This window comes from Falco cherrug, chromosome 5, assembly GCF_023634085.1.
Source record: "Falco cherrug isolate bFalChe1 chromosome 5, bFalChe1.pri, whole genome shotgun sequence".
Classification (NCBI taxonomy): domain Eukaryota; kingdom Metazoa; phylum Chordata; class Aves; order Falconiformes; family Falconidae; genus Falco; species Falco cherrug.
Window position 1 is genome coordinate 12,873,515 of NC_073701.1, and position 231,598 is coordinate 13,105,112.

Below are 231,598 nucleotides of genomic sequence, written 5' to 3' on the forward strand. Positions count from 1 at the left end.
TTCTTTTGAAAAACATTAGTAGTAGTGGGGCAAGCAGGCCATTCAAAGCTGGTAACTACAGTGTTTTGCAGATTTCCCTGCCCCACTTCCCCGTACGAGAGACGCTGGTGTAAGTGTCCACACAGACGTATCTGCATGTTTTCCCATGCTTTGTCCAAGCAGGAGAAGAAATGGCAGTCTCAAGCCATAGCGGTCCACTTGCTTTTCACACTGCTGGAGTTACAGAGCAGTGCCTAGGATGGGATGCTGACCCTTCAGGAGCCCAGTGGCTCAGACCAGCAAAGAGGATGAGCAGTTTGCTCAGTAGCATTTGAGGGAGCGGGGAGAGGAAAGTTATCCCAGGCCCTCCCCACTCAGTGCAAAATACAGTTTATGAATCTTAAAACCTTTTTCAAAAGCAGAAAGTAAAAAGGAAACTCAGTCTTCAAAGTGATTATGAGTCACTCCCCTTCAAAGCATTTCCATGGATTTCTTGAAGTTTCTTTCCAGTGTGTATTCCAAACGTTTTTGTGGGGATGATAAATTCTTCCTGTCTCACATTTAATTTTGGTCCATCAAACTGGCTCTCATTTTGGTTTTTCTTCTGGCACTAAAGGCTAATTTGCCTGCTTTAATTGAATGCAGACACTGCATCTAACACAACAGGCACTACCCACTCAATAATGGGATATTGTCTTTCCCGACTCCTTCTTGCCTTAATTAAAAGCAGAGGGCTGACCTCAGCGCTGAACTCTGCCCTATTCCTTGCTAATACATTTACACATCGCTTCACACCACGGCTCGGCAGCGCACACGCAAGTTCCTGGCTGGCCAGCATCCAGTGTGTGTTTGTTACCGTTTCAAGGGCGAGTTTCACTGAATTGGTGGGAGGTTCTTCCCTGCTTTGGCAGGGCTGGACCCCCACCCCGCCAGCTCCTCACCTGCAGGGACACGGTGAGGGACGAGAGAGCAGGTGCATGGGGTGGTACCACTGGGCACAGCCACTGAAAACAGGCACGGATTTGGGCTGGGAAAATGTTTCCATGGGCCCCATGTATTTTGTAGCCATATCACCTCCGGCGTGACCTCTAGATGGGCAGAAATCCATTTTCAGCGAGAACCCAGGATTTAATAGATATTCTGAGGTCTATCCAACATCTAGACTGGGTTTCAGGCTTGCAGTCAGGTGCTTAAAATTACAAGGTTTGGGGGTTTTTTAGCTTGTGTCCTCTTACAGCTAAATCCAGGACTTCATTGTGGGTGCTTACGTCCCCATCACTTGAACCTGTGCAGGACCTCTCTTGGTCAGCAGCCTTCAAAGGTGTCTTTGTGAGTTGGGAGAGTACGGGAATAGCTACCCCAGGCTGGTTGCAGTGAAAGTGGAACAAATTATGTCCCCCTCGCCTGAGTACCCTGAACTGGGTTACAGGCAGATGCCTTTATCAGATGGACGCCAACCAGGAGGCAGTGAGTGGCTGAAGGGGTGATCCCTGCACAACAGATAAAAGAATTGGGACAGGGTGGAGGTGAATGCTCCCCGCTCCTGTGGAAAGTGCTGAACTTCCCTTGTGTGACCCCTGGCTTGGGAAAAAAAACATGGAAATCATCTGGCTGTGCAGTGTGCTTTTGTTGTAAGTGTTTCTACAGAGAAGCATTTTGCTTAGTCTCCAGATCCTGGAGAGGGTGGGATTGGAGAGCTCAGTTTTCTGTTAAAAGCCTTCACTCTCCTGCTTTTGGAGAGAAAGTAACCAAGTGATCTGCATTTACCTGAAAGGCTAAAATACAGAAGGCAAGTATGACACCCAGGCTACACAACAGTTTTGAAAACTCCAGAATTACACCTGCAGGGGTTAATCTTTCAGGGTGTTTCGGGGGGAGGTTAAGGTGCTCACTCAGGGCTTTTTGGTGTTGGGATTGGCAAGACAAAGCACTTGGCTGCTATTAACAGCCTGCCATAGCTTTGCTAGGGAAGGTCAGTCACAAGGTCACCCTCACCTTTTCTCTGATGCTTGTATGGTGATAATGCCTCATGCAATTCCCGTAGCCCCTGCCCCACAGAAAATCATTCTAACCCTGGTGCCCACAGGAAGGCACCTTTCCCAATATGCAGACACACAAGTTTGATGAAAGAAAAAAATCCAAGCCAGCTGAAAGAGGCATACACAGCTACTTTAAATACAGAACATGTGTGTAGTTTTCCTGTATCCCAGTACAGTTCATAACCCTGCCTCTGGCTGGTTCTAGAGCCTTGACCCACCAAAAGATTTTAATTTTGCTACTGGCATCTATACTGAGTATTTAGGCACTGCTGGCATCACCAAAGCCTTCCTTCAGGCCTTGCTTAACAAAATAGTCCCGTACTTGCCTGCGTTTCAGACGCCAGCAGAGCCCTCGGTCTGAGTGGCAGCGGTACAGGCTGTGCTCCTGCCTGTTTAGCAAACAGGACCGATCCGGCAGATGCTTCCCTGGATATATCATTTCAGGTTGCGGGGGAGCAGAGAGGATAATACTGGTGGTATTATTCAAGTGGTAGTATTATCCACGTCAACGGGGGTTAGAACAGCTAGCTGGCACACAAGAAAATCCAGGTTCAAATCACTAGGGAAGATAACAGAAGCATAACCCAAATTTTCCATTGCGGTGCTGCGTGTAATGAATATTTAAAGCAGAACCACTGCAGTGGCAGACAGAAAGTTCCACTTGGGTGTTTAACTTCTAAAAACCTAAATCCCCTCTTCGTCCAGCATCCAGTGATGAACTCAGTTGGTTTCCCTTTCAGCATGCTAGCTTTGACTGGGAAGCATCTGAGCTTCCCCTTAAAGAGCCGTGATTGGCATGGATCTACCTGGGGTAGAGACAAATGGAAGTCAGCATAGAGACCACATCAGGCAGCAAAGATGCTGACTCCAGCATGAAACCTTTTTGCAATGCCTCGTTTCTACCACTCCAGGCAGGAAAATGCGTTGTCTCTGCATCTGCACAGCAAAAAGCTTTCTGCTTTGGCTGCAGCAGATACGCAGTGGAGCAAATCATGGGACACAGAAGGAACCTTATCTGTCAGTTGACTGGGATGCATTGCAGTAGCTCCAGTCCCAGAACATCTCCTAACCCCACCCCACAACCTGCTTTGCCAGGTATCATGCCATAGAGCTATAATTTCTGTCTCGCTTGTGGGATTTACACTATCCCTGGCAAGGGTGTCCTAGCAGCAGATAACAAACAAACAAGGCAATCAGCTTCGCTGTTTTCTACTTGGTTCTCACCCTTCACTTGCACTACAACGCCCCAGCTGTGAACTTTTAACCCTGAACTTGTTCCAGATCGTGAGCCTTTACAGCAGAAAACTCGCCAGCAGTAAATCAACCTTTCAGACAATGGTGTCTATTGAGCCATTCCCCTCGGTGCTTCACTGCAATTCATTTTCTGTCCACCTGCTGCTTTTCTCTCTACTCCAGTGTGTGTATCAGTAGTAGCAGTGTGCTACTCACCTGTGGGAAGAAGAGAAAGGAGGCCCAGCTTAAAAAGGGGGAGACTGTGTCGTGCTGTGAGAAGGCCCAAGGATGCTTCCATATGCCTCATCAGCCTATTTTTGAGAAATACTGGACTTGCCAGCATTTCCTGAGAGCTAAAAGAAATCCAGCCCTCTAAGAGCTGAAGCAAAGGTAAGTAAGACAGGTAAAATGTTTGAGTTCGGGTAAAGGCTCCAGACTTTTCTTATGTTTCCACCTCCTACTTACTCTCTAGAGCGATGGACACTGCAGCCAGGAGCCAGCTCCTTTGTGCAACATGTGTGCACACGGGCAGTGGGATCTTCTTACCGATGCTTTAGCTGCTCCAGGGAGCAACAGCCAGGTAGGTCCCACTTGCTGCTTGGAGGCCTGGCTCTTGGAGAGTGATGTCAGGCTGGGACAGCAGTTCCCAGGTGCTAACACAGGCTGCCCCAGTGGACCGGCTCCCTTTAACACAGCGCAGAAGGCAGCTGCAGGACACTGCTAGCATCCTTTAAAATGAAATCCCAGCATCACCTTGTATAGGGCTAAACTCTGCTGTTGCAACCTTAACACAGAGTGAAATCAGCTCATTTTAAAACTAAACTTGCTGATGTAACAAATAGCGTGATGCTGACCTGGGTAGATAGACAATAAGAAAAATCCCAAGTGGCACTTCTTGTTTTAACAGTAAAACTCTTTTTTACAGTAACACCCCAAACTGGCACCAGCATGTCCTACAGCTAAACACAGACAAAGATTTCTTGTGAGAGATTAATGTAAAACGAAGGCATGGCCAGTCACCCTCCCTCACAACATCCCTTCCATTTCCACACACACCGAAAGCACACACATTTGCCTGCTGCTAGTTTAGTCACCACAGATTTAAAAAAGACACCAAGGCGAAGACTGGTTGAGCCAGTAGTAGAGCTTTGTTAATTCATGCCAGGCAGCAGCAGTGGCAACAGCCCGGTGCTCAGCCTTGCTGGCTGCTCTTGGAATAAACCAAAGCCGTCATTCCAGCAAGGAGGTTACCACAGATCCCTGCCATAAAAGGAGTAGATTGCTCTTAAAAATCTAACTGATGCAGATGACAAATGTAAGAATGTCTAAATAAGAAACAGCTCACTTGGCTGATTTCCTATGCTGGCCCCTACTGCTACTGAAAAAAAATCCCTCTTAACAACCCAGAGAAAAATAAGAACCAGCTGAATATCTTTTCTTAGATGGCTAGTTTTCGCATTCCCATTCAAGACCATCTATTTTGCTGTTGGCTCCATTCTTGGCATGAAACTGGCCCTGAGGTACCAAACTGGGGATGAGGGACAAGTGTGGGTTTAAGGCTGCTCAACCTTCAGCTGGAAAACCACACTCACAAACACAGAATTTGCACCTCGCTGAATACAAGACTGCTATTCAAGCAGAGAAAATTTAAAAAGTGACTTCCATAAGCTAGAGCCCAACTAATAGCAAACTGGTGTATGCTAGCAGACTGAGTCTAGTCTTGGTGTAATTAAAATGGAATTAGATACAGTTCTGCAGTGCCAAGATTTAGCTCACAAGCCGGCTTTAGAAACCAATCAAATTTGTAATAAAGCAGCAGCCTCCAATGTGTGGGAGGGTACAACGGCTCAACATTTTTTTTCCATAGCAAAAAGATGTTGGAGAAAGAGACAGAAGAAGAACATTTTGAACTTTTGAGTTAAGTTCTTGTCTCTCCCCCACAAATCATCCCCCTTTGGGGACATCTGATGTGATCAGAAAGAGTGGTTGTTCTTAAAACGAAGGGAATCTTAGATTTACAGTCTAGAGATATATCAAGTATTTCCCAGCTCCTTTGAAGAAGAGAAACAAAGGTAACTCACTTCCACCTTCTCTGTCTTCTGTTTCACACATACGTGTCCAAACAGAGGCAGTTTGCTACACATGAGTTGAAAGTTCAATGTTTATTAGAGAAATAGTTGATCTTTGATAGCATTGCGTATTTTCCACATCCGGTTAAAACGCTTTGTATCACTTTCATTCAAATTTGTGATTTGTAGATAACTTCTTCGTGCAATCTTTGTAGTTAATGTACTTGTACACACAGAACGAGCACACGTAATGGAAGGGTATCTTACTGAAAGGCAGAAAGCCTGTTCAGGGAACGTTACCTGGTTGTATTGGAAAGTCACAGAAGCGATGCCATGGTTTTACAGCTTCAGCCGATGTTCCGAGTTCCCTATTTCTCCACCGGGCATTTGCATGGGATGGAAATCTAAAAGTAATCAACTAAATGGGCCACAAACCAAGCCTCAAAATCATGAACAGTTTCACTGGCATCTGCCTCTACTCTAAATGAGGCACTGATACTCCTTCCACTGCCCCGCACACAGATTCAAGAACTCTAATCAGATCACTTGTTTCCAACAGCTGAAGGGCCAGTTCAGTTTATAGAGAAATCCCTGAGATTACACATAGCATTGACCTCCTTTTGAATAAGGAGGAAAACTCATACAGCAGGATAAATTTTAAATTTCTTGGACTATAAGGCTCTCACAGTGTTTGTATCTTCCACGTTAATGGACAAAACAATGCTGTAAAAGTCATTATCTACTGTGCTGTGCCTTGAAGGGGATTAAAACAGAAGAGTTCAAATTAAAAGCATCTGTAGGTAGATCAGGTCTGTTTTCTTGGGGGAATGGGGAATGCACTGGAGTAAAAAGCCCTCATTAGCTTTACTCAATCCCTTTCAGAAGTATAAAATCATAGAATCATAGAATGGTTTGGGTTGGAAGGGACCTTAAAGATCATCTAGTTCCGACCCTCCTGTCATCAGTACTTTGGGTATCTAATCAGAGAAGGGGGGCTGGGGGAGGGGGTGCAGGCAAGGAGAGGAGACTGACAGCAATATGTCTTCTGACAAGAGACTGTGAAATTGATAACAGTTGGCACCAATATGATCCACTGGCCTCAATTGGTGATGGTTGATCACAGTCCAGCGGCTCTTGATTGCATACGCTGCTATTTTTCTCCAGTTTGCACTTTAACATCCATCCATAGGAGTAGTAGCAAGCACCTCTACTCAGAAAGGTACCTAAAATCACTGTCCGTGGGGCTGAATGCTCCAGGGGAGTTGAAGGTGCCTTCATATTCACTGAACCCTTCTACATCAACACCAACTTTAAGGAAGTGCAATTGTACCCATCAGAGTTACCCGTGCAACAGACCAACCTTCCATGGGAAAAATAAAAATACGTAGCTACTAATCATTCTGACATCTGATTGTGGTAAGATCCTGCACATTCCTTAACTGAAGGCTCCTGCACCCTGAAGAATTAATTCAGTCGTGATTACTCTACTTCTTCCTGATCCAGTGATGTCAAAGCCTTCTCCTGTAACATAGAAAGAGAACTTGAAATTATAGAAGCAATAAGGACGTTGATTTTAATTCCAGCTCTGCTGAGGTCAGTCAGTAGGTTTGCCAGTAGGATTTCCTGACCTCACATGCTATAGATTTCTAATGGACACAGGCTGTACAGCTGCTGAAGGTTTTCATTCATTCCATAAGCACAAAAGAACTAGGATCTCTGATGCAAGTGCCTCCCAGCAAACCCGGGTAAATGAGCTATGAAGGGCAGCAGCTCAGCACCGCTGCTGGCAAAAGAGCACTTTGCACAGCTGACTCTGAAGGGGGATCTGAAGATAAACAGATGCTTTTGTGTACAGGGAAAGTGAAATCATACCACGCTGTAAGGGCAGACTGTATGAACTGCTGAACTACTATGCTGTCTCCAGAACCTACCACCGAACAGCACGCTTCTAGGGAGAAGTATAGGATGAGGGCAAGCATGACGTTTCCTGGTGTTTCTCCCAGCCTTCAGCTATTTGTGGTAGAGAGACTGTCTATGCCAGGAATGGTGTTTTATACTCAGCAACCCTCCATGACTGTCTCCTGTTGATTTTTGGACCTATGTAAACAAAAAACTTGTAGTATAGAAGATGTCTTGTAGCAAGTAATTCCACAGCTGGAATACACGCTGTGTTAAAGAATACGCATCTGCTCCGTGTTAGTACAGTGAAAGTGTACTGCTTCAAGGTGCCTTTAGGCTATGCAAAAGTCAAGGGAGGCAAAACACGTACCCAGCCACCCTGGTCCTGAATCCATGGCTTGAAGTGTTCTCTGAGGTACTTTGATCCGAAGCCCAAGACCAGGTTCATAGGATGGTTGTCCACAGCAGTAAGTCTGGTGGCAACTTCCATTATAAAGGCAACTTTCGTGCATTGTACTTGGCCTTCTGGCTCACTTGTTGAGCCTGCTGAGACATCCTCCAGGAACAAATCAGTGATCCTCTTGAAGAAGGTGTAGGACAGCATGTCTTTAAAATGCTGATAGAAAACTTTGTCCTTTTTGATCTGAAAATAAGAATAAGGTTAAATTGAGCCACTTTTGTTGGAATTGCTTTCCCCATCTCATTGGGAAAGGACAGCATCTCTAGGTAGTGCATGCAATGTAGTCTTATTGTGGTGGTGAATGCAAGAGATGACACACAAACCCCACACCTTGCCACAAAGCTGCTCCTTCAGGCTCTAGAGGTGGCTCTATGTTTTTTCCTTGAAAAAATCTTAAGGTTTTTTGCATTTGAATGAGAAAAGGAGAGAGAGAAAGCAAAACAAGTGTGACACTGATATTGAGACCTGCAGGTGGGGAGACATGGGAATACAGGAGCAGTGGGAAGATGACAGTAAAGGCAAGGTCATGAGAAGTGCTGGCAACAGTTGCCATGCTAAGCTCCTTTTGCTCAGTCAGGATCTTTGTGATGCTTCTTACTATATCTGGGTACCTGTCTACTGCAGGAGCTGAGCACGTCCTCCATGCTGGTGCCTTTATAGATCAGAAGGGGCAGCTAAAGAAGGGAGTAAAGGGAGCAAATTCCTATATTTTTTAATAGAGAAAACATCCACTTCCACTAATGGACTCATGTGGGGGTTCTTCATTAGCTTTTGGGCAGGGCTTTCAAAATGCATTCAGAAGATTTATTTCCCTACAGCAGCTCTCAAAGCTGTAGAATTTCTCTCCCTCCACTGGGAAGAACTTGTATAACAAATTTAATGCAAACATAAGAGTTCCTCAGAGTCAGTCAAGTGCTCAACATCCCATGAAACTCAATGGGAATTAGGTAAGTGACTCCTCTTTGAAATGCATAACATTTTTGTTGCCTTCCTCCAACATCCCAACAGAGATCTCTGCTAGTCCTCTGGTCTTAAGAAAGACTTCAGGATGAACAGTGAAGGTTTCAGAAAGCCCTAAGTGTGGAAAGAGAAGTTCAGGACAGAGACAGAGCGTGCTAGGTTACGAAACTTTCACTCCCGAGAGAAGTGTAATCTGTCACACTCCAGCCTGTGTAGCTCCTGAAAACAGAAGGAGTTACCGTTTCTTCTAGCTGGTCCCCTGATTGTCTTAGCAATGAAACTATTCTTTGTATTATCTTTTCTTCACCTGTTAAAGAAAAGAGTAATGTAAATATCACAGCCTGCTAGTAGGATTCAGACAGCAAACTATGGCAAAAGCCTTTGTGTCACTTCATCATGAAAACAGCTGCTATGTGGATTCAGAATTGTGCATCCAGGCTTTAAGCTGAAGCTCACTGTTCTAGTTTGTGTGGAGTAAGCAACTTTTTTGTTACGACAACATCACTTTTTCTCCATCTGTCTGATGTTTTGCTTCAGTTAAGAATCTGGGCAAGAGCAGGGGCTTTAACATCCCACCGCCAGCCCTTTGGGCTTTGAGGTATGTCTGATAACAAGCCACAACGAAAGAACAGCTACGGAAGCCCACAAAAATAGACTTAAAATTAGGGGGGAAAGATGTCCTCATCATTACCAATTACACCTTCTGCAACATATTAGGACAAACTCTGGGTTTGCCAGATTAAAGAAAATCTAAGTATGGCAGGATCCCTCTTGTAACCAGAAATCCCTAGAAAGCTTGCATTAAAACTAAATCTCCACAGATGTCATAGAAGGCAAGCAGTTCAGATTTTTAACAGAGATTGTTAAGCAGTGTTATTCCATCACCAAAGAGGGATTGACCAAGACATTATTGCCCCAATGACTGGTCTTTGGCCTTAGAGCCCCAGTGTATTACTCTACCCCCAGCCCTCTCACTCCTACCACTGCTTTGTCACCTTACGTCACTGCCTTCATCCTCTTTTTCTCATGTCACACCTCTGTGTTTTAAAGGATGCTCCCTTTGATGGCAGTGGCAGGCAGGACCTGTTAAAGGACTGCAAGGGCAGCCCTGAAATGTGGGCAACAGAGCAAGAATCAGCAGAGCAAGCTTCCTTCTTTGCAGCATCTTACTGCAGGAGTCCTGAGTGCTTCATCGCGCCTAGAGAAAATACCCCAGTGTGCAATCCCAACCTGACGTACTGTAGCCCATGAACACAAAATTTTTCACCCTTACCATGTTCCTTACCCTCACTTCCATCAGTAAGCTTGCTATTGCCTTGTTCCTGAGACAGGGCATGATACATTTTCTTGAATGATACATCTGAATGAGATTCCTGGGATCTGGAAGTAACAAGCTTGGCAAGTTTGTCTGCAATGTGGTTGACATCTGCTGTTTCACCTCATTGGGAAGGAAGGTGGGAAATAAAGAAGGCAATTAATCTTTCCAGGAAATAATTCAGTGATTTACTTGTTTACATGCCCCCTGAGGTGGAAGTGCCCAGAGGATACCAAGAGATACATTTCCCCATGCTGGGGCTTTGCTATTGCTTGAGATCAGCTGGTAATAATTTATAGAAGCAAGTAACGCAGCACAACCCTTCTCTAGTATGTGAGCAGCAGCTGGCTATACAGAGGCCACACAGAAGCAAGTGTGAGTGTTGCTCACTAGCGTGCATCCTTGCAAGCCAGAAGCACACCACGTTATTAAGAAACCTGAGAGCACTGTTCTATGGGACTGTGAATCTTGGACCTTAGTTGTACTGCCCATGATTAGTTTGTCTGTAGGTCCAGATTCGGAAGAGATGTTGTATTTGAATCTTCTTTCCTTGTTCTCACAGGCTAACCCTGAGCAAAGGAGAAGCAGACTTCACTTCAGAGGCACCTCTAGCTCAAAAAGCTTCTCGTGTTCTTGACGCTGTTGTATTAAGCAGACGTGAATACTGGGAGAACTCAGCAACCAGATTGGCTTTATCCACCTTCTGTAATGACCTTGTTCAGGACCCTTACCAGCTGAAGGCATCGCTTGGTGAGGGCACTCCAGCAGGGATCCTGCTATAGCAAAAAGAGCAGGAGGAGCTGTTGCAAGTTTGTTTCATCTGAAGGGTGCTCTTCCTTACGACTTGCCTCACCAAGCTTGGGATGCAAAACTTGATCTCCCTACCACCACTGCCAAGTGGCAGGTCCCACATGACCAGCAGAATCGAGACAAGCTCAGCAGCGGTCTGACCCATAACACATGTAAAATTCATAAGCAGGGTTTATTGTGAGGGCAGCAGGGGTTAATGCAGCCAACGAAACCAGCATTTCAAGGTGGGTGAATCAACCCCAAGACAGTTCCACCACCTTGCTTGCCTGCCTGCAGAGCTCGTCAGGGAGCTGCTAAACTTCTAGGAAGGGGATAGATTGTTCATGGCTTTGGAAACCTCAGATTAGCCAAATGGTTTTAAATTGAATAGGCCTTCAATTTAGAATGGTAATCCCCAAAAGCACCCCATTTGCTCCAGAATGTCCTGGCCAAGCTTGCAGGGCAGCTGTTAGCAGTGTAAGTGATAAAGAACATTAATAATGTTTTAGGAATTGGTGCAGCAATCTGCTGAAAGGCAGGTAAAGCCCAGATCTGAAGTTAGGCAGGATCCCCAGGGAGGTTAACAACCAGTGTGGGGAGCTTTTACCTCCAGGCTATGCTGCCACCCATGCTGCAGGGACATGCCAATGTATTGGCAGGGCCTTGAAGTGATTGCACCCAAACTCTCGAGCATTTTCCTTGGCAATGTGAAAATACAATGGACATGAAACCAGATATCTGGATGCAGGTATATGTTCCTGGCATCCAAACAATGGGAAGTTATAGTTATTTCCCCCTAGCAAAAGGCACTAAGCCGAAGCAGGGGCTTTCCTTGAGAGGCAGAACTGGATTTGGCAGCAAGGAGAGTTTTGGGCTTGGTGGGTAGGAGCTGGTCCAGGACAGTTAAATTGGTCAGGGATGGGACATTAGGCTGGAGAAGTCACTGATAAATGATTTTTAGAAATATCTTTAAATGCATTGAATGGGGAGAGCAATTGCTGTGACACCAACAGTATCAAGCTGGGACAAATAAAACCACCCCTTACCTTATGCAGATGCAAACAATATGGCAACTTCCTATATGCTGTATATGCAACTTAATGGGAATACCTCATTCTCCTCTCCCAGTCTTGTATGAAAAATTATTAGTTATCATCCAGAGCAGAAAAGGGAAAACCTTATTGTCTGCAGTGCAGCACCTGGCGTGGGGCTGGCTTTGGGGCTGGGGTACAAGATGTTTATGTGGGTGGGAACCTTGGGTGTTGGGTGGATTACAGCCACCTACCACCTCTTCTCCTAACACACAGGAGGGCAGGTTTAAACTTAATATAATAGCAACATATAAAAGAGACGTAGATGACTCTGGAAGACTGTTTCCATTTAGCTACATGGTGGGGTTATGAGACGTGATCCAGAGACATAGGCTGCGGCTGCTCTGTGCTTGAGGCTGGTCACTGCCAGCTGCTTGGCAGCAGTTTCAAGCAGAATCCAGCACTTGTGTCTTTAGTGTGGAATGTTTATCATATGATAAAGTTCCTTGAATGGGCGGGCCTTCAAACAACCCTTCCTTGATTTTAGTGTGGAGGTCTTCAGTCTGACCAGTGTTTTGTGTTTTCTTTCTAACCAGATATAGAAAAGAAAAAGGCAATGCTTGAAAAAAAACAACTTGTGCAATTATATGATACCACCATATGATGGAAAACAGAAAAGCCAGTCACAAGCATGAATCTTGTGTGTGCAAGCACTACTGAAGATCTAGCAATCTGCCTTCCTAATTGGAAACCAATAAAGCTAGCATAAGAGGTGACCAAAAAGTGAAAGAAACCACCATCTTCCTCCTGCTTTTCCACAGGCCACAAGCCATTTCAGCTATTTAGGGAGAGAGATAAAGACAAACAGCAAAAGTAAAGAACAAGAACATACTTGTCTGATGCTGAGAATTCCATTCTTGAACGCTCTCAGATTGTGCCTCACAAATGGAGAAATGTGCTGTGCAACCTTGGCGCAATGGCTGCTCAGGGGGCTTTTTCTGCTTTGCTCTGCTGCAGAAAAAAGGTATACAATATCCTGGCAAGTAGGTTTTCTTTGGTTGATTTTTGCTCTGCTGTTGCGGCACAAGACCCTGATAAACTAATCTTTGACTTAGTCCATCTTTATCTCTTTGATAGTCAGTCTTTACTTTTCTCCCAGTTAAAGAGGATGATTTCCGAACATTAGCCTCATTTTTCAGAAGTTTCCCATATTTACTGACAGACAACCGCCGCTGGGCATAGGCCATTAGGATCTTGTATTCTATGCTGTCTCGCTCATCATCTTCTAGTGGTATTTCTTCCATACTGACGTCATTTGGTGAAGACATCTTGATTCCTGCAAAAACATATTCTTAGTTTTAATGGCTTATGGAAGCCTGTTTTTCATGAATACCAACCAGTACTTGACACTTCTACAGAACTTTTCACCAAATACCTTATAAAACTCAGTGGTGTGAAGAATATTGCAGTACCCAGGAACCAAAGAAGCGCTGTTTCCTAGAAAGATAATTTGGTTACAGAGAAATACCTCAAGTAGCAATCAAGGCCGTCAAAGAACAGGAACAAGAGATGTGATACGTTGCTTTTAACTGCATTTGGTGGCTTAGACAGGAAAGATGAGGAAATTCAAGGAGTACTCAATGGTCAGGGTGCAGTGCATGAGAAGAAGAAAGCCCATAACAGTAATCACTGGTTCTTGGGATGGAAAGAAAAATGATTCATCAAAGCACTGCAAAGGAAAAGCCTATACTGCAGCTCAAATGAGCAAGCATCTAAGTACATGAAAATTGTTCTTTCAGTGGAAGCTTTGACAAATTCAGGACCTGAGTACTCTAGGTAGGAAAGCAAACAAGAACTAGCCCAAACATTAGGAAAAACTATGGTATTTACCTATCGTAATGTTCTCAACTGTCCTTTCACTTTAGGGGACCTGAATCAACAATCTTGCATTTGACTGCATTCAATGGATGGTGTGGTGGCACTTACCTAGGGTAACTTGCTTTTGTTCAAATAAACATATGAATCCCACAGCACACACATGCATTTTGCCCTCTTTCTGTTTCTCTACACATTGTAGCTTATCAAGCCAGAGTGCAAAACCCTCTTAAATCTTTGCTTAGCGCTAGACCTGTCTGCCACCCGGCCTCTAGGAAGCCAGAGCAACCAGATGAAGAAGCAGGAGTCATCAGCTGTGATGCAGTGACCTAGCTGCTGTGCTTTTTTTGTTCCCCAAAATCAGTCTTCTCCAGAGCCCAGGTGAGGTTTTAGTTGTTTAAGCAGGCAACCCTGACCACCGACAGCAGGCTGTGGGCAACACCTCTGTTGCCCATGCAAAGTCAAACCAGACTATGCACATATCCGGAACCTATCGCTAGAGTTCTAGTGCTGACAAGCCAGAATAGGAGGCTCCTGTCCCCACTGCCCTTAAAAAAGTGTCAAATTCACTCACGCTATGCCCCCAGCCTGACAGAAACAATTTTAATCTCATTTATTCCTGTCTAGAATACCATTCAGCTACTCGCCACGTTGAATGTAATGCTATTGCTGATATGTAGCCAACAGGATTTAAATCCTAAGCACAGAGACTCACATTTGGGATTAAACACACCTCACATGCCCTGAATCCAAAGGAGTCAGTGGGAATGGGGTGCCTTGCTCCCCATGTATTTTTAATTTAGCAAGCCACCCCTCCTAATTCACAACAGGACAACTGTTCTGTAGGAGGCAGCTTTCTCGTGCAGCCTGATCCTGCAGGGGTCTCCAGGCACAGCAATGGGGGTGCGATGGTGTATGAAGGGACCTGGGTACCCTGTCTCCTCACAGGTGCTGGGAGGCAAGGCACAGGGGCAGGGAGACTGCCAGGATGCACCGTAATTCCAGATCACTTGTCTTTACTGTGCAGAGGCTTGAAGTTACTAGCTGCTTCCTTCAAACTCTGGAAAACTACAAGTTGTTGAGCTAGGAACCATCTGTTAATCCCCTTAAAACTTTATTTTATTAAGTATAAGGATGAAATAAGTCATATACGTATGTGCCAGATTTTCACCTGGTATAAACTATCTTAGTCCTCCGAAAATCCACAGGATACTGACTCACCTTTAGCAAGGGGTATCACTGACTTCCACTTTCACCTTAGGACAGTCATTAAAGAAATGAGAATGGGAACAGTGTGGTAGGGGGTGTCGTGGTTTAACCCTGGCTGGCAGCGAAGCCCCACGCAGCTGCTCGCTCACTCCCCCCGCAGTGGGGTGGGGGAGAGAATCAGAAGGGTGAAAGTGGGAAAACTCATGGGTTGAGGTAAGAACAATTTAATAGGGAAAGCAAAAGCTGCCACACGCAAGCAAAGCAAAACAAGGAATTCATTCACCACTTCCCATGGGCAGGCAGGTGTTCGGCCATCCCCAGGGATGCAGGGCTCCATCACACGTAACGGTTACTTGGGAAGACAAATGCTGTAATGCCAAATGCCCCCCCCCCCCCTTCCTTCTTCCCCCAGCTTATATATACTTAGCACGACGTCATATGGTATGGAATAGCCCTTTGTTCAGGTCACCTGTCCTCGTTGTGTCCCCTCCCAATTTCCCGCACCCCTCCAGCCCTCTTGTTGGCAGGGCCCAAGGAACTGAAAGGTCCTTGACTCAGTTTAAACACCCCCCAGCAACAACCAAATCCATCAGTGTGCTACCAACATTGCTCTCACACCAACACACAACTGTGTTGCCTTCGAACAGCCTCCTGGGCTTCAGCAGAAGCCCTGTCCTGTGAAAGGCCCAGCACTGCACTAAGACCTCTTGCTCACAAGGTCATGCAAAGGTGAGAGCCTGTTTGCTGGACATGGCTGGGGCAGTTTGGAGGCTGAGGGAGAAGGCACAAGTTCCCTTTCTCTTGCTGGTTGCTGCCTTGAGATATTCAAAAGGTCAGCAGGAGCTTTGTGTCTTCTCACAAGCAGCTTTAATGACCTTGCAAGGGAAACTAAAAGCCCAGCAGGAAGTCAGCAAGAGTCTGTTATAAGAAATAAACCAAGTGGAGACAAAGAAGTGGGAGCTGGAGATACAGAGAAAAGAAAGGAAAACTGAAATGATGCAAAACAGGCACGGGGGTGCTGCTGCTTCGTTGCTGTGCCTAGGAAGGGAGCGCTGACGTGTACTACCCCCGGGATGCAGGGGAGCAAATCCGTGACCTGTAGCTGTTTGAGACCATCTTCCAGTGCAAACCAGAACAGCCTAAAGAGTGTTTTACGCTGGTACTGCATTTCTCGGTGTCTCTGCTACACAGAAAGCAAGGCTACAGCAAATCCCTTCAGCTAGTCAATGAGCCCAGGAACAGGTATTTCCCTTTGCTCCAGAATCCAGACCAAGCAGTTATTTCATTTTAAAATTTGCCCAAAAATAGAGAGAAAATTTCAAAGGCTATACAATTATTTTTCGTTATTTAATACTTAATTCAAAATCAGTCTTCTCCTTGGAAAGACCCAACCTCACCCTTCTGATCAGACACTCATACTACTTAAAACAGCATAGCCTTCCCCAGCATGGGTATTCTTTATAGGTGTAACATTCATATGTACCCGTTTTTCACTAATATAAAAATATAAATAACAATATAAAATACATATACTATGTATATATATAAATCATAAAGTAATTATAGAAAATAATACAAACATTCATTTATAAACAGCAAGAAGGATTACCAGTAGTAGCAGTAAAAACCCTTACAGCCCTGTACACTGAGCTATTACTTACACATTAAGAACAGTCCTACCCAAGGTGGTTGTACAGATAAAAATCAAGCAACAGTTCAAAGGTTGGTCTCCTAAACGAGGCTAAGTGCAGACTGATAGCAGGAGGTAGGGTTTTATTACAGCTTGCTAGTACGTAACATCAAATAAGCACTAGCACATCAGATGCAGCTGTACAGCTAAGCCTGAACCTCGCTCTGATGGGGAATCTCTGAGAAATGAAACAAATTACGTTGGTAAAAATGTGGTAAAGGAGCTTCCTTACTGGGACCATTTTTGAGCACTGATGTCTTGGTAAGAAGCCTCACCCCTGTGTATACAACAGGCTGAAGAAGCATAAAAAGGAGTCACAGTTTATAGCTCATTTATGCCATTACTTACAGATAGAAAGAAAAGGAGGTACCACCACATGCTGGTGAGCATTTATAAAGAAGACTTCCAGTAGCTAACTTGATTTTCAGTTCATTTGAAAATTTTAAATCTTAATTGGTGACTTAGGTCTGTCTTTAGACTTACTTTTTCATACTGTAACTGTGTTATTTTTCTAATATCCTGTCTGCTGTGCGCCAGAGATGAGCGGGACCTTTTGCAGAAGCAGAAATGGCTTTGCATGAACTCTCTTTCTCAGAAATGAGTTTCTATAAAGAACGTTTTTTAATGCAAGCATTGAGTCAGTTTGACAAGTACTTGGAAGTCCTGCTAAAACCCAAATGTGCATATTATTTCCTAGGATGATTAAAAGAAACTTGGAGGATCAGATTATGGAGCATGGTCTCATTCTGTCTACTTAAAAACTCTGGCCTAAATTATTTATCTTCTGGAGCTCGCAGGCCCTGAGGGAGCAGTGTTACCCTCTCCTTTTTTACTCTCCTCCAGACCTTTTCCTCCTATTGCCAAATATCACATCCACATGCTATTTCCCAGAAAATGGAAACTGAACTGCCAGTGCTCATAGTGGTACATTTAGCTGTAACTCTCCTTCCACTTCAAGGCTTGTCTGCCAGGATGGAGAAATTTGGCAAAAACACAGACAGACTTCTGTGAGCAGCATGACCGACAAAACCTGCTCTCCTGTGGAGCCTCTGAGCACCAGTACTGACTAAACTTGCACAAGTCCACAAAAATACCCCCCAGACTGTAGCACCATCCTGAGCCAATTGCAATGACAGTCAACAAAAAGCTTGAGAAGTTTATTATACAAGGCTGAGTGGGCAGGATACGGAAATAAAACCATAAAAAAGAAACTAGCAGTGTGACTGTTTAATGTTTATTAGGAGGAAGTGTAGCCTGGAGGTTCAAGTTTAGATGAAATAACTGTTGATTTGGAGGGTGTCCGGCTATAGGCCTGTGTTCGGCAAAACTGGACAAAGTGGTGTCCTGGCTATGCCATTTCTCGACAGTTGTTGTATTGGTGTTATTTATTAATATATAGTTGCATGTATAGCTGCCAACCACCATGGCAGCTAACTCTACAAGTCCTCTTGGCTCATGCTCACCACAGATGCTGCTTGAGCCCAGACTTGGATGCTGCACTCGTGCCTTCCCAGTCCCTCCTCTCCTCCTAAACCCCGCTGGAGTGCCTCCTGTCCTTCCTCTTCAGGTGCCCCCAGAGCACAGACAAGCTCTACCACTATTTCTTCCCCAGGAAGGTCCCCTGCCACATGAACAGCCCTGAGATTTACCCCCAAAAGGCTTAGGGACCTTGACCAAGCAGAGGCAACGTCAGTGCTGACCCTGTTGTTTGGCCACATTCCCATCACATACATTCTTACCAGCGCTAGCAGACCCCAGGGAAGCGCAGGTAGCTGCAGATGGCTCTGCAGCAAGAGGCACTGCCTTTCCTGAAAGGCTGAATAGACAAAGCAGCGAAAGAGGCCCCTGAAAAATCATCATAGAATCATAGAATAATTTAGGTTGGAAAAGATCTTTAAGATCATCAAGTCCAACCATAAATCTAATGCTGCCAAGTCGACCACTAAACCATGTCCCTAAGCACCATGTCTAGATGTCTTTTAAATACCTCCAGTGATGGTGACTCAGGTACTTCCCTGGGCAGCCCGTTCCAAAGGTTGACAACCCTTTCAGTGAAGAAATTTTTCCTAATATCCGAGATAAACCTCCCCTGGTACAACTCGAGGCCATTTCCTCTCATCTTAACTAATAATCCTTGGATTGTTAGTCCAAGCTATTTAAGCCTCATCTGATGCTTCTCTCTCAACCAGCAGAGACAGAAACGTGGTTGCTTGCGTGCAACGCCAGCTCTAAATAAAACACTTTATTTTTGAGGCAATGCTGGAGAAAGGCACTGACAATAATAGCACCAATGTTTACCTTACTGCCTCATCCCAGGTGTGGGTCTTTCCCTTCATCTCTGCTCAGAGGAGCAGATTGGGGCGTGTGGTAGTGGAGACTCCTGTGCAAGGGGAAGCAAAGGTCAAGATTCCTCTCCAAGCATTTCAAGCTAGATCCTCTGGGTCGATGATTCTAACTTACTGCTAGCTCTAGTGGAGAAAAGCAGAACCATCGTGGGTCTCCAGAGTTCATTAGTATGTAAGCAACACACTTTGCTGAAGAAGTAATATGTGTATATTGAGTCAGTCACTTTCATAAAACCCTTACTGGGAAAGTATTGTCTGTGCAAGAGAGGCTGAACCGTTTTAAACTGTACAGCTGCTGTAGAAAGCTGGTTTCACACAGAAGCCCACCAGAAAGGACCTCTCCATGTGGTACTGCAATACAGTTGCCTCTAGGATGGAAAGCAGTAACTTGCAAGCTGAAGGATTATGTGCCCCTTATTGAATCTTAACTAAATAGGACACAACATAATTAGTGAAGCCAGAGTTACACTACGATGCCAAAGAAAACATCCCTAGTGGCAACAGATTTTTCATGAGCGCTGTTATGCAACAAATACAATACATGCTATATGAAAAGGTCTACATGTCTTTCAGAAGTGAGGTTGCCTGCTAGTCTATGGCTGTCCAGAAGTATTTCCCACGTTCTCACAGCTGAGAGGCTGCCAGAGACTCAGCCTCTAGAAGAGAAGTGATGCACTATTTGGCTTTCAGCACCAACAGAAATGGTAAAGCATGTATTTATGACTTCCAGCAGACTAAATTGGCTGTCACTGTGCAGCAAAGATCTGGGAGCAAAAAGGGAATAACAGATCTGCTTACTGATGATTTCAGGGGAGCATATCACCTGCTGAATCACCTCCACCAAATTTACCCGCTCAGATCAGAGTTTCTTTCAGTTGTAAATGAAGTCATCTTACCAGCAAGAGGTGACCCAGCTTGAACTGGGCCAACTTGTATGAATCGGCTGGTGAGGATTTAAGTCTGCAGGAATACACTGGGTTAGCCCCAAATTTTAAATTCAACCTTCCACAACTAGCTGTAGTGTAGTCAGCAGAAAATGTCTTTGCTCTCCTTGGCAGGTTATGTCAATCTCTTCTTTCAAAAGCATACAGCCAACAGCAGCAAAGCTTGTATGGCAGCTCCAAAAGTCCCAGGGCAGTTCTTTCCTTTTTTCACACCACAGCTAAGCCCAAGAGTACATTGTTCAATACCTAAGTTAATGATGATAAATATAACCATTTAATCCATATACAACTAAGATTCAGAGAGTCTTGTGCTGGCTTATAGACAGCCAAACATTATACAAGAGAAACCAAGTTCAGAGAAGAAAAGAGGGGTTTTATTACCTTCCAGGTCTATTGCACCAGCAACTCTTGGTGCCTGCTGATATCAATTCTTTGTCCTCCTCCTCCAGTGGCTAGACTTGTCTTGCTAGAGCCAGCCTTGCAAGCACAGCACTTCCTTCAGAAAACTGAAGTTTCCTTCTTTTGTTTAATATTTTCAGTCTTTCATCAAAACATATGTTTGTAAGCTTTCATTAAGAAGGTCACTCCACTTGCAATTAAAAAAAAAAAAAAGTGCCCCTTGTACTTCCTTATGAGAACACGTCAGCTCACTTATAAAAAGCTGAAAGGGGTAGGGTTTGCCCTTCCTGCACGTGACTTGTTCTCCGCAGTGCACCATGCAAGGGCAAAAAGTCTATAGCTCTTTAGGGCTTCTTGCCAAACTATTTATTTATTTATTTATTTCCCCCCAAACCCTGTTTTTCTCCATGGTACAGGTCAAATCAAATCATCATTTTGATACAAGAAGGTTTTTTAAGTGTTTTGAAAACAGTTATACCTCTTCTTCTATGTGAACTAGTAAACACTATAAAACAGTAAACTAGTCTATGTTTTTTCATATGTCATTGCATTTTTTTTTTTCAAAATCACATTAAACATTAATTAGATAAGATTGGTACAATACTTGCAACAGCAACATGGTATTGCTCCTGTTAACTCATGGACTAAAACTATGATTTTGTTACCCATGTAAGTAGCCCCAAGCACACATGCATTTTAAGAGGGATTTTCATTGCGCCAGTGATCTTCCGTTTTTGAAATCAGCTTGTAAATGCAATTGCAAGCTGGAGGGGCCTGATGCACATGAAACAGCTGAAGCGGGGGAACGCTTGCATTTATCTGCAGCAGAGAAATAGTTTTAGGAGGTACAGAGGGGTTTCTGACTGAGAGGAGATCCCTTCTCAGGAACAAAAGCACTCAAGGCTGTGCCTTAGTCTGAGAGCTTTGTATAGAAAAGGCATGTCTGCTGCCTTTCCTGTGAAGGGAGGAATTTACTAGTAGAAACTGAAATATAAGCAGAGCCAACTTTTGCATTTCCAGGGAACAGAGTCTTGGAGTTCGTGGATACATTGCAGGCTTATAGAAGCTTTTTTGTTCGTGTTCACTGAAGCTTTCTATTTCCTTCCTGCTTTGCTAGGGCCAACTGACCTGAGAGCAATAATAGCAGATGGAAAGCCTGTGTATTACAGATTATTAATGATCTGTCATTCCCCGGACTGCAAAAACTTCAATTTTCATTTTCTTTTCAAACATACGCCATATCCCAGTGCAGAATATACTTTCTGCAAGACTAAGAGGGGGAAAAAAGGTAGTAGTTGAGGCCCAGAAAAGGGAAGTGTAGCCTGCTGGAAGCATGAAAAAAGACCTAAACAACCACCCCTTTAAAAGTGGGATTTTGTATTTTATACCACTAGACAGAAAGTGAGAGGATTGAGGGAAAACTAACATTGACTCTGCTCCATTTGATCTGTTCTATTCCAATTGTTGTTCTGTGTTATATCATGATAGAACAGGCAAAAATTGGCCATTTTCCACTCAGCACTTGTGTTGACCTTATAACCAGAGCTAGATGTATAGCCCTGCATAACTTCTGAAATAAACTGGCAAAGCTAAACTTTGGTTTTATTTGACTTTATTTGATCGAGGCAGCATCACTACCCATGAATGACCTCCTCTGACATACAGCTACTCACCCAATCCATTACTTCCATCAGTTTCTGCCATTTTCCACCTCAGAATATCCCTATAGCCTTGAGAGTAGCTGTTCTGGGCATGATTTTAAACTGCTGAGAAATCAAAATACTGGGATTCTTTTAAATCCCTGGTGGTATTGAGGAAGGAATGTGGCAGTCCATGTTTGTAAGTTGTCAGCCCTGGCTGCACTCAGGAAGAGCTGTAGCCAGTTTTCTGCCTTGGCTGGAGCTCTGGGATCCTGAAATGGATGGAGACTTTGTCCATTACGGAGCAATATTAGGAACAGGGATATTTCAAAGTGTGTTACAGCCAGCCTGGGCAGATGCGGGTGTAAGGGAAGGCTCAGCCTGACCAGGACTCCTTTTTTCATTTTCGCAGTAGCTTTTTCAAAAAAACAAAACTGAAAGCAGTCCCAGAGGAGGCAAGATGTATGTAAAAGGGAAACTCTCATAGATACAGTACAATATATTTTTATGTGCTTTAATTATTTTTGCTTCATTGTGCTTCTCCATTTTCCTCCCACTGCGCTGTCTGCCAAGGAAAATTTGTTTTACTGGCCTTTCCTGAAACTGGATAGAAGAGCAAACATTCTGAATAATGGTGATATAATTCCCTGCTGTACAGGAGGGTCACATTTGGTTTCTCTTTCAGTTCTCAGTCCCTTCAGGATTTTTCTCACATTAAGACCCAAACTAGGTTTTCTATCTTGCTTGTATTATGGATTTTGTATTATGGATTTTAATTTCCTGGAAACCTCTTACATTATCTTCTTAGGTTTCTTACCTTTTCTGTTGCCACCTATCTTATCTAAATCCTCCAGCCCCTTTTTAACTGTCTCATTTACCTTTAGCTAACCCAGCCAAACACTTGATGTTGACTCATGCAGTTCTCCAAAGCAGATAAGCTGCTTTACGGGCTTTTTTTCCATTTCCCACCTTGGGCAAATTTAGGTCAGTCATAAGCTAGTTTCAGTTTTGTTTCTACTTACTTTCCAGCCTAAAATCCTTGATATCTCAACCTTTGATTTGCGAAGTCTGTGAAAGGACACTTTAAAATAAAACCACTGTTTCCACTGCCTTTCAGAGTGCCTGTGAGGACTGATTTTTACGATATGTACTGAGCCAAAAAGTATAAGAAGTTTCCCCTCAAAAACTAGGAAGAGCTTGTGATCTTTGCTGAGAAAAACTAGTTGTTTCCAGGAGGGAAAAATAAATCAGAGAAAAAAGCCTGGTTTGAGAGATGGAAAAACTTGGGGTTTGGGGTTTTTTTTTCCCCCCACCAGAAGTAACTTAAACATTCATCCATTCTGAGATGAAAAGATGTAAAGGAATTTTGGTATTTAATTAGTTCTTGCCTTGCAAGTTTGAAACAGCAGAGGATAACATGACCAGGTCATCCCACCTAAAGGATGTTTTTCTGGCTGTGGCAACTAGTAACAGGCTCCTTCCACCACAGAAGGGTAGGAGAGAGGAAAATAAAGACTGGTCAAACGAGGCAGAGTCGTCCCCCCAGCCGTCAGCCGAACTTCAGGAAAGAGTCGTGAATTAAGGGAGTTTTCGGCAGCGCTGGCGGCCCGAAGTGCCTGCACAAGCTGGGCATAGCGGGTCCTGCCCCCGGGGGTCACCGCGCACCATCCGCTGACAAACCCGCATCCTTTCGGGTATCACCCGCTGCAGCCACGGAGTGCGGGCTGTCTGCCTGCGCATCACGGGGGCGGGACGCCTCAGCAGCGGGGATCGCCAGCCCCGAGGTATGGGGTGGCAGTGGCTGCACCTGAGGCGGGGTGCCCTGGCCAGCAGCGCCCCTGGAAGCGCTGCCCCGGGAAGGGGCGGGCGGGGGCTGCAGGCGGCAGCGGGACCCCGCGGCGGGTGCGGGGCGGGCGGGGAAAAGGCGTCGGGCAGCGACACCCGGCGGCGGCCCCCGCGCTGCCCGCTCCGGCCGGGGGGGAACCGCCGCCGCGGCCTGGGACACCTAACCCGGGGTGTGCTAGGGGTGACCTGGGACAGCTGCCCTGGGCTACCTAGGGGTGACCTGGGACAGCTGCCCCGGGGTGTGCTAGGGGTGACCTGGGACAGCTGCCCTGGAGTGTTCTAGGGGTGACATTCCCGTGTCCCAGCCAGGCTGGGATGAGATCGGATTCTGATGATGCCACCGCTGGAAAAGAATGCGACCCACAAGGCGTACAGGTCTTCGGCTCTTTTGCCTGAGATTAGCAAGTTGGTGCTTGTGTCTGTAAAACAGAGGCTGAGCCTTAGAGAAGACCAAGGAACCGAAGGATGGCCGTGTTTCATTCCTGGCACATATAACTGTGCAAACCCAGAAAATTTCCTAGAAATGTGGAAAGGGACCTTGCACAAAACCACACCGGGTGTTAAGATCTGTTTCTGAGCAGTGCTGCTACCCTTGCTCATTTGGTTTAGATGGAAAACAATTTTTATTTTAAGTTACCATGATGCAGCTTTTTTCAAAATAGTTTTGCCTCTTCTTCTTACTGTGTGTTGCAATGGAGCTGGGGGTGGCGTGGGGTCAGAGTGAAGTTTGTGGTCAAAGAGGTACTGCTGCACCCCTCTTTCAACCCTCTCGCTTCCCCCTACTCCTCCGTGCGGCTTGGCACTGGTGCTCCAGGTGGTGTGGCTTGTCACACTGCACCAGACACCAGGGAAAGAGCCAGGGTGGGATGCCTTGCTAGGAGCCTCCCCTCTTTGCTCAGGGGTTGCATCTCAACCCAGACCCTCACCCTTGGTCCTGCAGCTCTGCCTGTGCCTGCTGATCCAGACCCTGACCCGCTGGCTTTGCCTTGCACCCGCCTCCTCCCTGCAAATGTCTCTGGGAATTGCGAGGCTCTTGGCTGTGCTCAGTTAGGATCACTGAACCTGCTCTGCTCGCCTTGCACAGGTACTGTGGGGCTGCCCTGTGCCCTTGAGGTTGCTGCTCTGGGCTGCTTGCTGTCACCCTCAGCTCCTGGCTCCCTTTCCCCTGTGAAGCAGCCTGCTCTGGTGGTGCCCAAGCACCCTCTAGGTCTTCAGGTTGTGCTATGAAGCTGTCAGTAGAAAAGTAATTCTGGACTGTATTTCTTCGGGTACACAGAACAGGAAAAATCCACGTCCTTTTATTTTTCTTGTTATTTACAGCCACTTCTAGTCCAGTTCCTGACTGGCAGCTCAGCACAGTTCAAGTGGTATAAGGTAAAGACACTCTTTCCAGTCTCCCACTACCCCATCCTTAAACCAGCTTGGCTTAGGCTGCTGTGGGTTGTGATCTGCCCTAAGTGCCAAGGGGATGTTCCAGAGCCTGGGAATCAGCATAACATGGCAGGGTTTGAGTATTGTCCTCTTTTCTCCCAGCCCTTTCAATGAGACAGTAAGTAGAGTTTGCCTAAGAGCCACTGAGCCAAAAATCCCCCCAAGCAAGTTTTACTTAATCCCTTTATTTTCTGTGTTTAAGTTTCTGGATTAATAGTGAAATATGAGGTAGGCGTAGACTAAAAAATCATATACAGCTGTTTCTGGAAAGTATTTTCACACTTGAATTATCGTTGGACCAGTAGCCTTTGGCATCAACCATGCAGAACAAAGCCCGATACCTAATAAAACCAAAGACCATCTTAAGGCAGTGAGTCAGTACAAACCAGCCACTGGTGTACCTCGTTCAGCGCGACACCTTGGTAAAACTGACCATAGCCGTGACAGCTCTGGGAGTGTGCAGCGGAGAAGCTGTGACCTGTGTTGGACTCAGAGCTCATTCTAAAGGTGAGCAAAGCCTCAGGCTGGGGTGAAATTCAGCTTGGGAAGGGCCAGTGCAGGTCCCATAAGCCTGCATGGAAATAAAGTCATGTACAGATCCTTCACCAGACGGGTGGATTTATTCCCTCAGCAGTTTTGTGGTTCTGGCAAACATCATCATACACATCTGGGGATGTGCATGTTGTACCATAGTAGTGCTGCCACAAATCACGTACCCAACAGAAGAGTATTTTCCTAATGTCGCTGAGTTGTTTCAGGTGCCTGTGTTATCTGCAGCTGTATATTCCTTTTCTGCATACTTCTGCATATTTACATTGCACTGCTGAGGCCAACAGGTAGAGGGAGGTGATTCTGCCCCTCTGCTTTGCTCTGCTGAGACCTCACCTGGAGTGCTGGTCCAGCTCTGGGGCCCTCAGCACAGGAAAGACATGGACTTGTTGGAGTGAGCCCAGAGGAGGGCCACAAAGATGGTCAGAGAGCTGGAGCACCTCCCCTGTGAAGAAAGGCTGAGAGAGCTGAGGGACAATGGTTTTAAACTGAAAAAGGGTAGATTTAGATAGGATATAAGGAAAACATTTTTTATGATGAGGGCGGTGAGGCACTGGAACAGGTTGCCCAAAGAAGCTGTGGATGCCCCATCCCTAGAAGTGTTCAAGGCCACGTTGGACGGGGCTTTGAGCAACCTGGTCTAGTGGACAGTGTCCCTGTCCATGGCAGGGGGGTTGGACTAGGTCATCTTTAAAGGTCTCTTCCATCCTAACCCAAACCATTCTATGATTAATTCTGTGATTCCATTTAATGTTTAATTACTTCATACTCACTGAAGGAGTTTCAGTAACTTTCTAAGAGTGTTCTTCACACCTGTGGATAAAAAGATTTGCTTAGATGTGCAGCTGAGATGGATGAGCAGTTACCACAGCTCAGATGGCAGAGGCAAACTCACTGGCTGTCGTGTACCTCAGCCCATGGGAAAGTCGTAATTCCTCCTGTTTGCTACCGACATTTGAAGCGGTATGAACACATCCCTGTCTAAGTATGTGTAGGGATTTTTTTTTTCTCCTTTGCAGAACAGAAAACTTTCATGAGCTTCAGGTAGGAAATACGTACAGTGTTCTTACACACTTGACTCACTGCAGCTAATAGTTGTGAAGGCAAAAATGTTTTTGAGTGGGAAGGATGCGACTGGAAACCACAAGCTGAATGAAACCATATGAACCAAGACGCTCAGAGGCTGACACAGTTGCAGTTACAGTCTGTGTTGTTTAGTTATCCTCACAGGTCAAACGGAATAAATTCTTTATCAGGATTTCTCCAGAAGAGCAGTATTTTAGCAAGATTTCCAGTCAGAGAAACACTGTATCAGAATAAAAAGCACCCCAAAATGAGCTGAACTGCTGTGCTTTGCACAGCTATTAGTGGGTGGAAAAAGCCTTGGTGGATAACACAGATGGCAGATCTATAAGCCTCGATAATTAAAAGATTAAGGAATTTATCATTTTGTGTCAAATTAGGATAATGATTCCCAAAGGAATATGTGGAATAAAATCCTTGACTTCCTGAGGAAGAAGCATGGTTTCTGAATTTTGGGATACCCATTTTGTGCAGTCCTTTGGGACTTACTACCTTTTTCTTAACATTAACAATAAAAGCTGCTTTTTCCATTTAAGTTAAAACCAACCATCTGTGTGCATAAGGGCCTTTTCCTCTGGGACAGAGATACTGGCTTTCCAGTCTTCCTACTTCTCTGGCACTTCTTAGTCCATTAATCATAAGACTTAGCATTCCTGTAGTGCTGTAAATCTCCAAAACTCCTTGCTACCATGAGGACCTTCATTCTGTAAATGAATTTAAGTGGGTGGATCACTGGGCTTGGGCAGACCCCTGCAGAAAACAGCAGAGCCTCCTGAAAAGGTAAGTGGGTCTGAGACCTGAGGTATAGTCCCTCCTGGAAACAGTGCTGTCCTCTACACTTTTTTCCAGCTGGAAACTCTTAAAAAGTAGGTGATGACAAGGAAGAACCTATGTCTGTGACAATGTTTGGAACCTCTGGTCACTCAATAGGGAAAAAGGAAGCCTTTACTGAACATTAGAACTTGGTTTACTGTCCTTTAAAACTGGATCTAAGGCTCTTTCTGAGGGTTATTTAATGAAACTATTTACCTAGATACCAACACAGAACACTTGTAACACCTTATTCCCCATAAAAGTTGGTAAGAGGTTTCCCACTGAAATTATTTCAGCTTTGCTGAATACCTGAAAACAATCCTTGAAGTGGGATATGGAATTGAAATGTCTTTTCCCCCCCAAAACCAAATTGTTGTATTTTATCTCTTTAGATTAACATACGTTCAGACATATGTTTTCAATCACACTGATGTATAACTGCCTTGCTTTGCTTCACGGGAGTTGTAGTTTCAGTCCCATTTTGTGCCCTGGTTTTGATTCCATGGAGAACAGCCTCTCCCCTCTGGCTGGGCTGGTCAGGAGATATAGGGGGGCTATATGGGGCAAAGCATAGCAATGCAGAAATGCAGTTCAGTAATATACTTAGTTTTGCTTTGACCTGAAATATTTTAGCCAATGAAATATTGTCTTCCGCTCTCCATCCCAAGCTGGGAGAAAACAAGATATTGAATAAGCAAAAACATAGAAGCTCTGTTTTTCTTTTGTCCCAATTCCCATTCTAAGGCCAAAGGTGCTGTGCCTTGTTGCTGCTTCTTTTTTTGGTACATTAATTACATTTCATCTTCAGGGTGAGAAGGGATATGTACTGCTGAGATTAAGGGTTTGGGTTTTTTTGGAGAAATGGTGCTGGGTGTTTTTACCTTTGTATGTGTTCAAGACGTGAAATCTCACTTTCAGAAGTAACTTACAGTCTTCAGTGCTCAACAAACTGAAAAGAGAAATTAGGGTCCTAATTAGTTATTAGAGGAAGACTTTCCAACTTACTTAATTAGTAGAATTACAGGTGTAAGTTAATCCTGCGCTGAACTCAAACCTCTTGATAGATATGGTGAGAATTATTTTAATTTCAAAGTGACTTTCAACTATTTTAAACAGAAATTTGTGTGTCTATATGTAAGGAGAATATTACATTTTAATTTTTTTTCAGAAGTGACAGCTCCTAGGATTTCTAGGTGTCACTGTTTCTCAGTGGGTTGTACAATTTTGGTGGGGTTTTGTTTTGTTTTCTTAAGAGGTGGTCAAAAATAGAGATGTGCAACAAGTTCCACTCACTGAATAGAGATGATGAAAATGTTGAAAAGATTTTCTGAAAGCTGCCTGAGATTAGCTTTATAATGGATTCTTTAGATAAAAAAATAAATCCAGGTTTTAAATAAGCATCGCTTTTATGGTTAGAGTAATTTATCCTCATGTCCTATAGAAGCATGGCTCAATCCAGCTTCGGATGTTAAAGAAATAAGGTTCAAACATTCACTATTAAATATTTAAAATTCACCTCTTTGGGCCATGAGCATCTAGAATTTGTCAGTAAGAACAATGCTTTTAACCAAATTGGCCTGCTACTGGTTTTCATACCGATCATTTATATTAAAGTAAAATTTATCATGTGCTTAATGCTGTCCACACACATGGGAGGACGCTTGTCCTTTTCTGAAAATCTTGCAATCACTGGCAAAGAAAAAAACATTTTATTTGCCGAAGGCTGAATAGGCCCTTCAAACATCTGCATGCTGTTAAACAACCCAGAAAATAGTAATGGCTATAAAAATAAAGTAATGAGCTGTAGCTTCCTCCATACCTGGTTTTAAAGGCGCAGGCCCCCTTCCTCACAGTCACTGAGCCTTTTGTTTTTAAATATCAACCTCTTCAATTTGGAGCTAGGAACAGACTTACTTTTGTACTTGCATCACAGCAGAGAGAAAAGAGCAGCTTGCTAATAGCTCTGATTTGGACTACAGTCACTGCAGCCTGACTAAGATCTTCTGTTGCATTTCTTCATCTCAGGAGGAGGAGGAACACCTGGTTCCCCACATCCAAGCACAGTCCCAGCTGCTGCTTGCCTGCTCTGTCAATAGACATTTCTGTGCCAGTAAGACTGACAGCAATGGTTTTCTAATGACAGCATTTCCCCTAGTGCCTTATATGTTCTGCCTAGTAAACCTTTTGGAATAGTAAGATGGATTCAGCCCATTTGTGACAGAAGGGAGGATCATATGAGGGACCTGGGGGAGGGAGTGGTGAGTGGAGGAAGGAAACCAAACTGAACCCAAATTGCTGCCTGTTTAATAGCCGGACAAAAAGTGTACACCACATAGCATTGTTTTATTTAGAGTCAGCACGGTGATTTTGATCTTGCCACTGTTGTAGTGATGCAGTGTCCATGAGTGCTTACCGAGCACCTTACCACCTCCCTTAGCAACCAGCGATCCTGGACGCAAAACCTTCGCAGACGAGACCAAAAGGAGGTGTGGAATGCGTTCAGAGAGGTCACACAGCATATCGGAGACAGACACAGTACTGTCTCCCCAACACATTTTCTGTTACCTCTGCCGCAGCTCCCTACAGCAGAGCAGGGCTGGTTACTGTGGGAATGAGGAAAGCTGCTGGCCTGCTAGCCCTAACCACAGCCCAAGGGCTACATGACAAATAGCATCTTTTACTACTTTATTAGATACAGTGGCCAATAATTTGACAAGTAAAAATTGATTTTCCCCTTACAAACTCCATATGGACAACCTGGACATTAATGAACCATTATATTTCTCATCCTTTTCTTGATGCAGAGTTCACTGGGAATTTCCCCTTCTTCCCCCACTGACAAACCAGCTCTAGCACTGCCCGTTGGCATCTTCCAAGATCTCAGTACCACTGTTAATGAGAACAAGGCAGTCAGTTTCTGAATGGGGTGTAGCTTAACAAATATTTTTTTCTTCTTAAAAAACACACAAAATCTTCCCCAGTAGCTGTTGCAGCAATCGAGCATGGAGCATTGTGAATGGTTCTTATTTCTTGATAAGTGTGAATTTGGATGCCCAGCAATTCTTAAATGTAACATTAACCATTTGGCTGCTGATCAAAGATGTTTGAAAGGCAAAGTCAGGCAAATTTCCAAAGCAGAATCGGTCTGCTCTGAGTGAATTATCATTTTGATGTCATGAAGCACCGGTGCCTGAGGAAATTCAATCACTTCCCTTTTCTTTCATACCTGTCCCAGAAATCCAGAGGAGAGCGGCACAGAGACAAATGAAGAAACAATCACTTCTCCAGAAAATGGTAAGATAACCTTGTCCTGCAACCTCCCTTACCTATGCCCTATTATGAGCATCTTCAAAACTGATTTCATTCCTGGACAGAGCCCAGGATGCAACCCAATGTTTCTCTCTCTTCATAAATTCTTGCTAAATAAGCTCTATTTCCCTTGTTTTTCACCGTGACTTGCAGCATGGTGCGCTAGACACTAGCCTTGTGCAGACAGCAGGGCAACAGATCCGTGCCTTCTGTGCGAGCACCACCTTGGGAAGCTGAATTGCACCCACAGCCTTTGCAGTCGCTCTCAGACCCGCAGCAACCCCCTGTCTTACTTACATGGGAGCTGCAAATGTCCTCATCATCCCCAAGTCTGGAGCATCTACTTAGGTGCCACCACAGGCAGGAATTAATGTGGTCCTTCTGCTGAAGTCTCATCTACAGCCAAGAGCTCAGCTTAGGAAACTCCGTAGCTGCCTACAGATGGGTCCGAAGAGACACCAAGCTTTAAGCACCGTGGGTTTAAGCCACATTTTAGAAAAATGAAATCCTTAACTGGATAATAATGTGGGCAGTACCTCGCTGTTGCAAACGCAAGAGTACCAGGTAAAGCTGGGTGGCGTTCCTGGGGACGAGGTGGTCTGGAGAAGTGACTCCTGCAGGGTTCAGTGCTTCTGGGCAGGAGGTGAGGCTATTGCTGCTGTTGCAAAGCAGGAGAAGCTGAAAGGTGGAAATAATTGTCTTGGAATTGAGTCCCGTTCAAAACCGTGCGTTTTAAGATTTAAAACATCAGGATCTTCGACCCCCCGCCCCCGGCAGCGGGGTGACACCCGTGTCCCCTCTCCCCCCGGCGGGCTGCCGGCTGAGGGGCCGCCCCGCGCCTGCGGCTTCAGCGCCCCGAGGGGGAAGGGCGGCGGGGAGACCCTTTCCTCGGGGCTGCCCCCGCGGCCCGGGGTGTCACACGGCGCTGGCGGCGCTTCGTATTCCGCCATGCGGCTGGTGGGAGTCTCGGCCCCAGCGTCCCCCTTGCGTCACCGCTCGCTGAGGGGACGCGGCCGCTTTTGTCAGGAGGGCTCGGTCAAAGCTGGGGCTTAGGGTCTCCAGGATTTGTTTATATATTTTTTTAATTTTTAAATTATGTTTTAACTTTTTAAAATTGATTTTTTATTTTTAATGTACTGGGGAGAGCCCCCCCCCCCCCCCCCCGCGGGGCCTCCCCTTTCCGCGGCGGCGCCGCCAGGTGGCGCCATGGTGGCGTGATCCGCGGCGGGCGCGGGGGCCTCGGCCCGGGCCCCGAGGGAGCGCGCCGCCAGCCGGGCCTGCCGGCACAGGGCCCCGCGCCGGGCCTCGCCGGGCGGCTGCGGCGGGGCTTTCAGCAGGATTCGCTGTCCCGGCACGGCGGTGGCAGCCGGGCGGGACGAGCGGCCAGTCAGGCACACACGCCCCCACCCCGGGGTGCTGCTGCTCCGCAGCCCGGTGCTGGCTCGGAGGAGCCGCGGTGCCTGTGAGGGGCACTCGAGGCCGCAGGGTCTGTGGGGAGCGGGCAGGCTCGGGGGGGTGCCGGCCACCTGCGGGTGCAGGCGGGTGCTGGTAACCCCCCACAGCACGGGGCACACCTGCCGCGACCCCTTCACACCGGTGCTGCCCCCCGCCCGCCTGGGGACCGCTGAAAACCACCGCGTGTCGCTGCCAAACCGGGTTGCATCGGTTCCAAACCGGTGGGGAATGTGTGGGAGGGCCTGTCTGCATGGCGGGTCTGTTCTAGGAGGACAGACTTTCCCTCTGATGCTGTTTGCTATTGGGAGAGGGAGAGAAAGGGGAGGACAAGTGTTTGCCTTTTTTTTTTTTTTTTCTTCATCAGAAAGAAAACGTCTCCTTTTTTGACGAGTGTGCCTACCCACAGCCTGCTCTGCCACCCCTCGGCTCCTGCTCGCAGCCCTGGCTGTGGCTGCCATTACCTGCTGCCTCTTCAGGCCTCGTGCTTCCCTGTTGTGTTGCCCATTTACTGTAAAGCCTCACGCCACAGTTTTCCTAGGATCAAGTTCTGTCTTCCTCACCCCCCGTCACCAGTCAGTTTCTACCAAGCTGGAGCAGTTACCAGTCACCAAAACATACAGGACCCTCCCTGCAGGTGGTGGGGCAGGAAAGCCGTGTGGAGGAGCAGGCCTGGAGGGGTCTGTGCAGCCCCAGCACAGCCCGGCGCTGCGCGTGGCCTTCCCGCATCTTTGCCGGAGGGTTGTGGAGTGCCACCACGGGGATGGGATGTGTCCAGCGCCGGTCCATTTCCAAACAGTTTGACCTTGCTCTGAAGCGTTCATGTGATGCAGTTTCCCCTGCCATATAGAACCTGATGGGTGTCTGCCCAGAGCGGGATGTCCAGCAGTGTGAGGCAAGCGATGAGCGCTGGTTTTTCTCTTGCTCTGAGTGGTGGTTCATGTCTTCCTGTGCTCTAGTTTCACCATTAGTCCGACTGGTGTCCCTACCACCGAGAGGAGCAACCCACTCCTTGCCTCCCACTCCCACTTGCTGGCACTACCCTTTGTGAGATTGCATAGTGAAGGATTTCAGTGATCAGATCCAGCTGAGAGCCAGAAAAAAAAAGGGGGGAGGAGAGGGAATGCTAGTTTGCAGTTGGATCAATTCCTTGCTCCAGAAACTTGAATAAGCAAAACAGAGGACTTGGCCAGGGCACAGGAACAAACAGCGTGGGCAAGGAGGGAACACAGTGTCCACATCAGCTAAAACTGCTGCTGGAAACTTGTGTGTCAAAAGATGCCCTGAGGGCACTTGACATGAATGTTGTTGAGATATAATCTTCCACACTTAGACATTTCTGGATTTACTTCGCGAGCTATAAGTGAAGGAGCTGGTAGTGTCAATAGCAACATACATTCACAAAGTCAATGATACATACTCACAACTCTTCTTACTGAAATAAATAAATACATACATACATACATTTGTACATAAGGAAAGAAGAAAAGAAAAGAAAAGAAAAGAAAAGAAAAGAAAAGAAAAGAAAAGAAAAGAAAAGAAAAGAAAAGAAAAGAAAAGAAAAGAAAAGAAAAGAAAAGAAAAGAAAAGAAAAGAAAAGAAAAGATAAAAAACACCTCAAACCAAAAAGCCCAAACATGTCAGTATTTAAAATATGGCCATTCTATTCCTGGATTGTTTTTCTAGTGCTGCACCATTAAATGGAGAAGTCTTTTCCACTTCCCTTTCCCTTCTCTCCTTCCTGCAGCAATATACAGATGGATTGTGAAGACAGAGAGAGGGGAAAGGTGCCCTGTTGATTCTTGTGAAGATGTTGCTTTTGTTCTTCCTTTCTTACTAGATTATAAGATGAAAACAGATGTTTCTTCTCTTTGCAACACACTGTATGGCCTGTCTAAACATAAGGAAAACAGCAGTTCTGCAGACAGTGCCGAGTTTCATCCAAGGCTGGAGTCATCTTTATCATGAGGCAGTTGCATTGTGGTAGATACTTTGACGAAACCTGCATCCAGAGTCCCACAACATCACAGTTCAGAATTTACTTGGTTTCTGTTTCCATTATAATCATATAATTTCGAAGATTCTCTAAAATGAATGAGTGGAAAGGGGGTGGGGGGCATACGTGTTCATCTGCCTGCCTGTTTTTCCTGCATGCAAAACAAACGCATGCCCATTTGTTTCAGAAAAATAGTTTGCTAGAGATCTATCTACGAGCCCGCAGTTCACGTTGGGAATACTTTTTGCAGGTGATTAAGTGCTTTGTTGTGTGAGTGAAAATATAAAGAGTTTTTAAAGAGTGAATGCAGACAATAGACTTTGCTTTTTAATCCAGATAAAGTTTGTTGCTGAGATTTTGTTAAAATAATTTTTGAGTTGGAATCCTCTGTTTTCTAGTTTGTAATATAGCAGTTGTGGCTGCCTGACCTAGGAAAGAGCTCTCCTTGGGCAGACAGGAGTAATAGAGCAGGCTCTGTTTTTGCTAATTGGAATGTCGAGGACATGTGGGTATTGGCAGATGGGAACCACTGAGTATCACTTGGCCAGAGTCATCAGTGCACTGGTAGGAAAAATCCAAGTCCAAATGAATATGCTCATTTAAACAGTTACACAGAAGTTAAACCTTGAAAGCATTCACACGTAACAGTCAATCATGTTTCTCATTTAGCAGTTGTCTTTCTCCACAGGACATTCCTGAAAGTTTGCAGGGAAGTAGCTTTGGCTTTTATTTAGAGCTAATTTTTGCTAACAGAAATATCCTTTATGCTTTTCTCTTGCTTATGCACAAGTCTGGAAAATCTTAACTCCTGAGCACCAGCTGGGTTAATGCAATAGCACTTCTTACTGAAACAGCTGATAGTGGCCAGGTGCTACTCTGACTAGTGCTTGATGCCAGTGACCCTCTCCCCTCATCTCGGCATTTTTGGATGGCAGTCATACAGCCCCAGAGGCCAAGCCATAGAAGATAATTCACTGCCCAAGGCATCTGCTCCTTGGCAAGCTCTGTGGACATCTGCATAGGTGGCTCTGTATAGCTTTTCCTTCTGTCACACGGCCAGGTACCTGGGGGCACAGCGGGGGACCTGCTTTGCTGTGTTTCTTTTTTATTATTACTATTTTATTTTTTTATTTTTTTTTGGTTTTCTGGAGCTTCCTGAATAAACCAAGAGGCGTTGTCTTTATAAGGAATTGGCTGTACATCCCATATGTCCCTCTATTGTTCACGCTGGGATAATCTGCACTGAAACAGGATCTTTGTTTCCGGCACCCCTGTCTCTCTCCCTGTACGCGGGCTGAAGTCGTAACCCTCTCCGGGCGTCCTTAACATTGGTTACTCTAGAAGCAATTGTGTTTTTGTAGACAGCTGTTTATAATTCCAGGTCTATGAGGGAGTAAGTGACAAACTTAAAGAAACAAAGCTACTTGGGAGACTTTACCCTATTTTCTGGAAAGACGTAAGGAAACTTCAGGGAAAAGAAAACAGCTGGAAGGCAGGGAGGCATTGCAAGAAGTGGGTAGTTGCAAAATGAACCTTATAAGGGAATAGCTGCTTGGCCTCACCAAATTTAGAGGATGAGACCTAGAAAGAAAGATGATTGCGTTTTGCACCAGCTCGAGGCAGGAAGCAAGATGAAACAGTTTTACAGCTCTTGTAATAAGCTATGAGGTGGATAAACCATGTGCTATTTGTTTAAGGAATGGGGAAAAAAAGTCCCACCCTGTTGTCATTCACCAGCAGGATGGCAGCATTCACCTTTCCTCCCTGCTTCCGAGGCTCAGGTCCTCTTGTTTTCACCCCAGGTTACACGCAGTCCCTCCCAGTCCTTTTGATGAGATGAGCGGTGGCACAGGATGCCAGGGTTGTGTGCTTCATGTTTTTTATCAGCTGCTCTTTGCTTCCTAGTGAGTGTTCCTCTGGGCTTCCCAATGTTGCTGCCCTGGTGTGGGACCTTCACAGGCTGCAGTCTCTCAGGGGTGTCCCTGCCACAGTGTGGGTTGCCTTCTTGAAGGATGCATCCTCAGCCATGCCCCCAACATTGTCTCCCTCCACATTCTCCTAATGCTTCTCTTCACATATGTCCTCACGTCCTCTCTACGTTTTTCCTGCATCTCTTCGCCTGTCTCCAAACACACCTCCTCACTTAACTCCTTTCCTAATGGCTGCCATTCACTCTTAAGTATGCTTGAGTGGAGGCACCACATGCTCCTTTGGTTAGAGTTTTGGCTCACTGTGGGACAGTCCCATCTCTTTGAAAACCACAGGAGGCAGCTATGAGTGGCCCAGAGCAGTTCACAGCCTCCTCCCACACAGCCCCTGCCATTAGAACCCATCCAGTTTTGCCCAGGACAACACCTTCTCCCAGACCCTGCCAATTTTTACCGCCTTTTTGTCTCTGCCCAACAACCTACCCATCTCTTGCAGCGTGCTGCTGGCATCTGTCCCTAGGTTATCCTGGGATTTACTTGCAATCAACACTATTTTTAAAGTATCGGTGGTTATCTTGTATGAGCTACATACTGGAAAGACTGTAAGTTTTTATTCCCCATTAAACCATTGTTCCTGAAATCACCCGATTAAACTTCCACTATATTTTTTAATGTAAACTCATAACCCTTGTACTTAAAGACAAAATCTTGGAAATGTAAACTGTAGAAGGCAAATAAAAAAAGAAATATTATGGGAATTATTTTTGTCTCATAGCTTTTGGAGCCAATTCATAATGTGTACGCCCTAAGGGTTTGCAATACCATGGAAGGAGCTGCTCCTCTGTTGTGTCCATATCTGCAAAACTACAATAACCTCTGTAACTCTTTTGTGTTACAACCCTACTAAATATGTTAGTTTACGTTTCAGCACATTTTTGTCTGCTTAGGTCACAGCCTACAGAGCTCTACAAACTACTAGTTGAATAGATACATGCACAGTGGTAAGAATGGACTTGCTGCAAAGCATGGTCTGCAGCAACAAAGAAAAATTTGGATTTAAATGAAAAAACTGCCCTCTCCAAACTATCAAGCTGCAACAAGGTCTTTTACCATCTCATACCAACATACTCTTCATGCCAGGCCCTCTACTGCCTTCTCCTCCTTTTGCCCCATCCAGGGCATGTATTCTCCCTCTTCTCGCTGCTTCTTCCTCTCTCACCTTCTCTTCCTCGGCTGCTCTCTCGTCGTTGGCTCTCAACCACTTAGCAGAACCAGCCACAGCTGCACCTTATCTACATCGACCAACCGGCTGCCCCTGAAGCCAGCCCACAGCTGTATGTTATCAATGCTAATTAACCCAGCTTCATTCTTCTACAACTGATGTTGCCCTTTATAGAGAGTATCATTGGACGTGAAAATGCTCGGAATCTCTGAAAGTATAAGCTCTCAATTTTGAGTCTTTTCTGCAAGATGTACCTAGCTCTGCATCTCCCCCATAACGCTATCTTTACCTTCCTTTGTCAAGTTGAAGAATTTATTAATGTGCTTGTCAAGCATAACTCAGCTGTACCTCATTCAGGGAAATATCACTCATTTCAATCCCCTAGTTTAATAACTTCAAGACAGCAAACCTGTCATCTTTTAATGCTATTGACATCAGAAAACGGCGATGAAGAAACCAATTTCCATTCCAGGGATGACCAGAACTACGCTTTAGACTTCCTGCAGACCCATGGAGATGGGTCTTTTAAGCCTATGTTTTGCCCTCCAGTTTTCTGTCATGTGTTGAAAGCCTTGGAGATCCAAACACTATAGACCTACAGTTTCCATGCTGTAGCAGCATATGCAACTATAACGGAGGAGGCATACCCCCAGGCTGCTTACTACTGCTCCTTTTTGCTGGATGGAAGAAACCACCATGGCTCAGCATGAGGCCTTGCAGGAGAACATCAACACAAGGGTAAGTCTTAATGAATAAACATGGTGGTGTCAGATTTTCCCTGTTCTTCCTGAAGGGGTTGTTATGACTATACCTGTGGAAGCAGCCTCTGGACAAGGAGGGTTTTCTTTCCTTTATTTACTGCTTAAAGCCAACTCAAAGGGATGTTTTCTTGTGATAGCTGGAAGGATGTGGCAACCTCACCTTGGATTTCTCTTGGGTTCCTTGGCCTCAGCCCCTGTACATCTTTGAATGGCAATGCAACCCCTTCCTGCAGATGTGAGGGGAGATTTGGAAAGACAGATGCGAAGGCAAGGAGAAGGGCAGCTGGATCAGAATTCAGCTAAGCAGCTGTGAGACCACTTTGAACCAGTTTCAGCGCATTCACCCAGTGAGACACATCTGTGTAGTTCATTTGGATGTGAGCAGAGGGAAGTCAAGCTTGGAGCTGTGTGCAAGCAAGCAAGGTGTGCTTTTGAAGGGTAAAGGAACCACCTTGAAAGGTTATGTATGAAAATGTAGGTGTCCAGGGCTAAATTTATCACTCCTGGTCAAGGCTAAATGCATTTTAAGGTGTTCTTAAAATTGAGACATTTGTTTTGACATGGTTTAATGAATTTGTGAGTCCTCGGTCTGCCATGAACTGACTTAAATCCAGTACAATCCTGAGGTATAAACGAGACCTAAAAGAAGAAAAAAAAAAAATCTCAATAGATTATGTCTTTTCTTAGCCTTTAGTTAGTCAGGAATTATTTCCTCTCTGCAGTAGGTGTGGTCCATCACGGAACTACAGAGCAGCAGAAAAAGCTTTACAAATGTGAAGACTGAAGGGGGGCCATATTATCCTGAATATTACATGCCCTGCCAAACAGATCATTAGTTCCAGCTTCTGGAGTCAATTAAATACAAAAATAATCCGGGTGCTCATATATTAAAAAAAAAAAAAAAAATTATGCAAGGGCATGCTTTGGAAACTTTTGGAAGTTGAAGTCGGGCTTGCAACTTCTGAAGCCCTGATTCGCAGTTCCTGAATGTGTGGGATTGCTGATGTGGTCAGAGATTTGACCCTTAAAGCATGAAAGTCAAGTTAACTCCTGGGGGATTCTGTGATGAGGCATGTCTTGCTTATGCAGCATATTGAAAGCCCAGAAGCTCTACATTCCCAATGTATGTGGGGGGAGATGTGTCGTGTGTCTCCATTTTGTTAATTCTTTTTTAACACCTCGATAGCTGTCAAAGCGCTAGTTCCTGCCTCACTCCTTCCTCATCCCTTGCTTTCCATGTAGACCTTGCAGTGACATGCTGCTATTTTCTCCCCGGTCTGGGACTAGGCTGCAGATGTCACCTGGCTCTTTCACGTTCTTGGCGATGTCCAGGCTGTTCCCAAGCAGTAGTCATCAGAGGAGGACTTTATTTCCAGGAGCGGTTAAGTGACTAACCCAAGATCAAACAGCAGGGCAGTAGCGGAGGCAGGAACTGAAATCAGGTCTTCTGACTCAAGTTTCTCTTGGCTGCAGTCTCTGGGTTACATGGTAGAACTCATTTGTGCTGTAAATTTAAGCAGTTGCTGAGACAAAACTTCATTTTGTTTCCCTCAGAGGCCATATCTGTGTCATCCTGTTCTCTGCCTACTAGGAAGCAGCTTCTTAGCATTTGACTTTAAAAAGGGAAGGCAAGCAGGAGATGTTTCTAAGTGGTTGCACTCTTTTGATCGATGAGAGAGGTGAGCCAGAGTGTGTTCCAGTGACCTCCTGCTATATAAAAGCTTGGCCTGCCTGACAGGACTTCTGGCTGCTGAGTAGCTGTGAGTCACAGCCTTTACCGCTTGGATTCGATGCGGATTTTTACATCAGACGCTGCGGAAACGAGGTGGCCTCTCAAATATTTGCATTGCTTGGCAAGCTAGGGTAAACGGGGGTGGATTCAGGAAGTTTTGGCAAGGGCAAGCACAGCTGGTGTTAAGGTCTTTGCAGGGCTCCTTTGTGAGTGTGCATGTGTGTGTGTGTGTTTGTAGGAAAATAGTGAGGCCCCTTGGTTTTTTTCCAGCCAGGGTTCCTGGGAAAGGATGAGTAATCTGGAGATTTCCTGTGACTTTTGGAGTGAAGAAAAAAACACGTTGCCTTTTGGGGGAATCTTCTTGGATCTTCCACCATTCCAGTTTTTCCCTGAGCTGCACAGAAAGCCTCTTCTGTGGGCTCAGTGCTGCTTTGTTTATCACGGCTCAGTAGCTGGTGGTTACTTCTCAAGAGCAACATGAGCTGCGCTGTGCAAATACTGTTCTCTGGCCTCTTTTGCCTGGGAAGCCCAGGGTCCAAGTTGTACAATTCCTATTGCCTCCTTTTTGTACATGTTTCAGGAACTAAACTCCCCATAGGATGCGGGTACCAGTGGTCAAGCTGTGCCTGGCTGGGGATGCTGGGAGCTTTTCTCTTTCACGTCTGAGAGCATCAGCTCTGTGAGAGAGGGACCGTGTGGCCACAGAGTGTTTTGCACAGCACCTAGCATGGCTGGGTTCAGATTCACGACTGAGTCAGCTGGGTGCTGCTGCAGTGCAAATGAGTAAGTAGCAATGACAGAAGAGATGTGGAGGTTTCCTGTTGGCTGAGGAAGAAAGGAGTGAGGTACCTCGGCTCTGAGGTTACTACTATTTATTATTCGACTTGCAATACTGCCTGCAGACTGCCTTCAGGGACAAGGGCTCTGTCGTGCTAGGCACGTGCATGCAGCAGAGGCAGAGCCATTCCCCACCCTGAAAAAGGGCGTTCTCCAACTGAGCTGAGTTGCTTGAGCTTTTTGAGAGCAGGGATACTGCGATGATACAGGGGCTGGAGGGTAAAGCAAGAGGTGTTACTGCAACTGAGAGCCATGCATAGGCAGTTTAGACATCAGGTGTATGTCCAAAAGACTTGCTTCTACTACTTCTAGATGCTTGTCACCACTACTTGGCCGCAACTTTCTCTAACTAGTATTTCTCGATGTGTGCTTAGCCATTTTACATTCCGAGTGCTTTACAAATATTATGTAATTAGGAAAATAACTCTCTATTTGCACAGGCAATTGCACAACCACATGTTCAAGATTCAGCCTTTGGAAATGTAGCTTCAACTGAAATTTCCTTATCTGCTCCTAACTCTCCCAGCTGTTCTTCCTGAAATTATTTTTAATCCCCTCAACCCCATAACTGACTGTGATGATGGTAATAAAATGAATACAGCCTGGGCAGATAAACTGCTTACCTCTGCAGTGTAAAATAAATGGAAAGTAAGGGCTGGTAGGGAGTACATATTTTGGATTCCAGTATCAGTCCATTTGCTAAATATGCTGGCTTTTAGAGGAAGAAAATCAGTGCAAAGCAAACAGCCACGTCCCCTGGTGCCTGGTCTCCAGTTGCTGATGATAGAACCAAGGGCTCAGAAACAACCCCAGCAGTTGCCTCACTTTCTCACAAGCCTCAGTGGAGTGCCAGGCTGAGGCCGGGGAAGGAGTTATTCTGATGACTGCCTGTACGAGCTGCGAGCCATTGGCACAAAGCTCAAGACTTACCTCCCTACCCAAATGCAGGGTGGTTTTGTTTGGTTTTGTTGTTTGTTTTTATTTTTCTTCTCTCTCTCAAAGGTTAAATGGTTCCCACAGGGTGCAAGAAAGGGTTATTGAAAGCAGCAGGTCCACTTTTGAATATTGCACTTCTGGTAAATCTCTGATCCAGCATCTAGCGGTTAACCACTGATACAGGAAATGACATTTAACGTTTTATCACTCAGCCAGAAATGGAAGAACAAGGCAAGTCTGTATGTGGTGAAGATGGATCATTGCCTGCTACCTTCCCCTTAAAGGCATATCATGCCGTTTAAAAGGAAATGTTTTTCAAGCCGGGACTTTTTGCTCTCTTTGAGTATCTTTCTGCTTAAGGCAGACTAAAAACCTGGAAAACAAATCCCTTTCTTTCCCTGCTCCCCGAGGTTTTGTCTGTTAAAATAGGGGTGATGGCCTTATAAACAACTTAAATCCTCTATCCTGCTCTTTTGTGTCTTTTGGAAGTGTATCCCAGGCCCTGGAGGAAGCTGGGGCGGGGGGGGGTGGGGGGATGTGGGGCGGGGGGAGGAACCCGTCATGGAAAATCCAGGTTTCAGTAGATGGCACTGTCTGCTCTGGCTGAGGGCTCAGCCCGTCCCGGGCATGATGTGCTGTGCTCGGTCGAGGCAACCGTGAGCAAATGTGCTAAAGCGGCAAAGGAAGAAAAGAAAACAGTAAAAAAAAAAAAAATCATCAAAATACGGGGCCGGAACTTCAGCAAGTATAAATCGTTGTGGTTTATTGATTTCAGTGTAGCTGTATTGGTTTACAGCAGCGAGCACCTGTCTGTTGTCAGCACCGACTAACCGCAGCGGCCGCGCTTTCTGTCGGGGCTGCTAAAACTTTGTCTGATTACAGAGTGCATATTCAGGAAGCAAGCAAGCAAGCTCCAGAATTAAATTGTGTGTCACAGTCCAACTAAATCTCAAAAGGCTGCCAAATCTGCCTATATAAGTGCTAACAGTTTCAGATGTTTTCATCATATGTACCAGGGTGAAAGAAAAAAAAAAAAAAAAAAAAGCAAGCAGCAGCGAGGCTCTTTCCTCCTGCAAATAGGATGTGTGGGCAAACGCTTCGGGTTTTTTTAGCTGTTCCAGAGGCCATTTTCACCTAATAACACAGTGTGAGATATTTTCCAAAGAAGGAGCTACACAGACTGCCAAAGTTTCCTGGTAGTGAGCACAGAAGTACATGAGAAAGTGACATATGAAAGGTAGGCCAGCCCTCCTGATCTGTGGGGCAGTGTAACGCTATTTTCATGCGCCCAAGAGCCGCAAGAAGCAAACGCTTCAGAGAGCTGGTGGGTGGCGGCGGCAGCAGAGACCTCCATGAGAAGTTCAAAGTCTACCAATGAGGGCAGCTCTCCAGATGTCCTGCTGCTCTCTGGCTTGGCTGGAAGTGAAGCTGGATGCTGGGGTGAGCACTTGGATGCTGGAAAGCTGGCTTGCTCAGTCCCGCAGCAAGGGTCTTGGATCCTGCTGGCCAAAACCTACTAACACGGCTCTCCTGTAGTTGAAGCACCAGCTAGCTGGAACTCCTTGAGAGCCATCCTTGCAACATCACACTGGTAGATCAGGCAGAGGAAATCAAAATGTCTGTGACATAGAGACAAGCTCAGATTTGCGTTCAGGTGGAGATCCAGTGTGTACTGGCATGAACTGGAAATGGAGAGTGAGGATCTGCAACAAACAGGTCAGTGGACATCAAAAATGAGTAAAAGAGAAAAGTATAGTTCCTGCTGTCAGCACGCTTGCTGTTCAGTTAGAGTGTCGGTTCTTCAGCCTGCTGCTAATTTTCTTTTTTGGTTGTGGAAACTTGCTTGAATGCAGAATACAAAGTGAGAAAGCTGCTTGGAATGTGCGGATGAGGGCCCTGCAGAAACACACGTGTCAGCCACAGAGAGTGAAGATGCACACACATTCAAGGAACCAGATTCTCAGCCTTCAGTACTACATGCTTTTGATACTGTTGAGATGTGTTTTGCACAACCAAAAGGCCACCCTGCTAAGGCATCCGGGTCTGTGTAGAAAAATCTCTTCTCTCCAGCCTTGCAAAGCAGTTGGGCACCGGTCCTGCCAGAAAGTCTGCAGAGACCTGGGCAGGTCTTTGGCCTTTCTGAATGTCAGCCAGCAAACAGCCACTGGCAGGATCAGAGCCTTGAGCTACACCTTGGGAAGTGCTACTATTTATCTCTGCACTTGATTGCACCCAATTACTTGCTAAGAACACGTTCTTTGAAAAAAGATCTGGAGCTGGATCCTTCTCTCATTGTGACTCTGCCAGCTGCCGTCCCCAAAGCTATTTTTAATCAGACAAGCTTCCCCATCCCTGCCAAAGAAACTCGTAACAATTAATAACAATAAAATGAAGGTAGCCTGGATAAATGAATCGTGCTGGCTCTATAAATCAGCAGCAAAGGCTGCTAGGGAAGATCAGCGCTGCATTGTTAATGTGCTGTCTTCCATTTTGCCTCGGTCTCCCGGTTCACCCTTGGTCCCTTTAGGCTGGTGTGCTGTCGGTCTCCACGCTGCCTGTCACAGGCAGGCTGGCAGATGGGCACAAGCACCTCCGCACAGCGTGTTGCTCTGATCCGTCTCATTGCAGATGTGAGGTGGGTATGAATGATCCCGCTTACACGCCCCTCACGTTGCACTGCTAAGTTCATTAATTCTGGGAGCTGCAGGATGACAGAGAGCTGCACCCAAGGCAGGCTTGGTGGTTAGGTTCATTCTCGGCACTGCCGTGTCGCAGCCTCTTGCGTGATTATTTGCCTGCGGGCATGTGTGTCCCTGAGCTGTGATCCTGTCAGACGTTAAGCCGTGTCGGACTGGATCAGAGCGTGGACAGGAGGCCTCCAAGGACAGGCTGCCAAAGCCGTTGCAGGCAGTGATCCCATCAAGCAGTAGGTGGTACTGTGCGCTCTGCCAGTGCTGCCAGGGCTGGTGCCGGGAGGTGCTGAGCTGCCGAAGGTTTTCCCGCATGGGTGCAAGCTGTTGTTGCTTTGCCCACATGTGGTAACAAAGTATTTCCTGGCAATTTTCTTTTTTACTGAGGGGGGGTGGGGAAGGCAAAAAGCATACGGGCACAAGTCTGCAGGTACTGTCCCATCCGAGTCCCAGCCTGGGTGTCTGTATTTAGTTTGCTTCCATATAGACCTCTCCCTGCTGCTCCTCCTCAGCCCTGGCTCTAAACTGTTTGATAACATTACTCTTTGGTTGTTATGCCCTACTCCAGAGCCAGAGGCCTCCACTGGTGGGGAGTTGCAGTTTTAAGGGTTCTGGAAGGAAAGATAAATAGGAAACGGAAAAAGAAGAGGAAAAGACAAGAAAGTAGTAAATGAGCAAGCAACCCTACCACCTCCAGCGCAAAACCAGTCCCCCAGAAGCACGTGACTGCTTCACAGTCAGCAAGGATTGCTTTCCCAGGCCCCATGGGGTGGCAAACTCAGCTGGGGAGAAAAGCACTGAAGCTGCTCCATCTACACCTCAGCCAGCAAGTGCACAGCAGAGGTCACCTGCAAGAAAACAGTGTGAAAGCAGGGACAGCAGGACAGGAGCCTGAGGAAAGCCCTGGTGGCCCTGGGGAAAGGGAAGGAGGGAAGGAGAAAGCTGGCTCCTATTTTGCTCGCCTGTAAATCTGATCTGATCCTTAGGATCCTTTTTCTCAGTGTGACTGAAACTGAGCTGAAAGTGGTTTCATTTCTGAACTTGCTGCTGGCACTGGCCATCTCGCTGCAAAAAGCTGTTCAGCTGGCCATGAGGAGGCACACCATGAGAGCTTCCTGGAGCCCAGGTTCCTCCAGGCTCCAAGACTTGTGCCGCTAACAACAAACAGAAGGGAGTATATGTGTTTTACTGAGATGCCTTCTTTACACGTGTACCTCTCTTCCCACAAGAAGGAAAAAAAGAATAAAAATCAATAAAGCCACTATTTTGTGCTTCCTTCTGAAGAATAATTGCCAAGGTGATGTTCACAGAACCCTGGCAGGTGATAAAGGCGAGGCAGGTGGCAAGCTACAAGTCACGGTGCTCATCAAATAGGCCACTGCAGGGCAAAGCAGCAAAAATCCCTCTGTGTCTGCCAGCTGGGGACGTGGCTACCTCTGAAACTATGTACTCAGAAAACTCTTACTTTGTTCTCCTACCCAGGGGTTCTTACTGTAATCTGTGACACAAGTACAGATCTATTTCAGGCAGCAGTTTTAACTTAAATGGGGAAGTATCTGGATATTTTCCACTGGAAGTGTACTGCTGTGAACACTAAAATGGAGCTGCATCTCCTGGACCACTCTGAAGCTACCTATGGACCTCCCCTAGCTGCAGCCAGATGGTGACCACAGAGGTAGGGTACATCTGCTCTGACTGGGCTGCCGGTTGGCGTGGTTTTGGGGGTGGCTCTGAAGAGGCCACGCTGCGAATCTGCGGGCACATGGCCATGTGGATCTCCCTGCCACCCAGGTATTCTATTAGCATCTCATCACTGCATTGCCACTTCTACACGGCTAGCAGGAACCAAATGTAAAGCTAGTTTGAGTATACACATACAGCTGACAAATTGCACCATAGTCACACTAAGCACGTGCTTTGCTCTGTGCCTGTGTGTAATGTCACTTTAAAGGTACCACTTGTTTGCGTGAAGTAATACATGGATGGTTTTCAGGCCAGAGACCTAGCATTGTAATTATTCTGAGGCATGGTCTCTACAGTTAAGTTGCTGAGCACGAAGGTGTGCCAGCCTGGCTGAGCCCTCTGTTTACAGGTGACAGAAAGTCCTTTTATTGGTAAGCTGGTGTTCTAGGAAGGCAGAAATGAATATGCAATCTGCTTCACTGAATGCTTTAATAGTCAGTGTCATCTGTTGGCAGAGATGCTCAGAAGACCTCAAAATACTAATCCCAAAAGGAATGTGACATGACTGAGGTTACCTATATGTTTTAAGAGATGAAAGCACTCTCTAGGGAGACTGGTGGCAAGTAAGCTGGTCTGATGTCACCTTGAGTGCTTTGCATGGCTGGCGCTGCGGCAAGCGCCGCACACACGTGCACAGAGGCTGTGGAGGTTAGTGTGCAGGCTCTGTGCAGCCACACGGGTCACCTCTCCTTCGAGGAGTCTCGGCTCCTGTCATCAGGTGTGAGATTCACACCATCCCCATTCAGATTAGCCCCAGATGGTCATCTTGGACACGAGGTCAAGGCCAGCCTGCAACACCAGGACTAGACTGTGGCAACGTGGTGTTCTGGCAGCAGGCTGGTGTGGAGCGGGTCTGTAATCATATACCACAGGGTTCAGTGATGAATTCAGACTGACTAAACGTGTTCTGTGGGGAACAGAGTTTTTATTCCTAATCTTGGTATTGTAAATGTATGGAAATTAGTTCTATCGACATGAGTGTCCTTATGCTGTTATAATGGCAGCCTTAGTGGGGATGGCAGTGGCTTCCCCACACAAAAGAGAGCAAGAAGCACTTCAGTGAGGTCTGTGGGTGATGAGTGCTGTGGCTTGGAGTTGGGATGCATTTTCTTAAACAACTTGTGAGCCCTTTAGTGGCAGCTTGAGTTTAAGAAAACAAGCAGAGCAGTAGGGGGGGGATAGAGATAGATCTTGGGCATTGCACAAATGTAGTCATTCATTGCAGGTATCTAGGTGTTCTGATGCTTTGTGTATATATACTTTTTTTTACAAGAAGTGAAAGATACTTCAGTGCTGCACTGGGAAAGGCTGTAAACACCCTTATAGACAGGAAAGTGATATGAAGCAATTCAAGAGAGATTAAAGAATGGGTGGAAAATAACAATACAAGTTCCAACTTGGAAAAATGCAAACTGGAGAAAAACAACTTGAAACTCAAATATGCAGCAGGAATAAATTGTGTTGAGGAGATGGAGGAATGATAGTGGCTAGCTGATTGGAAATGATATTTCTCAAACTGCAGAAGTGGGCAATGTGTGGGAAGGCACCCTCTTACATGTGGGAAGGTAGAGCATGTGGAATACTGCCCGGAGTCCTGAGTACTGCACTTCTAGGCAGACAGAGGCATGTTGGAGGGGATTCAAGAACAGCAACAACAACAAGAAAAAAAAAAAAAAAAGGGGTGTGCGTGGAGGTTGTCTGTGAATAAGTGAAGATTTCCTTAAGGCTGTAGGCAAGGCGATAATCAGGAGTAATGGAAGTGCTCTGAGAAAAGGAACATTTAACTGACTATCAAGAAACTCCTTGATGGATAGATGTGCAATGCCTTGCAAGGAAGTGGTGGAAACTTCATCCTTGGGGACACCTAACACTTGACCACACAAAGCACTAGGAAGTTTATTAGAGGAAATGACTGCATTGGATAGGCAGGGGAAGTACGATACAAAAGATCACTTTCAATTTGTCTGAATGTATGATATGAACGGAAAAATATGTACCAGGATGTTTGTGATTTCCACATTCAACAGTCTTAGGCTGCCTTCCATTTATAGTGATGATAGACTAATTTATTCTCAGGTTGCTCTTTTTTCCACTCTACCGACTTTACCTTTCCTAATCCATGCTGTGAAGCAGTGACCTTAAGAGCACAGAGGAGTGGGAGGCTTTTTCTCTGAATAAGCAACATTTTTGATGGAAATTCTTGCTTTCTGGCTGGATAATACCAAAACATGGGGCAGAAGGCTGTCATATTAAATGTGTGGGTGTTATCTCAGTGGGGTGCTCCTTTAATGCATTGGGAAGAAGCCCCGTGTTCTCGGTGGAGGCACATGGCTTTTATAAGTTCCCACGTGAGTTATGTGAGCCGCTTACATTTGCCGTCAAAATTGGCTGCCAGAATGTGACTTGCCCTGGTTGCTTAACTGGAATGCTTGAAAGTCCTTGTGTCCATACAAAAAGACAACACAAAGATATGCACACACCAAAACCAGTTTACAGCCACAATGTTTTGAAAAGCATGTGCCTCCCATCCGTGCTAGTGCTTCGTGGTCCCACCAGGCAATCGTGGCTGCAGGGGTACAGCAAGCACTGTGCTCCCGAGGGCTCCAATGACTTTATTGTTGCCTCGATATTTGGTATTTGGAGATCAGGTGGTCAAGCTGTCGCTTCAGAGCAACAGGAGCTAACCAGGGAGAGGGGGAAAAAGAGATACAAATGCGTGTCTGGATGTGCTGAAACCCCAGCCTTGCTGCGGAGCAGCTCCTTGAGTGGTGCCCCATTGCCACAGCGCTGGTTTAACCCCATGTTCATTAGCCTTGACAGTCTCTCTTGACAGCATGCCCTCTCTATAATCTAAAGCTGTGCTTGGAAGATAAGGGCTTTGTGTACTGGTTATAAACAGCAAGGCTGGACTGAAAAGTCGCAGGGCTGGAAGTCAGAGAGCAGCTTTGCAGCTACATTGAGAAAGCCTCAGAGAGGGCGAGGGCTCCTTCTCTCAGCCTGTTCAAAGCAGCTTCTCCTCCAATCTCTCACAGGGCATTCCTGCTTTTCATTCTGCCCCTGCCTCCCCCAGTCCTTGTGCTGAAAGGCTTTTCTTGTTTCATTCTGGAGTCACTTTGGATGCATTGTCCTCTTCCAAAGGCTTTGTGCTTTGAGAAAGCAAGGTGCTTGTGTACCATTGCTGAGGGGGAGGGAAAACAGCAGCGAAGGAGGAAAAACACTTAACCTGGGAAACCTTCAAGAATCTTGTTTTGTTTGTTTTTTTTCTCAGAGCAAAGACTGATTGTCTGCTGAAATGTCCATAGTTTCCATGATATTTGTCTTCTTGCACGTCATAGTTCTTAATTGGCTTGGAAAATTCCCATGTTTATTCACCAGTGAAGTATTGAGAGTGCTCCCACCACCCTTTGTGCTCAGTGTGCTGTCAGATCTTTGGGAAAAACCTGGATAGGGGGTGGGGCGGGTGGGTTGTGTTCTCCTTCATTAAAAAAAAAAAAAAAAACCAACAAAAAACCCAAATGCTTCCACTTCTACATGGGTGAAATGAAAGGAGCTGCAAGTGGTTGTCAGTAAAGGATAGGGGTGGGTTTGGTCAGTTCAAAACAGGTTATTTGGCTATGGTGGAAGAATATTATCTAATAGCCTTCGAACTCATCTAAAGAAATCGCAGTAAGAATAAAGACATCAGCTGTGAAAGGGTGCATAGCTTTTGAGCTTCCTTCCCCTCTGTCCTCCCACCGTGGTGTTGTCCCAGATTAATATTCCTTTTCACTTACCCAAATGCTTGCGGCTTTTCAGTGGGCTTGTCAAGGCAAACAATGTGAAAAAATATGGGAAGCTAGAGAACAGGTTCCTAACCAGTATCCTGTTTGGAGCAATATTTTATGACCCTGAAGCAGATGCAGTGTCTTACACTGTTCAGCTCTGTCCTCGGTGAACACATACTAAGTGTTACAAAAGCAGCTGTAGCCCAGGACCTGGTGGGGACATAGGAAATACAGCAGAGGAAATATTAGAGGTATACCCAGGTGCGCAGATGGTCTGGGGAGGTCCCCAGAGTGGGGAATTGAAGTAGCAAGCTGTTAATCTTTGATTCAGCTGTCTCACTGGACTCCAGTATCCAGGCTGTTTTCCATTCCTGGGGTTTCTGCCTGCATCATCTCTCAAATCCAGTGTCTCCTTGTCTGTCAGCCAACACAAGGAAAACCTCATGTCTATGAGCCCTTGGTATCGCCACCTTCCTTCACTGCTGTTGCAGTAGCCTGGGTGCCTGCGACACTGATCCTCTCAAGCCTCCTAACAACACGGTGCTAAACCCTTCTTTTTTGGCTGGTTGCTTTGACCACCACATTGCTCATCCCTTTGCTTCCTCCTGCTGGATGACTCCTCTCAACCTCTGCCTTTCATGTCCCTCTGGAGTCAGCTGACCTGGCCTTCTCCTCTAACAGATTTATCCCCCAAGGCCCTTTTTCAAAGGTGACCTGGCTCTCACAGCCCAAAGCCCTATTCTGGCTGGGGTGCAGTCCCCCAGACAGCTGCAAAACCATTTTCCTCTCCTTTAGATGTCTGAAAAGCTGCCACTGCCCATGCCCCACCAGTATCTACCAGGTACGCCAGGGGCTGAGGCTGCCTGGTTGCTGGCAAATAGCTTCCTTGTGCTTTGATACCTTGTCCTTCCCTCTCTCCTTCACATCGGCCTAAACAAAAGTGAGACTGTGCGGAGGATATTCATGTGCCTTCATTAATTCCAGGCTACTAAATTAGGTGGAGAGAGTTAGGCTCCCTGCAGAGTCAATAAAGGAAGACAACATCCAATAAACCTCCTAAGTTGCCCTACACTTCTCCACCAACTGCATAGGAAGCTTATTTATCTAACTTAGGTAATAAATGTATCCCCCTGAGGCTCCTTCCCCTTCTTCTCCATGTCCAGCTCCTTCTCTGAGGAATAAAGTGCTGGGGAATTAGGTGTGTAACAAAGGAAGGCAGGTGCTGATGTGGGGGGGTGAGGAGGAGAGAAAGTGATGGGAGATGGAGGTGAGGAGGCTAGGGTGATGTGGCTAGGAAAGGGAAAACAGGACACGAGATGAGGTAGTGGGAAGGATGCAGAGATCCTGAGGCAGAAATGAACTTAAGAGGTGGAAGTGGAGAAAAGATAAATACAGAAGAGGCGCTGAAGGAAAAGAGGAGAAGAGAGCAGCAGGAGGCAATATGCTGTCTATCAGAGAAGTGTTTGTAAGCAGGCAGGTAGGTGGAAGCCACCATGAAGGAAAGATGCATTTGAAGTGACACCAGATGGGAGTCTGGGAGAGAAGGGCCAGTGGCGACACTAAAAGTCTTGAGGGAAGACCCTAAAGAGAGAAAAATCCAGAGAAGAGAATGTGCTCAGAAAACAAACACTGACAATGTTATAAGGATTGACACTGTGCCAGAGGAAGGCTTAGTGGAGCTCAGCAATAGAAATATCCAGAAAGGGGGTGGGGGCAGGGGGGAAGCATTAATAAGTGGAGGACAAACGAAGAGGAGGAAGGCACTAAGAGTAGGCACAGAGAGCAAGGGTCTCAGCTTGCTGCCTTGGAGTCTTTCCAGGGATTTTAGTGGGAGCAGGTCAGGCCCCGGGGCGTTTGAAATGACTATTACACAGAACTTTAGCCAAAACTCGTTCTCATAACTCCCATGTAAAAATTACATATCTTCAAAGCATTTCTGGAGATGTATGCATGCAGCCCCAACCCTGCCAATCCCTGTACTGTAAAATCCTGGATGATTACTGCTGTCCCCAGGGACTCACTTGGATTTCTGCTCTCCAAGTAAGTAAACACTGTCTGTTTGGGTTGCACCTTGCCACTGCAAATAGAACCACTGACCTACAAAGTACATCAGCTTAACTCTCAGTAAAACAGAGCATACCAAGGTGGCGCAGAGCTGGGCCCAGGACTGCTCCCTGGGGAAGGTTCTGCACAGAGGTCCTTTAGATGGAGTCCACGTGAAGCAGCGGTTTCCAGCTGGGGTGGTCCCCACACTTTCCTAATTAGTGAATTTTTCATCAGTGATTTTTGAAGGCTGTTCCCTGCCAGCCTGTTATTGCCCTTTCTTTCCTCCATTCTCTTTCCTCCCAAAGAATGACCACGGTGCCTCTGAAAGCAAACAAAGCACAGGACAGGTTTGGCAGGACCTTTCAAAAGGAAAATATTCCCTCTCCATCTGAGTGGTTATGAATAATGATCTCTGTAGCACATTTAGTTCAGACTTCAAAGCCTTTGTCACCGAGGTTGTGTCAAAGCTGATTTGAAACACAGACTGACATAAGTGAAAGAGCTCGCAGGAAATACAATTCTTGCCCAGAACAGATTGTCAGAGTACCTGTGGCCACCAGGGTTAAGCTGCTTTTTATAAATGATTAGATTTCTCTTCTTAACACCCTCTCCTGGCTTTCTGTCTGTAGTTCCTCCTCCACAGGGAAGCGTGACTTTAAATGCTGCCTGTGACAAAGGCAAAGGGTGCAAATCTGCTGAGCCTCTTCAGAAATGGTCCCTCTCCGGCACTGCTGGCACCTGTGGCTGGAGCCAGCCTGGCACAGCTCCCCTGGGCGCTGCCATCCCGGTGCGATGACCCCGCCACACTGCCTTTCCGCAGGCTGCAGCAGATTTGCCTGCCTATCGAGCTGCGTTTGATGAAGATCAGAGTCAAAAACCAGGCTAGATGAAATCTGCTCAGCTCATTTCTGTACCCCACCCTCTGTAAAGCACTCAGCCTCTCGCCCTCCCCCCTCCTCACAAGGAGAGAGTTCTTGTGGTTAAACCTTAGCTCAACCAAGATGCAAACTGCTCAGATGCCAGGGTGATGAACATGAAACGTGAAATACATGAAAGCAACCACCCAGCAGTCCTGCCACAGCTGGATGGAGCCCAGCTGTTGTTAGGCTAACTACCTGGGCATGACATCGCCCTTGCCGAACTCTGGCAATGTATGCTGCTTTTCCGAGCCAAATACAGACGCCTCCATCCACTTGAAAAAAAAAAAAAAAACAACCAACAAGCAAAACCCCACAGGTAGTAGGTACAGACGGTGCAGAACATTCTGGAGTCCACCTTGCTCCTGGAAAAGCAGGAGGTGTTTCTAAATCTTCTTTCTTTTTTTCTTTTGGCCAGAGACTGGTGGCACATTGTCTGCATTTACCTCCATTTGCTGTGGCTTTTTGTGACAGAGGGGTGGTGAGCACACAGACCGTGATAACTCCAGGGCTGCTGAGCACGGGCAGCACCCACCTGGCAGCACGGTGAAAGCCCACAGACAAAACGGGCTCCTTGTTCAACTTCAGTGCACAGCTGATCTTCAGCAAAGCCTCGTGGTGTCTGCTCTAAACTGACTGCTTTTGTGCTTGTGTATGTGTAAGCACATATAGGTGGCCCATAGTGAGTGTGGAGCAATTTTAGTGTTTCTAGGCTCTAGAAGAAATGCCTCAAATTGGCATGATTGAAAAAAAGCAGAGAGCAGAGGACACTGCACGGCCTCCAAAATTGTAAGAGGGGTTTTGCTGGATTTTTGTAGAGGTAGAAATTTGTTTGGATTCTGCCAGGAACTGCTGAGGCTGAACTCTGCATTTGACTCAGCGGCCACCTCAGACGAGGGGTGTGGACCCAGATTTTGGAAAAATGCGCTGAGTTTGCGTCCCTCCATTTTTGGATGCCAGCAACCTGTTTTCGCAGAGGCATCGAGTTGTTTTTTTGATCTCGGTAGGAGTTCTGGGTGCATAATGCTCATGCAAATCAGGCTGCGGGTATCTGAACTCAGGCAGCCAAAAACACAGGCGCCCCAGATTTGCAGGCTGCTTGTTGTGCAAAGGCAGCTCAAAAATCTCTCTGCGTTTCATTTTCCCATGTTGACAATACTGTGACTGTAATGTTCCTCAAATGGACCCTGGGTGTCATTTAGCAAGAGAAAAAAGGCATCCTGGTCAGTGACAGCAACACTTCCTGTATTATTGACAGGAAAATGCAGATTAAAAGTCCCTAGAGTTTACTTCTGACTCTCCTTGTCCACCCTGCATCCCTGAACATATTAAGTCAATTCTCTGTGGTCCTGGTTGTCCACACTGAAAGTACTTACCTTGAAGACATGCTATGAGCTGTTCCTAGTGTTTGAAAAAGCCAGTGGAGAGGTGATAATTTTTTTGCACAGTGGCCAAGGTGAATGTTTTTGGGAGAAGTGCTGGTTCAAGGCAAAGATCAGGATTTTTTTCCCCTAGAAAAATGAAAAAAGAAACCAAAATATTTATTATCTTGAAATGCTATGCATAAGCAAAAGTGATATGGTCTTCTCCTTAATCCTGTTGCTTAATATCTTTCTTTTAGAAATATAGCTCAATCTTTAAATGAAAATTTCCATCCTGAAGTGAAAAAATCAAAAAGTTTCCATTTGTCATTTCTGGAACAAATAATTTTTGAGCATGCCAGAATAAACTTTTTCAGTGCTATAAAATTTTTTTCCTGCTTTTTTTCAGCTGGAACCACTTGCTTCACTTGACCTGAACTTGCAGTTCTTGTTAGTCCATCTGAAATTCCATTTTCCCCAAAAATACAGTATTCGCAAAAACAGTTCATCCAGCTGAACCCAGGCAGAGGATTTTAGTCTCATCTAGTTGGTTGCTGATTTGCAAACTGGCCGGCAGCCTGTAGCCTGGTAGCCAAGTTGCCAAATTGTTCTTTATTTCTATTGAATGAACTTCTAGGAACTCCAGTGAGTAAGCAGGGCCCTGTTTTATTAGGCACCACACATCCATGTAACGCCAAGCTTACCCATGCTGCAAAGAGCGTATTTCTACCAAGTAATGAAATCAGCTGGAACAAAAAGGTATTTGTGGGCTGCACATAAACTAGAAGCTTCTGCTGAAAAGATAATGGAGAGTATGTGCCTTGTCCAAAGGCATTGAAAGCAATGGCAGCCTAAGGGTGAGAGACTGGGAGAGAATGCAAGCTATGTTTGGATGCTGGCTTGGCATTTTGTTCGTGGGTAACAGGCAGCACGAGTGCTGGGGAGCTCCTGTGCAGCCCTCCAGCAGGAATCTCTTCCCTGGCTTCAGAGCAGCATTATTATTCTCCTTGACTCCCTCACTGGAAATTTGGTGCCGCTGATAGAAAAGATCAGGCATTGAAACGCAATTAATTACATGCCCCTTTTGCAGTTTCTTTTCTGTCGTGTTTCTGAAGCAGAAAATAAAAGTGGGTGGTGTTGTTGGTGATGGGCTCTTTCCAAGCAGATTTATTTTGGCCAGTTCAAGGCGGGAGCCTGCAGCAGGCGGGTTGGAAAGTCTGGGCATGGGACAGCCCTGCTGTTTCCTCAAGCCAGCCGCACCGCACACAGGCAGCACAAGCAGCAGGGACCCAGGCAACACACCCAGAGGGCTGCTGGAAACCCCCCTCACCCTCTAAGTTGCCACCAAAGTCGAGGCGCTGCTGCAGTGCCGTTGTGCTGTAGCAAACTCCCTTAGTTCTGGTGGAAACGAGATCCATGAGAAACTTTCCACGGGGGGTGCTGCTGGCCCCAGGCAGGTGGCTGGGGGAGTTTGCACAAGGAAGGAAGGAGCTGGTGGACCTGTTCTGGCAGGCTGCAAGGGGGAGAGCGCTTGAAGCACCTCAGCTGTGCTGCTCTCCTCGCTTGCCCAAGCCCACGGTGGGTTGCCTGCCCATGGCTCCTGGCGGCAGCAGCCACAGCTCTGCAGCAGGGGACTCATCTGGGCAGGGGAGAGGAGCCTGGCGTGGTGCAGCCCTCTCTTAAAGCACAGACCTGCTGGCCATGCCCAGGAGGACTTACCCCTTCCCCAGCCCTACTCAGCGCTGCTCTGCCTCAGCTCCAAAGAAGCAGCTTGAGGCAGGCACGAGGGGAGGCAGCCCTGAGCCTTGCAGTCCCTCATGGGCACGAGCCGTGTCTGGTATGGCTGGTCTTCCAGAGAGGGTGGGCCAGGCTCCCGGGGCAAGGCCCGCCGCTAAGGATGGTTTCAGAGGTTGCAACACGGAGCTGGGCTGCGAGGAAGCCAGGATTACCACGGCATGTCCTCCTCTGCCCCGCCGTGCAGTCGGTTTCCCTCCAGGCGCTGTGTGAGAAAGTGAGCGTGGATTTAATTGCGGCGGTGGCACAACATCCAGATGTTTTGAATACTTCTGTAGATTCCTCCTCGTTTGTGATGTGGTTAGGGTTGCTGGCAGCAAGGTGGGGAGCCTCTGACTTTGTGTCAGAGGAGAGAAAGTGATAACCCACTGTGCTAGATGGGTCCACCGCTGTGCCGCCGGCAGTGCTGGGCAGGGGCCCGCTGGTGCTGGGGAAGCGCGGGACCCCGGAGGCGCCTTGGCCAGGTGGGACGGACGCTCAGGCGCAGGCACAGCAGCTCGGGCGGGAAGGCTGCTGGGCTCGGCCCTGGGCTGGGGGACGGAGGTGGAGGCACATGAGCAGCGAGTGAGCGAGGGCTCCTGTCCTGCTCAGCTCCACCTCGTCACAGCCATAGCTCCGGAACGTATTTGATCCTGAAGAAAACCTGACCTCGGTCAGGACAGCAGATGTGAATCTGCTGTGGGGTCCTGGAGAGAGCTGGGGCTCGGCGGCGTTGCCTCTCTGCCTCATCTCCAGCACCTAGCCAATGCACCCCACTCCCCCTGCAGTCCCTGGCAGTCCACACCCAGCCCACAGCCCCATGCCACTGGAGTTACTGGCTCCAGTTAGACCTCGAGAGTATGAACTTCCACCCCTGCAGTTCAGCTGCCGGTAATTGAAACTCCTGGGAAGTCCTGCTGTATGTGGACAGGTGGCAGTGGCAGCTTGTGTATGCTCTGTACAGGTGTGCCAGACAGGCCTGAGTACCAACCGGCCTTAAAAACAACTGCATGAAACAAAATTAAGCCACTGTTTGAAATATTTACTGCAACTGCTTACAGAGGATTATGCATGCACTCTTCTTTGTCTGGACCGTACATCCCAAGACACAGCTCGGATCACAGATGAAACATCTCTTTTAGCTGAGGGTGTTGCTTTGGAAGGGCACTGCCTGCACCTGCCTGAACGCCTGGGCATGAACTGTCACTGCTTCCAGTCCGTGTGGTGAGTGCTGCGCACTGATCTTAGCTGGGCTCCTATGCTGGTGTCTGCTGAGCCTGTGCCTCTGCGTGCGATGGTGGTAATGAATGCTGTGGTTCCCATCTCGGGTCAGGTGTTTGATTAATGTCAATCTGGTTTCATTCTCGCTGTGCCAGTTTATCACGCTGACTTACAGGGCCCTGGTTCCTGGAAGGTGCTTTGGGAAGCCACACACCAGCACTGGCAGAAGCAGAAGTTGTTGCAGACCTAGGCTGTATTTTCCACAGTCTCCTTTTGCAGTGAGCATGTGCAGCTGTAACTTTCAAAAAACTCCTTGCATCTTTGTCCCCCTGATGGAATAAACAGCCCCTGAGCATCCTTTTCTCCCTTCCTAAGGCTGGGAGATCTGCTCTGCATCTGCGGCTGTAGCTATCCCACTAGTAGGGTTCCTCACCTTGTCAGGTGAACCGGTTCCCTGAAAGCTAGTCCAAAGATCATGCGGGAGGTGGTTTTTTGTTTTGTTTGTTTATAAGAAGAAAAATGTTTCTGCATTTTATGTATCGTCTAAGGGCCCACACAAAGAAAAATTTTCTAATTGTTCCTGATGCAATATGTTTGGCACTGAGAAAAAAATGTGGGTGGGGAGTACAACACCTATTGCAATATCCTTCTCACCTCCTTGTAGGGGGAGGGAAGAGAACGAAAACAATTTGTCTTTGGCAAGCGCTTGTGCTTTTCTGCAGGGCTCAGAAGAGGAGGGTGAAGTTGTTGACTATAAATGCAAGTAAAGGTCTGCACACCTAGTGTAATATCTGTGCAAAGGTGCAAAAAAACCCTAAGCAGCCTCCAGGGTTAAATTAAATTAATGAACTTGATACGTTTAGGGAAAGAAACAGAGCAGAAGGACCAGGAGCCAGGACTACTTGGTTGCATTGTTGGCTTGGAAAAGCGATTATTCTTGTGCTTGAACAAGTCAAATCCAGGAGGGGCTGGGGTGTGCAGCAGGAGAAACGCTCAGGCCAGAGGCGTCAGTGGTGCGTGGCCCTGCTGCCTGCATGCTGCCCACACGAGCCAGTGGGCACGCTCAGGGGATTTCTGGAGGCAGCTCTGGCATGAGGTTGTGGCAATGGGAGCTCCTCACATGATGCTAAACGACAAAACTGAAGCCCCCAAAATCCCCTTGGTGTTTTTCTTGGACTTCACCACACAGCAAAGGACCAGAAGTGTTCAAGGGGAGGGGGAATTGCTCAGAGGCAACTGGGGCCATTAGGAAAGTACCCGCTGCCTCTGTGAGCAGAGCAACACCCATCTAGCTTGCAACACCCATCATCTTCCCCCAGCTCGTCTTCACTGAGGCTATGAAGATCAAAACAGTGGTGGGAGCTGACAAGTTAATATCCTGGGGATTTCAGAGCCTAGGAATTACAGCAGTCTTGGGTGGAGGTGGTTACTTCTGTGGCCAACTCCTTATCCAAGACAAAAGGGCTGGTTTTTGAAGGGTGCGGGAAGTGCGTGTCGCAGTGCCAAGGAAGCAGCCAGGAGACTGAGATGCGTTTTGGATAATCAGATGTAACTTGCACTGAAGTGAACTCTCTTTCTGGCAGATGTTTATCTAGAAAAAGATGGGGCTTCTCTCTAAAGCCTACATGTAGGGTGGTCTTGCCACAGGAGACCACTGGTGGAAGGCAACAGCTTTGTCTGGGGAGGTGTGGTGCTCCCTGACGAGTAAAGGGGCAGCACCTGTGAAGGATAGCAGGGTCTGGCCATGGGAACTGGGGCTTCCCATAGGAACCACGGGAGTGCCTCGTGCTACTGCTTGTGTCTTTGGTGTTCCTCTGCTCCGCTCTCATTCCTCTGCCCAGCCATGAAAGGCATGTCCTCCTGGACAGAGGAGCTATAGGTTCTTTTGAAGCAGACCTGTTACGTTTGTTGGCCACTCTCAGCTGGTTGCAAAGAACAATTGTGGAGGGGGCATAACTGAAAGGGAGAAAATAAACAGTGAGGGCTACAGCTGAAAGCCTCAAAGAGACGTGCATATACAAGCTCTTTTGAAGCACATCAGCCAGCTGCCTGCACCTGCTCAGACAGCAGGACAGCCACGAGCTTTGCTGTTCCACAGTATGTAAAGGCTGTGCCATGCCCCGGGAATTCTGTTTTCCAGCCTGGTTTGCTCAAAAGTAAATTGCTGTGGAGCTGTGTTGGGTAGGGACAGGTGGTTAGATGTCAGCAAACACAAAGAAAATGGCAATATGGAGCTCCAGGGAAGCAGATGGCTACAAAGAGCTGGCCCAAGTGGGGAGCTAGGTGGGCTGTGATTTCCCTATTGCTTTAAGCAGACTGAAATCTCCTTGTCCCACTTTGAGATGCCTGTTCCACTGTCCATCTTGCAGCAACGTTGCTGTTTGCGCAGTTGGGTGGTGAGTCAGACTGTGGAGCTGAAGCAGCTGAAAACCAGCCTCTTCTTTCTATCCAGGTTATTTTTACATAGGTCAGTGTGTGTGGTGGCTGCCAAAGGGCTGGTGCTGGCACCAGGAGGGTGGTGGGAACACATGGGAGACCCTGGGTTTACCAGACTAACATTTGTGGCTGAAGATATGGGAGAGAGGCTTCTTGCTGTCAATTAGGGCAAGCCAGGCTGCATTGCCTGCTCCAGAGGTTTGGTCACAGGAGCAGTTACAGCTGGGAAGCTGGTTCTCCACCATATTTTTGTCCTTTCATCCCCCGCCCCCCCCCCCCCCCCAGTTAGCCTCAGTCGCAGCTGTGTTCGCCTCTCCTTTCTGCAGCTGCTCCTGGAAGCAGTATGTTGTCTCCTGCTGGTTTGTAACAACTCAAGGCTTGCTGGTGGGCTGATACCTCTTCTTTCCCACGTAGGGCCATTCATTCCTGTATTCAGATGAAGTTACTGTGGTATGTTCTCAATTTGGTTGCATGTTAAGACACTGTTAATTTTCATGGATGCAAAAGGTGGCCTATGTGCTCGAGGACCTAAAGTTCCTGCATCCATGGCCTGTGATTTATATTCAATTTTGTTTTGTTTCAACATTTGTAAGATTTAAATTGCAATCAAATAGTTTGCCTGATTGGTCATGTTATTACTACAGCAGCTGAGATAATCTGTGAAGCAGGGGGTAGCACCTCTTGGTTTGAGTCCCAGTGGAGGACAGGGGCAGATGTCACCTCTGAGGAACAGATGCCCTGGGAAAGCTGGGCTTAGCAACAGACCAGGTTACCAGCCCTCAGTCATAGCACAAGGCCTGTGAATTTTTTTGTGGCTTCCTAGGTATGTTGGCAACACGGCTGTGAAATGGGAGATAAAAGAGAAAAAGATGACAGGATGGTTATTTTGTGGACTGGAAATCGCTCACTCATTGCACACAGACCCCACGTGGCTGGGGCCCACAAAAGGCGCCTGTCTTTCTTAATAGAAAGTATCAAGGTGGAAAAAGTAGGAGTGAAGTGGAGACAGAAAATGCTCATTTTCTGACTGGGACTGCTTAAATGGCTCTTGAAGATGTGAATCAATTGTTTTTCCCCTTTGCTTTTCTGGCAGTCAGCCTTTGACTCTAACGAGCTCATTACAAATAACCTCGTACCCATCTCCAGCAGGTGGAGAGGAGCAGGATCCCTCTGCCATCCTCTCTGCAGCAGCAGCTACAGCTGCTCAGCGAAGCCTCACAACACTTTCCTTTTTTTTTTTTTTTCCTTTCAAAAAAAGTATTTTACCCAAGATGTGAGGCTTCGTTGACATTTTGTGGAGGATGGATGAAGAAGGGCAGAGCTGAAACTCTTCCTTCTTTTGTAAACAAAACCCAGGAGAAAAACAGTTGTTTTGAGTTTAAAGAAAATGTTTTCATTGGAAAAATGAATAATTTCCTGAAAGACTTACAACCAAATGAAAAAGGTTTCCTTCTTTCTAAAATTCTCTCAGATAAATATTTACCCTTTTGCAATCGGCCTCTCACACCCGTAGCCATGCTCTGTTGTTTGCTTTTCAGCAGGAATCGGGCGTCTCTCTGTCCCCCCCTTCCCATGCTGCAGACGTCTGCTTCGGCTGCAGGTGCTGTGCTTAGGGGACCCCCCCAATCCTTTTGTGATGGTCTGGAGCATGAAAGCTGAGTTCATCCCAAGGCAACTTCTCTCAAATATCACCTAAGAAGGTCTCTATTGGGTCGTCTGCCACAAAGGTAAAAGGGTGGCTCTGTCCTCCGTCATTAGTGTGTCTTCATCATCTGCGCTTCCCAAAACAGAAGTGTTTGGGAAAACAGATGCGTATCTCCTGCATGTCCCACCAGGCCTGTGCACGTCTTGGGTATCTCAAATGGTGCTTATGCTTTACTCCTGCCCTTCCTCTGTGGAGACAGACCCTTGCACTGAAGTTTTCCAAGGGCTGTCACTTGCCCAATCCCTTGCACCACTGAGCACCGCTCTCTAAGCCAGGCTCCTGCGAAGATGGGGTGCAGGGCAGCAAAGAGGCTGTCTGAGCATGTAGGTGTGGCAGGGCCTTGACATTAGGCACGGAGAACTCTGCAAAGCTGGTAGATTTGAGCCATTTAGAAAGAGCAATGCAAGGTACCTTTAATAGTGTGTGCAACTAAAGAATCAATGGATGTAGCACTGTAAAGGGGCGGTCCAATTTCCAAATGCAAACCCAGTGGTCACTGTTGACTTCAGTGAAAACTGTGGGTTAATTGGTCCTTTTGGAAATTGAGCTGTATGTTCCTATGTCTTGAGATGGACTTGGCTTAATTTTATGAAGTGTTTCTTTTTTGCACACCAGATGTCTTCTGGTGTGAAAACATTTCTAATGAAACTCTTCTAATTGGAAAACACTTGATTTGACATGTTGGATTTGATTTGATGCCTAAGTCCTTGATAACTGGGTCTGAAGCTGATTTTGTGCTGCCATTTCATTCGTGTTGGGAGCTGATGGATGTCAGCACTGTCTCCAGGTCTCTGCAAATTACCACCAAAACAAACTGTTGTTTTTCACACCAGGGTGGGAATTGTCTTGGTTTGGGAGGTTGCTGTGGGGGTTAAGTTTTATTTTTGTTGCAAACCCTAAATTTCTCCTGGGTAGGACATTTTTGGTGAACACTGCTCAGATCTCTGTGTTGCACAGATTTTATACAGCCCTAATTTCCATTGGCTTTAGCAGAGCAAAGGTATTGCTTTGTGCATGAAATTGTTAGCTCTGGAACGACAGATCTGCCTGGCCTGTTTTCCTTCTGTTCTGTGTAATGCTGAGGAAACTTCAGCAGTGGGTTGGACTATGTGAATTGTACATCGGGTGAAGTCCTGGCCATGTGAAATTTGGTTGCCTGTTAATTATTCTTCCTTGCTGATTCCCCTGAATTTTTAGGAGTGAACTGGGATGTGAGCTGGGGAGGCATGTGAAGAGGAAGAAACCTTTGTCTGTGAGACAGCATGTTCCCAAGAGCAATCACCAACACTAAGAACATTTTTTAAAAAAAATAAGGAAACAGGCAGCCTCTTTTGCTGATGTATTTGTTACTGGATTTGCAGGCAATCTCCCCAGGGTCCTGCCCAGATGGGGAGAAAATCTTCCACTCTAGGTGGAGAGTTGGAAGAAGCATGGCTGTTGGGTTACCCTGGCTCCCGTGGGACCAAAGTGGCACCTTGGTGTGGATTTCTCCCTTTTCCCTTTCTGTTTCACATCAGCCAGTTCCCAAGAGACTGACATGCCCTCTGGAACCTTTCCTGCAGGAGTGGCCCAGACAGGACTCCAAGAAACAAGTGTGGCTGCGTCCTGCAGCTCTCTGAGCCAGGAATAGCCCCTCCAGGCAGCTGCTTACAGCAGAGCTTCAGTTGATCCCTTGCATTCTGCTTATTTACTTGGGGGTGGGGGTGGGGTGGGGTGGGGAAGCATGAGTTGCACTGATTGCAGTCAGTAAGGATCTTCGTGCACAGGTGGGAATACTGTGGTTTACAGAATTTAGTGAAGGAATGTGTAATGAGAGCTATGATTGGAAGTGGAATTAAGATACAGTTAAATGGAAAGGAAGGGACAGGTTTTAGTGCAGGGGATGATTAACCTTTGGTACAGAGGAAGTGGAGTCCTCGTTCTGCAGGTCTTTGAACAGAGGCTGGTTCATATCCTGCAAGCATACATTAGCCAAGCGAAAAGCTACTGACCTTGGCCCTGCCCTTGGGAAGGCATGTGGTGAACACTCCCAGCTTTCATCTTTGCGATCATCCAAATTGACTTTACTCGTCTCAGCTTTCATGCCATCCCTGCTTCTTTTCCTCACTTTCTTCTGATGGGTCACGTGCTTAAAACTCTGTGGAGCCCATGGGAAACAATACCTGCTTTGTTCGAGCTGTCTTCACTCCAGTTCCTTCCCTTTACCTTGTCAAACACCGTGAAGAGTTGACTTGAAAACTGTCTGTTTAGCAGAGCTTGGCTTCAAGTCAACAACCTCAGGCTAACAGTGTTTATCAGGCGGCAGGAGATCAATTCTAATTCCTGAACAGTTATTGTTCTTCCTGTTGCGGCTGTTCTCCAGCGCTTCGAGATGCTGAGAAACTTTTATGCACAGGTGTTTGCAGGAGGCAGAAAGATTGATGTGTCCCTGCAGGTTTTACAACCGATCATATTGGTCATAATGACCTCTATTGTCTTATGGGAGGGCATGATGGTTTCTTTTTTGCCCCTAAACGTTGGTTGCAGTCTGTGGGAGCCAGCTCAGTACAGTTGCAAAAAGAGGGTCTGCCTGGTGGTAGTTTGGTATCTCAGCCTGGTTCCTGTGCTGGAATACGCTGATGCTCTGCTGAGGCTGGCAGAGATGCATGCTCTCGCTCTTATTGACAAATGGACAATGTTGAAGTAAACGTGTGCACCGCTCTGATCCTCTGTAGCAATTGCCAAATATTTTTTTCCCATCTGCACGTTTAGCCTGCCTCAGTCTGACATGAATCACAAGAAGAAATCGGTGTCCTGAAGAGTGAACCTTTACACACAACCTAAGTTCGGTGGGCAATCTGACCAGGGGCACGTGGTGGGCAGACAGCTGGTCAATAACAAACAGGTTGCCCAGCTTATGACTACCAGCTGTGGAAGATAGTCGTTAAGCACTGTTAGTGCTGTCCTTTTGAGCAAATGAGGGCTGTTACAACAGGGATACAACATTATTATCCCTGCCACAGGGGAGGAGGAAAAAGGTTGTTTCATTCACTAGTTGCATTGCCACTGTTGGACCCAGCTTGGGCCAAGCAAGGGGGCTGCTGTGGGACGGGCCCCCATGCCTTGGCAGCGAGGCACACGCTGCTGTGCATGGCACACCGACGTCTCTCCATATAGGGGACCGCTGGCTGCTGAGCATCCACATCCCACTCCCCTTTTCTTAAGGCAGCAAGGTGAGGAAAGAGCAGACTGGAGGGATGAAGGTGGGAAGACAGGCTCTTGCCCCTCTTTTCCTGCCTTGGCTGCAAAATGACATGGAATTTTTCAGTTGGGTGGGGTAAACAGGCAGGAACACCTATAATGAAGGAACTGATGTGATTTTGTTCACCAGTGGGTGCAGTCCTGTCTTACATTTTGTGCTGGAGTTGCAGCTGCCCTGGCACTGATTTCTTGGCATGGCACCTCATATCCTTGCCTCTTTTGGAAGTAGTTGCTGGGAAGCTCATCCTCCAGCATTGCCTGACTGTCTTTTGGGCTCTTAGGAGACTGTCCAGTGAGAGGAAAGCTTGAACTGGGCTTCATCCCTTTCCTTCCTACCTCCCCAGCCTCCTCCTCCTTGCAGGTCTGGCAGGGTGGCACTGTGCGTTCAGCCATTTCTTCTGAAGCAGCTGATGAAGTAGGGCACCTTTCCCCTGTCAGGTGGGTATAATTTGGCATGACTTCCAGTTCTGCTGGGCTTTGCATGGAGTGAGAAGGGATGCTCCTGTCTGCAGAACTGGGCAAGGTGGTGCCCAGGGTCAATCCCTGGGTGCATGGGAATCTGGTACGGAGAGACATGCGGTAGATCCACCTGGTCCTGTGCTATTAGAATATTTACACCAACACACCAATCCTTCCTTTCAGGTGATTAATGAAGCACGCTTGTTTTTTGCCTTCATACCGTGGTAGTGCCTCCTCTCTCTCCTCTTGCCCTCACCCCTTCCATAAGAGGTTCTTTCCGCACTGCTTGGAAGCTGCTTGGGTTGCAAACTGAAGTCAGGATTATCTGAATCAGTTTAAGCCTCTGCGGGGAAAAAAAGCGTGTGCTGCTCTGCCTGTGCCTCGCAGGTGGAGCCTCATCTGGGAGAAGTGAAAACCTTTCTTTAAAATGGGTTTCTACATAATTCAAAACTGCTGCTGCCAGCACCTCACCAGCAGCCGCTGTAAGTGCCAGGGGTGCATGGACAGTCCTTGAGGTCTTTGACAGCCTTCCAAAAGCTCTCCGGGTCAGCCCTGGGGAGCGGTACGGAGGAGGTGTGCGCTGCCATGCCTGTGGTAGCCGTACTCTGCAAAGGTGTGTCACCCATGATGCCCATGCTGGTGTCGGCCTGGTGGCTTTCATTTACAGCTGAATTCATTTTCTAAATGGGAGAGGAAGATGTATTGGGCATGCACTGCTGGGTCTCTTCTGTCCTGCAGCCTGCAAAGGATGTTCTCTAATATCTCTCTGGACTCAAGATTAGTTCTTGAGCTGAGACTAATCCTCACTGGAGCGACAACCAAACCCACTAACTTCCTCTGTGTGCCTTCAACCTGCAGCTTTTGCTACTGTTCAGAGTGCGCAGAAAGTTGTGAGAGGGTGTAGGATACATCTATTTCCTCTAAAATATAGGGAAATGGCCTGAAGGGACTGAATTACGCATCAACACACTTTTTTCCTTGATGTTTTGGTTCAGAGAGGGGTTTGTTTACTGCTTACTCCTTTGCCTTGCGGTTTAGAAACAACAGTGAAAGAAAACCAAAAACAAATATGGAGCAAGGAGCAGCAGTGAGGGTAACTCACAGATCAGCCAGATTATCCTGGGGTCATCCTGAGCCATAGCTGGGATCCAAATGATTGAACCTGCCGTGAATTGCTCCCACCAGAGAGCACTAGATGTGGCCTATGTGCTGCTGACCGGGCGTGTTTGCCATGGCGTTTGGTGGCACCTCTCCGGAGCAGCGCTTTAGGAAACCCTCCAAAAGCCTCACAGAGTCACAAGCACTAGTAACCCCCCTCCACAGGCGACAAGGACTGCCGTAGGGAGTGACGGGCAGCAGTGAGCAAGTTGCGTCTTTCTGTCCCCTAAGCACCCAGCGCCTCGTGGCATTGATGTCCCTGTGCCTTGCCTGGTTAGGGGTGAACACAGTAAAATAAGGTCCCCCTAAGCTGGAAGGTCAGCACATTAGCAGCAGGATTTCTAGACTGGTTTGCAAAGATGACTACTCCAGGAAAACCTCTTGCTCTCAAACTCCTTGACCTGGCCTGTTTAGCAGGATAAAAAAGATGCAGCAGTCACTGTGTCACCTCATTTTTTTTGTTTCTTTTTTGCTTCTGTAGCCTCTCCAAGAGAAGGAAGAACCAGGCACACCCATGCAGGCACTGGTGGTGTGCTCTGCTCATCTCTCAGGGCAGGCAGCAAAGTCGATACTCCAAGGGACAGCCTTAACTTTTCCAAATAACGCTTCCCAGGGAAGATCCAGGCACTGTTCATACATGTCTGGGCATGGGAAGCCTGCAGATTTCTTTTCCTGATTGAAAACAGCAGCTATATGCTGTAGATACTTTGGTACCATCGTTTTCAAAAAGAAAGGACCTTGTAGCAATGATTGCACCAACAAAATTTGGCATTCCCACTTTTATATTAAATTTTTTTTATTGAGATGATGTAATTACAGGCATTTTAAAAATTATTTGCAACTCACTGGCCCTGAGAATAGGCTTTTTTGTTTGTTTTTGTTTTGTTACATTCATTTGATTCAGTCCCTTAGCCCCACACCTTAAAAAACCAAAAAGCCGTCATCAATAAAAACAGACTAGACTTTTATTTAAAAAAAAGACCTCAAACTGATGCATTCTGGATTTGCACACGGTTGCAGTCTGACAAAGAGATCTGGAGAATGCATGCGTGGAGTTTGAAATCTGCAGAGGGTGGCAGCAAATTAGTGTTCACAGAAAGGGCCACAGTAGTGTTCTTCGGGTGGAGAGGCAGTCAAAAGGTTCTAACTTAAACCAAGGAAATGTTCTGCTGCAGAACTGCAGCGTGCCCTACCTGACCGGCTTGTGGCTTGTTCAGACTTGTAGCAACCTGATGGCAATGAAGGTCCCACTGACCTGCACAGTGTGAAGCTCCTTTGCTGGGTGTTGATGTTGTAAGGGGCCTCTGGAGGTCCCCTGCTCCAACCACCCCGCTCAAGCAGGGCCACCCAGGGCCAGGTGCCCAGGACCACAACCAGATGGCTTCTGCATGTCTCCAGGGATGGGACTCTTTCTCCCTTTTCCCACTGACTTTGGTGGCAAGGGCAGAGTTTGGCTGCTTTGCTGCTGGCAAATTCTACTCTGGGAAATCAGAAACTGCAGAGGGAAAGCAGGTGTCAGTGTTGGTGGAAAGACAGCGATACCTTTGCTAGCCCAGATGGGCAGCCAAGTGTTCCTGTAGCTCAGTACGTTAATGCTGTGTTTGCACTTGCTGTATCTGCCATTTGGATGTGAGGTAGATGGGAATCTGCCTACTGCAGCTGCTCCAGCCTGGTTTTATTTTTTTATTTTTAGTTATAGCTGATAAACTTGCATCCAAGACCCCAGGAGCAGTTCAAATCCTGCAGCTCCCACAACAGGTCATAAGCCGCTGCAGTTCTGGCAGCTGCAGTGTCACCTGCACCACGCGCTGCTGCACCACGCAGACCTGGCAGGAGACAGCGCCAGCAGGGAAGGGCCTCTGTGGGATCTGCCTGCTCCAAGTTCAGAGGCTATTTTCATTCCAGATAGCATGAGCTTTGAGACGACTTCTTCTCTGTGGTTGTGATGGAGAATAAGTTGTCTTAAGACGTGCTTTATGTGTCAACTGGAAGAGTTTCCAATAGCCACCAAATATTTTTTTTCCTTTGTCGTAGATTCTGCAGGTGGAAGTGATTGCATTTTTCATAAAGGTGAACATTTCCTCTACCAAAATTTCCCCTAGAAAATTTCCCTATGGGACAACATGTGTGATTTCAGGATTATTTGCTTCTTCCTGTCTTACCCAGTGCTGAGGATGAGCTGTTTGCTAGCATACCCAGTGAGCATATGAGCTTATACTGGTGGATTCTCTCTGGTCCTCACAGCATGCACCTTGGTCGTGACAAAAACCTGTGGGTCATCAGAGCATTTTATACAGAAGGTCCCTATTGTCTTATTTTTCCCTCACCATCTCCTAACAGTAACTGCAGCAGGCAAAAGAAAACAATGCAGTTATGCAGTCATCAAGACCAGAGCAGTAAAGGATATGAATTGTTCTCCGCACAATCTTGGTTTCTTTCTACCACTGAACACTCCAAGAAACACAAGAAACCGGCAAGAGCCTTTCTTTACATTTGATACTTCCGATCACACCTCATCTGTCATTCATATTCACCTCTTCATCCCAGCTCCCGAGACACAGTTGCAACTTGGGTGACATTGAGCAGGGTGACAGAGCAGAGTGACTCCTTGGCCCCTTAGTCTCAAGGAACCTTTGGTTTCAGATCCGTGACCACTGAAGCCCTCCCAGTCTCACACCTCATGAGCTCCAAGGACTTCAGAGTCACAACAGAGACAGGTGGCGGGTCATCTGCTTCTATTTCTGATACACATTCCCGTGTCTTTCCTCTTGAGGCAGGAATAAAGTATGTGGTGTGCTGGGACTTGTAACGTATTGACTATACCTTAATAAAAACCACGTGGCTGGGAAAAGCTTAGGGAGAGATGTACACCCTGTCATGCCTCATCAGATACTGGCTCTGAAAAAATCTCGTTGTATGATGCCTATCCGCACCCTTAAAGCCATTCCTTCTACGACCTGTGACTCAGTATTAAGTCTTTTGTGAGACTGGACTATCTCTGTTTAAACATAGGGAACACTATGCATTGCCGAGTGCCATTTTTTCCTGGATAACCCTCTTGTTACATATGAGGCAAGATCAAATGTTTTGCTGGCTTAATAGCTGATAAAAGCTCTATCATGGGAATGTACCTTGTTTTTTGGCTTAAATGGATTAGATTAGCCCACTGATTTTTCCCATTTCTAGTATACCTGTTCCCATAAATATGCTTTCTGTTTTTAATGAACTGATGTGGATGTGCTTTCTTCCAGACACTGTGTGATTCCTGCAGTTTCTCTATACATCAACTCTTTTTGATTTTGCAATCAAAATTTGATTTTTGCAAACATCATTTCTGCTGCTAGGTCTTCCTTCCATTGAAAGGACCACTGATGATGGATTGCGGGACATCTGGATGCCACAGACTTTCCTGTCATGGTGGTCCAAGCAATGTGAAATGAAAAGGGCCAGTAGTTTCTCTTGTATTGGGCATTAAGGACTGGTGGGCTTCCTGTGACCAAACTAGGCATAGCTCTTTGCCTCATGCAAAACACCCTCAGTGCAGCAAACCAAATCAGGGGTGTAAAAAATGGGGCACCCTGCAACCAGAAAACCAAAAACCAAGAAAGCAACACAGCTGTAGGGTTTCTTTTTTCTTGTCTTTTAAATAATGTTAAAAACGGGGAAGCTGAGACAAGCTCCCTTGATGGCAGAGCTGTGGAGGGCGGGGAGGGTAGTGGGAGGCATAAAAAAAACAAATCCCAAAACAAAGCCAAAATCAATTACAAGACATAAGTATAGCTATTTGGTCTCTAGTTCTCTACCATCAGTTTTCAGATTGGTGACTCATCTACCTCTCCAGCAGCACAAAATGATCCTGGAGAGGTTTCTGAGTAACACAAACCATGTGATCGGTCCTTTTACTTTCTCCCTACAATGTAAGGATCAGCCCTTCACCTTTCACCCCAAAACTGCTAGCAGGTATAAGAAACACTCCTCCCTTTTGTAATTACAGATGCTTCAGCCTTTGCCTTTGTATAGAAAGCTTCGAGCTGAAATTCTGCGTTGTGGATATATTGTGGGGGTTACATATATATACATATATATATGAAATGTTTATATATATACACATATATATATGTACTTGTCTCCGCCCTCCCTCCCCCTGCTCCATTCTATCACTTCTTTGCTAGAGGGAGGGAAAACGTCAACATCAGTCTATTGCAGAGGTTTGTCACATTTATTTTTCTCCTCCCCGGAGCACTTAGGTGATTGGTTTTGGTCCATATTCCAGCAGTTAATAGCCACTTGCAGGACTCACAAGCCCGAGCTATGCTGGGATGATATCCCAGCCTACACGTGAAGGGTGACTCCTCTTCATTTGACAGGTATGTGTGGTATTTGGTAGCTTCTGCACATTTCCCAGTGGCAGCACATGTAAATTGATCCGAGCAAACTGGAACCCTTGAGCAAATCCCTTCTGTGTTGCTATTGTTTTATGCAGTGTTATGTCATGAGACTTGCACAGAAAATAAGAGCACTCTATTTCCATAGGAAAGCCTTCCAGAAAAAAAAGCATAATCTGATGTCTTGTCCTATGTGAGATAAGGAAAGTCAAACTGCATGTTTATTAGGGAAAAAAAAAAAAACAACAAAAAAACCCCAAAACTGAAACAAACCGAAAAGAAAGAACTCAAGGGAGACTTTGTAAGAACAGTGAAGTAGTGCATAAGTCCAGGCTTTTTCCTGTTTACTTTTCTGCCAGCACCACTTCTGCCTGTTAAAGTTTGTTTTGTTAAGGTGATTCAGGTCCTGTGTGGTCTTCAAGCTAAGCGGCAACCCCAAGTACTGCTTCTGTGTTGTTGCTTCCCCTCCCAAATTGTGCCAGTCATCCGGGCAAGATGTTTCTCCCATGGACCCACAGAGGTGATGCACCAGCCCCCTTCAGCACTCATCTTCTTGGTATATTTGTTCATCCAGTTCCTGGGATTCAAGGTGCTCGAGGCGGTCTGTTCGGCCACTCATAATCTCATCTGGGGTCTTCATGAACCTGCAAAACAGAGAAACAAGCAGATTTCCCAGTGGTCTCAGCTTTTACCTTTATAAAGATGTTGAGGCCCCTGAGCTCTACAGCTCCAAAAATCATATTTGCTGTATCCTCCCAGTGCCTTAGTACTTCCCAGCTTCTCCCCAGCCTACTGGTTTCTTCCCTCCTCCATACCTTGTAAAGAAACAAAAAAAAAACCACCCAGGCCTTTACCCCCGCTCCTTGAATGTCTAAATTTGAACCAAACCCCACAGTCTTTTCCAAAGAATGATATATACAATATATCTATATCTCTATAATATAATGATATATTCTTCTCCCTCATATTGTTTGCTGTTGTCATGTAAGATGACAGTATGCCACAGGTACACTCATTTATGGTGTCTGGTGACAGAAACATTAAAGATCTTTATGGTTAGCTTATTTCAAAGCAAAAGCACTTGCAAGGTGTGGAGAGGCAGAGGGCTACTGGTTTGTGCAGGTGTCTGTGTAGGTGAGCGAAGAGGAGTATGAAACATCAAAGTAAAAAAGAAAAAGCCAAGGACCAAGTCAGAACAAGTTCTGGGAAATGGAAAAAGCCCTGAAAGAAAGTTTTTTGGGCTAGGGAACTGTGAACAAAGACAGTCTCTTCCTGTGTGATTGCAGTAAGCATAATTGTAATGAAGCAGCAACCTCTGCAAATGAATGCCACAGCTCCCAGCACTAATGTCCTGATGCAGTTAAGTCTGCAGGGGGCTAGAAACAGAAACTGCCTCTGAGGAGGCACGGCAGCAGTAGGAAATGGGAAAGGACATCCACCAGCCTGTAGATCAAGTCTGCAGCCTTGATCTTTGCCAGGATGCTTTTGTGTACTACAGCACAGAGATCGCATGGAAAAGCTCTGCTTTCTTTTTGAATTTAATGGCATAGGGAGAGAGTCACATAGGAAGGATGAAATCCTAGTTTAAATACAACTCACTTTCGTAACTCCTAAGTACATCTGGAGAAATTAGGATGAAAGATGTTTATGCTGTAAGTGTTACAAAAAATTTCAGTCTTTCATTAACGATGTACTGGCTAACATTGAGCAGTACAAAATGTGTTAATCAGAGGAGCTGATTTTATTTCAGGTTGATGATATGCTCAGTATCCTTGCCCCAGTGAAAACAAAACCAACTGACAGGAGCCTCGTTACTATCACTGACCCAGAAAAATCACTGCTGAAGCTAATGAGCCAGATTTGCCTCCTCTTCTGCCTCTGAGGTTATAAAGCTGAGGGCTTTCCATCTGAAAAATATGAAGTCTCTCAGCAAATGCATAGCACAGTCTGGAGCTAACCTTTTGCCACTCTTTCTAATTTTGGAAATCATGTGCACATATGCATTTAGGGAAAAAAAAAAAGGCTGTGACTCACTGCTGTGTCACTCCCATTTGTATGCTGGAAGAACGCTGCTGATACAAATGGTGTTACAGTGGTGAAAAACTAGCATACAGAAGTGGTGAATCAGTCCCTGGCTACACAGTGAAATCGCATCAAAGCCTACGGGCCAGACTGTGCCCTGATTTAAACCCTGCTTGTCTTGTTGATCTTGCATGAGGATGAAATCAAAACAGAGTGATCCCACTGCCTTCCCTACCTTCTGTCTGCTCCGTTTCCTAAACCATGTGGGAGATGGGCTGATGTGAACCGTACTGCAGTACTTTGGGTATTCTTTCTGGTCTGTGTTTTAAGTCATGTCAAGGAACTCCAAGCATGGGTATTTGTAATAGCATTTGATTAAATTTTAAGAAAACAACCCAGAACTACAAGCTAATGAAGAAACAGTGTCTGTAACCTCATTTGTTGCAGAGGACACTCAGGCAACCTATTAGAAATCCTTCTCTGACTCCATTTTACTTAAAGCTCTGTATAGATATCTGCAGATGACAACTGCCTGCATGTTACTTACAGAGTCACACTTCCTATTATTTCTGTGCTTGCAAGAAAAAGCCAAGAAAGGCATATTAATGGCTTGATTTTTTGCAGCTGTTCTTTTTCTCTTCAGATATAAATAGGTCTAAGAAAACAACATCAATAAGTTTTTATTGGGAATTGTGCAAAAAATGCTTTGTTGTTTTTTCCCAGTTTCCGAAGGAAATGAGGTTTATATGCTCATGTTTTATGCTCCCTAGTGACCTCTGAATCTGTTGGTCAATTTTAGGCAAGTCTGACAGAGGAATTGAGGTCTCCAAGGGTATCAGGTTTCTACAGTTTTGAAAAAATAGGCAGCCTGGTTGAGAAGAGATGGATTCCTCTTTTGTTTGTGCCCCCCCTGAAAAAGAGGCTCCAAGATAAGTACATTCACTGTTCAGCATCACAGAATTCCCCCAGGAAAGCATGGTCTTCCCACAAGGCCATAGCAACTGAGGTTCCCTTGGTACTGCTGCTCATGGAGCAACCTTATTTTAACTTTCAAAAAATTTTAAAAAAAATCTAAAATCATGCAGTTGATTTTGCCTGTAATTCCTTCTTCCCTTCACTTTCCTTCCCCCATCTAAGTCTCCTTCTAAGAGCTGACATAAACAAGACATTCCACAGAAACCTTTTCAGCTGTAGATAGTTTGAGTGCTAATGCAGTTCTGTTAGCTATTTAAGAAAACAAACTCCAAGGCTGCCTTCCTATTGATATCACTTCCAAGCACATTACTAGGTCCAGACCACTGACATCAAAGCAATCTTTGGTCTGAGTCCAGTGCTCTGTGGGTCAAACGTATGCACTAGGATTTGCTGGTCTTGTCTGAAGAGAGCTGGAGTGCTCTTGCTCTCTACCAGCCACACTCAAGTTTGTGGAAGTAACTCCTTGCTGTAACACTGTTTCAGGCACTATTTCCTAAATTCTTGGTTGTATCATCCAATGTGATGTGTTAGGTTTTACGAACAGGTCTTCCAGGTCCTTCTCTCCCTTGAAAGCAGCACCGCTGAAGACGTGGTTATCAGCACTTCTCTTTCGTGATGCTGATGCACTTGAGGAAATGCCTGATCCCTGCTTAGCTTTCACTGGCAGCTCTGTTTGTGAAGTCAGCTTGGAGTGGGTTTTCCAGCAGTTTGGGTAAGATCATGAATCATCTGTCTAAGGTCTTAAACAACGGCGCAGCCTGCTTCAAAGGAGTGAAAAGACTTCTATTGACTCCACTGATCATTGAAACGCCACTATTTTCGTAAATTGGTGCAGTTGCCTTGATAGCTAGGAAGCGCTGGTGTAGACAGCTTTTGCAAATGTATGCCCATTGTCACCTGTATTATAGCTGTGGCAATGAAGTATCCCACACACAATTCCATCCTCCATCTTCGAAAACTAATTGTCTGTAGAAAGGAATGGCAAAGAAAAGAAAAAAATTACCTGAACAAAAGCCTTTGTCCTGGCTCCTTCCGGATAATATTTAGTTTGTAGTAGTGGCGTAGGGCTCTGGACATTTTCTCATAAGTCATATTTGTTCTGTTCTGTTTTTTTCAAAAGAAAAAGGAAAAATGTGGTGACATGATTCATTAAAACCTTCCTAAGCCCCCAAAGGAGTTGCAGAACTATCACAGCCAGCTAAAGTAACCAAATCTGTTCAAGAAATTAGATGTTCCAGTCTAATGCTGTTTGCAGGCCCATCCTGCCCCTCCAGCCCTCATCACCAAATTTTTATGGGTCTCCATTCAGGGCAATTTAAGCAAGAAAGTTTAACAAAAATTCCAAGTGAGATTTTTCTACAGTTTCTTGGATCACAGATAACAAAGGCTTCATCGACCACAAGAGGAGACATTAGATGGAGATTCTCATGCCAAGTGGGATGTGACAGACCTGTTCTTACTGAAACCACCTTTTGCAAAAGCCTAAGAAGAGTGGCTAATAGGCTGAATCTGTCAGAAATCCTTACTAAGAACACTGTTCCTCTGGGATTCCCCTCCACTAACTAGTTAATGCTTACAATGCACTGTGGTGATTGAGTGCCTGTTTCTCCTCTTGTTATACAAGTGTAAATCAAGAAGCCCATTAGGTTGTACTTCTGCTTCTATGACAGAGCCTCCCCTTCATTTTGGGAGCTGCAGACCCTAAAGGCCATAGCCAGAGTACTGCAATGTGACTGACATGGCTCTGCTGAAGCTGAGTGTCACAAGGCAGAAGTGATGTGCGCGGGCAGAGCTGTATGTGGGCAGCCCCCACAGTACTGGCTTGGGTTAGCAGCATCAGTCCCTTAGGCTACATCTACATGAAGAGCATTTTGCTGGTACAAGGAGCACTGGTTTACTATCCTGGCAAAAAAACTCCCCGCAGAAAGACAACTATACTGGCAAAGCCATGCCTGCACGAGCATAAAGCAGCCGCTTTGCCATGGGCAAAACGCGCCAAACCAGCAGAGGCACGCTTTTGCTCTGCGAGCCTCCATGTCAGGAGTTTGGCTTGGCACAGCTCTGGCAGTCCAAGATCTGGCAGAAGGCTGTAGTGTTGACCTGACTTTATTAAATGAGACCAATTCACCTGTCTAAAATGCTCTCTAAGAGCAGACCTCCTCTGCTTGCCCACCACAGGTCTGCTGAGGGAGGGTACATAAAAGGTCTTCTGTGACAATTAAACACTAATGATGTTTTTCCTGCAAAATCTAGACTCCACTCATTGGGAAGCCCCCTGAAATACCATGTGTGCTTTTTCCCTTTCTTATATGCTAAAAGGCCACTGTGTTTCCCAAGTGGCTAGTGGTCTGAAGTAGCTTCAGTTTTAGAATAGCTTGGAGGTTGGGTAATGGCAGAACTCTCCACTCCCAGTGTTGCAGCCCAAGATCTCTAGGACAGATGTTCTTGTAAGCAATGACTCCTATGAGAAAATCTTGAACTTATCAAGAGTATAGGTTATGTATACTCATATACAGAACCACAGAACAGCTGAGGCTGGAAGTCACCTCTGGAGATCACCTAGTCCAGCCCCTCTGCTCAAAGCAGGGTCAACCAGAGACACCTGCTCAGGACTGTCCAGTTCAGTTTTGAACATCTCCAAGAATGAAGGCTCCTCTGGGCAACGTGCTCCACTGTCTGACCATCTTCCTAGTATAACCGTCCCACACCTGGGGTCTCATGAAACATAACAAGGGGCAATGTAAAGCCCCACATTTTCCCAGGTCACTCCTCTCCAGGCAGACTTCTTTACCTTGCCCCTTATTAAGTTTCATGAAATTTGTGTTAGGTCATTTTTCATGTCCACATCCCTCTGGATGGCAGCACAACCCTCTGGTGTATCAGTACCAGAGGGTGTATCAGCACCTCACAGTTTTGTATTGTCTGAGAACTTGCTGAGGGTGTGCTCTGTCCCATCATCCAGTTCGTTAATGAACGTGTTACAGTATTGGCCCCAAATTCAATCCCTGGGGTAACATCACTAGTGACTGGATTTCGTGCCATTGATCACAATCTTTTCAGCCCAGCAATTCACCCAGTTTTCAGTCTACCTCACTATATTCTTGTCTAGATCATACTTAATTAGTTTGTCTGTGAGGATATTATGGGATACAGTCTCAAAAGCCTTTCTAATATCAAGATAAACATCCATTGTTCTCCCTGCATCCACTGAGCTCATAATTTCATAGTAGACAGGTATGTTGGTGGTCAAGCATGGTCTCCATTCTGCAAATCCATGCTGGCTACCCATATATTCGTATGAATATACTCATATAGATCTATCTATACCTAACTCAGCCCCAAACTGCAAAAATCAGTAACTGCTTTGCAGAGAACAAAGCAGAATTACCCCCTTAAAAGGAAATACATAATCCTGCAGCATTTGGTGTCCGTCACAGGGCAGGTGTGAAATCTGAATGCTGGTGCAGATAGAACACAGACAGATAGCTCCTGCCAAGGTGTAGTATACAGCTTCTTGTAGACCACATCTAACCAGAACATCCTTACTATCAGGTTTCGGGAAGAAATGAGATGCCTTGAGAGAGAAGGACCACTAATTCTTGCACTCCCTATAATTTTATAATGAAATGCACTTATAACTCAATGCCTTTAAACCAAACCAACAGGTTTTCTATATGAAAGGTAGGGTTTAGTGCTTGAGGCTGGATGCTTTATATTTCTAATATGCGTAGAATGAAAGATTACAACTTTCCAGCAACAGTTTATATGCACACACTTTCTTCCTTTTCATTCTGTTTATAAGTGAATCCTGTGATGTTACAAGAGGTGAAGCGCCGCAGGAGGAAAAGTGCATTGCTTCCTTACCTTGTGGTTTCCCCACAGCCGGGCCAGCCCGTTGGGATCCACTATCCGGAATATTTTGGATTCCTTATCTTCCCATCGGATGAAATTTTCGTACCGGCTGTCAGAAAGCAGCTGATAAACATAATCCCAAAGCAACCTACAGTCTGTGAAGAGAAAGGCAAGAAAACATTGACTTTTTTCCTTGAGATTAATGCTGGAAACTTTAGTGTGGATGTGTAGTGAAAGGACAGTTGGGATCAGGGCTGAAACAGCTGCTGCAATCTGAAATGCAAATGGCTTGGTTGGTATCGACAAATGTTTGCAAAACATACTGGAATATACATTAGAAGGAAGCCTCTTCTAATGCATCCTAGTCCTTCTGACACTGACTGAGCGACTTGATCACATTAAAAGCTGCATGAGATGACCTGCTGATTTTAGTTGTGTGTTTATTGTTGTACTGATGCACATAAAACTACCGCTGTTGGCCCTACTGCTGGTGCTGGCTGTTTCAGTGGGGAAATCAAGAATCCTGCAACCTGCTCTCCCTGCTTGAGGCTACCTCTTTCTGTGCAAACATGAGGGGTCTAAAGCATGGGCAATATTACAGCTTTCCTTTGTATGCTCCCTGTGATATAAAACTGACACCTTCTACCATTTTTGAATTTGCTTTTTGTTTTACTTTTCAAAGTTCCTGAAAAAAAAACCCAAGTATGATAATTACTTGAGTGCTATTGAGAGGTTAAATACTTTCTATTTGGATAATTGAATTCAAATTTCCTCTTGGCAAACACTCCTTAGGTCGCTAATTAAAGGTCTAACAGATACTTAGGTTTTAGTTTAGTGTTTTTCAGTTTCATGGCTGTCTCTTGAGACCTACCAAGCCAAGAGCTGAGCTATTCCTGCTTCCTGCTTGCAGTGTGTGTGTGCGCAGCACAGCATAGTAACTGGCAACTATGAAATACAGAAAGCGAACTGCACAGAGTTAGGGGCTCTGCTGCTGTCAGAAACAACAGGATTTTTATAGCTCAACTGTCCAGATCCCTAAGATGGCCGTATGGTTGCATTTCACTTTGAAAGCAAAACCAGTCTCTGAGAGATGGCTTGTTAGAGTGGCTAAAGGGCAGGCAACCAAAGACCTCTAGCTAGGTGCTAAAATGGTTCTTGTCAGCCTGTCTTTCTATTCCTGTCTGTTTGGGGTTGGTATGTGTTACAGTGGTGATGATGACATGTTTGGTATGATAATATAAAATGCTTTTTGAAAAGGGAAATGAATAACACATTTAATGAGCACACCTGAAATGATTAGTGATATTAACAGTATTGATGGTATTTCCCATTTTCGAACTGTAAAGAGTATCTCTGGAACATGTACTGTCTCGAAAGCCAGAGCTTAGTCTGCCAGTGCCCTTACTACAGACTCTCCCTACCACCTACGGAGAACAAGGCAATGCGTTTTGAAGGGATGACATCTGGCAAAAATTGCAGGTTTCCGTTCTAGCTGAAACCTTCCCCAATGGTCACCTTGATAATGGTCACCATGACATCTACAAAAGGAGGAATGTGAAAGGAAAGTGGCAGATTTGTTGGCTGGAAAAAAATTATGTACATCAACATTTTTCACACAAAAATGTCCATTCCCATTTCATTTTTTTTCTGGGTTTAACTTTAAAAAAGGAAACCAATTTCCATTTTTTTTCATTCCTGGATACAAATCTTGTTCAGTGATAGCTTCCTCCCTCTCACCCAGAAGAAGGTACCTGCAGCTGGGACAAAGACAGAAAATAATTCTCCTCTGCATGCATTTGCCAATGGCCAGCCTATACGGACGGGCCCCTTCTTGGCACACAGATGCAGAGACGTCTTCCTTTCCCTTTTCCCCTCACCCAGCCACTAACTCCACGGCTATGGATACCAAGCAGGTAGCTGGCTGCAATTAAACACTGCAATGCCAAACACTGCTGTGGCTAACCTCTTTTGCAGCTCCAGGCACAAGTGACTTCCCCTGGACTACACGGGAGGTCTGTAGAAGAGCATCAAATTGGAAGTCTCAGGCTACTGCTTTAATTTCTGTTGTATATCCTCTCACAAATAAACAAACCCCAGTTCTTCCATCGCCTTTCCATCAATAATTTTGCACACACACACACACACTTAAGTCTTTTAGACACGCACATATTAGTAAAAACCTTCTTTTAGAGATTTTGTTTATAAGGAACAAGGGAAGGGAAATTATATTGCTCTGTTGGTTTGGGCCTTTTAATAATGCGGGAGGTGCTTAGAGAACAGGGTAGTAAGGGCCCATGTAAGTGGTTCCTTGACACACGTGCAATTCATTCCAGAACTCTTCCAATGAAAGGCTGTATAGAAAATGCTTCTTTAGTGCAAGAAGCTCAATTAAAAAAAACACAACAAAACAAACAAGAAACAAACAAAAACTTTAACTGTCTTTTTTTTTGATTTTTTCATTCAATTCCTCTAGCTCTGACTCCCCAAGAAATATTTTACCAATTGATCAGAGTTGGTAATTCTGCTGTGTTCCAAAAACTACCATTTTTTTCCATCATCCTGTGTAACCTGTGATAACTTTAACAAAACCTGCATAGTCTAGGTCAATGGTTCATGCTGAATTCACTGTTTCAGAAGGGCTTTTCCCAAAGATCTCCATGCTTTGTTTACATGCAGTCCTTCATTAATATCACTGTAAAGGTGATGTGATTCCCTAGGTCAGCAGGGAATCATTTACCACAGCCATCAGTGGGCAGTACAGGGCTAAACACCTGTGGTGGGCTCAGGCTGGCTCCACCTCACCTGCAAAAAAGGTCTGTCTTGGTGGGAGCAGTTTCAAATAAGAAAGCATGCACTTGGCTGAAATTCATCAAGAAAAAAGTGACACTTTTTGGCCAAGGCAGGAATTTATTAGAAACCTGAGGGAAGAGAGGAAGGATGTGTGGATCTGTTGTTGAACCAGCGCTTTGACTGTGCTCGAAGCTTGCTGAGGTGGTTGGTTGGTGTCTGGCCCCACTGGAAGAGTGCTGCAGGGATCTGGCATCCCAGTGTCAGTCACTTGGTTTTGCTTGTGCCACTACTGCTAGTCCTGGCAGGAGTGGCTCTCCTCGGGGTCAGCTGGAGGGATGGCGCTCCCGCAGAGGCAAGTCAATGTCAGGCTCTGTCATATTCTGGAATGTGGCAGCCTGAGGCAGACACCCTCTGATTATAGTAACTTACAGCTAATATTTACAATTCTGCAGAGGTAAGATTTACCCTACACTTTACTTTCACCTCAAAATTTGCAGCATGCAATGTTATTTTTAGTGAGTAGTACACTGCTGTAACTATGCTCTAGAAGATTTCCAAGTGTATAAATGCAACTCTTACTGATGGGGATGGTAGACCCCTAATATCCTTTCTACAGCGGCCCCTGGAAGAGTTTCAAGGAGCTAATGGCTCCTTGACAGCTGACTGGAATTGCACATGCAATGTCATCATACTGTGCCAGGGCTGCACATTTACCTCAGTGTGGACAGCAAGTAAATGCTGGTTGAACCGAATGGCTTTAGTTATTTTCAATTGGCTGTCATTACCTCCCCCGCACACACTGTGCCCCCCTCCTTCACACACACAAAAAAGAAAGCACACAAAATTCAGCCCAAGATGTCTGGGTGGCAAATTATTGGACTAACAACAGAGCTTCAGACTTTGAGAAGAGGTAGGATTCAAGTCCTGATTTGGTTTTTGTTGTTCACCTCAGTTTTAGACGGGTTTCAGGCTAAGCTTGAACATAAATACTGCTCAAATGAGGAGAACTCAGATCTGCATCTTGAGATCTTCTCAAGAAAAGTCCTAAGTGATCAAGGGCCCCATCCCATGTTCTAAACTGACTGAGCTGCTCAGACTTGCAGAGGTATTTACTAGGCTGGTGGAATTTGCAAAAAAAACCCCAACCACCCAAGTATCTTAGACCTCTGCTTCAACAAGAAAGTTGAATATTCTTGAAAATTCTGCTTGGCTCCTACAACCACTTAAAAACTCGTCCCTAAAAGCTACAGTTGTCGATCAGCAAGTTCAGATACATGACTGACTTGCAATAATGTAACAAGATGGCATGCATCAACGCAATTGTAGCAACTGTGTCTCAAGCCACTGCAAGCAGGAAATCAAAAGCATTACCTTTAAAAACCAGTAGAAAAGACTCATGCTCACTGCATTTCTTTTCACCTCTGCTGAGCGTGCACACTGTTAGTTATCATGGACCAGCTGATACTTAGCAGCACAATTTAGTTAAATGTACGAGCTCTGTTTGCAGAGTATCTAAATCAGTTTGCCTTCTTTCAAGTTTCACACGGGAGACCTCCAGGAACTTGGGCACTTAGGCATTTTTTTTTGTTTTAACCATAAACAAATTACACCCTGGGCATCTTTCTCCATGGACTGCATGGTGAAAAAACACGAGGTTCTGGAGGGTTGTCCCTGACTGACAGAGGAGCAGCAACTAAATAATCTACCATTATTAGGCCAGTAGAGACCATCTTTAACAGGACAACAGAGACTACAGGTCAGACACTACTTGATAACTCGGTGTCATGAATTTGGAGTATAGTAGAGCTCATTTGCAGGATATTGCAAGCCTATGAAACTGGTGAAAACCCAAGAAGAGGCAATGCTAGAAAATGCTATTAAAAGAAGCTTCTCCACTGTGAAAAGAGGCACCTCCACAGAAGGCTGATGAGGACAATACAGGAAGTTGCATCCTCCAGGAAGGTCAAAACTGTTGCATGTATTTTCACGAAGGATGGAGGAACGCAGACAACTTGTACGTGAATGGTTGTTTTCTAAGTGTAAATCACTTGTTTGAGGGAAATCTTCTCCATGAAGACTAAATCACTTCCTTGGCTGTCAGAAGGCCTCCAAAGGAGCAGTCACATGGGGGGACTCTCTACAGGGCGTGTTGGGTAGTGAGTGACGGCAAGAAAGCACATGGATGTTGCTGAGGCCAAGCAAGTTTGTAAGTGTGGGAGATTCAACAGGGGAGTTGAGTCAGGGCTGGTACCTAAATTGTTTGGGCATGCTGCAATTTCCTGCCTTTTGGCTAAAATAAGCTTACTTAGAAAACAACTATGTCTCCATAGCACAAGGAAACATCATTTCCCCCTAACACACACACGTACTTTTTTTTTAAAGTGAACTCAGATGGTTGGACTTTGTACAGTCTGAAGGTAAAGGGACTTAGCTATGGAGAGAGCTGGGACTGAGAGGCTTTAAGGAGATGTGGTATCAAACAACCTAGTCCAAGAGGGAAGGTGGTGAATGGCTCCCAGCAATGTGGAAGGGCTCCTAAAAGCTGGCCTTTCCATATCCCACCATTTTTTCAGCTGTACTACTGGACAAGACTGAACTACATAATTAGCTGGGAATTAGGGCAAACCGTACCTTCGAATGGAATGGCATGGCTACAAATTTCTTCCTCCAGTTAATGTTTCTAAAGGGATTTTTATAGTTATGCACAACGTAGTCATAAGGTGTACAGTACTTAGCTGGCTCTCAAAATGTCCCCCACAAGCACTGCCCTACATGTGCAAGAGGCAGCAGTTTCACATTCCTGCTAATAACATCCATGTACTGAACAGCCCCAAGGCTGGCAGGGCTAGAGTAAAGCCTTGGGTGTTGCCACCCCACTCAGTCTCCTGGCTACCACTTGGCTGCCAGGGTTGACACTAGGCATGAAAGAAACAGGCAGCTGCACAGCTCTGGAGAGGGTGGGGGAGAGGGGACAGAGCAGTTGGGGTCTGAGGAGTAGGAAGAAATCTCTCCCATAAACACCAGCTGCTGGCTTTAAACTCCACTGATCGCAGTAAGCTTGTGTCTTTGCTCTAGTTTTAACCTCACCTTTCACATGGCAGCAAGTGCCCAAACCTCAGCCACTCCTCCTTGGCATGGTAAACCAATTTCTCCTCTCTGGCTGAAAAGCTCTGTTTACTGCCCACACTGACAGCACTGCTTTGGTAATGTTAAAAAAAAGGGGAGCCTGTAATATTGTGACAGTCATATAGACACTGTATGACTGGAAGCATGTATTATAGATTCTTCATTTCAAATATCATTTAGGACAATAGGCACAGTCTTCTGAATATACATGTAAAGAACACTGGCATATAAATACTTCCTAATGACTATATGATAGTAATACACACATCCCTTAGAATTTATATACCATCTCAGAATGATCTATGAATTTAATGTTATGGATCTTAGGTTTCTTGTATTTTGACACTTGTCCAGCCATTATGAATGACTTCTCTAGTATCGTTTGGCCACGGTGGTCTTGATGTTGCACTAGTGGGAGGTCTTGTATCTGCTTCCTTACACTCAATAATGCTGTTAACAGTACAGGCTTATACATGCTAATGACATCTTTTGTTCAGGATATAACATTCCCCTGCACTGCAATATTTCCTAAAGCACACACTGCACCTCAGACCCCTGTTGTTTCAGTGAGGCCCACGGCGCAGAAGCAGAGCTGGCTCTCTTCATGTATCAAACACCAAAATGCTGTCTTAACCACAGAAACGTTTTGCGAGACCCACCCACATCTTGCACTGAAGATCATTATATAAAATGCATTTGGTCTGGCTGATGACTGACTTGGAAGCTAACATGGCTTCACAGAGGAAGAGATCATGCCAAAGTAACGTTGTCACACTCCCTCTGACATCAGCTGAGGCCTTACCCCTTGCTGAGTAGGTTAGCCTAAAATTTCTCCAGCATGATATCATTTGACTTAAATGGTTCTGTGATTTCTACCAGCTGAAGAGTTCTCCCAAGCTTAGGCCCCTTTCTTTTACAAGGTGATTTGTGCTTCAGCTGCATTTGTTCACAGTGAAGCAAGCAATGGCTGTTCACAACTGAGGCTGATGAAGGGAGCTTTTCTAGGAGCCCTCTCTACTCTGGTTTCTGTATTCACACATGAAGTGTGGTTAGAATAGATAATATGGTGATGCTTACGGTATCAAAATGATGAACTGGTAAAATTCAGCTGGCCATAGCTGCTGCAAGAAGAAGGTCCCGATCTCCCTTCCATTGCATCCTCCCTTCATCCTGCCGCTTACGTTGTGCTGGCTCTGTTATATTTCTCCATAAGCCAAATTAAATCACTTAAACAGAAGAACAGAAACCACCAGCCAGCTTTCTGCTATTTGAGAGCCAAATCTGTGTAGAGGAAGAGCTAGTGAATGCTAAAGCCATCACAAAGAAGGTGGCAAGACTATACTGGCAGAGCAGGTGAAGACAAGGAGGAAGGAGGGAGAGGCTAGAAGGTCCTGTGGACCTTTAGCCTGCTGTCTGTGATCATTGCCCTTGTTGGAGAAGGTCATTAAGTCTCTAAGAAGACAACACTATTTTGGGGCATCTGGATTTGTTTAAACTGTAGGCAGAACCAAGAAATTACAAAGGTTAATGGCTGTTGTACAGAAAATAAAAAAGACTGGGAGAGAACTCCTAAGTCCTGACTTGGTTTAGACTTGTCAGGGAGATGAGCTCTAATTGCATTTTAACCACATCCTAAACTGTGCAATGGGCAGAACTTTCTGGACAAGTCAAATGGACCTTCGGACTATCTAACTTGTGAATGAAGTTCATCAGGCTGGCTGATACTGTAATGTGTTTCAGAAGTATGTTTAGAACTACTCAGTTAACTTGCTGTCATCACACAAATGGACATGGAGGAAAAATAAATCTGGTGCAAAGGAGAGGAAAGACGTTACTGGACCTTATCACATCAGCTCCTGCATTCTTGCTGAAAACCTTTCCCATGGCAAAAAATGAATTGGGAAACCAACAGACAGCACACTGAGAAAGACAGACATGCTACAGTAGAATTACTGCTGTGTTGAGACGCAATCCAGCCTCAGTATCTATCTAATTCCATGACATACTTATTTTAGCAGACAAAACTACAAGAAAAAAGTAACTAAGTCTCACGATTAAGGAGTTAAATGGCTCTGAGGACTGTGGGAGCACTGATCCTGAGATGGAGCAGTCCTGCTCATCCCTCTATGGTAATCCACATCCAGGTTACTGAGAGAAAAGAGATTTCTTTCCATGAATGTTGGCTGCTGTTGGAAGCAGGATGGTAAGCTGAATGTTTCTTGTGGAGAAACCTTTTGACAGACAACTATTTGTTCAGCTCAGCAAATTCAGGCTGGGCCTGAGTAAAAAGGTTGCCCGATCACATTATACAACAGTTGTATGTTGCTTCTTTCTTGTACACAAACACCAGTGGGAGATCAGGCAGAAGGACAGCAGAAACCTGAGACTGTCACGCTGTAAACAGTTGTTCTGTGAGGTTGTAGAAGTAACACAGCAAGATGAGGCCAAGATCTGTCTTTGGCAATAAAAAGTTGTATAGGGAAGGAGGATCCAAAAGGTTAATATTCCTCATGTGGTTGTAGAAAAGAGCACTTAAATTACAAAGAATATGTAATGGATGGGCCAGAGACAGTTCGACAGATAAAGACTTTGCAAGCTGAAGTCTGTTCTATTAAAAAATGACTTTTATTTCCTCCTGTCTTGTTCCCCTGCTCCATCCCCCCATCCCCACCAAACGGACTATTTCCGATATTGGTTTCAAGTGTTGTTTTTTTCCTGCTCCACCATAATGGCAGACAGCACTCTTCCATTTATCTTGCTAAAGAAATCTGCCTCTGATCCTCCTGTGGCTTTTCCTCCCCTTTCTTGATCATGAAGGGTAATGACTAGGAAAAGGGAAATAAATTCAACCTCCGCCTGTTCATGTGTGCATCCTACAACCACCTCACAACCATGCAGGCATCAGAAAACTGGCCAAACACTTTAATTATGGGAATTGAAGAATAAAGGATGAAGCTTTATCTTCTGACTTGTACTTCAGAGAACTGGGCAAAAGCAGGAGTGACTTAACTACAGCAAAGGCATTCCCAACAAGAGTAATAATTTTTGACCCCACAAGGTGAGAATCTCCAGAATCTTCTGACATTAGCTCAGTTCACCCTCAGGTTTAGACTTCTAGGGTTTTTTTGAGAGCAGAAAATAATTGTCTGTAGCAGACTGCTGCCCAAGAACCTCACTTCTGTGCTCCACCAGAAAGCCTAGAATGCTCTGAGAGGTGTGAGCATGGCTGGAGGATGTGGCTTCTGGTGCGTTCCCAGGAAATTCCCCCTGAAGAGACTTCATAAACCGTAAACTTGTGACTTCTGATAGGTCCCCTGCAGGAAACTGAAATGTGACCTCCCCTTCTTGGGGTTAAATCTCCACATTTAGCTATAGCCAAACTCTGTCCTTCCGTTCCCTCAGCCGAGATGGAAAACAGTACTCTTAGCAGTTTAAAGGTAATTTGAATTAACACAAAGTGATGCAAGCTTTTGTATGCCATTTCTAAGTGATTAGCATTAAAGCCAGACTTAAATAGGCCTGTCTCCGAAGAGAGTGATGTGCAGTGTCAACACTGTCGACATTACAGTGTTATTTTCCTCGTTTAACTAAACAGGTTCAAAGTGATGCAAGTTTGCTTTGTAGAAGAAAATCTGAATTGCTGACACAACTAGCCTGAAGAAAGCGTGCAATATACAGGGAAAATAAGGGCAAGTTTTCATTAAAAGGCAAGTTTTTTTAAAAAGTGTTTAACATCCTGCTGACCCCAATGGAGGCAGAGGGTGTTCTGAACCCATTTATGACATCTGTCTAGCCATGGCATGTAGATGCTGCAGGACAGTAATGAGAAGGATGAAATCTAAATGACTGAGCTTTCCTCTGGCTTGGTCAGTCTTGCCTTCTGAGTGGACCTGAACAAGCCCCAACCACAATTTCTGCTCCTGTAACTGTGCAGTAAGGATGGAGGCAGCTATAAAGCAAGACACTTCACAGAAAATCTGCAACCACCTATCCAAGCTATTGCCATTCAGCTATTGCTTAAGTGTCATTAGTTAAATTGGCAGGGAAGGCACACTTTCATGCTGAAATTAATTGTTAATGCTGTGTTAAGATGACTCTCAAGGTTATAATGAAAACTTCTGTGAATATGAAGTCTAGGAGCTTGACTCTCATCCATACTTTAGACTCTTTATAATAGTCTGGCTTTCCACAAGGGGCTTGAAATAAATGTGGCAATGTACTGCAAATGTAAAAGTGTACATGGCTGCAAGGGCATTAAACAAGGCCAGTGACATTATCATTGCCATATCCAAATGGGAGTGACAGGCCATGCCTACACCAAGTTTCTCAGGCTGTTTCAAGGCTCCAATCTGTCTGTATGAGCTGCTGCCCTATAGAAAGGAGGGTCTGCTGCCTGAAAAGCAGGTGCTGAACCCCCACCACTTACAACTGACCATGCTGAAGTGAACCACTGTTTCGGTTTCCACAGCCTGCCAGGCTATAACTTGTAACTGTTCAGCTGCTGACACTGTCTTGCCACAGTTGCCCCCAAAGTCTGTGCATACAACAAAAGCTAAGCCTCTGCAGCTTAGTTTGCCAGCACTCATCCTCCCCAAAGGAGGATACAGCAATCATTTTCAGTTTAGAGAAGAATTCACCACAGTGAAGCTTGTGGTGATTTTGCTTTGGAAAGGGGAATAGTAATGAATGAAACAGTGATGCACATCACTGGAAGGATAGTATGCTTGAGGGCTGGTGCACACAGAGAACCTGACTGGTGTAGGCTCTTGCCAATATCAAGTGCCACAGCAGGTCTGTGGGACATTCCTGTCCACATAAGTGAATTTCTTTAAGAAGGTTTCTAATTACAAAGCAGTATCGTCATTCTGGAATAGTCACTCAACAACCACCAAATGACAATATAAGGGAATTAAGTTCAAGCCTTTTTACTACTAACACTCATGCTCACTGCCTTATGCATGTAGAGAATTCACAACCAACAACAACAAAAAAGACCAGACTGATGTGGGTTCAGGAATCTGAGATATTGCCCTAGTAGGCCACAGTTGGGCAGATTTTGTTTTTGCTTGGAGGATGTGACTGCAACATTGAAACAGAAGTGGCTGTATCACAGAAACATTATGACTAGCTTTAAATGCTGCAACAGACCAAAGCAGCAGCAGATAGCTCAGTGTAAATTATATACCCAGCCTCTCCAGTTTACAGCTAGCTTGGGATGCTGTCATGGTGAGACATCCAGTGAAGAAAAACCCCATGGAAATACCAGGCTGACCAGTAATGCAAGATATTGGTTGCTCCAATTTTAAATTGGATAATACATTTTTTAACAAAGTGGAACAGGTAAATGTAAGGCATTATAACATAACAAGAGGTGTTATTAGTCACTAAAATCTGGAAGTAAATTTAACCTACAATTTTGAGTGAGGGGCTGGTCAGATGGTGTCTACTGATACACTGTACTGCATTATTTTCTATGCAGTATAGCTCTCTCTTTCCAACACCTTTCACCTTTGTGTGCTGGCCTTTCTTTAAATTTACCTTGCCTGTTTGGACAGTAAGCTCTTTGGGGCAGGGACTATAGCACAATAGAGCCTATAGATACTACTGTATTTCAAACACTAAAAATTAAATGGAACAGGAAGCTGCATCCCCTGCAACAGAATAGAACAGGACTATTTCAGTTGGAAGGGACCCACAACGATCACTAGTCCAACTGCCTGACCACTTCAGGGCTGACCAAAAGTTAAAGCACATTATTAAGGGCATTTCCAAATGCCTGTTCTAGTGTTTGACCACCCTCTTGGTAAAGAATGTCTAGATGAAACCTTCCCTGGTGCAGCTTTGAACCATTCCCATGCACCTTGTCACTGGATCCCAGGGAGAAGAGATCAGCACCTCCCTCCCCACTCCCCCTCCCCAGGAAGCTGTAGAGAGCAGTAAGGTCACCCCTCAGCCTCCTTTTCTCCAAACCAACCAAACCCAAGGTTCTTAACTGCTCCTCACAAGACATTCCTTCCAGCCCTTTCACCAGCTGTGTTGCCCTCCTCTGGACGCATTCAAGGACCTTCACATCCTTCTTAAACCATGAGGCCCAGAACTACACACAGTACTCAAGGCGAGGCCTTGCTGAACACAGCAGGATAATCACCTTTTTTGACCAGCTGGTTATGCTGGTTTGATGCCCCCCAGATGTGGTTTGCCCTCTTGGCTGCCAGGGCACACTGCTGGCTCACTCATGTTGAGCCTGTGTCAACCAGCACCCCCAGGTCCCCAGGTCCCTTTCTGCAGGGCTGCTCTCCAGCTACTCCTCTCCCAGCTCACATCTGTGCCCAGCATTACTCTGTCCTAGGTGCAGAATCCGGCATTTTGACTTGTTAAATTTCATTCCACTAATCATAGCCTAGTGCTTCAAACTATCTAGATCCCTCTGCAAGGTGTCTTGTCCCCAAAGAGAGGCACCAGCATCTCCCAGTTTGGTATCATCAGCAAACTTGCTAATGGTGCATTCAACTCCTGCATCCAGATAGTTGATAAGTGTATTGAACAGCACTGGCCCTAGAACTGAGGCCTGAGGAACACTGCTGGTGACCGGCCTCCAGCCAAATGTAGCCCCATTCACTACAGCCCTTTGAGCTCTGCCCTTCAGCCAGTTCTTCAGCCAGCACACTGTGAACTTGCTCATCCCACAGCTGGACAACTTCTCCAGAGGGATGCTGTGAGGGACAGTACCAAAAACCTTACTAAAATCCACAAAAACTACATCCCCTGCCTTCCCTTCACCCACTAGGCAGGTGACCTTATCATAGAAGGATATCAAATTCATTAAACAGGACTTTCCTTTTGTGAACCCATGTTGACTGTGCTTGATGATTGCATTATTCTTTGAATGCCTTTCAATAGTACGCAGCATCATCTTCTCCATATTTTTTTCCAGCCCTTCTGTGAGGGCTAACAGTATCAGCTGCTGCAAAACTTTTAACTTCTAAGTTGTGCATAGTTGTTAGTTTTTACTGCCTTTACTATATAGGCATAACTGTTCTTTGCGTCCTTTCCCATCCCTTCTCCCTCTCTCCCTCCCACCCAGCATATGCCATTGCATAGTAACTATGTCTGTTTTGTACAGAAAGGAAAATAAACTAATGTGGTATAACTGCACTTGCACATAGGATTTTGCTGGTGTATCAGTTAAAAAGGTCATCCTACACAGCCGTAAATGTCTCACTGACACATCTGGAGCAAACGTGGGTACTGGGGCTCTGGCACTAGCAGATAAATTGGGGAGATACTGCTGACCAAGGTGCTATGGTTTGAAGTTTGGTGTCTTGTGATGTTTAAGTTCTAAATGTCTGCTGTTACAAATATAATAGCTCAATCAGCTGAGTTTTTATCCTCCTTTAAAAGAAGCTTTCCAGCTCAACCCCGAAGTAAAGAAAAAGTATCGGTTGATTTGCACTTCTTTCAAGCATTCTGTGAAAAATTCACTTAGCTAATTCCTCCTGTCTTTTCCCTTCCCATGCAAGTTTATGAGAAGTGATTAAGTTTTTAAAACAAAGGGTGAAGAGAAACCCTGATCCTGTTCCTACTCCAACCTCTCTCCCCACACAAAACAACCCAACTCAACTACTCTGAGTTGTCCTTAGAGAGCTCCCCATGCTCAGACTTAGCCCATAGCCTACATCCATCCTAAGTGCTCTTTTGTAGATTTCAGTAGCATGTGAGTCATTCATAGCTGATGCGCTCTTAGCAGAGGACTGCCTTTTCAGTTTTGGCCATCAGACTGTTTTTATTGAGAAGTCACTTGTTAAGTGTCTTGCTACAAATCTGCGGGGTTCATGCTATGCCCCTGTACCCTCTGGATGTGTGGCACACCGAGAGGCTGAGACAAGTCAGAAGCAAAGCTGGAGGTAGATCTCTTTCATGACTTTGGGAGGGTAGGAATCTTGCTTGTCCTCATTCCAACAGCAGACAATAGTTTTATGGGCCAAACCGATACAGTAGTAGACAATGTGCCTCTGAACAGTTTAAACATTACCTAGCTTTGCCTCAGACTTATGAAGGGGAGGAAACAAATCTGGCAGCTCATAAAGTCAGATACAGCCCAGTTGCTGAGGTAACCCAGCTGATAAGAACAGCATACCAGTAGACAACAACAGGCACAAGACTCACCTGCCTTTAGATTTCGCCCCCACCAAATGCAGAGCAGAATCAAAAGCAATAGGCAGGGCGGAGCTCTGTGGAAGAATAGCAACACTCATCCTTTCAAGCTGCTTGTATGAATGGGTAGGTCTGCCCCAGACACGTACAGAGTGAACCTGGAGCTTAATGGGTTTTATTGGGTCTCAACTCCGACAGGACAGGGAGCCCCTGGGGGGAATCCAGCTGCACCTCCCACTGCTCTGCGACACTCTGCCTTTCACTCCCAGGCAGTCTTCTGGTTAGTATCTGTACTGGACAACGCTTGGGTAAAGGGACAGTTTTATCTGTATCCCAAAGTTTCAGTGCCAGCATTTGCTGTGGATTAGTGATCAACCCTTTCAGTCTCAGAGAGCTACTACAGAAGAAGACACTGCGAGCTGGAAATTCCAGGAACCTGCTCAGCAATCTACTTCCCCTCACGAGAAACATCCAGAATTGTACTACTGAGTTTTAAATGACTGAATCAAAAGTGAGGTAAATACCAGCATGTAATGAGATTAATTAATTTGGATGTTTCTAAGCCAACCTCTATGTGATAAAAGTTAGGACAAAACCAACCCTGTTGTAGTCCCGTAACTGCCTCTTGCAGGGATTCCTGTGTCTTCCTTTAGGCCACTGACAGGTTTCTGATGAGATCTAATATGTCAGTTCCCATTTTCCTGCATGCTAACAAGCTGCGGTGGACATGGATATCTGAAAAAAAGGACATTTTTGACACCTAAATAAAGGTTTGTGGTGAAAAACTGCCTTGGCTGAAGTCAACAGCAGAGCTTCCAAGGAAAGCTGTGGGGACAGAACTTCAGGATGGCTGCAGGGAGGGTTACTGGTGGCTGTGGTTCCACCAGGGCTGCAGTGCATGCCTCAACCATGACATGCTACAAATGCCCGCCAATGCAATAACCCCTGCCTCTCCTTGTACCCTGGGGAAGTACCTCTTATGAGATATCAAGGTCTTAAAATGTTCGATAACAAAACCCTCCCAGTCAGAGGTGCGGGGGACTGGACTTTCCATTCTGCAGAGCTAACTTCAGGTGTCTCTCTTGATCGAAACTGCAACTGCATTAAAAAAAAAAAAAAAAAGAAAGAAAAAGTGTATTTTTTCTCCCCACAGAGTGAAACCCTTGGAGGCTATCTGGGGGGAACAAAGATGGCCTATTTTAAAAATTCAGAGCTAAAAGTAAGCCAGATAGACTGCCTGTTTGCTACAGCCCAAGTTAGGAGCTGACTACCAACACTGTTACTGCTTTGAATTAGCAGTTCCAGCGGGGAAAATGGTCCATTACACCACTCTGCTCAACTCCCTTTCTCAGGTATTTTTAATATTTTTTAAGTGCTGTCGGAGCTAGATGACTATTGATGCTTGAGTTAGCTTTACCCTTGCCTGGTGTATTTACAGGGCATGCAGGTCTGCCTTTGGATCATCCCAACATAATGACCTCTAGTTCTAACAAAGTTATAGAAGAGACTCGTGCATATTGTATTGAGAAGATAGCTAAACATATTTTTAAAAATCAGCTCTAGCACTGCAGAATAATATATGGGACCTTAATGAGTAACATAAAGAGACTTTATGCCTCTTCATTTGCTAGAGAAGTGTAAAATGGCCTTAGAGGAAAAGAGTAAGACCTTCAACCTGAAATTCTTTGCTGTAAAAGGGAAAGTGCTTTACCAGTAAAATTAATATTTTGTGAAATGATATTACACAAAAAGGTAGGAAAGATTAGTCAGCCGGTGAGTACAGGTCATTATTTTGTCTGACAGGAAGTCCAGAGCTCTATTGATCCACCTCCTGAAAACAAAGTGTTTGTGGATAGCAGCAACATCACTGCAGAAACATTGTTTTCTTTCCCAGCACCAAGTAATTGCATGCTGCATTTAAAAGCAGACTCTATCTACAAGTAAACAGGTTTATGAGGCTGTAAGGTACCTGAAGTCCCGGAAGAACTCCTCTTACAATTTAAAATATCTGAGCTGGGAATAGAACATGTTTTGGAGCTCAGCCCAATGTTTTAGTCAGCAGCCCATGGGTCTTCCCTGGTAGCTGGCTCCTGAACACTATCTCCCCTGAAAATCACCTGCATGCAAATGGTTAAGCCAGTAGAAAGTCAAGGCTCTCTTCTCACCAGTGTAAACAGATAAGTACTTAGCTCTGGCACTGGGCTATTGGTAAATCTTTTCATTACTCAACTCGTCAGCCTTCCTCATCCATAAAATGGAAATAATGCCAGCGATCTGTAAAAATATTTTTTTAACAATAAATCTGTACTGATGTATATTTGCAGTTCAAGAACCAAGTGTTGTAATTTTCATAGTCTCTTTCAAATTAAAGTGGCAAGCCATGGTTGGACAAAAGCCTCCACGTTAACTATAGTACTGTCAGTGAAGACAAGGACACTCAGGTGGAAAACAGATTTATGCTGACATAAGAAAGAGATGGTCTTAAAATGAAATCACTTAATGGCAACAGCTCTAAATCGAAGACTGTGAGATGGGTGGGAAGCAGGTAGAAAGGTACGTACTTTCTCTCTAGGGGGTCTAAGTATGCTGCCATTGAATTCAATAGCACTGATGAAGTTGACTTCAGGCATGAGTCATGGACTGTCTACATTTTTGGTAGTAATCTGGGTTTTGTCACGTTTAAATTGGCTGTGAGCTCTTTATAGGGTCCAGCTACAGTTCAGGAGCCACTACAACCAACCAGAATAGCACTAGTTTATGCCTGTACAGCAAGTGAGGCTTGTTGGCATTTACAATTAGAGGACATGGGGCACTGATGGAAGTACACTGGCAAACTTATCAGTAGAAATTAAGATGCTAGCAACCACCAACTATGTAATCCCCTGACCTTTTGCCACAGAACACTGCCCTGATCTGAACTGAATTCTTAAGTACACTTCAGGTCTTTTTGGCATGAAATAATTCACCAGCTCCTGAAGACATGCCGATGGCTCTAAGCAAAGCCACCAGAGTGCAAGTGAAAGTGGCTAAGCATGGAAATACAGCCTTGTGTGTAACAGTTTAAACTCCTACACATATTTGCTGGGGTGGGGGGCAGGGAGGGGAGCGAGTGGCTGCATGGTACTTAGTTGTCAGCTGGGGTTAAACCACAACATAGGCCCAAATATCCATGGGCTTGGGCTCTGTTGCCACGCAAACAACATAGGGATGGAAAAGACGTGAGAGTACTGATTACAGGGCTGATGTCACTGGGCCCAGTGCACAACATGCAGAAACCAAAGATTCCCAATTATGTAAGAAAACTCCTGGGTTTAAAATAAAAAATTGTACCACCACCTGCTCCCCATATTTTTTCTTATATTCTTTTCAGTCTTTATGCTTAGAGAATGTTTCCTTCTGAAAAAAAAAAAAAATTAACACCCCCCCCCGATCCCCAATAGTACTTTATGGAAAAGAAATCTCCCAGTGATGCAACCATGATAAAACATTAAGTGTATTTCTTAATTCGCTCAGAATAGTGTGGGTAATAAAAATCAAAAGGAAAGAGACAAATGTCGGCCAGAAAAAAATGTCAAAAGATTAATTTCTGTAACCCATCTCTCTATTACATGAATGGATCATGACCCTCATGCTCGATGATTGACTAGACAGTGATATATGTACCTTTTGAATTTAAATGGTTAAGTCTTAAGAAAACAGTAAATCCTCCTCATTAAAGCTGAGGCAGCACTTCATCTGTAATAAATTTAAGGCATATAAGGACAGAAAAGAATAAAATGTACCTCTGTGGACATGTTATACCCCACAGGAGCTGAGTATCATGTCAGCTTGCTGCTCATATAAATGCATGGAATGTTTTTGGGTGTGGTGTATATTAACACCTTTCAAAAGAAATTGGTTACTGGGGCATTCAGATATTTCTGAAGTGGCTGGATTCCCCTTCCCACTCTCCCTATCTATTTAGAGTTCCCTTTTAAGTACAAAAAACACTTCTGTAACCTCAGCTTCCTGATTCAGCTGTTGTGATGTTGTCAGTTACTTACGATATCAAAAGTGAGACAATGCCTGTGGTTTGCGTGGGACAAAAGCAACCTTGTTTCCGTAAAAAGGGACAATCCTAGTGTGAGAAGCAGAGGAAAGCCCACGAAGTAGGGCTCCAAGGTGATAATTCATCGGTCTTGCCATCTCCATAATAGCAGTTTGACACTGCATTATCTCAAAGGCCACTAACAGAGGGTTTCTTCCTTTCCACGGAACTGGACACTAATGTGAGCGCATCTCTTGGAAAATTACCTCTTTGCAGGACAAGGCTTTGGAGATAGGTATCTTGGGAAACAAATGGATTGCTAATGAGTGAGAGGCAGTGACTGTCAGAACATAAATGTTTCAATACCAATTACGCATTCTGTGGTCACAAGCAAGTCACTCTGCACCTTTGCTTACCTGCCATGAAACTGGTTTAATCACATTTAACTGTCTAAACCACAGACGTGGTGAAACTTGCAGAATGCCCGTAAACTCTTGTGAGTAGCAAAAGGAAATGAGAAGCTCTTAACGTACAGCAAGGTTAGTTATGAATGAAGAGCATCAACTTTGGTGTAGCCTAGAGAATGTCACCTACCTGCTATTCTTCCAATTGGCATCGCATGGTCCTCAGGAGAGGATACGGACACCATGATGTGGTTCATATAAGCTAACTCTTCTCGGTGGGACAGGTTGATTGGCTTTACCTCCCTGTGCAGCCCATCCTCAGACAACCTTGGTGGTTTGAAATCCGAGTGCCTGGGGTTCAGTATCAAAGGATGCATGATAGGGCTGGGCATCAGCTGGATGACCCTGGTGTTTTCCTGGCGAGGGCTGGAGGGCTTCTGAAGCACCTCAGAAGGAGGTGGGTAGTGGTTGTTTTCTATCGGGGACACTGAGAGAGGGTAGGACTCCTGGTGGTTATTCTCTTGCTGATGCCTTGTCCCCGGCACCCTGTCAGTTGGGGAGAGGTGACGGATAGTGTTGTCCATAGGGGACTTCAGTGGCCGCTGATCGGGATCTGGTGATGGACGGTGGTTGTTGGTGATGGGTGATCTAGAACGATGCAACAGTTCAATGGTTGGGGGGTTGTGGTGGACTGTTTCTGTGGATGGTCTTGAAGGTCTCTGGACAAAGCTATCTGTGGAGAAAAAAAAAGAAAAATACAGACTGTCGATATTGTGATCATGATGTGAGGATCTAACTGTCAGACTGCTAGCTGGGCTTATTGGGTACTGCTGTCAGCTTGGAAATGTTTTTATTTGTGTGACCTACAGATGCCAGAAAAACGCCATGTAAATGCAGATAGTGATTACTACACAGAATTAAATCAGTACCATGAAAACAATCTCCCTCCACCACCATGTAACGGTAGTGCCTGGGGAAATGTGTTAAAAGAGAAATCCCATTTTGAGAAGCTGACTGGGAACACACGTGAAGAAAGTAAGATCTGATTCAGCTGTACTAACTGTGTTCCTGTGCAAATGCTTTGAAACTTATCTTGTGCCATTCATGTCTCTGCATGTGGTTCCTATTATCGTACCAAGATGAGCACTGTAAGGTAGACAGACAGCAGAGACAGAAAGGGAAAATGTGTCCAGGAAAATACTGGGTAGTAAGTTTTAGATGGTAGAGGCTTGGGTCAAGGTAGAGGATACCTTTCTCTGAAATATGGACTGGGTTATCTGAAAAAAACCCACTGGTAGGAAGCTCTTTGTGAAACACTAGCTAAAGTTTATCCATCTTCATAAGGGTATTTTCACCTTGTTTTATTTCGTCTGTGCTGTCTACTGATGGGTTGTCCCATGTAAGCACTCATTTCAGCAGGAGGGTTTCTAGCATCACTTTTACATGAGCATACTTCCCCAGTTGTGATCCTTAACAGCAGGGGGGAGATAAATCGCAGCTCCAGGTCAGTGTCTTTAGGTACTAACAATCCTCTCACAAGATGAAATGCTTGACACGAACAGTGCAAACTTTCAGCTTAGCTAAGGCCATCAATTTTGACTTGGGAAATTACTGACAAAGAGGAAAATACCACCAGAGTGCAATGACTAACAGGTTTTTATCTGAAAAACAAAGATCAAATTTCAGTGCTGTTTGTTGAAAGTCTTGGATGATAAGAGGAGGAAACTGCTGGGTACATGTCAACAGCTGAAACAAGTAGCTGCGTATTTGTGGCTGCCTGTTTGTTCACTCCATTTGCTCTGATCCTCTTTAATGATTCTCTTGCACTCTTGTCAAGGCAGTGATATTTGTTGAGGACCCTGTCAAGGTGAAGACCCAGGGGCTCCTGCTGCCCTGGAACCCAAGCAGGCATCAGGAGAAGGACCAGCACTTACCCAGGGAAAGGCCTGAACAAGAAAAGCTCTAGTCCTGAGAAAATGTAGTGCCAGGCAATGACATAGCACCAACTCTTTTGCCTAATCAATGGGCTGTTCATCTATACAAGGACACTAAAATCTACTGGAAAACCTGAAATTTTAGTCAGAAACTACATGGCTCCAGAACACTTATTTCACACAACTGTGATCCCAGACAAGAAAAATGCATTTGTGGAGCTGTTTAGATACTCACAATGAAACAGCTGGAGGACATGAAATTACAGAGCTATATATTGTTCTTGTTTAAGCCCAAACAGCTTTAAATACAATGTGGCCAGCTAATGTGCGATAGCCCAAATGATGTGAAGGTCAAAGACCAAATAACTTACAACTGGACCTACCTCTGTGGACGTCTTTTCTTAAAGTCACCTTTCTTTGCCACAATAGAAAGAAAACCAAACACCCAGTTTTACTCAGCATCCTATCTTCTACAGACCTCCCCCCCCCCCCCCGCCCCATCACCGTACATTCAAATGCACTGCACTCATTCCTGGCCTATAAATACAGACCAGAATATTGTATTGTTTGTCTTAGTTATTTAAAGTGTGAGGCTGTGAGGAGCAGCAATCTTGAAAGCAGGAAGGAATGCCTTGCTGTGCTTTCCACCAAGCTCTCTGAGAGCATTAGCTGGCTCTAACAAGCTCCAAACAGAAGCAGACCTATCTACCTGTTCTCAAACCACAGTGATCCTGAACCAGGACAGGGTGGAAAGAAGGTAGGGACCAAGGAACTCTTTAAAAAGCAGCAAGAAGAAAAACCACAAATGGATACACAGTACTGTTCACTTTCCTCTAAGATCTTTCTCTTTAAATACTGAACTAAAGAATCCCCTCAAGGCTGAAATTGTCATTTACCATAAAACGATTCAAACTCAGCTCCAAGCAGTTCCACTGCCATGAATGACCCTGAACAGAGTAATATCCTCATCACATCCATTCCTTGGCACATCTGATGACTATAAGTTGAGCACATATGGTATATCACTTCCTGCAGGAATAGATTCACTCATCAGTCTGGCTCTTTGTTCCGAGTGACCAACACTCTTTTCTTGAAGGGAAAACTGTGAAAGGAAATTCAGGTGCCAGGAAAATCGCTGACCTATGTGATCCATATAGTGATGGGTGGGGCTGCACTCGCTCTGGGAGTGAGCAATTGCTGGCGTAACAATCCCAAAGATTGGCACTCTGCTTACCCACAAAAGAAGTGCAGGGAACAACAGTGTAAGCTTCCTGTATGGCATCCCATCAAATGACTCAGTGCTGAGTCAGAAGGACCACTGGAGATGTAGGTAATTCTCTCTCCATTGCTCATCCCTTTACAGAGACAGAGACCGATGCCCACAGGGCAGATTCCAAGCCAATTTCAATGCACTTTGGAGGTATTCTGGACCACTATCAACTGATTTCACTCAAACCCATTTTGCTTAAGCTAGTAAAAAGCCACTGATGTAAATGTTGGTCTCATCTGGTTCTGGATTAACTCACTTTGTCATTATAAAGAAAAGTTTTAAGTAATAGCACAGAGTTCTCTAAGCAAGAACAATGGCACTATCAGCAGCCAGAGTGAGGAAGAAATCAAAGCTGTTTCTTAATCATCCTGTGTTCTGACAGAAGTTGGACTAGATTGAAAAGGACTTATGTTTTCAGATACGCACAGGAAAGGCCAAATCAACATCCCTGTGAAATCCTCTCGAGTGGAGGTTGCTCCATATCTTTCATGTAGGGGTGTCTGAGAGGATAGCCAGTATTTCTGTTTGAAATTTAGAAAGGGCACACTTCCGGGTGAATGCCAATCTTCAGGAAAAAATGGAGATTTTAATAATGGACTCTTTAAAGCGCTTAGCCTAATACACTGGGCAACCGCCTCTTGCACAACTCTGCCAATTCAACCTCATTCTGACCTGTAGCACGCTCTTCTAATCTGAAATATTTACACAGCTGTGTGGAAATGCTTTGGAGTGTCCTTATCCTACCTGCTGCTGTCCTGCTCTTGGCTTAGTCTCAAGAGTTTTGCTGGTGCCATTTGATTCTGGCTTGCTCAGGCTGGTCACAGGCAACTTGTACAGGTCTGACAGTACCCCTGAATCTTCTTTTGCAACACCATGATGAACCTTGAAATACTTTGTGCATCTTTTCTCCAGTTAGCTGAGACTAGGGCAATGTCCTAACTCTCTTCTCTTGTCTTCTGTTTACTTAAAAAGGGAATAACACGACTTTCTCCTATATTTTTTTTTAATTGAGAAAGTGAATTTTGCCTAATCATTTCATGCAGAGGACCTTTTAAAAGGCTTAGGCTTTATTTTTTTCTGTTATTGGAGAAAACCAAAAAGTACTTTAGTGTGTATATTTTTAAAGAAAAGAAACCCTCAATTTTCCATTGAAGGAGGTAGACTTACATTTCAATCTGTATTAATAATGACTAGAAGAAGCCCAAATCTGCAATCCCACAAACATAGCTATTTTTTCTTCACCACCTCTGACAGGTATGGTATGTGTGGACACTACTAGAAGGCTAAGCAAGTAATTCTGTTAGTAAAAATGAGAGAAAACCTGCAGAAGAAACTTTCTTTCAACATGAATTGTTCAATCAGCTCAAAACCTAAGCAAGGTGATGTGCTCAGTGCTAGGAACTCTGGCATGATGCGGTGACAGACTGTCAGTTGAACTGACTTTGAGTTAGATGTTCCTCTCTGAGGCTGCTTACTCCCTTGCTCTGCAAAGAATTGTATCTAGTTGCAACTCCAGGACACTACAAGTCCATGAAACATCTTTGTCTACGTAATTAGGAGTGATGAAAAATTAATCAACAGGGTCAATAAAACTTTCTGGTATTTTTTTAATCTGCATCTGGCATAACTTTGGGAACAGGGCAAAATAATAGCAGATAAATAGAGAATGCACAGTTGACTCCCTAGACCAGTTGGCTGTTCTAAAGCTATGGAGACAAAGGGAGGAGAGTAGCTTTACTTATGTAACTTTGGAGCCAGAAAATGACATAATTCCTCACAGCCTTACCCTACTCGCCTCTATAATGGCAGCTCCCACAAGAATGAGACAGAGTTACCTTCATCGTGATTCTGGTGTAATATGACCTCTGGCTGAGCATGGATAGAGTTCCCAGAGTGGAAGAAAGGTGTGAAGAGCATACGGGTTTTCCTTTGCTTCAGGATATGCTGAAGGAGTTCATACAAAACATCACCTGAAAGACAAACAGCAGGAAAAAGGAAATGAAAACCTACATATTGCTGAGAAGACTCATTTAGCCATCTGATGCATGAATTCATGGCTCCTGGGTGCTATTCTCAGACCCAAAAATGCTTGCAGTAAAATCCTACATGTCACTGCTTTGCAAGGTTCTTCCCTGAAAGGAAAAAAAGAAAAAAGAAAAGCTGTACATTACTCCTCTGTGTGACTGTGGAAAAATGGGAGAATGATAACACATGTCTTTTATTACCCCAATACAGAGGTTTTTTTCAGGCTACATGACTGCCCATCCAACAGCTCCAAAGCTTTACAAGCAGTAGTTCATTCAGTGTCTCACCTTCTCACAGACTCAGATTTTTAGACAGACACCTTAGGACACAGTATTCTTAAATGTAGAGCCCATGATTTATGCAGTGAGCTGCTGGGAGCAAAGATGGTGCTCTTCTTCAATTACTGAACAATTTAGGCTTTATGGGGGGAGGAGATAGAAGATGCTCTAAAGCCTCTTTATTGGTGTCTCAAGCCAGAGGCAGTGTGCTACTAAGATACTCCATTCTAGGAAACCCACAGAAGGAAGAACTCTCACTTTGAGAAGTTACTTTGGGACGGACTCAAAGACTTGAAAATAATTGAGAGATTTAAGTGTCCTGAACACCCTTGCTCTGGTGACAACACCCTGGTGGTACTCCAGTGCTATAGGTGCCTTAGGAGCTTGTGTATGCCACTCTTGGTGTCATGGGTGGGACCCCTGAAAAGCTAGTTATTTCCAGCTACTAGAATCTGTACGGAGCTCACTTCAACAGGCAGTATTAGACCACAGATACAATGCATATGATGCAGACTAAGGAACAAAACACAGTGAACTTGGTATGGGTGAATACAGTCTGTGAGTCGCTATTGTATCACTCTTCCACAGAAACATCTGCAGCAAATTGTATTGCACCAAGCTTTTGCATGAATTGATCAAGATGCTTCTTTTTGGGCTGCAGGCAGGCTGTTCCTCGCTCCCCCCACCCCCATTCCCTGGCACCAGAATTGCTGTATCTTTTCTCAGTGGAACACATCACTGCAGTTATCTAGAAGACCAGTGGACTAACTGCTTATTTTGTGTCTTTTTATGTATTGCCTCTTGTACCGATGCCATTCCTCCAACAACATCTACACGAAACACACAGGTACGTATACATTTTGCCTGATGTAACTGTTTGCACATCTCAAAGTGAAAATGTACAACACAGGGTAGGAAGTCTATCGACTTCTAATTCTGCTTGCTCTTTCCTGTTTATTATGTTCCTCATATTACAGAGGAACAGGTTGCAGCAATAACATTACCTGAGAAGGAACTTAGTGAAGTTTCACATAGGAAACCTTGGATTTTCTGAAAGACTTTTCTCAAGAGTGTGGGGTTTTTTTTAGTAGTTACTTCTATGAGATTGTAAGCTGTATGCTGTTTGTCCCTTGCCTCCATAAACTGCCAATGCTCTATCTGTGGGCAAGTTTAGTGTCTTCACATGACACAGTTAAAGCCATCCTGCTTTCCATAGTTCAGCTTTATTTTTAGCATCTTGGCTGCTTTTACTGTCTCAGCGGTGACTTTAGGGCATTTTTAATAGGTGACTGCAATACCTGAAAATCTAATTAAAAACAAAGCCTTGAGAACCCAGTTACCTTTTCCATGTTTAGTACATGAAAGGCTAAAAAGTGATTTTACCGCGTAATTTGCATCTTTGAATGCAATAGTGGCATAATCATAACTAGTACTGTAACACTCCAAGCAATAAGGTAGCAAATTTGCACCTCTTTTGATTTGGCCTGACAGACTACTGAAAACACCCTTAAAGCTGGATGCCTTCTTTTTACCTAACAAAAGAGTTATGCTTCTGCACCACCCAGATGCAGTAATGCTAAAGTGAAAAGCGTTTTTCAATCTCTCCCTCCCTTCCCTGGCCAGCCCTAAACAGGAGAATAGCTGTGGGGCTGTAAGCCTACTTTATGGCTAGGACCACTGGGGGGAGTGGATGCAGCTCTCTCGGTTTAACCATGAGGGAAAAGGATCACATTTTATGTAGCTATGATCTTTAAAAACTTAATACCTCTATGCCAAACATTATTTCATAGCTCTTAAATTTCACGTACAGTTAATTTCTGGGCAATGTTGCAGGAATGTCCCTTTACCTACAGTCATCTGAAATTTTTGGGACTGACTCAGATATGCTCTAAAATTATTATTATCAGTGGTAAATAACTGGAGAGAAGGAGGAGAGAAAAAGCAAGGGAGGAGGCCTTTAGTTTGGTTATTGCATTTCAAATTTAGTTAAGTAAGAGCTTAACCTTCTGCATAAAGTGAGGCTTTGCAAGCCAGAGGCTCTTCTCTGGGAACGCTCTATTTCCAGCCTACAAACATCTTAATCCTACTCATTTCAAGTGCCCTCACAGCACACAAGGGGAAAAGCAGGGGCATAACTTGCAGGCAGCAAGGCACTGGAATGATAAGGGGCGTTGCAGACAAGATACATAAAGGTGACCCTTATAGTCCTTGCCCACATCTACACTTTCAGTACTCCTTTTTCCTTAAGCAGGGCTAATTTTTAATTAAATGATTCAAAGTGGTGTACCAGAATTTAAAAAGCAGACGTTTGTAGGCATCAGTTTTCACTACGGTATTACACTGGCAATAGACATGAATGTTTGGCATCTCCTTCCATGCAAAATTAGTCCTGGATTTGAAGCACATGCTTAAAAAACTTCGTATACACTAAATATAAGCCACAGTTTGTGAGGCAGATGCTGCAGGAGGATGGCTGTGGGGGTGCATTCAAGGGAGTAGCCAAGCAGCTTGATGCAGAATTAGTGCCATGGCTTGTTTATCAGCTGGATCCAGGCAGCACCAGCTGTACTTCAGCACCTAGTGAGCCTTGCAGTGAAAGCCTTCTCACAGCAATTCTGTCACCACTTGGTCCAAACTCTTTGATCACCTATGGTGACTGAATTACGAGCCTTTATATTTAACAGGAATACCTTGTATGGTCACAAAAGAAAAGCTCACAACTCATATTTAGTTAAACATCCCTGACAAAGGAGGGCAGAGGCTTACTCTAGCTGTAAAACTGGAGCAGACAGACCGCAGGGGATATAAATACAGGCAGGCAACATACATATTTCTAAATCTTCTTTGTGAATAAATGAAGACATAATTTGAGCAATAGGCAGACTGATCCACACACCTGTCTGCTGTGCCTTGGGCTGGCCTCCAGCACGTGAGAGGATATGGTAAAATAAAGCAAAGCCCACAGGGGCTGTTAGAGGAAAGGTCCCCCAGGGAGGAGTTTTGCAGTCACTTCTAGCAGCAAGTCAGCCAAGCCAACTGTGAGGCAAAATGCTAATATGGGCTTCTTAAAGAGGCTGGAGCACTTGATTAACTTGCTGCTGTAGTTCTGTCTGTGAAAAGATAAGCTGTTACAGGGAAGAGCTGGAAGTCACAAACTGCTGCCAGAGAAGCTTGCTTTCTGGGAGCTCTGCAGGGAGTTTTAACCAGAAACAGGCTGGATGTTTGCGTTTGGATTTGCATTCAAATTTGCCTACAACAACTCAGGTTCATGAATGACTTCATTCCCTCCTTGTCTATTTTGTCCTTGCCTCATACAAGCATCTCTGTCCACCCTCTCCTCCCCTTGCCCAGTCCACCACAGCAAATACGAGTTTCCTCTTCTGACCCTCTCCAGATTTTGTTGCAGCTTCCTCTCCCTTTTCAGTCACAACTTCTGTAAGTAATCCTCACCTGAATGAGGAGACCTGTATCGAAAGTCCTCTTTGGTCAGGAGCAGCAGAGCCTTGCCGTTCATCTCAAAAGTGTTGCTCTCAATCGGCCTCAAGGAAAACTCCTTCTCCGCCCACCTGAGCCACTGTGCCACATCATCCCTGCTCCAGTAAACGGGCTGCAAACCTGTGGCAGGAAGAGACCATGACTGTGTTACCAAATTGAGACGAGGCATGGGAATATAGGCAAACGTTAGTGAATCCTACTTTCTCCACACACCATAATGTGCAAAGTCTCAGGGGAAGGTATAGGAGAGGAATGTCACGTTGACAGAGAATTACTCTAGGCACTGGACTGTGAAATACTTCATTAGCTTAGGCACCTTGGTTTATCTGTGACAGTAATACTGAGAAACAAAAACTGCCTCAGAATCGTGAAAAAAGCTTCTAGGACATTATTTCATTCCAGGTTTCCACTGTGAAATGGGAATTTCCTCCAGCTGCTCCTTCTGAGGTGCAGAGCAGGCAGGAGGCAAAGCCCTTGGCACCATCCATCCTCGGTGTGTATCCTTTCATGGAAGAGAGCCATGCTTTCTCTTCATGCCCCTTGTAAAGTCATTGATCAAGAATAATGAACATGCAACCAGATGCAAGAGAGCTGTGGCTGTACTTCCCTCTAGGTGGCTGGGGTCTGTAAAGAGGGCTGCTTAACACAGCCTCTGTAACAGTGCGTCTGTAAGTGGTTATCAGTATGGGTACAGTTAAAAAAGTTGTATTCAGACTGGCCCACCCCTCCTGCACATGCTGTTACGCTAGCAGATGTTATTCCCACACTGGAGGGGAAAATAAGTGCTGAGGCTGTGGCACCTTTAGCACTGCCTTAGCTTGTGTTTCCTGTATAGTGATAAAATACTACCAGCGTAACTCCGTCCACATAAGGGTGGTATGCCATTTTATAGTAAAATAGCAGGTATGTTTGGTTTGGGCACAGATTTTTCAGGGCTCCAAGGAGAATCTGGCACTTCCATCCTCCCAGCCAGCTCGTGCAGCATATACAGCCTAGACTACCATGTTTACTCACGGGGGCCCAACCAAGTTACCGTGAAAGTCAAAGACCTTTTGCCTACTACCTTTATTGGGCCCAGGCAGAGAGGCTTGGGAGGTGTGACAATTCAATATCTGTTTTACAGACAAATCTAAAATAGTTCCTTCCCCTGGAGAGAAGGCAGCACGGTGAAGAGCTGTTTATACCCAGGTAGAGAGATTATCTCCTGTCCACCGGGAGATAAAAAGCTTTCTTTTCTTTCCCTCCTTGTGAGATGACTCATTGTTTGATTTGCTACAATGCGTTGTGTAGAAATGAAAGCTTCACACTGTGTGTAGGAACATAAAATTTGCCATATCTGATCAGATCTCAGGTACACAGCCTCTGGCAGGGACTAATACCTTATGCTTCAGAGGAAGACGAACCTCCCTTCCTCATATTGCACCTGGCTGAATGTATGCTGCACATGGGAAGAAATTTTGTTCCTGGCACACCATTCTTTGAGATCCAATTACCCTTCTCCTACCAAGCACTGAAGAAAGCTGAGAGAGTTGTGTCACTGTTTTGTTTTGGTTCTTACTTCTTTAACAGATAGGCAACCCTTTTCTGTGTTTTAGCAAGAGGTCACATGCAGTGAACTGCATTCTGCTGCTACCTCAGATTCCCAGACACTGGCTTTGGAAAGTCCCAGAGCCACAGCTGTATGCAGAACTGAATATTAGTTGGAAAAGGAATTGAGATCGAGCCTGAGAAAGGGTCAGAGCTGACCTAAGGAAGGGACGTCTGCATGGCAGCAGCAAGAATTTCCATTGGCTTTCAACTGCCCCTGTAGCACTGTATTATGTGCCACACAGAAACAAGAAGTAGCATTTATTTATTTATGAAGGACTTAAATTCTCTTCCCCCTATTGAATTAGTGTCTGATTACTGGGGTCAGAGTTGTCTGTAGGACCTTTCTTTTTGAAAGAACAGGAGTGAGGTGTAGCTCTGCTCAGGGACATGGAAACTGTCATCTAAAATGCTAGTGAGGTTCATCTTTTGCTGAATACGGAGCTATTCCTGCAGAAAACACACTCCAGACCACAGGCTGCTGCTGGGCAGCATGCACAATGACTGCAGCTAAAAGAGAAAGAAGTCAAGACATGATGCAGCCAGACCACATTGTATCAAAGGGTTTAAAAGACTATCTGAGGAGTGCTTGAAATGCTCATGAGTGGTTTCCTTTGCCTCCCTCTTTGCCATGCCATGCAAGTAATAAATTGCCCAAAGGAGTACTGTCATGTGGAAATCTAACTGAACCTCTGATGTGCACTTCACAAGATGTGGTATGAAACAAAACATCACTGGAAAAATCAGGCCGACATGGATAGAGCTATATGACAGCTTCACGTGAGGTGCACGCTCCCTTATAGATCACATAATAAATAAATCATTCCCTGTACAAACATGGATCAATGTTTCCCAGGTACTGGTGACAGTGTATTTGCGCCTTCCGTCCAACTAACACAAAAGTACCACGTCTAAAGGGATTGATTGGTGCTAGACCCAGAACAGCCAAATAAGCTACACAGACAGGGACAAGCCATGTGTGCTGTGCCAGCAACTCTGAGACTGACCCAGCATTTCACACTGCAAATCAGGTCTCTGGGTTTCAGCAGGATCTCCGAAGCTTGTGAGAAAAGCCGCAAAGTTGTACAACCTAGGACCACTTGGCTTCTAGTTACTGAGAATCAGCAAAAGCAGCCCTTCTAATTCAGTTTGGCTATTGCTAAAATGAGTGGGTGGATGCGCCACATCTCTCCACCCATGGGGTGATACCATAATTAAATACTTACATTGTGTTTGGAAGATAGAAAGTGCCGTAAAATGTTAACTGCTTTCCATAGATGGATTGCTGCTTCTCTCATTTCCCTCCCTCCCTGCCCAGCCGCTTTCCTGGGAAGTTACTTTCTCTGAAAAACCCTCTTTAGCTGCCTGCCTCCACTGCATGCCGATGTGAGCTGAACCAGTTCAGTCGCAGGAGGCTTTTCTGGGAGTGCAGACTGGTGTTGCTGAAAGTACTTCAGAAACCACTGTTCAAAAAATAATTCTTTCATGTGCAGTACAGCATTTACTAAACTTGTATCCCACATTCTTTGCCCTTTCTTAAAAAGAAGCAGTTGGTTTTGTGAAAACAAGGGCATGAGAGGGTTGGCTTTGCAGCTGAAGGGATTTTACAGCACAGCACATCTAGCTATCAGTAGGTCCTGAAAATGCTTTCCTATACTCTCCATGAAAGAAAAACTAATCCTGCTTATACAATTTTTCTTTTTTGGATGCTGTTTCTTATTTTTCCCCTCTTCATCCTCTCTTTTATTGTTGTGCCCACAGTGGAGGAAAATGGTCTCTTTTAATCTCTCCAGTTTTATTTTCTGTGAAAGCTAACAGCGTTGTCTTCAACTAACAAAGATATTTACCAAGCAGAATAAAGTGAGGAAAACAAGTGCTGTGTTACAAAATAAGGACAGAGTTTTGCCTGCTGAACCAACTGCTGAAATCAGTGGGAAGGCTTTGGTGCTTTCAGTAGGTGTAGATCAGACAGGGGGCATGCTGCCTTTCTCTGAGTCTGCCCTCTCGGTGGCCAGCATTGCCACGGACTTCAGAGTGTGAATTTTGACCTGGGAGCAGGACCTGGCTCTGCTCCCATCTCTACCATTGCTCTGCTGGCAAAATCTGGCAAGCTTTCCAATCTTGGTCTCCCTATTTGTGTAGTGTAAAAGTAAACAAAAACTTATTGAACTCAATAGCTGAAAGCAGGTTAGACAAAGCCATGCAAATCATCACAATCCGGCCCTGCAAGATCCAGCGTATTCTCTAGTCTGTCTTCTGTCAGCTTTCAAGCACCACCTCCAGCACAGTAAAATACAGTAATTTATAGACACGTTTATAATCTGACAGCCTCATATGCATTAAACAGGGAGAAAAATTCGTGCTCACCTTCCTAATGCTGCAGGCTGGTGCACTGGTGTCTCAATAGATTATCTACTTCTGTTACTTATTCCTCACCTGAAGTCCTGTTTCTAACACCTGTTACACTAGCTACCTTATAAATTGTAAGAGCGATCAATTCTCATGCTCCAGGGTACAATCTGATAACCATCTGGACTGCAGAAGAAATCTACTCTCTGTTCCTTTCTGTTCTTGGGAAGAAAAACCAAGTACATTGAAGAGGGGCTGATGGGGTAATTTACACCTTGAAGTAGCCAGTAAACTTGTTTAAGTATGTTCAAGCACTTACACACATAGTGCACTCACACACGCAACAGAATGTATTGGTCTGCTGAAGAGGAGTTTAAGCTGATGGTCTCTAGAGTTCACCTCCTTTTGACAGGGAGCCCCTCAGGAAACTTAAGCATGGTCAGGCTTTGAGGTTGGAAAAACAGCATGCTCGCTCACCTAGTATAACGTTCTGCACAGAAAAATACACAGCCAACAGTATTTGCATCTGACCACAAACTTCTGGTGGGGTTACAACGTTTTTTTTTAAGAGATGTAACAACACTTTAATCTTGCAAAGCAATTGTATTCAGCATCTCCTCCTTTGCTCTGGAAGACAGGGTATGAATTTTACAGTATGACTTGCCATGAATGGTGTATGTAACAGATAAATCTAAAACGTTAAGTATAAGGTACTGTAGGCTGTTTTCACCTTGACTCATTTTGGAACAATCTGAAGACACAAATCCAATGCAAAGTGTGATGTACAGTACCACTGAGAGCTGCTGTTCCGTTTTAGTTTCGATATGAGGATGCAGCCACATGTATGACAGAAACAGCATTCACAGTAAGTTTCGTCTAACTTTTTGTTCCACTTCAGCCAGGCACACCATCCTTACGCCTGGCTGCCTGGCAGGCAGGATGATGAGGCAAGAAGCGGGTAAAGACAGACCTCTCATTTATCCCAGCTTTCAGAATTGTTCTCACTCCCACACCGAAAACTGCTTAGCACAGTAGTAGGGCAAACAGCAAAGGGGCCAGTGCATGCAAATCAGCAGCTGGTTGCCAAACACCCAGGGACAGATGCATCATGATTGGCAGCATCAGGCACGTCATCCCTGACTATGGGACAGAGTACTTTAGTCGGAAAATGATGCTGGAAAAGTTCAGAAGTCTTGAACATCTGCTATCAACTAGCTCTTTAGGAACTGAAGCTCTCTTTCTTATTATTAATTATTATTATTATATTATTATTAATTAATTAACAAAATCCCTCCATAAAGCAGAATATGTGGTTCTGCATATGATGGTGTATATGTCAAGCAGAAGGGGGGCATGAAGTTGTGTTTTTCTCTTCATTGCTGTTTAAAGGCAACACGGTCTGGAGGAAAAACATACGATCAGGTTAAAATCTTTCACCCAGGCAACTTTTTAAAAGCCCTCTCCTTCTGTCTCCCTTCTTTGTTTGGAAAGCTAGATTACCAAAATGCAGAGAAGTGTCATGAGGCTTGGCCATTTAATATCTGAAATGCTTTGAAAGTGCAAAATGCTGCACAGCTGCTTCAAATGACTATGGTTCAATACTCCCATGGTGCTGTCTCTGCTGCTCCCTGGTTCCCTGTTCAGAGGTATTGATTGTTGCTGCAGACCAGGGGCCTTGTTCTGACATTGTGCTCAATCCTGACAGCACAAACCACAACATGCTGCTCCCCAGGAAGGGCTGAGCTGAGTTCAACAGCAGTGTGCCCATCAGGCTGAAGGGGGTTTCAAATTAAAACCCAGGCTGGGTTCTAAGGTTGTCCTGAGGCAGGAATTTTATGTTGTGTCTGCCGGAGCTGCTGCACCGATCTCTTACCACATGTGCCTTCCCCATAGCTACCAGCGCTGGTAGGCTCCCACCCACAGGGTGCTCAGCAGCTCTTTAGGACTGCCTCTGCTATGGCTGGGAAAGGCAGGAAGATTAAGGACCTTGCTTTCTCAAGAAGCCTTTTCAATTCCTCAGAGCGGGGCAATGGGTAGCAGAGCTGTGGCATGCTTAGCTATCCCCATGCAGATGGACAGCCTAAACAACTGCCTCCTGGGGCTGCTCTTGGGTTGGCATACATGTGGAAGATGCAGCCTTACCACAGGATAAATCCTGTATCTCTGCTGGTCTGTGCTCCTGCTGTTACAAGTAAGGGACAGAGATCTGGAGTTCAGTGATGTGCCTGACCACCTGCTCTTTCCAGCAGGTCCCAGACGACCCCCCTCTTTGCTCATGTTGTGCTTATAGGCAGAGAGGGCAGGTGACTCATGTAGTGGAGAAGCAGTGGCCATTCATTGCTGCTGGGCCACAGAAACTGCCTCACCCTACAGCAGAGTGCTGGCTCTGCAGCTTTGAGGCCCAGAGATAAGCAAAGGTAGAAAAGGAGGAAAAGGTTAATCCTGGCTAATCCTCAGAGAGAATTATTTGGGAGGTGAGTACAAACTGGTACAAGGGAAATGGATGGCAGCAGATGAAAATGTGCCTTTATAGGTCTTGTTAAGGAAAAAACGACTGGATAGGGAACAGAGGAGTCATGCAATGGGCAGGAAGAGAGATCCCAGTAAGGTCTGTGTGCCCTTTAAAAAGGTCTGAAACTGCCTGTAATCAGAATGACAAGGCTTTCGGAAGCTTCCTATACTGCTGGGAACAGAGGGTGAAACGGCTTTTTTAGTAGTAATCTGAAATAAAAGGCATAGGCTTATGTCTCCTGCTGTCCTGTTGAAGAGGGTATTAGAGGTAGAGCACAAGTGCAGGTAATGCTCTGTGCACGAAGTCTGCTCTGGGGCCCCAGTGTATGCGAACGTCTACAGAAACAAACCTAGTGAAGCACTGGGCATGGTTTCTACCATGCTGATTTTGCTAGCGTGGTGCCCTGTGATCCAGCCCTTCACTGTAAAGAGACCCTGGAAAGTTGACACACCCAAATCCCTTAGGGCTTCAGGGTCATAAAATAAATAAAATTGCTTTTCTAATGCAGCCTTTGGAAAGCCAGTAAGAAACATATTGATTGGAAAATGCTCAATTAGAATGATCAACCTCTAAGCTCTCATACAGGGAAATAAATCTTTTCAATTCCCCACACCCAGTGCCAAGCTCAGCTTCCTGGAAGCAACTATGGCCCTTTCTGGAACTGAGGTGAAAATCCCATGTTCCATCACCTCCCCTGACCTGCTGACATTACACATGGTTTGCATTTGCTGATCAAATGCACAAGCAGGACTCTAAATTAGCTGGCTGGGATGAGACAGCTTGCTGATTAATGACGGCAGATGAAGTCACCAGTACAAAAACCCCACAAAATTTGAAGTCTGTGCAAGGGGGAAAGGAGGGAGGAAAGGCCACACTCTACAGAATTGAATGTGAAGAACATATTCTTTCTCACTCTGCAGCCGAACCCTTTTCTTTGCAGATGCAAATTAGTAAATGAAGTAACACTCTTACACAAAATTACTCAGCTATGCCTAAGACCCCCTACCCTAGCAACAATCAGAAAAGTCCCTGACACTGCAGACCAGTTCCTGAAGTCCTTAAGAGTTGTACCTGATGTCAGAATAAAGCCTCAAGTTCAACCCCAGTCATTTAACGTGGCCAGTTGTGCTGCATTTCTTGTAACTGACATCAGTATTTGACCCATAGCAGCTGCCTCTCTCCTTTCTGTTTCCACCTGCATCATCCAGAGTTCACTTGCAGAAAAAGCAGACCTTCGGATGCAGCCCTCTTTCCTCTGTGAGCTGCCCTGTTTTGGGATCAGTCACAGAAAATGTTATAATGCTGGAGCAGTCTACCTGCTGCTGGCAGGCAGTTTGTGGCCTGAAAAGAGAATTCACCCAGGATGGGGCAAACCAGTCTAGATAAATGGTGCTGGTATGCATGCTGAAGTGGCCAGGCTTTGAAGGTCTGGAAGGGAAAAGCTATCAGCCAAAGAAGCAAGCAACCGCAGAGGTGATGAAAAGACCAACCTGTTTTCTAGGCATTCATTCCATGAGCCATGTCCAATATCTTTCAAAAGCCGTGCAGAATGGCTCCAGCTTCCTTTTGTGTTATTTGCAAAACCTTCCTAGAAGCCTGACAAGAGCTCTCCTTCCAGGGCAGAGTGAAGGCTGGCTTTTTGCATCTGGGCACCACATTCAGAGAAGGCCAGAGCGTAACAGTGAGTCAGTGAGCTGTGGACAGCACAATACCATTCAGCTAACTGCAGCCGTTCGGCTGCTACTGCAGTTGCTGCACTCAGGAAAGGACTTGCTTGGGTCCCAGACGACCCCCCTCTTTGCTCATGTTGTGCCTATAGGCAGAGAGGGCAGGTGACCATGGGATTCCTACCAGAGCAGCCTGTGCAACACAAGCAGCTGGCAGCGGGATGGGGAACAGGGAAATGTTAGTTTGGATCTGCTCCCAGTTATAGTCTTAATCCACTCCTGACTTCTTCTCAACCAATTTTTTGGCCATTTTCCATGGAGCAGACATTGCTTTCCTACTGCTCCCTTCCAAAAGGAGCTGAAATAAATGTCTTCTGTTGCTTTTTTCCTTGTATGTGCAAAAACTATATCCTAAACAAAACTAGCTGTGCTCTGACAATGGCATGGGTTAGCTAGCTCAAAAGACAACACTGACAGAAGCAAGCAGTTTTATAAGCAGAAGTCAAGGAGATTATAAAAACTTAATTTTCTTCTTGGCAGCTCTTCATTGTTTCAAACCAATTTATCTTAATCCAGGTCAAAATTCAGGTCTAACAAACATTCTTTACAGTTTTCCTGTATTGGATATGGCCACTGCTGATACTACTATTAGTAATACTTGCACATTTACACTATACAGTGCCTTTCAACTACAAACGGATTAGATTGTTATATCTGTTTTATAGATGTGAGGCACAAAGTCATTGGATACCTGCCCATACACTGAATCTCTTATAGGAGGGACTGAATCCAGGAACTACATTCTGCTCCTCTTTACAAGTGGACAAATCCAGAGTATCTTTACATCCTTAACATCTGCTTTTCCTTCCCAATTCTTGTGTCACTTAATTGGTGCATCCTAGCAACAGTAATTTTAAGGTAAAAAAACCCCAAACAACAAACCTGTATTAGAATGAACTGTCAATACATGCCGCTTCTTTCTTTTAACACAATGTGGCCTTGATCCCTGGCTGAGGTGTTGAAGATTTGTAAGTAAGTAGAAATAAATTGATCTTGGTAGTCTTGACCTACATATGGTTTTACTTAAGTCTTTTGCCTGCTGCCTAATTGCTGTACAGTGGAGTGCTCAGATTATTACCATGCTTACAGTATGGGGCAGTAATGCTGGTGATGGAACTGAAAGCTCTGGTTTTAGGTACCTGATCAACACTCCAGAAAGATGTGAAACTCTGAAGAAATAGTTGCTAGCTGCGATGAATGCAGCTGCTAAAATGAAGATGGTGTCTTTCAGCAACTTAACACTTTAACCTATCATCAGCTAGGTCACCTCAATCTTCCAGTGGCTGCAAATCTAGAGGTGATTCTACTGTTTTGGAAGAGCGAGTTTAAGAAGTCCTTTTTGTACAGCTGAATCAAGTGGAAAGTTTTGAAATCTCAGTTTCACATGCCAACAAAACACCACCAACAACATAGCAATAGTAATCCTCCTGTATTAAGAAGCTGCTTTCTTCTCACAAGGAGATTTTGTTCTCAGAGGCTGACATCCTGAAGAAGTTGGGTCCCTTTCCCTTCAGGAATTTTGGCTGGGACTTTGTTTCCCAACTCAACTGTGATTGTGAGAGCTGGGGAGGGGTGAGCGTGTATAGAAAAAGCGTGTTTTCCAGGCTGTTTCCAGGGAACGTGAGGCCAGCTCCACTACAGAACAGTCTACACCGTGACAGCAAGATGTCATCCGTTGGCCTCTTCTGCACTGGGGTTTCAAGCCTTGTGAGCTGCAGCTGCACTTGTGCTGCTACTGTAAAAGCAGGTTTTGGCAGCACAGCCAGAACCATGGCTTACTTTTGACTGTAACCATTAAGCAAATCAGTGTAGAGAAAATTTTACCACCAGCATGTGGTAAAAGCATGTCATACTTCTACTGTAACTGATTTCACTTTTGGACCTGTCTCTTGCTTATGCAGGCATTCTCCTTCAGATTCCTAATTCAGGAGGGCTATAAAAGCCTGCTTCAATCCACCAGTATATGAGGAGTTCTGTGCTTTATGTGAAGACCTGCCTTCAGGTGACATTAAATATTAAATAACTGGGGGATACGGTGCAAATTACAGCTCTGGAGACTGCATGCCGTACTCAGTTCTGAACCACATCTTGGGCTTTGGAAGTAAAACCCCACTCTTAGCATGCTGCAGACATTTCCCGCTCCCAAGATGCTGCAAACCAGAGTTCTGACATGATTAAAACCTCCAGATTTAGCTTCATTTCTTGATGGTTCCTTAATGAACCAAATCCCTGCAGCTCTTACAAACTGTCAGTCATTTCTCCAAGAAGACGCTGCTGTCCTAGAGAAAGGTCAAGTGCTTAAAACAACAGCTTTAGATCCCTGGGGTTCTACTCCACATCCAGGGGGACAGAGAGGCCACTGAGATGGATGCCAAACTACACTACAATACATTACTCAAACAAGAGAAGTAACTACATTCTATTTACATGGGGCCCTTTACCCTTCCACTGCAACTTGTGCACAGAAAGGCTTCTCGTACTAAGGTACTTCTGCTTGAAATACATTGATAATGAGAACAAATTAAGTGTGTGCTCTTTGATTATCAGATGATAAATTATCATGATTATCTTTGCTGCAGCTTGAGAATTGCTTCCTCTCCAGGGTTTAACTCCTGCTTGCTCTGAAGCTAGTCAGCACACCCACTAACTTCTCATATTAGGCCCCCAAAACACTGGCTTCCACTTACTATTTCTATGCAAGCATTATGAGGTTGAGGTATTACTTCTGTTTGGGGCCACTTGAAAATATTGTCCAAGGAATTAAAAATCAACTTTTTTAATTGGGACAGCAGGCAAGATCCTGTTTGGGAGCTTGTCAGATTGGTGCTAGGATGCTGTGCTGCGTGTCTCAAAGACATGAGCATCCTGCAGTCACGGCTGCAGCACTTGCAGTCATCCCTGGGATGCCCTCTGAACTAGCTTCCTGATGTGCCAACCACAACAAGGGCCTGAGCATACGCTGCGTGTTCAGCACAGTCTATCTGACGCTACGGCAGATAGTTCATGCTGAGGTCTGTGGGTACTATGGCTCTGGCAAATTCCCGGGCAGCTGCGACACCAACTCACCTCCGACTGCAGCAGAGAGGCACACTTGAGCTACAGCTACCTCTCTGTGACAGCCTCAGGTCTTGGAAATACACACTTTTAGTTTCTCCCCTCTGGCTTCACAGGTGTCTTGCAGGAGTCCTGTGCTTGAGGGAAATATCCCCACTCCTGAACTGGGTATATTGGAATCCCTTTCTATTATTCCGCCTGTTATGAAGGAACCAGAACAAAGTAATTTCTGTCTTAGCACTGGGATGCCTGCAATCACTATACTGTCCTTCAAACCAGCTCCTTGCAGGCCACAGCTCACACAATAAGCTGACTTAGTATTGGTTTTTGTCCACCCCTTTGATGTGCCAGTGCAGCTGGTGAAGGAGCTATGCTGTGATCTTGATGAGAGAGATAATTTGTATTTAAGTATATATATGTACATCAGTTTCTGCCAGATCAGCTTTCTGAGCTGATTAAGAGCACAATTGTTAGGTCAACACAACTGGCAGGGAGGTGGCAAATTGCAAAAAGAGTAACAGCTGGATGTGGTGACAGAGAAAGGAAGAAATGCTTCAGCTAGTATTGTTACAGAACATGTCATGTCACTGGAAAATGCATGGGCTCACTGTATTACTTGAGTTTAATCTTGATGATGTCACCAAGAAAGGCTCGCTTCCAGGGTTGGAAAAATTACTGCAGTGTCAATAGAGGCAAATAATTTACCTACGCATTTCCAGTAAAGAATCAAGCTTTGAATGAAAAGGAAAACAAATGGGTGAGACAGGTTTCTTGCAAAGGTAAAGGTGCGTGAGGGAGACTGCATAACTAGTAATGATGGGTAACTGACACCATCTCAGATTCTCAGATTAATACTCTGTAAACCTATTGTGCTAGGTCACTAGTACACTAGACACCTAAAGACCTCAACATCACTGGAGCTACCTTGTGCTGTCCTTTCCACCCTTCCTTTCCCACAGGAAGGGTGGCCATCCCTGTGCTTGCTATCGTCAACAAACTGCTGCAGATGTGCCGGGGGAAAGGGGATCTCTGTCTCTTGAGAGGGACATTGTGCGTTGCAGCTGGGAGTCCCAGAGCTGAGGTGGGATCAGCTGTGGAGCTGTGACAGCAGGGAGGGGTGAAAGAGTTACCCCTTTCAGTCCCACTAAAAGTGCCCCCTCTTTTGAAGGGGGGAGGGGTAGCAACCTTATTTTTCTTAGTTTAAGTATTGTGAGAGAGAATTAACTGGTACCACCTTCAGAAATATTTATAACTCCTAATGGCTTTCTTACATGGCTGACAGTTGTGCCAGATGGTATAAAACATCGAATAAGGAGTCCCTGCCTGGAAGACATTACAACATAGATAGGAGAGGGAAAAGACTGAATGTACAAGCAAAGTGAGCAGCATGATGGTGTGCACACGATGCTGGTCTCCTAGGAACCAGCTGAAACTACTGGAACCCCCATACACTCTTTACTAAGAGGATACTGTGAAAATGTAGTTGAAATACTTTTTCATCAACTTGTCTAATTAAAATTTTCATAGTAGTGCTCCTATGTATTTTGGCAAATTTTGGCCAGCTCTGTGAAGGACACTTGTCAAATTACATATCTTTTCTGTTGCAGAAATCCAGATTTATAGGTATATCTGTTCACACAATTTCTATTCACAAAAACTCAAACAATCACAATCATGCTAAAATCAGGAATGCAACAGAGGTGTCTCTATAAAGTAGTAATTTCTCTTTCTGTTCTTCCAATGCTTCAAGACTTGCTTGGTTTACAAAGTCCAAACCAGTTTAGCTTCATTCTTTTGTATCGCGACTTCCAAATCATCTCAAGTTTCTGCTTTCCTGGGAAGATTGATTCACAACCAACTTGCACAAGACGTAACACCTTTTTAAAAATCCACCATTTGGACCTACTGGTCATGCGCCTGGACTTGTCTGAACCTGGCCATCCCTGATGTGGTATCTGCTGTCCTACTAAGACACACCTGCCTGGATATCCTCTCTTTGGTTAAGCCGACTGTCACAAATTAAGTACCCATGAAAGCTGTTTTTGCCAACTGTACCAGCAATAGCAATTTTTTTTAAATGCTATTCAGTATTAGATCAGAGGAAGGGAAGTTTCCTGGTAACTAGAGCACAGGAGTCAAATCCAGACTGCAGCAGGACTGCATAGCTTATAAACCTCTCAGGATCAAAGACTGCGTGTGTACGAGCAGGAGATGGCAGGGAGTAGGGCAAATAGAAAGACAGACTTGAGAAACAAGAAAGTAGGAAGTGAACACGCACGTTAGGGAAGGACAGCGAACTATGTTTTGAAGAAAGGATACCTTTTAAACTTTTCAAGTTGCCCTAAATTTTCCCTTCGTGCCTGTTTTTCTAATGCCTACATTACAGAAATTCCTAAGCTAACAGATACATGTTGTCAGTGCAAACCAATTTGACATTCCAGGTCTTTCTTCTTAATACGCTACAAGTGGAAGACTACTTTTCTGAAATGCCTTCCTTATTAACGTGATTTTGATTTTTTCACATGACTGGGGTCAACTGTCTTAGCACTGACAGCATGGTACAGAAATGCAGACATGGGCACATTGTCAATTTGAGGAGGGGGGCAGAAGTCTTCTTCAGCAATTTCACACAAAATGACATTAGGGAATGCAAAGTGCCAAAAATTTTCCTGTGAAACCCTGAAAAAATCTGCAGACTTTAGATGTCTCACACCATTCTGGCAGATAATAAACATACAGCATATGGACTCAAATACTGTATGTTCATGAAAACACAGTCCTCCGTGTGTGACACCGTGCAGAGTTTCTGAGGATATGAATGCAATTTCAGAAAAGATTTACATCCTTGTTATTCAGGTGTTTGGATAACCAAATAATGGAAATTCAGAAAAAGGTTTCTTTGTGGGCTTGTTTATTCCTTAACAGATTACAGCATTTCTTTCTTACACCTTCCTCTGAAGCACTGGAATGGGCAACTGTTAGGTTGGTCCTGTTCAACATTGACTCTTCCCTGCTCTGACTAAATTCGTTAATCTAGGTGCTGAAACACTACTTCACTTGACAAGATGTTTTGTTGATGCCTTGTTTTGAACTTTTTCTAGATTTCCTCTTCCCCCCACTACCCCTGAGGTGTGCATACCATGTGAAGAGAAGATTTCTTTTGTCAGTCCAACCTCACCCTTATTCATTTAGTGCTCTCACAGTCACTTTTGCAACTCTGCTGATGGAATCAGGTAGGAGGAGGAGGAGGCTGATTCGGCAAGAGCAGTCTTTTGTTTGCACATAAATACCTTGGTGTTATCAGAAAGAAAACAAGGAGTGAGCAGTGTGCACTGAACAAAACAAAAAAAAAAAATCACAGCACTGTTATTCTGTTTTCCCCCCTTCTTTCCCAGAACTATAAGTGAGCCTCTGTGTGTAAGAGAAGGGCTGGCATGCAGAACAAGTGTTGCTTCACTGCCTCTCCTTCATTGCTAAACGGCATCCTTGAGGCAATTATAACAATCACTAACCTGGAGAAATGATACTGGGAAACAGGTTGTTCTCAGTAAGGGGCATTAAATACTCTATATAGGAACTAGTCTTGAAGAAAACAAGATTTTGAAAACCTACAACAAAGAAAGGATCTAGAAGAACAGGTTGAGGCATGCATTAGTAAGGCCGAAGAGTCTAAGACAATGCACACTGAGATTTTTCTGCGTATCTGGGCATCTTGCTGTCTCTTCAGTTTTGTGCCCACAAAAGGAATTATCACGGCAGAGGGGAAATCAGCAGAGAACTTAACCCAAAGCTGCACATGAAGTACCAGCATTTCTTGAGACATAGTTCATTTTCTGTTGTTTTTGGTTTTGCCAAAGATACATAAACAAAGGCAGCCCTCAGCCTGTACTGTTCACAGAAGCAGACACAATGTTGACCCTGCCTGGGACAGGGAGCACAGCTCCTCTGCATCGAACTTTCTAGTTCTCTCTCTAGAGAGCTCATTTTGAAGGCCTGAGTTGATTTTCTTGCACAGCCTGCATCTCCATGTAACAAGGACCTTCAAGGCTCAGAGCTTTTGTTGGGTACATGAGGAATGCCTCCCTCTGCAGCTTCCCACCAGGGCTGGCTGGTCCTGCAGCCCTGCATTCTGGCAGCTGCAATGCACACACATTTCTGGCAACTCCATTAGCCTCCACTAAATCCTGTTCTTCCACACAGGACATTCTCTCTCTCACTATGGGGATAAGGATAGAAAGACACAAGGTTTGGAGAGAAAGACACAATTTTAGGATGCAGAAAGATCACACTGGTTTTTCAGTCTTTGCCTTCTTGCTTAAGTACTGCTACTCACATGGTTGCCTTTCAATCCTGGGAAGCAGCGCCTTGCATAAAGCAGCATTAACACACTGGATGCACCCTCAGGGTGTGCACCCAGTCCTGAGCCTAATACTTCAGCTGACCCATTCACCTGACCATCCTTTCCGACTGCCTCCAGACCATTCAGGCCCAGTCAAACCCTAGCTATTAAAAATCCTCATGAACACATTATATTGACCATGAACTTATTCAACCCAGCTGAATGTTAAATGAGTGACCAGTTAATGCCTGCTCATGGTTTTGAAAACACTGGTTTTCAATCCTGAAAAACGTATCTGCAACTCCTGTGGAAATCAGTGGTAATCTTGACAATTTAGCTGCAGTGCTAAGAACAGTATTTAAGGCACCAAAAGGGAGAGAAAATTTTCCCATAATATCAGAAGGTTCATGTTACTAATTTAGAATATAATGTCTTCCTTCTGTGTTAATTACCAAAACCACTTCATAAATCTCGACACACTTCAGTGTTTGGAAAATCTAAGACTAGATGCTGCTTTCCTGTGTTTCCCTCCAGCTTGACCAGCTGTGAGAGTTAATTTAATCATAAGAGGTAAGAAAAAAAAGACCAGCACACCTGAACCAGGCAGGCTGAGTTGGGCTGAACAGCAGAAAGTGTTTCTTTTTCCCTTCTCTCTTCAGAATGGGACTCAGGATGAAGAGACATCAGTGCCTTCAAAAAATATCTGGGACTATTTCTGTAGCCCTGTCAAAACCTAGTGGCTTCTTTGCTCTCTTGGTTTGCTGGAATCCATACGAAATTGAAAAAATGGTACTGGGATACTATCAGGGTGCTTGCCCTGTCCAGGATTCATATAGCATCTCTGCCAACCTCTTAAAAAGACATAAAAGAGGAGACAATTTTTAATCTCCTTTCACGGTGTGGTTGCCAACATCACAGGCTAAAGCTGCATCTCCTCAGTAAGAGGGAGTTGAGTATGTCCATAGCTGCTGTTTCCTAATTGGCAGGCACAATGGAGAAGCCTTTTGCTTGCCCTGATAAGGTCATTTGCATAACTCTACCCAAGTGGCTTTGCATATATTTTTTTCTCTTCTTTTTCCTTCTCTCTCCACTTCAGTTCTCAGGCATTTCTCCATGTGTCAGAGAAGCCCTAGGAAAACCTTATCTATAGTTAATCCCAATATTCATTCCATTATACACTTACTGATTTATTTTTATTTCTTGTAAAGACCTAGGATACATTTTGGTAACTCTATTCTTATTTGCACAATGTTAAATAAAGAAAAATTGTGCTGTTGGTGCAAAAAGAATGCTGCCTTCTCTTCACATTCAGTCAAAATGGCTGTGGGTGTTCTTTCTGCTTTTAAATGAGAGCATCCTAATTTTATTTGTTTAAATGAAACAATTGAAATTTATTCAAACTAAAAGCAATTATAAACAAAAGTATAAGTGATATCCATACTTGTATTGTCAAAACTGAGATAAATGTAAAATTGCAAAGCAACCCTCATGAATAGTGGAAAGCAAGATGAATACCGAAGTGCCTGAATTTAAGTAAATATGACACTGAAGGAATAAACAAGACACTGAGGATTGCACAGTTTAACCCATATTCTTGTGAGCATTTACTTACACAAGCAGTTCCAGTGATTTTAGTGGGATGTCTCGCTTGGATAACTGCCATCCAGGGAAAGAAAGGGCTGAAAGAGTCTTTCTCTTGTTTAAGTTTTCTTAAAAAATACGTATTTCTAACATGGGCAGGGTATCCCTTTAATTCCACATTTTTTCTTCTGGGAAGGATTATGCTGAAATTTTGTCACATTTTGAAGTTCTCAGCACAAGTCCTCACTTTGTTTTTCATAGAAGCTTAAAAATACCTAGAATCTATAAATCAGTAGGCCTTACGCCCTGCTTGTACAGAAAGACAGAACACAGTTATTTCACTAACTACAGCAGCTCACACAATGAGGCCCTAGTCCATATGAAGGGCCAGGAGGTACTGTCCTAACCGAAATCAATTTATCTTCATCGTTCAATTCAATAGGCCTGCATTATTATTCTGTATAATTGTGGTGTCTCAGTTGTAATCATAAACCAGGACCCTGGTGTGCTTGGTAATGCACACAAACAGCAGAGAAATGATATTTTTGTCCAGAGTTTTCTTAGATTGTAATCTCTGTGCAGAGCTATTAAGAGGATGGAGTTTATTGGTATACTTCCCAAATCTTCAGCTCAGGAAAGCTAAACAAAACAGAAGCGATGGGGTAACATTAGGGTAACGTCATAGATTTTGCTATAGGAGGCATCATCTTGGTCTCCGCAGGCAGAGGGAAAAAGAAAAAAACCAAAGAGTTCATAGCACTCAGGAGACTGGTACAAAATCAGATCCACTGAAAAAATAAGAAAGGAAAAAAAGTGCAATATTTCAAAGTTGCTATTAATGCACTGCATTCAAGATGCAACCACTTTTTGGTGCTTTGGTTTCACAACACTTACTGAAATGTCTATTTTGAGTTTTGGGGTAAGCCAAGTTTTGGGGTAAGCCAAGTTTTCCATAATTGTTATGAGGATCAGTTTGATAATCATTGCTAAAAGCTCTTTTTTTAAAACTTAGAATATTTTGGAAATAACAGTAAAAATTTTATTGTGTTGACCTCTTCTAAGAAGAATTTTGTTTCAAAACCAGCTGCTTTTATACTATTAAAAATTAATGTCAGGAAAGTTTACCGACAGATGAGCTCTATTAATGACTTAACTTCTGAACTTCACTACTTATATTTACAAATTAAGTGTTAATTTTCAGTTTACTAATCTGCCAGTTGGATCATTTTTTGCAGCATTGAGCTGTTTCACTTTACTTCACTGAAAATATTTAATAGCCGATCTGTATTGAACTCTAAAATTTTCCCAATACTTTATTATGTTTGCCCAATATATTATATCTTTCCTAGTGTACTATTTGAGTTATAAATTATTAAAACAAATTACATTTTGGGAACGAACAATACAGTGCTTTATGCTGACTTTCTGTAGCAGACTTACTCAGTTTGTTCAAGTACATGGTGAGGTTTATGTATTACCTATTACCTCCACAACATGACAAACACACTTTACAAACACATACCATACTATGCAGATCTCCGAACTAAACATCTTAGGACCTAATGGGGTTTAACTCAAAGCCTACTACAGTCAGTGGAAGAGCTTACTCTTGATTTGAGTGGTTTTAACTGCAGGTCTTCTCATGACTGCACTTCCAGCTTGATAGTATGTGTATCTGTTCAGCAACCTTTGCACTACCTCAGTTAGTTTAGCTTACCAATCTCCCAGCTCCAGCCTACAAAGCACATATTGGTGGTCTGCAGAAAGCTGGCTCTCCTTCTCATTTTTTCCATCTGCTAAATTACATTACAGACTGCTAAAAATATAATAAATACTTTCCTACTATCCCATGTAAACAGCCGAGTTATTTGCCATAGGGATACTGAATATGAATGGAAGGGAAGGTAGGTCTGTGCACTGCTGCAAAAGGAAGAAGCTTCTAGCAAGGAAGACACTGGTCAAGGGACCAGGAAACCCCAAGTTCAGCCACAGGCCTTCTATGTGATTTGGTACAAACCACTTCAGACCTAGCAAACCCACACGTACTGAATGCAGCCAGGAAGAAACTCTCACATGCTTCAAGACAACCATTCCAGCACAGCTGTAGTTACCAAAGCTGATGTGGTTACGGACAACCTGTGAGCTGCAAAAGCACTACTCCTGAGATACCAACAAGCAGACCTAGAGTCCCTGCAGACTTAATAGCTTTCTCCTGCAGTTATCCTCTCTACTGACTAAGGTTTATCCCCTTTCCTCTTTATCAGTATTTAGTAGTTACTCATGCAGTCCCTTGGAGTCCACACTTTACAAGATGTTGCATGTGTTGATGCATATGCAAAACTCATGTAATTGAAGGATCAATGTTCACACAGGCAATGTTAATTCTGACATTCCCTCACCTTTACAACCTTAGTAGCTGTAATGCAGAATATACATATTGAGTGTAATTTCCCCCCTTTTCTTTAAAGTATCAGTAGTGGTGAAAAAAAACCTCAGAAATTCTACCATAATGAAACCTGCATGGGTCAGCAGCAGGGCTAGCACTTTTAGGTCCAACATACAGACCTTTGCTGTTTTTTGCTAAAGGGGCAACTGATAGCAGCAGGAATATACTGCCATTTGTTATAGGAACCAACACAGGCAGGAAGCCATGAGACACCTTGCCACAACCGACTCATTTTCCCAGCAGGTTGTGCAGCAGATGTATGTGACAGCAGAGGAAGGGCAAGATTAAGAAACCCATCCTCCTAGCTTGACTTCATGTCCTTCTCTCTCCACTTCCAATTGTGCCAGTGCGCAATGTCAGTCTCCCTGACCAACCTCCTTGCTCCAGGCTCTTCTCCTGCCCCTTAGGTTTGAGCTCTTCTCATTATTGCCTGTGGACAGGTAGACTCCCTTCCCATCTGCACAGCCCAGCACTGGGGTATCCATAGCACAGGAGAGACCACCTCTCTTCCTTCAAGTCTGTTCCAGATCTTAGGGCACCAGACATTTTGAGAGTTCCACACTGATGTGTTGTTCTCTGTCCTGGCAAAGAAGTTGTCAGCCACAGCAGTTAAAAAGTAAAAAACTTGTAGAATTATCAAAACCAAGTTCTTATCATGGGAAATGCCTGGAAACCTGAAAAACAAGTGGTGCAAAACAAAAAGAGCTTGTCATTTTTCCCAGGTGCCTTCAATCTATGGCAGGTTACACAGCATATGGACTCATGCCTACGTATAACCCTGAAGCTGTTTCTTTGCCCTACCAGGAGACTGAAAGCAGCGCCTCACTCCTGTCTGTCCCATAGCTGAGAAGCAGTGCTTGTAATTTGGGGTCCCCTATCAGCCAAGAAGTGACAGCCAGCTGGCCAGCCTGTACATATTTATAAGTCAAGTCCATTAATCAAACTGAAACAGTTACTGCTGGTTGAATGAAGGTTGCATCGAAATTATGCTGTAATGAAAACTAAAAGCTTAAGACATTTGCCTTTCCTAATCTAGGGGGAGCGGACCTCAGGAAGTTCCTTCAGAACTTCATAGTTCAATTTAATTTGATCTCAACCTGAATCTCTAAAATAACACAAACACAAAAGCAATGAAACAAATAAAGTGCCTTCACCAGATTCAAGAGGCTGAGCTCTGAAGAAAAACAGGAACATTCAGGTCAAAATGTCTGGAAGATTATTCTCTCTCCCATCTTTTGGCAAAAAATTGCCATAAGCTCCTGGCACAGATAAACATACAAGAATTACACGCAAACAAGCAGCCCCATTGTGTAGGCAATATTTAGGCAACTGATCACAAAATGAAGATGACAGTACTACCAAAAATGAGGTTTCAGGAATGTTACCAGGAGCCAGCAACTTTGTGGGGGCAACTGTAAAAATCATTGCATGGTACAGATGAATACAGCAGACAGCATGGAAAGCTAAGGTATTGCAGTGGCAGAGGAAAAAATCTGAGTTGAAAGAAGACACTGTGGAGAGCAGAGGGTAGTTTGGTGACAGGGAAGCTCCAAGGATTGTTTATGGGGCAGGCACACCTCTGTGCTGACAGACTGACAATTCTGAAGTGCTACCTCCTCATATAGTTGGTCATCACTGATCTTGACAAAGGAGATGTCCATGGGGGCAGAAAGAAGCACTAGCATCATGGCATTAGTATGAGGAATCTGAGGCACCACAAGGCTAAATGGCAAGAGTTGTGGAATGATGTAGGTAATTTTCAGGTACCTTATTGGCCTCAGTGTTCTTTCTAAGGTCCCACCTAACCACATAGGCAATACGATGACCATTGACATTGTGTGCCTTCGACTGAAGAGCTCTCTTGCACCGCTGTGCTTTTCCCCAAGTAAGTTTTGTACTGTCAGCTTTGGACTGACTGAACCACTGTTGCACAGTCCCAGGCCACAGTTCCTGGGAGAACCACCAAGCTTCAGTCTTACCAAGCCATAATCCCTGTCCAAAATGACGACAGGTCTCTGCTGGAGCCTGGGGTGCCATCTGTAGACAGCCAGACCATTCTTTTTGTACCAATGTAAAAGCAAATCGCAGTAAGCAAGACAAAGCGGTTCTCTACAGACTGCCAAGGACAGCCATGGGCTCAAAAATGGTATGGCTGCAGGATCCTCCCTCTTCAGGAAAGAACTGTTAGGAGATGGGAAACGCTATCAAAAGGTGGGGTTCTTCCATGAGGCAATGGCTTTTTCCTCAGCTGGTTGTAAGCTTCAGAGCCACACTTGGTACCCAGCTCACAATGGGACACTTAACTACAGGCCTTCTTCAGAGCCTGAAAAATGCTGACCTAGCTGATCCACAAGGAGTCCCTTGCAATAAAAATTAATCCAGAGCTTTCAGGGACCTCAGTTCAACAAGACCAAACTGCAGTGCCCAGCCTTAGTAAAGACTTCACCAGTCAACAGCAGTCGTGGGTTTTCCAGCAAGTGGTTACCCTGTCCTATCACCCCAGATCACTCAAAAAAGCGGCTGACTCTTCCTGCCACCCAACCTTCTCTGGCAGAAAGCACCAGGTGACAAGGCCGCCTCAGCTGCTGTGGTCTGCGGGCTCGAGTGTCTCTGTTATCTGCCCCCCGCAGCATCTTGTCTGACAGGAAGCTTCCCCACAGTTTTCCATCACAGGAAATTTCCTGTGGGGAAGCACTTAGTAAGCAAACAAAGAGTTCCCTGGTACAGAAGAAAAGTGCACACACATACAGCTGTAAGAAAAAACCCCACACAAATGCTGAAGCAGCATGGGCAAGGATGCTAGCTGACAGGACCCAAACTCCATAAGGACAGCCATGCTACCCGAGAGGCTGGAGCTTACAAATAACCAGGTGAGACCATTATGCTGAAGTCTGGCTCACAAGGCTGAAGGTCCCATGTTACAGTCATCTGCTGTTGGACCTTTCCAAAGAGAGTCAACAGCCTTAACGCTCCATGTAACACAGGGCTGCAGAGAGCACAGACCAGAATCTCAAGCATCATTTCAGCGGCCTTTTCTGTGGTGCCTTCTCCAGCGAGGCCAAGGACTGAGTACACATGGAGGGCTTGTGACTGTCTTCACAGATGAAGTTGGGACTGAAGTCTAGGATGTACTGCCAAGTGTCCATATCAAGCTCACTTTGCCAGCACCTAATAATCGGTTTGACACCCCCTTCCCCACAAATCCTGCCTCATGTTAGAATCTAATTATGCTCTGTACATACTGTTAGAAAAAATACATTTGTCTCCAGACTGTCCAGTTTTCCCTTTTATAAAATCGGTGCTTCTGGTGTCTTTTTCTTTCTCTCCCCTTGTCTTTTTGCCCTTTGAACTACACATGTTTCCCCCTATTATCCGGTTGCCTCTCCCCTCCTTTTTTACTGGACATTTATTTTATGTTAGTATCCCATACCCCTCTTCAGTTTTTGTGTCTTCACTCCTCTCTCCAGAAGCAGTTCCCCTGCCCCCTGCAAGTGTCATCTCAGAGAGGTGTGAAAAAAGATGCATGCCTGCTAGAGACAAAAATAAAATAAAGATGACCCAAAAATAAGGGTCTTCCATGCTGAACATCTGGCAGTCAAGTTTATGGCATCAGGCAGATTTAATACAAAACATGGGATATGGCTCACTTGAAGATTTGAACTTGCCTGGGAAGTACCCAGTGGGAAGCCTCGTGGAAGATGCACAGACAGTACTGACATGGGAAAACCCTGCTGCAGAGTTGTAGGTAGGAGAGTCAGCTAGCAGGCTGACTAGCAATGTCTCCTAAGTCCTGCAAGGTAACAGGCTATCGCGGTGTACAAAATGCAGGGACCAAAGACACATTTCATTCTCAGGGAGCAAGCCTGAAGAGGTCTCCTTCTAGCAGCTTCAAACCTTGCGATACTCCTATGTACGCCAATTTAGTCTCTAAGGTGGACACAAAGTATGGGAGCATGAGCAGAGGTAACCTGTAACTCTGCACCATTCTTATTTGCTTGTTTTTTGGTTATGAGAGCAATCATCTGCAAACCCACAACTCTGATTTAACATTTGCTCATACAGTGGTTTTTTAAAAGTATCTAGTTCAGGCTCTTCTCTTGAACTGTATGACTGCAAAAGGCAGTGCCGACTATTTTCCACCCTATTCTAGTTAATTGCAGCTGTGGTAAAGGGACTTCTGCCAACTGACCCACAATGCTCTGCTCCACAGGAAGTTCCCAAGATCTCTTCCTGCACAGGAAATTTCCTGTGGTCCAACAGACATTCCTCTTGGCTTTTATCACTCACTCACATTTGTTTTGGCAAATATCTGTTCTTAAGAACAACAAGAAACGGACAGAGCAAAAGCAAACACTGCTGCAAAAAGAGAAAGCAGTTATGATTAGGGTAACAAGCACGACCAAATTAGCCTCTGTCACACAAGAAAATATATGCTACAGGAGCTGATTTGTAAGGTTTTCTACCTTAAGCATTATTCAGAAAAACCCCTATTTGATATACACAGATGTAATATTTTTAAGATTACACATGCAACTTTTCTTTGCCTTTTAAAAACACTTTAGTGATGCAGCTTCCTAGAAATGTACTAAGCAATTGAAAGGAATTCTGAATCTCTCCTCTCTTTGCAAACTTCATCTGATTATGGCCCTAATTCTGATCTTACCTAATCATTATTAACATCAGCAAAGTCAAGAGAAGGAAATACTCAAAAAGAAATGCTCCAGTATATTTCACCAGACACACCCTCCTGCAGTCAAAGCTTCTCCAAATCCTACATCATTGCTCATAAACACAAGAAAGGTAACAAAATTTTGGAAAGGGAAGAGATTTCAGTTTCAAGCTTCCAAATTCTTGAAGTTATAAAGCCCAGGAGACATCGGGTAAAATTTTCAGATGCATCTCTATGCTTCAAAATAAAGGCCCAGGGAGACTTCTAGAAGCGCCCCGGAGAGTAAGAGATTTAGATTTGCTTACACGCTCCTGAAAACCCCCAAAGGCACATACTTGCTACTTTCATTCACCTAGTAAAAAAAAACAGGTGGAAGAGCAAAAGATTCAGACTGGAAAATCTTTTTCACCATGAGGACACTCAAGCACTGGGACAGGTTGCCAAGGGACATTGTGCAATCTCCGTCCTTGGAGGTTTAAAAGACTCAACTTGATACAGCACTGAGGGACCTTGTCTGGCCTCATAGCTGACCCTGCTTTTAGCATGAGGTTGGAATAGAGACCTCCTGAGGTCCCTTCCAACTTTAATTATTCTGTGATCCTAAATACCTTCGTAAATATGACTCATTATCCCTTAAAGTTCTAATTTGACACTACTTCAGCCTACAATTTTTCTTAAATGGCAAGAGGAGAGAGAGTTAGAGCTTACTATCCCATCTAAAAGACAGAACCAGGAAAATAAAAGTAATAGATGAACTTCTGTAAACTAGGTTTTCAAATAATTTAGTGAATGCTTGTGATTCAAGATTGTTCTGAAACTCCATTAGCAATTACAGTCCCATCCAGTCCTCTTCTCCCTATTTCAGCTCCTTTTGCTTGGTTTATATTTTAACCTCCCAGCAGACTAAGGATAACAGTCAACAGCAGCATGAGGTTCCTTACTATAAGCTTTTTTCAGGGTTCATCAGCCTGCACATATCACAGAATCACACAGTAGTTGAGGTTGGAAGGCACCTTCAGAGATCCCCTCTGAGTCTAACCCCTGTTCACAACAGGGTCAGCCAGAGCAGGTTGCTCAGGACCACATCCAGTTGGCTTTTGAGTATTTTTAAAAGTAGAGATTCCAGAACCTTTCTGGGTAGCCTGTTGCAATGTTTGATCATCCTCTCAGTAAATAAAATTTTCTTATGTGTAAAGACAGTATTTTGTATTTCAGTTTGTGCCACTCTCACTGTACACCACTGAGAAGAGCCTGACTCTTTCTCTACTCTTTTCCATCAAATATTTATACACAATGACAAGATACCTCCAAGACTTCTCTTCTTGAGGCTGAAGAGCTGTAGCTCTCTCAGCCTCTCCTCACATGATAGATGCTCCAGTCCCTTAAGCAGTGCCAGGGCCCTTCACTGGACTTCCTCCAGCATGGCCATGTCTCTGTCATACTGAGGAGCTCAGGAATGGACACAGCACTCCAGATATGGTCTCACCAGCACTGAGCAGAGGGGAAGGATCGCCTCCCTCGACCTGCTAGCAAAGGTCTACCTAATGCAGTCCAGAATGCTGTCGGCATATCTGGGAGGCTAGGGCAGAACAAATGATGTGTTTCTATGCCACCAACAGAAATGTTACATCCAAATATCAAACATTAGATCCGGTCAGTCAAGATCAGCAAGTTCTAGCATGCAGGTTCAGAGCCGAAGATTTTTCTTTAGTCTCTAATGAAAACAGATCACTAAGAATAAAGAACAAGTCATCTTATTTTTTAGAGGTGATTTGCTTTGGAGAAGATCTTTGCAAAAAGAAAAAGGAAAAAAAAAAGAAAAAAGAAAAAGAAAGAAAATCAGGAAAAAACCCCAAGCAATTGAGAGACTTTAGAGCTAACCTTGCTGCAAGACAAAGTCTCTTTGGGGAGTAACCAATCAAGCCCCTGATGGACTATGCAAGTATCACCGCAGCATCCAGACCTCAACTACTTTCCCACGTCAGGGTGATGGCTGTAGCTTGCTCTGCAAATACTCAGCCATTCAACGCTCTAGAAAGTGTCAGACAGTTAAAACAGCAGGTACTACAGAAGACATTTCCCATTTCCAAGGAAGACAGTGTGACAGAGAGCTGTCCTACAAGATAGATTCAGCCCATGGCATCCACTGCCAGCTGGATAACAATTTTGGTGAGTTCAGGGCTTACGTATTGTCCTGAACATCTAACAATGCCCTAAAAGCTGTAGTGATCCCTTTATTATACTTTGAATATACAATTGCACCATTTCCTGGAATATTCGCTCTCTGGAACAGACCATTTGTTATGTTGAAAGTGCCAGTGTTACACCCTATCCAGTAAAAGTCATTACACTTATGCATTCCGAAAAAACTTGACGTGGGCACTGTGCAATCCGTAGGGGACTTGGAATTTGATATATAGATCATTTGTACATAAGCAAGTACCTGGGGCTAGTTTCCATTTGGGGTTCCAAGACTCTTAGGGACATTTAGATTTGTAATAGAATTTTGTTTTCCCCATTACATCTCTCTAAAAATGTGCCTGGCTTCTCACTATTTCCATTCTTCTAGCTTTCAGACACTATTTCCTCATTGGCAGCTCACTATCTTCCTCTCCCATTCTCAGACAGTGAGACATAAAGGCACTGAGTTTTAAATATATAGTGAAACACACCCATTTGCAAGTAAATACAGAGAAAGAGAGAAATATAGTGCCAAGTAGCATGGGGGTAACTGCAGTCTGTGAAGTAGGCATAGTGCATAGTATAGATGAAATGCATCAGGTAGCCAGGATAATGACTGGCTATTTGATCAAGATCCGTCTTCTAAAATCTACAGTAGGCAGCAACAAATTTCTGCAAATCACCAATGCTTGATGAAGCAGATGTATACACACACACACTGACCTAAAGAATTCAGTCAGCACACCCAGCTGTAAACAGAGAACATGGACATATTAGGTGCATATACCGATAACCCCTTCACTCCTTCCCACTGACAAAAAATTGCTGACTGACTCTGAGACCTGCTGTGATCTACATCGCAACAAAATCCTTCTCACTTATTTATCAGCTGCTGCTGATAATCAATCAATCAGACAATCAATACACAAGAAGAGTTATTGGTAGAGTGACCTCATTCAGCACCTCATTCTTGTTTCAGAAAAACAAGCCTCCTGGTGTTTAAACTGAAGTCCTAATGGTCAAAGCTTGCCATTAACAATCATAACCACTTTATAAGAACAGTGCTGCTGAACAAAATCTGAGAAATAATTAAATGTGCTTAGAGCTGTGAGCAGGGGTTTTGTTGCAAGAAGCACTCTCAGAGTGGGGCACAGTAATCTAGGACATTACAGCCTGTGACCACCAAAATGTGCCTTCCTAAGAAAACCACCAGGAAGCAGGCCTGGTATGAGGAAAATACTACAGCTTTTTCTTCTCTGCTCCTAACAGAATTTTGCCAAGGACTTGGATGTGGTTTAGAGTGAAGGAGCAGGAGAGGACAGACAGGTGAGACAAGACAGCTCCTGACCTGTCCTCCAGACAGTCATAATCAGGAGCCTTCACTAGCTGTAAACCCCAGATGGATAGCAGGGAGCTACAGAAGCCTGCTGCTAACAGGGCTCCCTTGCCCTACTTTTTTATTCCTAACACCATCCTACCCACAGCAATACTTGAGCTCAGTGCAGTCATCTTCTGACAGTCCTAGGTGGGCATAGGAGAAATGTCCACATCCTCCAGCCCCTCCCAGACCCAGCTCTCCCAACAGATGAGCTACACTGAAGGACATCACTTGGAAATAAGTTCCTTGCTGTAAGCTCAAAGTTGTAACCTCAGCTGTCTGTTCTCTGCTTTCTAAAAGCTGTTACTCTTATCTAAACTAAAAAGTGGCAATAATCACACCAGTAGAGGAGGTATGCAGCCTCCCTTGTAGTACATGTAAGGGTAAAAGCCAGAACCTTCAGGATCCACAGCACAGGGGTCAGCTCTTCAGTTAAACATCATAATGTCCTTCATCTGTGTGGCAGAAGCTTGGGTGAGGTTGACTGTAAAGTGATGACCAGCACCAGGGATATAAACTCCTGAAGTTTGGATGAGCTGCCTTTGACAAGCTGCAGAGGACATGTCCTGTGCTGGACAGGTGTGTGGTGTCTGCCTCTTCATCCAGCTTAGAGGGATGTGACATTATTCGCTTTGCATCAAGCAAAAGTCAGAACACTGAGATGCAATGTTCAGTGTTAAACATGCCCATGCACACACCCATACACAGACCGTTCACACGTGCACCAGCCAATGCATTTACAATGCAGCATAACAAGGACCTTGCCTGAATAAAGCAAAGTAGCAGGCTTTTTTCCTGCAGTACACTTTAAAAAAGAAAAAAAAAAAAAGGAGATGCTGGACAGATATATAGTAAAGCAAATCACTGACAGAGTTTATTGCCACTTGACTTCTTTTGATCCCCCATCACGCTTCTAAGAAAGTGAAGTTGCCTCATTCTTCTGAAATGTGTACTTTATAGATACCTATTCAACTGCAGAAACAAGAAGGAAGGCTTTTACAATTGTGCAGCAGCAAGAGATTGAGATGTCTTCCCAAGGGGCTTTTTCCAGTCATGTTTATTCTAACTTTCCTTGGGATGACCTCAGCTTCCATGATTTTTAGATTACAAGTATTTCAGAAAGCAGGGAGAGGAAATAACGAAGACTCATGGTTTTTTTTATGAAAAGAGGTATCTCTCTCAGCCTCACTTCTTTTTTTCTTCTTTATGTGTATGGAATTTACAATTTAATACCAAGTTCCTCTGAGAGGACAACTAACCACAGTCTGCGTGTCCTGTGAGATTTAGGCTAAGGCAAAAGCTCAAGGAGCTTTGGCATATGTGAACATCTTTACAGGACTTCTCCCTGCTTGAAAATTGTGCCTTGCCAGGAGATAAGCTTCAGGAAAATTGCTTCCTTGTCCCTTTTTTTCCCCTGGCTGCTCTTACTTTTGAGGAGTAGAGGCTTCACACCCATAAATCAAGTGTTTTAAAAAGAAGAGGAAAACGTCATAACCGATTAAGTACTATTATCAGGCTGTGGGGAGTATGCTTTCACTGTTTTGGAGGAGACAGATGAGGATTACTGGATTCTGCATCTTGCACTACTGATGACATCTCTGCTCTGTACTCATTGCTTCAGCTCCAGCCAGTGCGGTCCAGCCAGGCTGGCTACAATTCAGATGCAGCAGCAAGAGACTCAGTTTGCCCGGGACCCTGTACATGCTAGCTCACTAGACTAAAGCTGACTTAGGGAAGCCCACGAGAGTGGTGTGTGCAAGCCCTTAAACAGGCTATTTAACTGTATCTCGGGCCACAGTTTTATGAGCACTTTAGGCTGGTTTAAAGTGGCACTGCCACAATAAATCAGTCCTACCTACTCCCACCTCATGTTCCAGTTTTCATACAGCTCCCTTGAAACCTTGTTAGTGTTCAAGTAGCTATAAGCAGTCTGATCAAGGAAATGGCCAAGGTAAAAACAAAACAAAACAAAACAAAAAAAAACCCCAAAAACCAAAACCAAACTATTTTCTCCCAACAACCCAGAGGAATTTCTCAGTCTGAATATTTACACAGCAGAAAAAGAAATTCTGGCAGCGGCCAGCATGCAGGTGGGAAGAACAGCCAGAGCAATGGGAGGCAGGACTGGCATTTTTCGGCAGTGGCACTACATTGCCCTGGTTTAACAGTATCTGGGGAAAGTGCAGCCTCCATTTTCCCCTTCCTGAAATGGACAACAATAATAACACTAATACTGCCTTCCTCCGGGGGACTGTATGGGGTTTGGAAGACCCTCAGCAAAAATGGTATTTGGGGATCTTGGAATGAAAGGCATCATCATAATATACGCTCACTCGCTTTAATTAGCAGCCAAACCAAGAACTAAATTAGCAAACAATCTCCTGTGAACGCTACATTTGTCAATGGCATAGAGTATTACCAAGGCTTTAATATTGCCTCTATGCCAGGTATAGACAATTAGCATGTTGTCAAGGTCTTCAACTCCTTAATTCTGCAAAAATAATGTCAAACAAATTGCCTTCGGCATACCAAACCATTTATTCATCAAAGAGGCTTAATCTCTTAATGGTTATTTGTTGAAGAGCGTCTTGCTGTGTTGAAGAGAATTATGATAGTTGATGGCTGGACTCCTTGTACATGTTTTGTTATTATTGTTTTACTGATGATTAAAGTCCTAACCATGAATGAAATGCCAGGGGGTGGAGTGACTGACAAAATGCTGACTTTTCTAATTTTTTAATTTGTTCAGCTGACAAGTGGGTTTTTCTTGGCTTCCCTCCCCCTTCTGATACTGCATCATTCAGTTAAGTTTTCTCTATCACTCTCCATGACACCTCCGTATCAGTGGGGAAGTCAGTGCTTTGGGAAGCATGAAGCACCAGCTCTGAAGAGTGTCACGGCCAGCAAGGCCTCTACCATGTAGACTAGAAAAGAACCACATGACTTTGCCTCAGGCATGGGATAACCCTGACACAGAGAGGCCACCTGGAGCCGTGAGAACCTGTTTTGCTCTCCAATTCCCTTGGGCCTGGCAGATTAGCCCTGAGCTCAGAGCTACACCTACAGTTGGTTTAATGACAGAGGATGGATGCACATGGACAGTTCTTCACCGAGGACAGGACAGAGACCATCCGTTCATTTCACAGAAGACACTGAATCACCACCAAGTGTTTATTTGCAATCACTTCCAGCATGATTTGGACTCAAACCAAATCTATTAGTGTTCCCCTGAGCCAGCTTGTTCTCCCTTCTCACTGCCCTCACCCCCCTTCTCCCCCTAGACTGATCCATGAGTGGAATAAAAATCAATGTTTAGTGGGTCTGTGATGTACATTACATGGGTTTTATACCCCATCTGCTAGGCCATCTTGTGGGTTTTGGAGAAGTGGAGTTGGTGTGGTGCTGAGCAAACAAAGCCTATACCAATCAAAAGGTCAGAATAACAAAGTTAAAAAACCCAAAACCTCAGCAGATAGGAGGACTATAGAACAAGGAACCCCGCCTTTCAAACATGTTTACATTCTGGTGTGTTTGCAGGGGGAGCGGCAAGTCAGAAAAAGCTGTTGAAAAAGCAGCTTCAGGTCTTGCAGCCAGAGCTTATACAGCTAAAGTTGTTCAGTGTCCCCGGCTATGGCTGCGTGAGAGGCTTAAAGTCAAAGGATATGGATCATCTCACCAGAACAATTTCTCCAGTGCAGCCTGAGATTCCCTCATCCATCTTCTTTATTATCTCTGCAAAGGAGATTGCAGTTTCGGTACCTTGGTTCTCTCACAACAAGCGTAGAATATGATGAAGCGTGTCCTGGTTCAGGACAACCAGGGCCACAGGAGCAGTAGGCTCAGACTGAACTTCCTAATTTCCCCATAACCTTAAAAACACCAGAGCACCTCATGGGAAAGAGCTGACTGGAAATACTGGCTCTGAACCAACCCCAGCAACACTGTTTCATTGTTTTCTAAAGCTCCTGAAGATACCTGGACTATGAAAAACTTAGGTCCTTCACTTACAACGGCTTAGCCAAGCTGGAAATTTTTGTGCATTACTGGACTGGTTCTGTAGAGTGTCACTTAAAACCACCAGACAGTCCTTAACTAGCAACAACTTTATGTCATTCCTACCTCAGTCAGTCTTCTGAAGTTGAAAACACCTGTGTGGCACTGCCAAAGAACTTGGCTCTTCAGACGGCTACTTTATTTTAATAGCTATCTCTTTATACTTACACGTGTAGTAGTCATCTTTATATTTAGCTGGAAAGTAAATAGTTGGAAGTCTATGACTGACAGAAACCACCCAGGTCAGTAAAGTACCAATAATGAGAGGTAACAAAAGGGAAGGAATTAAGTGTTATATATGTCAAGGCCTTTAAAATAAGACAAAAGATAAATACTGACACTGATCTCAACTATCCAAACTTAATTCTTTTTCCTTTTACGGAAGTTCTGCATTGCTACAGATCTGTTCAGTTGCTGTCCTTCTCAAATGACAGTAAGATTGAAACCATCTTTACATCAAACACAGTCAAATCAGTGCCTCTTAAACTGAATTAAGATTATATTGCCTTTCATAGTACAGAAACCCTGTGGAAAATACAAAATCTGCATTTGTTTTTATGTGCTTGAAGAGAAATTTAAAACAAGATCCCACACAGGAAACAATGTCGAAGCTACTCTTTCTGAAGTTCCCAGTGTGTACATTCACCACTAGAAGTAAAAAAAAACCAAGCTAACTAGTCTTGCTTACAGTAATTGTGCCAGAACATTTTCCAAAATGCAGCCATCATGTTTGTCAGTATACGCAGGCTCTTGTGACCATTTTGGGATGGACCATGGAGCAGAATTAAGCTGTCAACAACAACGTAGCTACCTTCAAAGTCCTGATAACTACAAATGAGGAAATACCTCCCTGGATCACAATTTGTTCACTATATTCTCTCAAGTTATTGTTGTATGCTACAGACTTGCCATCCATCTAGGGCAGACTTTGGAAACACAGATGTGGTGAGATAAGATATTCTGGGGGCTCCAGCTTCTCTCAGCATTGCTCAGTGCAAAGGCATGCTCCTGCATTCAGTTTACCCTTCCTCAAATGGTCTCAGCTCTTTCACACTAAGGCAGGCCTGTTATATGAACTCCTAATTGTCAATGCCTTTTGACCCATATTCGCTATTCTTCCATTTTCTTCAGACAGAATTATTGCTAATACTCTGGAGATAGTGGAAAGAAGCACCTTTCATCAGCGGATTTCAAAATATTTTCTAAGAATTAATGTGTTTATCCTTTGCAAAGGACCTTTTTCTAGATAGGGAAAGTAAGTAGCATCACATAATAAAGTGTCACAGCCAGTAAAGGATTGCAGAAGGCTTGATAACCTGTAGATCATTAAATACAGCAAATGGGACAGTTCTTACCAATAACGCAAGCCTTGGGCAAACTCACATAAGTGAAGAATAACACATAAACTCTCTGTTTGACAGTCAGATGAAGAAAACACATCTGTCATTCTGCTGATGAGTCTCACCAGTTGATTATCACCCAATAAAATGTAAGAGTATATTGATTCATTCATATTAATTGACTAAGCTTTCAGAAAATCGACTTCTGCTGGAATAATGTGTTTTGCACATATTTGCAAATCACGTGATGCCAAAATATACCACTCTTCTGTCCCAATGCAGGTAACTTATGCCCAGATCCTCGTTTTTCTTTTTTCACAGAGCAGACTGGAGATATTTTTCCTACCCTCCCCCATCTTGGTTTCACAGAAAGCACCTACTCTATCACTCCCTAACTCCACATGTAATCCCTTTGTTCATCTCACCTCTCTCTCATCGTCTTGGTCTCAAGTCTAATCCCTTCCACAAATATACACACCTACAGTCTGCATGGGACAAGGGTTTTTGAGGCATGTGATAACCACAGGAAAGTCAATAAATCTCAGGTTCTGCACACATCTCAGGCACCTTCATAAATCTTGACTTGGGAGAGTTCTCTGAGAACTCCAGATTTGTGCAAGCAGCATACAGAGTTTTAAGGCCACAAGGCACTGGTTTATAAAGGACCTCTAAGTGCATCACCCTTCAGAAAGTATCCCCAAATTGAATCCTCTCTATAATAATCCTGTTTAAAATAGTACCAGCTCCATCAGTTGCTTAGGCTGCTTCAGCCATTAATCCTGCAGGATGACTCTTCTAGAATCTCACTCCTCTGACAACTGTACACCTTACATATCGCACATAAATTTGTTCATGGCCCTTACTGGTTTTGGTTTTCATTCATGCTAAGTCAGAGCCTAGTACTGAGTTTTTACTTACCTTAATCACTTAACTATCTTAATTCCTGTAAGGCTCATCCCTGCCATAGTCGAGCAACCTTGTAATAATGATAGCTATAGTACTGAGAGATGAAAAAGGTATTGTGCCCTTACAGGCATAATATGCATGACAGGGTCTGATGTGAATTTCTACAGTGGAAACACCAGTACAACAATACAGCCTAGCAGTTCATTTATGGGAGCATACCTAGGATATAGCCTGGTGGGCAAGTTTCTAGGTGAGAACATAAGGTTATTTGATTTAAGTCCAGCATGTTGCTGAAAGCTGAAATGCAGATCACTGCCGGGTTGGTGCCTGTGTTGGTGCCTGATTTCTTTCACAGAAATCTTCATGGTGAAGTTGGCAATTCTTATTATAACCCAGAGCTAGCTGTTGTCACAGACCATACAGAATCCTACAAAGGAAAATCTGTAATGCACTAGGAAACTGTAGACTCTTACTGCATAGCTTTAAAATCTATAGTAGCATTGCTCGTATCTCCCTCTTAGTGCTACTTCTTTGCCTGAATGCTAAATCTCATGCACTAGCACTCCAAACAACCCCTGTGGTTTGGCATTGCACACTTAGCCAGATACTATTCATATCCACTTGTGTGTTCAGTCAATGAACAGGGGAGAAGAAAGGTGTATTTATTCTCTCTGCTTCAACAGCTACAGAGAGTGCACAGCCCTTCAATGTTAAGACATCAGCACTTACGTTTATTTAGTAACTCAGACTGTTTCTTGAAGTTGTGCAATTCAGCCCATGGAAATTTCCTTGTTTGCATAATTTTGTCATGTTTATATTGTTGGAGTTAAACTCAAAACAAAATGTTGCATGATGATGATTTTAAAACTGAAAAATCTCTTGGGGGGCGTGGGGAGTGGGGGGTGTTTATCTACTTTTTTTTTAAGTTGACTTCCAGTAAGGCTTGGAGGTCACTAAGTTGAACAAATTGCAGTCGCAAGTCATGCTCTTCTGAGCATAAGCAACACAATTCCCAGAGTCTTAGACATAACAGCTAAAATGGTATTTAGAAGTTCTGGCTCATCCGCTCCCAGATCTCCTGGACATTGATTTTACACATGCTAGAAAAACCTGAATTAGTAGCGATGGAATGCAGAAGTTCAATTCTACCACTCCTCTTTTCCTTCCCAGAATTACTCACACAGACACAAAACTCCATCCTTAACCCCTAGGTAGGTACTAGAGAGCTCTCTGAGGGCTGCCACTCACCAACAGGTAAAGCATCATCCTGATTTTCATGAGAAAAGTGACTGATCTGCTGTCGTGCTTGTTGTCCCCTCTTTGTGCTTCTCCTCTTCCTTCCTGCATTTTAGGTTGTGGCATTAAGCTGCTCAGCCGCATTACTGGCAACATGATGGCAAGAAGGCTTTGATTTTACTTATTCTGTTGTATCAGAATAGTTCAGTATTTTCCAATCAGGCCCATGAATCTGTAGCTGCTAATGAGGTAAACAGGCCAACTGACGGTGGGTTAAAAAAAGAAAGAACAAGGAAATGTTGAAAAACTGTACTTTTAAAATACTCTTACTTTTTCAAACAGTTAACAGAAACAAGCTACTTCTAATCGACGAGTTTTCATTAGTCAATGGTACGTCACCAATGGCCTTTTCCAGGAAACGTGCAATCAGGGCACTCCCTCAACTCATACTGAATTTAAAAATAATAATTATTATTTTATATGACTAACTTCCTTAGAAAGGAAATTTCCCTAAGAAAAGTACCACCTTGTGTCTCTTACAGTTTTTCACAGGTATAAGCAATTAGTGTCAGCATGAAGACAGAGAGCACCCCTCTTCACCTGCTTCAGAAAGGCATCCATCCCCAAAAACATTTAAACTAGACACTTATGGTCACATTAGTATAGTTGGGCAGAGTTGAATCTCTGACACGTGTAAAAAAGACAAGGGAAATTCAGATGATTATCGTTTCAAGTATTCCAGCTCTCAGTCTGTATGTGTTTTGAGACTGCTCATCAGCATGAGCCTACGACAACTCCTGCCATCCTCCTACAGTCCTGTGGCTGCTGAACTAAACATGTTCTGTGAAAAGGACAAATATTCCCTTTTCAAATTCTAGTTTGTGGATTTCAGGGAGTCTTTTAAACTACTTCCAAGAAGGCTTTGAAACATAATTGAAAAAGTAAACCTACTGTCAATATGTCTTGCTCAGCTATACACTGATTGTCACCTGCCCTGGAAAAAATTAAAAGAGCAGCACTGAAAAAATACATAAATTACTAGAGATTATGAAGAGTCTGACTTTGTCTATCTTATCTGTGCATTATGCTCAATTTTAATTCAAGTCTTCGCTACTAAAAAAAGTAGCACACTGATTCACTCTTATCCATGTTTTAGCAATGTGAGGTATGTGCATTTTTTACCCTTTCCCTTGAGTAACATTTGTTTAAATACTGAGACAGATTTTCTGGGGAAAATCATTACATATTTCAGCAGTTAAGGAGTTAAGCATTTTTGTATACAATCAGGCATAGAAATTGAAAACCCCAAATAGGGATTGTGCAAGAGAGGAAACTCGTCCATAATTTTCACTTTCAACCTCAGAGTTCTCCATGCCAATCCACTTTCTCATGGGAAGCAAACGCAGCTGGTGTAGAGCTGTCTCTGATGCCATGTTGAAATGCTGCCATAGTGACAGCTTGGGCAACATACCAACTAGCATTGCTGCAGACGTAATTCTCCCTCCCTCTGGATCCCCAAGAGAGGAACCTATCTCAAAGTTAGGCTCTCCCAGGGCTGACTGGAAAGCTTTATTTTATTCGTAATTGAATAACTCCCTCAACACAAACATATAGATATTTAGAGGAAGTCAAACACAGTTGGAGTGTTTACAGTTCTTTCCTGTTAACATTTCTTGCTGCAATAGATCTGTGATTGTAAACTACAGTTAGGTGAAAAAGGAAGCATTTCAAATGATCAGGGTGAGATCCAGTTTGATAAAACACCAGTTACTCTCCCGACAGCCTGCAAGTCAGAGTAGTAAAAGAACACAAAGAATGGCTACTTTGAAATGATCTTTGGCTTGCATATTCCTTCCCCAACCTTTCCAAGACCAAATCTGCTGAGCTTTCAAAAACACTGCACATACTTCATGCAGCACCGTAGGAGAAGCAGAGAGTGTAGTGAGAGAAATGCCTGCAAATAATTGGTATAAGCACCCCGCAAGCAGATTTAGAGTGGTCGGAGTCAGTGTAATTCAGAAGACTGAAACTTAGCTTGATGAAAGGAAAATGGAGGCTGAATGCCAACCTCCTATGTGCGAGACCTAATTGTCTCACAAGATAAGTCGCAGTAATTCCACCAAAGCATACACGCATATAATGAAATGAACTGTTCCAGAGTGGGGATGCGCTATACCTCTCACCACCTCCAGCTTTCTCATTTCAAGAAGAAATACATGTTACATGGAAGGACAGAGCTCAAGATAAGGCCTAGAACATCACCTGCAAGAGCAAGGGTAGTAAGATGCATCCTACCTCAGCTCTCCAGTCTTTCCTTTGTCCTCAAAGACCTTGCATTGCAGAAGCGATTCCTATGATAGGAATAATTGCCTACAATTTATTTAAACTCCATCACTGCTAGTTTTTAGCTGATTAGAGAAATCCCTATTGACTAACTATTGCCAGAAGTGAAATACAAGATTTCCATCTTCTGCCAACCCAGCAAGAACATCTACTAGGAATCTCTGGGCTTTCCACGTGGAAGTAGGAACAATACCCTTAGAGATCAGTCATGCAGTTGTGATTTTCATGTCCTTTTTCTACCTCATTTCCTTCCAGCACTCTTTTGATATCGTGCCAAGAAAAAACACTGTGTGCGTTTAAAGCAATAAAAACCAGCACAAATTAAGTGTCCTCCCACCCACAGTTTACTGGAACTCACTACCATTAAGCTGAATAGTGAGCTTGGAGTGGCATCTGATTAGCAACGCAAACTTCTGTTACCAAAAATAAACTTGGTGGAACTGTTCTGTCCTGTGTGCAGTTCAACAATTGTGCTCCCACTCATATTTCCTCCTGGCATGGCTATGGCTGCCAACATTGCAGGATGTTACCTAGGTTTTATTTCTGAGTAGATCAGAAGTAATTCTGTTTAGTTTTTGCAGAAAAAAAAAAAAAGGCGACAGAAATGAGCTCCATCTTTTCTGGAGGGAAAGATGAGATATTGGGAGTTAACAGTTTGGGAAGGTGGGATGGCAAATCCCAGAACTGGTTGAGGCTGTCAAGCACAGACAGAGAGAGGCACACATCACCCTAGCCTAAGAAAGAGGCAGGCAATAAAGAAAATGCAATGACATTTCTTTAGGTGGAGATCAGCTGAACAAAATACATTAGCATGGGCAGAAAGAGGAGCAACTTATGCAAACACTATGTGGTACGTTGATTTTAATCATCAGTTTAATGCTATCAAAAGGTGGTGACAGCATCAAAGTCCTGAGCCCAGTGTTTATTCACTCTTGTAGTCAGATTGCCTAGTACATTTCTGGTGCCTCACAACTCAAAGTGAAACAGGCTGTGCAGTAAGCCTGTCAAATATCCCACACAAGGCTCCATCCGAGGTATATCATCCACGTTAGGCAAATGTTAACATTTTAGCCTCTAAGCCCTTTCAGGCTGAACAGTCACTGTATCTGGCACAGAAGCTGTTTCTGAGAGACCATCCTCAACTCCATCTCTCCCTCTACAAGCAATAGCACTGCAAGTAAAAGTTACCAGGTGTCTTACAAAATAGATTCAAAACAAAATAGGTATTGCCATACTGTTCATACCTTGACTACAGAAAGTGTCTTCTTAAGATCAGTACTACTTACAACCATATTTAGTGTTGCCATTTGAGTATTTCCACACAATTTTCACCAGTTTAGGTAAAAATGCAAGCCATGGTCAGGATCTTTCTGCTAGGAACTGTTTCATATACTTGAATGAGTAAGAGTCTAGTACCATACAGAAGAAGTCTGTTTCTCTGAGGACCTCCTGTACACTGTAGCTCTGAGGCTGGCATGTCCCTAGTACAGGCTTCTCGGGACACATCCTTCCTGACTTTCATTTAAGCAGCAGCACTGTCCCTTCAGACAGCTGTAAGACAGCCCTTACCACAACATAGTCAGATCTGCCTTCACGGTGCTGTCATGCATCGTGGCCGTGTGCTGTGGTGTGGTATGCCAATCACAATGAGCAAAGTTCTACATTTCATACTTTACACTGTGTATCTGTACAATATGAGGAATCATTACACACTGTTATTACAAGGTAACTTCCCAAATTAATACTGGAGTCCTGTTTCTTGAATATCTCCAGGACTACCAATCCCAAGAATCTGAAAATGAGGCAACACACCTTCAACAAAGAGAAAGTAAAAACTGCCAAAGCTATAAAAATGTATCATATACATACAATCACACATATACAAATTTTTCTTTGGGTTCTTCGTACCTGACTTCTGAGCCCTGTGAATCACCTTTTCTAGCATTTCTTTATACAGGCCAGAAACTTGCTTTAAAAAACACAAATAAAAACTCAAATTCTTTCATTGTCATGTGACTTCAGCAGATGCATTTTTTAAGAAAAACTTCCCAAAACTGCAACACTCATTACAAAACATGCAATGTTCTGCCAGTGATTTAAGTGTTTCAGAACTAAGAAACTTCCTAAGCAATGGAAAGGGATAAGGCCTCCTTGGCAGAAAAAGACACATAACACACACCAATTCAGGGGACTCTTGCAAAGAATTAAAGCACCATTAATTGCCAGCCGAATAGGAGGCAAGGAATAAAGGCCTGCTCTCAAGGGAGAAAAGAAAATGCTGATGCCACACTTGTAGCAGCACACATCAGATCACTTTGTGGAACTAGGTATTGTGAGCAGATTCACCCACCAAGTTTCCAGATTATATAGTTGAAACAGAGAAAGGTGACATGAAACTCTTGCTTCTTTGTTCCCCCTACCTCCATGCCATCTGAAATCATATCCTTCATCTGCACGCACAATGTGTTCAGCAACCCAAGAAGTCTAATCAAAGCTCTTCACCCAGTTCACCTGAGCTCACAGCTATAGGCATCCCTTAGAGCACAGACACCCACAAGTGCTTGCCTTCACTTTTCAACTGATTCTGATGGTGCAGAGCAGGGAAGTAATATTAGCCAGTTTGTGCCTATTGAAAACTCAGCTGTAACAGCCTAAGCTCTCTGGGGATGCCCTCCCTCCATTGTGTCTTGGCTGGGATGGAGCAAAGGTCCTTTTTTCCTCTTATTTAACAGGAAATAGATATCTGCAACCCTTCCTCCCAGCTATTTTCATGACCACACCAAGACATTCCTTATTATAGGCACTGACTTAAACTGCTGATAACCCTAATTTCTCCTTGCCACAACCACGGCACCCAGTTTTCATGGCAGCCACATGCCATTTCTATGTCTTACATCCAGGGCCCTCACTGTGCTGGCCAGCATAGCAGGGCTTAAACCAGAGCCACCTGCTCCATGGAGAAAGGACTACATTAGAAAACCATCTCCAGCATCATGCTCCTTTGCTGGTTGGTTAGAGGGGGCTGCAAAAGATAGACGAGAGGGCAGCAAATAGCAGGGGAGAGGGAAAGGAGGAGGGAAAGCGAGATGTAGAAAGAGGAAGGCTGGTGGGAAGGATATGCTCCACTATAGAGAATCCTGTCAGGATGCAATTTATTTTCATTCTGCGCGGGAGTATAATGGTGCACTGCCTGAGCTCTCTCAATAGCTGTTTTGAAGCGAACCAGGCTGGTATGTCTTTAATTTATCATTTCATTATGAAACGGTTTCCCTTCCAAGAAGCCTTCAAGTCAGGAAGCTCTGTCTGCCCACACAGGAAATTCCTTTGCAGCAACTTCCCCAAAAAGGAAATTTCCCTCAGAAGTGAGCCCAGCTCATGCCTTTGAGCAGAGCTGTTTGAAGAGACTCTGGCATGCAAGCCCCACAAACACCCCTGCCTGCTTACTGCACCCGGCATGCCAGGATCAGCAGCTCTGCCCTCGCACAAGCGTGCAGGGACCCCGCCACACCCAGCTTTTCTCCTGCTTCCCCCTCCCTCAAGCCAGTCAGGAGCATTCAGAGGAGGCAAGGTGCTGAGGCTTTACTATGAAAAAAAAAAAAATCTCTATTCAGGAGAGAAGCACACATAAAGAATTGAGAAAGAACAGGGGAAGAGGAGGGGGAACTGTAGAAAAGCTTCCCACACTACTCTAATCCCCTACTTGGAAATCAGGGGGAAAATTTGCACCGTATCTTAGATGTCTTCCAGTGGCACACCGGAGACTGCACTCTGCCCCTTACAAGTACTATGGGGTTTATTTAATGAACTTTTGCAGTGAAGACTCACAAGTAAAGGAGAAGGGAGGGGAGAATATACAGAGGGAAGGGGGGGGAAACCACATTTACAAAAATGAATCTCACAGACATCTTGTGAATCATTAAGTGGGAGAGAGCCAAGAACATCCAGGCCAGAGTGAATAACAACAGACAGTATTTTATGGAGCACCTCAGGAAAGGGGACACAGATCAGAAACACTGCCAGACCTCCAGTTAGTTTTTAATTTACCATTTCAAACTGCAAGTTAATACTGAATAATAACTTTTTTTAATGACTGTGCCCAGAAACCCAAACTGTTGGTTGGGGCAAGAGAGGAAGCAGAATTGAAATTTGTGTTACATGGACAAGACAAGGCCATAGAAAGGGCACAGGCCAAACTGGATCTTGGACTGGACAACAGCAGGAAAATGAAAGCGAGTCTTTGAGGGCATGTGGGAGAAACAAACGCTAGGCAGAGATAACAGAATTGCATACGGGGGTGACCACAATCCACTGGAGGCCTGTACGCTAGGGAGAGAGACTTCCACGTTTTCCCCTCAGTCTCAACTTCAAAATTTGTTTTTCAAACACTTGATGGGGAAGATCTGGTCCTTGAAGCTGAAGCTCCAGCAGGTGGCTGCCTGCCCTCCTCTCCCATTCCCTCCTTCACCAGATAGCTTTGCCCTGTTCCCTCGCCAGCTAATTTACATGACTTTTTTTTTTCTGTTGCTGCCCTTGGCATTACATTCAGTGATTCAGTCAGCTGTTGTGTAAAGAGACTTTTGTCAGAATTGCTTAAAGGCAAATCCCCCCACTTAACTTTTATCCGTGGCCTCTAGCTGATGAGTTAGTTATCACCTAAAAGAGCCCCCTGGCATTGCATATGCATACTGAACATATATCTGCTTGGATGGCATCCACATTACTGTCAAATCACTGGAGATGATAATGAGATGGGGTAAAATGTAAAAGCCACCATACTAGAAGAGATCGCCGACCCGTCTAGCCAAGTGTCTTCTTCAGAAATGGCTGCATAAGCAAAAAGTGTAAGGACTAAGGAAACATTAAGCAAGCTCGCCTATAATATGTATTACTTATCTTAGTCTCTGGTAATCTGTGATTTAAGGACATCATGAGCTGTGGTTGGTTGCATCCAGGCCACTGTTTCCATACTGACCAAATGGCCTACCCCTCTCTCCACAGGTTTATCTGGTTCCTTTTTACCAGATCCATTAACACGTTCAGCTCTTAGAACATCTTGCAATGACTTCTTTCACATAGTGATGCATCCTCATTCTTGTTTCTTTAGACATGTTGCCTAATGATTTATCTTGGATCTCCGGATTTGCTGTTCTGTGAGGAACTGTGAATAATCATTCGCTGTTCACCTTCTCTATATCAAGTATGATTTCATACCCACATGATAATATTCTCCCTGCCAACCCGTTAACTTACAAAACTATCTTTTCCTCGACCTGCAGAGTGCATTCCTCCGCTCTAGTCTCCTGGGAATGGGAAAACTGGGGAGGCAGTCTGTTCTAGCTAGGCCCCCTATCATATTAAAAATGACAGTGTGAATGAGACCACACCTGAGTGGGACTGAGTTTGAACAAACTCAGGGTACTAAGAATCCTCTCTAGAAGTCCATGAGCTTCAACCAGACTGTATTAGAACTTCAATTTCCTAACAATTTTGGTGCAAAATCATGAAATCAATGCAGAGTTGCTGAACAAACTTGAGACTGGTGACTGATTTCTGACAAATATCTTTGCTTAACTCTACAGTCAAGGGACATTCACAGGTTTTAGTGTAAAACCACAAGAAAAAGTCATGAGCTACTCGCATCAGTAATTGTTTTCTGCTGAACAACCACAACACCCTTGTGGATGAGACTTCCCTGTGCTGTGGTCCTGTATAAATAAGTCGCTGTCTCTCGAGAAGAATTGAGAAAGTATTATTAAAACAAGAACAACTTACTTTCATCCCAGTCCTGAGCGACACTGGGAGCAGTTAATTTAGTAGATGACCATAGCTTCAAGTGGTAAAGACACGCTGGGCATTTTATTCATACAGAGAAAGATGATGTCCCTGCTCTTCCAGTTGTCAGGTTCTATTAAAGTGCGGCTGTCCTGAGGCTCAAATTATACAAAGCATATGTGTAATTTAGAGCTGGTTAACAGACAGATTTTGTACCACTAACTGTATTTTTGCAGCCTTTACACTGTTGATATTATACTGACTTACAAAATTGTACTGTGAAAATGCTTCAGAGTACAGGCCCAGCCACTTCAAGATAAAATTATCTGTGTGAGCTACCTTTATTCACAATAGGTTATAACACTGATTATTTCAGTTTCTAAAGTGGTGCAAAGACTGTGGATTAGCCTTCAGATTAGTAGTCTTCAGGAAGTGGCCCATGGAGTGCATGAAGTAAGAAAGCATAAAATGCAGCTGATTGAGCCCCATCTACAGTTTTAAGCTAATGTAGAGATTTCAAACCATATACAATTCTGTTGACTGTGGGCTTCTCATCTCAAACACAGGCTCACTCTCTGGTGCCTAATTCAGCAGAGACATGGGGAGGACAGCATTGCGAGCCTACTGGGTAGTGCATCTGGCATGGAAGGAGCCTTCCACCATCTTCTGTATCCCTTTTTTCTGATCATAGGCAGTAATTTTACAACTCTGCCTAAAAGAAATGGTTGTAACATGTTGTGTTAATCAGCTTCAAGAGAAAAAGGAAGAGTAACAGTCTCTGTGCATAAAACTTGAGTACCTCAGCAAGCCTCCTTTCTGCAGGATCTGAGTATGTACATGTACACAGAGATAAATGAAGTGTGTCAGATTTTTAAAAAAGTAAATCCAAAACTTCTCAGCTTTGAAATAAATTTTCTCCTTTCAAATGGGGGGTTTTGTGCATGCATGTTCTCACTGCAAATGATGGAGCACCAGAAACGTCACAGGTGAGGAACTGTGCTCTCAGGATTATTCTGGACTGGCTGGATCCTCCCAGCACTCTCACAAGAAAATCATAATTATGGAGAGTTCATCACAACACTGCATATCCAACCGATTTGAAAGACATCTGGATTTACTTCTGGGTGTTCTGTTGAACTGAATCAGCCACCAAACTTGCTGTGATTCAGCCATCACTACTGCATACACTGATAATGGTGCAGCAGGAGGCCAACAGCAAATACTGACTCCTTTAATGGCCCAGCTGCTTCAGGTCTGCCCATCACAAACATGCTCATCTCTGTCACTGTTACCTCTGTTGTCACCCCCAGTCCCTCCACTTGTTTTTCGTTCTCTATGATTTTAAAACAGAGAGAGGGTGTAAAAATTGGAGGACTGTAAATGTTCCAGCTCTTACAGACATGGAGTGCTATCCCTTGTCCTGTTTTGCTGAGCTCTAAGGCTTGAAATTCTGCACCAAACCTTGAACAATTTCTACTGCATGTGACCCATTCACTACTACCACACACCATGCATTGCATCCCTGAGAACACCACAAACTGGAAGGAGAGAATGACTCCTGCGATTTGGTTACACTTACTTTCAACAAGCAAAAACCACCAAGCAAGCTGTAAAGGAGTGATGAAACAGGCTCTGTGTATTTAATAACGATATTTGTCACCACTGCCTATTAGTATTTAAAGAGCAGTAAAAAAAATACCTCTCATAAAAAGATCAAGGTGCCTTAAACAATTACACACCCAGCAACACAGTAATGACTACCCATAGTAATGCAGCTAAAAGCCCAGAGGTAATAAGACTACTAAGGAAGTTTCCAAGGAAGTGAGATACAAAGAAGTATGACACAGAAAAAAAAAAAAAAAAAGGGAACAAAGACGTATCTGTGTACAGAGGGGCTTTTCTGACAAAACGCCTTCACTGAAGCACGGAGAGGAAGCGAAAGCCAGCAAGGAGGTTAAAAATTGAAGGAGACAGATTGCTTGGAAGAAATCAGAACATAAGAGAGAATAGGAAGGAGGAACTTATATACATAAAGGGAGATTTCCCCCACTAGGAAATACACAAGGATCCACTCAAGCAGCAGAACTGAAATGAGTAACTGGTTTGTGGAACGGCAGGGAGCAGGGCTACTTCCTTCTGCACTACCGAGAAGGAGGAAGTAGAAGGGGAGAAATTCACAGTATTGCATAAAACCGAAGAGGCACAGTCATTCCTTCATCTCTCCTCCCCCAAACATTGGCTGAGTAAGTAGAAGCACAGCACAAACCTGTACACTTGCTCACACACACACATATTCTGGATAAAACAGTGGCAGCTGCTGAAGTCAGTGAGGGAACTATCAATTTCTATGTGTCCAGAAGGTTGCCTTTTTTCACACTGCAAGCATCTATTAAGCTGGCTCGACAAAACATTTCTGTTTCAGCCCCAGTGTTTCCACCTAGGACTTGTGCAATTTTACTCAGGAGAGTCTATCCCTAGTCGTGCTTTTTGAATCTTCCACTGCCACCACTATTTTTGTTGTTAGTGCGCAGGGTGGCAGAACTGTGAGCTCCGGACTCAGTACGGAGGGAGGGTTTAAATATCACAGAATCTCTCTGCTGGCTTGAGTTGATGGAAATGTTCTTTAAAGCTCAGCATCAAAGCATTCACTTTAAGCTGCAAGCCTTGGTTCTTGTGCCAGCAGCGACTTCTCCCCATAATTAATTAATACCGTATTAATTGTGCATGTTCCACAGGCCTGTTGAGGAGTTGTGGCAAGGTCTGCACGTGCAGATCAACCTTCCCAGTGCAGCCAAGAGAGGAGCACAAGAGGCAGAAGGTAAAACCCCTTCAGGTAGCTACAAAGAGAAAGAGTACAAGTGATGTGCTCAGGGGCTACACAACCAACATTTTGAGGAGGGGCACATACTGAGCCTTGCCATGGCATTTCAGCAAACAACAAACGATAAGGACAAGGAGGGATCTTCCACCAGCTGCAGCCTTGTGCAATCTGTTTGGCTCTGGGCCAGCTGGGAGCACAATCAGCGGGCCAAGAGGAGGGGCCCACAGCAGCTGAGTGCCCTTGTGGGTAGGATTTGGCCACAAGTCATAAGATCCTGTGGAATCACTGGAAAGAAAAAGCGGGAGGAGGAGGAAAAGGGAGATTATTCAACCTCCTCTCTGCTTTGCTGGGCCTCAACTCTTCGCTGACTCCAGGCACTAAGGAAGTTGCACCCTTGCCCTTCTGGGGGCTTTGGCCATGGCGCAACTGGCACTGCATGGCAGGGAGCTCACTGCAGGCACCTCACCCGCCCCAGGAAAACTAGGGAGAGTGTTTATTACAGGAGCAAGTGAGAAGAGAGGACGCCCCAGCCACTGACACCCCCTGTGAAGAAGCCCGTCCCCAGACACACCCTGGGAATTGGCTGGAGACACCTGCCCATCAGCAGCCATGCAGGACTTGCCAGCCTGCAAGCAGACCCACAGATCGTTCCCCACCATAGGACAGAAACAAAGATCTAACTATAGTCCAAGTGCTGATCAAGGTGATTCATGAAGAAGACTCATCCTCTATAAAACAATCAAGCCAGTGTACAGGAATATATTCTCAATTGCAATCTGAATAACAGGTACAGCTGGCCTGAAATCTAACCTGCAAAGACATTGTCACACTAACCCTTGCACCATATTTATTAATACCTATACATTTTTGTGTAGGTAGACAATTATTTGTTTTTCTTAAGGTACTGTGTATTTGGCATTGTTAAAAGAACAAAGAAAGCAGGACCGGCAAATAGAATTTTAGCAAGAGTCCAAAGTGAAAGGCATGGCATTAAAAATACATGACACAGAACCAGAAAAAGTGGGGAGAACACAGAAAGTTCAGGTTTATAAACTAACTGCACAAAATTGTCCCAGCAAGTTACTTTTAGAAAAAAGGAAATTTATGTCTAACTATGAATTTGCTACAGCATATCCACAGTAAACATGAAAAACTGCAATTGAAGATCATGCTACTTACTGAGATGACAAAGCACCTAAAACTATATATACAGAAGCGCTAAAATATAGGCACATAGCAAAAACATTACGAGTTCTGCTTAAAGCAGGTAATCCTTTTCTCTCATGAGGAAAGTAAAATGCGATTTACCTATACCATATTAAAAAGGAGGTGGCTTTTCCTTTTACAGTATGGGCAGAATGATGAGCAGAAATAAACAGACATCGAAACTTTACACAATTAAACATACAGATGCAGATTAAAATCTTAATTTATTCACCCAAAGAGCCAATGGATGCCAAACCTAAGATTCTTATTCTACACTGTCCCTTTATTTCAAACTGTTGAAAGAAAGGCTAAACAAATCTCCCTACATTTTTAAAAAATAAAAAGGTAGCTATTTATAGCTGTATTTATTGGAGCTGTTTCCTTATCAGGAAGTATGTAGCTGGGAATTACTGTCTGCCTACATCGGAAATTCTTTCAGGGATACAAAAACCCAAAAAGGAAATTTCCCTTCAAAAAATATTCTGTCTTTTTGCTGCTGGTGGGTTTAAAATAAAATGTCAGTGCTCTGGCCAGGCCACAGCCCCTCTGGGAGGTTTGTTCTGCAAACAAGAAGCTTTAAGACACCTGAGGGAAACATAAAAAAATGCTTCTAGAGAACTGAAAGAGGGAGAATGCTGAGAACATATTGATAAGTTAAGAAAATAAACCTTCTTTACTGGATGTTGAGATACTACAGTGCTGGTAATGAAATTACACTATTTTCCCCTGAAATAAGCGTCTTCCTAGAGCTTATCCTTACCAGAAAGCATTTGCAAAATGTGTCACTCTGGAAAAGAGCTGACTCAAACTCGTTTGTTCAGACCAGGACTTCAGAGAAGATCTTCGCTGTGGTCAGTATAGTTGTCAGACCCTCCCAGCTGAACTCCTGTCACCCAATTCCCTGCTTCCTCCTCCACCCCAAGGGCATGTCCAGTGATGCATAGTCCAAAAGCCAGTGAAACTACCACTCTTCCTTTGAGGAGGGTATATGTAATGCCAAAAGCCTGTACTCCGATACCATCCCCTTCTGCATGCCACAGTGCCAGGACAGCACAAAGGCCATGTTGGCCATGGGTAGAATATTGCTTCCAGTTTTTGCAGCACGTGGGATCCAGTGCTACAACTAACTCTGGGACTTGGATAGTGAATCTCTGTCTATGAGGATCTACTCAATAAACCCTCAAATAGCAAGACTTGCACTGCTTCCAAATCAACACCCATAACTTTGGAATTTTGCCACCAAGTCCCTCATCCTACCTCTCCATATTGCAGAACACCCCAAACTATGCCTGTGGACTCTGAAGGCAGGAAGAATATGTTGGTTAATCATAAGAGATGTTAATTTCATTTTAACTTGTCATGGCGTAATTTAACATTTTCATTTTCTGGTCTGTATAATTACCATAGAGCCACTTGATCATGCTGCCAGTGCAGAATGGACACAATTTTCAGTAGGATACAAAAATATATGGAGATCAAAACTAGGCAGGCATATGCACTAAATAAAACAGGGTGCTTAGGGCTGTTCCTGAGGTATGATTTTTATGCATAAAGACTCATAAACAAAGATTTGGAACTGAGCAAGTATCCTAATGCTTTGACTCTAGAAAGCCAATCAATGGAGACTGTTATTAACTCACAATTTCACCAATCATATGACTAGTAAATATATAAATAACTCATACCTTCTTGAACAAGGATCACTGCTACATTAATAACAGCGTGCTAGTCCTGCACAAAACAGTTTACATGAGGAGTGAGCACATTCAGACATATTCCTCCCATAAAAGACAGACAGCACATAAGCATCCACAACAGTGGAAGGGCTGATGCACAAGTGCTTCCCCCTCCCAAGTATCTTTGGAAAATAATCTTGAGAAGAGGCTCTTGGCTGAGGTGTTGGACTGGGTCACTAAACCTGGATAGAATCATTTTACCAAAAATTTCTTCAACGAACTCACAAATCATTTAGTTCTTCTGCTCAAGCTGTAAAATGGGTGTAAAATTCCGTTTAATGGAGATATTGTCAGGCTGTATTTGTTAAGCACCAGAAGGAGTGTCAACACGGGAAAAAGAAGACATACAAGTACAGAAAGAAATCCAGCCTCTCATAAAGGGCATCAAATAATTGGTTTCTCTGTGTGTATGCATACACATGACATGACCTATTACATTAATTCTTGGTACGTTGAAGCTGCAGCAGGTTTCTACTCACACAAGATGTGCTCCCTCAAGGCTGGACAGTGGTGCTCTCTTCCAATGTTTAGAGACTCAGCTCTTTTTTATTAAGGGAGTGGACATCACATGTATGCTATGCTGTTTCCACAGGGGTTTCTACCACACTTGTGTTCTGCTGCAAGGCGCTCACCACACAATGGTTTGTTATTGTGGAGTTGTTAGTCATGGCTTACACACAGTTTCTCTTCTGTGTTTTCTTTAATTGTAGGGCTATTTATGAATGCTGGGTTCTTTACATTAATTTTATTTCTTAAAAAGAAAAAACATGGAAGCATTTATAACATAACACAAATGGGAAATTAAACAGACACATTTGGGATGGAAAGAGAAAAGCAAGCTAATTTTAGGTTCACTGATTTGACAGCATCCCTTTAAGACAAAGCTAAAAATGCTTCAAACCCAGCAATACCATAAATGTCCTGCTGCTTTTGCTTCTTATTCCTCCCCATACTTTCCAGGGGAATTCCACAAGGGATCAGCTTGAATCCCAGATTAAAGTGACATGGCTCCCTTTCCCCTCTGAATAGAGGCAAATTTGTGTTTTGAAGATTTAAAACCCTTAAGTGAAGCTTTCCAGGCAGGTAAAAGACTGGCTTACCACCACTGGGACTCTTGACACTCCCAGCTACCTGTACCCTGAAGCACAGGTCTCTCGCCCTTCCACCTCAGGACTGCTTTTCAAGTTCTCACCAGGGCAGGAAGAATCTCATCCTTCTACACACTTCCACTGGGGACTGTCGGTGCAAGAAACCTCTGTGTTAACACTGTCTGGGTAATAACCAGGTACATTAAAAAAAAAAAAAAAAAGGCAAAACAAACAAAAAACCAGAGCACCTGACTCTAAAATACTCTCTCAAGAAGCAGAAACCAGCTCAGAGCACTGGCCCTTTACAAGTTTTTACACACTTAACCTGGATGCCTCTGCCACAGTCACCAGACAGCAGTTAGGAGCTAACAAATCTAGAGTTCAACTCACCAGCTGTTTACATCAAGGATGACAACTGAGGTGGCCCCTGAGTCATCCAGATGCAAACCCAGTGACAAGGGGCTCAGTTTTCCACAGGTGATGTACAAACACCATGGCCAGAAAAATACAAAGCTGGATTTCCCTGATCCAAAGGCCACAGCTTTCCCAGCTGGATCAGTAATGAGGTTTCACTCGCCTCAGTTCAACATATTCCAGGCAAAGCACTTTCAAGTAAAATAGCAGCAACTATATTGTGCCCAGTCATGGTACAAGAGTGAATCTGAAACTGGGCTTCCCACCCATCCAAACTGCCTGTCCATATGATTGCTTCAAAGCTGGCCTGAGACTCAGGAGGCAGGCTGGAGTCAAGCAGTTAAATCCAGATGAACACCTGAGGCTGCCTGTGGAAGAGCCTACCTCAGGTAAGAAGCAGGCATAATTGATGTCTCCTTGGCATGTGATTTTCATCCCATTTGCCTAACAACTGGATGTAACTCACAATCATGAAAGAACCAGGCCCAGTCACTTCACCAGGGTTGACTGAAATATGGTCCAGTACTGAGGCTGATAGGATGGATGGATGGGATTTCCACAGTCCCAGATGTCAACAGATTATTACAAGTTATGAACTGAAAGACCATGAGGCACAGTTGAACAGAGAAAGCAGATCTGCCCTGCCCTGGATAGCTCGCAATAGAAACATGCAAGAAAAACCTATGGTGGAAGATGAAGATGCAACATCAAGAAGATTAAATACTGCAGTCAGGTGCTAGCAAGCAGTGCCACTGTTCTGGGTTATTTTATTTTTTTTGGTAGTGGGTTTGTAGTGGTTAGGAAAGGACTAGCTACCCAGAGACAGAATGAAGTTTAAGGTGAAAAGCAGATTAGGAGGAAAGGCAAGTACATAAAGGACAGTAACAGGGAGGAACAAGGCTTAAGTGGCCATAATATCAGAGAAGACCAAAGAGGTGACTGGAAGGAGCCAACAATCTGAAAAAGAGGCCAGTCTAGATCCCACTAAAATCAGTGGGAATTTAAGCACTCATTTCAGTGGGACCAGGATTAGTCTCAGAGTCATTAATTTGATACTCTGGCCACTTCTCACAGTCCCTTTGTCTTATGCAGCTTTTATTTTATTTTCCCTGTATGTGCGTCAGTCAATTTTGTTCCACAGAGATCCTTCCAAAGCAAATATTTTTATTGCTTGCTGCTCTAAATGTGACTTAGGGTGAAGGGCTTTTCTTCCCGTCTCACAACATATTTTCAGTTCAATGCATTGAATATTCTAGTAACTAAATAACAATATGCTTGATGCTTCAAAGTGGCTTTCCAGCTGCTAGCCAAAATTGTAGAATAATTAACAGGTGCCAAAGGATTAATAAAAGGAGCAGCATAATTAATAAACACTATACAGAAAAAATGGATCCTTGGCAACCCTGACAGTGTTGTTTCCTCCTCCTTCTCTTAATTGTTTCCTGCATTCCTTTTCCTTTAAAGACAGAAAGACAGACAGACAGACAGAAAGAAAGAAAACTGGTGCCCTTAAAACACAAATGATGCATATAAGCAACAATATGCTATCAGGAGAAAGAAACTTGTAATAAACTGCTTTCAAGTCTGATAAATACCTTAGTTTAAAGAACCTGCCCAAGTGAGAGCCCAACTGTCTGGCCTGCTCTACATTCACATCCACAGTTGGGGGTTATACAAAGGGCTTTTTTGCACAATGTGGTACAGGTAGGGTCACAAAGATGTTGACTCAATACAAAGCTACAGGACTGGTCCCCACCAAATCAGAGTATCAAACACCAATATGAATAGACATGCAGAAAGATTCCTATGAAACACTCTTTAAAAACTTTTAATATCATCATTGCAGAAAACAAATTTCACTTCTGGCCTCCTTAATGAGGGCACTAGAACAGACAGTAAGGACAAAACAAAAAATGTGATCTCACTAGCTGTGTGTGATCAGATCTGGATACTCAGAGGTTCATCAAAATCATCTGTGGCCTGGAACACATTGCACAGTGGAAAACCAAAGAACAGAACCTAAGCCTACATTTGAAACAGAAAGTAATCAAACAATTTTACAAATAGGTCTTTAGCTTTCACCACCACTGCCACCACCATAAGCCCCCAAAAGGGGAGTGCAGTCAAGTCGATGACACTGCAGTCCCCATGTAAAAGTTCTTCCCTATGAGGAGATGCATGTACCCTGACATCTAGAGTGTGTCATTTTACTCTAAATATCAGTGCAGGCTGCTGGGGGTTCAGAAAAAAGCAACAGCAAGAAAAATTAGTTGCTGCCATGAATAATTGCTTCTTGTGTACAGAAAAGTATGTGCAGCGTGCCTTGCTATGATAATGGGCTGCAGGCATATGAAGGATGCCAACAGTAAAGAAAGAAGAGTAATTAGTTCAGAGGAAGAAATGAACTCTTGTTCATGCTTGTATCAATAGAAAACACTGTGAAATCTTTGTCCATGAGGTCCATCTCCCTAAACAAACACACACGTGTTCCCAAGGGAAGATGCCCTTCAGAGATAAAAATCAGACTGTACAAACTGACAGAAACGTGCAAGAGGGAATGCTGCTGCACAGGATCAGGGCTTGCAAGAAGTCCTTTTTCAGTACTGATTATTTCTGTGTCTCTTGTTGAAGAAGTTTTATGTTGAAGGAGACAAAGAAAACCATGAAGCCTTTAGCACATATTTAGTTGCCGTTGTAGAAGACAAACCACCTTATTTTCATCTTGCATGTTACAAAAAAGGAAAAAGCTATTTTCTCTCTGATTCAGAGTATATTAATAGACACAGGGAAGGGTCCTCATATCCATCTCTTAAATGCTATATCCTCTACCCAGTCCCAAGATCTTTTTACCACAAGGTATTGGCCATAGTACACAATGAGTAATTAATGAAGCTGTACCAGACAGACAAAAAGATTGGTTTTAATAAAAACAACAACAAAAAAAAATTACCCCCACCCCTCAAAAAAAAACAACCACCCAACCACAACAACCCCAGCACCAAAACAAACTTTCTTTCCATGGTAATATGGAGTAAGCTTCCATCAGTCTCAGCATTCTTCATTATCACAATACCTGGGCAGTCACTGCACTACTTTTCAAAACTTTTCAGTCTCTTCACTCATGGGTTTTTATATTTTACGGTGGGGAAACTAAAAAAAGATGCCCAAGGTCACAGAAGGCACCAAGGGCAGAGCTGTATGTGAGAGCTGAACTTGCTCATCTTGGTAAATATCTCCATTTTTCAAATACTCCTTCCATCTGACATTAGCGTAGTCTAGTGAAGATCAGATACGCTCCAAAGCTACCACAACATACACACAAGGGACAAAGAGCGAACTGGAGATCACTGTACTTTCTGACTACATATCTAAAATAGAGGAAAGCATATTCTCCAGCTCCCTACTGATAGTTTGTTTACAATGCCCCCAATACTCAGTTACTAGGCATGCAGTAGTTGTTAGGCAAATAAGTATGTTTAAAAGTATGGTTCAAAATTCCCTTACAGACAAATGCAGTGTCAGAGAAAGATGTGTATTATCAGAAAATTATTCTCACTATGCCAGAGCTTTAAAGTTAAGACTGATTGTACTTCGATACTACAGGAACAGGGCAGGCTGGGAAGAAAGCAGCTAATTAATATAAGAAAGGCTGTGTGAGAAGGGGAAAGTAACTTCACAACACCCCAAGAAAAAGGGGGTTCGCTACATATTTCTAGCTATGTCGACCAAAGAGAAGCAGTCCTCCACTGCATACTTGTAGCCAAGAGGGATTTGCATTCCACCTTTCTAAAACTTTGCACTTCTCCCTTTTCCAGTCTCTGGATGAAATCACCTCAGTATAGTCAAGACCCATTTGCTCACCAAACAGTGAGAAATAATTTATTGCACCAAAGGAAATTGCTCTACTAATTGTCCTGACACTACTGGCTGTTAGCACCTTCAGAGTGCTCTTAAACATTAGAAACAGTGAAATTTCTAATAGGAAGGCATAAAACACTGTCTAAATCCACAGAGTGCACTTCATGTTCCATCTGAAACATTTCTCTCTAGTTCTATCTTTGCCTGGGACAACTGCTGTTTTCATCTGCACCTGGAGCGCATCTCCTGAACTTACAAGCTAGCAGAAATGAAGATCTACGAGTTTGGACTGAACGCTGACTTTATTTTCATAAATGCCATCAGAAAGTCATGGAAACAGAGAATGAGTGGAGACCTGACAAGCTATCAGCTCTGTGTGTGACTGGAGAAACTTACCATATCTCCCCGTTGCAGTGGAATGAGTGAGGGTTGAATGCTTCTCCTGCTCAACAAAAACAACAATAAGGCTAGAACCAAACAAAATCTCAGATCTAGAAAACCCTCAGACTTTGTGGCTCTAAATCCAAATCTTCACACACAGTATCACAGCCTGAACAAGAAATTAGCTATTTCACCTGACTTCTAAGGTAGTCTGGATTTAGGATCAAAGTTGTCTCTGAGACACATCTCTAAAAAAAATAAAATAAAATGCAAGGGGTCCACGCAGGAACTGCAAAATCCCATGTTAATATGTCTTAAACCTCATTACCTGAGATCCAAAAGACGCTTTATTATTTCTATACCTGGTACTAGGAAAACTACTCCTGGAATGTGATCTTCAGTTCTCTTATCCTCACTTCCAGAAAGATGTCTGAAGCTGGAAACAGTTCACAGAGATGGTACAAAAAGAATCTGAAATTAGGAAGCTTTACAGGAAGACTGACAGCCTTCAGAACCTCTCCTCCTATCCAGTTTAGCTAAGAAATGGTTAAGAAGCGTCTTTATCTAAAAGCACCTTTATCAGGAGTAGTCTTTTGACAATATTTAGCAGGAAAGGAGATAATGAGATCTAATAGTTGGAAACTGAAGCTTGACTAATTCAAACTATAAATAGGGCACTTAAAAAAAAAGGCAAATAAGGAGGATAATTAAGCATTGAAAGAACATCTAGAGACCTTATATCCTCCCCATCACTGAAGTCTTTACAGAAAGAGCAGAAATCTTTCTGCATAACGTGTTGTAGCTCAGTTACTGGACCTAAACACAAGACAAGTTACTGTGTGAAGTTCTGTAAGTCAAGTTACATCAAAGATTGTTTTAGGAATTTATACTAGTCCCTTCTGGCCTAACTATGAATCTATATACTTTGAAGAGTGGTTCTAACAGTGTTGGCTGTTCTAACACCAGTTGACTGGTGACAGTGTTTGGGTCAATATTGACTGCATACTCAGCTAAAAAATACTGTACTGACAGGGACTACAACTAGTAAGGCTATGTAAATGTGCTCTGTGTTGTTTATGACCTGAGACACTAACTTTGTGAAAAACTATTCCATAGATATTTAATGATTAATCATCCATGTTTTCACACTCCAAGTCAAGCTGGTATGGAAATACTAATGGGAAAGAAGCCTCCTTGCAAGTTTAAAAATGTGCCAATCAAAAGATAACGAAAAAAAAAATAACAACTAAGGTGAAAGGTTGAATCACACCTAAAAATATTGGATAAAAAGTCTTCACTGAGAGGAAGCTGCATAAACTTCACACTACCTAGCATGCTGACTAGCTGATGGGAAGGAAGCAGGTAGTAAACACACACCTTCACCCCTTTCAGTATCCAGGGTCTATGCCTTCCTGCCTTGTCCATATGCCAGACCCAGTGGGGAAGGCAGTAAGTAGCTGGAAAGCCAGCCACGATTCTAGCTGTGGAGAGGACAGACAGTGGCTCCCACAGAAGTAAATAGTATCAACTAATGCAAAGAGAAAAAAAAAAATCATCTCAGGGGATTGAAAGTGCCAGTGGGGAAAAGAACTGCTTCTGTGTTGGGTTTTTTGTGTCTTTAAGTTTTGACACAGCATTTCTATGCTTTGCTAAGTGTGGCAACAAGTCCTCCCCAGGCTGGGGAAACAGGCCAGCAGCCACATGCACAGGCAAGCAGGGTATGGGAACTCGTGAATACTCAGGCAGCAACCAGACATGGCCAGAAATGTTGCAGCACCAGCTCTCGTTCCCATCAGAAAGCACAGAAAAGGTATAACGTGGGCTATACTGCAGCACAGGCAGAAGAGAACAAGAGGCAGCAGCAGATGAAAACAGAACCATGCAGAACACAGCATGGGCAACAAGTGACCTTGGGGCAGAACATCTCAGTGGCCAGCAAGGGAGCGAGCATGGGATTACAGAAGCACTGGGAGGCCAGTTTGCATCCAGAAGAAGAGTGTGCCTGGAAGACAGCTAAGGAAAGGAATGAGAACACTTTGTGATAAACATGGACCTTTCCCGTCCCTCAGAAATCCCAAACCTGTTTGTCAGATAGCAACACACAGTTACATTTGCTCCTGGCTTTGTTGCTTGTTGTATGTAGCTCAAGTACCCTAGGAATGCAACACCTGACAGAAGTTTACTTCAACCCTCTCAATTTATATCGGAACTGCTTCCCCTCCAAAAAGGAAAATTCCCATTTTCCTTGTCCTCCATCCTATCTCACTAATTCACATCTTGCTGGCCAACAGCCCTTGGCCTTTCCTATTCCTCAAACATTGAATTGTCTCAGCAAGGAAGCTCCTGGCTCTCGCCTTGCCCCCAGCTCCAGTTTTTGTTCCAATGTCAGTGATATGCCCTTCCTCCTTTGCAGCATCCTTTTGTGCACAGCTAAGCTCATTCTTCCTCCTTTCCCACTGCCTCTGTCAGCACACACGCTCTGTAGTAGAGAGCCTGGGCACTACAAGTACTTAATATTGAGACCTGTAACAACCTGAAAAATACACACAGCACAAATGTACCCCACTTGCCACAGTTTGTGAAACTCTGACCTTGTGTCAGCATATTGCTGAGCAATTCCTATACCATGGAAAGAAACATAACACTTCCCATCAAAACAAAACCTCCACATTTGTGCCTGTCATGAGAAATAAGCCAAATCCTTGACAAGGGGTGCAGGGGATGGGGTGGGTGGGTGATATAATGTACTGTATTTAAAAGTAATTTTCTTTGGTTAAAAATAATATTTAGAAAAATCAAATCAGCTAGAGCTTTTATGTTTTGGGTTTTTTGTGGGTTTTTTTTGTGTTTTGTTGTGTTTTTTTTTAATAAAGTCTAAAGCCAGGGGCTTCCCTGATCTCTTCCATAAAAATAGAAACACCTCCTCATCCCACCCCGCACCCTCCTCGATCCAAGAACGTAAGAAGCTTCCACGCTGACACTCACGCAGGTGTGCTGGCAGTCTGATCGTGTCTTCCTCCATCCTGATCGCTGGAGGCACTGGGACATGTAGTGGTGACGAGGAAGTGTAATTTGGTACCGGGCTCACTGGAGGTGTGTACGAAATTCTTTCCTGCTGTTAAAAAGAAAGCGGGGAGTGGGGAGGCAGAGAAAAAGGACAACGTGAACTTTGGAACAAACAGAGGTGTGAAACAAGGCAGGGGTGGGGGAAGTGGGTGGAAGGAAGGAAGTGTGCGCGGTGGTGGGGGTGAGCAGCACTAGCAATGCACCCGGCTGCTCGGGGAGCCACGGAGCACAGCACACTTGCAGGCAAGCGCTGCACAGGCGACGTGCTGCCCAGTGCTGCAGCCAGGGTCCGAACAGCTTTTAGGGGAGTAAGTTTCATTTTCAAAAGTTCCATGAAGTTTCCAAGGGTCTTCTCAGAAATTTGCTGAGGGAGGAAAGGGAAATGACACACAAGTGGGGAGACTGAGGTTTTTATGTCACTGAAAATCTTGACAGCAATTCCAGGATATGTGCATGAGTACCATTACAGAAAGTGCCAAAACCACTTAATCTTATGCTAACAGATCAGTCACGATGTGAGTACATTTATCAAGTATTTAATGCTTTACTCCTTCATAGCATTTTAAAAGACACTAAGGAATTAGTTTTCTTGCTGCAGAAAACCATACTCTATCACTAAAACCTACTCTATTTACCCTTGAGTAATGCAGTACTTTTTTTTTCTTGTCTAAACTAGTTATTAGCACTTTCTTTGAAGTAGTTTAACTTGCAACCAAGTAAGTCAGCATACAGAAAGCAGCTACACAAGGACAGTCAAATAGAGTTAAAGGGCAATTTGTTAATGTTGCATGAATTTAATAATTGTCACTGTTAGATTTTTATTTCTGAAAACGTCTGCCAAGAAATTTAAGACTGAAATTTCATTTGATCTGATGGGAAAATTCTTCCATATTCTGAGCCTGTACTCCAATCACAGCACAAATTATACCCTTTGTAAATATACACAGCCACAACTTTACAGGATCATTAAAAAAAATCATTATCATATGCTTCCTAGAAGGCAATGCATGTTACTGCCCAAAACTGTGCTGCTGACATTTAACGATGGCAGTGCAAACAGCACAGATTTACATCCACATACATACCAGAAGCAAAAAGAGCTACCTTCATTTCTGAGCATTTGCAAAAGAGTACCTGTGCAAGAGTATATTGCAAAAGAGTACCCCACCCTGACCCTGATATCTGTCAAATGGAAAAGACAAATTCGTTACTGGAGCAAGAGAAGATAGTTAATTCCATTACAAACTACAACATTCTTATGGTCATGCAGCAGGGAACTAGACTGAGGCCAACAGTGGCACCTACAGAACTTACATTAGCACCGTGACCACCAAAGGGAAAGAAAGGTCTGTACAACATGAGTAAATACCTACTAAATGTACCAAAGCAGAAAACTTTTCAGGCTGACTAGGTGACAAGTCCAAAAAGAAATGGGACATGGAGCACCATGAAAGTCTTGCATCTCTCAGCCACCACTTCAAAGAAAGCCCAGTTCACTCTGGAGAAGGTGCTGCTATCAGCTTGCTGCTCAGGAGCTCACATAGAACCAGAAGTCTTGCCTCAGCATCTGGAGTCCCACCACTACGCTATAGCCGCCACTGCTGACAGTCATGGCAGGGAAGACTGATGACATGTAGAGAATTAACTGTTCTAACTATTCTGGGTTTAGACGGGTGGGAAGACAGGCCTGGTTCACTCCACCATCACTATGTTATTTCTGCAATTACAGCCTCCATGGCTTTCAGCTCAGTACTTTTTAACCAGAAATTGTTCAACCTCATGTCCCAGTCTCCCACAAAGCCCTTTAACATCTTACTGCGTTCAGTCAGTTTCTTGCTACTCATCACTGTCCAGGCAACAGAAATCCATTAGCTCATCTGAATTTAGTTTTTCTTAGTTAACAAGCAGGGGTGTTCATTGAGACACGGTGAAAGATGCACCTGTGGAGCTACAAAACATCATTCTGCTTTCACCTTACGCAACTCCTTCCCTGACCCAAAACAGCTGACTACGCTTCACGTTCCTGCAAGGTGCCACTGTCCCTGCCCATTCTGCAATCTCATTGCCCATTTGCACCTTCTCACCATTGGTGCATAATAACAGCGATTCGCAATGAGACCAGCCACTTCCTAGCATTTCCTGCTATGATCCACAGCTCAGATAATCGAACCACACTACAGCTGCTTGTTTTATTGAATGAGAATTTATAAAAAGAGGAACACTTCTGAAACACAGCCACACAGATGCCTGCCTCTGCAAACAGGGACTAGAGGATACATGGGAGATCTGAAGTCCTTTTCTTTCCTCCCGAAGAACACAGGATACAACCCAACCTCAGGTCACAGTGGCTTCAAAGGGTCTTCTCACTGGCCAACAGCAGGAGGAAAGTGCAAGCAGAAGACAAAATCAAATCCAGAACACACACTTCCCTCAACACCCAGGAGGGGCTGTATCAAATGAAGACATTATGCCTTCAATACCTGCTGCCTTTCTCTCCACACTGATCAACCTCCTAAAGGCATACAGTAGCTTGATTTATACCAAGGCAGCTTCATTGAGATTTACTGTTCTAAATAAATACATTTGATTCATTGTTTCCTAGTATTCATAAGAACAGGACAGTAAAAACCAAAAAGAAGTTGCGGAAATGCAGTTACTTTTTTCCATACACCTTGGATGCCCACAGTAATGTGTGAATTGGTAGTATTTGCAGAACACATTTTACAAGGCACAAAGGGGAGTTAGGTATCCGACTCCTACTAGAGCCTTTGAAATGCCCTCTCTTAATAATCCTGCCTTTTTTCCCAGCACCTTTAACCCAAATATCAAAGCAATTTACAGACATTAGTTAAGTCTTTTTCTTTTTATTAGACACACAGACAACTTGAGTTACAGAAAGAGCAAAGCTCAAATGAGCTAAGTAATTTCAGAGTTAAGCTGTCTTGAAAAAGGACAGCATGTGCCTCTCAAGGGCAATACATTTAACAAGTGCATCCTGAAAGCGTTGCCCTTGTAACTGTCCTGGCCAGATTTCCAAAAGGTGTGGAATGGTAATGGCACAGGGAGGTCAAGGCACCAGGCTTGTGGAAAAATGAGCTTCATTTCTGTTTGCAGCATGAGTCAGTAACATGGCTGGAAGCAGAACTGAAAACATCAGTCCAGTTCTACAACCTACCATAGCTCTGTGCTTCAGCTACACGCAACTCTTGGCCTACACGGATGCAAGAACACACAAGGTCACCTTCCCTCCTCCAAGCATTTTGAGGCTTTTTAGAGTCACACGACCAGGAGGTACCTGTTGTGCTCACACTACGGAGAACAGATTTGCTTTAATCTTCACAATTCCAGAACTGCCTAGTGCTTCTCTCTATGGGATCTATCAAACAAAAACATGGCTGTTATCTCATGCTTCTAAGGTTATGCAACCAGACACTCCATCTACTAAGAATTTTTCTGAAAGAATTTCCTAAACAGTCCATCTAATAATTCCTTTTGCATTAAGGCCAAGAATAGATCATTCAATGGCAGGGCTGTTCAAGCAACAGCTTTGGAGGAAGGATAGGTAGCGCTGGTAGCAGAACCAGCATGAACCTTGCGTGTACTTGAGCCAACTGCCTTACTTCAGTTCAGTCTCCTGGTAAAAGAGGCTAAACCAATACACATTTGGTGTGGTCCTTTGAGATTATTGGTGATGAGTGCTAGGAAAGAGATTGCCAGTACCACGTTCCAGAATGCTGCCTTCCAGGGGACTCTATAAACATTTAAACCCACAAGTAACCAAACGCTCTGGCCCAAAAAACTGCCACGTACAAGCAACTTCAAAATAACAGCTCCCTAGTATTTTGCCAGTAGCCACAATGAGGTGGATAAAACAGTTGGCATATTGCTTGCTGTCATCATTTTTAAAGGCTTCTTCAGCTTCCAGTGAGTCAGGAAAGTTTCACCATGGTATTTCACCTTGACTACAATAAAGGAAGAGATGCATTAAGTAAACCTTTACACAGACCCTCCCTGGAGAGCACTAGTGGCTGGTGCTCCAACAGTGCCATCTAGACAATCACCGAGGTCTGCTAAGAGTGGGGCACACTTTCACCTCCCCGATCTAGCAGGGACAGATTGAAACACATGGCTAAGAATCAAGACAAGCTATGGTTTTCTTCTCTTTGTACTAGAAAAGTACACAATACTCAACATCCAGGTGCTGAGAAAGACTTAGATCATCCTGTCTAAAAAAGGCAGGTAACTCAGAAGATATATTGATCATGATTATCTAGTAGGAATGTAGATAACAGCTGACTAGACTCCTAATGTCATCAAAGCACACACAGATTTCAGTTTGAAGAACTGGGGTAGATCCTTCACAGACAAAACCTACCTGAACAGTTAGAAAATTCTGTCAGGAACACAAATAATTTCTATTGCTAAAATAAGAATAATGATAAAAAACATTTTCAAAATTGCAAAATTAAATTTATAGCCATTTTTTTAAAAAAAGTCTTAACAGTTGAGGATAAGTGAGGCTGCAAGTAAAAACAGCTTCACATTTTTGTTAAAATCACACTCTTCCAAACTCCAAAGCAGCAGCCTTCATCGTGAATGTTCTCCAGCTTACAGTCTGATAGTTTTTTTGTCCCTTTACTAACTTCACTCAGATGGCAGGAACGAAGGAAATACATGTTTTTGCAGAAATGATAATACAATATGTAAGAAAGCATGCTAAGCAAGCCCTCAAATTGTCCCAATGACATGACTACTTTAGTAGTTGGATAGGCAGTATACTACAACTTTTTTTAATTGATAAAGCAAAGAAATGCATTACCTATGCAGCAGTTTTCAGGAAACCAAAACAGCCAAGGTGGTGTGCAAATACCCTGTGCTGGACAGAAAAGGCATCTATCTGACTTATCACTGCATAAAAACTTACTGCTATACCCCATATAATGATACCACACAGGGTGAAATTCACCAAGAGTAAAAGCTGACATGTATTTGCCCCCCAGGCTGCTGGTGTATGTGTGCCACTCCATGCCTGCCCTGTTGCATTTGCTGTTCACCTTTGCTTCTCCAAATAGCCCAGACCCCTCTTGCTCCCCAGAGAAGCAGGTGTTACTGCAAGGTGGAGATAGAGTAATTTCTGCTGTGATAACTACTGGGAAGCCCACAGTTAGAAGTAAAGGCAGAGTTACCTCACAGGACATCCTTGCTTACTCACAGGACTGTGGCAGCAAGACACTGCTTTAAGGGAAGCCTCTAGCTCCCTGGGTATCATCCCATCACCCTGCTCCAGCTCCTCGCCTGTGGGATGTCCACTCAAAGGGGGCAGCACTAGCAAGTGGGGCACATGTTCTGGTGCCCTTGTAGATTTCTGAGGAAGCCCTAGGCTTAACAATCCCCGAGAAACATGTCCTTGGCCTGTGTAAATCAAGGTCTGAAATACATGGTTGTAGCTCTCAGGACTGTGAAAGCTGGACACAACACTGTATACTGCGAATCATGGAGGACATTCATCTCTTGCAAGCACACGGGACCAGAGCTGCTATCTCTTTCAGCAAGCACACTGAGGCACGGGAAGTGGAAAGACAAGCCAAGGGACCAGGAGCTGTGGGGAGTCGGGGCAGGGGGGGCTGTTTGGCTGGTTTTGCTGCTGAGGATCCTCCTAGGGGTAGGTACCTTATGTATGGCAGAGCAGGGGAAATGGCCTTAGAGAAAGGGTTATTGAGGGGGAATGAGGCTCTTGCAGGAAAGATTCAGAAGGCCCTGCATGTCTGGGCACTCAGCCGGGCAATGCCAGCAAACCAGCCACAGAGTAGCACAGGGGACAACAGCCGAAGATTCAAGTAAGTTAATCATTAGGGAAACAAGCGAGGGGAAGACCAAAGGAAAGGAAGACGGTGTTCACCAGTGTTTTGTATGCAATACTATAGCTGGATATGAAAGTCCAAGAGACCACTATGAGATGAGTTACAGGAAGGAGGGGGGAAATCAGAGCCCTTAAGAGACTGTATGGCACTGGATACACAATTAAAATGTTTTGGGATTTTGGTCAATGTTACAGCTTGCATACTCCACCTTCTGCCAGGGACAAAGGATCAGGCTCCAGAAAAAGCAAAGTAGAGGAGCTCTGCAGTACCGGGGTATGAATTAAACTCTCCACTTCCCTCCCTTCCCCCAGCTGCTGTCGTCTTCTTAATTTCCATGGCAGACTTCTCATTTTTAATCCCATTAATACAGCAATTCACGTCAAATCTATAGCAGCATAATCAGCACACTATCAGTAATTAGAGAAATTAAAACAAACACAGCTCTCTGGAATGGACCTTATGCAAAGCAGCACTGGGAAAAGATTAACATCTCATTTCCTGCGCATAGAGAGCAGAGATTGTCTCAGTGACCTTCGTGATTTTGTGAAGTTCAGTTCCTCCCTGCCTCCTCCCTCCAGCCTGCCTCTGACGAACCTCCTGGCACAGGGGCAGGAGATGGCTAGCCTCTCACATCTCAATCCTTACTCAAGCAAATAAGAAACACACATCGAAGTGCAACAGTTCATCACAAAAGGGAAAGGGAAAGGAGACAGTGGGTAAGTTCATGCTTCTCCCAAAATTATTACAGCCACTGTTCTAATTAAACTAAAATTGTACAGACAGCAATACTGATGCACTTGAGTGTTGTGAAAAGGCAGCTTGCAGAGGTCAATGTTGTTGTTGAAAATGCCATGATACAGTTGCATTATTGTCTAAGCACTGCAAAATACCTCAAATTAGCAAATATAAATGAAGCAAAAAACTAGCTGAACCACATGCTCAAAAAGTATTTCTGCACTGAGGTCACTGCTAATGGGGGAATAGAAACAGGCTGTTGGAAGATAGTATCAGGTAAAACTACAGGACAATATTAAGGCAAAAAGCTTAGTAAGATTCATGAAAGGATTAGTCATTTATATTAATAATAAAGAATGTTATCCATAGATAACCCAGCTAGGCAGCAAAAAATATATATGGGAGACAGATTCTGGTTCAGAATTTGGCAGTGGAATCATGGCAAAACGGGAGTAAAGACATATCTATTTGATGTGAAAGACTCTTCCAACCACCCTTCTGAAGCAAGGCTCCAAAAGGTGGCAGTAAAGCTGGGACTTGGCCCACCTAACCTACACTACTTCAAGGCAGAAGACAATCACAGATTCAACTGCCTGATGTTAAGAAACTGTCTGTCCTTGGCTCCTTTCCACATGCAACTCCAAAATCTGCGTTGTGGGGTTGTCACTGCAACACTCCTCTGGAGAACTTGCTATTGACCTCCATTTAAGCAGGGCATGGAGGAAGGTGGGCCACCGCTCTGATCCACAGGGCATCTCCTTTTGCACCTACATCATGATTTTGTTAGCACACTCGCTTAGCACAAAGTAAAACATAAGACTCAAAGAGTTTATTGCACAGCTAGAAAAAAACCCCATAGGTTTTTAAGTACTGTAGCCAGCGAGTAAGCAGCAGGGAAGGCAACAGAGAAAGACTTTCCAGGCTTAGACAGCTGCGTGTCAGAGATACTTCACTGCATATTTTTCGTGTTCTCTTTTCTAAAACAGGGAGTGCTGGGAAGCCTCGTCTCTGTAACATACGGTGGTTGTACAACTCTGCCTGTATGCGTGGGAATTCACCCTGAATGCCCGTTATTGGAGTCATACGCTCACGTCAGTGCAAAATTTCTGGAGTTTCTGGAGGCCATGAAACTGAGACGGGAAAACCAAGGGGAAACATGGTGTACAGGGAGCTGCCCTCTCACATGTTAAGGGAAAGAAGAATCCTGGAGCTCCTCCTCAGCATCTCAGGGCTGACATGGCAGCACAAACCTTTTCACTTGGTTGCATCATGGAGCTGTCAATATACTGGCAAGCTGCAATGTTACTATGTATTCAAACACATTTCCAAGGACAATCAGAATTTCTGCTCTTTCTACAAGGGTTGTTTCTGAACATTTTTACTGAAGCTACAATTACCATGAACAGGATCCTTCACAGCAAGGGATATCAAATGTTTCCATAGCACAAACCACAGGTCAGAACTGTCACATGGACAAGGTCAATTCATTCACTGCCATGGATTATCTACATGCCCATCAGTTAAGTAGTGGAAAAATCATGGGAGAGTAATTCACATGAAAGTCATAGCTTCTTTTAATCCTCAGTCACTGATGGAAACAAAATTCCTGAGCTACAACACTCTGAAATACACACTTCAAAAATAGAATTTAAAAACATAAGAAATGACCCTTCTTGGTCCCATTGCACACCTGGACTCTGCTCCCATCTATACCTGCAAAATTCTCCAGTGATTTTAAAAAAAAAAATGGTTCTGGTCCTGATTTACATTAGTGGAAGTAAAAGTTCACATCTTTGTCTTCTCCAGTTCAATCACTCAAGTTTACCCTCTTCCCTTATCTACACAAAATCAGTTTGAACCTGAGGGTGAACAGTATGTATATATACCTCTTTGGAAACAAATCGCATCATGACATGCATAATTATCCTATATCTGTTACCATTTAAAACTACAGACACATCCAAAAAACAGCTGCTTTAACAAACCAGAAAAAAGTTCTTTATGTGTGATCACATAGGTGCCTATCCTGATAAGCATGAGAACTTCTCTCCTCTACAAAGAAAAGTTAACTACTGCTGGAGGCACTGAGAAGACAGCCCTGATTGCAGGCTTGAGTTCTGGCACTGGAAGACCACTCAGACCAGAGAACTGGTGTACCTACTTGTTATCCTGTGAGACAATAGTTTAACCTTGCATGGGTGACATCTTTACGACTTTCCTCACCATCAAAACAGAATACTATTGGCATACAAAGCACCACTGCATTTTCATGACAGCATTTCATCACACTTCAGACTTCTGGCAGACTTTCCATGAAAAAGGATCTACCAAATACACAGATAAGCCTGGGGGTGCCATGACAGGGTCTAACCCTACACATTACAGTTGCTGCTCCTAAAGGTTCAAGTGGCATAAAAGTAACTCAGCATACACAGCATGCCAGGGAGTGTGCTATATCCCCTTGTTCAACAACTCTAAGTAGGTAAAGGCAACTTTCCAGAGGGAATCTAGGCCATCCCAGGAAAAGAATAGCTATAATAAGGGCTGTTGGTGAAAAAATGGGCAGATCCACTTGGGTGCCCAGGAAAACTGAACAGAATCCACAAAGAGAGAAAGACGGCCAAACAAAATACTCATTCTCAAAGACTGTCTTAATAGGCTAGTCCAGAAACAAGTGGTGATGGATATTTGCCACTATAAAAATATGAGAACGACTCAGGTTATTTGACTCCCAGCATATTAAATGCAGAGGGAGTTCCTAAAAAGGACCATACTTGCACTGACCTTGTCTATTGTACAGAAACTGGATATGGAAGAAACATCAAATTACGATCTTCCTCTCACACTATCTTTCACCTACTCCAGCCACTTACTTTTTAACGTGCACAACATGAGAACAGTGTGACTAAAAAAGGAAACTCTAGCTGACAAAGGAAAGTATATAAAAAACAGCTGATAGGATTTCACTTGGAATACTGAAACCTGCATATTTCAGGCTCTTCATTCTGCATCATATATACACACACATCTATATATGCAGGTCAGACAATTTTTACAAGAGTCAGAAGGTCTAGCTTGTAAGGAAGGAATAAAGGAACTACAGAGATGGAAAGAGATATGATAGATACAGCCCAACAACCAAAAGGAAAGAAAAAAAGAAACAGAGGGAAGGCAAGATAATCTGGAAGACATACCGCAGAAGGACAAGCTAGTAAGAAGCTGTGATTAAAACACTGAAGGAAACAGAGTTACATGAAAAGAAATAAAACCTACAGACAGGTGAACCTGTACAAGAGTCGGGGTTGGGTTTCTTTTACAATGTATTTAACGATTTAGCAGCTTTTGGAGGGTCTTTCCGGTTAGCAACCTATGGGTCTGAGAATGCAAATGATAAGAAACTGAACTTCTTGCTGATCAGTGCATCAGACACAAAACATTACTTAGAAAAAGTAAACAAGCCACCTGGGGGATAGCTTGAGGCACAGAAAGATGTTATTTGCTATACAAAACGTGGTCCTTCCAGCACAGAACCATTGGGATTGGCAGAACTTTAAGGAGACTTTTTAAATAAGTTTGTACAGAAACAGCCGGTCATGGTACAGTATATCTGACTCAAGAAAAGATGAGCTTTCACATGTGTTTGAAAAGGTGATGCTTCCGAGCAAGCGATCCTTTTAAGAAAGGATAGGTGAGAGGAGAGCAGAGCCTGAATTTGACTGTATTCCAGGGACAATGACAGGGTCAAGTGATGGCTCTTTATTAAATGCTTTCTCCTCCATTAATGCTGCACACTCTAATGATTTGGCCATTACCATTAACAAATCTGCAATGTCCCTGCCTGGAGCTAGTAAGTAATGAACTAAGCGGATGAATATTCTGTTGTGTAAGGAGAGCTATTAGCAAACCTTTCCCAACTGCTCTGAAAACAAGAGATGCCTTCCAGGTATGTCCTGTCCATGTGACAGGGTACATCCCACACAGCCCTTATTCCTTCACTCTGGAAATTCCAGCGGCACTCCCAGTACTCAGCAGGGGAACAAGAAGTGGATCACCCCCTGCATAGTGCTGCTGTATAGGGCTGGGTGGCAGATGCCACACCACAAAGCACGTGGAGGGTGTGTGGGGGAGCTCCATGGAAGTGATTTGAAGAGAAATGGTGAGAAGGACAGAAGTCTGTTCCCAGACCTGCTACTGATTCTCCAAAACAAGCTGTGGCGTTTACCACAGCCCTCATTGCCTTGGTTGTATCAACAGGGCAATGGGATAATGCTGATCCCACAGGTCTGTCAAGCCCTGGGATGGCTAAGTACAAAAAATCCCAGTTTAGCTGCTCTCCTTCTGCCATAGTTTTTCCTGTTTGTTAAGTTCCCCAATTGTTTTAATTGTTCCTTTCAACCTTTGCATCACTTTTTGTTCTTCCTCAAATTATTATTTTGTTTTAGCTCATAATCCCAAAGCACTGGTTGTGATATTGCTCCTGGCAGAAGAGAAGTGCTGAAGTTTCACTTTGGTTATCTTTGGCTTGTTTTCACAGCTATGCATTGCTGGTTCACAGCTGAATGGACACTAGTGAGAGCCACTCCATCCTTACCATAAGGCTGCTTATGAGCTGCAAATATTGCCTCACTATATAAATGACAAGCTTGGGAACTGAGCCAGCTGATGGAGCAAACTGCAGCCACCTTTAAGAAAAAGTGTGAAGTGCTAGTCCTGGGCCTGTCTTGACTCAATCTGAAGGCTCGTCCACAGTCCTCATTATTACACTATTTCAGTATTTCCTGTAATACCTTTACCACTTTCCTGCAATGAGGAGAAGGATTATTATAGCTTTACACATGAAGGGACCAAAACATATGCAAATTAGGTGGTTAGCCCATCAGGAGCACAGGGTGCACGAAAACCTACTTCAACACCTTAGAAAATATTCTCTCCTCAGAACTCTATCGGGATCTGAACCCAGCCGTTAGGCCTTGACATTTATATAGTGATGGCACTCACAGGCAAGCTGAACCACAGGGCCATTGTCCAAGACACTGCAGAACCACCGAGCAGAGGACTGCCCTGAAGAGCTCAAAGCCAAAACAGTCAAGGTTGAGAAGCACCAGAGGATCTTTTTAAATCCTCTTTTACAATTGGGAACAGAGATGTAGGAAGAAGCAGCAAGTTGCCTACTTCCCATTTCGCCACTCTACCCATATGGCCGTGTTTCTGAGATTATATTGCTGCTCTGGAAACAGCAGGATGAGCTACAAGAGAGAAGTAAAATGATATAGTCATCATGCAAAAGCTATGAGAAGACATCATTCCACTTTGCATTTTAGCACCGATTTTAAACACTCTCCCCATGAGCATTTTTGATTTCTAATGCTCCTCCTTGTCAAAGCACTGACTGAAATCCTTTGACTCACAAGTGGTAGCAGAGATGGCCTGCATCAGAAGAAAGCTGTGAACCCGTTCCAGAAACACATCCCTCCTCTGCCATAAGAATCAGGGACAGAGGCACTCCAACCCTTCCCACAGTTACACAACGGCACAGATCCAGTTAGGAAGGCAGGTCTCCTTACCAACCCAGCTCACTGCTAAATGGCCTTAAAAACCAGCATAGTTTTCTGCTGGCACAAGCAAAGCAAAACAGGGGGGCATCAATCACCCCCCTCTAATCAAGCAGGGTGTGTTTAACACTCGAGCTGAGCTGTGAGACTGTCAGAGGAGATGGGGGAATAGAAAAAAAACCACCCAACCAACCTGCTTACAGGAAGCATGACAAAACAGTTCTGTTCCTACAGCCAAGAAGGTGACTGGGACAATTGCCCAAGAATAGGAACATTCCCAGTATTTGAGGACACACATGTTCCTTCTAGCAAGCATCCTCCAGCCCCTTCCACCACATGACCTTCCCCACGGTCCTGCTCACACATAGTGATGGCTGAGGCTTCCATTAGGGGAAAATTAACTGGAATTTAAAAAAAAATATATATATATATAAAAAAAAAAAAAACTGGCAACAAAGACATGAGAGTTTTCCTGGCATTTCTCCTGTTTATACAGGACCTGCCAAACCGGTTGTGAGATTTTTATTCTGCTTTCTTTTCCACAAAGTCCTTCGAAAGGCAGAATAACAGAAAGGAAATAAGGAAAAAGTTTGGTTATATAGGTCCAAAGATCAATCCCTTGGTAACACAGCTGAAAAATAAAAAATTAACTAGAATCTTCCTAAATTTATTTTGAACATCCAAAGACCATAGTTGTTTATGTTTATTATTAAGACTGTGTTGAGGTAAAGCAGCTGTTTTGAATAGTGAGAGGCAGTCCCATTTCAAATTGTTCTAACATCTGAACAGGTAAGTTCTGTGGCAGATAAAATGAGAAACTGAAGCACAGAGCAGTCAAACGAACTGCTCAAGGTAGGCAGAGCCAGGAACAGGGAGCAGGTCTTCTGAGCATTTACCTGGCTTCCCCTATGTACACATGCTTAATTCCCAACCAAGGCTGGGCTACTGTATGTGGATATGGAAGCCTTATCTCAAACACCAAACAGTTTCCAATCCGAGAAAATTATGCTGCTTTATCCTCCTATAACGCACCAGACAAAAAATAATGATCATCAATTGCAACTGCCTGGCTGTAAGTCCGCTGCCAGGGATCAGAAGACCAGAAGTGGTAACAAATTTTATAGTAAACATTTCCCTCAATACACACAATCTTGCTAAGAATCAACACATTGCACCAAAAATAGCCCTTTCAATTTCTACACAGGGTTTTTTTAATGTTGAGGTTTGCTGGGTTTTTTTCAGAATAACTTGTCTCAAGCACAGCAGCACACTGTGGTCCTACACTTTCCAAGTGGAACATTTAGTCTTCAATTCAGAAGAAATATATGTTTCAGTATTAATTTTGCTATCCACATTCAAAATCCTGAAGCAAAATGAAAAATAACATGCAAGTTTAGCCTTCCATTCAGAGCACTCTTGTCTTGCTCTGATGTCAGAATTTCCTCACAGAACAAAAATTCTATGGGCATGAGAAAAAAAAAAGGGGGGGGGGGGGGCAGCGATAGGGAATCAATCGAGTATACCAAACCAGTCACCCTACCCACACAGCCCTGGGTGCCCGCTGTTTACTCAGGTGTCCCTGTCTTCTCCAATGGCACAGAAAGCATGGCCTTCCCCTCTGACACTCACGTATCACTCCACTCTTTCACCCGCGAGGCCACGCAGTACACATGGAGCCTGCCACTCAGATGGTCCTGGTTTAACTGACATGGTAAATATTCATTTCCACCGGGCTGTATAATAAAGGATGAGATAAAACCTTGAGCAAATAAATGGGCAAAGTTCGAGCTTACAGCTGCTCCCAAAGGGCCACTTTGAGCTGACACACCTGCTTCTCTGGCAACTAGTTTTGCTCCCGAAGGCTTGGGCTTCACAGGGCTGCCTTGCCTCAGCAGGGCTGGGCGATGTACTTATACAGGATCTGCCTGTCAGGCACAAGGATCCCAAAGTGATTTAAAAACAATTTCTGAGGGATTTACAAACTTACTGCACAAGTAAATGGGCACCACTGCTTACACACCTGAAAATAAAAAAAAATAATCATTCACAAGGTTCCAGTTACATCAGAAAGGCAGCTGTACAGGAACCCTTAAAATAATCTTAAATGAGAACAGCCAGCCCTCCTGACCCTGCAAGCCCAACAGAAACACCATCCCCTATGGCTGTAAGCTGTCTAAGCTGGTCCAGCTCCCTCTGTGGCCACCCTGGAGGGGTTCAATAGTAATATCTACATTCGTAACCACTTGGGAGTGTGAGGAAGGATCTCTCATAACAGCCTAGATGTTTATAACTTGTGTGGATCAGACTTCACGGGTATAGTGCAGCCATCCTACACAGGCTCCTCCTCCACAGCATGCATGCTTGAGCCACTTTTAGGCTCAGACATTCAGACAGCCCACTAATGGCAGGCATGGTTCTTCACACCAGGAGAATCCAATCTGAATGAGACAGAACGGTGCACGCCGTATGCATGATGGCATGATATTCACACAATAAACTGCAATCATCACACAACCAGCAATGACTCCACTTGCCTCTTGCCTGCTAATCCAGCGCTAAAATTACATAACTCTAAACTGCCACAGAAAACTGCATTTATTTATTTACTCCAAAAGCTTCTCATCTTCATGTCCCCATCCAGACTAGAATCCTAGCAATAAAAACACAATGACCCAAGGCCCCAGGCAGGAAATATTAAAGATACTAACACATCTAAAAGCAGAGTAGCCTCATTTGTACAGAACCCTAAAGCTTTTTGTTAGATTAGTTGATATAGGTGGAAGAGTAGACAGGCTCCCAGGCAAAGCTCTTCTGTCTTTCAACACATGCACACACATATGCACATACACTTATATATGCGTATTACATACTGCCATTGCTACTTTAACCTTAATGTCAAAATTTATAGTAATAATCAGGAACTTGTGCTGAAAGTCATCTTGACGTGCAGAATTAAACTCTATAACTCAGGATAAGTTATAAAGCAGGTATGTTTATTGCGGCACCAGGTCCAAGGGGGTTCACTCCTCCTAACTTGCACACCTACTTGTACTCACAATACATATCTATACAGTGAAGTTGGTTAAGTTGGTTAGTTCTGCCCAAAGTCTACACCTACTAACTAAGTACTGGTTAAATTGCTTTCTTGCTTCAATTTAAAGGTACAGTTCATTTTAAATTTACTGGGCATGCTCCCCAAGCGGAGGATTCACTCTCTTGGGGGGAGGGTGCATTTGAGTAGGAGGTCGTGATCTCCCAGTACCACAATTATTTTATCCTAGTGCCCTTGAGTCTTAGCACTTCAGTACTTTTTCTTTTAGCAATTAGCACATCCTTGTCAGAAGGCTACTGATCTACATTTTTGTGGAGCTCATCTGCATCTGTACTAACTGTCCCTTCTGAAGTGCTGAGTGGGCTGAGCCCCAGACCTTCTTCGCACCCAGCAAGGCTCCTGCCTGCCTGTTGATGGTTCCTGTTATCTACAATTCCTGCCTGTAGTTTTAGGTTTTTCACTACATTTTCTCGCATCACTCACCTCCTCTGCCCCCTCTGGGTGGCGCCGGGGACGGGGGTTCTGCCCTGCCCCAGCGCCAGCGCCCGCCGTGGCCTGCGGCCCCTCAGGGGGAACAGGCCTCCTCTCCGGGGGCTGCAGGGCAATCCCAGGCCTGCAGCTCCCTCCTTCCCTGCCCTCTGTGCTCCCAGGGCCCTTCCTCACATTTCTTTCCCTCACACCTCGTTGTCTCCGTGGTGTTTCACCCGTCCTGAAGCAGGTTTTCCTCAGGGTGCCGCGGCCAAGCGGCTGGGCCGGGCCCTGCGACGGGCGGCTGCTGGGCAAGCCTCGCCTCACAGGGACCCCTCACATCAATCTCAACTTGGAAGTGTGTAAAAATAAATGCAAGAACTTTGATGTTGCATAAACTGATCTTAAAAAAAAAAAAAATCTATGAGCAAACATGCACATTCCTACTGACACCAGGAACTACAGGTTTTGATGAACACTGGAAATTGCAGAAGCGGGAAATGGAGATACTGGTATCTTTAGTGAGCAGAAATACCTGCCCCTATTATTTGCAATAGCTGGCTGGTGACATCATCTGTGATATATTGCAGCACGACAATACCCCTTGCCATAGCTAAGCCTGTAATTACAGAACAAATGAAAAAAAAATGGATCAACCCTGTCGGAAGGTGCATATAGCACCCTTGGCACAACAGAAAATATTATTATTAGATGTACCCAGAGTTCCTACTTTGGGGAGAGAATGAAGAAGCCTGTTACTAAAAGACAGGTGAGAATTTAGGGGCACAAATTCACTAGCGCATAGGAAAAATGGGAAACACTGACAGCCCCAGATATAGCGGAGAACACAGAAAAGAATCAGATCTCACTGATGAGGGTGGAAAGAAAACACAAGACACCCGTGAGAGTAAGTGGGAGGAAACTCCACAGACTCCCTGGTCTGCAGAAGCAGCGATGACTCTTAACTTCAAGGTTTAACTATAAAAACTTTTTTATTAAAGGTGGTAGGGGTTTTTTGCCCCCTCTCTATGGAAACACAGAGTTCTAAGGGCACTAGGTGTGCCAACTTCAGACACAACAACTGCAAATCCAAATACCTCAGCAAGTCTTACAGAACAGAGACCAAAGTATGTTTGTGTTCACTATTGAGAAGACCTACAGCGCTGCCTGTTAATACAATGAATAAATCAAGTCTTTTTTTCTAAAATAAGAACATTTTATTCCACCCTCACACCCTAGCAAAACTGGTCCTTCTGATTAAACCATAAACCATAAAAATGGGAAATTTCTTTTGGTCATTGTGGATCCATTAAAATTAGCTGCACCTGAAACAAAGCTGCCCCATTCTTTGCAGAGACACAACTCAATGCTAATCTTGCAATAAAACTCATTGCCATGCTAGGGGTCATCTGGGTGGGGTGGGGTGTTGTCTTGTATTAATACAAACTAACTTACCTCTGTACATAAGAAAAAACACCACACAAATCATGCACCAAACATAGCATGCTGCTGGTCTCAAAAGTGGTGTTTCAACTTATGGAAATCACCCAAAGCAGTCTCTCTGAAGCAAACGTGGGCTAGTACATTTTACAACTGTGTTAATTAATAGGAGTCAAATGTTATCTCTTCATTTCAATTTCTACTGGACCACAAATACCCATCTAGTCAAAACTCAGGGTTTACTAAACAATTGCAGGATTTAATTTCTGCTCCTTACCACCCTGCCACCATTAGTTACAAACCTGAAGCAAACTAGACAGAAGACAATGCATGAGTGCTCCTTATCTGCTCCAGAGCAAAGTCCAGGGGCTTACCTGAAGCTACTGGGGGTTCAAACCAAAGCAAAAGTGACCCTCAGGTTAAACAAAAGCATTTGATTAGCTACACACAGTGACTGCATCAGCAGCTGCAGAGTTAATGTAACTAGGGTTGTTCACTCTCTACTATTTTCATAACTTGAGTTTAAACCACTTAAGCTCAAGGAGAAAGCAACACTCTAGTGGAGGTAAAGGATGTGCATATGAACAGGAGGGAGAGTAGTGGGGAAACTGGAGTTCCAAGGTATACTGCCAGAGCAGTGACAAAATTTTAGTGGTCAATCTCTCAAGATGGTTTTTTTTCTACTAAAGGATGTCATTTAAGGCATGCAATCTACATCAGTATTCAAAAATGACAACAAAAATACCCCACACCATGCTCCTCAACTCCAAAAAATCTAGCACAAGTGATACATCTGTGTTTTCACATACTATGTATACATTTAAAATATCTACCTTCCCCTTCCCCGTATCCACAGATTACTCCTAAACTCCTGGCAGCCAATCTGCAACTGGGATTACCCTCATCACTATACAAGTGCTTTGTTCCCTGACACAGATTTAGACAGGCAATTTCTGTCATTAAAACATTAGCACCCACACGACTATTTGCCTGTCTTTTCCTTTGTATCTTTTTCTACCTATCAATTTCAGAAACTGTTGTTCCAAAGAAAAGGCAGGGGAGGGTGGTAGGGTGGTGGTAAGCTTTGTTCACTTACACTCACACACACAGACACCAAATCTGGGCCAAGAGTAGGTAAAGCATCACTCAGAGAGCCAGGACTAATTTCTAAACATATACAGAAGGTGAAGGCATAGTTCTCCATGCTAGCTATTATTTGCCACACCAGTGTGGATAGCAAAAGCCTAAATAAGCTTTGATGACTGAGGAGCAGGGCCTGACTGAGCTTTGAGAGCAGAAGGGGTAAGGCCACATGGATCCTCTCTGCTCTTGCACTGCACTTGAGGTTATGATTCTCTCCTGCATCTATACAAACTTTGGCCAAAATGTCATCTCAATTTTCAGAAAAATTCAAGTCTATATAAAAAAAATCTGTACCTGATTATTCTAGGTGATGTATGAGCACCTTAAGGATGATTGTCCAAACAGTAGATGTCATACACTGTTTCATTGCTGTCATTCAGCTAGAATTCAGAAATACAAACCTTTATTTAAAGACTTCCAAAGCCAATGGCGGGGAGGGGGGTGGGGAGGAACTTACAGGAAAAAAACAACCCATAAATTATTTCTTCAGTTAAATTTTACTTACACTGATGCAACAGATCTCCTTCAGTACTGCAAAGCCCCCAAAGTCTACTTGAACTTTGGCCTCATTTTCTTCAAGTTTCATGCAGAAAACAGGCTTCCAGACAACTTGGACATGATTTTGTCCCTATAAAAGTACTTGAACCATAGATTAAACAAACTTTGACTCTTCTTAATCTCCTTACCGTGGAGATGGTTGTTCACACTTCTCTTTCACAGCCTGCTGCTGCTGAAGTGCATCTAATGTGACCCACGTAAGTTAAGATTTTAGGTGGGGAATTATCAGCAGGGACAGGCAGATCCTCAAGATGCAAAAGGTGCTGCTCTCGTGATGACATCATTTGTAATGAAAAACCACAGGAGAAGTCTCCTGACTCTCTCAACTATGTCAAAGCAGAATTTTGTCAAGTAAAAATCTTGTCCAGAGTTTCTCATCAGTGGCTCTGTGGAGGGAATATTACAACATATTTCCTTTTAAAGCACTGTCAGCTGCTTCTGTCAAACCACAAACATCAGATCATGAAGCCCTTAATAAATCTTCAGCACCAGGCAATTTTGGGAGGCAACTAAAGCATGGCACAAGAGAATGGCTCCAGCACTAAAGGAAAAGTCTGTCGTTACATGATAGGTCACAGCTACTTCCCCTTGGACAGAGCTGAGGGAGAGAACAAGCCCATCTCTCACTACAGTCATTCCACTAATGCCCATGCTCATTGCTTAATCCCATCTCAAGTCTTGTGCTGTGTCCTTCCTAGCAAAACATGAAATCGGCAGGAAACAGAGACAGTTTACAAAGTGCATGCTGCTACTGAGCACGAGCCTGCTCATTTGCAACAGTAGTTAAATTTAGTATAAAAGAGAGGGCCTGAAAGAAGGGATGCTTTGCACCACCAGGCTCACAAGCCCATTTTTGCTTTAGCGCTTTTCCTCCCTTCCGTCCCCCACCATCTTGCAAAGCACAGTCACTTCCTCACTAGCTAGTAGGGGGATGAAAACTGAACTGAGCAGATGTTGCATGGCTCATGATAGAGGGTGAGGAACGTTAACATACAGAGTGCACGCATAATAGCTGGAGAGGCAGAGGAGCCCAGGTTTGAAGGGAAGACCTCCTGACCCAGGGTGGTAACTCTGCCCAATCAAGCCAGCAGATGGGTGGCAGCAGGTCAGCCCGAGCAACACTGGGATCACAAAATACATCATGGCAATGAACCACCTGCTGATTAAAGCTGCTAAGGGATAATTTCAATTACCTGAACCTGAAACCCGGCCTACAGGCAGACAGGAATGGCACCTCAGCTGCGCAGCTCAAACTAAGCCATGTGCCAGCACTAAGTTCACAGCAGGGTTTAGATTATGAGGGAGGGGAGTCTCTTTGCCCCCCCCCCCCCCCCCCCCCCGAATGAGGGAACTCTGCTGCAAGGCAAACCCTGTACTAGAAATGCTAAGAGACCGCACTGGCAAGGCCAGGGGTGGTGATGTGAGGCCAGGCACAAGGAATTGCCCCACATGCCCAGCCAGCAGAAGGGCAACCATCACCATACTTGTTACACTAGCTTCACCCTGCATGCTTCGCTTTTCTCTATGGGTGTGAGAAAGCCGCGGCTCCCAGCAAAATATCCCTTTTACACCAATTAGGTTCTGAAGTCCTGGGCAGATTTCAGGCACACATGCACAGCCAGCCACAATGTATCACATCAGCTGCATTGCTGCCTTCTCCATACAGCACCTTTCAAAGGAGACCCACATTTTACACCCACCTTATTAATGCAAAAACCAAGTGAAGCATATTTCCAAGTTCACCTCTCCAGCCAGCAGCAGTGCCAAGGAAAGTGGCCCAGCTCTCTCCCACCATCACCCACACATGGTCATGCCACATGTATTGACACCAAAGCATGGCAGGTGCATTTGGAAAGAGGGAGTATGCACTCAGCCTGTGCCCAAGCAGCTATACAGTGAAGGGGCTCCTGCTTCTGAAGGAAGTAGAAAAAGATGGAGGCTCCACAGAGAGCGAGGTCTGGGCTGGCTTTTGCTTGGACAAGCCCAACCCAAGACGGCAGGCTGCTGCCCAGCACACCTTGCCTAGACATCTTCTCTGAACTACTTCAAGCTTTGCTCGCAGCATGGGTCAAGATACATCTGGGACAGCTCTGCAGCACCAGAGCATGCAAACCACATCATCCTCCACACACACACCCCACACCCTACCCTCTCCAGAACAAGCTCTTTTCCACTAACAAATAAAGTAACTCCCACTGCCAAAAATTCCTACCATCTGCTTTTCATATTTCCCTATAATGGAAAAATAGATTCTCTGCTATTTTTAAAACAGAACAAGGCTTTGCTTTTTAATCAACATCTTTACCTCAGTATGTAGATGCCACTAAGAAAATAGCTTTGGATACAGGGAAAATTTGGTTCAGGAAACCATGACAGACCCCAGGACCAGTGGGAGGTAAATTCTACCAAGATAGGATTTTCAACTTCCCAGTTTCACCATTTAAAGAAAATGACAACTTTTTAAGTGCAAATTTAAAATAAATTTAAAAAACTGATATCCAGAATACATTAAGGAAAAAAATTGCTAGAAATGGATTAGGCAGCAACTACAGAGGCAAAGGTGAGCGAATAAGAGCCTTTGTAGGCAGGTGGGGTGGAGGTGGAAGAGATAAATAATACTGTGATAAGTACTTGAGGCAGCACCTCTTCAGTCTGGATTAATTGCAGCCAGAACATCACGTCTAACCAGGTCATCAACTGGATTTCTCTGAGTCCAATCCAGTGACATGCTGATAAGCTTCCATATCTATTTTAATTGATGAGAGCTGAGGACACTCAACAGTTAAGGACAGAGCAGAGATCTGAAGATGGGAAGCAATACAGATAAATGGCTGATTTTCTGTTTGTGCTTAAGAAAATAGGTCCTTGTATTTACGGAAAAATGTGTTTCTTGTGAAACTAGATATAAAAACTTTTTTTTTTATTATTACAAGGAAAATCTACCTAAAAAAAATAATCTTATCTTTGGACATTTTTCATGGGAAATGCCACTTAATACCAGTTCTATTTCTTTGTAATAAATATGCTACACACATGCAAGAACATGCATCACATTCTCATCCAATTAATTAAAAAAAACCAAAAACACTAACCAGTCTCCTCCTGCAAACTCCGTATTTGTGCATGAATTTATGTACTACACAGAAAGAGACTGAGTAAATCTCACTTTAACTTTTTTTGTTGCTGTTAGTTAAACTCCTTTATTTCTGAAGTACATGCTTTAAAGTTAATATATCATCATGTAAGTAAATTTCTAAAAACCACCTTGTTAAATGTGTGGAATTAACACTGTATGTGCATATGTGTAACATATTAGCCAGTACTTACAATTAATAGAGCTGTTAGAATGTTACAGGAACAGCTAAACAGACAAGAGTAATGTAGCAGCTTTGAAAATGAGCTTAAAATGCTTAGGCCTACAGGTCTTCTTGTTAGACCCATGGGTTCAGGCACCAAACATGGAAACAAAAATCTCAGCCATGGAGTCTGCTTCAAGTCCATTCACAGGATCCATACACACACTGCAAAAAGAGTTAATTTGAGTGTTTTGCTTCATCTGTACTAGTACAAAAAGGCAATGATAAAGCTTTTCCTCCAGATTGCTTATCAACATCTCCATAAATCGGGCTCCCATCAAAATGTGAGAGTGGGTAGGTTTGCTCAGGGATCTCAAGGGTAGCACACTTCCAATGCTTTGAACTGCCTGGGTAATAACCCACATTTCCCTTGTGTTCATCCCTAAACAAAGGGCAACACTTGTGCCCTCTGACTAGTGTGGGGCCAAAATCCTGTCATCAGATCTGTGTAGGTGGGTATCTGCACATATAGAGAGTCCTGCTGAAGTCATAGGCACAGAGGTCCACCTACACGGATCTGATTGCAGGATCAGGAGTTTGGCTGGAGTCTAAAGTAAGGGCTTGTCTACACTTGGGTTTAGGGGGGTTGTATGTTTTGTTTTGTCTTAGAATAACTAGGGTAACTACAGCTCAGCAGAAATTCACAGCAGACAGGTTGTGCTGATGTAAAAAGGGATTCACATTACTGCCTTTCACCTCTGTTTAAAACAACTTGCCTACAGAAAGCAATCAAGTAGCACAGCTATTGTAGATGAAGCCACTGCCCAATTTTTATTCTGGAGTAGCTTCCCAAATAGAGACAATGCTGGAATCAAAGTATTTTTGTTCCAGAATGATTATGCTGCCAGTAATGTAAGCAATCTACTCCGTGGTAACTCAGCTGCAACAGGATAGCCATTGTAGAAGAACCAAGATGGTTATACACCCCCATACCCACACCCAGTAGACTAGGCCATAAGGAATACAGGACAGATCTGCATGCCAGCTAAAAAACAGTGGGAGTCTTCCCAATGACTTCAGTGGGCTTTGGCTGAGGCACTGTATAAAGGAAATTGCCTAATTTCTGTGTATTTTTTAAAAGGATTCTAAAAAAAAAAAACCATATAAAACCGAGCTGCAAGGCTTCAGGCATTCAAACACGTGAGTAATCCCACCAAATCCAGTGGGACCCATGTGCATTTGTAAAACTGTTCTTGGTGTGTGAAGACTACATCTATACATCAAGAGCAGACACAGCAAATCATTAACCCCTAACTTTCTCACTGACAGGCGGTCCAAGAGAAAGTCTCAAAGTATGTTCAACCATGATACATACCTTGCTTTAATCCACCATCCTCTTCTTTAACTTGAGCAATATGAAATTAGTAGTGTGAATTAAGGACATCAAAGTGACAAGCACTGCAATCAATTTCTTCCAAACAACAACAACAAAAAAAAAATCACTTCAAACATTTTGTCTTTCCTTAGGGATTTATTCTGTGGCTGCTTAAGTTTAAGCATCAGTGATATTTTTTTTTTTAAGGATAAAATCTTTCCATCTAAAAATTCTAACCAGATGTGGATTTCAGACTTCCAAATTTGGGAATGTTCAGATCAAGAGCTGTTGTTTTAGTCTTTTAGCTATGATCATCACTGTAAACATAAAAGTTTTCAATTATTTCACCCTCAAACCATCAAGATGCTAAACCTATATTTGGCCAAAACTAAGTGCAGGTCCAGAATCTCTGTAGATGTTTGCAAGACCCAAGCCTAAATCACAAAATCTTAGATCACACAAGTTTTGCACAATTCTGCTAATCTGGTTGCAAAAGTTTAGCAAAATCTCATGGATGGCAATTACCTGGGTGAGCTAAAGACATTTCAGTACTGTTATATATGCCCCCCCCCGAGTTTGCATCACAAATTGCAAGTTTCTAAGAGGGGGGGAGTATGTTCCTTTTTCTTCAGCTAAGCTCTGTTAGTGGCTAATTATGACCTTCTAAGATGCTGCAGAGATGAGCAAACCCTTTCTGAACCATCAGTTCCGTCTGCCCTATGCATCTCCCAAAACGAAAGAGGAAAATGAGAAAACATTCCATGTATTATGGCTTTAGCTTTCTAATAACCATTTAATACACTTTAATAAATCATTTAACCATTTAATAAATCACTATGTAGATGTTATTTAAATAATTCTTCTGGCTATGGAATTAGATTTTAACCCAGTGCTACCCAATTTGACAGTACCCTTATGGCAGTGACCAAGTCCTCTCCTCATTCTACGTATCAGTCTTCTCTTTCACCCATCTTTAGACACCAATTCACCCCCTTCCATCCTTCATAGAATTTGCTCCTCTATGTAAACTAAGTTGCCTGTGGAGTTTGAAACATGCAGATAAAACCAGCCCATCCTTGCTACAAGCTTGTGCTTGCCTTCTGTGGAACAAGATGCTTGAAGACTGCTGCACGCTGTACAGGCAGCAGCAAAGTTAAAGCCTCCCAGTGCTACAAAGTCATAGAGCAGCATCCATGTATCTCTCTCTCCCTCTCCCACCCTCCCCAACACAAAGGGGATACTGAGGCATAGGTGAGAAGCTCACAGGGAGCTCAAGGACTCAACCATAAGAAAATCCAGCTGTCTGCAGGCCTGAACAAAAAATCCACTTCAGACTAACTCTTCAGAGAGCATACAGTAGTCTCTAATTTTAGAAAGTAACATTACTTAAAAGTAAATGTAACAGGCAACAGCACATATGCACATAACATTATGATGTATATAATATACATTGCACTTAATGTAGCATATAACAATTAGACAGGCAACATACATTTTGCTCCCAAATTTATGAGCTGGAATTTATGTCAGTGGCAATTAGTAATGGAAATTCCCATTGCTTCTAATCAGAATGGATTAAGTCCTGATGCTAAGATTGCAACACTCTGAAAAATCCTGGATCTATAGATGGAAAGAAACAAAAGTACACAAATTCCTGAGATATGATCCTGAAACTCATTCTCTCATAAAGAACCTCACTGAGAAAATCCAACCCAGGTGAAAGTTCCAAATCATATCCTTCCGAAATCAATGGCAAAGACCCCAAGATGATCAAAATGCCCAGAGGGATATACTGAACTGAGGCTGGCCTACAGAGACAAAAACCCAGAACAACAGTGTCTCATGTTATATATGAGAAGAACTCAAGCAGCAAATGGAGTTGTAACACTTTCTAGGCACAGTAATCCCACTACCCTCCAAACAGCTCCTGAGTTGAGATCCTGGAAAAGGTAATTTTCTTGGCAACAATAAATTGCTGCTCTTACAAAAGCTAGGTTGGTTGTCAAACTTTGGAGTTCATTAAAGCAGCTTCCAACGCTGACCTAAGTCTGCCTCTTGGCATAATCATGAAACATTTTATGCCAGGACAATTGCGAAGACTGAAGCTCTCTTTGAAGACAGGCAAGCGGATGTATTGGAACAGTCATTGTACTGGAACAGTCATTGCTCATTTGGTTTGGGGTTTCTTTTTGGTTTAGGTTGTTATTTTTTTTAAACAGAGGCACTACATTGCTTAAGTGCTCAATGCATGACTAATGGGGCCAGTACACTGCTGCATGGAAGTGTTTCCTTGGCAACCCTGCTGCCTGTGTGACTGCTCTGAGCCCACCTGGAGGTTTAGGAGTTTCTTTTCCCATCATTTCTATCCAAAAAACAACTGTCAGGCCAAGTTTGTGTCCATCTCCTGCAACTCAACTGGTAACACTTCCTTACTGTAAAGATGACTCTTTGCTCCATCTCCTGCATCCTTAATGTTAGCACAGGTTCTTCAGGCCAGATGCTGACATCCTTTACACCAGCTCTCTACTGACTGGCAGCTTGGCCAATATGCTAATGGGTTGGCATAAGTGGGAATGGCCCTGCCACTTGGGTTCAGTAAGCAGTACTGTTCCTGCTGCTCTGAAAAGAGGGAACGGTAAGGGAGCTATTGCCATACTTATCATTAAGCATGTGCTTAAATGTGTTGTTGAACAAGCACCTAAAGTACCAGGCTAGAACAAAACAGGTTGCTATTTCTATTTTGGGATGGCAGATGTTAAATAAGCTGTTCCCTTTTCACCATTGCTCCCCTCTACCTCAGTTTCCCCATTAGAAAAACAGAGGAAATTACACTGATTTGCTTTATAAAGCCCTTGGAAACAGTAACTGAATCATGAAACAAAAGTTTCCCCAAGGACCTAAGGCCTGGTTACCACCCACTACAGGCTTTAGGCAAGGAGTTCAATCCTTCTCAGGACAGACCTTATAGGAGCTGGAGGAAGGATCCAAGCACCAATGGACCAGTATCTAGCATGAACCATATACATTACAGATCTGCAATAGGAGAATACCCAGCTATCTTGTCTCTCCTCCCAGGGGCAGTGCATGTCACAAGATGTGATCCAAGTTGTTCCTCACACCGCCTCCATAATTTTTACAAGGGCTGCACGTACACTGCAGACACACACAGACCTACGATGTCCATCAGGTCTGACTAACATAGCTGTGCCATCACAAGTGCGTACTGAGGACCCAACCATACTGGTAAAACTGTATTCATGCTGGAAGAATTTGTTTCACTAGTGGACAGTGGTGATTTTTACAGCACTAACACTTTGCTACATGGCCACATTTATCCTCAGATTGCTCTGTCAATACGCTCTGTCTGCTATTCTTGTCTGTGTAAAGCACTGATATAGCTTCAAAAGATTTCCTTTCCCTGGCTCCCACACTTTCAGGAAGCTGTTTGAGGCTCTCAACCTCTCATTTTCTAATCTGCTATTCCTATACACACATACACACACAGAGCCCTCAGCAACTGCTTCAAACCACAGATGGCCAAAAATCCACCACAACCAAAGGACTGTGGGAGTCAGGGGGGGTACACAAAAACATGCAACAGCACTACTTCAGATCTAAGTGGTGAGTAAGACCCAGTTCCAAGAAGTGCAGAGCGAGGTGCATTTGTACTCACCACAAAGTGGCTACAAGTGCAAGTTAAATTTCTCAGGGGTCCCCCAGGGAAAAAAAAAAACTCTTCCAGGAACCTATCCTCCTGATCTTTCTCAAGGCATTTAAGAACCCAAAGTTCTCCACAGGGATGCCCCGCAGGCGAGGGAAGATGCTCAGAGGCAGTTCCCTCCCCCAGCATTTCAACCACCTTTTCATGAAGCTTCTGAGTGAAGCTCAAATTGGCACCTAACTTCCAAAGGAAACCTCATCGCACCAGTAAAACATGCAGGAACAATCTTTGGGAGTAATGGGAGAGGAAAGAAAGTGACCTGTGAAGATTTGGAGACTATTATTTACAGGGCTGAAAACAACCTCCCACACACATACACACACCTTTCCTTGTCTGCTGTACTGGTCCTGAGTAAAAACTGCACAATAGCATTGCTTGAGCTGATCTAATGCAAGAATGGATCCAAAGTTAAGAAAGCCCAGCAGGGGCAGCTCCAAAATTCTCTGTCCCATTGCTCAAATAACCTAAGAGGAACGTAGATTCTGTAAAAACAGCTGCTGCAGCTTGGAAAGTGCCTGTTCTCAAGCAAAGTGGTAAACTTTGACCATTTCAGCCAAAAAAAAAAAAGAAAAGGAAGGAAGGAATCCCTGGGTGCTGACTGTCGGGTCAGAGCTGCTGTCCCTTAACTGAGCTGAGAGTCCACACTACCAGTGACACAGCAGCACTGGCAGGACTTATTGCAGAGAAACAGGGGGGGCAGTGGGCAGCTATTCATCAGGATTAGTGTAGAAGCTACATTTCTAAATCAAGAATTTCCATTCTTATGTAATTCATTTCCACCAAAAAAAAAATTATCTCACTTTCAGATATTTAGGAGTGTTCTCTGGTAATTACAATATTCCAAGAGTTAATGGCTATCTATGCATAGGGAAGTGTTCTAACTAAGGCTCCTTTCCTTTTTTAATTTAAACAAAACAAAAAAATGTTCAGCTTGGGACCTCTTCACAGTCTGATATCAGTCCATGCTGAACAGGTCTACAGTACTACTAGTCTACCTTGGTACTTAAGATACCTTTTTATGGTGCAAAGTGTTTGGTGAGGGGTGGTAGCAGAAAGAGGAAATCAGATCTCTGAGATGGGACAAGAGACAAAAGCAGGACAGCCAAGCACTTTAAATAAATCTGAAAGGGATTTAACAACAAATAGAGATTTCTTTCAATCACAGCACACACACGGAACTGAAAATAAAATAATAACCAGATGAATGGAAGACAGGTGGATAGCAGTCAACCGAACTAACGAAGTAGATCCTGCACCAATTTCATATTTGCCAGAGACGTTCTGAATTATTTTTGTTTGTTTGTTTTACTGTTTGTAGTGGTGGAACTACAAACCCTTCCTCAGTATGTGAGCCCAGTTAGCTATCCAACTTGCAGGCAGCGCAGAGGCTCGGGAGGAAAAGATGCCTCCATCTGATGCACTGAGACAGGGCAGTGGAAAGCAGTCTTGTATCACAGACAGCAAGCATCCCTGCCTCCTTTCTCTCCCATCAGCGGTGCACACACATCAAAGACAGATGACTCATCCAAGTAAGGTCAGCCTTAAAATCTGTTGAGCCTCAAGTTGCAAAGTCTTGAGTGGGTACAGGGGAAGAGACAGGTAATCAGACAGCAAGCCACCTCTTGCAGCTGCAGAGAAGCAACAGCATGAATGTTACCCTCTGTCTGGGAGCAAGAACAGTCAGTGAGTTGCCTCCCTCTCTGACCAGGCTGCCCTGTCAGGCAGAGACATCATGCAGCCTCAAGAGATACAGAGTCTGCACAGCTTCACGCACTCACCAGTGCTACTTGAGACAGGACATGGGATATGGCCAGGTATCTGGGTGGGCGGGTCATGAACAAAAACATCTGGGGGGTTTGTCACCTGCCTGTCATGCAGGTGTCAGATAAGATGTAACACACTGGTTAAAGAGATGCAACGGACTCCATTCATGGCTTCTTAACAGTCCCTCTGGCCTGGAAAAAAAAAAAAAAAGTGCTACTTCTTACCATCATTTTCCTATTTTTGTTGCTGTTGTCATCATCTGCTAATCAGAAGTTATTATTATAAAACATGTTGTCTGTGTTCTGAGGGAAAAGGTGTTGTTTCAGTCAACTTCCTCAAGCTGAGTCAGGAAAAAACAAAAGAATAGAGTTCTGAAATGCTGAATCATTCTGCTTCATATGAGAATACCTCAAAATAAAAAATAATAGTAATTTAAAACCCAAAAACAAACAGACAAAAACCCCCTGACCTTGCTGTTAACAAATCCGTAGGAAACTCACCAGGGTTTGTTGGTGGGGGTTTTTTAAACTGAAGACATCATTTTTCCCTCATGTTTGAACTTTCAGAAAATGAATTAAAAGTAGTGATGTTACCCACATGACAAAAATCTGTTTCTTGACTAGCTTTCATTATGGCCAGTGCCACTGACTAATAATGAGTTTTCCTTTATCCGTTATCTCTTGCTCAGTTATATCACTATAGGCTTCAGCCAAATCCTCTTGAACTCAGTGGAGCATAGAGATCAGGTCCAATAAAACACAATTCTCTTACAATCTCTGGTAAATGGTTGGGTCTTGAAGAGTGACTTCTTTCCCCCTTTAGCTGGAAAAGTTTCTTTAGTTTTTCAAGTAACTTTGGAGGAGGGAGAATTTTTCAGGTCTTCACCATGACCTGAACCATTTCACTAAAATCTACCCAAATTGCCAACATTGGGGTAATACCAAACTGATAGCTCAGCAGTTCTAAACTGTGCAGATTTTAATATTAATTTTCATTAAATTTTAAGTTGATTATCCTAGACATGGTTCAAACCTCCTTTTATGCATCAACCAACACAGTGGCATCTTTAGGAGTTATTCAGATAGAATTCAAAACAGACCAAAAAAAAAAGCGAACTATCCAAAAATCATACCCTGGTACTGTTAAACCCTGGGTCCTACTGCCAATAATTCTGCAATATTAATCATACCAGCAAGTGGTTAGGGCAAGATCATTATTAATTATTTGTATTACAGAGGCACAAGCAGTTTCCACCAGTGATCTGACTCAGTTTTACTAGGCATTAATGCTTTACAGAAAGGCAATCACATCAACAGACTTCAAGGTCACAGAGAATGCAGTGACAGAGCAGGGACTGCACGAAAGCCTCCTGCATCTCCATACAGGACCTTTAACCCAAGCCTATCCTCCTGGTCCAGGATAATGACTATATGTACCAGGTTGGTATATTTTTATAACAGTGTCGCAAGGCCAGCATAAAAGAGATAAGAAAAATAAAGATCTATGGCCCAGTTTTCTCTAGAAAGGATGCCACAAATACCTTTCACACCAAATCCAATACAGGGCATATATAGCAAGTTACCCGGAAAGCTGCAGTGCATGTGGCTTATAGAGAGCTAGCACTTATGGACTGAACATATCACTTCTGTGTTTGCATGTTTCAAGGACGCAATTTTAATAGATAATTGAAACTCTGAAATGACCTCTAGATTAGGCACATGGGACAAACTTCCTCCCCTGACCCAGAGAGGCTTCATGCTTTGCTGCATGGTTAAACAGGTCCAGACCGTCTGTCAGCATCAGTGGTACAGAACAGCATAAATTTGCAATGAAAGTGAGGGGGTTGGCATTCAGTGTTCTCAGTCTATCTCTGAAAACTCAGTATGTGCAAGTGCCTGCATTTATTAAAGTAGCCTTCTCCTACAATTAAACCTAAACATTACAGCCAAGGTGTGTTCAAAAGGGCAAAGCAAGTCATAGCACGGTTGGAAGTCCACAGATGACAACAGCGGGGCCTCACGCTGATACCAGAAGGCTCATTCATACCTCCAGGCAACAGCTCTACCCTTCACACTAGAAGAGCAAACCGTGCTGTTTCAGACCCTAGGTGTCTGCTGGCATAAGAAAAGGAGGGATGGCTTTTCAGCACAAGAACCACAATGTTTTTCTTCCTGTATCAGTGACCACTTTTCCTGTAGCTACTCTATCTAGCCTAAAGGGACAGTTCTAGTAAAGAAAGCAGGCATGAATCTTTAAAAGCTTTAGTTCTGATGTCAGGTAACAAAGATCTGGCCAAAGCTTTATTGTGAGTTTCATCGATGCTTTAATCCCAGATCAACTGGCACCGCCAGTGAAAAAACGTGCCCTGCCCTCCTCGTGTTCCCAGCTGCTATTTCCCACCTCCACACCATGCTCTGCCTTGCACTAGCACAAGCTGTCCATTTTAATCCAGATCTGCTGCCCTATCAAGCACATGTCTGCCCTAACATTTGTGCCAGGCCACAGGAGGTGGGGAAGGGGAAGGGTGGGACAAGATCTTTCAGGGTGCTACCACCTTATCCTGAATTAAGAATCTCATCAAGCTACTTCAGCAAAATAACAATAGTGCACCTGCGTAGTGCCTTTAAAGAATGGTTAAAAACCTATGGAAAAAAAAACAGCTTCAAGTCAGCCCAGAGTTGGATATGGGCAAATAATCCTTCAGAGACACTGCCAGAGGCAGGGAAGGACAGCATGATAGCATTGGACAGCTACACCACAGAAGAATTCAGGAACTAGCAGGCTCAACATAGGATGAAAACCCAGAACTCCTGCTCAAGCCACAATTTTCACTAGCCTCAACCACTGTATCTAGAGCAGGACTCTTCTTCATATCATGCTTAAAGAGCCTCACCTCTTACGATGCCAAACCCCACTGTACTTCAAAAGAAAATACGTTATGACATAGCCTGACAATATAGTCCACAATCTCCTGCGTGCTCTTTACAGTAAAAAATAGAGCAGAGTTTAGGGAGAATACCCTTACCCTGTGAAAAGGGAAATGACAGAGCATACAAGTAAGAGGCCAATAGGAGGAGGCTAGACACTAGTTAGCCATGGGAAAAACAAACATCTAAGCACAAATTACTTGTGCCTGGAAAAATGCTTGGTGTTCAGGGCTTTTTAATGAGCCCACAGCCAGAATAATTAACAATGGACAACAGCGAGACCTGAGATTGAGAAATGGAGGGAAGGAAGTTAACGACCTGGCCACACGAGCAGCCTGCTACTTTTGCACACTGGGATCTATGTGCTGCCTTTTCATTTTAGGCAGATGCTATGCAAGCCAGCAGCAAGGGGAAATCAGACAGGCTAAGATTATCCTTTCATCTGACACACTGTTAAAAAATCAAAGTTAAAGTACTTTCCATTAACGGTCTAAATCACTCCAAGTTTACCACTGTACTGCCATATAGATTATCAAACCCTCGCCTTTTTTTCCACTGGAAGGACAAGATCAGATAGAATACTGCTGCTTTCTAAAACCAAGCATATCATTTAGCTCCTGTTTCAAGTGACTTGAAGAACAAACAGACTTTGCAATCTCCAAGGGCTGTGTTTTCCCAGTAGCCTTGTCACCCCTACTTTTAAGGACTGCGGCTTCAAACATGTGAAAGGCAAGGTAAAATTTGAGGTACAAACCTGAAGGAAAACACAGCATGGTGACTGCATGAACAAATAGGCTATCCATTTGGAGATGGGGGAAAATCAAGCCCGGCTTCATCAGCCTAAAATGAGGGCTGCATTCAAGAGCGCATTGTTAACTGTTCATTTGTCCACAGATGGCATACCACCACCCATTCCTGTAGCACCATGAAGCCTGAGTGGTAAATTCAGGAATTAAGCAGTTGAGTGCAAACAGCTAGGATATCAGTAAGTAAGAAATTAAAGATGACCTACAAAACCTGGGCAAATAATACACTCCTTGGTCACAACATCGTATTACTGCTGTGCTTGCAGTAGGAAAGTGCATGTCCAGGCTCTGCTTGTGGTACATGGACATATTTTAATTCACTTTTGCATGGAATGATAAAATTAACTTCCTTGTGTTTAACACTGGGAAAACAGAATTCCTTCAGCTCTCAGCGTCTTTTGGGAATTTCTGCTCCTCTTTTACTGTGTTGGTAGTGGGTATATCTTCAGACATTCAGGCTCTATAGTCAGCACTTGGAAACAGCTAAGGAAGAGCGTGCCCCCAGAGGGACAGACAATCCAAGCTGGTGCAGTAGGACAGGACCTCAGGAAGCAGTTAAAAGTGACCATCAGACATCAGAACTAAGTTCAGCCTAAAGACAGGCAAGTACACACCACATGACAGCAAGCTCCTATGGTTTCTGCCTACTGTAGGACACCATTCTAGATGTAGGGCTTGGTAAAGGACACACAAGCATTTGCAAGTGGGTTTTTTTAATTCCCTTTTAGCCAGCTCATCTTTCTAGTTCTAATGGGTCACTAAATGCAATAGCACAGGACAAGCATGGTTTGAGAAATAGCTCAACTTGCACTGAAGGAAAACATTTGGTGTACACAGGGTCCCACAAGAAGGTCCTGTCTGTCAGCTTACTCATTTCTTAATCGTTTTGTGTAGAAAAATGAAGCCTAGGCTCCCAGTAAACAACACTTCCTCTTCAATTTTCTCAGCTATTAGGAACTTGAAAAGAAGAGTCAGGGATTGAAAGGCAAAGAGATTGAACTATCAAATCAAGATAGTCACTCCAAAGCAGGTTTCAGGCATGCTGATGGAATAAATTAATGGAAGTGCTGGAATTGTCCTTGTACTGTATAACACCTGTTCATCAGCCACAGTCATGCAGTTACGTGTTTGTGCCATCCAAACAAATGCATCCTTGCCTTGCAAGGAACTGTGTTCATTTGTCTCTTATCAGCCATCAGAAAAGGTGTGGCTGACACAGCACGTAGCATTTGAATTATCTCAGAATTTAATTGTTTTTTCCACCCTCTGTCAGCCAAATCTTGGGAAAAACCTAGAGAAATAAAATAGGTCAGGGCACTTTAGGCCAATAAATGGCGTCACAGCCTAAGAGGAGAGTCAAGGACAGGAAAATCCCCAAGAATTTTTCCAAACACAATTCACAATTCACTTCATAACCTGAAGAACATTGACTGCGTGAATTTCAGATGGTCTGGTTACCTCTGCTGAGGAAACATCCCAACAAGATCAAGAAACAGAGCAGAAGGCCTGATTCACACGAGAGGTTTTCTCAACTGTTTTTTTTCCACTTGTCAGAGGCATCTGTACAGAGTCCAGCACCAAAGTATGAAAGCCCTAAATGAAAATGGAAAAACACAGTAGTTCTGGTCAGCCCAAAGGTCTGCCTAAGCTAGTACCACATCTCCAGCCCCACCCAGCAGGAAATGCGCAGAGTAGGAGCACAAGGAATAAACTCTGCCTTGCACGCTCCACCAGCAATCCACAGGTTAAGGGCTTTCGGACCCAAGGCCAGCAGCTGTATCTTTATAGTCAATGGTCCCAAACGAATCCATCTAGCATGAACTGTCTTTTGAAACTAATTGTCTGTTTAGCCCTACATTACCACTCCTGGCAGTAAGTTTGGTAACCTCACTGTATGTCCTGTCAAAACATACTTCCCCTTGTTTAAAACTGCCACACGCTTTCATCTAATCTTTGCTGCTCCCATATGAGGAGATACAACCCTTCCCAATTCAGCTTCTCCCTGTCTCTGCCTCTCATGACCTTCTAAAGCAAATTTTTAGTATTTCCACAGGAGTCTGCAATGGGCCTACCTGCTTGCAGTTGCTGCCATGGCACTCATTTTTAATTCCGTCACTCTCAATCCCACCCTACTTCCCTGGCTCCTGTTTTCCTTCCCCCACTAACCTCCAGTCCCATAGCTTAGAGTAGGTGTACAGAAATAGAGATACCAGATCTGTTTGGTCCAAAGAGCTCCCTATCTACATAGGTGTGCAGAGCCACCCCACGTCAAAGCTTGCATCTTGCAGCAGTGCTGAACATCTTTAGATTTTTGTGTGTAAATGGCTGTGAAGGTGGATGGGCTGCGAGCAGTCTACTCTTGGAACTTTGGTTGACATGAAGACTGAAGCTCCAACTCTATTTTCAAAGTATATGTAATTATGTTATTTCCAGAAGCACAGCTACCAACCAAGCCATTAATTTTTGCAAGCCAGGAATTCGAACAGTGGGCAAAAAAATTTTTGCTGACCAAAGCTGTTCAGGCTGGCTCTGCTTCTCAGGTGTCACACAGAAAGCAACCCAAAAATGGAACCTACTCCATCCCCAACAGTTATCATTCTAATCACCTCCACTAATTAATTCCCTTAATTCATTTTGGGATTTGTTGTGGGTTTTTTCTCTTTAGAAGATGAAAAACTAAATATACCTGTTCTCACTGTAATGCTTAAATTTAAACACGCTCTAAATCTAAGCCTTACTCCAGGCCAGCTGCTCAGTGTCCTTTGCATGCAAATCATTGAATGAGCTATCTGTGTCTTCAGTCCACAGCTTTCACACTTTCTGTGCCAACTACCTGCTGACAACCTGGGTCTACCTATGTTTATTTTCCAATTGAGGTGAAGAAAGTGATAGAACTTCAGTTTTTGTTTGGGGGAGGGTTTTTTCCTCTCTTTCAACAAAAAAGGGGGTCAAGGCCCATATGAATGAGTATTTTGGATATGACAGAGTGCTCTACACATCACTGATGAAAAATGGACAGGGACTTAAACTCAAGTCTAGACTGAAGGGAACCAGCCTTCTCTTCCATCAGTATTTAAGTTCACCTTATAACTGGACTAGCTGAAGTTATGGTGACGTAATTCTTCACCTTCTAGGGACACACAGTAGGACCACAAGGTTCTCACTCCAGCAAGGAGGAAGGGCAAGTGTGAGTGATGGGACAGGCCAGCCTAAGCACAGTATCATCTGCTAAGCAAATAGTGAGAGAGCATCGCAGGTAGGCAGCAAAGGGCCCAAGGAGACCACTTTTGGAGAGCAAAGCATTATTTTGCTGCAGCTATAGGTACCAAGAGACTACATGAAGCTGCTACACTCCCCATCTGTGAAGCAGGGCTATCCTAGTTCCCTGCCTCCCAGGGAGCTGTAACAACAAACCTATTAAAACATTGAGCTAATAGAGACTTTTGAGTATCTTAGAAAGCATACAGACACCTCTATTAAAGGACACAAGTTAAAACCTGTTTTTTCAGAGCCCTTCCTTTCCAGGAGCACTAGTACATTAAGTGTTTTGGTTTCATTTGGAACCAGGAGGCTTGTTCTGGATCTACAGCAGCTTCCCCTCTTGTTTGCAAAGCCAAACCTTCACGCTAAACTGGAGAAATACCCCTCATGTCAGCTGATTTTCCATAGCTCCAGCCCTCCATGGCTAAAGATGGGTCTCACCACTAAAGATAAATCCCAAGTACAAAATTTTGTGCCAAAGCATAAAAGGAAGTCCTACCACTCCAATGAGTGGAACACACTATTATACACCTAGAGCCTCAGCCTGCCAAAGAGCCAAGCCCACTTTTGGCAACAGATACAGAGAGACTATTTTCTTCTTTCAGTTTAGTCAATTAGTTTATTACAATGACTAGTTTACCCAAAGTTGGGAAATACTTTGGAGTTGCAGAAACAGGAAGCTTGTTTTCTTCCTCCAGTCAACAAATAAAAATGAGGGGTGAGGGAGCAAAATCTACTAATATTAGATCAGCATGACAAGAAACAATCAATGCAATTAAAAAATATCATATTTCATTTAATAAAAAGGTTGTTATTTATTAAGTAATATTACCCCAAAATGTACCAGATATTTCCTTTTCATTTACAGTTATAAAATTTTTTTAAGAAGTACTTCTAATGCTCAGGGTTTTGATGGGGAAGACTCCACATGCAATTGCATTTCACTGCAAAGCCAAGTGCAGTCTATCATAAACAGCATATAAAATAAAAAAAAAAATAAATCAATCATCCAGCAAATAAAAGTAACTTGTTGTTTTCCAAAATAAAAACCTAACTAAATCCATATAAGGCTATCCAATTACTTAAATAGATACTTGTGGACATCATATAGATTAGCAGAAAGGAGAACTAAATTTAGATTAAAGGCCATATTTAGTTGCACATCAGTATGTTTTAATGTTTATCCAACACTCAATCACTCTCTCTTTAGGAAAAATAAAAAGTACATATGCAAAACAATATCGGAATTGATTTTGTACATCCATTCTTCTGTTTGCCATTAAAAAGAAAATAAATAAGTCAAAACCAAAGCATGATGCAAGGTCTGTACAAATGACAGCATTTCTTAGCGAGTGAGACCCTTCAGTGACCGCTTGCAACATTTGGCCAGGCAGTGAAAGCAGCAACTCTTATACCTGTGGCTGCAAGCTCTGGTTGGGACACCATTTATCACATGTGAAAAAGAGTTAATGCTGCAGGAACACATTTCACATGGGTGATAATGGGAACTGGGAGACCTTTGGAAAAGCATAGGTCAACCCACATTTGGCTTCTGGAAGCAAACAATGTCTCTTCCCCATAACCAAAAAACTTCCCTTTTTCAAATGCTGCTCTGTAATTCCTCTTCCATGTGTTCCCTGAAGGTTTTCCCCTTTCATTTGAATCTGGGTAATTAAAGCAACAAAGCCAATCTCTTGCTAGTTCTAGCAATCCAGACTTCACAAATCTCTCTGAATCACAGACACAAATTCTTCCTTAGCTCTCTTCCCACTTACAATTAACCAGTGTTCTTGAAATTAAGACTGCTGGGGCTGAGACTTAGGAAACAATCCGGAGGAGACTAATAAGCACTTGAGACCAGCCTTCCAGGGTGCAAAATTTTAAATTGAAGCATCTGAATGCCTATACATCATCAGAGCAAGTCTATCTTGCCTGGGATCTTGTTCCCAAAAGACAAGAAGTCTCTGTTTCAGGAAAGGCTTAACAGACAGAAAAAGCAATCTTTCCCCCGTGTCATTATAGGATTTCCCCCCCACCCCCATACAGGCTGCTAGATTTAATATCTTCCCCATATTCTTCTACCCTCTTTTTTAAATCTGTTTGTACTTTTAGCCTCCACAGCATCCTGCAGCAGTGAGTTCCATAATTTAACACAGATGGAAGTAATACTTGCTTCAGTCTTGCTGTCTGGCAATTATATTGCCTGCTCTAGTTTGGTACTATCAGAAATAACTGTTCCCCATACTATACTACTGTGTGATTTTATAGATTTCTGTTATACTTCCCTCAGCAGTCTCCTTTCTGAGCCAGAGTCCTCAGCAATCTAGCTTCTCTTCCTATGGAAGTTTCCCCAAACAACTTCACAGGTCATTCCTGTATCTTTTTTGGTGCCACTACAAACCCTCCTAGTAGTCAGGAAAACACGCTATAATCAGAACTGATACACACCATTGATTCAAACTACAATATACAGATTTCTGTTTTACTCCCCACTCCTTTTCCACCAATTTTATTTGCCTATTTCACCCCAAAATGAAAACTGAGCTCAGTTTTCTCTTTCATTCACCAACCAAATCATTTCCCAAAACACGATTCCAGCTGCCAGAGCAGTTCTGGGAGGTCCATCAGCAAACAAGACCGAACAGGTGAAGGAGACCTCACTGTTTCTGTTAAGCAGAAGAGCCATGCAAAAGCCACAACCAAAACTACCAAGAGGAAAAAAAAAAAATAAATACTGCGCTCTTTGCCCACTTCTCCAAGCCTGCAAAACTCTGCCACTGCCCATCAACACAGTTTAGTTGGCTGTGCTAATTGGCTGTGCATACACTATTAATTCACTCTTCTCTTTCCTTGAGGTTTAAAAGAAGTTGTAATTTGTCCCAGTTGGGAGGTAATAAAAGCCAGCGCACGGTCAGTCACGGATGGCTCTGATGACTCAGCTGGTGTGAGGTAGCTTGCTAAGACACCACTGCCTGTGTGCTTGAGCCCAGTGTTTACTGTACAACATGCGATACATATCTCAGGCCACATGCCATGAAATATTTTATAGCCCATAACCTTCCTCCCCTGGAAGCCGCTCCCACAGTCTTCCCCAAGCCCTCTTCCAAAGAACCCATTTGCTCAAGCCATTTGACAGTGACAGAACCACTCAGGCTGCCAACCGAGAAATATTTTCTACATCCATCAGGACTCCTGCTCCTGCAACCTGGTGCCCTTCCTGGCACCCTGGGACTTAGGAACGAATGCATCCTCATCGCTCTGTGAAAACAATTCAGCCCTTCATTCCCTCAGCCCCAGGGAGATGGCAGGTCCGTCACCCCACAGTCACAGCACAGCCCCAGTCAGGCACCTGGCACCTACACGTGCCTATACCAGGCTGCCCAACCCAGCACAGCAGTGCTCTAAACCAGAGGGAGCTGGTCCTCTGGAACTGGGGTAAGGCTGCTGGCACCAGAGTCGCCACAGTAGAAAGACAGTGGCACAGGTGACAATGGCCCATCAGTGCCATGGGGGGTAGCCCAATTGCTCTGCAGGCTTCAAGTGTAGCTGGTCTTGCACAGTGGCAATATGCCCACTGGAAATATCCAAGCAGCTTCTCAGGGATGCGGAAAGGAAGACCCATCTGCCAGGGAAGATTTTTTCCAGTAGCCTCCAGTGATAACTGGAACCAACACCCTCATCCCAGAGCCTCTGGTTCCTTGCACCCTACCACCTCTCACTTCGATTCCTGGACAGGTTTGAAAAAGCTTGGCTTTGCTGTGTTTTAAAGCATAGGGCAGGTAGGAAGATGAGAACTCACTGTTCAAGAGGGAATATGGTGAAACAACAATCTCCAGTCCTGATCCACCCGAGAAAAAAAGGATTACTTCTGTCGTGAGAGGAATGCCAACACAGACCTCAGATGAGTTCCTAGAAAGTGGGAAGGAGCTCCCCAATATTTCTGTAATGCTGGGTTTGCTCCATTTGACCTCCGAGTACATCAGCAGAGCTTCACAGTGCTCCATCAATGATGGAAACCACTTTGATATGAAGTCTTTTTAAGGAAAAAAAGGGAGAGAAAAGGAAAACACAGTTTGCAGATATCAATGCCTTGTTGTGGCCCTACTAACTGGATAAATCTGTCTCTGGATTCTAGTACTACTATCTCTGGCACTTTTACTAAACATTTCATTTATCTGGTAGAACTCCAAGCTCTTGGATTTCCACAGAATCCTATACCATTTAGAAAACATTCCTAGTTTCTGTTAATAGATGTTTTGGAGGATCCCACTGAAGACATAATGGAAAAATCACTTCATCCATATTCTCTTGAAATTCAAACTACATAAAGAATCTCACTCTCTGCTGCTTTCCATCAGTTTTAAGGATATTCCTTACTGGATGCCAGCTGGTTTCCTCCACATTAAACTCTCAAGACTTTTCAAAACAAATAATTTCCCAGCTTGATCAGACCCTACCTGAGCTAGCTAGGAAAAAAAACACAAAACAAACCAAAACATACCTACAAAGAAGCTAACACACACACCCCCCAAAAGAAAAAAAAAAACCACCACTACACAAAAAGAAAAAAATAAGAAAGAAAAAAAGAAAACACAGCAAGAAATCACCCGTTGTTCCTATTTTTAACCACAGTTATTTTTATTTTAAAATTAAACATCCAAATTCTGGATTTAATACTAGCCAGCTGTTAATAGTTTAACATGTAAAGCTCAGTTGTCACATTCAAAGTATTTTTGTGGAGTTGTACTAATACTTAACTCTTGCAGTCACACCCAGTGCTACTCCTGGCATTACACACATCTTTAAGGTGATTTACAATGCTATTTATTTCTATGTGCAAACATTCCACAGAACACCAACACAAACACCACAGTAAAAATCTCTTCTCTCTCTTTCATACTCATTTTCTGTTCAGACTGCCTTAACCAGGACAGTATTTATAAACTGTACAAGAACGACACTGAAGCAAAGAAACTGCATGTGGCCTAACAAGGAATAACCTTTGGAAAATCGTTTAGAGGAAGAATCACTTATAGCTTTCCTTAATTGCTATACCCAGTTCACTTTGGAGCTCAGTAGCATTATAGAAGAGAAGCTATAGCATCCATCAGTGAAAAATTTAACTACTTTCAAAATCCTTTATTTATCGCTGCTCCAGACATTGCATAAACAAGTTCAACTTCAGCTGGAGTTTTCTGCATTTATTTTCCTGCCAGCAGTGGCTTTTTTTTTTTTTTTTTTGAGGGGTGGTGGTGGTGGAATCAGTATAGTTTAGCCTTAAGTTCCATTTGTTACTGAAGTAGTAGATAAAGAGAGCAGCTGTCCTCTGTGCTCCAACAAAACATTGCCTGAAGACAACTCAGTGACACCAGAACCAATATGGTCTAAATCTGGCTTAGGCTGTAGACCTAAAAAAATAACCCATGATGGCAGGAATCAATTGCTGCAACTCTACAGATAAAGGCAGAGAAGTTTTGGTGGCCTGTCAGATCTCTGCTCAGCCTGAACCCGAGCATGTACCTGGGCTCAGTTTGGCTTCTTCACAACTGTCTAAAGGAACACCCCACCTGTGGGCTGTCCCGGGCAGCCTCCTTCCCTCAGGAGGCACAGGGACACATCGCGACCTAAAAATTAAGTGACAATGCTAGCAGCTGACCACCAACCACTGCCTTTGTGAGCAAGTCCCCCCTTGTCAGATGATGAAGGTGTATCTGATCTAGCCGAGAGTGATGCTCTCCTATCCCCACCAAAAAAAAAAAAAAAAAAAAGGCAGCAAACCAAAAAACCATGTGGGACAACTGAGTGTGCAGCCTGCTCTGCATTCAACTTCAGGGAGCCCTGGGAAGGGTGGCAGTCAGGGAAAGGCAGCAGGGATTGCTGTGGCAGCCACATCTGGCTGCCATCCCTGCCAGGTGCTCCTGCCCCGGGCCAGAAGTGGGATTGTGGCAGAACAGCTACACCTGCACCACGCGCCCACCCCTCCCAAAGCCGTGTTCAATGTGGGCTGTGGGCACAGAAACACCACCCTGCCTGTGTGTGGCTGACCCTGCCATCGGGACACAGGGGAGCCATATCTTGCTCTCTCCAGCTAGGTGGCCCCTACCAAAAAAAGCCAACAGCCAAACAACAATCACCCCCCATGCTCTCAAACACCATGTGAACTAAAAAGCCAGGAATGAATCAGATCACGCCGTCACTGATTTCTGTAATAAACACAATTTGTTCCCATGCTGCGTTACAAATACTAAGCCTCGCTACTGCCCTGCAGAGGTAAGTTCATTATTATTTTATGCCTGTTTCACAGATAGGAAAAGCAAAGGCCGAAGCCAACATTTTCAGAAGCACTGGCTTTTGAATTGCTGTCACTCAGGGGATGCCCAGCTGAAGGCAATGAACCACAAACACATGCAAAATAATTGCATGCAAAAAAACTCCCAAAGTAGCCAGTTTTTGGACTATAGGTCAGAACCACACTACTGGCCAAAAACACAGGTGCTTTACCTCTCCTTTCTCTCGGTAAGTAGGTTATTAGGAAAACTTTTGTCAGAAGACTTCAGAAGGCAAGCACTCAAGGACCAGATAACTTTTCTAAGAGGCAGAAACATCACTTCTGTGTTAACTGTACAAGACTTCACCTCCTACTTATCATCACTTCTATCAGCAGAGCACTGCTTAGCCACCTCCCTCCAAAAGGCACTTTGAGATGCAAGGTGCAATATACATGTAAATTACCATTAAAGTATCCTCTGTTTAATTGGGGCATTTCAGATTCAGACTGCTGTTTTAATGGGTTGCCTCCCAGGAAACTGACTTCACCTGTAATGACACAGTGAATACTAATGACCAGTGTTTAATTGGGACAGTGTTAGTAAAATTTTGCTTCAGAGGGATTCAATTTAGCTGGTGCCAAGGAGTTAAGTGATTAATCAGGTGTTAAATAGTGTGTACATCTAAACACTGGTCTTCCACCATTCAATCCTACACCCACCACACTTAATGAGAGTTTTGTCATTGACACTAAGAGAAGAAGGATCCTCCTCCTAGTACACAAGTTTGCTAATAAACATTAAGAAACACACTCTTCACTAACAGATACTCAGCCTTGGTTAAGGGTAACAGGAATTTGGCTGTGTGGTGCTGAACAGTCCCCCAGCATGGGAAGCCTTCGGTGGGAAAGAGCTCTTTGCAACAACAGCATCAATGAAGTATTGGGAGATATAAAGCCCTACTTAAAAACTGAGTAAATCTGGGGAAGCCAGTTAAGATTGAAAGCTCAAATGCTATGCTCATTCCTTGCCCTTCGGCTTATACGATCAGTCTTTTTCCTCTTCCTCTTTATAAAATGATTACAAAGTACATCCTTGAATCCAAAACAAGCACCAGCGAGACCAGTCCTTGAGCTACAGGGTTCTGTGCTGACTCCTGCAGTGCCCATGCAATCACAACGGCCACCATACAGTTCACTGCAAGAGAAAGCTCTCGCATCCGCCAGCGCAAGGCTGCATAAAATCTCCACTGGAGTCAGTTGTGCAGCCTGACTCACAGGAAGGCTCCATGACTTTCAGTGCTGTCCGTAGAAAGCTCTCTCAGCTCAAGCATCTGCCAGGCACACACAAGGGAGCCTGGCCTTGGAGAAGCCCTGGTCTGTGAGGTTTGCAGCAGCTGATCCTCCACCACCACCACCACCATATTCCCAGGTTTAGTTCCCCCACAGCTCCACACTTGTGCCAGCACAATTGTTTGTATGGTTGCATGGTAAACCAGACTAAGCAACTGAAAGTGCCAGACTTATAAAAAGGAAAATAAACAAACTGCAACGTTCATAACTATTTGCCCACTGAATTTTGAGCCTCCATATGACACCAAGGCAATATTCTCAAGGTATTCTAATTTCAAGAAAAAAACCAGGGAGATCCTCACAATCAGAAGGCTTCAGGTGAGGTTTTAGAAAGGGAACTCATCACCACACGGACCTTAATTAATCACAGAAATCATCACCTGTGTTTAAACTGCTAGTCCTGTCTCCCTTTGAGCTTCTGCTCTCCTGTAAGCTTTTGCCAAGATGTTTACACTCTTCCTGTGCCTCATTTCTCCCACCTGGAGGAGGAGAGGTAAGGCCTGAAGAATCACTTGCCAATACTGTAACAAATGCCAGCATTGTGGCAGTACTTACAGAAATATGATCAGCTAACTACTATGGCTCAGAATCAGAAGAACAGGTTTACTACCAACATAGACATCCCAACAGCTGGGACAAAAAAATGTCGAAATATGACAACCACACCAGACGTCCATTCCCAGACCACCCTGGAGCCAAGGCCCTCAGGCCCTCTCAGGCTGGAGCCCACCACAAGCCTGAAACCTATCGGTTCACACAGAGAACACATTGATGTCCTAAGCTGTAGCAAACTCTGAGGGTCCAGCCTTCATTCTCCTCTCTCAAGATCTTGTTTTCTAAAACCCAGCAATGACTTCTCTCTGCAGCTTTAGAGTCTTTACGCACACACTTAACTTCCTTGCCACAACAGCACAGTTGGGAGTTACCGGGTCTGCTTGCCATCAGCCAGGCAAGCACACACCCAAACGTTGGCAAGATCAGGAAATTAGGATTATCTTTCTCCTCTCTCAGAGAAAGAGTTAATGTAAGTAAGCACACATACTTGCCGCAAAACAAACACATATCAATATATAATTGCACATACATACCGATAAGTACTTGACATGAACCAAGACATTGCTGCAAGTTTATATTGATTACCAGTAGTTTAAATATATACCAAAACTTCAACCTCTTCACAGTTTTCCTGAATCTTATTCGAGTGTTTCTCTAACAAGGTGAGGTAGGGAGACTGTGCACTGAGCAGCTCAGGCATAAACAAAGCACTAGCCTTCACTCCCTCCACTGAAGCTTTCCATGGTTCATCACCTCAGTTGCTGTGGCACTTACTGCATGCACCCTTGCCCCGTATTGGAGGAGGAAAAAAAAAATAACACAAAAATACATCCACCAGCACCACTGCTTCCAGTTCACAGGCTCCTAATGGAACTCTGCAATACCCTCACAGCACAATACTTGGCTACTTTTCAGAATAACACAGCAGCTTTGCAGTAAGTTGGAGTACAGTGTAGAGAGAGCTTGCTCCTCTGCCTCAACCTTACACTCCACGCTGTGAACCAGACTGGCACACTGAAGAAATAATCAGTCGTACTTGCATGATCACACTACCGTTTAAACAACTCCTCTTAAAATGCAGCTGCTGATTGCAACCACCTTTAACTTTGCCTAGTTGAAACAAGTGTCCAAAAACCAATGGTAGTTAGAAAAACTGAAAAGAAAGTTACCCAGAATGGTTTGACTGGTGAAGAAACAATAGCATTTGAAATTCACATTTCTGTCTGAAAATATGTACTTTCTATTTTTGAAACTATTAAAATAATCATCAACAGCGAAGCCAATTAACAGTAGTTTCTGTCCTCCAACAAAGATAACTGCAAGCGTCAGCATGTAAACAAACTACACATTAAAAAATAAAAATAAATTCAGACCATGATGTTTGTAATCGGTCAGTTAAAAAAAAATAGTTTCCCATTATCTGTCTAAATGTAATGGAAATTTGGCATTTAATCATTTCAAGACTCAAACAGAAGTTTGCTTGTCTCTCCTGCTATATAGCTGCTCCCTTACAGTAATGATTCCATAACATACCTTAGTGAGGTTAGGTAAGGACCAGTTTTACTGTTCCTGAAATCAACTGTAGTGCTGTTGCTGACTTCAGTAAGAGCAGAAGTAAGCCTCATATTTTCAAAATGACATGTTGAAAACAAGGAAACACAACTCATATGACTCTACTTTTTCGTGACATTCGTGTTGTTCTGTTCAGAGAACACATCCTAACTTTCCACACTAGCAATAACAGTAGTTGTATTTCATTTTATATATATTTATAGAGATCTGCTTAGTTCTAATTGTACACTTTTTGCCTGCATTAGCATTTTGCCGTGCTGTAATGCACATACAATATCCCATTATCCAGTTTGGCCATCTGTGTTATGAAAAGTCAAACTAGACTTTCTAAGCCAGGAGACTTCACGGGACACAAGCCTGATCGCATTTAACACGGCAGGAGAAAATGCACCCCGAAGTTTTCAAATTATGGTCGCACTGTATAGAAGGCAAGACTCACACCATGAACATACACACACATACATGGGACAAGCAAACAAAAAAGCGTCATACTTCTAAGCTGAATAAGTGTTTATTCCAGGCTCTTCCCCCTAGAGAGAGTCTGGAAGTCACCTTTTCCTTCCAGGCAGGGAGAGACAACCGCTAAAGCACTCCTACTTGGCCAGAGTTAGTCTAAGCAGAAGGGAGATTCCTGGCTGGCAACAAAGTAAATCAACCCCTGAAGAAAACTCACGATTCAACAAAGCCGAGAGGTGAGGGAAGGAGAGAAGAAAGCACTGTTTCTAGCAGGCTGCTAGATAGGAAGGGTCTAGACAAAAAAGGAAACTCAATTTTGTTTCCATTGTCTCAGCTTCACGCTGCCTCCACTTAAGATAAGAAACGTGACAGGGCAACCCCTTCTGCAACAGGCCGAGCCACAGAGAAATGCATCCCCCAGGCCCTGGCAGCGCAGCACGGCGCTACGCAGCCCGGGCTCCCCTACCTGCTGACAGGCAAGCGATGCCAGTAAACGGCAGCGGCTAAAAATAAATCATAAGAATATGGAGATATACATATATATATAAAAAAAAAAGGCAACAATAAGAAGAAAGCCCCACAACGCACTGCTGGTGGAAGCAGCGGCGGCCGCATCTCCCCGACGGCAGGAAACTTTCTGTGAAGTTGCTGGCGAAGGACCGCGCACAGCCCGGCGGGCGGCCAGGCCGGGCCGGGCCGGGCCGGTCTCCGGGGCGCCGTGTGAGCACCGGGCGAGCCGCCGGCTCCTGCCGCCAACAGCCACGCCGCGAAGCCCCGGCCGTGGCGGCTTTGCGGTGCGTGTCGCCCGGGGCAGGCGCACGGCGCTGACAACCGACCGGAGCCGCGTCCCGGCGGCCGCCTCCCGCCTCCCCCCGCCCGCGCCGGCTCCGCGCTCCTGCTTGTCACGGCCGGGGGCTGCGCGCCCCGCAAGCGTAGTGCGACCCCCGACCCCCGTGGTGCCGCCCTTCACGCGGAGATGGGGGAAGAGGAAGAAACAGTTATTTTCACCCAAATAACCCTGGGCAAAGCACAGCGCCCGCCGCCCCGAGGCGCCGGCGGGCGCGTCCCGCGGTGACAGGGGCCGGGCAGGCAGGGTCGGGGCTTTACCTTGATGCAACACTGAGCAGGAGCCTCAGACATCTCTCAGGAGGGACGCGGCGGAGGCGGACAGGAAGTTCTCGGGCTTTCCCCCACTTTCCGCTCCTCTCCCGGCCCGGCGGCACGGCCCGACTCGGCCCGTCCCCTCAAGGGGAAGTTGGTGCCGCCACCATCGCCTAGGCGGCGGGCGCGGCGCGGCCCGCGAAGCTGCCCGGGGGAGGCGCCCCGCCGCCCGAGTCCCCTCCTCAGCGCCGCCGCCGCCGCTCCTCCGAGGGCGCGCGATCGCTCCCACACGCCGCCCCCCCCCCCCCGCTCCCGCCCCCCCCCGCGCGCGCCTGTGGCTCTGTGCGTGTGTTCGCGCGCGTGTGACGGCGCGCGCTCTGCCCGCGCGAGCCCGCCTGCGAGCCGGTGCGCGCGCGCGCGGCACAGGGAGCAGGGGGAGGCGGCGCGGGGGGAGGGGCGGGGGTGCCGGCGCGAGGCGGCGGGAGGGGCGAGCGCCTCCGGCGCGGCCCCCGCTGCCCGCCGGTGTTTTCCTTCCTGGAAGAGAGAAACCGAAAGGCGGCGGGGCCGGGCCGGGCCTGGCCGGGCGTTGCGCCCCGCCCCGCGCCGCTCATTGATCCGGAGTTTCGGGGCCGAAACTGACGTGGGTTCCCGGCACCCCGCGCCGCCCCTTAAAGGGGCCGCGCCGCAGCAGCTGCCCGCCGGCACCAACGGCCGTCGCCGCCTCGCCTGCGCGCGCGCGCGCCCCCCCCCCCCCCCCCCCCCCCCCCCGCCTCCGCGGCCGGGCCGGGAGTGCGGCGAGCTGCCGGCGCCCTCGGGTGCCGGGGCGGGCCGCGCACGGCGGAGGGAGGCTGGCGGGGCGCAGCCGGGTCGCTTCGCCTTATTCAGTGTCACTTGACTTCGCGGGGTGCCGGGGCGGGGTCGCGCGGGCCCTTTAAACGTCGCGCGCCGGTAGCGGCCTTCAGCGCCGGGCTGAGCCGCGGGGGGGGGGGCGCCGCCGCCGCCGCCGCCGCCGCCACCACCACCACCACCACCGCCACCGCCACGGCGGGGGGCGCAGCAGCGGCCCGCGGGCAGCACAATGGCCTTTGTTCTACCGCTGGGGCTGCCCCTTTAAGAGCCTCGACCAGGAAATGAGGCTCGGGTTACCGCGGGGCACGGGAAGTCCGGGGCGGGGGGCACCGCCGGCCTGTGCGCTTCCCGCCCCCCCCCCCCCCCCCCCCGCAGAGCCCCCGCCTGTGACTGTGCGGCCGAAGGGACCGGGGGGGCGGTCGCCCCCGCCCCGTGGCCTGGTGCTCCGGCCCTGCAGCCCCGAGGGCGGCCGCCCCGGCGGAAGCCCCCTGCCCGCCGGCGGGGGAAGCCTCGGCGGCACGGCTTGTGCTTAGACGCCGGAGTGGGTCGCACCAGCACAGAGGTTCAGGGGGCCCGCAACGTATGGGATACATACTACGAGGCGTGTTACTGCCAGCTGCAATGGTATTACGCAGTTCTCCTCTACCCTCCAGCTCCTGGAGCCCCAGGACTGAGTACAGCCCTGGCCCTTGTGATGGGAGTGAAAAGAGGGAGGAAACGGCAAAAAATAACCCGGCCGTCTCTTCATCTAAACGTCTCTTTGTCTATTTTAAAGACAGTTTTGGATGCCCCGGCTGATTTTTGGTTGCACCTACTTTATTGCAAGTCCCAAACGTGCCTGAGAGCACAGCCCTGCTTGTACCCGTGTCGCTGCAAGGTGGAGGTGCCTCTGGAGCCCACCCTGAGGATGCTGTGCCTTGGGATAAAGAGGCTCCTATTAAGGGATTCAGTGCTACTGAAAATAGCAGCCGAGGGAATCCTACCACGATGTTTTAAAGCAAGCCTTTGCTTAGGTTACATGGCATCTGCTTAACTGTGGCAGGCTTGCATTAAATGCAGCGCACCTTCCCCTGCATGGCCAAGATGCAAGACCGCAGGGATCTCCCAGCCAGCATCCCTTGGTGGGCTGCAGCAGGCCGTTTTGCAAACCTGGACCATCTGACTCCCTGCAGCCTCTTCCAGCTTCGTTTTGGCCAGTCCCTGAAACTAAATGTGGAAGAGGGAGGAAAGGGACTATGCCCTCTCAGCCTAGCAACCAACGACCCTTTTCTAATAAAGCACCAACTCGGTAATAAAGGATTCATACTTACCTGTCTTCCCTCAGTGTGGCTGAACTGCTGGAGTAGAGTCATTGCATCTCTATTGCTTTTACAGTGCCGCGCTCTCCCCTATTATTCTCTCTGCTTCCTCGCTATGACGGTTTCCCTTTCTACCTGCATGATTACCACTGCTGTTCCCCAAGTGCTGAATCTTTATTCTGCATCTCATGGCAAGTTGGAGGGGGGGGCTTGTGACTCCTTATATTAAATGTAGAAATCAGAGATGGAAAAGACCTGTTAGGTCATCTACTCTGCTCCCCTGCTGGTAGAGGATTTACAGCACATGCCTGATTGCTCTGTCCACTTTCATTGTAAATGCCTCAGATAATGGGGCTTCCACCTTTTTCCTTTGGAGACTATTTCATGGTCCAACAAGTCCCATGGTCAGGCAGATATTTGGCCTGTATTTTCATTTTTCCAGTTTCACCCAATTACTCCTGGTTATAACCATGTATTGTACTCCCCTAAGCAATTTGTCTCCTTTCTGGCTGTTTGTGCCTTGCACCCAGGTATTGCTTCTTTTCCTAGCCTTTGACATTCTTTCTCTCTTCTCATTAGACAGTCCCTGCAGCCACTTGGTCATTGTCATTGGTCTTCTCTGCTTCCCGTCCAACTGGGTCATCATCTCCTCAGCCCGTGGATGCCTGCATTTGAGAACAATCTTAAGGGTCTTTTCTAACCTAAATGATTGCTATGATTCTAAGTATATGTCTGATCCTTTGTGAATGCAGCAAAAACCCCATCACAGTTTAGTTTGTTTCCAAGTTGCCTCGGAAGCTCATACAAAATTTTTCACCTGCCGTCACCCTGAATCAGATCTGGTCCTGTTACTCTTCAGTGTTCCCTCCTGTAGTGCAACTGCAATCTGTTTTTCTCCACAGAGATTGTGGTGAAGCTATGTGTCCCGAGTCCCATTTTTCTGCCTGGACTTTCAACATCTGTTCTTTCTGGGGTCACTGGTAGCTGCTTTTCCTCCCACTTTTATTAATTGCCCTTACAAATACAGGCCTTGATCCATCTTGGCAGACCTCTCAACCAGTATGAATGGTTGCAAGTGTCTGTCCAAGATCACAACCTGGTTTAGAGCTGTTCTCTTCCAGCTCCCTGTTCTTTTTTTCTGCTGCTCCTACTAAATGTGATTGCAGTGGATGGTAACTAGAAAAGGTAGGGAGAGAAATGGTGACTGTGTAGGGAAGGCCACAGGCGTGAGTGCAGCAGAAGTCAATCCCATTGAAGCTGTAAGAAAGCCAGGGAAGGAAATGCAGCAGGACAAAATGCATGCCACTCTACCCTGTTGCCTGCCAGTGCCAACAGAAGCAGCTATGCCTCAACCATGCTAACCAGATGCTAGGCTACAGTGACTGGAGAACATTTTCGACCCCTTTGAACAAGGACGGCCAAAGTCCTTGCAATGTGTCGGCTTCTCTGCTTGGTTCTGAAACCCGTGTTTCTCTGGGCTGATTTCTCACAGTTCCTCTCAACAGTTCTATCTCTTGAGACCTCAGACCATGTGGTCTTGGCTGCTGCTTTTGTGGGAAAAGAGAAACGCTACCAAATCTCCTGGTGAGCAGGATGGTCTGTGCTTGCAGGACAGTTGCTCTGGAAATGTGAGGAGAAAGCTTCTCCAGCTGTCAGCTCCCCTTTAGATCCACGCCACGTGGAGATTGCACAGAGCGGAAAGGAAGTCCATTAGCTCATATTAAACCTTGAACAGGCTCCCAGTTAGTTTCCTTCCCTCTCACCTAAAGGCTACTGCTCAGCTTATTTCCAGGGAGGACCCGTTACTTAAAAGCAGGATTTATGATCCCACAGAGCCACCTTTCATCCACACCCTAGCCAGAAATCCCCTAACTTTTTGCTCGGATAGACGGTGGCAATACTAATTTAGGCAAAAGGTAACTGTGCTCTGGCCTGTGAAGTGAAGCCAAGTTCCTGCCTTGCTTAGGGCTCTCCCAGGAAAGGGAGATGGCTGGCATGTTGGGGAACAGCAGCAGGATGAGAAAACCCGTAGACAGAAATACAGTCTTTCTCTTCATAGTGGCCCGAAAACCTGGCTTTGGATGCTTGTATTTTCTGGTCTAGAGTCTGTCCCTGAAAACAGAGCAATCCCTGAAGAAAAGGTGGCAAACCAGCCTTTCGTTGGGACTTTTCATTTTCTCTCCACAGTGGTGCCTACGCATACCAGCTTCCACTGATTCTCTGTTACCTGGGCCTCTTCTACAGCCATGAGACTCCCAATGTCTTCCTACCTGCACTTTCTGAACAGCTAGGCTAGTTTTTTTCCATATGCCCCTAAAAGCTGTTGGAACCTTTCTCCTGAAGGAGTTAGACACTTAGAAACCTACAGCCACCCAAAGCCAAGGTTTTCATTTCTTCTTTTGTGTACTGGTTTTCTAATTTCAGCAGTGTAGAACAGTGCCTCAGACATTTGCAATGATCATTGACTTCACTTTTATTAAGGAGACTTTATTCATGGTAGTATTTTTTCTTTTCTCTTTATATTTGCAAAGGCACTCATTAGTTCCCAGTGCCCAGTTATCATTAACTCGTTCCACTTTTTTTCCACTGTTCTTTTCCTTCCCTTTATCTTTCCCCAGCATAACGTAACTGACTCATTTAGTGCTCACTTCTTTGCTTCATTTTTATTACTAGTATTATTTTTGTCTTCCAATGTTTGAGCAGATACAAATAGGCACTTGGTGTGACTTGATGGGTCTGCTGACATTACTGAGCCCCAACAGAGATGTTTCTTCCATATTGAGGGACAGAATCAGGCTCTTAATGGACAAAATGCAGTAGGAGACAGTAGTAAATTCCAAGAACATGCAAGGATATGTTGATATTAGTATGCAACAGCGATTTTAGTCCTCAGGGCACACCAGGAAAGCCATGAGCATTGGTGCGCAGAGGTGCTGTGGAAGTGATCCCTATTGCACATTTAGCACTACAGTTCTTTTTCCCTTACCGAATTGCATTTTGGTTTCTGAAACCAAATTGCATTTTATGACACTGGTGTGCATGAGTCATGCTGGTTCTTATCATTAGCAGTAAGGTTAGCTTTCACTTCAAATTGTCAAGCAAGTCCTTATTCCAAGATTCAGCCAGGTTAATGTTGCTTGCGGTATAAGTCCCAAATCCTTGGCTTTTTAGGAATATATATGAAACTCAGTCTGAGCTGTTAGGGTGAGAAATGCTATGTCTGTATTAATTGCATTCTTGTTTGTTCACCTAAGAGCCTAAGCTTCTTTGAGATTCAGTGGTCTTCTAAATGCTCTGTGAATAGGATTTGCACCAGTATAATGGTTTTGGTAAAAGGTTTGTTTGGTTTTTGTTGTGTTGTTGTTTGGTTTGTTTTTTTTTTAATCAAAATAGCAATACTAGTGCATTCTGTAAAGCTACAGGCATTTTGATATAAAGATACTTAGACAATTTACATAGGCACTGGCATAGCTTTCCCGTTTCAGAAACCCACAACAGTCAAACTGGAAATGCAAAAATCCTAGGTATGGCGCCTATTCATCCAGCAGCAAATACATGTAAGAAACCAACCCTGAAAATGCTTAATGCTCTAAGCTATGTCATCCTCACACATCATCATATACTGGATTTTTTTGAATCATCTAGTATATTACTTCTGTAAATAAGAGATATATTTTTCTACCACTTTGTGACTGTTCTGTTAGGAGAAAGGGGAAGGAGGATTGAGGACTGTATTGATTTAACTCCTCTTTGTTGTTCAGACCAGTGCATTCTCTTCTGAGACACAAGTTCATAGTCTTGTTTGAAAAGCAGACTTCATTGCACAAGTCACTGCTCAGACACGTGTTGACAGTGCTACTCCTGATACATACTTCCAAGTTGCAGCAGGTAAAAATGAGGCAGTGAGTGGCCCTGACAAAGCTCCTGGGAGCACCAGCTCCAGTGATACCAACCTGGCAATAACTAAACCTGACTACCAGGTTGGACTAAACTGCATGGGACCATGGGCCCCTCTTATACCACCATGGAGCAACACCATGGCACCACAAGTCTGTCACAGCCAAGTCTCTGCCAACCTCTTCTAATGTTTGGGTCACACTGTGGTGCCACAAAACAAAGTTTCCAGGGCTACCACCCTGTAGAAGTGCCCCTTCCCACACTGCTGTGCTATGCAGGTCACAGCACACCCTCCTTTGGCCGTGCCAGCAGCTGCCTTTAGCCCTGTGAAAAGATACACAGAATATATCATCTGTGTGTCTGTCTGTGTGCATCCCTGTGGTTAAAGCCAGCTCAGTTACCCTTGCTGTGGTGCAAGCAGATGGAGCCTGGAAAGGATATCTTAAAATGGCATCTTGTGGTCCCTCAAAGGCACAGATGAAGCTTCTCCCCTCAGCTCGTGCTAGTAACCCTCTTGCTCACTACCAAAGAGAAAGAGGCTTGGCCAGACTCTGGTCCTTGCCCTGGTCCTTGCCCTGACCCTACAAAATCTTGCCCTGACAGAATGCCTGGAAGGGCCACCAGGCATGCAAGTGCCAAGGACTGAAAGCAGGGGACTTCTGCTTGTGGCTGGAGATGGGCAAGGCCAGGCAGGCTGTACTGGAGGCTCTTCAGAGGAGGGACGGTGGCTCCTCAGCCTGAGAGGGGTAAGAGGGAAGTCTGCTGGAAGAAGATCAGTAGCAGGGAGTTGCAGAGGAGCTAGGGTAAGAGGCTGGACCGCAAGCTCCCCACTTGACCTACTTTAGCAGGGGTGGTTGTTTAAATGGAATTTAAATCTCTGCAGATATGTGAGGAACTTCCTGGCATCACCCGAAGACATGCAGTGACAGGGGCAGAGCTACACCAGTCATGCATGTGCGCAGCCAGAGCCAGGACCGAGGTTCTTGATGCCACAGAGAGATTTCTGTGGGCATCGGCTCATTTCTTGAGCAGGCAGGGCTCCATAGGGTGCACAAAACCACCAGTAAATGGGGAAAAGCAAAAAAATGTTACAAAAAAATAGGACAGCCTCATAAATTCAGAATAATGAGTCAGTTGCCTCTCACCTCAAAGTCACAAGTTTTTGAGGGGAAAAATTACTTTGGAAAATTCTTTAAATTGTATGCACCTGCATTTTCATATCTCGACTCTGGATTTTGTCTTGTAAAGTACGTGTTTTCAAACTTCTCCCCCAGATTTTCAGTGCTAGAAGATTTCTTTATTCTCTTTCTTTCCTTCTTTTCTTCTTTCTTTTCTTTTCTTTCTTTTTTACTCCCTCTCACCCTCCCTCCTTCCCTTCCTTTTCACCTTCCCACCTGCCTTCTTATTTCATATGTATTTACAGGAGTCAGACCGGGAAAATTAAGTAGATGATGAAAATTAAGGTAAGAGTAGAAAAACCATCATGCTATATTCATTTACTGCAAAACATTTGGAACAAAAAATAAATAAATAAGAGAAGCTGAAGGGACAGAGTTCATATTCTGTTTCTGATAAGTCCAAATTAATTTACCTTTTGCATGCATATGGCTGGTTTTTACTGCTCCACTCACCTCAGCTGCAGAAGTGAAGCAAACTTTTCTCAAAACCCAGTCTTCTCTGTTAGTAATATTTTCACAGGCTCACCACCCCCTCCCTCCTTCTTCAGCATCATTTTCTCCACAGGGTGACAGGATTACAGCTGTCGTGCCCATTTGGAGTTGTGGTGCATGCTCTGTCATCCATGTCACTGTAACTCTATATCTTGCTGGCAGTAAAAAGTGACACAAATTGTTTTCCTGCCAGATAAACATTGTCTAGTAGATTTAATGCTCATAATCTAATGTGAGGAATAACATTATATGAGCAACAGCAGTCAATCTGCTTACAATGATTATCCAGTATTGCTGGGGGGTGGGGGGGGAAAGAGTACTACTGCTCCAAGCCTGTGAAAGCTCAGTACTTTTCTGCCCAGTTCAGCACCCTCCAGGGCAGCGGCTTACAGCAGCATGACCACACAGCTGCAAAGCCAGTGGGCCGATGTGGAAACTCAAGCTTGGGAATGGAAAAGGAAAAGGAAATGGAAACTCAGCTCAGGGCTGAGGGCGAGTAGCGCATGCTCAGCAAATGGCAGAATGAAACCCCAGCAAATGAAAAAAAGCAGCGTGAGTACAGCTTGTTGCACAGAATTGTGATTTATCTGCTTTTATTTTCAATAGTTCCAGTGGCATCATGATGTAGGATTTTATAGCCTATTAAATCATGCCTGACGTTTATGGATATAGTTTAGAGTGCATGCATTATGAATAGGCAGTAGCCTCCCGGTGGCTGAGCAGCAGTTTCCACTCACAGGTCTTACTTCATCCTCAAGCCCTTTTATAACTTTAGCTCAGAAACTGCCAAATACACCCCAAAATCAAAGATTTTGGCCAAGACTACAAAAAATTAACTTTTCTATTCCCATTGAGTTACAGGTCATTCAGATTGCTGTGATCTAAAATGGCCTTAATTTCTGTTGTTGTCCTCCATTTCCAAAAGCAGTTCTGCATCCAGAAGTGTTAACCATGGCTGCTTCGGGCGCTGCATGTTCTGCAGTTTCCATCAGAGCAAACAGATACCTGCTCACAGCAAAGGGGTGGTCATCAGCCCAAGTCACTGACAATCTTTTTGGTCCATGTAGGGAGTGCTGTAATTAAGCCTGGAAATTTGAGCTGACCCCAATATTAGCTTGGGAGATGGCTGAGAAGAGGCGCAGAGGTGGGTGGACCTGGGTGCCAAGGCCGGACCTTACCAGGCCCAACTCTGCATGGGTCTCTGGTGGATACGGAGACCTGCCAACCCCTTCCTCTTGATTTCAGCTTGAGCTCTGTTCTTGGCAACATCAGCCCAGTGGGTTTTGTGTCCTTTTCATGTGCAACAAGCAGTATCTGAGTGTGCTTCTGCTCCTACTTAGTGTTGGGCATGGGTGGTGCTGGAGGATCAGAAGATGGAATCTCCATGTACGTGCATGGGAGGACAGAGGATTGGGCTCTGGACGTGTTGCTCACCGCCTTGCACTCTCCTCGCAACCTATAGTTCATCACTTGGGCAGTGGTGGGATGGCAGCATTGCCACGGCTGCTCGCCTGACATGCGGTCCACCGCCCCTTCCCACCCTCGTGGGCGGACAGCATCTCACTAGACAGACCTGTCCTTGCAGCCAGCACCTAAGGAAAGCGGAGGCCAAGTCTGGGGTTGTGCCAGTCGAGGCAGGCTGAGAGGGCAGCCAGGAAGGAGGAGGAGGGAGGGCAGCTTGGACAAGTCCTGTCAGCTTTAGCAGAGGGAAAGGAAAGAGCAAGGCAATGGGTGAGGATGCACAAAGCAGTCAGGAGGACCGTGATTTTGTTTCAGCTGCAGCCTCACCAGCAATTGCAGGGGGAGAGAGAGGGAGAGAGTGACTGCGGGAGCAGCTGGGTAGGTGACCTTGACTGGGGGGGAATTCAGCCTCCCTGCCTGTTATCCGGGGGAAAGGCCTGTGGCCAGGGAGGCTCCTCTGTGTCAGAGGACTATGGCACAGGGACCTTTGTGACCAGAAGGAGGGAAGGCTTTGGCTGCCTGGAGAAGACAATTTTGTATGCCAGAGCCTGAACTAAGCACAGATTTTAGTGGTCACAGCTACCACCACAAGAGATAAAGACACATTTCACTCTTAGATCCTTACAAGCGGTAATTAAATTTTTACAACACCCATGTGAGGTAAGTGTGTAATTATCACTCCTATTTTAAAGCTAGGAGAGGAGAGAGGGCAAGCAGCTTGCCAAAGAAAGGCCAGGTGGTGAGTCAGTGGTGGTGCCACCATCACCAACCAGGAGCTCCCCGTTCCCAGTTCCCAGCCCAGCCCGCACACCGGGCTGGTGTGGCAGCCTCCCTGCTGAGAAATGAAAGCCAGCTGATTTCTCAAGCACTTTGATGAAAGAAGGAAGGTTAGAAATAGCCCGCGGCTGTTTCTAGAGAAAGTGTCAGGGCTGAGGGAGAATTTCAGAGGAGGGGAGCGGGAAAGGGGATGGTGGTGAAGTAACCAGATATGAGCAGCTACAAGGGGAAGGGAGCTGACAAACCAGAACCCAACAACAGGGTGGGGAAATGGGTCACTAGAGAAGGTAGATTTTCTTGAGAGAGGCCTAGGGGAGAGAGGGGAGGCAGCAAGAAAGCAAAGAGCAGTGGGAAGGGAGTGGAAATGGAGAAAAAAAATCCAGTGAGAATGTGCCTGGTGGTGTTTGAAAGCTGTCATGTTAGGGGGCAGACCAAGAAACGCCACTGAACATGGGGTCTTACAGTGCCTGGGCAATTATAATCACAGTATTGTCTCTTGCACAGCAGCTGGAGATCTTGGAAGCTTCCGTGGAGCAGGATAAGCATCATTACCTTTGTTTCACCTACAGGAAAACCAAGTCTCAGAGCAGTGAAGCCACTTGCCTATGGTCATGCAGCAAGGCCAACGCATTATTCTGGTTTAAACTATTAAGATAAATGCAACTTGAAATAAGAGGGGGACAGACAGGGACACATTGTTCTCAGTGGCATAGGAGAGAAAAAGAGAAGAGATGACTGATGTCAGCTGCCCAAATCTATTTTTTATAGCTCCAGAATACAAAATGCAAAGCAAAATGACAGGTGGAGGCTGTGAGCTTTGGATCTTCTGTGCTTTAAACTACAAGCTAAGGAATACTAAACAGGCAAATAAACCACTATATATACACACACACAAATACATTCGCACCCAAGCCTTGATGCTAGCATTAGTGTGGTCTATGCCCTTAAACAAGTTATTTCCTCAGTTTGCCTCCTTTCAGCAAAATTAAGTCAACAATTCGTATCTATGACTACAAAATGGAGACACACTTATACTCCAGAAGACCTTCTCAACACCAAGTATTCTTAGATTCCCAAAGTGCTTTTATAGAGTAGAATAGAATAGAATAGAATCATTTCAGTTGGAAGGGACCTACAATTATCTGTAAGCTGCACGTAACCACCATCCTCATGGGGTCATTTATTGGTGATGGTTATGTGCCACAGAGCAGAAACCATAGGTCTGACAGGCTGTGGCTGCCACACCAAAATGAGCATCATCTGAAAAAGCAGAAGCCCAGGAATAGCTGCCAACGTTACTGGTGGATTACATTTTTGAGGTAGTACAGTGTTTTTAGGGCCTAAGAAAGAGATGCTTTTGTAAAAGTTCCTCTTCGTTTCAAAAATCACCTTTCCTTGCCTTTTTTCCTCCTTTTCCTCACAAGAAATGACAAAGCCACAGCTATTTTTACCTTAGTTTGAGGAGGGCAGAGAAGCGTCCTCCAGCATAAAAGTGAGAGGAGAAAACCAGTGTAACACACGTGCCAAAGGGATCAGGCAAGAGCCATATAAAAGATAAGGGCTATTTTTAGTAACACTCTTTCGGTATTAAAGCTTCCACCACTTATTCCAACTTCATTGCCTGTTCTTCCACAGGTAATCAGCGGCATCAGAGGCTCCCCCTCTCCACCTCTCCCTCCTCCTGGTGCAGAGGGCCGTGGCACTTCAGCTGTGCAGTGCTACCACCCTCTGGCCACCGTCAACAGCACAGTCCTCCATCCTCAGGAGTGCCCTGAATTCAGTCATCAGCCTCGTACATCCCTGTGAGATAAAAGCTGCCTTTCAGTGTACCCATTAAAGAGAGACAGTGATTTGCACCTGATGCAGCTCTGCACAACACCTATTTTGGCCACTTGCTTCTATAAAGCAAGGTGAAGGATGCAAAGGTCAATGCTTCCAAATGTGTTGGTCCTCTGCTGGTCCAGCACATGTGGCCAGTGAGTTCATGTCCTCATGACTCCTTGTAAGGACACACCATCCATATTAGGATGGCAGTTGATTCCTACTTTGAGGATGTCTTTTGTGGGATGAGACGATCCTGGGTCATTTTGAGATGGAAGTGTTAGAATGGCACTTTCTGTGGTACCCTGAGCAAGACCTATCTTTCAGCACCTCAGCTGCACCACTGAAAAACAGAGATTGTACACCTTAGCTCTTGCCCATGGGTGATGCTGCAGTGAATTTTCATGAATGGTTTTGATTGCATGGGCATGAGAATATAAAAATACCAAGTTGTGTAGCAGTCTGTCCATGTCATTTTGCACTGACGCTACCAACACTGAAACTCTTGCAGAGACATTTGTCAGTGGGGGCACCTTCTGCCCATCAGAAGTTGCACTGAGACCACTAGATCATCTCCTAAGGAGCAGCAAGAAGTTATGGGGTGGGAAGGACTGGAAGAGTAAAAAAGAATTTGTGACCAAACCCAAAGTGCTTGGAATATGAGAACTATTTCACATACTTCTACGTCAGCAGACAACTTATTTTGCTGATAAATTCCCAGCTTTTTTGGTTTTTATTCAAGAAAGTATGCAATGAAAACAGGCATAGAGAGAAAAGCAGTCTCATAAGCAAAAAAGTAGCTTCAAAATTCAAAGGGCACATTCCAGCCTGATGCTTTTTTTGGCAACGAACCATGTGTTGGTTTTCAGCTGTTATAGGACAAGGAAGCGTGAGGAGCATAAGTGACAAAGTGCTTTCCTGCAGAATTGTAGCAGCTTTATAGCTCTTTAGGAGCAATGGAGGATCACTCTGGCCATGTCCTGTTTGAAGAGGCAGTGAAAGCATCCATTGTTCTTTATCGCTTCCTTGTTACAGCCTTTCCTTACAGGTGACAGCCTGGCACACCCTTTCCTGCAAGTGTTGTGGGTAAGGCTATAAGGAGGGCTTCGGCTGTGCAGTGCTCACTGGGACTTCGCCCAAACTCCTCACCTGCTCTCCCAAATCTCTTTGAAAATGCTATTAGGTTTGTGACAGCAGCACACAGGTGGAAGCCAAGTGGAAACATACAGGGTCACACCTCAGTGGTCCTGTAAAGAACTTGGTTCGGTAAGACGTCAGAAACAGCCATTTCAGTCAGGTAAGAATTTAGCTGCCCCAGTAAGTCATTTAAGCCTATAAGTAGATTTTTCTATGGGCAGAGCAATTCATGCTGGAAGTGTTTTTGGGTTCCTTTTTTCTCCCTTGATGCAACAACATTGTGGCACAACCTTTTGTGTGGACAGTGATGCAGCGATGTTCCTGTGTAAGTGTATTCATAGCATATGGTCTATTTTTTGCCTGGTAACAGCAATATTGGCATTACTATTTTTATACAGGTGTATGCAAATACATGTTAGAATCTTAAACTACTGTCCCAGCAGCAAGTTAATTATTTCTATGTGTAGACAACCCCTGAATGCCAGCAATGCTATTTCATTCTCCAGCTTCAAAATGGGAAGACTGTTTAGAGCTCCATTGTTATCTTATGAAAAGGGTCTCATTTTGTAGCAGTTGAGAGTCCTTGGGAAAGGGAACTATTCTGTTTCCCACTCTGAATTTCCCACCAGAAACACGTTGGATCCAACCAGCTGACAAAAATAAGATCAGATCAGGGGTTACTAGTACCATAAGTTCTCACTGATTAAGAATCACTTTGTTTAGAGAACATCTGTGTAGTCCTGCGGGCCTGGCATGGCACTAGAAAGCAATGGAAGTGGAGACTGGTTTGTTACATTCCCCTTCTAGGCTTGGGAATGTCTCAGAAAGCAAAAGTTCCCAAGCAGCCAATTTCCATGTGGCCACATTCAGACACCACACTTCTGGGTGGTGTGGCACTCCTGGTCTTCCTCAAGAGGAATATAAAAACATAGGAATGACTGTACTGGCTCAGACCAAGGATCCATCTAGTGCAGCATATTATATCCAACAGGGTCCATGAGCAGACAATTAGGGAAGAGTAATAATACGTGAAGCATATGTGATGTTTCCCTGAGTTACTTCCCAGGCTTTGACTATTTTTAGCTCAGAGCATCTTCTGAACCTCATGTCATTTGTCAGTAACCTTCAAGAGATTTTTCTTCCAGGTAGTTGGCTAATTGCTTCATGAGCTCTTGTAAGGCTTTTGTGTGCACCACATGCTTTAGCAAGGAGTGTCACAGGTTTACCAACACGTGCATGACCACCATTTGTTTTTCCCCAGCCTGGGTCCTAAAAGCATCATCAGATGGCTCCTGGCTCTTGTGATGGAAAAGGTAATGAATAACAGTTCCCAAAACAAACCACCCCTTCTTTTCTTCTCATCTACCCTCCTGTCCATAACCAAGTGCTGATTTATTTAAAGAACAAAAACAAATAGAAAACCCCCACATCTACTATGCCCACCATTTTGTTATGGAAATGTGCTTCACAAAACCAAAACTGAACAACTTTCAAAGCAGCAGCTCTTGACACATCAGAAATCGTCTTTCCCTTTTTCACCTCCCCCCACAAGAGAGATCCTGGCTACCTGCCCAGATGAAGAGAGCACCATAGCAAACAGGTATCTTGCATCCACTTTTCAATGGCCAAAACTGGCATGTCACGGGCCTTTTCACAAAAGGAATGAATCTCAAAACTGAAGGAACTTTATACAAAGACTGTACTTAATCTTTGGTTCCTCTCTGGGGACCAACAGCAAATGTGTGTCTTCAAGTGACAATATTTGTGGCAAGTAAATCAATTGGCTCTGTGCTGTGGCTTGACTTTGGGGGCACTGCTGCTTAAGCCATTTTCTAATGTTGATTACATGGTGCCTTAAATAATAATAATAAAAAAAATTCCACAACTTCATCATCCAGTAAAGAAGATTACATTCATCAGTAATAGATTTCCCATGCTGCAGCTTATTTTCTAAGATGATGCATGTTCCTCTTGGGAGACAGATGCTCTACTTCATTTGTTATATTTGATGGAAATTACAACACCTATGCGTAATCCAGATAAGGGATGGGATTCTCTTGCTCTATAACTCTAAATTTCTCACTAGCTGAGTGGGTAAAAACATGCATAAAGCTGAATGGCACATCTTCATGCTTCCCAGGGAGATGTTCTCCATCAAAACCTGCCCAGACAACACAGGTGAAGAAGGCATGTCTTACAAGTCCCTCCTTGATATACCTTCCCACAGATGAATCTCCCAAGACAGAGAGAGTCCTTTCTTAAACTTCCTTACAAGCTGGAAAACCAGAATAACTTTGCAGCAGAAATAACATGGTGGGTTGTATTTATTTTATTTTATTTTATTTTATTTTTATCCAGCAGCTTTTGTAGTTTCTACAATAACTTTGTCTCTGAAGATCCCAAACCAACAGGCTGGCTCCTGTATGTTTATTGACCCCCAAATCCTTCTAGCTGCCCACCAGACATCAAGTCTGACCAACACAGCATAGAGGAAAGGATGGGTAAAAAAAATTAAATATATATATATATATCAATAAGTGTTATAGTTTACAGACATCAAATCTGTAATGAGGAAAGTGAGGAAAATCACAAGTCCAGACTTCCTCCCTGAAAACACTTGCCACCAGCTGCCTGTATTTAAAATGCCTTGTTTGGTGCTAAGTGCCACATTATTATACAAAAAAGAAGCTGATTGAAAGGTTACTTCCTAATTTTGTGTGAGAGAGAGCTCAAATCATCTAAAACTCTGGAGGTCAGTGCCATGAGTGCTTGATGAGTGACAAGACTTTCTGCAGTTTGCTTAAGAAAACATTTTTTTATGAATATGTGTTTGTGCTCAAGTAAGAAAAAGAAATTTCACTCCAAATGAAAATAAAAATCAGAAGCTGACTTTTATGAGGTTTTTCACCTCTTTTCCCAATCAAAAAAGATGAAAGGAAGAAAGTGGGTGGGAAAAGCCCAAGCTTAAAAATATTTATTGATTTAATGTAACTAGAACCATCAAGTGATCTAAATCAGTTGTGAAAAATTTGCCAATATTAAAAAAAAATAAAATTATCAGAATAAAATGTAGATGCTCTTTGTTTTGCAATAACACTTCAACTTCTTCCAGAGGCTAAATGGCTAGCACAGTAACCAGCAGAGGCCAACTGGACTCCCAGGAAGAAACAACATTTAACTGTACATACAGACTGCTGCAACGAGTGGGTCCCTGTGGCAGTATAGAACTGGCTTGTTTCATAATTTAGCATTTTAAAATACAGACTGTCTGTAAATCCTTGGTTTATAGATGGTTCAGTGACAGCAAATGGAAAAGAAGTTACCTTAAGCTGTGTGTAAAAAAGGAAGTTACATGGATCTGTGAAGACTCTCTTAAGGTGTGCAAGAGTTGATTTCTCTGTGGGCTAAGACTGTTATGAATTAAATTTGTCTTTGGGAACCAGAGATAGCTTACAAAGAAAATGCCGTAATCTTATGTCATTTTCTAGAGAAGGAAAATTGAAACAGCTGATCTTGTCATGGTATTTTAATCTGTTTTGCTTATGAGTGAGTCTAATTCAATGGACCTCCTTTAATAAATTTAATATTATTATTCAGTCATTTAAATCATGGTCTTTGCCTGTCTACACTGTACTCTGTCCCCTCCCTCCCCCATGGATGTGGTATTAGTTTTCCTGAGGCAAAGGCACAGGGAAAATGGGATTAAACGTGCAGGCAAGAGCCACAGGCAAAACAGCCGCAGAGGTGATGTCCTTCAGTAGCTGTATCATAGAATTATGTAGGTCAGAAAGAGACCTTTAAGATCATCAGGTCCAACTGTTAACCCAGGACTGCCAAGTCCACCACTAAACCATATCCCTAAACATCATATTAATGCATTCTTAAAACACCTCCAGGGACGGTGATTCCACTGCTTCCCTGGGCAGCCTGTTCCAATGCTTGACCACTTTCTTCAGTGAAATTTTTCCTAATATCTGATCTAAACCTTCCCTGGCATAACTTAAGGCCATATCCTCTTGTCCCGTTGCTGGTTATCTGGGAGAAGAGACTGACCCCCACCTGCCTACAACCTCCTTTCCGGTAGTTGTAGAGAGCAATGAGGTCACCCCAAGCCTCCTCCTCTCCAGACTAAACAATCCCAGTTCCCTCAGCCGCTCCTCACAGGACTTGTGCTCCAGACCCTTCACCAGCTCCGTGGCCCATCTCTGGACACGCTCCAGCACCTCAGTGTCCCTCTTGCAGTGAGGGGCCCAGAACTGAACACAGTGTTCGTGATGCAGGGGACAATCACATCCCTTGTCCTGCTGGCCACGCTGTTTCTGACACAAGCCAGGATGCTGTTGGCCTTCTTGGTGACCTGGGCACACTGCTGGCCCATGTTCAGCCAGGTATCAACAAACATCTCCAGGTCCTTTCCCACCAGGCAGCTTTCCAGCCGCTCTTCCCCCAGCCTGTAGCACTGTGTGGGGTTGTTGTGACCCAAGTGCAGGACCTGGCACTTCTCCTTGTTTAACCTCATACAACTGGCCTCAGCCCAGTGGTCCAGCCTGTCCAGACCCCTCTGCAGAGCCTTCCTATGCTCAAGCAGATCAACACTCCCAGCTCAACTTGGTGCCATCTGCAAACTTACTTAGCTTCTGATCTCTTGAGCCTACGGCCACCAAAGTCATTTTCTTGGACACAGGACAGAGGCAGAGTCCCTCCACAGTGGGTCACTTTGGACCCAAGGGAGGTCTCTGATTATCCAGTCCCCAGTGTGGGTCTGCCACTGCCCTGCACAGCTCCAGAGCGCATGGGCCACACATGGTGGGTCAGCAGGTCTGTTGTCACCAGCGCACACGAGGTGGCCCCTGGCAGGAAGGAGAGAAGCAGCAGCAAAGGCTGCAAGAAGGGCTGATAAAACAGGGGAATGAATTTCACACTCACCTTGTGAGACTTGGCAGGTCTCTGTCCTTGAACCAGGCCAGAGCCTTGAATTAATTGTTATGGCTCTCCCAACGCTAACTTTGGTATTTGCTGAGGCCCTAACTGGATTGCAACATGATGAATGTACACATACCATGATTCTATAGATAAGATAATTAGGAGATAGATCAGTCATGTGCATGTTTCATGTTCCAGCAGTGTTTATGCTGAAACATGCCTATCTGTGGGAGGACCTCCTTGGCCTCTTTGCACCAGGTGGAAAGCACGTATCTTTGATCTGAGCTCCAGGAGCTGAAGCAGTTTGAGATTCCTGTGCAGAGCCTGTGCTGATGCAGTGTGAAGAAGATACAGATCCACGTGTCTGACAAGTCTATGAAAAAAAAATAAATCATTATTACCTGGATGCAGCGAGCCACAGTGGGTGACGTGCAGTTGTCCTCCAAATGGCAATGGACAGCTGATAGAAAAGATAGGAACAGCTCCTCAGTCTTTTCAAATAGGTGCATGATTGTAAACCAAAGCTGCCAATTTGCCTACTGCCAATCATAAATTTGTCCAGTGTGCATGGAGACACGGGTCAGCCCCATAATGCCAGACCATACGCCTGTCACTGTGCCACCAGCACTGTGGTACTACAGTGCCACCCTTACCTCCAGGGTCCCAGAGAACACAAAAGCTTGGTGTTCAGTACCTTGCTGGGGGAATCTGTTAGAGTTTTCTCACAAAACACAAATGAGAAATAAGTAGTAAAGCAGCTGAGCTCGTACAGAGGAAAAAGACAGCACAGGAGCTAGGTATTATCATTGCGTAGGAGAAAAGGTTTATTTTGTCACTTAATTTACCACCCTCAGAGACACAAATTCAGAATGCACATAAGCTATAATACAACCAGGTCACATGATTTGAAAGGTGAACATGTTTATATGGATCTGACAGCTGTTAATGATGGCTTTCAATTGAAAAAGAAATCCTGGAAGAGAAATTGCTCGTTAAACAAGTCTAACAGCATTAATGTTTTCTAACAGCATTACTTTCTGGAGCCAGGTGTTGCAAAATTTAAAGTGTTTTGCTACCTTTATTTAGGAGAAGATCCTTATGAATGTCATAATCTTTTAAGGTCCAATTTTATGCTATAATGTGCTTCAACCCATGTTTTCTATGTATGGTTCATAATGAGATTAGTGGAGTGTAAATCTTCATGCAATTTAAATAAATAGTCTCTCAAGTGTCTGGCATTAGAAATATATTATTCTGTATTTCCCTACGGGCACTGATGTTGCATCCCGTAATTGTAAAGTATTTATCTGTGTCATATTACAAGGCATTTGGTTTAATTTTAAATGGGAGAGTTTAATCTTTTCTTTGTTTTGACCATGATATAGTTTGGTTAATTACAAATTGTTTGATTTTTTTCCCCATCTGTTGCAAAAAGGCCAAAGTCTTTAATTTAGTATTTCGAAAGTAGCCCGTATGAAGTGGCCATTGGCACAGTGCATGGAGCAGACGCTGACTCAGTACAGAGATCACTGCCCTAATGTCAAATTTACCCCGTTAATCTTGTCTTTCCAGATTTCAATTTATATATCTCCATTCACACAATCTGAATGGTTAATTCCCATATTAATATTCTTATTTGTTTGTTCTGATACCTGGGTATTTCCTAAGTTTCCTAACTCTATTGACTCATTAAGTACTCACCAGTTCTTAATATGGCCAAGCAGAATTCAAAGTAGAAAAAAAAAGCTATAGCAAATTCAGATGCCCTTTCTTTCCTCCAATGGGATTTAATTCTGCTGTCACCTTCACTGATGGACACCAAAAATAAAAAAAATAATTGCAATCAATAGAGTTGGTGGTCCAAAACAGTTGTTCCCCTATCACTTTATGACATTGAGAGGGGAAGACCTTGCTTTAGTTTCTTTCATCCTACTGCAGGTGTCTGAAATGGGTCAGAGGAACAGGCGAATTACCTCTTTGTATCTACTGACTATAGCAGGAGTTTAGGCAATTAGCCCATGTCATGCAAACGTATATCCCAGGCTGTCCCGTTCACGCTTGCAGTGTGTTTGCCTTCACTTTGTATTACGTGGCAGGTCCATCACAGATCCAAGGCTAAAAATATATCCAGCAGAGGAAGCGGTGCTGTCTGGCTCCCTCTGAAGTGCAAGCAGTTACAGTATGATGGCATCTCTTGTAATAAGGTGCCCTAGCATAGGAGGATTTATATCAGCATAAAACTGGAGTAAACTCCAATAACTTCATCAACCACTACCTTTGTTGTGATTATCTTGTCCACCCCAATGCATTTCACAGGATGTATAGATTTCCCTTGATAATTCCTGCACCAAGCTCCAACGGTCTGAAGCTCAGTAAGACTGACTTCTTCAGAACATTAATATTCCTTCTTGGTTCAAAGCCCCCCTGCAGTGTGAGTCAACTTTTTCACATCCCAGGTAAGAGTCTCCTATAGCTTGTTGCCCCACTGTTAGACACTGTAATACTATCATCTTGATTCCCGGTAATATTCTGCTGGTGAAAGAAACCGGTGTAAAGTTTTTTCTAGGATTTATTGTTAATATTGAAGGTACTACAAGTAAACAAGAACTGCAAAGGCATTGTCCCACATTACAGAACATATTTTTTGCTAAGGCACTTGCTATGATGGGTTGAACAGTGTTAACAGTCCCCGTGATTATCAGTCATGGTAACGGTTGATGGATGACGAAGGGTTTGCTCGCCACGTAGACATTTACTTTAAACGAGCAAGCTCTAAAACATCACCAGCAAAATTTGCTTCTCGATGTTGCTTTGCCAAATGAGGGATCCGTAATTAACCTGCCCTTCCCTGCCACCTGCTGCCTGCTCTAAGTGCTCATTACTCTCCAGTGGGAAGCCCAGCGTGACAGCCTGCCTCTGCCTGCGCTGGAGGTGACGCAGCCTGGGGAGGGGAGGAGGACAAGACCTTTCTCTGCGTAACTGGATGGCCTGGCCTTCGGTGCGTGCTCTGGAAGAAGGGATAATATTTCTCTTCCTTGTCATACGACTGTGTCTGGCATGGGCTCCTGTCACAATGGATTGACGCTGAGGTTGTTCCTTGTCAGATGAGCTGGTGTGGGGACACACAGCCCGGGATGTGGCCCGGTCAGCTGTCATCCTCCCCCCTTCACATCCATGCATCTGCCCCTCTTGGGGTGTTTGGTTGTGTTTTGGTTGGGTTTTTTTAACTCTCTTGCTTTGCCTGTTAGAATGAGTATTCCCAGGCCTTTATCCACAGCTGTTATTATAATTTCTTCTAAAGCAAGAACCAAGCTGTAGGACCTGAGGCTTTAAGAAAAATAAATAACCATGGCAACTGATTGACAACAGATCCATGGCTTCTTTTACCACCATAAAGAAATATAACTAAAGCTTTAAAGGCTTTTTTTTTTTTTTTTTTTT

The 231,598-nt window shown here is 44.4% G+C and overlaps 2 protein-coding genes across 10 annotated transcripts; both read right to left on the reverse strand.

The window, feature by feature from the left end:
* Positions 1-5,394: 5,394 nt before the first annotated feature.
* Positions 5,395-20,555, reverse strand: BCL2L14 (BCL2 like 14). 4 transcript variants are annotated; one of them, XR_008732568.1, is made up of 8 exons: positions 20,219-20,555; positions 19,790-20,083; positions 12,667-13,110; positions 9,913-10,077; positions 8,879-8,946; positions 7,590-7,862; positions 7,252-7,417; positions 5,395-6,841 (listed from the first exon to the last, which is right to left on the reverse strand). XR_008732568.1 is itself a non-coding variant. In XM_027815073.2 (6 exons), exons 2-6 carry the CDS (start codon positions 13,100-13,102, stop codon positions 6,800-6,802), a joined length of 984 nt encoding a protein of 327 aa, XP_027670874.2. In that variant the 5' UTR covers positions 13,103-13,110; positions 20,219-20,555; the 3' UTR covers positions 5,395-6,799. The 4 variants fall into 4 exon arrangements, 1 of the variants encoding a protein (XP_027670874.2); XR_008732569.1 differs by lacking the exon at positions 19,790-20,083 and having other exon boundaries at positions 9,925-10,077; XR_008732566.1 differs by lacking the exon at positions 19,790-20,083.
* Positions 20,556-70,850: 50,295 nt separating this feature from the next.
* Positions 70,851-210,865, reverse strand: ETV6 (ETS variant transcription factor 6). 6 transcript variants are annotated; one of them, XM_055711164.1, is made up of 9 exons: positions 210,331-210,865; positions 192,132-192,219; positions 162,983-163,112; positions 104,976-105,140; positions 101,058-101,192; positions 96,209-96,751; positions 77,530-77,672; positions 74,669-74,769; positions 70,851-71,312 (listed from the first exon to the last, which is right to left on the reverse strand). In XM_055711164.1, the coding sequence occupies exons 3-9, from the start codon at positions 163,017-163,019 to the stop codon at positions 71,207-71,209; spliced, it is 1,230 nt and encodes a 409-aa protein (XP_055567139.1). In that variant the 5' UTR covers positions 163,020-163,112; positions 192,132-192,219; positions 210,331-210,865; the 3' UTR covers positions 70,851-71,206. The 6 variants fall into 6 exon arrangements, with proteins under 6 accessions (XP_055567139.1, XP_055567137.1, XP_055567135.1 ...); XM_055711162.1 differs by lacking the exon at positions 192,132-192,219 and having other exon boundaries at positions 162,983-163,109; XM_055711160.1 differs by lacking the exon at positions 192,132-192,219.
* Between the last annotated feature and the right edge of the window lie 20,733 nt (positions 210,866-231,598).

Excerpts from the sequence above, each read along its gene's own strand:
- ETV6 (XM_055711160.1), bottom strand. The coding sequence starts at position 210,363 with ATGTCTGAGGCTCCTGCTCAGTGTTGCATCAAG. Across the intron at positions 163,113-210,330 it reads CTGCTCAGTGTTGCATCAAG|CAGGAAAGAATTTCGTACAC; the intron begins GTAAAGCCCCGA and ends TCTTTTTAACAG. Across the intron at positions 77,673-96,208 it reads GCCAATTGGAAGAATAGCAG|ACTGTAGGTTGCTTTGGGAT; the intron begins GTAGGTGACATT and ends TTCTCTTCACAG.
- BCL2L14 (XM_027815073.2), bottom strand. The coding sequence starts at position 13,102 with ATGTCTTCACCAAATGACGTCAGTATGGAAGAAATACCACTAGAAGAT. Across the intron at positions 10,078-12,666 it reads GAATTCTCAGCATCAGACAA|GTGAAACAGCAGATGTCAAC; the intron begins GTATGTTCTTGT and ends CTTCCCAATGAG. Across the intron at positions 8,947-9,912 it reads AAGTGAGGGTAAGGAACATG|GTGAAGAAAAGATAATACAA; the intron begins GTAAGGGTGAAA and ends TTTCTTTAACAG.